The sequence below is a fragment of the Podarcis vaucheri genome (assembly GCF_965113315.1).
Source record: "Podarcis vaucheri genome assembly, chromosome: 7".
NCBI classification, from domain to species: domain Eukaryota; kingdom Metazoa; phylum Chordata; class Lepidosauria; order Squamata; family Lacertidae; genus Podarcis; species Podarcis vaucheri.
Genome location: NC_138765.1, coordinates 79,851,648 through 80,137,661, shown reverse-complemented (window position 1 = coordinate 80,137,661; position 286,014 = coordinate 79,851,648). Strand labels below are relative to the sequence as shown.

The window sequence follows — 286,014 nt, the reverse complement described above, 5'->3', positions numbered from 1 at the left end:
AGGCTTTCTATCACAGGACAAGAAATCAGCCCTCAACAACTTAACCAGCGGAAAAGACTTTTTTGAAAAAATCCCTAAGGCCCGGGGTCACAATTGCAGCAAAAATCTGACTTTTGGCAATTCACTCAAAAATGGTGTCAGAAGCTTGCAAATGATCCCCTGAGGCTTTCGCAATGGAAACAGAAGACCTTTTATCACAGGACAATGAATCAGGCCTCAACAACTTAACCGGCGGAAAATATTTTTTGAAAAAATCCCTAAACCCCGGGGTCACAATTACAACAAAAATCTGACTTTTGGCAATTCACTCAAAAATGGTGCCAACCGTTTGCAAATGCTCACCTCAAAGGTTTGGCAGTCGAAACAGAAGGCTTTTTATGACAGGACAAGAAATCAGCCCTGGACAACTTAAACGGCGGAAAATATATTTTTTGAAAGAATCCCTAAGTCCTGGGGTCACAATTACAGCAAAAATCTGACTTTTGGCAATTCACTCAAAAATGTTTCCGACCGGTTGCAAATGCTCCCCTGAAAACTTTGGCGATGGAAACAGAAGGCTTTTTATCACAGGACAAGAAATCAGCCCTCAAAAACTTAACCGTCGGAAAAGACTTTTTTGAAAAAATCCCTAAACCCTGGGGTCAAAATTTCAGCCAAAATCTGACTTTTGGCAATTCACTCAAAAATGGCGCCAAAAGATTGATAATGCGCTCCTGAAAGGTTTGGCAGTCGAAACAGAAGGCTTTTTATCACAGGAAAAAAAATGAGCCTTCAAAAACTTAACCGGCAGAATTTTTTTAAAAAAAAAATCCCACAGCCCCGGGGTCACAATTTCAGCAAAAATGTGACTTTTCGCAATTCACTCAAAAATGGTGCCAACCGTTTGCAAATGCTCACCTCAAAGGTTTGGCAGTCGAAACAGAAGGCTTTTTATTACACGACAAGAAATCAGCCCTCGACAACTTAACCGGCAGAAAATATATTTTTTGAAAAAATCCATAAGCCCTGGGGTCACAATTACAGCAAAATTCTGACTTTTGGCAATTCACTCAAAAATGGTGCCAACCAGTTGCAAATGCTCCCCTAAAACGCTTGGCGATGGAAACAGAAGGCTTTTTATCACAGGACATGAAATCAGCCCTCGACAACTTAAGCGGCGCCAAATATTTTTTTGAAAAAATCCCTCAGCCCGGGATCACAATTTCAGCAAAAATCTGACTTTTGACAATTCACTCAAAAATGGTGCCAACCGCTTGCAAGTGCTCCCCTGAAAGCTTTGGCGATGGAAACAGAAGCATTTTTATCACAGGAAAAGAAGTCAGCCCTCGACAACTTAACAGGTGGGAAAGACTTTTTTGAAAAAATCACTAAGGCCCGGTGTCACAATTTCAGCCAAAATCTGACTTTTGGCAATTCACTCAAAAATGGTGCCAGAAGCTTGCAAATGATCCCCTGAAAACTTTGGCGATGGAAACAGAAGGCCTTTTATCACAGGACAAGAAATCAGCCCTCAACAACTTAACCAGCGGAAAAGACTTTTTTGAAAAAATCCCTAAGCCCCGGGGTCACAATTTTAGCAAAAATCTGACTTTTGGCAATTCACTCAAAAATGGTGCCAACCTGTTGCAAATGCTCCCCTGAAACCTTTGGCAATGGAAAGAGAAGGCTTTTTATCACAGGACAAGAAATCAGCCCTCAAGAACTTAACCGGCAGAAAATATTTTTTTGAAAAAATCCCTAAGCCCCGGGGTCACAATTTCAGCAAAAATCTGACTTTTGGCAATTCGCTCAAAAATGGTGCCAAAAGCTTGAAAATGCTATCCTAAAAGGTTTGGCACTTGAAACAGAAGGCTTTTTATCACAGGACAAGAAATCAGCCCTCAAAAACTTTCCCGGCAGAAAATATTTTTTTGAAAAAATCCCTAAGCCCCGGGGTCACAATTTCAGCAAAAATCTGACTTTTGGCAATTCACTCAAAAATGGTGCCAAAAGCTTGGAAATGCTCCACTGAAAGCTTTGGCGATGGAAACAGAAGGCTTTTTATAACAGGACAAGAAATCAGCCCTCAAAAACTTTCCCGGCAGAAAATATTTTTTTGAAAAAATCCCTAAGCCCCGGGGTCACAATTTCAGGAAAAATCTGACTTTTGGCAATTCACTCAAAAATGGTGCCAACCGGTTGCACATGCTCCCCTGAAAGCTTTGGCGATGGAAACAGAAGGCTTTTTATCAGATGACAAGAAATCAGCCCTCAAAAACTTAACCGGCAGAAAATATTTTTTTGGAAAAATCCCTAAGCCCCGGGGTCACAATTTCAGCAAAAATCTGACTTTTGGCAATTCACTCAAAAATGGTGCCAAAAGCTTGGAAATGCTACCCTGAAAGGTTTGGCACTCGTAACAGAAGGCTTTCTATCACAGGACAAGAAATCAGCCCTCAAAAACTTAACCGGCAGAAAATATTTTTTTGAAAAAATCCCTAAGCCCCAGGGTCACAATTCCAGTAAAAATCTGACTTTTGGCAATTCACTCAAAAATGGAGCCAACCGTTTGCAAATGCTCACCTCAAAGCTTTGGCAATGGAAACAGAACTTTTTTTTATCACAGGACAAGAAATCAGCCCTCAACAACTTAAGCAGCGGAAAAGAATTTTGACAAAATTCCTAAGCCCCGGGATCACAATTTCAGCAAAAATCTGACTTTTGGCCATTCACTCAAACATGGTGCCAAAAGCTTGAAAATTCACTCCAGAAAGGTTTGGCAGTCGAAACAAAAGACTTTTTATCACACAACAAGAAATCAGCCCTCGACAATTTAACCGGCAGAAAATATTTTTTTGAAAAAAAATCTCTAAGTCCCGGGGTCACAATTTCAGCCAACATCTGACTTTTGGCAACTCACTCAAAAATAGTGCCAACCGTTTGCAAATGCTCAACTCAAAGGTTTGGCACTCGAAACAGATGGCTTTTTATTACAGGACAAGAAATCAGCCCTCGACAACTTAACCGGCGGAAAATATATTTTTTGAAAAAATCCCTAAGCTCTGGGGTCACAATTACAGCAAAAACGTGACTTTTGGCAATTCACTCAAAAATGGAGCCAACCGGTTGCAAATGCTCCCCTGAAAGCTTTGGCGATGGAAACAGAAGTCTGTTTATCACAGGACAAGAAATCAGCCCTCAAACACTTAACCGGAAGAAAATATTTTTTTGAAAAAATCCCTAAGCCCCGGGGTCACAATTCCACAAAAATCTGACTTTCGGCAATTCACTCAAAAATGGTGCCAAAAGCTTGGAAATGCTACCCTGAAAGGTTTGGCACTCGTAACAGAAGGCTTTCTATCACAGGACAAGAAATCAGCCCTCAAAAACTTAACCGGCAGAAAATATTTTTTTTGAAAAAATCCCTAAGCCCCGGGGTCACAATTCCACAAAAATCTGACTTTCGGCAATTCACTCAAAAATGGTGCCAAAAGCTTGGAAATGCTACCCTGAAAGGTTTGGCACTCGTAACAGAAGGCTTTCTATCACAGGACAAGAAATCAGCCCTCAAAAACTTAACCGGCAGAAAATATTTTTTTGAAAAAATCCCTAAGCCCCGGGGTCACAATTACAGCAAAAATCTGACATTTGGCAATTCACTCAAAAATGGTGCCAGAAGCTTGCAAACGATCCCCTGAAAGCTTTGGCGATGGAAACAGAAGGCTTTCTATCACAGGACAAGAAATCAGCCCTCAAAAACTTAACCGGCAGAAAATATTTTTTTGAAAAAATCCCTAAGCGCCGGGGTCACAATTCCACAAAAATCTGACTTTCGGCAATTCACTCAAAAATGGTGCCAAAAACTTGGAAATGCTACCCTGAAAGGTTTGGCACTCGTAACAGAAGGCTTTCTATCACAGGACAAGAAATCAGCCCTCAAAAACCTAACCGGCAGAAAATATTTTTTTGAAAAAATCCCTAAGCCCCGGGGTCACAATTTCAGCAAAAATCTGACTTTTCGCAATTCACTCAAAAATGGTACCAAAAGCTTGGAAATGCTCCCCTGAAAGCTTTGGCGATGGAAACAGAAGGCTTTTTATCACAGGACAAGAAATCAGCCCTCAAAAACTTAACCGGCAGAAAATACTTTTTTGAAAAAATCCCTAAGCTTCGGGGTCACAATTTCAGCAAAAATCTGACTTTTGGCAATTCACTCAAAAATGGTGCCAAAAGCTTGGAAATGCTCCACTGAAAGCTTTGGCGATGGAAACAGAAGGCTTTTTATCACAGGACAAGAAATCAGCCCTCAAAAACCTAACCGGAAGAAAATATTTTTTTGAAAAAATCCCTAAGCCCCGGGGTCACAATTTCAGCAAAAATCTGACTTTTGGCAATTCACTCAAAAATGGTGCCAACCGTTTGCAAATGCTCACCTCAAAGCTTTGGCAATGGAAACAGAACTTTTTTTTATCACAGTACAAGAAATCAGCCCTCAACAACTTAAGCAGCGGAAAAGAATTTTGACAAAATCCCTAAGCCCCGGGATCACAATTTCAGCAAAAATCTGACTTTTGGCCATTCACTCAAACATGGTGCCAAAAGCTTGAAAATTCACTCCAGAAAGGTTTGGCAGTCGAAACAAAAGACTTTTTATCACACAACAAGAAATCAGCCCTCGACAATTTAACCGGCAGAAAATATTTTTTTGAAAAAAATCTCTAAGTCCCGGGGTCACAATTTCAGCCAACATCTGACTTTTGGCAACTCACTCAAAAATAGTGCCAACCGTTTGCAAATGCTCACCTCAAAGATTTGGCACTCGAAACAGAAGGCTTTTTATCACAGGACAAGAAATCAGCCCTCGACAACTTAACCGGCGGAAAATATATTTTTTGAAAAAATCCCTAAGCTCTGGGGTCACAATTACAGCAAAAATCTGACATTTGGCAATTCACTCAAAAATGGTGCCAGAAGCTTGCAAACGATCCCCTGAAAGCTTTGGCGATGGAAACAGAAGGCTTTCTATCACAGGACAAGAAATCAGCCCTCAAAAACTTAACCGGCAGAAAATATTTTTTTGAAAAAATCCCTAAGCCCCGGGGTCACAATTCCACAAAAATCTGACTTTTGGCAATTCACTCAAAAATGGTGCCAAAAACTTGGAAATGCTACCCTGAAAGGTTTGGCACTCGTAACAGAAGGCTTTTTATCACAGGACAAGAAATCAGCCCTCAAAAACTTAACCGGCAGAAAATATTTTTTTGAAAAAATCCCTAAGCCCCGGGGTCACAATTTCAGCAAAAATCTGACTTTTGGCAATTCACTCAAAAATGGTGCCAACCTGTTGCAAATGCTCCCCTGAAAGCTTTGGCGATGGAAACAGAAGGCTTTCTATCACAGGACAAGAAATCAGCCCTCAAAAACCTAACCGGAAGAAAATATTTTTTTGACAAAATCCCTAAGCCCCGGGGTCACAATTTCAGCAAAAATCTGACTTTTGGCAAATCACTCAAAAATGGTACCAAAAGCTTGAAAATGCTCTCCTGAAAGGTTTGGCACTTGAAGCAGAAGGCTTTTTATCACAGGACAAGAAATCACCCCTCAAAAACTTAACTGGCAGAAAATATTTTTTTGAAAAAAAATCCCTAAGCCCTGGGGTCACAATTTCAGCAAAAACGTGACTTTTGGCAATTCACTCAAAAATGGAGCCAACCGGTTGCAAATGCTCCCCTGAAAACTTTGGCGATGGAAACAGAAGTCTGTTTATCACAGGACAAGAAATCAGCCCTCAAACACTTAACCGGAAGAAAATATTTTTTGGAAAAAATCCCTAAGCCCCGGGGTCACAATTTCAGCAAAAATCTGACTTTTCGCAATTCACTCAAAAATGGTACCAAAAGCTTGGAAATGCTCCCCTGAAAGCTTTGGCGATGGAAACAGAAGGCTTTTTAGCACAGGACAAGAAATCAGCCCTCAAAAACTTAACCGGCAGAAAATACTTTTTTGAAAAAATCCCTAAACCCTGGGGTCACAATTTCAGCAAAAATCTGACTTTTGGCAATTCACTCAAAAATGGTGCCAACCGGTTGCAAATGATCCCCTGAAAGCTTTGGCGATGGAAACAGAAGGCTTTTAATCACAGGACAAGAAATCAGCCCTCAAAAACTTAACCGGCAGAAAATACTTTTTTGAAAAAATCCCTAAACCCTGGGGTCACAATTTCAGCAAAAATCTGACTTTTGGCAATTCACTCAAAAATGGTGCCAAAAGCTTGGAAATTCTACCCTGAAAGCTTTGGCACATGAAACAGAAGGCTTTTTATCACAGGACAAGAAATCAGCCCTCAAAAACCTACCCGGCAGAAAATATTTTTTTGAAAAAATCCCTAAGGCCCGGGGTCACAATTTCAGCAAAAATCTCACTTTTGGCAATTCACTCCAAAATGGTGCCAACCGGTTGCAAATGCTCCTCTGAATGCTTTGACGATGGAAACAGAAGGCTTTTTATAACAGGACAAGAAATCAGCCCTCAAAAACTTAACCGGCAGAAAATATTTTTTTGAAAAAATCCCTAAGCCCCGGGGTCACAATTTCAGCAAAAATCTGACTTTTGGCAATTCACTCAAAAATGGTGCCAACCGGTTGCAAATGCTCCCCTGAAAGCTTTGGCTATGGAAACAGAAGGCTTTTTATCACAGGACAAGAAATCAGCCCTCAACAACTTAAGAAGCGGAAAAGAATTTTTTGAAAAAATCCCTAAGGCCCGGGCTCACAATTCCAGTAAAAATCTGAATTTTGGCAATTCACTCAAAAATGGTGCCAACTGGTTGAAAATGCTCACCTCAAAGCTTTGGCAATGGAAACAGAACTTTTTTTATCACACGACAAGAAATCAGCCCTCAACAACTTAAGCAGCGGAAAAGAATTTTGACAAAATCCCTAAGCCCCGGGATCACAATTTCAGCAAAAATCTGACTTTTGGCCATTCACTCAAACATGGTGCCAAAAGCTTGAAAATTCACTCCAGAAAGGTTTGGCAGTCGAAACAAAAGACTTTTTATTACAGGACAAGAAATCAGCCCTCGACAATTTAACCGGCAGAAAATATTTTTTTGTAAAAAATCTCTAAGTCCCGGGGTCACAATTTCAGCCAAAATCTGACTTTTGGCAACTCACTCAAAAATAGTGCCAACCGTTTGCAAATGCTCACCTCAAAGGTTTGGCACTCGAAACAGAAGGCTTTTTATTACAGGACAAGAAATCAGCCCTCGACAACTTAACCGGCAGAAAATATATTTTTTGAAAAAATCCCTAAGCTCTGGGGTCACAATTACAGCAAAAATCTGACATTTGGCAATTCACTCAAAAATGGTGCCAGAAGCTTGCAAACGATCCCCTGAAAGCTTTGGCGATGGAAACAGAAGGCCTTTTATAACAGGACAAGAAATCAGCCCTCAACAACTTAACCGGCGGAACATACTTTTTTGAAAAAATCCCTAAGCCCCGGGGTCACAATTTCAGCAAAAATCTGACTTTTGGCAATTCACTCAAAAATGGTGACAACCAGTTGCAAATGCTCCCCTGAAACCTTTGGCGATGGAAACAGAAGGCTTTTTATCACAGGACAAGAAATCAACCCTCGACAACTAAACCGGCGGAAAATATATTTTTTAAAAAAAATCCCTAAGCCCTGGGGTCTCAATTACAGCAAAAATCTGACTTTGGGCAATTCACTCAAAAATGGTGCCAACCAGTTGCAAATTCTCCCCTGAAACCTTTGGTGATGGAAACAGAAGGCTTTTTACCACAGGACAAGAAATCAGCCCTCAACAATTAAACCGGCAGAAAATATTTTTTTGAAAAAAATCTCCAAGTCCCGGGGTCACAATTTCAGCAAATATCTGACTTTTGGCAATTCACTCAAAAATGGTGCCAACTGGTTGAAAATGGTAACCTGAAAGCTATGGCGATGGAAACAGAACGTTTTTTATCACAGGACAAGAAATCAGCCCTCAACAACTTAAGAAGCGGAAAAGAATTTTGACAAAATCCCTAAGCCCCGGGATCACAATTTCAGCAAAAATCTGACTTTTGGCCATTCACTCAAACATGGTGCCAAAAGCTTGAAAATTCACTCCAGAAAGGTTTGGCAGTCGAAACAAAAGACTTTTTATTACAGGACAAGAAATCAGCCCTCGACAATTTAACCGGCAGAAAATATTTTTTTGTAAAAAATCTCTAAGTCCCGGGGTCACAATTTCAGCCAAAATCTGACTTTTGGCAACTCACTCAAAAATAGTGCCAACCGTTTGCAAATGCTCACCTCAAAGGTTTGGCACTCGAAACAGAAGGCTTTTTATTACAGGACAAGAAATCAGCCCTCGACAACTTAACCGGCAGAAAATATATTTTTTGAAAAAATCCCTAAGCTCTGGGGTCACAATTACAGCAAAAATCTGACATTTGGCAATTCACTCAAAAATGGTGCCAGAAGCTTGCAAACGATCCCCTGAAAGCTTTGGCGATGGAAACAGAAGGCCTTTTATAACAGGACAAGAAATCAGCCCACAACAACTTAACCAGCGGAACATACTTTTTTGAAAAAATCCCTAAGCCCCGGGGTCACAATTTCAGCAAAAATCTGACTTTTGGCAATTCACTCAAAAATGGTGCCAACCGGTTGCAAATGATCCCCTGAAAGCTTTGGCGATGGAAACAGAAGGCTTTTAATCACAGGACAAGAAATCAGCCCTCAAAAACTTAACCGGCAGAAAATACTTTTTTGAAAAAATCCCTAAACCCTGGGGTCACAATTTCAGCAAAAATCTGACTTTTGGCAATTCACTCAAAAATGGTGCCAAAAGCTTGGAAATTCTACCCTGAAAGCTTTGGCACATGAAACAGAAGGCTTTTTATCACAGGACAAGAAATCAGCCCTCAAAAACCTACCCGGCAGAAAATATTTTTTTGAAAAAATCCCTAAGCCCCGGGGTCACAATTTCAGCAAAAATCTGACTTTTGGCAATTCACTCAAAAATGGTGCCAACCGGTTGCAAATGCTCCCCTGAAAGCTTTGGCTATGGAAACAGAAGGCTTTTTATCACAGGACAAGAAATCAGCCCTCAACAACTTAAGAAGCGGAAAAGAATTTTTTGAAAAAATCCCTAAGCCCCGGGGTCACAATTCCAGTAAAAATCTGACTTTTGGCAATTCACTCAAAAATGGTGCCAACCGTTTGCAAATGCTCACCTCAAAGCTTTGGCAATGGAAACAGAACTTTTTTTTATCACACGACAAGAAATCAGCCCTCAACAACTTAAGCAGCGGAAAAGAATTTTGACAAAATCCCTAAGCCCCGGGATCACAATTTCAGCAAAAATCTGACTTTTGGCCATTCACTCAAACATGGTGCCAAAAGCTTGAAAATTCACTCCAGAAAGGTTTGGCAGTCGAAACAAAAGACTTTTTATTACAGGACAAGAAATCAGCCCTCGACAATTTAACCGGCAGAAAATATTTTTTTGTAAAAAATCTCTAAGTCCCGGGGTCACAATTTCAGCCAAAATCTGACTTTTGGCAACTCACTCAAAAATAGTGCCAACCGTTTGCAAATGCTCACCTCAAAGGTTTGGCACTCGAAACAGAAGGCTTTTTATTACAGGACAAGAAATCAGCCCTCGACAACTTAACCGGCAGAAAATATATTTTTTGAAAAAATCCCTAAGCTCTGGGGTCACAATTACAGCAAAAATCTGACATTTGGCAATTCACTCAAAAATGGTGCCAGAAGCTTGCAAACGATCCCCTGAAAGCTTTGGCGATGGAAACAGAAGGCCTTTTATAACAGGACAAGAAATCAGCCCTCAACAACTTAACCGGCGGAACATACTTTTTTGAAAAAATCCCTAAGCCCCGGGGTCACAATTTCAGCAAAAATCTGACTTTTGGCAATTCACTCAAAAATGGTGACAACCAGTTGCAAATGCTCCCCTGAAACCTTTGGCGATGGAAACAGAAGGCTTTTTATCACAGGACAAGAAATCAACCCTCGACAACTAAACCGGCGGAAAATATATTTTTTTAAAAAAATCCCTAAGCCCTGGGGTCTCAATTACAGCAAAAATCTGACTTTGGGCAATTCACTCAAAAATGGTGCCAACCAGTTGCAAATTCTCCCCTGAAACCTTTGGTGATGGAAACAGAAGGCTTTTTACCACAGGACAAGAAATCAGCCCTCAACAATTAAACCGGCAGAAAATATTTTTTTGAAAAAAATCTCCAAGTCCCGGGGTCACAATTTCAGCAAATATCTGACTTTTGGCAATTCACTCAAAAATGGTGCCAACTGGTTGAAAATGGTAACCTGAAAGCTATGGCGATGGAAACAGAACGTTTTTTATCACAGGACAAGAAATCAGCCCTCAACAACTTAAGAAGCGGAAAAGAATTTTGAAAGAATCCCTAAGCCCCGGGATCACAATTTCAGCAGAAATCTGACTTTTGGCAATTCACTCAATAATGGTGCCAACCGTTTGCAAATGCTCACCTGAAAACCTTGGCGATGGAAACATAAATCTTTTTATCACAGGAAAATAAATCAGCCTTCAAAAACTTAACCGGCAGAAAATACTTTTTTGAAAAAATCCCTAAGATCTGGGGTCACAATTACAGCAGAAATCTGACTTTTGGCAATTCACTCAAAAATGGTGCGAACCGTTTGCAAATGCTCACCTCAAAGGTTTGGCAGTCGAAACAGAAGGCTTTTTATAGCAGGACAAGAAATCAGCCCTCGACAACTTAACCGGCGGAAAATATATTTTTTGAAAAAATCCCTAAGATCTGGGGTCACAATTACAGCAGAAATCTGACTTTTGCAATTCACTCAAAAATGGTGCCAAAAGCTTGAAAATGCGCTCCTGAAAGGTTTGGCACTTGAAACAGAAGGCTTTTTATCACAGGACAAGAAATCAGCCCTCGACAATTTAACCGGAAGAAAATATTTTTTTAAAAAAATCTCTAAGTCCCCGGGGTCACAATTTCAGCAAAAATCTGACTTTTGGCAATTCACTCAAAAATGTTGCCAACCGGTTGCAAATGCTCCCCTGAAAGCTTTGGCGATGGAAACAGAACGTTTTTTATCACAGGAGAAGAAATCAGCCCTCAACAACTTAAGCAACGGAAAAGAATTTTGAAAAAATCCCTCAGCCCCGGGATCACAATTTCAGCAAAAATCTGACTTTTGGCAATTCACTCAAAAATGGTGCCAACCGTTTGCAAATGCTCACCTGAAAGCTTTGGCGATGGAAACATAAGTCTTATTATCACAGGAAAATAAATCAGCCTTCAAAAACTTAACCGGCAGAAAATATTTTTTTGAAAAGATCCCTAAGGTCACAATTTCAGCAAAAATCTGAAATTTGGCAATTCACTCAAAAAAGGTGCCAGAAGCTTGCAAATGATCCCCTGAAAGCTTTGGCGATGGAAACAGAAGGCCTTTTATCACAGGACAAGAAATCAGCCCTCAGCAACTCAACTAAAAGACTTTTTTGAAAAAATCCCTAAACCCTGCGGTCACAATTTCAGCCAACATCTGACTTTTGGCAATTCACTCAAAAATGGTGCCAAAAGCTTGAAAATGCTCTCCTGAAAGATTTGGCAGCCGAAACAGAAGGCTTTTTATCACAGAACAAGAAATCAGCCCTCGACAACTTAACCGGCGGAAAATATATTTTTTGAAAAAATCCCTAAGCCCTGGGGTCACAATTTCAGCAAAAATCTGACATTTGGCAATTCACTCAAAAATGGTGTCAGAAGCTTGCAAATGATCCCCTGAAGCTTTGGCGATGGAAACAGAAGGCCTTTTATCACAGGACAAGAAATCAGGCCTCAACAACTTAACCGGCGGAAAATATTTTTTGAAAAAATCCCTAAGCCCTGGGGTCACAATTGCAGCAAAAATCTGACTTTTGGCAATTCACTCAAAAATGGTGCCAGAAGCTTGCAAATGCTCCCCTGAAAGCTTTGGTGTTGGAAACAGAAGTCTTTTTATCACAGGACAAGAAATCAGCCCTCAACAACTTAACCAGCGGAGAAGACATTTTCGAAAAAATCCCTAAGGCTCGGGGTCACAATTTCAGCAAAAATCTGACTTTTGGCAATTCACTCAAAAATGGTGCCAAAAGTTGCAAATGCTCCCCTGAAAGCTTTGGCGATGGAAACAGAAGGCCTTTTTTCACAGGACAAGAAATCAGCCCTCAACAACTTAACCGGCGGAAAATATTTTTTGAAAAAATCCCTAAGCCCCGGGGTCACAATTACAACAAAAATCTGACTTTTGGCAATTCACTCAAAAATGGTGCCAACCGTTTGCAAATGCTCACCTCAAAGGTTTGGCAGTCGAAACAGAAGGCTTTTTATTACAGGACAAGAAATCAGCCCTCGACAACTTAACCGGCGGAAAATATATTTTTTGTAAAAATCCCTAAGCCCTGGGGTCACAATTGCAGCAAAAATCTGACTTTTGGCAATTCACTCAAAAATGGTGCCAAAAGCTTGCAAATGCTCCCCTGAAAGCTTTGGTGTTGGAAACAGAAGTCTTTTTATCACAGGACAAGAAATCAGCCCTCAACAACTTAACCAGCGGAAAAGACTTTTTTGAAAAAATCCCTAAGCCCCGGGGTCACAATTTCAGCAAAAATCTAACTTTTGGCAATTCACTCAAAAATGGTGCCAACCAGTTGCAAATGCTCCCCTGAAAGCTTTGGCGATGGAAACAGAAGGCTTTCTATCACAGGACAAGAAATCAGCCCTTAACAACTTAACCAGCGGAAAAGACTTTTTTGAAAAAATCCCTAAGGCCCGGGGTCACAATTTCAGCAAAAATCTGACTTTTGGCAATTCACTCAAAAATGGTGTCAGAAGCTTGCAAATGATCCCCTGAAGCTTTCGCGATGGAAACAGAAGACCTTTTATCACAGGACAATGAATCAGGCCTCAACAACTTAACCGGCGGAAAATATTTTTTGAAAAAATCCCTAAGCCCTGGGGTCACAATTACAACAAAAATCTGACTTTTGGCAATTCACTCAAAAATGGTGCCAACCGTTTGCAAATGCTCACCTCAAAGGTTTGGCAGTCGAAACAGAAGGCTTTTTATTACAGGACAAGAAATCAGCCCTGGACAACTTAAACGGCGGAAAATATATTTTTTGAAAGAATCCCTAAGTCCTGGGGTCACAATTACAGCAAAAATCTGACTTTTGGCAATTAACTCAAAAATGGTTCCAATCGGTTGCAAATGCTCCCCTGAAAACTTTGGCGATGGAAACAGAAGGCTTTTTATCACAGGACAAGAAATCAGCCCTCAAAAACTTAACCGTCGGAAAAGACTTTTTTGAAAAAATCCCTAAACCCTGGGGTCAAAATTTCAGTCAAAATCTGACTTTTGGCAATTCACTCAAAAATGGCGCCAAAAGCTTGAAAATGCTCTCCTGAAAGGTTTGGCAGTCAAAACAGAAGGCTTTTTATCACAGAACAAGAAATCAGCCCTCGACAATTTAACCGGCAGAAAATATTTTTTTGAAAAAATCCCTAAGCCCCGGGGTCACAATTTCAGCAAAAATCTGAAAATTGGCAATTCACTCAAAAAAGGTGCCAGAAGCTTGCAGATGCTCTCCTGAAAGGTTTGGCAGCCGAAACAGAAGGCTTTTTATCACAGAACAAGAAGTCAGCCCTCAACAACTTAACAGGTGGAAAAGACTTTTTTGAAAAAATCCCTAAAGCCCCGGAGTCACAATTTCAGCAAAAATCTGACATTTGACAATTCACCCAAAAATGGTGCCACCCGTTTGCAAATGCTCACCTCAAAGGTTTGGCAGTCGAAACAGAAGGCTTTTTATTACAGGACAAGAAATCAGCCCTCGACAACTTAACCGGCGGAACATACTTTTTTGAAAAAATCCCTAAGCCCCGGGGTCACAATTTCAGCCAAAATCTGACTTTTGGCAATTCACTCAAAAATGGTGCCAAAAGCTTGAAAATGCTCTCCTGAAAGGTTTGGCAGTCAAAACAGAAGGCTTTTTATCACAGAACAAGAAATCAGCCCTCGACAACTTAACCGGCGGAAAATATATTTTTTGAAAAAAATCCCTAAGCCCTGGGGTCACAATTTCAGCAAAAATCTGACATTTGGCAATTCACTCAAAAATGGTGTCAGAAGCTTGCAAATGATCCCCTGAAGCTTTGGCGATGGAAACAGAAGGCCTTTTATCACAGGACAAGAAATCAGCCCTCAACAATTAAACCGGCAGAAAATATTTTTTTGAAAAAAATCTCCAAGTCCCGGGGTCACAATTTCAGCAAATATCTGACTTTTGGCAATTCACTCAAAAATGGTGCCAACTGGTTGAAAATGGTAACCTGAAAGCTATGGCGATGGAAACAGAACGTTTTTTATCACAGGACAAGAAATCAGCCCTCAACAACTTAAGAAGCGGAAAAGAATTTTGAAAGAATCCCTAAGCCCCGGGATCACAATTTCAGCAGAAATCTGACTTTTGGCAATTCACTCAATAATGGTGCCAACCGTTTGCAAATGCTCACCTGAAAACCTTGGCGATGGAAACATAAATCTTTTTATCACAGGAAAATAAATCAGCCTTCAAAAACTTAACCGGCAGAAAATACTTTTTTGAAAAAATCCCTAAGATCTGGGGTCACAATTACAGCAGAAATCTGACTTTTGGCAATTCACTCAAAAATGGTGCGAACCGTTTGCAAATGCTCACCTCAAAGGTTTGGCAGTCGAAACAGAAGGCTTTTTATAGCAGGACAAGAAATCAGCCCTCGACAACTTAACCGGCGGAAAATATATTTTTTGAAAAAATCCCTAAGATCTGGGGTCACAATTACAGCAGAAATCTGACTTTTGGCAATTCACTCAAAAATGGTGCCAAAAGCTTGAAAATGCGCTCCTGAAAGGTTTGGCACTTGAAACAGAAGGCTTTTTATCACAGGACAAGAAATCAGCCCTCGACAATTTAACCGGAAGAAAATATTTTTTTAAAAAAAATCTGTAAGTCCCCGGGGTCACAATTTCAGCAAAAATCTGACTTTTGGCAATTCACTCAAAAATGTTGCCAACCGGTTGCAAATGCTCCCCTGAAAGCTTTGGCGATGGAAACAGAACGTTTTTTATCACAGGACAAGAAATCAGCCCTCAACAACTTAAGCAACGGAAAAGAATTTTGAAAAAATCCCTCAGCCCCGGGATCACAATTTCAGCAAAAATCTGACTTTTGGCAATTCACTCAAAAATGGTGCCAACCGTTTGCAAATGCTCACCTGAAAGCTTTGGCGATGGAAACATAAGTCTTATTATCACAGGAAAATAAATCAGCCTTCAAAAACTTAACCGGCAGAAAATATTTTTTTGAAAAGATCCCTAAGGTCACAATTTCAGCAAAAATCTGAAATTTGGCAATTCACTCAAAAAAGGTGCCAGAAGCTTGCAAATGATCCCCTGAAAGCTTTGGCGATGGAAACAGAAGGCCTTTTATCACAGGACAAGAAATCAGCCCTCAGCAACTCAACTAAAAGACTTTTTTGAAAAAATCCCTAAACCCTGCGGTCACAATTTCAGCCAACATCTGACTTTTGGCAATTCACTCAAAAATGGTGCCAAAAGCTTGAAAATGCTCTCCTGAAAGATTTGGCAGCCGAAACAGAAGGCTTTTTATCACAGAACAAGAAATCAGCCCTCGACAACTTAACCGGCGGAAAATATATTTTTTGAAAAAATCCCTAAGCCCTGGGGTCACAATTTCAGCAAAAATCTGACATTTGGCAATTCACTCAAAAATGGTGTCAGAAGCTTGCAAATGATCCCCTGAAGCTTTGGCGATGGAAACAGAAGGCCTTTTATCACAGGACAAGAAATCAGGCCTCAACAACTTAACCGGCGGAAAATATTTTTTGAAAAAATCCCTAAGCCCTGGGGTCACAATTGCAGCAAAAATCTGACTTTTGGCAATTCACTCAAAAATGGTGCCAGAAGCTTGCAAATGCTCCCCTGAAAGCTTTGGTGTTGGAAACAGAAGTCTTTTTATCACAGGACAAGAAATCAGCCCTCAACAACTTAACCAGCGGAGAAGACATTTTTGAAAAAATCCCTAAGGCTCGGGGTCACAATTTCAGCAAAAATCTGACTTTTGGCAATTCACTCAAAAATGGTGTCAGAAGCTTGCAAATGATCCCCTGAAGCTTTCGCGATGGAAACAGAAGACCTTTTATCACAGGACAATGAATCAGGCCTCAACAACTTAACCGGCGGAAAATATTTTTTGAAAAAATCCCTAAGCCCCGGGGTCACAATTACAACAAAAATCTGACTTTTGGCAATTCACTCAAAAATGGTGCCAACCGTTTGCAAATGCTCACCTCAAAGGTTTGGCAGTCGAAACAGAAGGCTTTTTATTACAGGACAAGAAATCAGCCCTGGACAACTTAAACGGCGGAAAATATATTTTTTGAAAGAATCCCTAAGTCCTGGGGTCACAATTACAGCAAAAATCTGACTTTTGGCAATTAACTCAAAAATGGTTCCAATCGGTTGCAAATGCTCCCCTGAAAACTTTGGCGATGGAAACAGAAGGCTTTTTATCACAGGACAAGAAATCAGCCCTCAACAACTTAACCGTCGGAAAAGACTTTTTTGAAAAAATCCCTAAACCCTGGGGTCAAAATTTCAGTCAAAATCTGACTTTTGGCAATTCACTCAAAAATGGCGCCAAAAGCTTGAAAATGCTCTCCTGAAAGGTTTGGCAGTCAAAACAGAAGGCTTTTTATCACAGAACAAGAAATCAGCCCTCGACAATTTAACCGGCAGAAAATATTTTTTTGAAAAAATCCCTAAGCCCCGGGGTCACAATTTCAGCAAAAATCTGAAAATTGGCAATTCACTCAAAAAAGGTGCCAGAAGCTTGCAGATGCTCTCCTGAAAGGTTTGGCAGCCGAAACAGAAGGCTTTTTATCACAGAACAAGAAGTCAGCCCTCAACAACTTAACAGGTGGAAAAGACTTTTTTGAAAAAATCCCTAAAGCCCCGGAGTCACAATTTCAGCAAAAATCTGACATTTGACAATTCACCCAAAAATGGTGCCACCCGTTTGCAAATGCTCACCTCAAAGGTTTGGCAGTCGAAACAGAAGGCTTTTTATTACAGGACAAGAAATCAGCCCTCGACAACTTAACCGGCGGAAAAGACTTTTTTGAAAAAATCCCTAAACCCTGGGGTCACAATTTCAGCCAAAATCTGATTTTTGGCAATTCACTCAAAAATGGTGCCAAAAGCTTGAAAATGCTCTCCTGAAAGGTTTGGCAGTCAAAACAGAAGGCTTTTTATCACAGAACAAGAAATCAGCCCTCGACAACTTAACCGGCGGAAAATATATTTTTTGAAAAAAATCCCTAAGCCCTGGGGTCACAATTTCAGCAAAAATCTGACATTTGGCAATTCACTCAAAAATGGTGTCAGAAGCTTGCAAATGATCCCCTGAAGCTTTGGCGATGGAAACAGAAGGCCTTTTATCACAGGACAAGAAATCAGGCCTCAACAACTTAACCGGCGGAAAATATTTTTTGAAAAAATCCCTAAGCCCTGGGGTCACAATTGCAGCAAAAATCTGACTTTTGGCAATTCACTCAAAAATGGTGCCAGAAGCTTGCAAATGCTCCCCTGAAAGCTTTGGTGTTGGAAACAGAAGTCTTTTTATCACAGGACAAGAAATCAGCCCTCAACAACTTAAGCAACGGAAAAGAATTTTGAAAAAATCCCTAAGCCCCGGGGGTCACAATTTCAGCAAAAATCTGACTTTTGGCAATTCACTCAAAAATGGTGCCAACCGTTTGCAAATGCTCACCTGAAAGCTTTGGCGATGGAAACATAAGTCTTATTATCACAGGAAAATAAATCAGCCTTCAAAAACTTAACCGGCAGAAAATATTTTTTTGAAAAGATCCCTAAGGTCACAATTTCAGCAAAAATCTGAAATTTGGCAATTCACTCAAAAAAGGTGCCAGAAGCTTGCAAATGATCCCCTGAAAGCTTTGGCGATGGAAACAGAAGGCCTTTTATCACAGGACAAGAAATCAGCCCTCAGCAACTCAACTAAAAGACTTTTTTGAAAAAATCCCTAAACCCTGCGGTCACAATTTCAGCCAACATCTGACTTTTGGCAATTCACTCAAAAATGGTGCCAAAAGCTTGAAAATGCTCTCCTGAAAGATTTGGCAGCCGAAACAGAAGGCTTTTTATCACAGAACAAGAAATCAGCCCTCGACAACTTAACCGGCGGAAAATATATTTTTTGAAAAAATCCCTAAGCCCTGGGGTCACAATTTCAGCAAAAATCTGACATTTGGCAATTCACTCAAAAATGGTGTCAGAAGCTTGCAAATGATCCCCTGAAGCTTTGGCGATGGAAACAGAAGGCCTTTTATCACAGGACAAGAAATCAGACCTCAACAACTTAACCGGCGGAAAATATTTTTTGAAAAAATCCCTAAGCCCTGGGGTCACAATTGCAGCAAAAATCTGACTTTTGGCAATTCACTCAAAAATGGTGCCAGAAGCTTGCAAATGCTCCCCTGAAAGCTTTGGTGTTGGAAACAGAAGTCTTTTTATCACAGGACAAGAAATCAGCCCTCAACAACTTAACCAGCGGAGAAGACATTTTTGAAAAAATCCCTAAGGCTCGGGGTCACAATTTCAGCAAAAATCTGACTTTTGGCAATTCACTCAAAAATGGTGCCAAAAGTTGCAAATGCTCCCCTGAAAGCTTTGGCGATGGAAACAGAAGGCCTTTTATCACAGGACAAGAAATCAGCCCTCAACAACTTAACCGGCGGAAAATATTTTTTGAAAAAATCCCTAAGCCCCAGGGTCACAATTACAACAAAAATCTGACTTTTGGCAATTCACTCAAAATTGGTGCCAACCGTTTGCAAATGCTCACCTCAAAGGTTTGGCAGTCGAAACAGAAGGCTTTTTATTACAGGACAAGAAATCAGCCCTCGACAACTTAACCGGCGGAAAATATATTTTTTGAAAAAATCCCTAAGCCCTGGGGTCACAATTGCAGCAAAAATCTGACTTTTGGCAATTCACTCAAAAATGGTGCCAAAAGCTTGCAAATGCTCCCCTGAAAGCTTTGGTGTTGGAAACAGAAGTCTTTTTATCACAGGACAAGAAATCAGCCCTCAACAACTTAACCAGCGGAAAAGACTTTTTTGAAAAAATCCCTAAGCCCCGGGGTCACAATTTCAGCAAAAATCTAACTTTTGGCAATTCACTCAAAAATGGTGCCAACCAGTTGCAAATGCTCCCCTGAAAGCTTTGGCGATGGAAACAGAAGGCTTTCTATCACAGGACAAGAAATCAGCCCTTAACAACTTAACCAGCGGAAAAGACTTTTTTGAAAAAATCCCTAAGGCCCGGGGTCACAATTTCAGCAAAAATCTGAAAATTGGCAATTCACTCAAAAAAGGTGCCAGAAGCTTGCAGATGCTCTCCTGAAAGGTTTGGCAGCCGAAACAGAAGGCTTTTTATCACAGAACAAGAAGTCAGCCCTCAACAACTTAACAGGTGGAAAAGACTTTTTTGAAAAAATCCCTAAGCCCCGGAGTCACAATTTCAGCAAAAATCTGACATTTGACAATTCACCCAAAAATGGTGCCACCCGTTTGCAAATGCTCACCTCAAAGGTTTGGCAGTCGAAACAGAAGGCTTTTTATTACAGGACAAGAAATCAGCCCTCGACAACTTAACCGGCGGAAAAGACTTTTTTGAAAAAATCCCTAAACCCTGGGGTCACAATTTCAGCCAAAATCTGACTTTTGGCAATTCACTCAAAAATGGTGCCAAAAGCTTGAAAATGCTCTCCTGAAAGGTTTGGCAGTCAAAACAGAAGGCTTTTTATCACAGAACAAGAAATCAGCCCTCGACAATTTAACCGGCAGAAAATATTTTTTTGAAAAAAAACTCTACGCCCTGGGGTCACAATTTCGGCACAAATCTGGCTTTTGGCAATTCACTCAAAAATGGTGCCAAAAGCTTGAAAATGCTCTCCTGAAAGGTTTGGCATTTGAAACAGAACGCTTTTTTATCACAGGACATGAAATCAGCCCTCGACAACTTAAGCGGCGCAAAATATTTTTTTGAAAAAATCCCTCAGCCCGGGATCACAATTTCAGCAAAAATCTGACTTTTGACAATTCACTCAAAAATGGTGCCAACCGCTTGCAAGTGCTCCCCTGAAAGCTTTGGCGATGGAAACAGAAGCATTTTTATCACAGGAAAAGAAGTCAGCCCTCGACAACTTAACAGGTGGGAAAGACTTTTTTGAAAAAATCACTAAGGCCCGGTGTCACAATTTCAGCCAAAATCTGACTTTTGGCAATTCACTCAAAAATGGTGCCAGAAGCTTGCAAATGATCCCCTGAAAACTTTGGCGATGGAAACAGAAGGCCTTTTATCACAGAACAAGAAGTCAGCCCTCAACAACTTAACCACCGGAAAAGACTTTTTTGAAAAAATCCCTAAGCCCCGGGGTCACAATTACAGCAAAAATCTGACTTTTGGCAATTCACTCAAAAATGGTGCCAACCGTTTGCAAATGCTCACCTCAAAGGTTTGGCAGTCGAAACAGAAGGCTTTTTATTACAGGACAAGAAGTCAGCCCTCGACAACTTAACCGGCGGAAAATATATTTTTTGAAAAAATCCCTAAGCCCCCGGGGTCACAATTACAGCAAAAATCTGACTTTTGACAATTCACTCAAAAATGGTGCCAAAAGCTTGAAAATGCTCTCCTGAAAGGTTTGGCAGTCAAAACAGAAGGCTTTTTATCACAGAACAAGAAATCAGCCCTCGACAACTTAACCGGCGGAAAATATATTTTTTGAAAAAATCCCTAAGCCCTGGGGTCACAATTTCAGCAAAAATCTGACATTTGGCAATTCACTCAAAAATGGTGTCAGAAGCTTGCAAATGATCCCCTGAAGCTTTGGCGATGGAAACAGAAGGCCTTTTATCACAGGACAAGAAATCAGGCCTCAACAACTTAACCGGCGGAAAATATTTTTTGAAAAAATCCCTAAGCCCTGGGGTCACAATTTCAGCAAAAATCTGACTTTTGGCAATTCACTCAAAAATGGTGCCAAAAGTTGCAAATGCTCCCCTGAAAGCTTTGGCGATGGAAACAGAAGGCCTTTTATCACAGGACAAGAAATCAGCCCTCAACAACTTAACCAGCGGAAAAGACTTTTTTGAAAAAATCCCTAAACCCTGCGGTCACAATTTCAGCCAACATCTGACTTTTGGCAATTCACTCAAAAATGGTGCCAAAAGCTTGAAAATGCTCTCCTGAAAGATTTGGCAGCCGAAACAGAAGGCTTTTTATCACAGAACAAGAAATCAGCCCTCGACAACTTAACCGGCGGAAAATATATTTTTTGAAAAAATCCCTAAGCCCTGGGGTCACAATTTCAGCAAAAATCTGACATTTGGCAATTCACTCAAAAATGGTGTCAGAAGCTTGCAAATGATCCCCTGAAGCTTTGGCGATGGAAACAGAAGGCCTTTTATCACAGGACAAGAAATCAGACCTCAACAACTTAACCGGCGGAAAATATTTTTTGAAAAAATCCCTAAGCCCTGGGGTCACAATTGCAGCAAAAATCTGACTTTTGGCAATTCACTCAAAAATGGTGCCAGAAGCTTGCAAATGCTCCCCTGAAAGCTTTGGTGTTGGAAACAGAAGTCTTTTTATCACAGGACAAGAAATCAGCCCTCAACAACTTAACCAGCGGAGAAGACATTTTTGAAAAAATCCCTAAGGCTCGGGGTCACAATTTCAGCAAAAATCTGACTTTTGGCAATTCACTCAAAAATGGTGCCAAAAGTTGCAAATGCTCCCCTGAAAGCTTTGGCGATGGAAACAGAAGGCCTTTTATCACAGGACAAGAAATCAGCCCTCAACAACTTAACCGGCGGAAAATATTTTTTGAAAAAATCCCTAAGCCCCAGGGTCACAATTACAACAAAAATCTGACTTTTGGCAATTCACTCAAAATTGGTGCCAACCGTTTGCAAATGCTCACCTCAAAGGTTTGGCAGTCGAAACAGAAGGCTTTTTATTACAGGACAAGAAATCAGCCCTCGACAACTTAACCGGCGGAAAATATATTTTTTGAAAAAATCCCTAAGCCCTGGGGTCACAATTGCAGCAAAAATCTGACTTTTGGCAATTCACTCAAAAATGGTGCCAAAAGCTTGCAAATGCTCCCCTGAAAGCTTTGGTGTTGGAAACAGAAGTCTTTTTATCACAGGACAAGAAATCAGCCCTCAACAACTTAACCAGCGGAAAAGACTTTTTTGAAAAAATCCCTAAGCCCCGGGGTCACAATTTCAGCAAAAATCTAACTTTTGGCAATTCACTCAAAAATGGTGCCAACCAGTTGCAAATGCTCCCCTGAAAGCTTTGGCGATGGAAACAGAAGGCTTTCTATCACAGGACAAGAAATCAGCCCTTAACAACTTAACCAGCGGAAAAGACTTTTTTGAAAAAATCCCTAAGGCCCGGGGTCACAATTTCAGCAAAAATCTGAAAATTGGCAATTCACTCAAAAAAGGTGCCAGAAGCTTGCAGATGCTCTCCTGAAAGGTTTGGCAGCCGAAACAGAAGGCTTTTTATCACAGAACAAGAAGTCAGCCCTCAACAACTTAACAGGTGGAAAAGACTTTTTTGAAAAAATCCCTAAGCCCCGGAGTCACAATTTCAGCAAAAATCTGACATTTGACAATTCACCCAAAAATGGTGCCACCCGTTTGCAAATGCTCACCTCAAAGGTTTGGCAGTCGAAACAGAAGGCTTTTTATTACAGGACAAGAAATCAGCCCTCGACAACTTAACCGGCGGAAAAGACTTTTTTGAAAAAATCCCTAAACCCTGGGGTCACAATTTCAGCCAAAATCTGACTTTTGGCAATTCACTCAAAAATGGTGCCAAAAGCTTGAAAATGCTCTCCTGAAAGGTTTGGCAGTCAAAACAGAAGGCTTTTTATCACAGAACAAGAAATCAGCCCTCGACAATTTAACCGGCAGAAAATATTTTTTTGAAAAAAAACTCTACGCCCTGGGGTCACAATTTCGGCACAAATCTGGCTTTTGGCAATTCACTCAAAAATGGTGCCAAAAGCTTGAAAATGCTCTCCTGAAAGGTTTGGCATTTGAAACAGAACGCTTTTTTATCACAGGACATGAAATCAGCCCTCGACAACTTAAGCGGCGCAAAATATTTTTTTGAAAAAATCCCTCAGCCCGGGATCACAATTTCAGCAAAAATCTGACTTTTGACAATTCACTCAAAAATGGTGCCAACCGCTTGCAAGTGCTCCCCTGAAAGCTTTGGCGATGGAAACAGAAGCATTTTTATCACAGGAAAAGAAGTCAGCCCTCGACAACTTAACAGGTGGGAAAGACTTTTTTGAAAAAATCACTAAGGCCCGGTGTCACAATTTCAGCCAAAATCTGACTTTTGGCAATTCACTCAAAAATGGTGCCAGAAGCTTGCAAATGATCCCCTGAAAACTTTGGCGATGGAAACAGAAGGCCTTTTATCACAGAACAAGAAGTCAGCCCTCAACAACTTAACCACCGGAAAAGACTTTTTTGAAAAAATCCCTAAGCCCCGGGGTCACAATTACAGCAAAAATCTGACTTTTGGCAATTCACTCAAAAATGGTGCCAACCGTTTGCAAATGCTCACCTCAAAGGTTTGGCAGTCGAAACAGAAGGCTTTTTATTACAGGACAAGAAGTCAGCCCTCGACAACTTAACCGGCGGAAAATATATTTTTTGAAAAAATCCCTAAGCCCCCGGGGTCACAATTACAGCAAAAATCTGACTTTTGACAATTCACTCAAAAATGGTGCCAAAAGCTTGAAAATGCTCTCCTGAAAGGTTTGGCAGTCAAAACAGAAGGCTTTTTATCACAGAACAAGAAATCAGCCCTCGACAACTTAACCGGCGGAAAATATATTTTTTGAAAAAATCCCTAAGCCCTGGGGTCACAATTTCAGCAAAAATCTGACATTTGGCAATTCACTCAAAAATGGTGTCAGAAGCTTGCAAATGATCCCCTGAAGCTTTGGCGATGGAAACAGAAGGCCTTTTATCACAGGACAAGAAATCAGGCCTCAACAACTTAACCGGCGGAAAATATTTTTTGAAAAAATCCCTAAGCCCTGGGGTCACAATTTCAGCAAAAATCTGACTTTTGGCAATTCACTCAAAAATGGTGCCAAAAGTTGCAAATGCTCCCCTGAAAGCTTTGGCGATGGAAACAGAAGGCCTTTTATCACAGGACAAGAAATCAGCCCTCAACAACTTAACCAGCGGAAAAGACTTTTTTGAAAAAATCCCTAAGGCCCGGGGTCACAATTTCAGCAAAAATCTGACATTTGGCAATTCACTCAAAAATGGTGTCAGAAGCTTGCAAATGATCCCCTGAAGCTTTGGCGATGGAAACTGAAGGCCTTTTATCACAGGACAAGAAATCAGGCCTCAACAACTTAATCGGCGGAAAATATTTTTTGAAAAAATCCCTAAGCCCTGGGGTCACAATTACAACAAAAATCTGACTTTTGGCAATTCACTCAAAAATGGTGCCAACCGTTTGCAAATGCTCACCTCAAAGGTTTGGCAGTCGAAACAGAAGGCTTTTTATTACAGGACAAGAAATCAGCCCTCGACAACTTAACCGGCGGAAAATATATTTTTTGAAAAAATCCCTAAGCCCTGGGGTCACAATTGCAGCAAAAATCTGACTTTTGGCAATTCACTCAAAAATGGTGCCAAAAGCTTGCAAATGCTCCCCTGAAAGCTTTGGTGTTGGAAACAGAAGTCTTTTTATCACAGGACAAGAAATCAGCCCTCAACAACTTAACCAGCGGAAAAGACTTTTTTGAAAAAATCCCTAAGCCCCGGGGTCACAATTTCAGCAAAAATCTAACTTTTGGCAATTCACTCAAAAATGGTGCCAACCAGTTGCAAATGCTCCCCTGAAAGCTTTGGCGATGGAAACAGAAGGCTTTCTATCACAGGGCAAGAAATCAGCCCTCAACAACTTAACCAGCGGAAAAGACTTTTTTGAAAAAATCCCTAAGGCCCGGGGTCACAATTTCAGCAAAAATCTGACTTTTGGCAATTCACTCAAAAATGGTGTCAGAAGCTTGCAAATGATCCCCTGAAGCTTTCGCGATGGAAACAGAAGACCTTTTATCACAGGACAATGAATCAGGCCTCAACAACTTAACCGGCGGAAAATATTTTTTGAAAAAAACCCTAAGCCCCGGGGTCACAATTACAACAAAAATCTGACTTTTGGCAATTCACTCAAAAATGGTGCCAACTGTTTGCAAATGCTCACCTCAAAGGTTTGGCAGTCGAAACAGAAGGCTTTTTATTACAGGACAAGAAATCAGCCCTGGACAACTTAAACGGCGGAAAATATATTTTTTGAAAGAATCCCTAAGTCCTGGGGTCACAATTACAGCAAAAATCTGACTTTTGGCAATTAACTCAAAAATGGTTCCAATCGGTTGCAAATGCTCCCCTGAAAACTTTGGCGATGGAAACAGAAGGCTTTTTATCACAGGACAAGAAATCAGCCCTCAAAAACATAACCGTCGGAAAAGACTTTTTTGAAAAAATCCCTAAACCCTGGGGTCAAAATTTCAGTCAAAATCTGACTTTTGGCAATTCACTCAAAAATGGCGCCAAAAGCTTGAAAATGCTCTCCTGAAAGGTTTGGCAGTCAAAACAGAAGGCTTTTTATCACAGAACAAGAAATCAGCCCTCGACAATTTAACCGGCAGAAAATATTTTTTTGAAAAAATCCCTAAGCCCCGGGGTCACAATTTCAGCAAAAATCTGAAAATTGGCAATTCACTCAAAAAAGGTGCCAGAAGCTTGCAGATGCTCTCCTGAAAGGTTTGGCAGCCGAAACAGAAGGCTTTTTATCACAGAACAAGAAGTCAGCCCTCAACAACTTAACAGGTGGAAAAGACTTTTTTGAAAAAATCCCTAAGCCCCGGAGTCACAATTTCAGCAAAAATCTGACATTTGGCAATTCACCCAAAAATGGTGCCACCCGTTTGCAAATGCTCACCTCAAAGGTTTGGCAGTCGAAACAGAAGGCTTTTTATTACAGGACAAGAAATCAGCCCTCGACAACTTAACCGGCGGAAAAGACTTTTTTGAAAAAATCCCTAAACCCTGGGGTCACAATTTCAGCCAAAATCTGACTTTTGGCAATTCACTCAAAAATGGTGCCAAAAGCTTGAAAATGCTCTCCTGAAAGGTTTGGCAGTCAAAACAGAAGGCTTTTTATCACAGACAAGAAATCAGCCCTCGACAATTTAACCGGCAGAAAATATTTTTTTGAAAAAATCCCTAAGCCCCGGGGTCACAATTTCAGCAAAAATCTGAAATTTGGCAATTCACTCAAAAAAGGTGCCAGAAGCTTGCAGATGCTCTCCTGAAAGGTTTGGCAGCCGAAACAGAAGGCTTTTTATCACAGAACAAGAAGTCAGCCCTCAACAACTTAACAGGTGGAAAAGACTTTTTTGAAAAAATCCCTAAGCCCCGGAGTCACAATTTCAGCAAAAATCTGACATTTGGCAATTCACCCAAAAATGGTGCCACCCGTTTGCAAATGCTCCCCTGAAAGCTTTGGTGTTGGAAACAGAAGTCTTTTTATCACAGGACAAGAAATCAGCTCTCAACAACTTAACCAGCGGAGAAGACTTTTTTGAAAAAATCCCTAAGGCCCGGGGTCACAATTTCAGCCAAAATCTGACTTTTGGCAATTCACTCAAAAATGGTGCCAAAAGCTTGAAAATGCTCTCCTGAAAGGTTTGGCATTTGAAACAGAGCGTTTTTTAATCACAGGACATGAAATCAGCCCTCGACAACTTAAGCGGCGCAAAATATTTTTTTGAAAAAATCCCTCAGCCCGGGATCACAATTTCAGCAAAAATCTGACTTTTGACAATTCACTCAAAAATGGTGCCAACCGCTTGCAAGTGCTCCCCTGAAAGCTTTGGCGATGGAAACAGAAGCATTTTTATCACAGGAAAAGAAGTCAGCCCTCGACAACTTAACAGGTGGGAAAGACTTTTTTGAAAAAATCACTAAGGCCCGGTGTCACAATTTCAGCCAAAATCTGACTTTTGGCAATTCACTCAAAAATGGTGCCAGAAGCTTGCAAATGATCCCCTGAAAACTTTGGCGATGGAAACAGAAGGCCTTTTATCACAGAACAAGAAGTCAGCCCTCAACAACTTAACCAGCGGAAAAGACTTTTTTGAAAAAATCCCTAAGCCCCCGGGGTCACAATTACAGCAAAAATCTGACTTTTGGCAATTCACTCAAAAATGGTGCCAACCGTTTGCAAATGCTCACCTCAAAGGTTTGGCAGTCGAAACAGAAGGCTTTTTATTACAGGACAAGAAGTCAGCCCTCGACAACTTAACCGGCGGAAAATATATTTTTTGAAAAAATCCCTAAGCCCCCGGGGTCACAATTACAGCAAAAATCTGACTTTTGGCAATTCACTCAAAAATGGTGCCAAAAGCTTGAAAATGCTCTCCTGAAAGGTTTGGCAGTCAAAACAGAAGGCTTTTTATCACAGAACAAGAAATCAGCCCTCGACAATTTAACCGGCAGAAAATATTTTTTTGAAAAAAAACTCTACGCCCCGGGGTCACAATTTCGGCACAAATTTGGCTTTTGACAATTCACTCAAAAATGGTGCCAAAAGCTTGAAAATGCTCTCCTGAAAGGTTTGGCATTTGAAACAGAACGTTTTTTTTATCACAGGACATGAAATCAGCCCTCGACAACTTAAGCGGCGCAAAATATTTTTTTGAAAAAATCCCTCAGCCCGGGATCACAATTTCAGCAAAAATCTGACTTTTGACAATTCACTCAAAAATGGTGCCAACCGCTTGCAAGTGCTCCCCTGAAAGCTTTGGCGATGGAAACAGAAGCATTTTTATCACAGGAAAAGAAGTCAGCCCTCGACAACTTAACAGGTGGGAAAGACTTTTTTGAAAAAATCACTAAGGCCCGGTGTCACAATTTCAGCCAAAATCTGACTTTTGGCAATTCACTCAAAAATGGTGCCAGAAGCTTGCAAATGATCCCCTGAAAACTTTGGCGATGGAAACAGAAGGCCTTTTATCACAGGACAAGAAATCAGCCCTCAACAACTTAACCAGCGGAAAAGACTTTTTTGAAAAAATCCCTAAGCCCCCGGGGTCACAATTACAGCAAAAATCTGACTTTTGGCAATTCACTCAAAAATGGTGCCAACCGTTTGCAAATGCTCACCGCAAAGGTTTGGCAGTCGAAACAGAAGGCTTTTTATTACAGGACAAGAAGTCAGCCCTCGACAACTTAACCGGCGGAAAATATATTTTTTGAAAAAATCCCTAAGCCCCCGGGGTCACAATTACAGCAAAAATCTGACTTTTGGCAATTCACTAAAAATGGCGCCAAAAGCTTGAAAATGCACTCCTGAAAGGTTTGGCAGTCGAAGCAGAAGGCTTTTTATCACAGAACAAGAAATCAGCCCTCGACAATTTAACCGGCAGAAAATATTTTTTTAAAAAAAAATCTCTAAGTCCCGGGGTCACAATTTCAGCAAAAATCTGACTTTTGGCAATTCACTCAAAAATTTTGCCAACCGTTTGCAAATGCTCCCCTGAAAGCTTTGGCAATGGAAACAGAACTCTTTTTTTATCACAGGACAAGAAATCAGCCCTAAACAACTTAAGCAGCGGAAAAGAATTTTGAAAAAATCCCTAAGCCCCGGGATCACAATTTCAGCAAAAATCTGACATTTGGCAATTCACTCAAAAATGGTGCCAGAAGCTTGCAAATGATCGTCTGAAAGCTTTGGCGATGGAAACAGAAGGCCTTTTATCACAGGACAAGAAATCAGCCCTCAAAAACTTAACCGGCGGAAAAGACTTTTTTGGAAAAATCCCTGAGGCCCGGGGTCATAATTTTAGCAAAAATCTGACTTTTGGCAATTCACTCAAAAATGGTGCCAAAAGCTTAAAAATGCTCTCCTATAAGGTTTGGCAGTCGAAACAGAAGGCTTTTTATCACAGGACATGAAATCAGCCCTCGACAACTTAAGCGGTGGAAAATATTTTTTTGAAAAAATCCCTCAGCCCGGGATCACAATTTCAGCAAAAATCTGACTTTTGGCAATTCACTCAAAAATAGTGCCAACCGTTTGCAAATTCTCACCTCAAAGGTTTGGCGATGGAAACAGAAGGCTTTTTATCACAGGACAAGAAATCAGCCCTCAAAAACTAAACCGTCGGAAAAGACTTTTTTGAAAAAATCCCTAAACCCTGGGGTCAAAATTTCAGTCAAAATCTGACTTTTGGCAATTCACTCAAAAATGGCGCCAAAAGCTTGAAAATGCTCTCCTGAAAGGTTTGGCAGTCAAAACAGAAGGCTTTTTATCACAGAACAAGAAATCAGCCCTCGACAATTTAACCGGCAGAAAATATTTTTTTGAAAAAATCCCTAAGCCCCGGGGTCACAATTTCAGCAAAAATCTGAAAATTGGCAATTCACTCAAAAAAGGTGCCAGAAGCTTGCAGATGCTCTCCTGAAAGGTTTGGCAGCCGAAACAGAAGGCTTTTTATCACAGAACAAGAAGTCAGCCCTCAACAACTTAACAGGTGGAAAAGACTTTTTTGAAAAAATCCCTAAGCCCCGGGGTCACAATTTCAGCCAAAATCTGACATTTGGCAATTCACCCAAAAATGGTGCCACCCGTTTGCAAATGCTCACCTCAAAGGTTTGGCAGTTGAAACAGAAGGCTTTTTATCACAGAACAAGAAGTCAGCCCTCAACAACTTAACAGGTGGAAAAGACTTTTTTGAAAAAATCCCTAAGCCCCGGAGTCACAATTTCAGCAAAAATCTGACATTTGGCAATTCACCCAAAAATGGTGCCACCCGTTTGCAAATGCTCACCTCAAAGGTTTGGCAGTCGAAACAGAAGGCTTTTTATTACAGGACAAGAAATCAGCCCTCGACAACTTAACCGGCGGAAAAGACTTTTTTGAAAAAATCCCTAAACCCTGGGGTCACAATTTCAGCCAAAATCTGACTTTTGGCAATTCACTCAAAAATGGTGCCAAAAGCTTGAAAATGCTCTCCTGAAAGGTTTGGCAGTCAAAACAGAAGGCTTTTTATCACAGACAAGAAATCAGCCCTCGACAATTTAACCGGCAGAAAATATTTTTTTGAAAAAATCCCTAAGCCCCGGGGTCACAATTTCAGCAAAAATCTGAAATTTGGCAATTCACTCAAAAAAGGTGCCAGAAGCTTGCAGATGCTCTCCTGAAAGGTTTGGCAGCCGAAACAGAAGGCTTTTTATCACAGAACAAGAAGTCAGCCCTCAACAACTTAACAGGTGGAAAAGACTTTTTTGAAAAAATCCCTAAGCCCCGGAGTCACAATTTCAGCAAAAATCTGACATTTGGCAATTCACCCAAAAATGGTGCCACCCGTTTGCAAATGCTCCCCTGAAAGCTTTGGTGTTGGAAACAGAAGTCTTTTTATCACAGGACAAGAAATCAGCTCTCAACAACTTAACCAGCGGAGAAGACTTTTTTGAAAAAATCCCTAAGGCCCGGGGTCACAATTTCAGCCAAAATCTGACTTTTGGCAATTCACTCAAAAATGGTGCCAAAAGCTTGAAAATGCTCTCCTGAAAGGTTTGGCATTTGAAACAGAACGTTTTTTTATCACAGGACATGAAATCAGCCCTCGACAACTTAAGCGGCGCAAAATATTTTTTTGAAAAAATCCCTCAGCCCGGGATCACAATTTCAGCAAAAATCTGACTTTTGACAATTCACTCAAAAATGGTGCCAACCGCTTGCAAGTGCTCCCCTGAAAGCTTTGGCGATGGAAACAGAAGCATTTTTATCACAGGAAAAGAAGTCAGCCCTCGACAACTTAACAGGTGGGAAAGACTTTTTTGAAAAAATCACTAAGGCCCGGTGTCACAATTTCAGCCAAAATCTGACTTTTGGCAATTCACTCAAAAATGGTGCCAGAAGCTTGCAAATGATCCCCTGAAAACTTTGGCGATGGAAACAGAAGGCCTTTTATCACAGAACAAGAAGTCAGCCCTCAACAACTTAACAGGTGGAAAAGACTTTTTTGAAAAAATCCCTAAGCCCCGGAGTCACAATTTCAGCAAAAATCTGACATTTGGCAATTCACCCAAAAATGGTGCCACCCGTTTGCAAATGCTCACCTCAAAGGTTTGGCAGTCGAAACAGAAGGCTTTTTATTACAGGACAAGAAATCAGCCCTCGACAACTTAACCGGCGGAAAAGACTTTTTTGAAAAAATCCCTAAACCCTGGGGTCACAATTTCAGCCAAAATCTGACTTTTGGCAATTCACTCAAAAATGGTGCCAAAAGCTTGAAAATGCTCTCCTGAAAGGTTTGGCAGTCAAAACAGAAGGCTTTTTATCACAGACAAGAAATCAGCCCTCGACAATTTAACCGGCAGAAAATATTTTTTTGAAAAAATCCCTAAGCCCCGGGGTCACAATTTCAGCAAAAATCTGAAATTTGGCAATTCACTCAAAAAAGGTGCCAGAAGCTTGCAGATGCTCTCCTGAAAGGTTTGGCAGCCGAAACAGAAGGCTTTTTATCACAGAACAAGAAGTCAGCCCTCAACAACTTAACAGGTGGAAAAGACTTTTTTGAAAAAATCACTAAGCCCCGGAGTCACAATTTCAGCAAAAATCTGACATTTGGCAATTCACCCAAAAATGGTGCCACCCGTTTGCAAATGCTCCCCTGAAAGCTTTGGTGTTGGAAACAGAAGTCTTTTTATCACAGGACAAGAAATCAGCTCTCAACAACTTAACCAGCGGAGAAGACTTTTTTGAAAAAATCCCTAAGGCCCGGGGTCACAATTTCAGCCAAAATCTGACTTTTGGCAATTCACTCAAAAATGGTGCCAAAAGCTTGAAAATGCTCTCCTGAAAGGTTTGGCATTTGAAACAGAACGTTTTTTTATCACAGGACATGAAATCAGCCCTCGACAACTTAAGCGGCGCAAAATATTTTTTTGAAAAAATCCCTCAGCCCGGGATCACAATTTCAGCAAAAATCTGACTTTTGACAATTCACTCAAAAATGGTGCCAACCGCTTGCAAGTGCTCCCCTGAAAGCTTTGGCGATGGAAACAGAAGCATTTTTATCACAGGAAAAGAAGTCAGCCCTCGACAACTTAACAGGTGGGAAAGACTTTTTTGAAAAAATCACTAAGGCCCGGTGTCACAATTTCAGCCAAAATCTGACTTTTGGCAATTCACTCAAAAATGGTGCCAGAAGCTTGCAAATGATCCCCTGAAAACTTTGGCGATGGAAACAGAAGGCCTTTTATCACAGAACAAGAAGTCAGCCCTCAACAACTTAACCAGCGGAAAAGACTTTTTTGAAAAAATCCCTAAGCCCCCGGGGTCACAATTACAGCAAAAATCTGACTTTTGGCAATTCACTCAAAAATGGTGCCAACCGTTTGCAAATGCTCACCTCAAAGGTTTGGCAGTCGAAACAGAAGGCTTTTTATTACAGGACAAGAAGTCAGCCCTCGACAACTTAACCGGCGGAAAATATATTTTTTGAAAAAATCCCTAAACCCTGGGGTCACAATTTCAGCCAAAATCTGACTTTTGGCAATTCACTCAAAAATGGTGCCAAAAGCTTGAAAATGCTCTCCTGAAAGGTTTGGCAGTCAAAACAGAAGGCTTTTTATCACAGACAAGAAATCAGCCCTCGACAATTTAACCGGCAGAAAATATTTTTTTGAAAAAATCCCTAAGCCCCGGGGTCACAATTTCAGCAAAAATCTGAAATTTGGCAATTCACTCAAAAAAGGTGCCAGAAGCTTGCAGATGCTCTCCTGAAAGGTTTGGCAGCCGAAACAGAAGGCTTTTTATCACAGAACAAGAAGTCAGCCCTCAACAACTTAACAGGTGGAAAAGACTTTTTTGAAAAAATCCCTAAGCCCCGGAGTCACAATTTCAGCAAAAATCTGACATTTGGCAATTCACCCAAAAATGGTGCCACCCGTTTGCAAATGCTCCCCTGAAAGCTTTGGTGTTGGAAACAGAAGTCTTTTTATCACAGGACAAGAAATCAGCTCTCAACAACTTAACCAGCGGAGAAGACTTTTTTGAAAAAATCCCTAAGGCCCGGGGTCACAATTTCAGCCAAAATCTGACTTTTGGCAATTCACTCAAAAATGGTGCCAAAAGCTTGAAAATGCTCTCCTGAAAGGTTTGGCATTTGAAACAGAACGTTTTTTTATCACAGGACATGAAATCAGCCCTCGACAACTTAAGCGGCGCAAAATATTTTTTTGAAAAAATCCCTCAGCCCGGGATCACAATTTCAGCAAAAATCTGACTTTTGACAATTCACTCAAAAATGGTGCCAACCGCTTGCAAGTGCTCCCCTGAAAGCTTTGGCGATGGAAACAGAAGCATTTTTATCACAGGAAAAGAAGTCAGCCCTCGACAACTTAACAGGTGGGAAAGACTTTTTTGAAAAAATCACTAAGGCCCGGTGTCACAATCTCAGCCAAAATCTGACTTTTGGCAATTCACTCAAAAATGGTGCCAGAAGCTTGCAAATGATCCCCTGAAAACTTTGGCGATGGAAACAGAAGGCCTTTTATCACAGAACAAGAAGTCAGCCCTCAACAACTTAACCAGCGGAAAAGACTTTTTTGAAAAAATCCCTAAGCCCCCGGGGTCACAATTACAGCAAAAATCTGACTTTTGGCAATTCACTCAAAAATGGTGCCAACCGTTTGCAAATGCTCACCTCAAAGGTTTGGCAGTCGAAACAGAAGGCTTTTTATTACAGGACAAGAAGTCAGCCCTCGACAACTTAACCGGCGGAAAATATATTTTTTGAAAAAATCCCTAAGCCCCCGGGGTCACAATTACAGCAAAAATCTGACTTTTGGCAATTTACTCAAAAATGGTGCCAAAAGCTTGAAAATGCTCTCCTGAAAGGTTTGGCAGTCAAAACAGAAGGCTTTTTATCACAGAACAAGAAATCAGCCCTCGACAATTTAACCGGCAGAAAATATTTTTTTGAAAAAAAACTCTACGCCCCGGGGTCACAATTTCAGCACAAATCTGGCTTTTGGCAATTCACTCAAAAATGGTGCCAAAAGCTTGAAAATGCTCTCCTGAAAGGTTTGGCATTTGAAACAGAACGTTTTTTTTATCACAGGACATGAAATCAGCCCTCGACAACTTAAGCGGCGCAAAATATTTTTTTGAAAAAATCCCTCAGCCCGGGATCACAATTTCAGCAAAAATCTGACTTTTGACAATTCACTCAAAAATGGTGCCAACCGCTTGCAAGTGCTCCCCTGAAAGCTTTGGCGATGGAAACAGAAGCATTTTTATCACAGGAAAAGAAGTCAGCCCTCGACAACTTAACAGGTGGGAAAGACTTTTTTGAAAAAATCACTAAGGCCCGGTGTCACAATTTCAGCCAAAATCTGACTTTTGGCAATTCACTCAAAAATGGTGCCAGAAGCTTGCAAATGATCCCCTGAAAACTTTGGCGATGGAAACAGAAGGCCTTTTATCACAGGACAAGAAATCAGCCCTCAACAACTTAACCAGCGGAAAAGACTTTTTTGAAAAAATCCCTAAGCCCCCGGGGTCACAATTACAGCAAAAATCTGACTTTTGGCAATTCACTCAAAAATGGTGCCAACCGTTTGCAAATGCTCACCGCAAAGGTTTGGCAGTCGAAACAGAAGGCTTTTTATTACAGGACAAGAAGTCAGCCCTCGACAACTTAACCGGCGGAAAATATATTTTTTGAAAAAATCCCTAAGCCCCCGGGGTCACAATTACAGCAAAAATCTGACTTTTGGCAATTCACTAAAAATGGCGCCAAAAGCTTGAAAATGCACTCCTGAAAGGTTTGGCAGTCGAAGCAGAAGGCTTTTTATCACAGAACAAGAAATCAGCCCTCGACAATTTAACCGGCAGAAAATATTTTTTTTAAAAAAAATCTCTAAGTCCCAGGGTCACAATTTCAGCAAAAATCTGACTTTTGGCAATTCACTCAAAAATTTTGCCAACCGTTTGCAAATGCTCCCCTGAAAGCTTTGGCAATGGAAACAGAACTCTTTTTTTATCACAGGACAAGAAATCAGCCCTAAACAACTTAAGCAGCGGAAAAGAATTTTGAAAAAATCCCTAAGCCCCGGGATCACAATTTCAGCAAAAATCTGACATTTGGCAATTCACTCAAAAATGGTGCCAGAAGCTTGCAAATGATCGTCTGAAAGCTTTGGCGATGGAAACAGAAGGCCTTTTATCACAGGACAAGAAATCAGCCCTCAAAAACTTAACCGGCGGAAAAGACTTTTTTGGAAAAATCCCTGAGGCCCGGGGTCATAATTTTAGCAAAAATCTGACTTTTGGCAATTCACTCAAAAATGGTGCCAAAAGCTTAAAAATGCTCTCCTATAAGGTTTGGCAGTCGAAACAGAAGGCTTTTTATCACAGGACATGAAATCAGCCCTCGACAACTTAAGCGGTGGAAAATATTTTTTTGAAAAAATCCCTCAGCCCGGGATCACAATTTCAGCAAAAATCTGACTTTTGGCAATTCACTCAAAAATAGTGCCAACCGTTTGCAAATTCTCACCTCAAAGGTTTGGCGATGGAAACAGAAGGCTTTTTATCACAGGACAAGAAATCAGCCCTCAAAAACTAAACCGTCGGAAAAGACTTTTTTGAAAAAATCCCTAAACCCTGGGGTCAAAATTTCAGTCAAAATCTGACTTTTGGCAATTCACTCAAAAATGGCGCCAAAAGCTTGAAAATGCTCTCCTGAAAGGTTTGGCAGTCAAAACAGAAGGCTTTTTATCACAGAACAAGAAATCAGCCCTCGACAATTTAACCGGCAGAAAATATTTTTTTGAAAAAATCCCTAAGCCCCGGGGTCACAATTTCAGCAAAAATCTGAAAATTGGCAATTCACTCAAAAAAGGTGCCAGAAGCTTGCAGATGCTCTCCTGAAAGGTTTGGCAGCCGAAACAGAAGGCTTTTTATCACAGAACAAGAAGTCAGCCCTCAACAACTTAACAGGTGGAAAAGACTTTTTTGAAAAAATCCCTAAGCCCCGGGGTCACAATTTCAGCCAAAATCTGACATTTGGCAATTCACCCAAAAATGGTGCCACCCGTTTGCAAATGCTCACCTCAAAGGTTTGGCAGTTGAAACAGAAGGCTTTTTATCACAGAACAAGAAATCAGCCCTCGACAATTTAACCGGCAGAAAATATTTTTTTGAAAAAAAACTCTACGCCCCGGGGTCACAATTTCGGCACAAATCTGGCTTTTGGCAATTCACTCAAAAATGGTGCCAAAAGCTTGAAAATGCTCTCCTGAAAGGTTTGGCATTTGAAACAGAACGTTTTTTTATCACAGGACATGAAATCAGCCCTCGACAACTTAAGCGGCGCAAAATATTTTTTTGAAAAAATCCCTCAGCCCGGGATCACAATTTCAGCAAAAATCTGACTTTTGACAATTCACTCAAAAATGGTGCCAACCGCTTGCAAGTGCTCCGCTGAAAGCTTTGGCGATGGAAACAGAAGCATTTTTATCACAGGGAAAGAAGTCAGCCCTCGACAACTTAACAGGTGGGAAAGACTTTTTTGAAAAAATCACTAAGGCCCGGGGTCACAATTTCAGCCAAAATCTGACTTTTGGCAATTCACTCAAAAATGGTGCCAGAAGCTTGCAAATGATCCCCTGAAAACTTTGGCGATGGAAACAGAAGGCCTTTTATCACAGGACAAGAAATCAGCCCTCAACAACTTAACCAGCGGAAAAGACTTTTTTGAAAAAATCCCTAAGCCCCCGGGGTCACAATTACAGCAAAAATCTGACTTTTGGCAATTCACTCAAAAATGGTGCCAACCGTTTGCAAATGCTCACCTCAAAGGTTTGGCAGTCGAAACAGAAGGCTTTTTATTACAGGACAAGAAGTCAGCCCTCGACAACTTAACCGGCAGAAAATATATTTTTTGAAAAAATCCCTAAGCCCCCGGGGTCACAATTACAGCAAAAATCTGACTTTTGGCAATTCACTAAAAATGGCGCCAAAAGCTTGAAAATGCACTCCTGAAAGGTTTGGCAGTCGAAGCAGAAGGCTTTTTATCACAGAACAAGAAATCACCCCTCGACAATTTAACCGGCAGAAAATATTTTTTTAAAAAAAAATCTCTAAGTCCCGGGGTCACAATTTCAGCAAAAATCTGACTTTTGGCAATTCACTCAAAAATTTTGCCAACCGTTTGCAAATGCTCCCCTGAAAGCTTTGGCAATGGAAACAGAACTCTTTTTTTATCACAGGACAAGAAATCAGCCCTCAACAACTTAAGCAGCGGAAAAGAATTTTGAAAAAATCCCTAAGCCCCGGGATCACAATTTCAGCAAAAATCTGACTTTTGGCAATTCACTCAAAAATGGTGCCAGAAGCTTGCAAATGATCGTCTGAAAGCTTTGGCGATGGAAACAGAAGGCCTTTTATCACAGGACAAGAAATCAGCCCTTAAAAACTTAACCGGCGGGAAAGACTTTTTTGAAAAAATCCCTGAGGCCCGGGGTCATAATTTTAGCAAAAATCTGACTTTTGGCAATTCACTCAAAAATGGTGCCAAAAGCTTAAAAATGCTCTCCTATAAGGTTTGGCAGTCGAAACAGAAGGCTTTTTATCACAGGACATGAAATCAGCCCTCGACAACTTAAGCGGTGGAAAATATTTTTTTGAAAAAATCCCTCAGCCCGGGATCACAATTTCAGCAAAAATCTGACTTTTGGCAATTCACTCAAAAATAGTGCCAACCGTTTGCAAATTCTCACCTCAAAGGTTTGGCAGTCGAAACAGAAGGCTTTTTATTACAGGACAAGAAATCAGCCCTCGACAACTTAACCGGCGGAAAATATATTTTTTGAAAAAATCCATAAGCCCTGTGGTCACAATTACAGCAGAAATCTGACTTTTGGCAATTCACTCAAAAATGGTGCCAACCAGTTGCAAATGCTCCCCTGAAACCTTTGGCGATGGAAATAGAAGGCTTTTTATCACAGGACAAGAAATCAGCCCTCAACAACTTAACCGGCGGAAAAGACTTTATTGAAAAAATCCCTAAGCCCGGGGTCACAATTACAGCAAAAATCTGACTTTTGGCAATTCACTCAAAAATGGTGCCAACTGGTTGAAAATGGTCACCTGAAAGCTTTGGCGTTGGAAACAGAAGACTTTTTATTACAGGACAAAAAATCAGCCCTCGACAACTTAACCGACGGAAAATATATTTTTGAAAAAATCCCTAAGCCCCGGGGTCACAATTTCAGCAAAAATCTGACTTTTGGCAATTCACTCAAAAATGGTGCCAACTGGTTGAAAATGCTCACCTGAAAGCTTTGGCGTTGGAAACAGAAGACTTTTTATCACAGGAAAATAAATCAGCCTTCAAAACCTTAACTGGCAGAAAATATTTTTTTGAAAAAATCCCTAAGCCCCGGAGTCACAATTTCAGCAAAAATCTGACTTTTGGCAATTCACTCAAAAATGGTGCCAACCAGTTGCAAATGCTCCCCTGAAAGGTTTGGCGGTCGAAAAAGAAGGCTTTTTATCACAGGACAATAAATCAGACCTCGCCAACTTAACCGGCAGAAGAAGAATTCTTTGTAAAAATCCCTAAGCCCCGGCGTCACACTTTCAAAAATATGTGACTTTCGGCAATTCACTCAAAAATGTTTCCCAGCGGTTGCAAATGCTCCCCTGCATTTGGTCGTCGAAACAGAAGGCTTTTTATCACAGGACAAGAAATCAGACCTCGACAACTTAACTGGTGGAAAAAGATTTTTTTGAAAAAATCCCTAAGCCCCGGCGTCACAATTTCAGAAAAAAGCTCACGTTCTCCAATTCACTCAAAAAATGTGCCAAAGAGTTGCAAATGCTCCGCTGAAAGGTTTAGCGGTCGAAACAGAAGGCTTTTTTTTTAAAAGTAATATTTATTGAAATTTTACAAACAATAAAAAGTTACAAAGTTTAAACATAAAAACTAAGAACAAAGAATAACCCTAATAAAAGAAAAAGAGATACAAAAATAGAAAAACAAAACACATGAAAAGTACAAAATAGTAAACAGTTAAGAAAGAAGAAAAAAAGAAAGAAATCAATATTTTCATGTCTTATACTTCATTTACTTGTTTCCTGACCTCCTCACACCTCCCTTTTTGTATTCCAGTTCACATATTTAATTCAGCAAGTCCTTACCCTCTATCATTTGTCCTTACTCAACATCTTAACCTATTATAAATATATATTTTCAACCATTATCAATCCATATTTACATATTCTTATTGATCTTTTTACCAATACCGATTGTTTTCAATCCAACATCCCTTTAACATTCATTAATTTTACAGTATTTCTGCAAGTAGTCTTTAAATTTTTTCCAATCTTCTTCCACCGCCTCTTCTCCCTGATCTCGGATTCTGCCAGTCATTTCTGCCAATTCCATGTAGTCCATCACCTTCATCTGCCATTCTTCCAGTGTGGGTAAATCTTGTGTCTTCCAATACTTTGCAATCAATATTCTTGCTGCTGTTGTTGCATACATAAAGAAAGTCCTATCCTTCTTTGGCACCAATTGGCCGACTATGCCCAAGAGAAAGGCCTCTGGTTTCTTCAGGAAGGTATATTTAAATACCTTTTTCATTTCATTATAGATCGTCTCCCAGAAAGCCTTAATCTTTGGGCACATCCACCAAAGGTGAAAGAATGTACCTTCAGTTTCTCTACATTTCCAGCATTAGTTATCGGGCAAATGATAGATTTTTGCTAGCTTGACTGGTGTCATGTACCACCTATATATCATTTTCATAATATTCTCTCTTAAGGCATTACATGCCATAAATTTTATACCTGTGGTCCACAACTGTTTCCAGTCAGCAAACATAATGTTATGCCCAACATCTTGTGCCCATTTAATCATAGCAGATTTAACCATTTCATCCTGAGTGTTCCATTTTAACAGCAAGTTATACATCTTTGACAAAATCTTAGTTTTGGGTTCTAACAGTTCTGTTTCCAACTTTGATTTTTCCACCTGGAAGCCATTTTTTTAATCCAAATTGTATGCCTCTCTTATTTGGTAATAATGAAGCCAATCTCGCACTCTGTCTTTTAGTTTCTCAAAGCTCTGCAATTTCAATTTGTCTCCTTCTTGCTCCAAAATCTCCCAATATTTTGGCCATTTGGCCTCCATATTGGGCCTTTTATGAGTCTTTGCCTCAATTGGTCACAACCACCTTGGGGTTTTATTTTCAAGTAAGTCCTTATACCTTATCCTGACAATATGGTTTTTAAATGCTTTATGCGCTTTAACCTTGCCGTACCACAAGTATGCATGCCACCCAAAAACATTATTAAAACCTTCTAGATCCAAAATGTCAGTGTTCTCAAGAAGCAGCCAATCTTTCAACCAGCAGAAAGCTGCTGATTCATAGTAGAGTTTAAGGTCTACTCTTTCTTTTGCATCAGTTAGTATTTTAAATTTTATTCTGGGCTTCTTGCCCTGCCAGACGAATCTAGAGATGTCTCTCTGCCACTTCTTGAAACAATCCATCTTGTCTAAAATTTGTAATGATTGGAACAAAAATAACATTCTTGGCAATACATTCATCTTTATAACAGCAATTCGACCCAACAAGGAAAGCTTCAGATTTGACCATATTTCTAAATCCTTTTTAACCTCCGTCCAGCATTTTTCATAATTGTCTTTAAATAAGTTCCCATTTTTAGCTGTCATATTAATCCCCAAATATTTCACCTTCTTAACCACTGTTAAACCTGTCTCATTCCGAAACCTCTCTTTCTCAATCATTGTTAAGTTTTTCTCAAGGACTTTAGTTTTTAACTTATTCAACTTAAATCCTGCCACATGACCAAATTCATGGATCAGTTCTAATACTCTTTTAGTACTAGATTCTGGCTCCTGTGATGTCAATACTAGGTCATCTGCAAAGGCAGATTGTTTAGCTCCAACCATTATGCCTTTAATCAAACGGTCCCTTCTAATCATATTTAACAGAACCTCCAGGACCGAAATAAAAAGTAATGGGGAAACTGGGCAGCCTTGTCGTGTCCCTTTCTCTATCTTAAATTCCTCTGTCACCACATTATTAACTATTAATTTAGCCTTTTGTTCTGAATAAATTGCACTTATACCATTTTCGAACTCTTGACCAACCTCCATCCCCTGAAGATTTTTCTTCATAAAACTCCAAGAAATATTGTCAAAGGCTTTCTTGGCGTCCACAAAGATTAAAACTGCTTTGGTGTTAATATCTTCTTGCAACTTCTCCAAAATGTTAATTATATTCCTCGTATTGTCAGACAAGTGTCTACCTGGGAGAAAACCGGCTTGGTCCTTGTGTATCTCTTCCCCTAGTACTTTTTTTAGCCTTTTAGCCAAAATGTCAGCAAATATTTTGTAATCCACATTTAACAGGGATATGGGTCGGTAGTTCTTAAGTTCTGTCTTTTCAGACTCAGTTTTCGGTATAAGTGTAATATATGCTTCTTTCCACGACTCTGGCGCTTTTTCCCCCTCCAAAATTTCATTACAAACCTCCTTTAGTGGTTGAATTATCCAGTCCTTCAAAGTTCTATAGTATTTTGAGGTTAAACCAGCCGGCCCTGGAGATTTTCCCAGCTGCATATTCTGAATGGCACCTTCTACGTTCTGTTCCATAATTTTGTAATTCAACATTATCTTATTTTCTTGAGAGATTTTTTGCAATCCGTTTGTTTTCAAGAACTGGTCTATATCAAACTCTTTCTGGGGCCCTTGTGTATATAATTGTTTAAAATACCTCTGGAAGCATTTTCTAATCTCCACTGGATTCTGGATATTTTTCCCTTCCACTTCCAAGTTGGTAATAGTGTTATGTTTTTGTCTTTTCTTCATCTGCCAAGCTAACAGTTTCCCACATTTATTTGCCGATTCAAAAGTCCTTTGTCTCATTTGTTTAATTTTCCATTCAATTTCCTGATTTAGCATCTTCATATATTGCACTTGATATAACTTTATTTCTCTCAAAATCTCTTGTGAGTTGGGTCTCACTCTCAATTTCTTCTCGCCCTCTTTTATTTTTTCCAGGATTTCTTAATTTTTCTCATTTTGAGCTCTCTTCTTTAGTGAATTCTGTTGAATCAGAAACCCCCTCATAACTGCTTTATTTGCATCCCAGATTACTCTTTTTTCCACATTAGTTTTCAAATTTATCTCAAAATAGTCTCTCAAAGTTTTTTGGGCCTTCTTTATCACCTCTTGATCTCTAAACAAGGTGTCATTCACCCTCCATCTGAAGGAACCAGTTGGTGTTAATTTCATCTCCATTTTCACAGCATTGTGGTCGGAGCACGTCTTAGGGCAGATCTCAACCTTCCTAATCTTTGGTGCCAATCCTCTAGTTATCCAGATTTGGTCAATTCTTGTCCATGTCTTTTGGGCTTCAGAAAAGAAGGTTCCCTCTCTAGCCAAGGGATTCCTAGTACTCCAAATGTCAGTCAAGTCCATATTGTCAGTCAATTCAAAAAAGGTTTTTGGTAGTCTACCATCTTTAGTAACTACCTGTCTGTGCGACTTGTCCATATTTGTGGATACCACTCCATTCATATCTCCCATCAAAATAATGTTATAGTCCATATAATCCAGCAAAGTCTCATGCAACTTTTTATAAAATTCAGATTTCTCCTCATTCGGTGCATATACTCCAATTATCAAAAAAAAATTCTCTTTGTGTTTGAATTTCAATTGCAATAAATCTTCCTTGATCATCTTTAAAAACAAATTTCGGTGATAGGCTCTCTTTTGCATAGATAACTACTCCTCGCTTTTTAACCTTGTCTGGTGAAATAAATTCTTGGCCCAGTCTCTTATTAATCAATACTTTCCTATGTAGCCTTATCACAGGTGTTTCCTGCAAGCAAAGCAAATTGTTCCTTTTTCAATAAATGAAAAACTTTCTTCCTTTTCTCCGGGGAATTAAATCCGTGAATATTCCAGCTTAATAGTTGCAGAGACATGATGTATTTAAATTATTTTCCTCCAACTGCTCCCAATAAGTCCTCTTGTTCTGACGGTGGTATCACTTTCTGTAGTTTGTCCAATCCCAAAGGTGGTAATGCTTTGTCTAGTATTCCTAGTCGTAAGGCTCCTGGCTCTCCTTCCACTCCTTTTTGCAGGTCTTCTTCGTGATCTCTCAGAAATTTTTCTTTCTCCTCCACTGATCTTATTTTAAACTTTTTACCTTTAAAGGTAAAAGATAGGCCTTGAGGGAATTCCCACCTAAAGATGGTTCTATTTCCTTTCAGCAAGGTCACCAGGTCTGTATAATTGGACCTGAGGTCCAAAAGTTGTTTTGGAATGTCCTTAAATATCTCCACTCTTGAGTCCTGAATTGTCAAGGTATTCTGGTAATGCAGGTTCAATATTTTGTCTCTCTCCTCTTTTGATTGAAGGGTGATCAAACAGTCTCTCACCCTGTTCTTTCTCCCTTCTCTTCCAAGTCTGAAAGCCTTTAGTATCTTAAAGTCTTGCTTATCATCCAGTTTCCAAAATCCTGCAAATTCCTGTGTCAAAAAGTCACTTAAATTATCTTTCTCAAGTTCAGGTACCGCCCTGACCCTCAAGTTGGTCTGCTTCTCCTTCAATTCAATCATAGACAAAAGTGCCTGGTGGGCCCCAAGCTGTGACTGATGGTCCCCAAGCTGTTTACTTATCGGAATTATGTTTTCTTCTATTGCCACTGCTTTTTCTTTTGCTTCCTGAGCTGTCTTTTGATTTGATGCTGATTCTTGCAGCAGTTTTTCAATTGATTCTGTATTCGAATTCACCTTCTGGCTCAAATTGTTAATACTTGTAGTATTTTGGTCAATTTTATTTGCTGCTTCTGTAACTTGTTTACTTAATTTATCCAAAGTCTCATAAATCTTACTTAGAACTGAAGTGAATCCCTCTTCTGATATCATCCCTTCCCCTTGTGGTGCAGGAGGACCAGATGCAGATGCTCTACTTTGCTGCGGTATTGCACTGGTCTGTTGGTGTCTAACCTTGCCAGATCTTCTTGTCTTTTCATCCATAACAGTTTATCTACAAGTCAAGGTCACTCCCACAGTCAGACTTGTTTTGCAGTGGAGCTTTCACAGGCTAGTTGTAAATGGAAAATTCCCCAACCAGCTGTAACAGTTTCAGTAAGCCTCTAGGGGGACAGAGTAACAGTCAATAATAATGCAACAAAATGTCTTGCCAAAAGCCCCCTTCAGCAGAATAGATAACAGCTTCAACAGTTTCACTTCCCAAATATCTCACTTGCTGAGTTAACTATCAGCAAGATACATTGTCCATAAAGAATGCGACTCACAATACAACAGTTCTATTTAATCTTGGCAGTCCGTTCTCAGGATTGGAGTGGTGGACTTATATCTCTTAACTCTTCTCTTCTTTCTCCTTTCAATTTTTAAATAAGCAGAAAATACTTTCCCTACTTCCCCCCCTCTCCTTCAGTTCAGGGAGGGAATTCCTTTAGCTTGACGTTTGGATTTTGAGTCTTTTAAACACACCTCACCCGGTCTTAGCTTAAACAGTCTTTGCTTTGATCTTTATACAGAATGGAAGGTGGACTTCCTGTTTACACCTTTCCGTTTCAGTGCCAAATTTAATCTTATTTTCTCTTTAGTTTCCAGTCTTTAATCTTGACCTACTCACGGATTGTTGTTTAGTAGCCGAATTATCACAGGAAAAAAGGTCAGCGCTCTCCGGCAACAGCTGTGCGGCTTCACTCCACGGAACTAGCGATCGACTCTCAGCACCGCGCCATCCCCCATTCCGCCCCGGAGCCCCTCGCGGGATTCCCTTGCTAGTCTGGGGGGCGCTTTAGGTGCCCGCCGAGTCCCACAGTCACAGGCTTCGTCCGCCTGTGGTTTTCGACAGGGTCCCCGCTTCGCCGTAGCGGTAAGACCCAATTTCCGCGGAGCTTCTTCCTCTAAGCTAGAGGGAATCCGCCATTGCCGATGGCGCCACCTCCGGAAGTCTCCGAAACAGAAGGCTTTTTATCACAGCACAAGAAATCAGACCTCCACAACTTAACCGGTGGAAAAAAGAGTTTTTGAAAAAAATCCCTCAGCCCCGGGGTCACAATTTCAGCAAAAATCTCACATCCTCCAATTCGCTCAAAAATGGTGCCAAACAGTTGCAAATGTTCCCCTGAAACGTTTAGCGGTCGAAACAGAAGTCTTTTTATCACAGGACAAGAAATCAGACCTCGACAACTTAACCGGCGGAAAAAGATTTTTTTGAAAAAATCCCTAAGCCCCGGGGTCACAATTTCAGCAAAAATCTCACATTCTCCAATTCACTCAAAAATGGTGGCATAAGATTGCAAATGCTCACCTGAAATGTTTGGCGGTCAAAATAGAAGGCTTTTTTAAATCTGAAATTCTCCAATTCTCTCAAAAATTGTGCCAAACTGTTGCAAATTCTTCCCTGAAAGATTTGGCATTTGAAAAAGAAGGCTTTTTAGCATAGGTCAAGAAATCAGCCCTCAGCGATGTAACCTGTGAAAAAATTTTCTAAGTCCCTGTGTCACAATTTCAGCAAAAATCTGAAATTCTCCAATTCACTCAAGAGTGGTGCCAAACTCTTGCAAATTCTCCCCCGAATGGTTTGGCGGTGGAAACAGAAGGCTTTTTATCCTAGGTCAAGAAATCAGACCTCTACGCTTTAAGCTGCGAAAAATCTTTTTTTGAAAAAATCCCTAACCCGCGAGGTCAGAATTTCACAAAAAATCTGACATTCTGCAATTCACTCAAAACTGGTGCCAAACTGTTGCAAATGCTCCCCTGAAAGGTTAGGCAGTGGAAACAGAAGGGTTTTTATCCTAGGTTAAGAAATCAGTTCTCGGCGCTTTAAGATGCGGAAAATCTTTTTTTGAAAAAATCCTTATCCAGCGGGGTCAGAATTTGACAATTCTCATTCTCCACCCCATCACTGAGGTCCACCTCCCAAGGTCTTCTGGCAGTTCCCTCCCTGCGAGAAGTGAGGTTGCAGGGAACCAGGCAGAGGGCCTTCTCGGTGGTGGCGCCCACCACCTGTGGAACACCCTCCCTTCAGATGTCAAGGAAATAAATAACTACCTGACTTTTAGAAGACATCTGAAGGCAGCCCTGTTTAGGGAAGTTTTTAATGCTTGATGTTTGATTGTGGTTCTAATATTCTGTTGGGAGCCGTCCAGAGTGGCTGGGGAAACCCCGCCAGATGGGTGGGGTATAATTATGATTATGATTATGATTATTACTATTACTATTATTATATCTGCTTCTCCTATCAGGCTTCTCCTCCCCCCCCCCCAAGGGAACAAAACCTTCTTCACAGTCTATTTAATCCCTCTGGATTTTTTAAACAGGGTGGGAAATAGTGCCAGTCTGGGGATTTTTCTCTTCTGAGGGGCGGAAGAATCTGATTCTTCTCCTGTCTATAAGCGAGGCTCAGGGCTCCCTCCGTTGTGGGCTTGTTGCCTGGAACTCAGCAGTGCGCGATAAGAGCTTGAGCGAGGTGTGGGGGAGGAGGGGGTGGAGAGGGGAGAAAAAAAGATTTAAAACTCTTGGAACAGTTATGGACCACAGGTATGAAGTTTACGGCATGTAATGCCTTAAGAGAGAATATTATGAAAATGATATACAGGTGGTACATGACCCCAGTCAAGCTTGCAAAAATCTATCATTTGTCCGATAATAAATGTTGGAAATGTAAGGAAACTGAAGGTACATTCTTTCACCTTTGGTGGACGTGCCCTAGGATTAAGGCTTTCTGGGAAATGATATATAATGAATTGAAAAAGGTATTTAAATATACCTTCCTGAAGAAACCAGAGGCCTTTCTCCTGGGCATTGTCGGCCAATTGGTGCAAAAGAAGGACAGAACTTTTTTTATGTATGCTACAACAGCAGCAAGAATACTAATCGCTAAGTATTGGAAGACACAAGATCTACCCACTCTGGAAGATGGCAGATGAAGGTGATTGACTACATGGAACTGGCTGAGATGACTGGCAGAATCCGAGACCAGGGAGAAGAGTCGGTGAAAGAAGACTGGAAGAAATTTAAGGACTATTTAAAGAAATATTGTAAAATGAATGAATGTTAGAAAGATGTTGGATAGAAACTAAGTGGTTTCCAGCTGTAATGCTTTAGGAGACATGAAAAAAGGATTATAAATGGGTAAAAGTTTAATGGTAAGGATTTGCTGAACTAACAAATTGAACTGGAATACAAAAAAGGGAAGTATGAGGAGGTCGGAGGAAATAAGGGTATGGAAGTTATGTCTTTGAAAATTAATGTGTGTTTTTAATTGTTTATTATTTTGTATGTTTATTTTTTATTTTTTTTCTTATATCCAATTTTTTAAAATAAATATCTTATAAAAAAAAAGATTTAAAACTCTTAAAGAATCAAATGATTAAAATCTTAAAGGGTTCACGTGCCTGGCACTCTTCAGTCGGCTCTGCCAGAATCCTCAGAGAGACACAACATGCATCTCTTCATTACCAGGGGTTGTGGGAAGTGGGGAAGAAGTATCTTTATTACAAAGGCTCAGTAATGGAATTGTGAGGCTGCAGGGGTAGGCAGACAGCTTTGGCAGATCTCTCCTTTTTTAAAACCCTCCATTTCACATTGTAACTGCCGATCCAGCACTGGTGAAATGCCAGGCATTCCACACCCTATCTGCCTGGGCACAATAGCACTGCCACCATGCTGTGGGCAGACTCGGTGCATTAAGGCAGCCTTGGGGAAGCTCAGGTTTATGGGCTGAATGAGGTCGTCTAGCCCTCAGGAAGCTCCCCAGGCCACATCGCCTCCTCCTATCCACCCCTTTCCCCCATGCCATGCCCCTTCGCCAGCTTTGCATCCTGAGAATGTGTAGAAACCAGCCGACCATCCAGAAAGACAAAGTTTGTCTCTTTGCTCTTTGCTCCACCGACTTTTGCCTCTGGCTTCCCCTCCCATCCACTTAGATTGCCTAGAAAGTGTTAGGAAAGTGTTCCCCCACCCACTTCAGGGCAGGTGTAAAGAGGAGGGAGTTTGTCACCTCTCGGCAGGAGTGCCTGCTCGCTTTTGCCACTTCCTATTCAGCCTTGGCAACTCTGCTCCCTCTCTCTACCTGCTTCTTCCTTCCTTCTCCCTTTTGTATCAGGCTGATTACCGTATTTTTCGCCCTATAGGATGCACTTTTTCCCCTCCAAAAATGAAGGGGAAATGTGTGTGCAAATGCAGGCTTTCACTGAAGCCTGGAGAGCGAGAGTGGTCAGTGCGCACTGACCCCTCTCGCTCTGCAGGCTTCAGGAAGCTATCCGCAAGCCGTGGGAGAGCTGCGCGACTTCACGCAGCTCTCCCACGGCTTGTGGAGAGCTGCCTGCACCCCAAAGCCTGGTGGCATGCTGAGCTCAGCGCCCCCCGGGCTTCGGGCTTCACACAGCTCTCCCACGGCTTGTGGAGAGCTGCCTGTTCTGGGGGCTGGGGTCGGGGGAAGCTTGGGCTGGGGAAAAAATAAATATTTTTTTCTTTATTTCCCCCCAAAAAAACTAGGTGCGCCCTATGGGCTGAAAAATATAGTACATTGTAAACCAGGCATGTCCATGATTTATGGTGCAACTTGTCTGGGAAAATTAATGAGCAGACGCTTAGATTTTATTTCCTTGGAACTGAGAAAGATGGCGCCTGCCGCCCGAGCAGGACTTTTGGATCAGCATGTCAAGATTTATTGCAAACAAAAGACTTACCAGCTTTTAAAAAGGGAGAGCATTACAAAGTTTACACAGAAACATAATAATGTTTACTTTTACTCACCTGTGGAAACAACTCAGAGGCCATTAAGAAGGAAAAAGATAACAACAAGAAGATCGAAAGATGGGATTGGTGAATACTAAAAGCAGCAGAAATATGAGATGACTGGACCCTTACTGAACTTGAAGCATTTGAACCCCCAACAAAAATTTATAATTTGGCAAAATATTTGGACTTTATGATATGTATTGGTACAATTTGGAATAATTAATGTGATATGATTGGATTGTTAAATGGAAAACTTAATAAAAATTATTTTTTTTAAAAAAAAAAAAAACCAGGCATGTCCAAAGTCCTTTTCAGGGGCCTAACCCGGCCCGCCAGTTGGTTTAATCTGAGCCTTGTGGCAGTTTATTTCCTAGGAGTAAAATCCTAAAAAACAACTCCAATCTTTAAAAAAGCTCAACTACTTCAATCCACTAAAAAGCTCGACAACTTTGGTCGGCCCTCATGCATGTACACTTCATCAAATCTAGCCCTCTTTGAAAAAAGTTTAGACACCCCTGTTGTAAACCTACAGGTAGGAACACCTGTTTTAAAAAAGAGAAAACTTCTCCCCTGTTTCCCAACCTTTAATTAAAGTCCCAAGGAAGATGATGTCATGGGTTAAGTCCTCCCATAGCACTGTTTACCCCCAGATCGGATGCTGGGAAGCTGCAGAGCCACAGGGCTGGAGCAGAGGTCACCTGTACGGACTTACAGTACAGACTTGTTTTATTCTTAACAGATGCTGTTCCAAAGCACCCAACTCGCATCTTTTGACGAAGGATTCATAGGACAGTTTGCTAGGTTTCCATAGGATTCCAGGGGTTCCAGGCACTTACCCAGGGTTCATGTTTCCTTTTAGAAATGAGACGCAGCAAAGACTTTGGTGCCTTTAGGAGATCTTCTTCTTTGGAGATCACTTGTTGCCAAGTAAGATTGTCTTCCATGAACACGGTTTTAACAGTGAGGCTGTAAGTGACCATGGAGGCCAATTCCGGATCCACACGTCCTTCCACAGTGGGGACATAGGTTTCCGGGCAGGAGTTGATCATGGTGAGGGTTTGCCAAGCGTGCCTTCCTCCTAGCACATTTCTCCCTTTCGTCCTGAGTTTGAGCGTCTTCAAAGTCCATGACGCCTTTGGTCAAGGCTGTTCTCCAACTGGAGCACTCGAAGGCCAGTGTTTCCCAGTTGTCGGTGTTTATACTACATTTTTAAAAAAGATTTGCCTGGAGATAGTCTTTAAACCTCTTTTGTTGACCACCAGCATTACGCTTTCCATTTTTAAGTTGGGAATAGAGTAGTTGCTTTGGAAGATGATAATCAGGCATCCACACAACATGACCAGTCCAAAGAATCATGGCTTCAACACTGGTGATCTTTGCTACTTAGGATATATGGTTTATTTGTACATATACGCAACCTGCACTGGAGGGATTCACAGCATTAACACCTCAAAAGGGTATTGCTTCTCCCATCGCCACAGCCTTGGATTCAAACAGAAATCAAACATTGCTCTCAAGCATTGCTCTGACTCTCTCCAGCTTACTGCTTTGCTTCTAGGACATATCACTCCCCTTTCAACTCTAAACTCAGTCTCTGCCCTCAACCCATTTGCTGTCCTGCATACACAGCCCTTTCCTTTGTTATTTTAATGAACTGTCACGCAGGTGATCATCTCAACACTGGAAGTTAGCCTGACTTATATCGGAACTCTTGCTGGATCCAGGGGTTAGGAATATCTCACATGCTGCCTACTTCCTCCCTGCTAAACTCATAACAATATCTATTTCTCTCAACTGTCAAAGATAATGCCGAAGTGTGTGTAATGGGAATTGGGGTTGCTTGTGCGTAAACTGCAAACTGCTCCAAGCTGGTTGTATAGCTAAACCTTTCCCTGGTTTGACAGCCCTTACAACGCGACTGTCTCAGTCACTGGCAGAATCCATCAGTGGGCGTTTCCTAAATTTCCTCCAACATAAAAATTCCTTGACTCCAAGTCTCCTCCTAGATTCTCTGCGTGGAAGCTTTCTGCACAGCGTGGGCATGCCAAGCGGAGGTCCTGTGCTCTCTCCGCTGATTTCACTGGAAGAGTCTCGGAGCCTCCCCTCCACCGTACTCTCAGCCTCCCCTGTCTCCCTGGTGTCCCCTGGATTTCCTTCCCCAGTGGAAGCTCTCTCTCTCTCCTTGCTAGTTCCCTCCCCTGCATCATTGGAGCGTCTTACCTCTCCTCTCGCCTCTGATGGCAGTTCCCTGACAGTTTGTATTCTTTGTTTTGCATCTTTCTCTGTTTCTCTCTCTGTCTGTGCTGATGCATTTGACACATCAGTGGTAGCTTTAATTTTCCATGGCTGATATGCAAACAGACCACAACAAGAGTGGGGAGAGCCATCTCAACCAAGAAAGCAGACGAGATGTTACTGCTAAGAAAGGCTGGACTCACAGGGTTCAGCAAACTTTTTCAGCAGGGGGCTGGTCCACTGTCCCTCAGACCTTGTGGGGTGCCGGACTATATTTTGGAGGGAAAAAATGAACAAATTCCATGGCCCACAAATAACCCAGAGATGCATTTTAAATAAAACCATACATTCTACTCATGCAAAAACACCAGGCAGGCTCCACAAGTAACCCAGAGATGCATTTTAAATAAAAGCACACATTCTACTCATGTAAAAACACACTGATTCCCGGACTGTCAGCAGGCTGGATTTAGAAGGCAATTGGGCTGGATCCGGTCCCCGGGCCTTAGTTTGCCTACCCATGGGCTGGAGAATGCTTATTGTTAGCATCTCAGGAATGGCAAAACAGTTCAGCAACTCATAGACCTCTTGTTAACTTTGTGGTGTCAATGAGCGAGGACAGTCCTCTCCTGTGCGTAGGGATGTCAGAGGATTCTGGCAGAAAAGGAAGTAGAAATTGCTGCAGTTCATTTGCCTTTGGTCAAGCGAGTATGGCCAGTATCCATTCACATCATCGTTGCTGGTTTCACAAAGTCCACAAATGATATGTAATTGATGGCTTTTCGAAAACATGCTTTTGGCATTTCCTTTACATTGAAATGAATGTAAGTGGTGTAATTTGTGTAAATACGGTAGTTATGTCAAGCTCCGTAACTTAAATAGTAGAGAGTGAGACAAATAATGTAGTGTTTGGTGCAAACCAAACTGCAGCGGAACAGAAATGGGAATTGTGATGAATATAGATCAGAATGGAAATCCCTGCCCTCCTGCATCCCTACATCCCTGAGAGCCAGTGTGGTGTAGTGGTTAAGAGCGATAGACTCGTAATCTGGTGAACCGGGTTCGCGTCTCCGCTCCTCCAAATGCAGCTGCTGGGTGACCTTGGGCTAGTAACACTTCTCTGAAGTCTCTCAGCCCCACTCACCTCACAGAGTGTTTGTTGTGGGGAAGGAAGGGAAAGGAGAATGATAGCTGCTTTGAGACTCCTTCAGGTAGTGATAAAGCGGGATATCAAATCCAAACTCCTCCTCCTCCTCCTCTTCCTCCTCCTCTTCTATGGTGGTAATCTTGCAGATCTCTCGATCTCTCTCCCCCGCTGCCCTGTTCTGGTTTTATTGGGAATGTCCCCATGCAATTTTCCGTGTCAGTCATTAACGTCATAGGGAAAGGTACAAAATGTGGGTTATTTTCCTTCCGTGGAGACTATGGAACATTTTGCCTCTCCACCTTGGCAGGCACAGTGACAGGGCAGGAGAGCGTGTGAGTTTGGAAATGAAACGATTTATTGCAGCCACGGCTCCTTGATTGCTGTAGAGGAGGTAAATGAAAGTACACTTTGGTTTATTAGGAACACACCATAGTAAATACTCAAATTGGTGCCAGCCTCTGGCTTGGCAGATGGTCAGGCAAAGCATCCGAGTGGAATTTTAATGGGTCTGTTTTGCTCAGAGTACATTATCCTGCCAGTGTCTGGATGGCGACCAGAAGCACGAGGACTGAGGACACCTGACTTTGAAACCCTTTGAAACCTCTTGCGGAAAAGCAGCAAAGGGTCTTGTGGCATTTCCAAGACAAGAGTCCTGCAGCACCTTGAGGATTGTGAGGTGTATTCAAATAAGTTATGCTCAAAGTAGACCCATTAAAAATGAACCTGTTAGTCAGGTTGTTAAGCATCAATGTGTCTGTTCTGAGCTTTGGATGCAATTCATAGGGACTGTGGACAGGACCTCCAGTAGGACATATTCAAGCAAAGGGCTGTCGAACCCGCATCCCTCCAGCTCCCATCAGCCCCAGTAAGCATGGCCAATGGTCAGGGATGATGACGGGAGTTGGGGGCTGTTATGTACTGAAGTTCTCACCCTGGGTCAGCAGGGGGATACTGTAGATAGTTCAGGTCCACATATGCAAATAAGGAATCGAAAGTGACGTTCAGTGATTGGATAGTTACAGAAAGTTGTTACAGTTACGTTGTTCTGGAGCTCTATATAAGCAGGCTGGCTGAAGAATCGCTGTGTCATCTGATATGTTCACCCACAACTTAACAAGGGCAAACAACATCTGGAGGGCCAAAGGCTCCAGGAAAGCTCAGAGGTTCACTATGTTCCTTTAGAATGAGCTTAGCCAGTGGCATAGCATGGGGTGTGTGGCCCCGGGCACAAATTTGTGAGGGGGCACAGCCAGGCACCCCCACGTCAGGCTCCCTTACTGAGGCCAGAGCTGCAGCGAGGCAAACTGTGCCCAAGCTGGGACTCTGGGGCTGAGGTGGTGACGACAGCGCCTCCTTCTCTTTGTGACTGGCAAAGGGATGCCCCATGATCCACACTCCTGGGCCAGCTGAGAGGCAGGGAGGGAGGGGGAGGGCTCTGCCACCACCCACCAAGGAGGGAGGGAGGGAGGAAGAGAGGTCTCAGTCACTTGCAAAATGAACCAGCAGAGAGAGAAAGAGAGGCCGAAAGAGGAACACATAAAAAGGGGAACTGCCACCACTCAGACTAGTGGGAAGCAGTTATTTGGTCTGACATCCTTAGGAACGTAGGAAATGTGTGGTATTATTAAATCAGACCACTGGCAACAGCTCTCCAGGGTTTCAGACAGGGAGTCTCTCTCAGCCCTACCTGGAGAGGTTGAACCTGGGACCTTCTGCATGCCAAGCAGGTGCTCCACCACTGAACAATCACCTTACCCTGAAGACAATGAGAAGACAGGAAGCTGCCTTCTGCTGAGCCAGGCCCATTGCTCCATCTAGCTCAGTGTGGTCCACACTGACTGGCAGCACAACTCCAGAGTTTCGGGCAGGGGGCATTCCCAGTCCTACCTGAAGATGCCAGAGATTCAGAGCTCTTCCTAGTCCAACATCCTATCCACTGCACCACTCCTGCTCATCATAGCTGTCAACTTACAGATTTGAAAATAAGGGACCAGCAGCCTTGAAAATAAGGGACCAGCAGCCAAAATAAGGGATTTTAGTCAACCAGTTAAAAGGGACCAGATAATTGGGAGAGCAGCGCCGGTTTTTAGCCCTTCGTTTCCAGAGGTTGCTGCTCAAGACACCAGGAGATGAAACACTGCAATTAAATAACTACAAGCAGCAACCACTTTTCGCGCAAAACAAAGTCAAAACTACAAAGATGCTGCTGCAGTTCTGTATCTTTTCTCTCGTGCTCCATCTGCAGCTCTCAATTCCATCAGGTGGGGCGGGAGGAGGGGGGGGAATAGTGCCCGAAGTAAACCTGCAGATCAGACCATCTATGCTAGTCTACCACTACAAATCTATGGGAGAAGCGCTTGCAGTCCTTCCCTTGTAGCCCTTGGACCACCTGCCCGTGCCTCCACCTCCACCTCCTCCTCTTCCTCATCTCTCTGAACTGCTTTCTCTATGGTTTCCCTCGCTCTCCTCTCAAGGCTCCTCAGCAATTCATAGGCCATGCCAGGCTGCCCATCTCATCCTGGTCCTTCAGTGGCACAGCCGCAGTGCAGCCTAGCGGGAGCGGGAGCGGCGGCAATGGGCAGAGCGGAGGCCCCAGGCAGAGACGCTCATTTTGGCAGTCGCAAGGAGGATAGCAACGGAAGGGCCCGAGTCTCCCGCCAGTCCTGGCGGGGAGGGGCTCCCAGGGGCTGAGGCTGGTGAGAGGAAGCCGGAGGGGGGAGGGCTGGGCAGCCAAGCAACACAGTTGGAGCCTCCATCCTCCCTGGCCGGCACGGAGGGAGGGAGAGGAGTTGCTTCCTTTGAAACCCGGGAAATTTAAGGGACATCCATCAATAAGGGACAGCAGAGGGACATGGCGCTGGAATAAGGGACTGTCCCTCAAAATAAGGGACGCTTGACAGCTATGGTTATTTGGTCTGACATCCTTAGAAACATAGGAAATGTGTGATATTATTAAATCAGACCACTGGCAACAGCTCTCCAGGGTTTCAGACAGGAAGTCTCTCTCAGCCCTACCTGGAGAGGTAGGCGCTCCACCACTGAACAACCACTCTACCCTGAAGACAATGAGAAGGCAGGAAGCTGCCTTCTGCTGAGCCAGGCCCATTTCTCCATCTAGCTCAGTGTGGTCCGCACTGACTGGCAGCACCACTCCAGAGTTTTGGGCAGGGAGCATTCCCAGTCCTACCTGAAGATGCCAGAGATCCAGAAGCCTCCCTAGTCCAACATCCTATCCACTGCACCACTCCTGCTCACGCTACTATGACGACATGTTCTCGCTTCAGGTTTACAGGGTTGGCTGGTGTCACCATGGCTGGCAAAACGTCCTCTCCTTTTGTGTGTGCACACACATGCGCACCTGCCTCTGGAACAGTCAGAACGCTGTAATTGCAGTGCCATGGTGCACCTGGAGACAATTTTATCACCCTCGGTAAAATGTGTAAATACCATTAAGTTAGACAGATTTTCTCATTAATTTTCTCTCCCACCGACAGGCCAGGAATTAACACCATTGATTTCCCAGGCCCTGCTCATTATCAATCATCCTGGAACTTAGTCACATTTCATCTGTTCCACCTGCTCCCTGGCATCCATTTGAAGCCCTCAACATATATTAAACTAATAAAGCACAATGGGTACCGCAACCCTCAGTGTTCGGAAAGCCGGGGAAAGAATAAATGAGTTAATTCTCAAGCCTCTGTGCTTCTAGGCTCCAGCGTACGTGGCCTTTACAAAGAGAAAATGGGCACCAGGGCTGGGAATTGCTACGCCAGGCCTGTTTTTTTCGCTGGTCTTTTCCCAGACATTGTCAGGTAAATAAGTCTCAGGGAATATACAGCATCTAGCTAGAACCAGAGAGTATGAAGGGACATTAAGCATCACCATGCAATGCAGGATTCACACACAAAGCATTCCTGATAGACAGGCTTAAAATGTACCATATTTTTCACTCTATAAGACGCACCAGACCATAAGATGCACCTAGTTTTTGGAGGAGGAAAACAAGAAAAAAAATATTCTGAATCTCAGAAGCCAGAACAACAAGAGGGATCGCTGCACAGCAATCCCTCTTGCTGTTCTGGCTTCTGGGATAGCTGTGCAGCCTGCATTCGCTCCATAAGACGCACACACATTTCCCTTTACTTTTTAGGAGGGAAAAAGTGAGTCTTATAGAGCAAAAAATACGGTAGTTATACAGAATGGGGAGAGGAGCCGTGTTGTTGTTGTTGTTTGGGGGCAGAGTGATGTGTAAGGGAGGTTAAAGAACTTAGAGCCAGACCCCTTTACTGATGCAAGTAAGGGTGATGATTTACTTCCTGCTGGGACTGAGGGTTACATCCATATAAGGATCCAGCAGAGAAATGAAGAAAAACCCTCACCACAGTCTAGGGCATTGCCAATGGTTATGATAAAAAGAAACTGGTAAAGGCCTTCAAGGAGAAATTTGCCTGCAATGGTGCTGTGATTGAACACCCAGAGTACGGAGAGGTGATTCAGTTTCAAGGGGGTCAGCAGAAGAACATAGGCCAGTTCCTGTTATGTACTGAGTTGAATAGGATCCAAAAGGCAGCAGTCTGATTGGTCCTAGAACAATAGGGTCCAGAATGCAGCAGTCTGATAGGTCCACAGGAGCCACCCAATCCAGCTCCAGGTGGAAGTGAATCCGCAACCTGATTGGCCTACAGGAGAAACCCGGAATTAACCAATCACGTGGGGCCCATTGTGTAAATACGTGGGGCCCATTCCTCATTGAGATTGGACTGGCTAAAGACGACCAGCTGAAAGCCCATGGGTTTTAAGTGCCCATGGCTTGCCAAAGTCTCAAGGGGGAAGACTTCCCTGAGATGGGAAATTCCTTGTGCCCCGCATCACTAGTTTAAAAACAAGCCAGCTTGCATAATGTTCCCCTTAGTCTAGACTAGTGTAACTCAGCAATGTAATAAACTGACAAGAGCCGACCCCTCCAAATGTAGTTACAGTGGTACCTCGGGTTACATACGCTTCAGGTTACATATGCTTCAGGTTACAGACTCCACTAACCCAGAAATAGTACGTCGGGTTAAGAACTTTACTTCAGGATGAGAACAGAAATTGCGCGGCAGCGGGAGGCCCCATTAGCTAAAGTGGTGCTTCAGGTTAAGAACAGTTTCAGGTTAAGAACGGAACTCAGGAACGAATTAAGTAAGTAACCAGAGGTACCACTGTATATGGTTTAGATTAGAAGTGGAGTCTGAGCTGCGACTCAGACTCAGCACATGTCCTACATCCCTAGTCACGGATGAAGCAGCAAAGGGAAGAGATCAGATAGCAGGGGGAAGAAAGATAACAGACTGGGGACCTGACCAGCTTATATAGGCTGAGCCCCTTTAACTGACTGGACACAGGGGGAGAAGCTCTCACAGAGAGGATTTCCTGCAGATCGCGTGAAATCCAACTTCCTCTGGGTGTGCCTTTCTGGCAATCATAAGTACAGTGGTACCTCGGGTTAAGTACAGTGGTACTTCAGGTTAAGTACTTAATTCGTTCCGGAGGTCTGTTCTTAACCTGAAGCACCACTTTAGCTAATGGGGCCTCCTGCTGCTGCCATGCCGCCGGAGCACAATTTCTGTTCTCATCTTGAAGCAAAGTTCTTAACCTGAGATACTATTTCTGGGTTAGCGGAGTCTGTAACCTGAAGCGTATGTAACCTGAGGTACCACTGTAGTTGGTTTTGACCATCTTGTTTTAGTTATCCCTTCACTTGCATGCCCCCAGTTTCTAGTACAGTGGTACCTCGGGTTACATATGCTTCAGGTTACATACGCTTAAGGTTGCAGACTCCACTAACCCAGAAATATTACCTCGAGTTAAGAACTTTGCTTCAGGATGAGAACAGAAATCATGCAGCGGCGGCGCGGCAGCAACAGGAGGCCCCATTAGCTAAAGTGGTGCTTCAGGTTAAGAACAGTTTCAGGTTAAGAACGGACCTCCAGAACGAATTAAGTTCTTAACCTGAGGTACCACTGTATTAAACAACCATCCCTCATTTGTCCCGCTGTATAATCTTATTGTGCCCCTTCTTCACAGCAACCCCCCCCCCCCAAAAAAAAACCCCTTAGAAGCCAAGGAGTCATAACTATATACACCCACACATGGGATTCGCTTCAGCTCCTTGATCGTTTCAGTCCCCCTTTCCTGCAACTTTTCTCCAGCTCGACAATCCTCCCTGCCTTTATTTTTCAAGGACAGGCGAGGAATGACAGCCGGCCTGACTTTCTGTCCCTGCACTTAAATCCAGAGCGCATCTGGGGGGCTTTGTTTACCAGAAGCTCCGTGAGGCTGAACAAAGCAGCACTTAGAATTTGCATGACAATTCGGAGCTGATGTATGCAAAGGCGCTGATAATCCCAAACTCTTCTTCTCCGAAGGGAGGTGGGGGCAGCAGACAATGATGGGGGGACCCTCACAGGTAATTTGGCCCACAAATGAGCCGAGGAGAAGGGAATTGGCGGGGGTCTCACCTGTCATACATTTCAATCCCCCCCTTTCCCTGAATCACCTGCTTTGCAATCCAGCCTCAATTGCATAAAACTCTACTAATTGGACGCCCTTCCTCATTCCCATCCCAGGAAAGCACGCTGCTGTCTCAACCCTACAGGGATTAGGTGTCCAATTAACAGGGAGAAGCAGCCACTAGATTGAAGATTTCTCCCTCCCTCACTCACTCACTCACGCACGCACACACACCCCTCCCTGCCCCTTAATATTCCTCGCCTGTCCCCATCGCCCAGCACTGAAAGTTTCAAAAGTCACCTCATAAAAACAGATTAGGCTCCCCTCTTAAATGGCTTCCATAAAGATTATCATTATGTAGTGATAATTCCGGTTTAGGCAGCCCGTCTGGAATATGGAGAAGGTACGAAGCTGTCTCATGCTGAGTCACAGCCACAGTCCACATCTAGTTCGATATTTCCTACACTGGCCGGCAGCAGCCATTCAGGGTTTCAGAGAAGGGGCATTTGCAGCCCTACCTCAAGATGGCATCGGGGATTGAACCTGGGACCTTCTGTCTGTGATGCACGTACTCTGCTAATGAGTTATAGGTAAAGGGACCCCTGACCATTAGGTCCAGTCGTGGCCGACTCTGGGGTTGCGGCGCTCATCTCGTTTATTGGCCAAGGGAGCTGGTGTACAGCTTCCAGGTCATGTGGCCAGCATGACTAAGCCACTTCTGGCGAACCAGAGCAGCACACGGAAACACCATTTACCTTCTCACTGGAGCAGTACCTATTTATCTACATGCACTTTGATGTGCTTTCGAACTGCTAGGTTGGCAGGAGCTGGGACCGAGAACGTTGCGGGGATTCGAACCACCGACCTTCTGATCAGCAAGTCCTAGGCTCTGTGGTTTAACCCACAGCGCCACCCGCGTCCCCCTAGCTCCATCAATCTGGCTTCAATGAATGTTTGGGCTCCCTGCCTTCCGCCCACTCATCCCATTGCTCACCTGTCACTGCTGGATAAAATGTGATCGAAGACAGGAAATATTATAATTTAACGACCCAATATTAACACCATTTAAAGTCATCTCTGACCACTGGCCATGCTTGATGGGGCTGACAAGAGTTGGAACATTTGAAGCCCACAGCCTAGCTGGCCATCCTAGTCTGCTAACTTAAGAACCTTTCCTCCAATGGCTGCAATTATTCAGTAGTGAGAGAAAGGCACTTTGCACATGCTCACAGATGCTCATTTTCCTCCCTACATGTTTACTGCCTGGACCCAATGAACAGTCTCCCTTTAAAAAAAAAAAAGACTCCTGGGCACTTCAATATTTCAACCCTCCATACCAGTCTCCTGCTACTCGTTCCCCCCACCTTAACACCATATTTCACCCTCTTCCCATGGAATATGACTATGCTCTTCCTCCGTGTTCAGGGGCAGTAATGCTTCTGAATTCTAGATGCTGGGGATTGCAGGAGGGGAGAGCAGCTCTGGCTGACGGCTGCGAGACGAGGGTGCCGGAATAGATGGGTCCCTGGCCTGATGCAGCTTCAGGGCTCCTTTTATGCTCTTGCCAGTGACATGTTTCCCTCGCCTTGGTGCGCTTGGATTGGCAGCTGTGATTATATCCACGAGGCTGGCACCGAGCCAAGGGGATCTCTCTTTGCTGTCACACATTTGGCAGAGAGTAGAGCAATTTATAGCAGATTGAAGTGGAGAGGCTGGACAAGCCATGGCAAAAAAGAGAGAGCGAAAACCTCATTCATTGCCATCCGTACTTCCACCTGCAAAACATGCTTTTGAGAGGGAAAGGGTACTGGAAATGAGCCTGAACGTACATTGAGATCTGGCAGATTTTATGTGTGTGTGTATATAAATATGCACACATGTCAGTGTGCGCACACACAGGACACAATGGAGTTTGCCTCCAAGGGTGAAGTCAAACCACGGGAGAATCACAGCTCCTGCTGTGGCTGCAGTAACTGGTAACTCACAACTGCTGCCTCCTACGTTGTTTTTGCTGCATTAGCAGCACCCAATTATCTTTCCCGGGTTGCAAGATTGGGCAGTGTGTATGGAGGTCCTGGACTGTCCAGATGCCCAGACCCCCCTCTAAGCCTCGCTGATGTGGTCCGATGGAAAGCAGAGCAATATGTTGATAAGACAGTGTGGCATAATGGTTAGAGTGTTGGGCTATGACCTGGGAGATCAGGGTTCGAATCCCCACTCAGCCATGAAGCTCACTGGGTGACCTTGGGCCAGTCACCATCTCTTAGCCTAACCTACCTCACAGGGTTGTTGTAAGGATGAAATGGGGGGGGCAATGTACACCACCTTGAGCTGCTTGGAAGATAAAGGGGGTATAAAGGTAAAGGGTAAAGGGACCCCTGACCATTAGGTCCAGTCATGACCGACTCTGGGGTTGCAGTGCTCATCTCGCTTTATTGGCCGAGGGAGCCGGAGTACAGCTTCCAGGTCATGTGGCCAGCATGACTAAGCTGCTTCTGGCGAACCAGAGCAGTGAACGGAAACACCGTTTACCTTCCTGCTGGAGCGGTACTTATTTATCTACTTGCACTTTGACTTGCTTTCGAATGGCTAGTGAAATATACTCAGAGTCGCAAAGTGATTTCATGCTCTTTATTCAGCTCATAGTGGTGAGGAGGAATGAATGAATGTCCCCTCACAGTATCTGCTTTATATACATTATTTACACAATGGGCTGCACATGATTGGCTAATTCCGGAATTCTACTGTAAGCCAATCAGGTTGTGGATTCACTTCTATCTGGAGCAGGATTGGGTGGTTCCTGCCAACCAATCATACTGCTGCATTGTTCTAGGACCAATCAGACTGCTGCATTCTGAATCCTATTGTTCTAGGACCAATCAGACTGCTGCAATTTGGATCCTATTGTTCTAGGACCAATCAGACTGCTGCAGTTTGGATCCTATTCAACTCAGTACATAACAGCTAGGTTGGCAGGAGCAGGGACCGAACAACGGGAGCTCACCCCATCACGGGGATTCGAACCACCAACCTTCTGATCGGCAAGTCCTAGGCTCTGTGGTTTAACCCACAGCGCCACCCACATCCCATAAAGGGGGTATATAAATGCAATAAATAAATAACTATTTGGCACCAGCTTAGCTGCAGGAGTGGCAGGAAGGAGGCGTACAAGGCACCATCCAAACATCTTAGGGACTTCACTCCAGATTTGTGTGGGGTTTACTTGGAAGTTTCACTGCATGACATAAAAACGTGCACACCATTCTCTTGGAAGCTTGCATTTTCAGTGCTCCTAAATGCTTAGCTTTGAAGGATACGGAACAGCTCGTTTCCTGCATGCCTTCTCCAGAGTGATTGGGTGAATTTAGGATGCAGCAGACAGGAACCCTGCTGCAGAAATAGCAGTGGGTCTTTTGCAAGGTACAAAGAGGCCTGCGCCTCTCGGAACTGGAGGAACTGTTCCTCCTTGCTGGTATTCCTTTTCAAGCCCATTTCTCTGCAAAACAAAAAAACAAAACCACCAACTCAATGATTTCCTCCACTGGTTCATTCATCTCTGCAAGTTATTGACAACACCGGCTGATTAACTACCAGGGAATCTCCCTCCGATAGATCTGTGGGCGGCAACCACCTCGCTGCACAAAGGATTGCAAAATTAGGGCTGGGTTGGAAGGCGGCTGCTTTTTGATTAATTATCTATTTTTTCATCAATTAATTAGCTCATTGATTGTGTCTAAATACGTTTCTGTATTACCCAAACTTTTAGCCTGCTTTTAGGATGAGGAAAGAGGAAACCGCAAAGAAGGGCAGGTAAAAGCTGAGTTCCAAGTGTTTTTTAAACACTCGGATAGCCAATTGTCGGGGATTCTCGGTTTCTGCATTGCACGAGGTTGGAGTAGATGACTCGTGGGGTCCCTTCCGACTCTACCATTCTATGATGGTGCAAAGCACCATTTTTCAGGACTCACCTTTACTCACGTGGAAGTGGATGGATCTGTTTTAGGAACACAAGAAGCTGCCTTGCGTGGCGAGTCCCCCTCCCCCCTTGTGAAATAAAGACAACGGACACATTATTTAAGGTTAATGGGCATAAAAGGCCACAACTTTATTGATTGCAGGAATTGAGTGGTACTGGCTTAGGAGGCATTGGTTCCTATCAACTAACCGGCTTCCGCCCGATTGCATGAAAATGGGTAAGGGTTAACCACCAATGGGGGGAGTTCTGCTGAAGTACGTCAACTAGGATCCCCCCCCGGGGTCACCGCTCGGGGGCGTGCCTTAGGCCCACACCTCCATAGGCTTCGGACAGGGCAACACCCCCCAGAATCCTTTACCGGACTACCCTTTTACCTTGGGGGAAGGTGATGGTGCTCCCCCCCCATCATCTACATAACAATACCCCTGCCAATGCCTAACTGCCAATACTGGGAAAGTTGTGACGTTTGCTACGAGGTAGGCGAAAAAACCAAATGGCTGGTGCCAATTTGCCAAGTGGAAAAATTCCTACCGGGCCCCTTGACGGCGACCAACCGTAGTCCATAGCAAGGTCAAAGGACTAATCCTAAGGGAGGGCGGGGTGGGAAACCGGAGCAGCTGGCACGGGAAACAGAGGAAAGTCCTCGGGCGTGCTAGCCTTAAATGGCCCAGGCCACGCCTCCCCGGCCAGCCGATTGGTGACGCGCCCGAGGATTCCCTTACTCTCCCGGGGGCTGTAAGCCAGCCCCTCCGTGCGCGGGGAGTGTGGGCCCGCAACCCCACCTCCTCTCCAGCTCGGAAGTGGCTTTATAAGAAATTGGAACCATTGGCCTATCAGGCTCAGTACTGACTGGCAGAAGCTGTCCGGGATTTCAGGCAGAAGTCTTTGACCCAGTCCTACTGAGAGATGCTCTGCCACAAAGTGCCTTATATGAAATCAGAGCATTGGTCCATCGAGCCTGTTAACATTGGAACTTATTGGCAGTGGTTCTCCAAGGATTCATGCAGGGGATATTCCCAGGCCTACCTGAAGATCCTGGAGAGTGAACCTGGACCCTTCTGCATGAAAAGCAAATGCTCCACTACTGAGCGATGGCCCTTCCCTGTCAGCTTTTCTCCTATTGCTACACACACACACACACACACACACACACACTTTAAAGGGAAAACTCATTGCTCAGCGGTGGAGCACAGGCATTGCAGGTTCAAATTCTGGCATCTCCGGGTGGGTCTGGGAAAGAATCATGTCTGAAATCCTTGGGGAATGCTCTCAGGCATCATAGACACTGCTGAGCTAGTTGGACCAAGCAGAAATTGGACGCGGTCATCTGTCATGGATGCTGGAGTTGCAAGGTTCCTGCACTGAGAAGGAAGGGGGCTGGGATGGAGGACCTCAAAGGACCCGCTGTACAAATAACGTTGGCATTTCAACCAGGCTGTTTCAGGCAAACCTTTGGTACTCCAGATATTTGCCGAACTACAGCTCCCATCAGCCGCAGCCAGTCTGGCCAATGGACAAGGATAATGGGAGTTCACCAAAATCTAGAGGGCCAATTGCCCTCCCATACCTGGGCTATTGGAAGAGGGAATGAATTCAACAGGTGCAGCAGTAGCTTCAGCCTGGATTTAAGCTTAGTTTAGGGTCCTGCCAGCTCCCAAGCTGGCTGGATCAGCACAGGGGTGTGGGTGGGTGGGTGTGAGTCCGACTTACCGTACTTTTCACTCTATAAGACGCACCTGACCACAAGACGCACCTAGTTTTTTTGGAGGAGGAAAACAAGAAAAAAAATATTCTGAATCTCAGAAGCCAGAACAGCAAGAGGGGTCTCTGCTTTCACTGCGCAGCAATCCCTCTTGCTGTTCTGGCTTCTGGGATAGCTTAGCAGCCTGCATTCGCTCCATAAGACGCACACACATTTCCCCTTACTCTTTAGGAGGGAAAAAGTGAGTCTTATAAAGCAAAAAATACGGTAATTCTTGCAGAAGCCTTGACTCTCCTTGTTTCCACCCACTTCCTTCCTACACACCCACATACACAGAAGGCCCTGGGTGCTTTGTTGTGTTTAGTTTAATCTTCTGCACCAAGGGTGACTGACTCTAGCGCAGAAACTGGGACAGGTGGCCACATGTGCGGCAGTTTCCAAGGCAACAGATGCAGCCAGCTTGTGGCGCTCATGATGCTTTGTGCTGTTCAACAAGGCCTCTGGGCGCCTGGCAGAGTCCTTCTCACAAGGAACTTCCTGCAGTCTCTGAAGCGGAGAAAGGGAAGAAAAGAGGGAGATGAAAGACCGCATCTCTGTTGGCAGAGCAACTGCTCTGCATGCAGAAGGCCCTGGGTTCCGTCTCCAAGAGCATCTTCCAGGTGGGGCTGTGAGTGACTCGTGCCTGCCAGTCAGTGTAGGCAGTATGGAGCTAGATGGACCCAATGGTCTGACTCCGTATAAGGCAGATCTCTACATTCCTATCGAAAACCTGGGCACTTCTATATGCAGGGCATATGTCCACATTTCCTGGCCCTGCTGAAAACATGGGTGGGCCACCTCACTCCAGCAATTGGATTTCTTCCTTGACTTGTCCTCCCCCTGTGGAAATGATAGCAAAATGTTTCCCTATGACTAGAATGCCCCAAGCACACAGAGTGCAATGAGATTGATGATGATGATGATGATGATTATTATTATTATTATTATTACCCTGCCCATCTGGCTGGGCTTCCCTAACCACTCTGGGCGGCTTCCAAAAAAAATTAAAATACTGTAATACTGAAGGGAGAGGGGAGGGTTGCTTTCTATATGCTTTCTATACCTTGTACCTTGTACCTAAGAAGGATCTTCATATGTACCTAAGAAGGATCTTCATATTTTCTGTCTAAGTCAATTTCTTAGCTAGAAATAACTTCACCTGCAAAAAGGGCCCCCCGAAGGAATGCAAGATAAGACAGAGACTGTAAGCTAGAAATAGCCTCGCTTTCTTTCCTTTAGGAATGCAAGACACAGACGGGAGGAGACGGGAGGAGACGGGGGATGCAGGACGCTTGTATAGGGAACAATAAGGAGAGCTGTTTTAGAAGGCTATAGACATGCTAAAAATAAGTTGAAAACTTTCCAGTTGATTGGGAAAGTTTCTGGAGGGCGTGGGGGAGGAGGGAGAAAGCCCACTCAAGGTATAAGAAAGTCTGCAGAGGTGTATTTTCGGGGCAGTCAGTTTTCCAGAATTTATTCTGCTGGCTGTCTCCTGTGCACAGAGAATAAAACTGCTTTCCTCCAAAGAAGGATCTTTCCTGGTGTTTTCTTTTACTCTCTCCCTGGATCTGAGGACGCGGGCCAACGATTCCCTGGCATGGACTAGGCTCAGCCTACAATACATTAAACATTAAAAGCTTCCCTAAACGGGGCTGCCTTCAGATGTCTTCTAAAAGTCTGGTAGTTATTGTTCTCTTTGACATCTGGTGGGAGGGCGTTCCACAGGGAGGGTGCCACTACCGAGAAGGCCCTCTGCATGGTTCCCTGTAACTTGGCTTCTCGCAGTGAGGGAACCACCAGAAGGCCCTCGGTGCTGGACCTCAGTGTCCGGGTAGAACGATGGGGGTGGAGACGCTCCTTCAGATATACTGGACCAAGGCCGTTTAGGGCTTTAAAGATCAGCACCAACACTTTGAATTGTGCTCGGAAACGTACTGGGAGCCAATGTAGGTCTTTCAAGACCGGTGTTATGTGGTCTCGGCTGCTCCCAGTCACCAGTCTAGCTGCCGCATTCTGGATTAGTTGTAGTTTCTGGGTCACCTTCAAAGGTAGCCCCACATACAGCACATTGCAGTAGTCCAAGCAGGAGATAACCAGAGCATGCACCACTCTGGTGAGACAGTCCGCGGGCAGGTAGGGTCTCAGCCTGCATACCAGATGGAGCTGGTAAACAGATTGAGTGTTTGGGGGGGGAGGGAAGGCTTGGTTAATTTCATTGTACACAGGTTGTACATTGACAATAAAGGTGTTATTATTACTGTTGTTGTTGTTGTTGTTGTTGTTGTTTTGAAGGTCTCAGTGCCAGAAACCCTGCAGAGGTCCTGCTAACCCGTGCTAGATGTGCCATAGCTATCCTTTGTTCCTACGATGGAATGGAAGTTTGATGGGCGTTGGAAGATTCAGGACAGATAAAAGAAAGTCCACATGGCACCTGCTGAACCTATGGAACTCCCTGCCACATGAGGCAGTGGTGGACACCAACTAAGAGGATTAGACGAATTCATGGAAGAGGATTAGACAAATCCATAGAAGAGAAGGTTGCTGATAGCTAAAAGCCATGATGGCCAACTACACTCTGCCTCCACTGTTGGGAAGCAGCAATGCTTCTGAATAACAATTGCCGCAAACCACACGAGGGGAGAGGGCTCTTGAGGTCGAATCCTGCTTGCTGGTTTCCCACAGGATGCCCAAGCAGAGAAGCCATTGGCCAGTTCCTGCCTGCTCTTCTTACCATCCTACGAGACAGAGGAAGAGATTTCTCCTCTTCCTCAAATTATAAGTTGGAGGCACCAAAATGTCCTCTTTTCAAAATGGTGGCGGGTTGCCCAAGACTTCAAGAAGAAGCTGGGCTGTTCCTGCTTCTCCATTCTCCACACACACTCCACCCCATCCCCAGCCCCTCTGCTGCAATAACACAAAGTTTTATTAAGCCTTATGAATTTTTTAGCAGTGCTGGGAGCTATAGATTTTTTAACTCAGGCAGATATTTCGCTCCACCTTAAAGTGAAAAACAGCCTCCTGAAAACTAGAGCAGCAATTCACCACTTAAGGAGGAAATCCCAACAGAGAGAGGGCAGAGGCAAAGAAAAAGACCTCTCCAGGCAAGGCCAGAGAAGGCCACTTACTGCCAAATGCTTTGGGGGAAGATTCAGTGAACAGGACAGTTTGGGTCCAAGTGGGAGCAATAGTTCTGTTTTGTTATCACCAAGGCCTACATGAGAAGGGTTTGTTGTCTGTGGATGGCCTGTCCCAAACCTATCTCCTCTGCCCAGCCACTGGCTGAGCTTCCGTGATGTCACGGAATGTTCAGAAACACACAGGAGCGGCCAGTCTCAAATATTAAAAAAAACCTAAAGTCAACAGGGCCTGTAACCATGCGAAAAACAATAGATGTTACCCAGTAGACATAACAATTCAATATATAGTGACAGTAATGTATTATAAAACAGATATGCACTAGACTAATATTAGAACACATTGTGGTACATAGAATCACATTTGAGACAGATGAATATGGTAGGCAACATAAAAATAAAGGCATTGAATGAGCTAAGAAAAATTCCATTGGGAAGGTCGATATCGGAAACGTATGTTGGGTTGTTGGTGACATCTCAGATTCTATCTCGTTTTTTTCCAAGCAAGCCAATTTAGAAGTAATGGAAGGTGCAGAATCCTGACAACTCTGGTTTGTTTTCTTCTTTTGCCTCTCTTCTTTTTCTTTCTAAAAAAAGAAGAAGCTACGAGTCCTCATTGAAATAAAATTGAAAATGTGGCAATGAGGTTGACAAAGGTTTTAGAGGATGAGGTCCCAGAGTCCTCATAGCCCATCTGCATGGAGGAAGTGTTGGAGAGAGAGGTTTGGAAAAGAGAGTCCTACTCTCCATAGCAGAGTTAAGTACAATGGTGATTGCTCCAAGCACATTAAAACTTGGTTAGATTTACATCAGCCCTCACCCACCCTTAAACAAATGTTCCCCACAAAAATACTTAGGCTAGAATAAATCACAGACACTTAGCTTTGCAAGTAAGAGAATATTTTACTCACAAAGTTTCCAGAAGATACAACAGACAAATCTCCATCTCCTGGCAGTGAAACGAAGAAGAAAGCTTCCAAACGACTTAAAAAGTACTTAGTTTCCTTACAAAAATGATAATGCAATATTTGGGATAGCAGGCTGTAAAATTTCCCTTTTTTTAATATTTTTATTGCATTTTTTCTTTCAGATAGAAACACAGAGTCAGATAAACAAATAAACCAGAACAAAAAGAAAAGAAAAAAGAAAAATTCATCATTTCATAGCTTCTTTCAGTCTTCTACCGGACTTCCCCACATCTCCCCCACCGTGCATTCTTGACAATAAAAATATCAGCAAATTGTAACCTTGTTTCATGCGTACTTTTGTACTCTTAAATAATTACGTTTTAAGTTTAAATTACTTATTGTCACTTTACTCTATAGACAAATATGATGTTATTTTAAACCTTGATATTTTCCTTAATATAACTTAATTTCATATACCATCTATTTTCATTGCTGAAGCAAACCTTTCCAAGTCATGCGAAATCTTATAATTCATATAACTTATAAAATTTTTGTAAATAGTCCTTGAATTTTTTCCAGTCCTCCTCCATTGCTTCTTCTCCCAAATCTCGGATTCTGGCAGTCATCTCGGCCAATTCCATATAGTCCATCAATTGCGTCTGCCACTCTTCCAGTGTGGGTAAATCTTGAGTCTTCCAGTGTTTTGCAATAAGAATTCTTGCTGCTGTAGTTGCATACATAAATAACGTTCTGTCCTTCTTTGACACCTTTTGGCCGACAATGCCCAAGAGAAAGGCCTCCGGTTTCTTGGGAAAGGTATACTTAAATACCTTTTTTAGCTCATTATAAATCATTTCCCAGAAGGCCTTCACTTTTGGACAAGTCCACCAAAGGTGAAAGAATGTCCCTTCAGCCTCCTTACATTTCCAACATTTATTATCAGACAAATGATATATCTTAGCCAGCTTGACTGGGGTCATGTACCACCTGTATATCATTTTCATGATATTTTCTTTCAGGGCATTACATGCCGTAAACTTCATACCGGTGGTCCATAACCTTTCCCAGTCTTCAAACATAATGTTGTGCCCAATGTCTTGAGCCCACTTTATCATGGCTGATTTAACTGTCTCGTCCTGAGTGTTCCATTTAAGCAGCAAGTTATATGTAAAATCTCCCTTTTGGAGAGATTCGGTTTCTTTGGTTTTTCTTGTAGCTGGGAGCCACTGGCCGCATGGCTCCTTTTTCCCTTCTTCCACCAAGCATAAAGAGAAAAAGATTGAGAAGTGGGGAAGCAGAGCCTGCCAAGAGCCTGCTAAGCCACACTCACTTGCAAAGTTAACCCTTTCATACACACAAGTGTGCGTCAGTAACTTTCTATTACAACAGTAAGGTGGTCTTCTCCTTGGGAATTCTGGGTTCTGATCCTGCTTGGGACCCAACAAAACAGACCAGTCCTTCCTCCAGATCCTCCTTCCCCCACTCGTCCCAACTTTGAAAGGTAAGGTGTGGGTGCCTAGTTTGTTTCCCTCAAGCCGTCTTCATTTATTTTATTTATTACATTTATCTCACTTTGCCCTCAAGGTGGTATACATGCTTCTCCTCATCCTGAACCCCATTTTACCCTCACAACACCCCTGATAAGTGGAGACACTGGCCCACGGTCATTATGGCTTTATGGCCGAGTCAGGATATGAACCCAGGTCTCCCTAGGTTTCTTCATCCCAACCACTACGCCAAACTGCCTTTCTGCATCTTTCTGTGCACTCCTAAACCTCCGTCCTCTCCCTTTCCCAAGGCGAGAAGGCCTGGAATGAGGGCAGCAAAGCAGCCAAGCCGGGGCTTTTTATCTTCTCGAGTCACCGGTCCTCCTCATTACACTAATGTCATTAAGGCTTTTCAATTACATGCAATTTCCCCAACCATTATTTCCGAGAGAAGAAGTCTCCCTGGTGCGGTGTACGGCTGAGATGTTCCACACATTTGCTCGCCCCGGATAAATTAGCTCTTTAAGGAAAGACTTGACAAGAGGGGGAGGGCAGCGGAGAGAGATAAGAGAGAACTCTGGCTCCAATACAAACCAGATGAATCATCCTCCATGACCTTGCTCAAAACACTGGCCTGAACCAGCAGACCCGTTTCAAATGGATTCATATTTTTGTTATGCTCACAATTTGGGGGGGGCACATAGAATAATAAAATCATAGAACTGTCAAGTTGAAAAAGACCCCAAGGGTCGTCTAGCTCAGGCACAGGCAAATTTGGCTCTCCAGATGTTTTGGGACTACAGTTCCCATCATCCCTGACCACTGGTCCTGCTAGCTAGGGATCATGGGAGTTGTAGGCCAAAAACATCTGGAGGGCCGAGTTTGCCTATGCCTAGTCTAGCTCTGTGGGTTAAACCACAGAGCCTAGGACTTGCTGATCAGAAGGTCGGCGGTTCGAATCCCCGCGACGGGGTGAGCTCCCGTTGCTCGGTCCCAGCTCCTGCCAACCTAGCAGTTCGAAAGCACGTCAAAGTGCTAGTAGATAAATAGGAACCGCTCCAGCGGGAAGGTAAACGGCGTTTCCGTGCGCTGCTCTGGTTCACCAGAAGCTGCTTAGTCATGCTGGCCACATTACCTGGAAGCTGTCTGTGGACAAACGCCGGCTCCCTTGGCCCATAGAGCGAGATGAGCGCCGCAACCCCAGAGTCGGTCACGACTGGACCTAATGGTCAGGGGTCCCCTTTACCTTTACCTTTTAGTCTAGCTCTAGAGATGCGGGTGGCACTGTGGGTTAAACCACAGAGCCTAGGACTTGCCGATCAGGTCAGCGGTTCGAATCCCTGCAATGGGGTGACCTCCCGTTGCTCAGTCCCTGCTCCTGCCAACCTAGCAGTTCGAAAGCACATCAAAGTGCAAGTAGATAAATAGGTACCGCTCCGGCGGGAAGGTAAACGGCATTTCCGTGTGCTGCTCTGGTTCACCAGAAGCGGCTTAGTCATGCTGGCCACATGACCTGGAAGCTGTACGCCGGCTCCCTCGGCCAATAAAGCGAGATGAGTAATGCAACCCCAGAATCGGCCACGACTGGACCTAATGGTCAGCGGTCCCTTTATCTTTAGTCTAGCTCAACCCCCTGAATTTCAGGTGTCACAAGCAAAGAATTCCTGACACATGGCCATCCAACTTCTGTTTAAAAAACCTCCAGTGAAGGAGCTGTTTGACAGCGGAACAGGATTCCTCAGATGGTGACCTCTCCTTCATTGGAGGTTTTGAAACAGACATTGGATGGCTATCTGTCCAGGTTCCTTTAGCTCTGATACTTGCATTGCAGCGGGCCAGGCCAGATGTCCCACTCAGAATTGTCTCCACTGACCAGCCGTAACTCTCAGTGGTTTCAAGCGAGGGTCTTGCCCAGCCTTAGCCAGAGATGCCACAGACTGAACCTGCTGCACAGAGCAGCAGTGGGTCTAGCCCAGGGGTCTGCAACCCGCGGCTCCGGAGCCGCATGTGGCTCTTTTACACTTTGCCGCGGCTCCGGGGTGGATACTAGCGAGGGGAGGAGGCGCATTGTGCGCCCCGACACTCCCCACTGTAGCGGGCACTGTACTGGCTGTGACGTCGCATGGGGGTGGTGTGTGCGTTAGTCACGCACCGTCCCGGCGTCACCTTCCCGCCCGCTACATTGTAAGGGGCATGTACGCTGGTCACTGCATTGAAAGGGGGCGTGTACGCTGGTCACTGTTTTGAAGGGGAGTGAAGAACACACACACACAAAAAGGTAACTTGTTAATTTAATGTTTATTTCTATGAGGAGGAGTAATTCTGAGCGGTCAAACAAAGAAATAATAAAAAAGTGACAAAAAAGTTATTTTTATAATGACGAGTTTTGTGGCTCCCAGTTTTTTTTTTCCTTCGGAAATGGGTCCAAGTGGCTCTTTTTGTCTTAAAGGTTGCAGACCCCCGGTCTAGCCTCTGAGATATTGAATTGTGATCTGAAAAAACCAACTAAGTCTCAGGTAGGTGGTGAAATGCTACCACCTGCAGGATACCCGGAGGCATAGCCGTGTGTCCCTGAAAATTTTTACACATCACCTGGAAAGACAGGCAAACTAATGCCCGTTTACTGGAAGAAGCAAAGATCTCCAGTGTCGAAGTGATGATTCTTCAACATCAACTTCATCGGACTGGTCATGTTGTGCAGATGCCTGGTTATCGTCTTCCAAAGCAACTACTCTATTCCCAACTTAAAAATGGAAAGCGTAATACTGGTGGTCAACAAGAGAGGTTTAAAGACTTTCTCCAGGCAACTCTAAAACAGTGTAGGATAAACGCTGACAACTGGGAAACACTGGCTTGCGCGCGCTCTAGTTGGAGAACAGCCTTTCCCAAAGGTGTCATGGGCTTTAAAGAAGCTCAAACTCAGGATGAAAGGCAGAAACGTGCTGAGAGGAAGGCACGCTTGGCAAACCCTCACCATGATCAACTCCCGCCCGGAAACCGATGTCCCCACTGTGGAAGGACATGTGGATCCAGAATTGGACTCCACGGTCACTTATGGACTCACTGTTAAAACCGTGTTTGTGGAAGACAATCTTACCTGGCTATGAGGGATCGCCAAAGAAGGTGAGTAGTCAGGCTTTGCTCATCACTTCTTCCTATAATGCAGTGTTTCTCAACCTGTGGGTCCCCAGATGGTGTTGGACTACAGCTCCCATCATTCCTAGCCAGCATGACCAGTGGTCAGGGATGATGGGAGTTGTAGTCCAACAACATCTGGGGACCCACAGGTTGAAAACTGCTGCTATAATGTGATCAAAAATTCACCACAGGCAGCAGAACATGGATAGTAGTATCCTAGAGTTGTAGAGTAGTAAGGGACCCCCAGGGTCATCTAGTCCAACCCCCAGCAACGCAGAAACCAAAGCTAAATAATTCCTGATAAATGGCCACCCAACCTCTGCTTGTAAAGGTAAAGGGACCCCTGACCATTAGGTCCAGTCGCGGCCGACTCTGGGGTTGCGGCGCTCATCTCGTTTTATTGGCCGAGGGAGCCGGCGTACAGCTTCCGGGTCATGTGGCCAGCATGACTAAGCCGCTTCTGGCAAACCAGAGCAGCGCACGGAAACGCTGTTTGCCTTCCCGCCGGAGCGGTACCTATTTATCTACTTGCACTTTGACGTGCTTTTGTACTGCTAGGTTGGCAGGAGCAGGGACCGAGCAATGGGAGCTCACTCCATCGCGGGGATTCGAACCACTGACCTTCTGATCGGCAAGCCCTAGGCTCAGTGGTTTAGACCACAGCGCCACCCGTGTCCCCAGCCTCTGCTTAGATACCTCCAATGAAGGCAAGTCCACCACTTTCCAAGTGAGTTTGTTCCTCTGTCACTTTCCAAGTGAGTTTGTTCCTCTGTCACTTTCCAAGTGAGTTTGTTCCTCTGTCAAACAGCTCTTATCACCAGAAGGTCCTTCCTGATGTTTGGTCGGAATCTTCTTTCTGGTCATTTGAACCCTGCATTGCATGGGGTTGGACTAGATGACCCTTGGAGTCCCTTCCAACTCTACAAGTCTATGACTTCATTAGTCCAAGCGCTATCTGAGTCGCCATCTTCTCTAGTTGACAGAAGGGGCCCGACATAACATCCTGAAGTTGCACACATGGCATCACAACGAGTCAGGGGGGAGGAAACCCACTCTCTTTGAACATTGAAGGGACCCGGGGGAGGGGGCTCAAAAAAATACATGGGGGGAGGGCAAAACTGCCCAAGCACAAGAGCGTTTTCCCCTCCCGCAGTTTCTTAAGCAACTGGTATTGAGAACCACTGATGCCTCCAAGTGCATTCTCTACTCCCTTCTTATAACCATCCGTTAGCGGCCATCGCCAAATCCTGTGGCAGTGAGTTCCATAGTTTAGCCATGCTCTTTGTGTAAAGAAGTCCTTCCTTTTGTGTATCCTGAATCCAGCCTCGCTGGATGCCTATGGGTTCTGATGTTACGAAAGAGTGAAAGGTACCTCTCTGGCTTTCTCACCCTGACGCCCCACATGCACAGATGCCTCACGCACCTGGTTCAGGCCAAGAGTCACCTTTAATAGTCCTCCTACTTGTGCTGTCAGAACAGCCTCTAAGCCTGCCTTAATCTGATTTAATAGCCGGCAACATTTATATAGCGAGGGCTTCCTAAAAGTTGTGCAAGTGGCGTTTTCTCTTTCACATAACATTAGCTGAACATTGGATGACTCAGGACAGATAAAAACGAACTACAGTATTTCTTCATGCAGTACATAGTGAAAGTTTGAAACTTGATTCCCCAGGAGGCAGGGATGGCCGCCAACCTAGATGGCTTTAAAAGGATCGGACAAATTCAGGGAGGAGAGGGCTGTTGATGGCAGCGATGCTTCTGAACACCATTTCCAGGAAACGGCAGGAGGGGTTTTGTGCTCAGTTCCTGTTTGTGTGTTTTCCACAGGCATCTGGCTGGCCACTGTGGAAGCAATGCTCTTCTTATGTTCTTACGAACTTGGGTCCATTAATTCCAATGGGTCAACACTCTTGATGATGCTACAGTGGTACCTCGGATTACATATGCTTCAGGTTACAGACTCCGCTAACCCAGAAATAGTACCTCGGGTTAAGAACTTTGCTTCAAGATGAGAACAGAAATCGTGCTCCGGCGGCGCGGCAGCAGCGGGAGGCCCCATTAGCTAAAGTGGTGCTTCAGGTTAAGAACAGTTTCAGGTTAAGAACAGGTTAAGAACCACTGTACTAGTACAGTGGTACCTCAGGTTACATACGCTTCAGGTTACATACGCGTCAGGTTACAGACTCCGCTAAACCAGAAATAGTGCTTCAAGTTAAGAACTTTGCTTCAGGATGAGAACAGAAATCGTGCTCTGGCGGCGCAGCAGCAGGAGGAGGCCCCATTAGCTAAAGTGGTGCTTCAGGTTAAGAACAGTTTCAGGTTAAGAACAGACCTCCAGAACGAATTAAGTTCTTAACCCAAGGTACCACTGTACTAGTATTCGACTTCCACTAGGAAGGCTAGCAAATCAAATCCCTCATCAAGAGGCAAGGCTTGGGTGCTTTGGAACGCCATCTCTTGGAAACTAAACACTACGCAGCTGGTGGTGTGGCCTTTGAGGGTGTGAGAAAACCAAGCAGGATTGAACGCCCAGAACCTAACAGGATTGAACTCACCCTGCACCAGCTGGTGGGAGGAGGGTATGATGGGTAGGGTTTGGGCTCATGCAAGAGTTCCACGCGCAGGAAACACTCGCACACCTGGGCCAGAGAGGATTGAACTCCCTGGGCATCAGCTCTTGGCATGTCTGCGTGCTCCTCAGAGGATGTTGCATATGGTAAGGTAAAGGGCCCCGTCATGGTGTCCTACTGTGCCAGAAGCAGTTTAGTCCTGCTGGCCACATGAGCCGGAAAGCTGTCTGTGGACAAACGCTGGCTGCCTCGGCCTGAAGAGTGCCGCAACCCCATAGTTGCCTCTGACTGAGCGTAACCATCCAGGGGGATGCAGGTGGCGCTGTGGGTTAAACCAGAGAGCCTAGGACTTGCCGATCAGAAGGTTGGCGGTTCGAATCCCTGCGGCGGGGTAAGCTCCCGTACCTCGGTCCCTGCTCCTGCCAACCTAGCAGTTCGAAAGCACATCAAAAGTGCAAGTAAATAAATAGGCACCGCTCCGGTGGGAAAGTAAACGGCATTTCCGTGAGCTGCTCTGGTTCGCCAGAAGCGGCTTAGTCATGCTGGCCACATGACCTGGAAGCTGTACGCCGGCTCCCTCGGCCAATAAAGCGAGATGAGCACCGCAACCCCAGAGTCGGTCAAGACTGGACCTAATGGTCAGGGGTCCCTTTACCTTTAACCATCCAGGGGTCCTTTCACTTTACATTATGGGTTGTTGCTGCAGTGGACGGCCTTATTCTCAGTGCTACTTAATATCTACACAAAGCAGCTGGGAGTGGCCATTGGCAGTTTCAGGGCAAGATGTCAACAGTATGCTGATGACACTCAGCTCTATTTCTCCATAGGATCTGAAATCAGGAGAGGCTTTGCAGTCTCCTTTTATTAATTAATTTTATAATGAATGATTTTAGAGTGTTGTTTGTGCTGTACTTTTGTACTGTTTTATTGTTGTTAGCCTGCCTGAGCGCACTGGTGAAATGGACGAGGGAAAACAAGCTGAACTTGAATCCTGGAGGCACTCATGTGTTGGAGAAATTGATCAGCTGCGTACCATGGATGGGGTTGCACTGCCCCTGAAGGAGGAGGTTTGCAGTCTGGGGGTGTTTCTCTGTCACCGAAGGCTCAATGGCTGGAAGTGCCTTTTAGCAACTGAGACGGGTTCTACTGCAAGCACTTAGCAATCATTTGCCATTATTTCTATGCAATTTCCCCCATGCTTTGTTTACCAAGCAAAACTAAATTCCACTGACTTAACCAAAATACCTTTTGAATTCCCAAGTCATGCTACGACATTTTAGCACAAATGTGGAATTCGAAAGCTGAAAAATTCAATGTGCCCCAATACGAGCTCGGCACCGGAAGAGCTGTAAAAGAGCCCAGGAAGAAAATATCCCGTGCAGTCGGCCCATAAAGCAGAGGCGTAAATAATTCCTCTGTTTCATACACGTAATTTGTGTTGACACAGGGAGTGTGGAAACCCCAGCCATTATGGCACTCATTACAGCGGGGTTAACTGAGCTGGTTTGCTGCAAAACCAGCAGGCCTGGTTAGAGCTCCCTTCTGGTTACGACAACTAAACCGCAGAGGCTTCCAGGCAGCTAACAGCTTCCCCACGTGGAGTCACCATCCCTCTTGCCAAGGGTGAGGCAGGCTCAATTTGTGACATACCTGCCCTCCTGCTCTGGAACAAGAGCGAGCCAGCAGGACCCAGTAGGAGGAAGACTTGACTCAGCTTGCCCAACCCTGAATCCGTGGGATGGGAACCCAAGGCTTGAGCTGAAAGTGTTCACTGATGAAATAGAGCAACGTAAGCAAGGAGCAGGGAAAGGAAAGGAGGGACAACCTTCAGCAGGAGGAGAGATGGAAGGAGAAAGCCCTCGACATATCGGGCCACAGCATGGTTCTGCAACAAACCACCCTAAAAAACCAGGACTTTTTTTCAGCTAGAACGAATATTCCAGCCCCTCTCAGGTGGGTGCCATTGCCAGTATAAGAGAATGAGGGAGGTGTTCATATCAAGTTCTGGCACCTCTTTTTCTAGAAAAACAGCATTGCAAAACACCGCCCACAATCTGCTTCTGGTAGCTGTTAAGTGAACACATCACCAGGGAAAAGCCGTCACTAGGCCGAGACACCAGTGGCTTTCCAAACATACATGGAAGATTCACCTACTAACCGCTCCCGAAATTTCCTAATAATGCAAATTTGTCATTTCGGGCTGCCAGCAGCCCCTCACCACCCCTTGTCAGCTGACATATTTTGGGTGTCTGCAGGCATGAACAATCCAAGTGCACCTTTTCCCTCTCAGCCACCTCTTTTCAGGCAGGGGATGGGAAATTTGCAGCTTTCCAGATTTGGTGGGACTACAAATCCCACTATCCGTGACTATTGCGGCTGATGGGAATTGGGAGTCCCAACAAGTCCGGCTGGACTACAGGTGAGCCATCCCTGCTTTAATCAGTCTTAATTAAAAAACAAACAAACGGAGCAGCCACTCATACAGAGGCACAACAGGGAGTTTTCTTTGATGTTCCCAGCTCCCAGGGGCCTTTAGTCCAGGGATGAGAAATGGGTGGTTCTCCAGATGTTGCTCCCATCATCCCTGATCTGGCTGGGGCTTATGGGAGATGTAGTCCAAAAACGTCTGGAAGGGGTTGCAGGGTTCCCTTTAGGGAGTGCTGTAAAAAGGAGGGGAGTGGAGAACTCAGCTGCTGTTCAACTAAAGCTCTAACAAGCACCATTAGGAAGCATAACACTCCAGAAATTTTTGCAGCCTGGTATTTAAGGGGCCGTTTCTCCACCAGAGAGCACAAAAGAAAAAGGGACCCTGGTTCTCTTTTTTTAGGACCGTTTGTGATCCACCCTCAATACAAAACCGGTTGCCGTTTCAAGCCTCATCACCTGCATACACGGCAAAACAGCCACATTTGCCCATTCTGCTCACCTTTCAAGCTCTCTGGCAAACAACATTTTTCTTAAGCCACAGGACGCCCAGTCTATGGCTTTAAAGTAAGATAAAAGTTTTGCTTTATTTTTCAAGAACAAACTCTTCCCAGGAAACATACAGGAAGGAGGGGAGGAAGATCTTTCGGGGGCCCTATCCCCAAGAGGCCCAACCTACTGACCACCCCCACCAACCTCAATAGGCTCAGCACATCACTAAAATTAGAAACATTGCAACCGTCAACACCTGGGCTTCCAAGTGCCGCTGTCGCCACCACTGGTCCCTTGAGCTTTTTGGCAGTGGTTAAAGTGGGGTACCTGTTAAATAAGGAGGATGCCTATTATAGAACCATACGGAGGATTTAATAATCATCATCAATATCCAAAGGATAGATCCGTCTTGGCACCCATTTCTCTGGAGAAGAGAGAAAATGAACCAAGGATTTCTGTGTCATGGCGTCTGGAAGTCCTTCCGATGAGAGGTCTGGTGGAGCTCCACCTACAGGGATGCTAAGAGGATGGGGAAGACACTTCTTTCTTGATTCAGGCTGTGCATTTAAACATTGGTTTTCTATGCCGTTATATGCTTAATTGGCCTTCCCCAAACAATTCTGAATCCAAACTGTTACTGAATTCCAACTAGGGCTGGGCGAGATATATCATCCAAAACCAGTTTGAAGTCCATATTGTGCGATCCGTTTCATAAATTTTGACCTGGCAATATATCGCGAATTATGATGCGTGTGTGCTATGTAAAAATCAGTGTGGGGAAAACTGTGAAGTCAGCCAATGCCTTTACATAGCTCCATCCTTATTTCAGACATTGTAATATATCAGTAATATCGCAATGTTTAGCTGGTGATATGACACTGAAAACCAGATATCGGCAAAAATAATTTGGAGTAAAAATGATATGCAGCTGAAAATAAAATTTAAGGAACCAGGGGTGGGGGGAGAGGGAAGCCACGGGATTTGGAGAATCCCATTTTATGAATTTGATATTGTTTTTGTGTATATTTTTCTTTGTATTTCTTATTGTATTTGTTATTGTGCGTGTTTTGTTTTTGTTATTTTTGTTGAAAATTATATATGTGTGTGTGTGTGTGTGAGAGAGAGAGAGAGAGAGAGAGAGAGAGAGAGAGAGAACCAGATACCGCCCAGCCCTAATTCCAACTTGCTGGGCTGATAAGAGTTGGGAGTCCAACAGTTTTTGGATGGTCACTTGCCCTTACTGCCCCCTAACTAACTCCTGACGTGTCTCTACCACGCCCAGATACCTCCGTCATAACTCAGTGTTCTTTTAATGCAGCAATGGGCAACCTGTTGATGACCTGATGCTGATGGACCACAACTCCCATCATCAATTGGACCACACTGGCTGGGGCTGATGGGAGTTGCAGTTCAGTGACATTTGGGCACCTGCTTGGCAAAGGCTGCCTATCCTTTAGTGTTCCTTGAATTCCTTGCTCAGCTTACTTTCAGTTTCCACTAGCTCTGCAAAGTACGGCACATCCTTCCCTAGAAAGCCGGACAGTTTCTTTAAACATTTATTTTCCAACTTTTCGGGAGTGGTGGGAGAACAAACAAAACATTGGGGGTTAAGCTTTAATATCTCTTTCCACAACCCCCCCCCCCCCACTTAAAAGAAAATACTTTTGCAGCATCTTTACAGAGGGATCCCATGAGCAGGACTGCTGCAACTCCAGGTCACGGCCTGGCCACCTAAACCATTAAGACAAAAAAAAAATAAAAAGCTCAATTGAGAGACCTCTTATTCTTGTTCTCTGAGAAAAATAACCCCACAAGCACTGCCCGGGCAGTGGAGGCTTGTGCCCACCGATACAGGTGTGGCAGAAGGCAGAGAGGCCCCTGAGAAGGTGGGGCCAGAGAGAACGACAGGTAGAACCAGCCAATCCCAGCTTTGCCCCCATCCTCCTCCTCTTCCTCCATACTGAGTTCTATAATGGCAATACTGAGACTAAGGAGGAGGAGGAAGCCGATAGCCAAGACCACCACCCTGGACTGGATGCAAGCCGGAGTTGGTGGGGCAGCGACCTCCACTGCACCCAGTTCTCAAGGGAAAACCCAGAGTTTCCATCCACAGTCACCTCTATAGAACTTGCCCCCCAACTAGAGCTTCGGAAGGGCCCCCGGGGGCGCTGAGAGGATGGCGAAGACGTAGAAGAGTCCCAGCAAGAGGTTGAGCTTGGCTGTCCTTTGGGGGAGCTTGATGAAGCTCTGGCTGCGGAACTGCCTCTCCAGGGAGAAGGCCATGGGGATTGTGAGGAGCGGGAGGGCCATCGTGATGGTGTAGCGGGTAGCCAGGACGCAGAAGACCAGGTAGGGCAGGAAGAGGAGGGCGTTGTACAGGAAGTAGGAGAACGTCGGCCCAATGAGGATGGCCAGGGTGACGATGCCGGCCTGCCGGTCCGACTCCATGTCCCGGGTGTTGTTGCTGTGCAGGATGGCCTCGGTGCTCAAGGCCAGCGGGACGGCGTAGAGCAAGGGCGAGACCGACAGGTAGCCCACCTGCACAGCGTAGGCGAACATCACGGCCAGCGGCCCAAAGGTGATGAGGATCACCACGTCGCCCAGTGCCACGTACTTGAAGCCGATGCCTGCAGTCACGACAGAACAGAATGACAGAGGAGGCAGCAAAGGTGTAGCGGTTAGAGCGGCAGGCCAGGACCAGGGTTCGAATCCCCTCCCTTCTCCCCTCCCCATGCCATTAAGCTCTTTGGGTGAGCACAGGCCAGGCACTGCCTCTCTCAACGTAGCCTAACTCACAGAGTGGTTGTGGGGATTAAATGAGAAGAACCACATGCACCACCTTGATCTCCTGGGGGGGGGGAGGGATATAAATGCAATAAATAATACTATCATAATGAGAGCCCGACAGGATCAGGGCGAAGGCAACCTGATCTCATGGTGGCCAATCAGGTGGTCCCATCATGGGAACGCCACAAGCCAGACCCATGTGCAACAGCGCTCTCCCTGCTACTGATTCCTAGAAACTGTTGCTCGCAGGCCTGTGGCCTTCAATAGTGGAAGCAGAGCATAGCCGTTGTGGCTAGTGAGCACTGACAGCTTTATCACCCCTGAACTGAAGACCAGGAGGGTGGAAGTCTTAAACTTACAAAAGACCTTCTGCGGCTCAGAGACCCCAGATATTAAAAGAGTCGATTAACTCTTATGTAACAAACATACAAACAAACAAAAACACCACCCCACAATTATCATATATAAATGTTCCTTAGCAGCAAACCAGTTGGATACGCAGTTATGAAAGGAGGAATGGAAAAAAGAACTGGGGATCTCAATCACAACCAAGCAATTGTGTTAAGTTCTATAACAAGGGTGTCTCTGGACCTCAAATTAAGACTCATAGAACAAAAAATAATTTTTAGAACTCCATTGCACTCATTTATGAAAGGATTATCTAAGACATCTAGCTGCTGGGGATGTAACAGGGATAATGCTTCTCTAAAACATATGTTTGCAAAATGCCCTATATTGATAATTTTTTGACAGAAGGCAACATAGATGATCAACGGCAAAAATCACAATGCAGGGAAAACTGCTTATTTCGGTCACAGTGATATATTGGTATCTCGCCATGTTCAGCTGGTGATATATCGCAATATTGAAAACGAGTTATCGCCCAGCCCTAAACCCAAAACACAGAATTCTGGCGCAGAACCCCTGTCGCCTCAGCTACTGAACCTGGCTAGGGCTGGACGATATACTGATATATTGTCCAAAACCAGTTTGAAGTCCATATTGTGAAATTGGTTTCATAACTTTTTACCTGGCAATATATCACAAATTGTGGGTGTGGGTGCTATGCAAAAATCACAATGTGGGGGAAACTGTGAAGGCAGCCAAAGCTTCTCTCGATTGCTGCAGCCACTGTTAACTCTGCCGGCTGAGCTCTCCCCTGCCTCATGCATGGGGCAGCGAATCAAAGAAGCAGATGCCAGCAAAAACCACGATGCAGGAAAAACCATGAAGCCAGTCAATGCTCCATCCTTATTTCAGACATTGTGAAACATGAAGATTCCACCTAAACATTAGGAAGAACTTCCTGACAGTAAGAGCTGTTCGACAGTGGAATTTGCTGCCAAGGAGTGTGGTGGAGTCTTCTTCTTTGGAGGTCTTTAAGCAGAGGCTTGACAACCATATGTCAGGAGTGCTCTGAGGGGGTTTCCTGCTTGGCAGGGGGTTGGACTCGATGGCCCTTGTGGTCTCTTCCAACTCTATGATTCTATGATACAGTGGTGCCTCGCAAGACGAAAAGAATCTGTTCAGTGATTCTCTTCGTCTAGCGGTTTCTTCGTCTTGCGAAGCAAGCCCATTGAAGGATTAGCGGATTAGTGCTATTAGCGGCTTTTAGCAGCTTATCTGCTGATCGGATCAGCTGATAAGCGGCTTAGCAGCTTAGAAAAAGGGGGGAAAGGAAAAAAAACCAGCAGGAACTCGCAAGACATTGTCGTCTTGCGAAGCAAGCCCATAGGAAATTCGTTTTGTGAAGCACCACCAAAACGGAAAACTCTTTCATCTAGCGAGTTTTCCGTCTTGCGAGGCATTCGTCTTGCGGGGCACCACTGTATATTGGTATATCACCATGTTTAGCTTGTGATCTATAACAATGTTGAAAACCAGATATTGCCCAGCTCTTCTTAAACAGCCTACACCTTACGTTTGGTGCCCTTCAAAAGCTTTGGACTCTCGCATCCCAGGGATTTGGGAGCCCCACACACCTGGAGGGCCCCACGTCGGGGATAGATGCTCTGCAACAAGAAAAGGTCTGCGGGTGTTGGTGAGGATTCCTTACCTCCAGTATAGAGAAAGGAGCTAGAGAGCCCTCCGAAGTAGATCAGGGCTAGATGCTCCAGCTTGAGGGTAGAGAGGCAATAGAGGCAGGCCGCAGATATGCAGCCGAGGGTGTACAAGAAGACCCCAAATCTGACCACGTCCTGGGGCTCCAATATCCGGTCCACCAGGGTCCGGTCGTCGCTCTTCTTGTGATCGATCCCCTTGGAGAAGTCGTAGTAGGTGTTCACGAGGTTCCCGGCCCCGTGGACAGCCAAGACGGTCACTGCGCTGCCGACCAGGAGCCCAGGGTCCAAAGTCCCCAGGGAGCGGTAGGCGAGAGCGCTGCCTAGGGCCACCGGGGTGAGGGAAGCGCTGAAGCTCCAGGGGCGGAGGGCCAGGACATAAGAGGCGCACTTGTGCTGCCAGGTGCTGGGCAGGCTCTTCGGACTGCCCAGCAGCGCCGCCCCCTGATCTTCCGGCTCACTCTCCTGGTTGTTTTCACTGACAATGTTGATCTTTTCCATCTCATCTTCCGCCTCCATTGTTCAAACAGGCTGATGCAACGCCAGGTGTCAGAAGTGAACCTGAAAAGGGGAAAGGAAGAAGAGAAATTTGTGTGGTGGTCCATAAAATCTGAGGAAAACCTGGACCTTACCCCTTTCACAATAGCCTTCACCTCCTCTTTAGGGGAGTTATTTCCTTGACAGAGAGAAGTGGGCACCTCTCTAGAACTGTGTAACACAGGGGTGGGGAGGCCTCAGGACCCAGGGAACTAATTTGTCCACTCCTCTCTGGCCCCTGGGACTCTCTACCCATCCCCAACATTTCCAGTTTTAAAAAATGTAGCTAAGTTGGGGACAGAGCTCCGGCTTGAGATTTTGCAGAATGATCCAGCAACAGGCTGACTCACAATGCTGAATCAGGTCTTTATAGTCCTTTTATGGGACTCCTATGACTTAGTTCAGCCATCTGATGCCCTTCGGATGCTTTTGGTTACTGGCTAGGATTATTATTTATTAAATCTGTATGCCACCCTTCATCCGAAGACCACAGAGCGGTTCACAACACAAAATGGGACTGGTGGGAGTTGTAGTCCAAAATATCTGGAGGGTTGCAGGTTTATCTAATAAAATTTCAACAGGTGCACCCCCCCATACCCTGTCAAGGACATTGAATTACAGAATCATAGGACTGTAAAGTTGGAAAGGCCCCAAAGGGGCATCGACTCCAATCCCCTGCAACTCAGGGGCCATCTAACCTCTGTTTAAAAACCTCCAACGAAGGAGAGCCTGACACTTTCAAAGGTTTCAGGTTTGATTTAGTTTACTGATTAAAAGATTTTCACAATAGCCATTGCTTAAACCACCTTCCAGCCATTTTTTTTATTTAAAAAATCCACATTTTCCACTGTGCTCCAAGCGATTCAGAGAAGGCAAACGTTCTGCAATAGCACAGGGCACACTGGTCCCTGACAAAACCACATAGGACACGCCATAACAGAACATAAATATCGTAAAAAAAAACCACCCAAATTGAAACCAAGGAACAAAGCCTCCCTTCCCTTCACCAGCGTGGTGTAGCCAAAAACATTTGGAGGTCATAAGGCTGATGAAACTTGCCTTTAAAATGAGCACTGAATTAAAGCACGGGGATTAATCAGGAGCAGACTGAAATAAAACAATGTGTGGTGGGCATTTGAAGCATTCCTTGCCCAACTTCCACCTGTCACCCTGATGTTTTCCTTGAAAGTCTGCCTTAAGCCTTTACAAGCCAAGGAAGTCCCTGTGATCTGTCGGAGAGTTTCTGAGGTCTCTAAAATGTCAGAAGCCCACAATAATTCATAGCAGGCATTTCAGCAATAGGTTTTAAAGCAACACTTTTTAATGACCTCTCTTTAGTGGTTTTTGTATTGTTTTTAAACTTATTTTAAGTTATTTTAAAATGCATGATTGTAGAACTTACTGAGATTAATTTATTTATCTAATATTTTTACATACCCCCTTAACAACAAGAAAGTCTCCAAGTGGTTTACAAAAATAACAAACAGAATATGTACTAGACAGATAAGTAATGAAAGCATCAACCAGCACTTCAGACAAGTTTGATCCGGAACTGGTTAAACATTCAAACCATAAATTTATTAAAGGTGACTAATAGAAAAGACATTTTACACCCTTATGGCAATATGGAAGCTAGAACAGTTTGCCTGTTCAACATTCAACATTCCTGTTTCATTAACCCCTGTAATAAATACAAAAGCAAACCAAAAACAAGCAAACCAAAAACTGGATAAACACAATGTACTATAATAGACTTCTTCTTCTTTTTTGCTATTCTAAAGCTGTTTTAAACAGCTTTCAATATTGAACTCCGATGTTAAATGCTGGGTGCTAATAATAGCAATAACAATAATTATGCCAGAGTGGTTGCAGATTCAGACTATGACTTGGGTTCGAATCCCTATGATGAAGCTCACAAATGTAGACCGTGGGCTCTTAGCCTAACCTACCTCACAGGGTTGTTGTGAGGATGAAATGGGAGAGGGGGAGTGGGGGGGGAGAAAGGTGGCATATAAATGTAATTGGTTTTGGCGTCTACCTGCCTCAAGAGACAATAGGGTCTGACCCTACAGTCGGTGGAGGGTGGGGAGTTAAGTCAAATCCCTGGGTGAAATGATCTCCCCGGCAGACCCATAGCTGTGTGTGTGTGTGTGTGTGTGTGTGAGCCAGGTTTTTTTCTCTCCCCCAAATGAAGCTTCCAGAGGGGCACCATTGAGGTGGGGGTACGCAATTGTGTGTGTGTGTGTGTGTGTGTGTGTGTGTGTGTGAGAAACTGGGTCTTTGAGTATGGTTCTGCCCCTGCTCTCCAGACAGAAAAATCTAAATATACAATCTGTTACTACATTGGGAAACAAAAGACGAGCTTCTCAAAGCCTCTATGACACACTGGGCAATAGATAAAGGACATAATATAGATTTAATCTCTGGGAAAAGCTTTGGAAGAGCGATCTGAAGTTTACAGTTTGTTATTCCTTGGAGGAGAACTACCTGAAAATGATTCACAGATGGTGTGTAACTCCGAGTGGGCTTGCTAAGATGTATAAGACTGAATCAGATAAGTGCTGGAGGTGCAATGAGACTGAGGGTATGTTCTGTCATATGTGGTGGATCGGTAAAAGGGTAAAAGAGTATTGGGAAATAATTAATAATGAATTGAAAAAAATGTTTAAAAGTTCCCAAAAACCCCAGAGTCCTTTCTGTTTGGGATAATTCTGACGGAAATTCCCAGGTGTCAAAAAAGGTTATTTATGTATGCCACTACGGCAGCCCGTGTTTTGTTAGCCCAAAAATGGAAAATGAGCAAAGTCCCAACTAAAAAAGAATAGCAACTTAAACTGATGGAATATGCACAGCTTGCGGACCTAACATATAGAATAAGAGAACAAGAACATGCGCTTTAAAAGACTGGAAAATGTTAATTGAATATATGGGGGGAAATGGTGTACACTGAAAATGTGGGCAGTATTAAGATAAATTCAACAGTGTAAATAAGTTTTGATGGATGTAATAATGGAATATTGAATGGTTTGGTTTATATGAAATATGCAGGGATTTATGTTATGCAAAATGTACCACGCAAAGAGAAGGGGGGAAGTCATTGACATTTTAAGGTTGTTTAAATGAATATTCTAAAATGCAAAACATAACATTTAATAGAAAAAATGTGGGGGGAAAACAAAATATAGGATATATAAAAGTAACATATATAGCCAAACTGGGTCATTGAGTCTGGTTCCGCTCCTGCTCTCTGGACAGAAAAATCAAAATACAGGATATATAAAAGTAACATATACAGTGGTACCTCAGGTTAAGTACTTAATTTGTTCCAGAGGTCCGTACTTAACCTGAAACTGTTCTTAACCTGAAGCACCACTTTAGCTAATGGGGCATCCTGCTGCTGCTGTGCCGCCGAAGCCCGATTTCTGTTCTCATCCTGAAGCAAAGTTCTTAACCTGAGGTACTATTTCTGGGTTAGCGGAGTCTGTAACCTGAAGCATCTGTAACCCAAGGTACCACTGTATAGCCAAATTGGGTCATTGAGCCCGGTTCTGCCCCTGCTCTCCAGAGAGAAAAATCAAAATACTGCACAGGATATATAAAAGTAACATATATAGCCAAACTGGGTCACTGAGTCTGGTTCTGCCCCTACTCTCCAAAGAGAAAAATCAAAATACTGCACAGGGTATATAAAAGTAACATATATAGCCAAACTGGTTTTTTTGAGCCCCTGCTCTCCAGATAGATAAGTCAAAATGTAGGATATATAAAAGTAAGATATACATTACAACCAAGAGAATGAATTCCATACCGGTCACGCAAGCCCTACCCCGCCTTGTCCCCTTCTGCCGTCCGAGGAGGTGGAGAGACGCCGAAGCCCCGCTTGCCCGCCGCCGCCTCCTCCCGCGAGCCTTGAGGAAGCCGGGCCACTTCGAGCCCAGAAGAAAGGCGAGGCCCTCGGCCCGGCCCCTCCCCAGTCTCCTGCCTCCGCGGGGCGGCAGCCTCCGCAGCAGCGTCCTACCCTGCAGGAGTGGCGGGGCGCAGGCGAAGCCCGGGCGGGAGGAAGCCGGAAGGGGGTAACCTCTCCCCGCTCAGGACTCACCCTGCGCCCAGAGAAGGCGGCTCCCGAGCAGCCCCAGCTCCCCCGACGCCTCCGCCGACTCCGGCTCGCCTCTGCCATCCGCCGGTCCACTCCCTTCTCCTCGCCCCCGCCAACGGGCGCCCGAAGCGCGTGCGCTTCCGAAAGCGGCCCGGCCGGAAACAGAACTCCCTCGGAGTCAAAGGTTCCGACCCGGGAAGGCCGGCGAGCTGAACGCCCGCGTGTCGGGTCTGCTTGCTTGCTTATTTGGTCTTCGGGGGGGGGGTGTTATTCACGCCAGATTCTTCCTGGAACCCGGCCTTTCATTCATATATATATATATATATATATATATATATATATGTGTGTGTGTGTGTGTGTGTGTGTGTGTGTACACACATATACATATACATACACACACATTCACTATATATACATTCACTATATTCACACACACATATATAGTATATACATACATATATACTATATATTTATATATATATATACACACACGTCCTATACACACACACACACAGTATATACATACACTACACACACAGACACACACAAACACACTATATATCATAGCTGTCAACTTTTTCCTTTTTTAAAGGGAAATTCCCTTATTCCGAATAGGATTCTTTGCAAGAAAAGGGGAAAGTTGACAGCTATGCTATATATACACAGTCATACCTCGGGTTACAGACGCTTAAGGTTGTGTTTTTTGAGGTTACAGACCCGCCGAAACCCGGAAATACCGGAACGGGTTACTTCTGGGTTTCGGCTGTCGCGCATGCGCAGAAGCACTAAATCGTGCTTTGCGCATGTGCAGAAGCACTGAATCGCAACCTGCGCATGCACAGACGCAGTGCTGCGGGTTGCGAACGTGCCTCCCGCACGGATCACGTTCGCAACCCGAAGTCTGACTACACCAAACTGGGTGTGTCATCCTGGCTTCAGATTGCGTTTTCATTGACGACTGTGTGGCATTTGTAGTGGGGAGACACTGCACACCCCTCGCTTGTTCATACATTGCAATGGCAAGGTGGTACAGCCCTGCCACAAGGGACTGTACCAGTTCAGTTGAAACTTAGGAGTCATTTAAAAAAATTATTAAAAATTTCTGAGTTTGCAAAAATACTTGCATCGTCTCTTTTTTAAAGATGTGTTTTCTACAGATCAGTTTCATTCATTGTGAGACATTGGCGTTGCATACAGTGTTAGGTTAGGAAGAAAAGAGGGGGAAAGAAGGGGAGGGGGGACTTAGGAGTCATTTATTGGAAAGCACACATTTATGGGCTATACCTCCCATACATGGAAAATCACACCCCCACACAAAAAAACCAACAGGCTGGAAAGAAGGCTTGGGATCATCCTTTTCACGGAGGGTGCAATTTGCCGACAATTCTCTTCCCACCCCCAAAAAGGAGGCAGTGTACTTTTATTCATTCATGTTATTTATTAGTTTACAGTGTTTATGGGCCAGACTGCATAGCAGAGAGATCTCCAGGACTGGGTCGCCTCACTTATGCTCTCTCTTCCACGAATATCTCTTGCAATAGTCAGGTGAAAAGTCTCTGCAAGGCAAGGATGCTGAACTTGCGGCACTGCAGAGATTGCTCCCATCTCATCCATGGACTTTGGCTGTGCTGGTTGGGACTGACGGGCGTTGTACATCAGCAGGATCTGGAGGGCGACAGATGTTCCTCTGACTCGAGAGATGTCAAAAAGAAAAGTCATATAGGGATCCTGGCGCTATCCTTGGCACATGTGACAATAAATGTCAACTGTGTAAAACAGGGGTCAGCAAACTTTTTCAGCAGGGGGCCGGTCCACTGTCCCTCAAACTTTGTGGGGGGGCAGACTATAATTTGGAAAGAAAAAAAAAGAATGAATTCCTATGCCCCACAAATAACCCAGAGATGCATTTTAAATAAAAGCACACATTCTACTCATGTAAAAACACGCTGATTCCCAGACCATCCATGGGCCGGATTTAGAAGGCAATCTGGCCCCCAGGCCTTAGTTTACCTACCCATGGTGTAAAACAATCCTTGATCATTGGTCACACTGGCGTCCAACAACAACTTTGTTGTTTAGTCGTTTAGTCGAGTCCTACTCTTCGTGACCCCATGGACCAGAACACGCCAGGCACTCCGGTCTTCCACTGCCTCCCACAGTTTGGTCAAACTCATGCTGGTAGCTTCGAGAACACTATCCAACCATCTCGTCCTCTGTCGTCCCCTTCTCCTTGTGCCCTCCATCTTTCCCAACATCAGGGTCTTTTCCAGGGAGTTTTCTCTTCTCGTGAGGTGGCCAAAGTATTGGAGTGAATCTCAGCTTCAGGATCTGTCCTTCCAGTGAGCACTCAGGGCTGATTTCCTTCCAACAACCACTAGAGGGGGGCAATTCCCCAATCCTGTTTTATCTGGGATGAGGCGCACAGGAATGCGGCAGTAGAGAGATGCTCGCTCTCTGCCTCCGGGGGTCGCTGTCCCCATTGGCCGCTTCCATGCATTTCCTTACTATTCAGAAATGTGGTTTTCCTCCTTCGTTTCATCGTGGAATTCAGCACACACACCCCTTAACGATGGCTGCCTGGGTGAATAAGAATAGAAAGCGATAGGCTGAGTAAACTGGCGTAGCCTCCACCTGCCTGCCACAATCCATCTTGTGCATTTGGGCTGTTCAAATGTTATAAGAATTTTAAGCTCTTTTATATTTAAAATAGGTAAAGGTAAAGGGACCCTTGACCATTAGGTCCAGTCGCGGACGACTCTGGGGTTGCAGTGCTCATCTCGCTTTATTGGCTGAGGGAGCCAGCGTACAGCTTCCGGGTCATGTGGCTAGCATGACTAAGCCACTTCTGGCAAACCAGAGCAGTGCACGGAAACACCATTTACCTTCCCGCCGGAGCGGAAACTATCTACTTGCACTTTGACGTATTTTCGAACTGCTAGGTTGGCAGGAGCAGGGACCGAGCAATGGCAGCTCACCCCGTTGCGGGGATGTGAATCGCCGACCTTCTGATCGGCAAGTCCTAGGCTTTGTAGTTTAACCCACACCCCACACCCCATATATAAAATAGATGTTCATAAATGTACCAAGGAAACACGTACAAATATGTAAACCACATGTCTGAAACCCATAGAAAAGTACTGAAACCATTTTCTCTCTCCCAAAATGACCTCAAATATTCCTCTGCAAGGTCGAAGGAAATAGGAAATCTTCCCATTGTCTCTTTCACAAATCCTGTCTTAAAGGCACATTTAAAGGGTGTGAGCCTGTGCCCTGGATTCAGGAACTGAGTACCAAAAGAGTGGCCAGGATTCCCAAGTAATCCAATCAAGCAACCTAGCAGACAAGAGTAAAAAACCAACGCACTCAGATTTCTGTTGTAGTCCGCCCCTTCTGTGATGTACGTATGATGTTTCTGGAAGTGGTCTTGAGCTCCAGGGTGGGCAATTTCAAAGTCTATATAAGGGCTTGCACATCTTTGTCCTGGGTCCTCCTCCTCTCTCCTGCGTGTGGGGGGAACACCCTGTTGCAACAGCTTTAATAAAGACCAGGCATATAGCCGCTTTGCTTTTGTATATCCTGGTCTGGTCTCTGTTCATTTCCCGACCGGTTTGAGCCTTAAAAGGTACGCTCTCTCCGAAGGTCCAGTCTTCCTTAAGAAGCTGAACCCCTTGAAGGGACCCCATTTTTATTCTTATTTCATCAAACATCCTTGGAGAGAGGAGGAAATGGAAGGCCAGCAGCACCGTTACTTGGAAGCAAGCCCCACTGACTTCCGTGAGACTTACTTGAGAGTAAACGGAAGGCGGCTCAGCGCAGGGAATCATTTGAAAGCTTGCAATGGAGAACTTTAAATCTGCACTGCTATGCAGCTGGTCCCATCACCTCCTGGCAAACAGAAGGGGAAGAAATGGAGGCAGTGAGAGATTTTACTTTCTTGGGCTCCATGATTACTGCAGATGGTGACAGCAGTCACAAAATTAAAAGACGCCTGCTTCTTGGGAGGAAAGCAATGATAAACCTAGATAGCATATTAAAAAGCAGAGACATCACCTTGCCAACAAAGGTCCGTATAGTTAAAGCTATGGTTTTCCCAGTAGTGATGTATGGAAGTGAGAGCTGGACCATAAAGAAGGCTGATCGCCAAAGAATTGATTCTTTTGAATTATGGTGCTGGAGGAGACTCTTGAGAGTCCCATGGACTGCAAAAAGATCAAACCTATCCATTCTTAAGGAAATCAGCCCTGAGTGCTCACTGGAAGGACAGATCCTGAAGCTGAGGCTCCAATACTTTGGCCACCTCATAAGAAGAGAAGACTCCCTGGAAAAGACCCTGATGTTGGGAAAGATGGAGGGCACAAGGAGAAGGGGACGATAGAGGACGAGATGGTTGGATAGTGTTCTTGAAGCTACCAGCATGAGTTTGACTAAACTGCAGGAAGCAGTGGGAGACAGGAGTGCCTGGCGTGCTCTGGTCCATGGGGTCACGAAAAGACGGACACAACTAAACGCCTAAACAAACATGCAGTTGTGCTGGACCCAACACAGTCCTTCTCAGAGTTGATCCACCGAAATTATTTAACCCAACTTACTCTTGTCCACGAATGTCAATGGGCCTACTCTGAGTAGGACTTGCACCGCAGACAGCCCACTGCCTACTACTCAGAAGTAAGCCCCGACGATTTCAGTCTGAGTTACTCTTGGGTAAGCAAACCCAGGATACCCCCCAGAAAATGATTAAGAGGATAAAGAGCAAAGCCACAGCAGCTGTGCGTAAGGCCCTCTAAATCGTATGCAAATGAGCCTTGCCCAGGATTTCTATAAAGGGAGGGGCTATGGGAGGAGGAGGGGGACACGCCCAACTTCCATCTTGCTCCTCCCCTTCCTGCTGGTTGCTCAGCGGGGCAGAGACTCGACTTCAATTTGGAGCCTACACGGTTTTGTTTCCTGCACCCTTCCCAAGTCAGTATTATTTATTTTGTTTTATTGCCTTTAAATCCCACCTTTTTCTCCAAGAAGCTCGAGGTGTTGTACATGGCTCTGACCCCTCCTCACTGAATCTCTACAACAGCCCTATGAGGTAGGTTTGGCTGAGAGGTAGTGAGTCACCCAGTGAGCTTCATGGCTAATTGGGATATTTGAACCCTGGTTTCTCAAGACCCTAGTCCGACACACTAACCATCGCACCACACTGCCCCTAGAAGTTTTTAGGCAAACGAGGAGCCTCTTAGCTTTGGGCTGTTAACAGAGAAATCTGTCCCTTGGACAAAAAACAAGGACACCAGCCAGGAATACCAGAGCAAAACAGCAGCCAGTAGGCTTGGTCTTTATTGAAGACTGTTGCGACCGGACTCCCACCTGCCACAAGGTGGAACAAGATGGAAGCCCCGAACAAAAAAGCCCCCAAACTTTTATTAGCTGCTTATCCCCATGTTACACCCCACCCAAAGTACATCACTAATACATCATGATTACATCATGAAAGGGGAGTTCTGGAGGCAGTAATCTGAGCATCCTAGACCCTGCCCCATGGTTCTCCTTGCCCTCCACCAAACACCCATCAAGTGTAACAAAATAGATATTTACATTTCCCTGTTTCCCAGCCAAGTTAATCACACCCTTTTGTCTTCATCTGGGTTTGTTATTTCTGGAATGGCTACCTGTCTGGCACTCTGGTATCAGGATGCCAGGAATCACTCGGGCAGAGAGGGCTGCTGAGTAGCTGAGCTCACATGTCTCTATGAATTTCTGAAGTTTTCCCAGTGAGCCAGTACATAGATACATTTATCAGTGAATTGTTACATTTGGCATCATGCAGCAAAGGCCCTTTGAATAGACAGGAAGAAACTGCGATGAAGTGTTTTGTGGGGATAAATCACAAAAGTCACAAAAGTGATTGTGCTGATTTTGGTAGTGGGCTCCATGTGCATATCTGCTGGAGGGGCAACCCCTCCCCCCCAACCTATACATAAATTCCTGCAACTGGGCAGGACCCAAAGAATGAGAGAATTGAGCAGTTAAGCATCTTTAAGTCTCTCTAGCTAGTTTCCAACTCAGAGTAGACCCAGTGGAGTTAATGGACATAACTAGCAGGTTCATTCATTGCTATGGGCCGGCTCCTGAGAATAATTTAGCTGGCTACAACCCTTGGAATGAGTGGTTTTGCAAACTCCTCTCCCTCTTGATGGTTCAGGGTGCCTTGGTGCATGTTAAGAGAGCTGGTGAAGTGGACTAGCCCCATCCCTGTTGCCAGTGTGCTCACACTCATCCCCAAAAAACTCCTGTGTAGTGTGTATAATGGGAGAAAGTTACTCTTTACCCCCACCCTGCCTCAATGAATTCAATATACCTCACAATCTATTTTAACCCCGATCGAAAAAATAAAAGGCATTTGGTTCCCCAGCCTTCTAAAAATGCAGCTGTAGAGTTCAGGAATTTTATACACAATGGACCAGGGATGGAATTTAGAGTTGTCTGGCCTGTCCACTTAATTTTAAAGGATGGGTCTAGCCTGCAAGGTGTGGCATCATGGTTAAGAGTGTCGGAGTAAGACTTGGGTTCAAATTTCACACTGGGCTTTGAAACTCACCGGGTGTGACTTTGGGCTAGTCACTGCCTCTCAGCAAAATGCACTTCCCAGGGTTGTTGTGGGGGGTTAAATAATGAGGGGGCAGAGCTGGGGTGCATCACCTTGAGCTTATGGAGAAAGGCGGGATATATCATCATCAACATTATCTGTTTATTTGTATGCCACTTTTCCACAAAATTGTACCCAAAGCAGCTCACAACATCTCATGTCATCAATTAAGTACAACAGTTTTTAAAAAATGCATGTTAGAAACAATTAGAAATAATAATATCGACCAAGTAATAGATTTAAATAATCATGCACATTTTATTTGAATGCATAATAATCGCAACGAAGGTCTATTGACTTCAGTGGATAGAATTCTCTGCCCCATGAACCTTAGCCAGCCCCTGCCTGCCTGCTTTTTTTTTTTTTACAACCAGCCCAGGGATTAGTACTGATTGATGGCACCTTCCTCCTTAAGACTGCAGAACTCAGCAGGGAAGAAACCAGACTTAGCTGGCTCTCTTTGTCATTGGCGCCACCTACTGCTGGTCTCCCTGCATTCCAGCCTATGGGCAGCCTCCGTCACTGGGTGGCCCTGACACAGCAACATTGTGTTGCAAGGACCTTCCATGGCGTTGTCTATTTCCATGCATGCAGGTGGTATCCCAGCTCAAGTCCCTGTCATCACTAGGTAAGGCTTGGGGGACAGCCTTGTCTGAAATCCTGCCAGTGGGTGCAGACAAGACTGAACTAGATAGATCACTGGTTTGACTTAGTGCAAGGCAGTTTCTGGTATCTCTGCTATTTATGAGAACATCAGAAGAGACCTTCTGCATCGGGCCAAACACCCATTTGTCCAGCTTGTGGGAATCCCACAAGCAGGACATGAGCACAAGTCTGACCCTCTTTTAAAGCCATCCATGCTTGTGCTTCAAATGGGAGAGAGTTCCACAGTTTAACTCTGCACTGCATGAAGAAGTATTTTCTGTTATATGTCCTGAATCTTCCTATAATAATAATAATAATTGTACTCCATCCATCTGACTGAGTCGCCCCTGCCTCTCCAACGTATAGAAAAACATATTATAACATGTTTAAAACTTCCCTTTACAGGGCTAGGGACGCGGGTGGCACTGTAGTCTAAACCACTGAGCCTCTTGGGCTTACCAGTTGGAAGGTTAGTGGTTCAAATCCCTGTGAAAGAATGAGCTCCTGTTGCTCTGTCGCAGCTCCTGCTAACCTAGCAGTTCGAAAGCAAGCCAGTACAAGTAGATAAATAGGTACTGCTGCGGAGGGAAGGTAAACAATGTTTCCATGCACTCTGGTTTCTGTCACAGTGTTTCTGTTGTGCCAGATGTGGTTTAGTCCTGCTGGCCACATGATCCAGAAAGCTGTCTGTGGACAAACACCATCTCCCTCGGCCTGAAAGCGAGATGAGCGCCGCAACCCCATAGTCACCTTTGACTGGACTTAGCCGTCCAGTGGTCCTTTACCTTTACATACAGGGCTGCTTTCAGATGTCTTCTAAAGGTTATAGAGTTACTCATCTCCTTGACATCTGATGGGAGAGCTTTCCACAGGGTGGGTGCCACTACCGAGAAGTCCCTCTGCCTGGTTTAGTTTCAGTGGATTTAGTTTCAATGGATGCCCACTTCACTGGATGTCCCCAAGTTCCAATGTTGGGAGAGAAGGAGAAAAACACTTCTTTATCCACTTTCTCAATGCCAAGCATAATTTTTATAAACTTTTATCATGTCGCCTCTTACTCAGCTTTCCTCTAACCTTATACAGTGGTACCTCAGGTTAATAATAATAATAATAATAATAATAATAATAATAATAATAATATTTTATTTATACCCCACCCTCCCCAGTCAAGACCGGGCTCAGGGCGGCTAACCACCAATAATAAAAACAAGTTGATTAAAATACAACTTAAAGAGCAAGATTAAAATACAACATTAAAGCATTAACAGGAGGAGAAAGGAAAAAAGAAAGAGGGGAAGGGAATCAAATTGATTCTAAGCCAAAGGCCAGGCAGAACAACTCTGTCTTACAGGCCCTGCGGAAAGAAATCAGATCGCACAGGGCCCTGGTCTCATGAGACAGAGCATTCCACCAGGCCGGAGCCAGTGTTGAAAAGGCCCTGGGTCTGGCTGAGGCTAATCTAACTAACAAAAGAGGGCCCAGGACCTCTAGGGTGTTGCTATTTATGGACCTTAAGTTCCTCCATGGGGCATACCAGGAGAGGCGGTCCCGTAGGTACGAGGGCTAAGTACAGTGGTACCTCAGGCTAAGTACTTAATTCGTTCCTGAGGTCCGTACTTAAACTGAAACTGTTCTTAACCTGAAGCACCACTTTAGCTAATGGGGCTTCCCGCTTCCGGAGCACGATTTCTGTTCTTATCCTGGAGCAAAGTTCTTAACATGAGGTACTATTTCTGGGTTAGCGGAGTCTGTAACCTGAAGCGTATGTAACCTGAAGTGTATGTAACCCGAGTTACCACTGTACAGTGGTACGTCGATTTTCCAACATAATCCATTCCGGAAGACCGTTCGAGTTCCGAAACGTTCGAAAACCGCAAAGGGCGGCCTGCAGAGGCATGTTCAAAAATGGAAGTGTTTACGTCCGGGTTTTCGGCGTTCGAAAACTGAAACGTTCATCAACGGAGACGTTTGAAAACCGAGGTACCACTGTACGTCCCAAACGTTTCAGTCTTTCTTCATAGGGAAATCGTTCCATCCCCTTGATCATTTGGGTTGCCCTTTCCTATCTAGAAGATTTAGTGTGATTACATCCTTCTTGTGTGCTTTTCTCCCTCCCTTTCCCAGTTCTCCTCTCCAGGTGGAGTGAACCTCTTTGAAGGGCGATGGCAAGCCTCTGCGTTTTGCCCGATCACCTCCTGTTGGATATCTTGTCTCTTGTCCCTATGGGTGACCTGATTCGAAACTGCCGTCCAGTCTGCTCCCGCTGGCGGGACCTGGTGGACTTGCCGGTTCTCTGGAAGCGGCTCTTCCGGCGGAAGGACAGCAACAAACGTGTGCCAGTTGTGCCACGTGATATAAAGGCCTACTACATTTTGGGCCGCCTGGAGAAGAATTTGATCAAGAACCCCTTTGGAGAAGGCAAGTCCCTGCTTATTCAGGAGAAATACGAACCAGCCTGCCTTGAGCAGAGAGGGAACTGATTTGCACAGTCCTTTCCAAAAGCCTCTGCTTATAGTCCTTAAAAAAACACTCAGTGTTGGGGCATCTGGTCTGCGTGCAGCAGGTCCCAGGTACTACTACAACTACTACTACTACTACTAATTATTATTTATACCCTGCCCATCCAGCAGGGTTTACCCAGCCACTCTGGGTGGCTCCCAACAGATTAAAAACAGAATACAACATCAAACATTAAAAACTTCCCTAAACAGGGCTGCCTTCAGATGTTTTCTAAAAGTCAGGTAGTTGTTTATTTTCTTGACATCTGATGGGAGGGCATTCCACAGGGCGGGTGCCACCACCGAGAAGGCTCTCTGCCTCGTTCCCTGTAACCTCACATCTCATAATGAGGGAATGCCAGAAGGCCCTCGGCGCTGGACCTCAGTGTCCGGGCTGAACAACAGGGATGGAGATACTGCTTCAGGCACAATTTCCAATGGCATCTCCAGGTAGACAATTCTGAGCTAGGCAGACCCATGATCTGATTCAGTATAATACAATTTCCTATGTTCCTGTGAACTGTCCCACATCTGAGTGCAGATGAGTAGGAAATTAGATGTGTGAATTCTTACACACACACACACACACACACACACACACATCTCTCTCCTTTCCTGAAGAAAGCAAGCATCTCAGGGATGCTAAACAACTACTCCCTGCCCCTTGACACACTCTTTTGTTATGTGGCCATGGCTAACTTAGGTCCGTAAATTTATTTATTTTACATCGGGAACCTTCCAAACACATCGCTTCTTCACCTGCATTCAGAAGTGGTATAGCTGAAGCAAAGCGAGGCTGTACCATATTTCTGCATGCAGAGTTTGACTCTCAGGTGTCAGGTAGGCCGTTGTGAATTACAGCGGAAGGAGAAAATGCTGTGTCACTGGGAATGGAAAGGAATTTCCTGAAGCGGGGTGCCGCTTAAACCTGCTGAAATGAAGAGCTACGTACAAAACTCTTCTTGGTTTTGTATCTCGAGAGACTGGTCCATGGCAGGGGGGCAGGAGGGGCTCTGTTCCCACCTGCCTGACTTTTTCCAACCATCTCAGGGTTTGGTACTGACAACTTCCTCCTCCTCCACAGTGATGCCTGTGTTGAACTCAACAGGAAAAGGAATGGAGACAAGCAAACTAGAATTGGTTGGTTCTCTTGTCATTGGCTCTGTGCTCTCTGCCTTCTGCCCTCCCAGTCCCAATGGACTCCAGCCCCCCCTCCCTGGAGTTGCAGATTTCTGGGGCAGCATCCCAGAGCCGCATTTACAGAACTCCAGTTTTCATGATTTCCCAGGAAAGTGGAACTGAGCATTAAAACTGGCAAAAAGCTGGTAGTACTAGCTATTGGAAAAAACAGGAGTATTTTAAAGTTCATTTCTGGATCCCGCTTTAAAATATTAGTCCTTGTGAACTTAAAAATGCAGTCCAAACCGTGTCTACTCAGAAGCAAGTCCTATTAAATTCAGTGGAGCTTACCCCCAGGTAAATGGGGTTAGGATTGTAGCCTACGATGTACACTGTTTTACTGACAACCTGAGATATCTACACCACTCAATGCCACAAGTATTTAAATTATGTTATTTAATATGCCCTTTCATAAATTTCCCAGTAATTTATAGGTTGTGTGAATAGCATGCTGGACTAGATGGACCTTGGGCCTGATCCATCAGGGCTCTTCTTATATTGTTAACCCTTCCCTATCACTTGTTTCCTTTTCCTACAGATGGCTTGGACTACTGGACAACCAAGACTGTTGGAGAGGCCCAATGGAAAATTCAGGAAGTGTCTGAAAAGGCCTCACTGCGACTTGGAATGAGGGACTTTCTTCTGCGGAACCGCCCTGTGGATGATGGGCCCTGTCTTCAGGTTAAAAAATGCTTTGCTGCTTGTGATGGGTAAGGATAATACCGTTTGATCTGGGATTCAGCTGGAGATGGGGAGAGCGATTCACTGTTTTCCTGCGGGGAATCTTGGGCAGGCATGGAAGCCTGCCTTTAGATACCCTCTCCTCAATCCTGGACCAGTTTCTTATAATATTAATAATAATCACAACTTACTTCAGCAACTTCAATCTAATGAGTTCTTTTTAATATCCAATAAATTGGTATAGGGTCAGACATACCTGCATGAAACTACAACCATTCCCCCCCACCAAAAGAAACCCCAGGGACAGTGGTACCTTGGTTTTCGAACTTAATCCATTCCCGGAATCCGCCCGACTCCTGAAACCATTCGGAAACCTATTGGTGTTTTGCAACGTTGACCTGTTGCAGGACCTTAGCCAGACCTTAGCAGAGCATATGCAGAGTTCTAGAAAGCAATCAGTTGCAGGCAGAATGGACGAAGCAGGAACAAAATGCTGCTAAAGGTAAAGTAAAGGGACCCCTGACCGTTAGGTCCAGTCGTGGCCGACTCTGGGGTTGCGGCGCTCATCTCGCTTTATTGGCCGAGGGAGCCGGCGTACAGCTTCCGGGTCATGTGGCCAGCATGATTAAGCCGCTTCTGGCGAACCAGAGCAGCGCACGGAAACGCCATTTACCTTCCCGCCGGAGCGGTACCTATTTGTCTACTTGCACTTTGACATGCTTTCGAACTGCTAGGTTGGCAGGAGCAGGGACCGAGGAATGGGAGCTCACCCCATAGCGGGGATTCGAACTGCCGACCTTCTGATCGGCAAGTCCTAGGCTCTGTGGTTCAACCCACAGCGCCACCCGTGGTACCTGGGTACACCTGCTACTAGTAACTTAATTACTTATAAGGTGTTTACAAGTTACTGTATACATGAACAGATACACGGATCTTAACTAGCTCTCTCTTAACAAACTCCAAATGACTCTCAGAACACTACACTGACCAACCAACACATTCCAGTCAGTAAGGTCATAAATCATCATGCCTGTGTGAGACTTCAACCAATGGTAGAGCTGTTTCCAAGTCTTCATATCTCTAGGCAGATAACTCCTCTGCTCAGTCTTCTTGGCCTTTGGCCAACTCCTAATTGACTCTGTGTGAAGCTGCACAGAATAGCACGTAGTCAAAAAACCCAACAGGCGCGGCTTCTGATCGGTTGCAAGGAGCTTCCCGCACTCAAGCGGAAGCTGCGTCAAACATTTGGCTTCTGAAAACTGCCTGCAGACCGGAACACTTACTTCCAGGTTTGCGGCGTTCAGGAGCCAATTTGTTCAAGTGCCAAGGCTTTTGAGAACCAAGGTACCACTGTATTAACTTCTCAGCACAGAATGTAGGAAGGGCCACAGCTCACCTGCTCTGAATGCAGAAAGTCCTGGGTCCAATCCCTAGGATCTCCAGGTAGGGTCAGGAGAGATTTCTGCGTGAAACCCTGGAGAGCCACTGCCAGTCAGTGTAGGTAATGCTGAGCTAGATGGAACAATGGTATAAGGCAGCTTTGTATGTTTTATATGCTGATCAGAACACCATGCTGCCTCTCAGGAGGCTAACAGACTCTGTAATAATAATAATAATAATAATAATAATAACAATAACAACAATAATAATAATTTTTATTTATACCCCGCCCTCCCCAGCCAAGGCCGGGCTCAGGGCGGCTAACAAGCAATAATAAAAACAAGTTGAATGATTACAACTTAAAAACAAAATTAAAATACAACATTAAAATATTGAAACATTAAAATATTAAAATGTAGCCTCATCGCAAGAGGAGAAAGGAAAAGAAAAAAGAAAGAGGGGGAGGGAATCAAATTGGCTCCAAGCCAAAGGCCAGGCGGAACAACTCTGTCTTACAGGCCCTGTGGAAAGAGATCAGATCCTGCAGGGCCCTGGTCTCATGAGACAGAGCGTTCCACCAGGCCGGAGCCAGAGTTGAAAAGGCCCTGGCTCTGGTTGAAGCTAATCTAACTTCCTTAGGGCCTGGGACCACTTAGCAGACCACTATGAAGAGCATTCCCACAACCTCTGTTTTCTGGCCTCCTTTCAGCTTTGTGGGTCGTGTGTTCCACAGGACTTTTTCAAAGCCCTACCACAGGGAGTGGATTTCAGGTTTGCAACTTTCTCCTTGCACACTAAACCAGGCAGGATCCAGTACCAACCAACCAACGTCCCCCAAACAGAGGCCAGGATTTCCCTAGAGCACCCTGTTAATAAGTGGCCAAGCCCAAGTGCCCTTCTGCAGTGAGGCTTGCTAGCCATCTCCACGGGTGGGTTGATGAGCCTCCTTCAATGGGCTGCATTTGGTTTGGCGCTTCTGGCGGCCGACTTCCCCCGTCCCCAAATGTTTGGAGCAAAAGGCAGGATAGTGATGGTGTTACTTTGTGGTTTTCACTTAGGCTCTGCGCCAAGTCTCAGTTCATCATCTTGAAGGACGAAGGCTACTGGGATGAGCTGATAGACAGGGTCAAACCCACCGTTGTGGTGACGGACTGGTGAGTGCAGTGTGTGCCATTGTGGCTGTTGGTGAGTTTGTGTGGCAAGAAGACATCTCAAAGGTTCCAGTAGATCGAAAGGATAGAAGTGGCCAATGGGTTGGCCATGTCATGGAAATTCTACTCCATATTGATCCAGAGTAGATTCCAATGTACAGTGGTACCTTGGGTTAAGTACTTAATTTGTTCCAGAGGCCCGTTCTTAACCTGAAACTGCTCTTAATCTGAAGTACCACTTTAGCTAATGGGGCCTCCCGCTGCCGCTGCGCCGCCGGAGCACGATTTCTGTTCTCATCCTGAAGCAAAGTTCTTAACCTGAAGCGCTATTTCTGGGTTAGCGGAGTCTGTAACCTGAAGCGTATGTAACCTGAAGCGTATGTAACCTGAAGCGTATGTAACCCGAGGTACCACAGTATAGTTAGTAGAGTAAAAACTCAAACATGTTGCAGGATTCCCAAAAATAGATCAGAGGCAATTATATTTCATCTAGCAGAGCTTTACTGCTACTGAAGGCAAATGAGCATAATGGTCACAAATCCAATACATTCAGGATTGGCACAGTCCATAAGAAATCCAGTTGCAGCAGAATTAACTTAAACTTATAATAAGTTTAAATCTTAACACTAAACATACTATGTACAGAACACCACACCCAAAGGAAGAGAGATAGAAAGTGAATGTGAAAGCCAGGCTCCTCCTGGCCCTACTTTTATAGTCAGAGTGACCTTGACTGAAAGAGATAACAGAACCAGTTTAAACCAGCTGTACTCATCTTCTCTGAAGTAATAACCCAAACATCACGAACCTTCTGCTTGTTTCTTTCACACAGAGAAGCTTCCAGAACCCTCTTGAATTAATTAGAATAGGAAAGATCTCTACACATCAAATCAATACTTTCTGGACTAAGAAATGCAGATGGACAGGACAATGGCACAGGTCTGATTGAACCTAGGGTTCAGGACCATGGGAAGTTCCAGAGTTGGCCAGCGAGTTAGATGGATTGGGACAAGTGTGTCTGATAGGACCTGGATTTCAGGACCACGGACAGTTCCAAAGTTGGCAATAGGCTGCAATAGTGGTCCAACTTTTTTGGACCTGTGCAGGCTTTCACCACCATGCCAAGCCCAGCTTTGGTGGCGTGACAGCTTCCTTAAAAGATACACATTGCTTTCCTAAGGTGGACAGTGACTGCCTGCCAGTTACCCTGGCCAACAAAACTCTGTCATCATGGCTTCTACCAACATGGGTGGGGTGGGCTCCAGCAGGGGTCTTTGGCTAGTAGCTGGAGTGACCAGCCACAGGGTCATCCGCCACTAACTGCCCAGCGGTAATTGGCAGGAGAGGGGCCAAGATGATATCTGTTACAACTTTGACAATTATTAGAGGAAGAGAAGAGAATTCTGGGCTAAGCTGGGCCATTGTCCTGATCCACCAGCCAGGCTCTTCTTAGATTTTAGCTCCTTGTGAGAGTGAGGATTTAGTACAATTTTTATGGTGTGCCATATTCTCTGTTTCTCTGTCTCTCAATATAGTTTTTACTGCACCAAAGGCACCCAATACCAGCTGCGGGTACAGCTGTTATCAGCAGACTTCAGGGTCCTAAGAGAGCGGTGTTCTGAAGACTTGTTCATGAATGGATCTAAACATGGAAGGTGGCGAGAGGTAAGAAGGAAGACGGTTCGGAAGCTTCAGCTGGTGCAGAATTTGGCGGCCAGGTTGCTCACCAAGGCAAGATGGTTTGAGCATATTACACCTGGCACCAACTGTACCAGCTTCCAATTAGTTTCTGGACCCAATTAATTAAAAAGTGCTGGTTTTGACCTATAAAGCCTTAAACGGCTCAGGACCGTAATACTTCAAGGACTGCCTCTCCCCATATAAACTGACCCGGACCCTGCAATCATCATCTGAGGCCCACCTTTGTGTGCCCCTTCCATCAGAAGTCCAGAAGGTGGCAACCCAAGAGCCAGGGCCTTTTCTGCAGTGGCTCCCCATTTGTGGAATGCTCTCCTCGGGGAGGTTCACCTGGTGCCCTCATTATATATATTAGGTGCCAGATGAAAACGTTTCTCTTCAACCAGGCCTTATGCTGATTAATATTCTACAGCCTTAATAATAATAATAATAATAATAATAATAATAATAATAATAATAATTTATTTGTACCCCGCCCATCTGGCTGGGTTTCCCCAGCCACTCTGGGCGGCTTCCAACAAAGATGAAAAATACACTAAAATGTCACATATTAAAAACTTCCCTAACAGGGCTGCCTTCAGATGTCTTCTGAATGTCAGGAAGTTGTTTATTGCTTCGACATCCTTCTGGACCGTCTTGAGGGGCTGGGAGCTGGGGGCACTGTCATACAGTGGTTCCGCTCCTTCCTCCTGGGCTGTGTTCAGAAAGTGGTGGTGGGGGATGAGTGTTCAGAACCCTGGGCTCTCGCTTGTGGGGTGCCTCAGGGTTCTGTCCTGGGAGTCATTTTGGACTCATAGCTGTCCATGGAGGCACAGGTCAAATCTGTATCTAGGGCAGCTGTTTACCAGCTTCATCTGGTATGTAGGCTGAGACCCTATCTGCCTGCAGACTGTCTCGCCAGAGTGGTGCATGCTCTGGTTATCTCCCGCTTGGACTACTGCAATGCGCTCTACGTGGGGCTACCTTTGAAGGTGACCTGGAAACTACAACTAATCCAGAATGCGGCAGCTAGACTGGTGACTGGGAGCGGCCGCCAAGACCATATAACACCGGTCTTGAAAGACCTACATTGGCTCCCAGTACGTTTCCGAGCACAATTCAAAGTTTTGGTGCTGACCTTTAAAGCCCTAAACGGCCTCGGTCCAGTATATCTGAAGGAGCGTCTCCACCCCCATTGTTCTGCCCGGACACTGAGGTCCAGCTCCGAGGGCCTTCTGGCGGTTCCCTCACTGCGAGAGGCCAAGTTACAGGGAACCAGGCAGAGGGCCTTCTCGGTAGTGGCGCCCGCCCTGTGGATTTTATGGTCGATGGTATCAAACGCCGCTGAGAGATCCAGCAGAACTAGGAAACAGCTGTCACCTTTTTCCCTAGCCCGCCGGAGATCATCAACCAGTGCGACCAAGGCAGTTTCAGTCCCATGATGAGGCCTGAATCCCGACTAGAAGGGATCCAAATGGTCCGCTTCTTCCAGGCGTGCCTGGAGTTGTTCAGCAACCACTCGCTCAATCACCTTGCCCAAGAATGGAAGATTTGAGACTGGGCAATAATTGGGCAATATGTTTGTGGGAGGGAGGTTACTGTTTTGTTGTTTTTGTTTTGACCATTTATTTGTGCTTTCACCTTGTATTTTCACCTTGTGAACTGCTCTGAGATCTTGAGATGAAGGGAAGTATATAAGTCGAATAAATAAATAAAACTTAACTGTAAGCCACCCAGAGTCGCTGGGAAAACCCAGCCAGATAGGCAGGGTATAAATAATAAAAATTTTTTACAGTGGTACCTTGATTCCTGAACGCCTTGGTACTCGTACGTTTTGGCTTCCGAACAATCGAAACCTGGAAGTGAGTCTTCCGGTTTTCTAATGCTTTCGGAAGCCAAACATCCACTGCGGCTTCCACTATTGTTTCTGCGCACCTGCACCTTGGTTTTGGAAAATGAATGGATTTCTGGAACACATTCTGTTCAGGAACCAAGATAACACTGTTTGGTTTTATTTATTTATTTATTAATAACCCAGATGGAAGTTTGGGGCCAAGGAGTCGCAGTCTGCAGCAAATGGGTCCTAAAAGAGATCTCTGCCTTGCCCCCTATCTTTGTGGGGTTCACCTCTGTTGCACAATTTCTACTGTGCTCTTCCATTTTGGAACAGTTGTGTGTATTCCATAACTGTCTCGATATATTCATTCCTTTTACAGCTTTTAAAAGATTACTGTTGCGTTTTTGTTCCTCTTGCATTTATGGCTGTTTTTATTATGTACTCTAAAGGTAAAGGTAAAGGACCCCTGACAGTTAAGGCCAGTCATGAACAACTCTGGGGTTGTGGCGCTCATCTCGCTTTACTAGTTGAGGGAGCCAACGTTTGTCCGCAGGCAGTTTTTCCGGGTCATGTGGCCAGCATGACTCTGGCGAAACCAGAGCAGTGCACGGAAGCACTGTTTACCTTCCCGCCAGAGTGGTACCTATTTATCTACTTGCACTTTGACGTGCTTTTGAACTGCTAGCTTGGCAGGAGCTGGGACCAAGCAACGGGAGCTCACCTTGTTGCGGGGGTTCGAACCACGACCTTCCGATCAGCAGGCCCTAGGCTCAGTGGTTTAGAGACCACAGTGCCACCCGCGTCCCTTATTATGTACTCTAGACAAATTTTATTTTTGGATTAGCAAATCTTACTTTATTTTGCATTTGCAAATCTTATTTTGAAAATTACAGTGGTACCTTGGTTTCTGAACGTCTCTGTTGACAAAGCTTTTCGGTTTTTGAACGCCATAAACCCTGAAAGTAAATGCTTCGGTTTTCGAACACACCTCGGAAGTCGAACATGCCGAGATACCACTGTATGTTATTTTTCTCAATTTTGTTTATTAAATTTGCAGACTTTCCTTTGCGCCTCTGTTTTCGAACGTTTCAGAACTCGAACAGTCTTCCGGAATGGATTATGTTTGGAAACTGAGGTACAACTGTACTTTGAAATAAATGCTGCAACAGCCTTCCCTATGGGACATTTTGGTGAAGGGACAGGCAAGGAATAATAATGCATAAATGAAACTTTACCCAAATCACCACCCATCTTTCTCTCTCCCCCCCCCCAATCCTGTAGGTTTGTTACTCCATCTTTGGCTGCCCTCCTGGTGTCCGCTACATCTACTTTGAACACCGAGGCCAAAATGTCAACGAACGTAACCATAAGGGTGTGCGCATAACTAACACCAGCATCACCCTTAAGTTTACTTACACTGTTGGTCAACGGAACTGATTTGCTGAATTCCCTTTGAAGCTGGAGAGAAAAGAAAGCACACCCCTTCTTTGGCTGGGCCAATTGTTTTTTTACTTGTTCTTGTGCGGGTGAGACTCTTACAAGGTATTTTTTGGTACCGCAGAATAAATGCATTTTAAATTATTTTTGTGATCTGTTGCTGTTGCCACATGTCTGTACGGCCTCCTGCTTTTTGAGGTAGGACACATATCAATATATATATTGAAATGTGGCAAAATGGTCAGAGTGTCAGACTAGGGCCTTGGGAGATGCCAGGTTCAAATCCTGCCCCCCCCCCACTTCGCCATGAGGCTCACTGGGTGATTTTGGGCCAGTCATGGCTTCCTGGCCTAACCTACCTTGCAGGGTTCTTAATGGGGGAATTAAATGAGGAGGGGAAGAACCATGTAAGGCACCTGGAACTCCTTGGAGAAAAAGGTGGGATATCAAATTCAATAAATAGACATTAAAATACAGGAAGGGAAGGCAACAGGGGAATGTTGTTGGCATCCGTCTGCCTCGGAAACGTCTGCGCTTTTGGGAGTGAAGTCAAACTGTTGGGAGGTTGCAGCGTATCCTGTGGCTGCAGAGACCAATGCCAAATGAGGGCAGGTGAAGGAATATTATTAATAATAAATAAATAAATAAATAAATAAATATTATTTATTTATTTATACATACATACATACATACATACATACCCCGCCCATCTGGCTGGATTTCTTCAGCCACTCTGGGTGGCTCCCAACAGAATATTAAACAGAACAAAACATAAAACATTAAAAACTTCCCTAAACAGGACCGCCTTCAGATGTCTTCTAAAAGTCAGATAGTTGTTTATTTCCTTGACATCTGGAGGGCGTTCCACAGGGCGGCGCCACCACCGAGAAGGCCCTCTGCCTGGTTCCCTGTAACCTCACTTCTCGCAGGGAGGGAACCGCCAGAAGGCCCTCGGTGCTGGACCTCAGTGTCCGTGCTGAACAATGGGGGTGGAGACACTCCTTCAGGTATACTGGGCCAAGGCTGTTTAGGGCTTTAAAGGTCGGCACCTGGTTGTGCTGCTGCAGATGCACCATGGCTGTTTCTCTTTTCTGCTTTCTGAACCAACGCCATCTTTCCGGACTTGATGAGGCCCTAAGCTACTGAAGGTAATGGGCCCCTTTATGCAGCTGCTGGGTGACCTTGGGCCAGTCACACTTCTTTGAAGTCTCTCAGCCCCACTCACCTCACAGAGTGTTTGTTGTGGGGGAGGAAGGGAAAGGAGAATGTTAGCCGCTTTGAGACTCCTGAAGGGGAGTGAAAGGCGGGATATCAAATCCAAACTCTTCTTCTTCTTCTTCTTCTTCTTCTTCTTCTTCTTCTTCTTTATATGTCCAGCTGTCCTTTGTCAACAACAAATGGTCGCTGGTTTTTTTGTGTTGAATACATGCTATATGGTAATTTATGGACCTAATAGGTATCTAAAGCCATTTTTTGTTTTTTATCTTATATTTTGGAAATGTACATCCAGTCCCGCCCCCCGCTTTAAATTCTTTGGGGCCCCCAAGAGAGTGGGGCCCTAAGGTATAGCTTGTTTAGCTTATACGTAAATCCGGCACTGGGTTGGCAGAAATGTCCAAATGTTTCTTTGAGTTGTCCTTGGATCTTCCCGCCCCACTTGCCATCCTCCTCCCCACGCCACATTCCTTGAGAAACTATGACCCCCCCTTTCGTAATTTAAAACATAAAAGCAAGAAGATGTCCACCTCTCTCCCCCTTTTCTTTCTAATGTCTCAACAAACAAAACTGATCTGTTAAAAATGTTACGGGGGGGGGAGGAGAGAGAGAGAGAGAGAGACATTGCACATACTTTTGTAAACCAAGAAAATCTGTAATAAAAATACATTAAAAAAGAGCAAGAAGATCAAGAAGCTGCGCTCTTCTGACACGAGGCTAAGACCCGAAGTCCGTCGTGGGATTTAACTTCCTAGTTAACGTCACACCTCGCGCGTTGGACTGCAGGAGGACCGTATCTGCAAGGAGCTGCGTGAGGACAGCAGACGCGCGTCATCGCCTTGCCCGGGATTCCCATCTCCGGACCGCCCACGGAGGGGGAGGCGCCGCCTGCGTAGTCCGCCCCGCCCCTCTCCGGAGGAGGCAAAGCAGCAGCGGGGTGAAGGGGGAACGGTTCCTGGTTCTCAGCTTCTTCCCACTTGTCCTGCCTGCCTGCCTTCTGAAGCCGAGCGGGGCAGAGACTGCTCATCTTTCCCAGCTGGATCCTGCTCGCTTCCTAGCCCAGGTAAACGCCCCCAAAGGCGTTTGAGAGTAAGGCGCGCCTGGCTGGGGTGGGGGGAGGTCTTAAGTCTTGGGTAAAGGTAAAAGGTAAAGGGACCCCTGACTATTGGGTCCAGTCGTGGCCGACTCTGGGGTTGTGGTGCTCATCTCACTTTATTGGCCGAGGGAGCCGGCGTACAGCTTCCAGGTCATGTGGCCAGCATGACTAAGCCGCTTCTGGTGAACCAGAGCAGCGCACAGAAATGCCGTTTACCTTCCCGTCGGAGTGGTACCTATTTATCTACTTGCATTTTGACGTGCTTTCGAACTGCTAGGTTGGCAGGAGCAGGGACTGAGCAACGGGAGCTCACCCCATCGCGGGGATTTGAACCGCCGACCTTCTGATTGGCAAGTCCTAGGCTCTGTGGTTTAATCCACCAAAGTCTTGGGTAGGATCAGCAAAAAGGGAGTTAGTTGGGCAGTGGTCCCAAGAAGGCTTGGGAGCCGTTCGGTAGCAGAGGGTGGTGAAAGAGGATGCCCCTGAACATGTGCAGAGTGCCACTCTTCCAACATGCTCATGGCCTCAGCTCAGTGCGAGAGAGCAGGAACTGAAACTGGAGAATTGTCTTGCTCATAAAATCTTAGGGTTCTGAAGACCCTCTCTAGTCCAACTTCTGCAATGCAGGAATAAAGCTGTCCCACATGGGGATTGTACCTGCGACCTTGGTGTTATCAGTGCCACACTTCTAACCAACTGAGCTACCCAGTAATGTATCATGCTTATTAGGGTTTGCACGGAATGTTCTTTTATGCCCCCGGTGACAACCCTGCGAGGCAGCCCAGTTCCTATATGCAACCTCTGGATTTCGGAATCTGAGAATACCACTCAGGGAGTGGAGTGGGGGCTGCTGGCATCATGCCCTGTTGTGGGCTTCCTGGTGGGACCTGGTTTGCCTGCCCCCCCCCCGAAGGGTCACAGGATGCTGCATAAGATGGCCCTTTGTGGTCTGATCCAGAAAGGCTCTTCTTGTCTCCCCTTAAACCTCCCCATCACAAAGGGCCGTAGCTCAGAGATCTGCCTTGCATACAAAAGTCCCCAGCATCTCCAGTTACAATTGGGAGACTTCTGCCCAAAATCTTGCCAGTCAGTGTAGACAATACTAAGCCAAGTGGGCCGCTGTTCTGACTCAGTATAATAAAGTTCCTATTTAATGCAGCCGTAATTTGGAACCATGAGGACTAGAATCTTACTTTGTTTTTAGGGAAAAGACCACAGTAGTAGAGTGTACAGAAAGTGCTAGGTTCAGTTCCCAGCATCTCCAGGTTGGGTTGGGACTATCCTCTGCCTGAAGCACTGGAGAGCCGCTGCCAGTCAGTGTAGACAATACTGAGCCAGATGGACCAGCTGGCCTGACTCTGTATAAGGCAGTTTCCTGTGTTCCTATAAGAAGCAGAGAGGGATAGGGATGGGGAACCCGCAGGCAAATCCTCTCTCCCCAGGCTTTGCCCATCACCAGCCTTATTTCATACCTTCCTTAAGAGTTTTTGCCTGGCCTGAATGTGTTCTTGAACTCTGGCTTGCCTGGATGGAGGACAAAGAAGTGTGTGAGCTCCTCTGCTGTACAAAAAGTTCCAAATTAATATTTGCTGCTCTGCCCTATTTTGCTTCTGGCCCCACCCACCATTGGCCCCCGGGAGACTCCCTAGAAAGGAATGTGGCCCTCATGCTGCAGAAGATTCACCACACAGATCTATGGCCCACCTATGCAGCAGAGGCAAAAAAGTCTGAACCGGGGACCACCTGCACCTGCTTTTCTCCTTTTGCTTCTGAAGGCCTCTGACGCTTGGAGACAGCTTCCACGTCAAGGATGCTCATGAGATTGGCATCTGCTTCCTGCAAATGGACTTCATGTGACCCTCTTCCCTTTTATGGTTCTGTTTTGTTTTTCTTCTTCGCAGGCCCTTGAAGGGAGATGACGAACATTGGCAACTTGCCAGACCACGTCATGCTGGACATCTTGTCGCTGATTCCTATGAACGAGCTGATTCTCAGCTGCCGGCTGGTCTGCTCCCGGTGGAGAGACCTGGTGGACTTGCCTATCCTCTGGAGGAGCAAATACCGCCATAAAAATGAGAACTTGAAGAAGACCAAAGAGTTCTATGTTTTTTCTCACCTGGAGAGGAACTTGATCAAGAATCCTTGTGGAGAAGGTGTGGGCCTTTTGGCCTTTTCTTTCTTTTTTTCTGAAATGTCTTTCTCAAAGAATCTGGTATTGGGAAAGCTTTGACCCTGCAGATGTTGCTGAACTACAACTCCCACCAGCCCCAACAAGCATGGCCAGTGGTTCTGCAATGTCTGGAAGGCCAAAGCTTGCCTATACCTGGCCTGCTGGTTGGTGGGAGACCACATGTTTGGATTCTCCCCTCCATCAGATAATCTCCTTGCCTGTGGAAAGGAGGCATCTAAGACCACTGGAGTCTGGTTCATTAGGGTAGACCCCCAGTCTCAGTCTGCCCTCAGGTAGCCCTTGCTTGTCCTGCCTTTTTACTTGCGCCCATTCCATGGGGTAGCACTACCTGTTAATTTCCTCCACCTTAATCCCTGTAGAATTCAGCAAGGTGGGGGATGGGGACAAAGCTGGAATCAGTTGGCTCTGCCTGCCATTGGGTCTAGCGCCACCTACTGTTGGGCTCCCTGCCTTCCACCCTATCAGTCCCAGTGGGCACCAGTCAGCAGTGGACTAGTATGCGGGTGGCGCTGTGGTCTAAACCACTGAGCCTCTTGGGCTTGCTGATCAGAAGGTCAGTGGTTTGAATCCCCGCGATGGGGTAAACTCCCATTGCTCTGTCCCAGCTCCTGCCAACCTAGCAGTTTGAAAGCATGCCAGTGCAAGTAGATAAGTAGATACTGCTGTGGGAAGATAAACTACTTACTGCGCTCTGGTTTCTGTCACAGTGTCCCGTTGCACCAGAAGCAGTTTAGTCAGGCTGGCCCCAAGATCTGGAAAGCTGTTTGTGGACAAACACCGGCTCCCTTGGCCTGAAGCGAGATGAGCATCACACCCCATAGTTGCCTTTGACTGGACTTACCTGTCCAGGGGTCTTTTATCTTTTACCTTTATGTCCACAGTTGCTATTATTACATAGTGGAATATTGAAATGTCTGTGTTCAAAAAAAGGTTAGCTGGACCGCATTATATTTCTGAATGAGAAATTTTGGGGTTTCTAGATAATGGCCACTGGGCCCATCACCTCCTGGCAAATAGAAGGGGAAGAAATTGAGGCAGTGAGAGATTTCACTTTCTTGGGCTCCATGATCACTGCAGATGGTGACAGCAGCCATGAAATTAAAAGATGCCTGCTTCTTGGGAGAAAAGCAATGACAAACCTAGACAGCATCTTAAAAAGTAGAGACATCACCTTGCCAACAAAGGCCCGTATAGTAAAAGCTATGGTTTTCCCAGTAGTGATGTATGGAAGTAAGAGCTGGACCATCAAGAAGGCTGATCGCCGAAGAATTGATGCTTTTGAATTATGGTGCTGGAGGTGACTCTTGAGAGTCCCATGGACTGCAAGAAGATCAAACCGATCCATTCTTAAGGAAATCAGCCCTGAGTGCTCACTGGAAGGACAAATCCTGAAGCTGAGACTCCAATACTTTGGCCACCTCATGAGAAGAGAAGATTCCCTGGAAAAGACCCTGATGTTGGGAAAGATGGAGGGCACAAGGAGAAGGGGACGACAGAGGACGAGATGGTTGGACAGTGTTCTTGAAGCTACCAGCATGAGTTTGACTAAACTGCGGGAGGCAGTGGAAGACAGAAGTGCCTGGCGTGCTCTGGTCCATGGGGTCACAAAGTGTCGGACACGACTAAACGACTAAACAACAACAACAACAAAGATATGGTTGGGGGGGGGAGTTTAGGCTGGTAGCAAGATTGGAGATTAGTAAAATCTTATGAACAGGCAGTAGAGAGAATGCAGCTATAAGTTCCCATTTCCCCCCAAATATTCAGATACGGACACATTTGAGTGGATTTGAATGGAGACAGAAAAAGGGCAATTTAAAAGGACACAAAGTTAGCAAATATACATAGCAGTGGGCAGAAACCCCAGACCTGGGGCAACTGTAGAGCTCCACATCTCTCTTAAAGGTAAAGGACCCCTGGATGGTTAAGTCCAGTCTAAGGAGACTATGGGATTGTGGTGAGAACAGGATATTGGACTAGATGGGCCATTGACCCATCTTATTGCTCTTACGTTCTCATTTTTTTCTCCCAGAGGGCTTGGACTTCTGGGAAACCCAAACATCTCCAAGGGGCCAGTGGAAAACTAAAGAAATGTCAGAAGCGGATTCCTCAAAACTCCAGAAGTGGGATTTCCTTCAGAGGCATTTCTATGTGAAAGATGATGCCATCCCTTATCAAGAGGTTAACAAATGCTTCGCTGCCTATGGTCGGTGAGGATTACAGCGGTGGCTGAGCCATAATTCATGCATGTAGATCATAGAATCATAAGAGCTGGAAGGCACCCTGAGGATCATCTAGTCCAACCCCCCTGCAATACAGGAATATGCAGCTGACCCACTGAAATGAATGCTCATTACTAACTTAGATTGGCTTCAACCTTTGTGTGACCACACTCTAACCAACTGGGCTATCCAGCAGGTAGTACCTCCTCTTCAAATGCAATACAGTGGTACCTTGGTTTTAGAACAGCTTAGTTTATGAACAACTTGGAAATAGAACGCTGCAAGCCGAGAAGTAGGTGTTCTGGTTTGTGAACGTTGCCTTGGAAGAGGAACATGTTCTGCTTCCTGTTGAGTGTGTTCCATTTGTAAATTGAGTCCCCCGCTGCTAATCAGAGGCTGCCTGTTGAGTCTGCTGGCTGTTGAGTTCCGAGCACCAATGCAACACAGAGGTGATATTCGGAGCTTTTGTTTTTGCTATTTTTTGCTCTTTTGTTTGTGTGGCTTTTTTGGTTTTTTTGACTGCGACTTGTTCTTCGTTTTATGGGACTGACTTGTGGCTGTGGCTTATGACTTCATTTTTGTGATTGTGTGGAACCCAGTTCAGCTACTGACTGATTGTGTGACTGCAGAAATGGATAAAAGCCCCCCATCCAAACAATGACTATCATCAGTGCACGTAAGGTGTTTTTTAAAGTTTTTTTATCTTCTACAATACTGTCTTATTTATTTTATAGTACAGTACATTGATACTTTCATTTTATGGATCAGTGGTCTTTTTGATAGTAAAATTCATGATAAATTGCTGTTTTAGGAGTTGTTTTTAAAAGTTTGGGACAGATTAATCCATTTTGCATTACTATCTATGGGAAAGCATGCCTTGGTTTTAGAACGCTTTGGATTTGGAACAGACTTCTGGAACAGATTATGTTTGGGAACCAAGGTACCACTGTAATCACAGAAGGGGATAACTCTACACCAGGGTTTTAATTTTTTTTGGGGGGGAACTCCTCAGATGTTGTTGGGCTCCATTTTTCCTCTGCCCCAGCCAGCATGCCCAGTGGTCAGGAATGTTGGGAGTTGGATGTGTGTGTCTCAAGCAATAACTAAAAGGCCAAAAGTTGTCCATCCCCTCTTTAAAGCTTACAACTGTAGGAACCTTGCAGGATTAGGGTAAAGCCCCATATAAGCCACATTCACACATTACACTCTGATGTCACTTCAGTAAGTCATGGCTTCCCCCAAAGAATTCTGGGAGCTGTAGTTTAAGGGAGCTGAGAGTTGTGAGGAGACCCCCTATTCCCCAAACAGAGCTACAATTCCCACAGTGGCTTAACCCTCAGCCCCTCTTTTCCCAGGGAGCTCTGGGCATGGTAGTTCTGTGAGGGGAACAGGGGTCCGGTAACAACCCTCAGCACCTTTAACAAACTACATCTCCCAGAATTCTTTGGGGGAAGAAGCCATGACTGGCTAAAGTGGCATCAGAGTGTTTATAATGGTGTGAATGTGGGTATCATCTGACATTCTGCTTCCTGCAACAGCCAACCCAATAGGTGTGCGAAGCATGTATTGAAAGCAGCATTGTCCAAACTCTCAGGGTGGTTTTTGATGGCTTTCCCATTTTGTGCCTCAGGCTCTGCGTCAAGTCTCAGCTCATCACTTTAAAGGACGAAGGCTACTGGGACGAGCTGATGGATGAGGGCAGGCCCACGATTGTGGTGAAGGATTGGTGAGTGACTGAGCAACTTGTCCTGGCTGGGGGTGGGATCAGACCAGATAGTACACAGTGAGACAAAGTTCTAAGGTATCTATGAGTGGACAAATCCAGAAGTGGCCAGTGGTTTGGACACAGAATAGTGAGTCTGGCTAGAGGTTGGTAGACCATGAGACTCATAATCTCAGGGTCATGCACTACGCTGGGCAAAAGGATTCCTACATAGACTACATGAGGAGGAGGAGTTAGGATTTGATATCCCGCTTTATCACTACCCTAAGGAGTCTCAAAGCAGCTCACAATCTCCTTTCCCTTCCTGCCCCACAACAAACACTCTGTGAGGTGAGTGAGGTTGAGAGACTTCAAGAAGTGTGACTAGCCCAAGGTCACCCAGCAGCTGCATGTGGAGGAGCGGGGAATCGAACCCAGTTCACCAGATTACGAGTCCACTGCTCTGAACTCACTGAACACCACACTGGCTCACAGTGACCCTCATGGTCCCTTCCAACTCTACAGTTCTGTGATTTTATGCCAAGGCATCCTAGCCACGGGTGGGTGGGGACATGCTGTCTTCTCTCACTCAGCATGGCATGGGGATTCAGTTGATTTTTTCACAATATGGGATATGTCGTTTTCTCTCACTTCTCAGAGCTAGGTAAGGTAAAGGTACCCCTGCCCGTACGGGCCAGTCTTGCCAGACTCTAGGGTTGTGCGCTCATCTCGCTTAAGAGGCCGGGGGCCAGCGCTGTCCGAAGACACTTCCGGGTCATGTGGCCAGCATGACAAGCTGCATCTGGCGAGCCAGCGCAGCACACGGAAACGCCGTTTACCTTCCCGCTAGTAAGCGGTCCCTATTTATCTACTTGCACCCGGGGGTGCTTTCGAACTGCTAGGTTGGCAGGCGCTGGGATCGAGCGACGGGAGCGCACTATGCCGCAGGGATTCAAACCACCGACCTGACGATCGGCAAGTCCTAGGCGCTGAGGTTTTACCCACAGCGCCACCCGCGTCCCTCAGAGCTAGCAGAAATGAAATGAAACACTACGGCTGGGACTGTTTGGGTGTGCTGACTTTACAAGGAAGCAGCCTGTGTTATCGGAAGCTGTATTTTGTGCACATCTGAAGGAGCAAAGGCTCGTTCCCAGGCCCCCTTTGCTGACTGTAAGGCAAAGGGATGGGGAACCTTTGGCCACCCTGATGTTGTTGAACTCCCAGCTCCCATCACAGCCAACTGCAAGGAGCGATGGGAGCTGGCATCTAGCAACACTTGGAGGGCCACAGATTCCCCGGACTAAAGGAGATGTCCAAGTAGTAGCCATTCAGAAAAAGCTGCACACATTGATTATACCCATGAACATCCAAATGTGTCAACTGATAAGGGAAAGGAAGGGCCTGGTGGCAGCCCAAAATGACATATTTGTGCTAGTGAACTTCAGTAGTGGTTATTAGGTCACACAAACACACCACTTCTCTGCTGTGTAGCGATATGCGTGAAGGCCACCATTGTGCCTTCATGAAGGAGGAGAAGGGGACATTGCTGCATCCCAGGTTCTCTGTGGAACGTAACTCACCTTGGCAATTTCGAGTGGTACCCAGTTCAAATTTGATAGCAGAAGTGCCCATTAGGGCTTCATTGATTTCTTCATTTTTAATACCTCGTGAGCCAGTTCTCTGCCAGAAGGCTCCTGACAGAACAAGGTCAGCAATGTGATGGTCATTGCTCTTCCTCTCTCCATCCTGGGGCCAGGGAGATGCTTACATAGGAAGCTGTCTTACACTGAGTCAGGAGATGCAGCGAATCTAACTCTTGGTGTTCTTTTTCCTTGGTCTGCTCTGCCCCTAAAATAAATAGGTTCTATGGTGTTCTTGGCTGCTGCTACCAGCTCTCTGTAAAGCTCTTATCTGCAGACTTCACTGTGATCAGAGAATATTGTTCCAAAGGCCAGTACACGTGCTATTCAGAAGATGAGGAATGGCGCGAGGTAAAGTCAGCTCGGTTCGAAGAGTGGGGTTGGCTGTGGCACTTGGGTGCATCCAGTGGTAAATGGTTCTTTGCGTATTGGGAGGGGGGGGTAAGTGCCTTCTTCCCCAGCCCAAGTGGCCAATCTGTCCTAAACCCAAGCAACTCTGCCATCACCCCCTCTCTCCCCCCAACTGCTCCTCACATTCAGGTTTCGCACACATTTCACAACTTCCCTCCTGGAGTCCGCCACATCTTCTTCCAACACCAAAGCCAAAATCTGAACTGGCAGGAATCCGGCCTTCTGATGAGAAGAGCCAAGCTCTTCAGAATAGCCAGATGCATGAAAACAGACCGAAGGATGAGGATCACCAAAAGCAGCGTCACCATTGGCCCGTTTTCCTTGGACAAAACCATGTACTATAAGGACGGCAGAGAGTTGAGCAGCTGTAGCTTTATTTATTACCGCGGCATCCAGTGTCCCTGCCGTGGCAACTATCTCCACTGGTAACAAGTACTTTTGTTCTCTCCCGTGAGTCCTGCGTGGAGTTCTTCCCCTTGTCCTCCTCTAAAATTTGCACCGGTCTCTATGCAGATTTCAGATGTTCTGAGCTTCTGTCATGTTGTATGCCTGCACCTGCTCACTCTCTCTATAATGGGCATTTCTGGAATTAAAGAACGCAGGCTCTTTCTCGGTGGGCTATGCAGGAGGAGGATGGAAGCTAGCTCTGAAACTGAGATGGTTTTCAGGCAGCAGAGGGTCTTCCGTTTTCACAGCACAAGGTGCAGGGACATGGAACAGGGAATTGACCCATTGAGTGGATAAAACAATCCGTCCGTGCTCTGTCTAGATAAAAGGGCATTAAAGGTAAAGGTAAAGGTAAAGGTACCCCTGCCCGAACGGGCCAGTCTTGACAAACTCTGGGGTTTGTGCGCCCATCTCACATCTATAGGCCGGGGGCCAGCGCTGTCCGGAGACACTTCCAGGTCACGTGGCCAGCGTGACAAAGCTGCATCTGGCGAGCCAGCGCAGCACACGGAACGCCGTTTACCTTCCCGCTGGTAAGCGGTACCTATTTATCTACTTGCTTTCGAACTGCTAGGTTGGCAGGCGCTGGGACCGAACGACGGGAGCGCACCCCGCCGTGGGGATTCGAACCGCCGACCTTTCGATCGGCAAGCCCTAGGCGCTGAGGCTTTTACCCACAGCGCCACCCGGGCATTGGCTATTGCCAATTATTTGACTTTGTGGCTCTTGCATTGTTTGACTTTGTGGCTATACTTTTTTTGGGGGAAGAACAGTCCTGTAATTCTCTGTGGACTTGGTGTGTTTTTCTATCTGACTACTTAGGTGACCATGCCATTCTTGTGACTTGTGTGTGGCCTATGCCTCAGGCAAGCTTCTGCAGAAGTAACTCTATTAATCTGTAAGGTTACTATCCGACTGCTGGTTAGGTTTGCTCACTTGAAATTCATGTCTTTTTTGCTGGCAGGCTCCATGTAGAATTGTTACAGAATGAATTTCTTTTTTTTTTTTAATTCTTTTTATTCATTTTCTAATATCGAACATTAACAACAAACATCAACAATAACAAACACAAACATATAACAAAAAAGACAAACTAAGCAAACATTACAATAATTATCAGTTGACTTCCCTCCATCTCAGTCTTGGGTTATGTTAATGCTAATTCCAATCTGCAGTTTTTTATTATACAGTGTCATCATGTCGCAAGAGTTATGTTACACCTACTGTGATTTTTATGTCTCTAGAATTTGTTTCTATGTATGTTATAAATTTGGACCATTCGTCAATAAACTTTCTACCTTTTTGCTGTCTGATATTCTGCGTCATTCTTGCTAAATCCATATATTCAAATAATTTAATTTGCCAGTCTTTGATAGTCGGAATGTTTGGGGTTTTCCAATTTTGTGCTAATAAAATCCTGGCAGCTACGGTCGCATACTGAAACATTACGTAATCTTCTTTCTTAATCTCATCTCCTATCATTCCCAGGAGGAAGGCTTCAGGCTTTTTAACAAAGGTATATTTAAGTATTTTCTTTAGCTCGTTGTAGATGGAATCCCAGAATTTTTTAATTTCTTCACATTTCCACCACATGTGGTAGAAGGTACCCTCTTTGGATTTACATTTCCAACACCTTCTGTCCCCAGTCTTATACATTTTTTGCAATTTCACGGGGGTGATGTACCAACGGTACATCATCTTTTCCATATTTTCTCTGAGGGCAGTACAGGCAGTAAATTTCATTCCTTTAGACCACAGCTTCGTCCATTTTTCAAAATCCAAATTATATCCAATATCTGTGGCCCATTTTAACATTACTTCTTTAACCTCTACGTCTTTGGTATCCCAATCTAACAATTGATTGTACATTTTAGATAACAATTTAGTTTTACCTTCTATTATCTCTACCTGAAATTTAGATTTTTTCTCGTTCATTCCGATTTTCCTATCCTCCTTCCATAGGGCATTAATCTGATGGTACTGCAGCCAATCTATCAATTTACTTTTCAACTCTTCATACGGTCTGATTTTCCATCTTTCTCCCTCTCTTTCAAGAAGATCTTCATATGTCAATCTTTCAGCTTCCATATTCATTTTTTTAATAGTTAATATATCAATAGGCGATAGCCACCAGGGGGTATTTTTTTCCAATAGTTTTTTGTTCTTTTCCCGCACTTCTAACACTGCCCCTCTGATAATATGATTTGAGAAGCCTTTGTGCACCTTCTCCTTATTCTGCCAAAGATAAGCGTGCCACCCAAATCTTAAATCAAAACCTTCCAAATCCAGCAGGTCTGTATTTTTTAGGGTGACCCATTCTCTAAGCCAACATAGGCACGCGGCTTCAAAGTACAGTCTTAGATTTGGGACCGAGAAACCTCCTCTGTCTTTTCTATCTGTTAGCAATTTAAATCTAATTCTCGGTCTTTTACCTTGCCATATGAATTTGGATAGAATCCTTTGCCAATTTTTAAATATTGCAGTTCCTCTAATCACTGGGACATTTTGGAATAGAAAAAGGAGTTTCGGTAGTATACACATCTTGATAGCAGCCATTCTGCCTGACCAGGAGAGTTTAATCCTATTCCAAATATCTAATTCCTTTTGGATTTCCTTCCAAGTATTAGTGTAGTTATCAGCCATTAGGTTTATATTTTTCATCGTCAACCACACTCCTAAGTATTTTATTTTTTTTACCTCTTTAATTCCTGATTGTCGTTCCAGCTGCCTCTTTTGGTCTTCTCCCATGTTCTTGACCATCATTTTAGTTTTGTTTTTGTTTAACTTGAAGCCCGCTACTTTTCCAAATTCCTCTAGGAGTACCAGAACTTTATCGATACTCTGTATGGGGTCCTCCACTGATATTACCAGGTCATCTGCGTAAGCTTTCAGTTTGAATTCTTTTACTCCAATTCTTATTCCTCTTATCTCCGATGTGTCCCTTATCTTATTTGCAATTACTTCTAGCACCATTATAAAGAGAAGCGGTGACAAGGGACAACCTTGTCTCGTGCCCTTTGCAATTTCAAATGCATCAGATAAGTTGTTATTGATGATCAACTTTGCTCTCTGGTTTGAGTAGATTGCCTTGATTCCTTCGATAAAAGCCCCTTCTATTCCTGCGGCCTCCATACACTTTAGAAGAAATTTCCAAGATACATTGTCGAATGCTTTCTCTGCGTCGATGAAAATTAATGCTGTAGGAATTTCGTTCTTTCTGTCCAAGTATTCGACAATGTTTATTATGTGCCTAACATTGTCTTTTAGATGCCTATTAGGAAGGAATCCAGCTTGGTCCGAATGTATTGCATTTACTAGATATCCGTTACAGAATGAATTTCATTGCCATTTGACCTTGCTGTTTACATTCTCCTATATACCTCTGTCATATGTGTGTGTTTATACAGAGGACAGCACTTTATGCATCTGATGAAGGCAACTCTAGCCCACAAAAGCATCTGCCATAAAAAATGATCCAGACTTTAAAGATACCACAAGGCTCTTGATTTTGTTGTTGTTGCAGCAGACATGCAAGGCTTTTTGAAGGATCTATAAGGGAATGACAAAGGTTCCCCCATCCCTGCTCTACTGAAAATATTAGGTGGATGGACTAAATGCGGTATCAATGTGTGAAACTCAATGTAAAGCTTTACTGGGAATGTTGATAGCAGACGGGCATTAATTATCGGGAGGGGGGGGAATTGAAGATTAAAATGGGACAGCTCTAAACAGACTTGAAGCAATCACCGTTCTGGTTTATCCCTGTGTGAACTTGTTACCTGAATTGTATAGATGGGTCAGAAAGTGACGTGAAATGGTAACAGTCCTATGTGCAGAGACTATGATGGTGTGAACTGCTGGGGGTGCTTTACATAATATAAGTGCTGAAATAAATAAATGAAAAGACCATGCCACTTCCTTTCTGCATGTGGGGGAACTACGTGAACATTGCACCCCAGGTGAAGGAGACAAGTTTGGATACCATCTAGGTTTCCCATCTGGTGGTGTAAGTTTCATCACTGGGGGCAATATGCCCGTGTGTTTTCAATGGACGGATCTGAAAGTGAAACCAAGATGATCCATTCCCCCTCTGCAAGGACTGCACTGTCCCTTTTCATTACAATATGTGAACTGGCATAGGAATGTTTCCCTGCTCATTTGCTCCCCACTGTCCCGAGTCATGCAGTCATGGATGAAAACATTCAGAATCCAGCTTCACACAGTTTGGTGTACTTTTTATTGGCACAAAAATTATCCAACTACAACATGGCATCTAAATATCAGTACACTTCTTTGTGCATTTTACTTTATATTTGTTTCATTAATGAAGTCATGACATTATGGGTTCACTCCAGGCTTTCCAAGCACCCATTTTTATACCCTTCCAGGCCCGTCATCACTGGCTTTATGCTCAACATTAATGCTCCCCCACCCCCATTTCTCTCTTTGCTCTGTGCGAGTATGGAAGACTTCCCAGAGGCACAAGCTTGTCTCTTGCAATCCCCAACCCAATTATGATGTTCAGCTCTTACAGAGTCTCTCGTGATTTCTTTGGGCTCTTCCATGCACATTTAGCCAGAAACATGCTTACAAATGCGTTTTCCAACACAAGTGTCAGTCACAATCTGCTTGGGGCAATGTCAAGCAACGAGCAACAGGCTGCAGTTCTAAAGAGGCCTCTGTGCCTTTCCAAAACCTGATCAAGGTCACTTGGGTCATGGAAGTGAATTCACTACTGCTTGGCCACGTTACTGACTTCCTGTATCTTGAAAATACAGTCTCGCTCCTAACTTTTTTCTTGCCAAGTCATCCCCCAGCGACCACATTAGTCAACGTCTGGTCAGTATCAGTTCCTTTTTAAAGCACTCTGGAAACTCTGTCGTGTTTCATTACTGCCCAGCGGGCATCAGCAGTTGCAAATCAGCTCAAAACAAACTTTTAATATACAGTTCTCATTTACAGTTCAAAGTATTTGATGAAAGGCAATTCTCACCCTGCCCACACAGTCCTTGTTCCCCTCTCAGCTTCTGAGAAGAAACATGCTGGGAGCGGAGAAGCCTTGAGAAGGAAAGGCTAAGGATGTTCCATCATGTGTCTTCTGTTACCAAAAAGGGCACCTAAGGGAAGAAAGGGACAAATGTGATAGACTGGCTCATGATTTGGCCAGGATGTCCCATACAACAGGGGTGGGGAACCTTGGCTCTGCGGGCCAAACTTGGCCCGCAGGTTTTGGGCTAGGCATGCCCACCCACTCCACCCCTGACATCAGGTTTGTGTGTCTGCTTGTTGCATTTACAGTGGTACCTCGGGTTCAGGTTACATACGCTTCAGGTTACAGACTCTGCTAACCCAGAAATATTACCTCAGGTTAAGAACTTTGCTTCAGGATGAGAACAGAAATTGTGCTCCGGCGGCCGCAGGAGGCCCCATTAGCTAAAGTGGTGCTTCAGGTTAAGAACAGTTTCAGCTTAAGAACGGACCTCCGGAACGAATTAAGTACTTAACCCGAGGTACCACTGTATATCCCACCTTTTCTCTAAGGAGTTCAAGGTGGCATATACTACTCTCTTCCTCTCCATTTTATCCTCACAACAACCCTGTAAGGTAAGGTTAGGCTAAAAGACTGACTGGCCCAAGTCCACTCAGTGAGTTTCACACTTGAGCAGGGATTTGAACCCTGGTCTGACTCTCCAACCACGACACCACTGGAGTTGCTTCATATTACAAAGAAACAAGCATGCAGAAGTAAGACATAAGAGTCCACATCCAGAACAGATTAATTTTATTATCTGAACCTCAGCACACCTAATACCCCATCCTATAGATGATTTGTCAGCTGCCAGCATTTTGGACTATAAGCTGATTGGGACAAGGACCTGGATTTTTCTGTTTATATCAGGTATGGAACAGATAAGGGCTTGAAAGGAGCGCCTGATTATTCTTTTGCTGATTACTTCTGTTGCTATTGAATGGAAATTGCCTCTCCTTCCCAACACTGCTCCTTGAGCCTCCTTGGCTAGTAAGGTGAACAAACCAGTCATTCTGTTTGCTTCCTACTTAGGGCATCTCATGAGGAAAGAGTGAAGTTTGTGAAGTTACAAAACTTACCATCCGATGTAGCACTGGCAAAGGTTCTCGTGGGAGGTAGCCTGCTTAATTAGAAGTTCTACTTGTGTGGGCACATCCAGTGTTTCGTCGTGAGAGAAGTCCCGTCCTTTGCAGCAAGAAAGAGAAAGAGAGAACAATTAGGAGTGTCGCAAGCTCACCTGCGCATTTCTGTTGCTCTGGAACAAAACCAAATACAAAAGAAACAGGTGGAATGGTGTATACCGTAGTTAGGACCAGGTGTGAGGAAAAACCTTTGGCCCTCCTGATCTCACTAAACTACAAGCTCCCAGGACCCCTGGCCCTGCTTGCTGGGGCCAATGGGTTGCAGTTCAGGGAAATCAGGAGAGGCAAAGGTTCCCCACACTCGATAAAGACAAAGGGTCATATCCAACTAAGTCCTCCTCACAGCAAACCCACTGAAATTAATGCTCATGACTAACTTAGATCCATTAGTTTCAAGGGTCTACTCTGAGTAGGACTAACCTTGGGAGCAACCCAAATAAAGTATATAAGCATCTACAGTGGATTCTCTATGAGTTTTTCCTCCTCCCAATAAGTGGCTTTTCTTTTTCTTCCGAGAGGAAAGGGACTCTGCTTCAGTTTAGTGGCCCTCCTCCATCCCATGATTCAGCATCTTGCCCCCCACTTCCCTCCTCTCCCCTACACAGTTGCACTGAATTTTAAGACTGTAAGCTACAGCACCATCCACACACAGTTATGATTCTATCTAAATAAATAGGTAAGTAATAAGCACCAACAAAGCACCTGGATTCAAATATAATATAAGTGTTTATATTCATCTTTTGTGTTTTGCAGAATATGGCATTACTTACCAGTGAGTTTATCACGGACCCTGTTGATAATCTGTATAGCCTTTTTATTTAGAGCCTCTGGTTTCACAAGACCGTCCCCTACTAAAAGGCAAAAACACAAAAGAGAAAGGGATAACCTTAAGACCTGAAACCTAAAATAAATGTGTAGCGGTGGCATAAAACCCTCGGCCCCTGACACTGGTTGGAAGGGAGAATCAAGCGAGTTACAGGTATTTTTTTGTACAGTTCTGGCCACCCCCTTCTTCAGAGAACTAAACTGATCAGAGGTTGGTGAACCTGCCCTGTAATAAAAAAGTTATAGCACTTGGGGCTTCTCAGTTTAATGGGGGAGGGAAATATGACTGAAAGGAGAATATGACGGGGTCTATAGTATTATTAGTGACAGGACTATTTGGCCTCTCTCCTGATACTGGGACTTTGGGTCACACATTGAAAACCAATGAGTGGCAGACACAGGATGTTTTTCACACAACACGGAATTAGGAACTGGCTACCCCAAGGTGTTGAGATGACCACTAGCTTAGATGGATCTGAAAAAAGAAGTGTAGAAAAATTCAGAGGACAGGCTATGCAACGGTTATTAAATAAGACATTGCTTTAATTTTTTTTAAAAAATGGAAATAAAATTTCAGAGGCAGGTTAGCTCTGAACAAACTTGGTGCTATGAATATCCAGTGGGGGAGAGCTGCAGCCTTCATGCCTTGCTTATAGGCTCCTTGGAAGGCGTCTGGTTGGGAGATGGGAAGCTGGACTAGACAGACCTTTAGGTCTTGATTCCACAGGGCTCTTTTTATGCCCACTCTACCCCATCAGAGGCAGTTTGGATTCCACATTTCGGGTCCTTAACACCAACAGCGGCGGAACAGAAGACCCAAGTGCTCCCTCAAGGGGTCCAAACTTACTGAAGGAATGGATGGATTCAGGCACCGTGGTCCCAGCTTTCTTGTGGGCCGTTTCACCCAGCTCCACACTGTCCAGCATTTCTAAGAGGGAAGGAGGGAGGGATGATCAGACCAAAAGACAAATATGCAATTCCTTCCATGACTTTGCTGCTTGGAGCTGCCTCACTTTAGGATGCTGGGTGTGTTGGGAAACTGTACGTGCAGCTACTCACACAGAGTCAATTAAGGTTTGGCAGACAGCCAGAAGGCAATCTGAATGAGTAAGTCTGCCTGGTGATAACAGAGGCATGGAGACAGCTTCCTGATTGGTCAAGCTCTCTCAAGGGAGTGATAATTAATGGCCTACTAACTGGAATGTGTTAGTTCGTGAGTTCAGAAGTTCAGTAGTTCAGTGTGGGAGTTGAGAGTTGTGTCAGAGAGAGCTAGCAAAAGATCCGTGTTCTATTCCTCTAAGTAGTCCACTGTATATAATAAACACCTAACTACAAGTTCCTGGTTCCTGCTTCGTCTATCCTGTCTGCAGCCAAGTCGCCGATTGCTTCCGTGGATTCTGCGTGTACTCTGCTAGGTCTGGCTAAGTTCCTGCAACTAGTCAGAAAGTTGTGAAACACCAAATAGGTTTTACCAAAGGCTGTTGGTAAGAGCTGGGCTTTGCTTACTGGCCACTGTGTTCCCATAGAGCAAGACAGGGAAATCTCTGACCTGGGGGCCAAATACAGCCCCTCCCAAGCTTCTCCGCCCCTCACTATCCCTGCTGGTACAAAAGTTAAGGGTCACTGACTGTTGTCCCATCCACTACCAAAAAATGGCTCCTGGAATGTTTCTACCTCAAGGAAACACTGCCTTTGGGTTAAAAAAGGTTCCCCACCTCTGCCACCCAGCAGCTTTATAGGGGCTAACTAGTTTGGATTGTGGGAACTGCATCAGCCTTAGCTGAAAAGCTGCTTCACTGCAGCACACTTAGGTGCAACAAAGCAGCCTCTGTTTTAGCACCTGCCTGGTGCTCTCATCTCCCCACCCCTGCCTGAGTTTAAGCATATTTCCCATGAGGAAGGGGGAAAGAGAAAACTGTTCAATGCCCCATTTCAGAAACCAGAAGGGCTTTGGCCATGGAATCCTGGGCCCACCAAGCTCCCTTCTTGTTGCAGTTTAATTAGGGAAAGGGAAACTATTCTGGCGCTACCTAAATGAAGGATATCCCACACAAAAGGACAACAACAAAAAGCACTGTTTGGGCCAATACTCACCTACTGACTGGCCAGCAGAGTAGGAGTCCGTCCGTGTCCGTGATCGCTTGTTGCCTTTTGTGTTTGCTGCAAAAGAGACAGAAAAAGAAAGGTTCAGTGCATTGCAGGTTTTCCTTATGGGCCTTAATTTGTTCAGCTGCTGTTCCAGACAACTAAGTCTGGGGACAGACTTCCTCCATAAGACCAACTTTGGTGGATCAGACTAGTAAGTTTGTCTAGTTCAACATTCTGCTTCTTACAGCAGCTAGCCAGTTGCCACTATTTATCCCAGGGCATGAAGGCCACCACTCTCCCTCCACAGTAGCTCCACAACCACGGGCAGTCAGCAGCAAGCCACACTGCTCAGAAGACAAGTTGGCCAGGGCAACTGGATGCCTAAACTGGTCTTCTTCTGCCTCACTTCTCTCTTATTCTCCAGGCAAACTTACTATCCATCAGCCTCCAGTTCAGCAAGGGGTCATAGACAAAGGCTTCCAGCACAGCCATGACGCTGTCTTTGTGTTCTCGCAAGACTTCCATGACAGTGTGGCAAGTGATTCTGTAGTTTCCATCTAAGCCAGTCACCTGCAGGGGGAGAGAGAAGAGAGGAATCATTTATTTATGATTTGCTTCCGAAAACATACACAACACTCTGCTGCAGCCTTACATTACAGGGAAAATCTATAGCAGGTAAGTAACAGCAAAGTTACTTACCCTTCTTGTTCAAGAAGACTGACCCTTCTTGTTCAAGAGCCCCCGATAAGCCTCTAAACCAAGGATGGGGAACCTGTGGCTCTCCATACGCTAGAACCCCTGAACTCCCATCAGCCTCAGTCAGCATGGCCAGTAGTCAGGGATGATGGGAATTGTAGTCCAGCATCATATGGAGGGTCACAGGTTCCCCATCCCAGCTCCAAATGAAAGCAAACGACTGAACTAATTGTCTGTTGAAGAAGAAGGGGGAAATGTCTATCGCCTTTTGATGGCATCCTTATGTTTCCCATATTATGGCTCCACAGTTAAGAGGCATTTCTCCTCCTGCTTACCTCCATGGCGTTTGTCAGCATCCTTGTCAGCCTGAAAGGAATCTTCTCAGGGAACTTTTCCCTGGTCATCGCCACCTAGAACCAGGATGGAAGAAAGGCAATTAAATTAAGACATATGTTGTAAGCCGCCCAGAGAGGCTGGGGAAACACAGCCAGATGGGTGGGGTATAAATAATAAAATTATTATTATTATTACACTGATGGGGCAGGATTCTTAAGGCCAAAAGAAATTAGTGCACGGGGCAGCGGCAACTGAATTCCCTGACAATTTAATTTTAACTTAAATTAACTGGGGCTTCCTCCATCCCACCTGAGTAGGGTCAGGGCAGCAATGCTAGGAAAAGAGGAGGGTGGGAGAGAGAAGTCCAATCTTTTTCCTCGTGCCATTTCATAGATCTTTATGATATTCCTGCAGCAGTTGCTATTAGCCCTGCCGCAAAACACACACAGATCTCTGCTTTCAAGGGCAAATTAAAACATCCATATTGTTTCAGTTTTGGCTCCCAATGCATTATGCAAGGCTTTCTTCAGGAACTGGGAACACAAAGGTTGTTAGACTCCAACTTCCAGCAGCCCAAACAGCCAGCATGCCTGGTGGTCAGGGATGATGGGAGCTGTAGTCCAGCAGCATCTGGAGGGATGTACATTTCTCAGCTTCCTTCCTTCCCACCCGCTGTGCCTTCACACTTCTAACTTCCATCCCGCTTTCTGAAAACAGAATCGTGTTACCTCAAAACAGTCTCCAAAATCAATGTGCAGAATCTTGCCACTCAGCCTGTCGAGCATAAGGTTGGAGGGATGCCTGTCGAAGCAACAGAACAATGAATAATTAGTGAACAATTCTCCACAAACTGCTTTGGTCCTCTATGTCCTGTCGGAACAGATCCTTGATTGTGGCCCAAGAACACTGTAAATGCACGTTCTTCCCATGTTTTATCACTATTTCATCTTCCTCTTGCAGGGCAAATTTTAGATAGTTCTTACTTATTTTGTTGGCACATGTTATTCCTTGAGATATTGTTTTAAACCAGGGGCGAATAATCTCTGCCCCCGTCTCCCAATGTTGTTAGATTTCAACTCCAGCCTGCAAAGGAAGATGATGGGAGTTGGGGAGCCCAACAACATGTGGAGGGCTGCAGGTCTGGTCCCCTGTTTTAAACAGTTGCAAGCCACCTTTTGTCAAAAGGGTAGAAATACTTTATACCAAGAAAAGCACTGGCAGCTGATCCAGGAGACAAAGGCATGGATATGAACTTAAGATGAGTCTGCTGGATCAAGCCAAAGGCCCATCTAGCCTGGTCTCACAGTGGCCAACCAGATGCCTCTGCTGGGAAGCCCACAAGCAGGGCCTGAGCACAACAGGACTCTGCCCACCTGCAGTTTCAAGCAACTGGCATTCATAGGCATAATGCCTTTGAAAGTAGAGGGAGAACACAGTCATCATGTCTAGTAGCCTGAGATTTCATTGCCTGCTTCTCCTGCTCCAGGTGCAATGATTGCTTTGATTACTGAATGCATTTTTTTTTTTTAAGGGAAAAAGAGTTCAGTTCTGCTTGCCTGTCACCAAGGCCCAAAATGTAACCAACCATCGACATCACTGCTAACGATCGAGTGTAATTTGTTCTTCTGTCGAACCACACCTAAAGAGGAACACGGATCATAGATGTGAGTGAAACGTATTTGCCAGAGAAATGGTTTGAGATGGGGCAGCATTAAGGAACAAATTCCGCAACTGTTAAATTTATGCAAGGGAATGCCAACCAGAGATTGGGCTGGATATTTTAAAATCCATGGACTAGGCCCAGGGTAGACTCAGATAAATTAATGGACATGACAAACTTGGGTCTACTCTGAGTAGGACTTAGTTGGATACAACCTAAAGTGAAATCCAGTCAGAGCTTTCCCTGCTCTCTTGCACAACTATTTGCACGCCCCATATATTCCTTCCAAACCCACACAGGTATGAATCTCAATTGTCCACCGTGATGATCCTTTCCTCTCGGAACCATCAACCATCTATAAAAGGCCCTTCCCTGCAATGAGGTTTGTGAACATTTCATGCACAGTCAGGTTAACAGGCACTGTTCAGCCTTTTCTATTCACAGAAACAAAAGTTGTGGCTGTTATGACTGTGGCTTTTGTTCTTCAAGTCGTAGGTAGGCGTTACTTTTTATTTTTTGCTAGCAGCAAGCTCAAAGTGATTTTGCCTGGCACATATTTTTAAATCTGAGGCATTTGTATTTTCTATCAGACTTGGACAGTTTAGAGGGCTGGAAACTAGTCTCATATTTGTCCTTCTTCTCATTACCCTTCCTGTGTTCTACCCCCCCTTCATTTCCTGGGTTGTGCAAACCCAAGTTTACCTAGTGCAAATGTCACAGTAAGCATTGGCTTGCTTAAACCAGGAAGCAAAGGGAGTAAAATTGGAGTGTGTGAGCCTGAGACTTGCTTCCAATTCTCCAAACCATGGTTTGAGATTGACCCAACCTACCACAGAACACGCAATATCTAGCGCTAGGGAATATAAAGTAGCAACTTTGATAACTAGAAGTTGTATTCTATCGTTCTTCATTCACTGATTGAAATATGCCTGATCTAAGTCTGCAAGTACTTCAGAAAGCATTCAGAGCCTGTTGTACCTCTGAGCTGGGACTCTTCAGCCAAAGAAGCTTGGCGAGATCATCCCCGGCTGTATTATTAACAGCATGTTCAAACACCTCCACCTTCTGCATCAGAGTGAGGTGATCGTAATCAGGAGCCATCTGAAAATAATTGGAGAAAGACAACATTTAACAGCTACCATGTTTCTCAAGGAGACACAAGAAGATACATTTTTACGAAGTACAGGAAGGGAACATAAGAAGCTGCCGTATACCAAGCTAGACCATTGGGTCCATCCAGCTCTGTAATGTCTACACTGACTGGCAGCAGTTCTCCATGGTTTCAGTCTGAAGTCTCTTATAGACCTAACATGGGTTGTCAAGGATTAAAACATGTGCTTTACCACTGAGCTATGGTTCTTTTCTACGTAAGAGCTCCAAAGGCAACCTTAACTCTTCCCCCCTGTGAAGAACTTAGAATCTTCTATTGCAGGCCCAGCCTTACCCTCAGCATGATGCGGTGTTCAATGTTGAGCAGAATCTTCTTCTTTTCTCGGTAGTCTCGGATGAGTGCGTGCAGAGTGTCACAGTGGGGCACCCAGCCAATAAGCCCCGAGTTTGTAGAAAGTGGAATAACTGCATATCTTTGGATGCTGGAAGGAGAGGGAGAAGGATATTCAACTTTTGAAAAAATTGCCTGCCCCAGCTTTATTGAAAATACACTCATTCCAACAACCGGGTTTCCTGCAACACACCTGAGATTTTTACGCAGGGATGTTGGGTCGTTGGCTAGCAGAGTGTTCACAAGGCCAAAAAGCTGCATAACTCTTTCATCCTGACGCAGATCTTCATGGCCCTTCAGAAGGAAGACAAATTCGTGCCCGTTGCTACCTGTGTGGGAAAAGGAGAAGGTTTCTTAAGTTGTGTAAACTCAGATGAAGGTTTGGAGGGAGCTGGGTATGAATATGCCCCCTAGTCAAATTGAGGGTTTCTCTCCCTCAACAATCAAATAGTATATACATTTTATGACATAAAATAAAGTTTTGTGCTCTCTTTCTCTTGTACCATGTCTTGCATGACATTGCTTTCCATTCCATTTCTTTCAGTATTCTTCTGGTCAAACAAAAACTGGAATCATTCTGCTCTTGTTAAGCTACTTCTGGTCAGTTCAAAAAGTGCTAGCAAGCTTGCCTCAAAGAATCACAGAGCTGGAAGGAACCCCAAGGGTCATCTTGTCCAACCCCCTGCAATGCAGGAATCTCAACTAAAGCATCCATAACAATTTGCCTGTCTTATCACTCATAAGCCAGCTGCACTTTTTTTTTAATACACGATAAAAAGTAAAGAGAGACTTAATGAACAATGATTAAGAACAAGTTGCCCACACATCAGAGAAAAACCAGGGCACTTTGGATAGATATGTGATCATCAGCAAGCCTAAGAGAGGAAAATCTTTAAAGGGTTTTGGGGACAAAGCCATCAATCACTTCTGCATACTGGGGGGAAACTGACAGAGGCCTCACACCCCCCCTTCTGGCCAACCCTCTGGAGGGGCCATATCCCAGTGGTAGGAGAGGCCAGAGGCAAAAGTGGGTGGAGCAATGAATGCATTTTTTTACCTTGAATAGTGTACAGTAGGCTGGTTTCTACACAAAATCACACAACCGTCTCTATCTACCCATGCAAGCAAAAGGCATTACTGGAGCTCAAGGGCACATTACAGTCAGCAAAAAAACTTGGAGAAAGTAGGCCGGTGAGGGACACCTGGGGAGAGTCCCAAGAGGCTGGAAGACTGCACTTGGTCCCAGGACCAGAAGTTCCTCACCCCTTCTTTAGCTACTTTGGCTACTGACAAACCTATGTATTGTACAGTTTATGAGTACATCTATTCCCCCTCCCTGGGACGTGGGTGGCACTGTGGGTTAAACCACAGAGCCTAGGACTTGCCAATCAGAAGGCTAGCAGTTCGAATCCCCATGATGGGGTGAGCTCCCGTTGCTCAGTCCCTGCTCCTGCCAACCTAGCAGTTCGAAAGCATGTCAAAGTGCAAGTAGATAAATAGGTACCGCTCCAGTGGGAAGGTAAATGGCATTTCCGTGTGCTGTTCTGGTTCGCCAGAAGCGGCTTAGTCATGCTACCCACATGACCCGGAAGCTGTACGCCGGCTCCCTTAGCCAGTAAAGTGAGATGAGCGCCACAACCCCAGAGTTGGCCACGACTGGACCTAATGGTCAGGGGTCCCTTTACCTTTTATTCCCCCTCCCATCCTCCCCCCTCTAAATCAGTGATCATCAGAACACCAGAGAGAAAGACAAACAGAGAGACTGAAAACTAAAGCTGGGAAGAAGGTATGTGTGCTTCTTCACCCATTGAAAAAAAAAGTCAATTTCTTACCCATTAAGGTTAACTTCCTAGGCCTCTGTTTGGACGTGATGACTTGCAATGATGGCGCAATAGACTGGATGCGGATGACTTGCTGGTTAGGGTCGTATGTCCCTGGGACTGCTAGCTCCAAATCTCGGCACATCAGGAGTTTGGGTGAGACGTACTGGAGCTCCAAGGAGGTCAGCTGCCAGCAAAAAGGCGAAGCGGGTAGACAAAAGTAGAGCATTTTAATACAGGCAGTTTGAAGTGCCTGTTGAATGGTTGCCAATGGTAGATCCCACCCCTACCCCCAAGGGGAAAAACCCTGTGCCTCTCAGTCTACCTGTGGCAGCTGCTTAGAGATGCGCCTGAACACGTGATAATAGAGATCCCAGGCTTGGGTGAGGTCCTTCACATTTCCTGATTTCATGTATTTCCTGCACCATTCCTGGGCCTCCATCAGATCTCTGCCGTAAGCCTGCCGAGCAAGGAGAAAAATTAGCCCATCACTCTATGGTTGCTGACTACTGCGGAGACTGCTGAGGGGTTGTACTGCCGCATAGTACTCAATTGTGCTAAATTTCTTCAGAAAAGGTGGGCAAATCTGCCTCAACATACAGGGTTCTTTGTTTTTCTTTCTTTCCCCTAAGCTTCAATCTTGGCCAAGTTCTTATAACTTGCTACTTCCAAAAGACCGACCCATGAAGCAAAGAGGCTGAAACACCTTGTGATTAGTTGTTTGTGTATTGCAGGTTTTGCTGGGACCAGCCAGCAGGGTCAATGGTCAGGGCTGATGGTGTTGTAGCATCCAAAACACCTGGAGTAGCCACGTATGTTATTATTCAATGAGGCTGCTCATTTCAGGATTAAAACATTCCTAATGTGAACCACTCACAATTCTTGCTTTGTGGACCTGGACTTGGAATTGCAGCAGATATTGGCAGTCCTCAACTCTCATTTTCATACCTGGTTGAAGGAAGTTTCCTTAAGAGTCTGAGGCCCACGCTCCATCATGGCATGAAGGGGCTCCAGCACTTCAAACATCCCTTTGACGTTCCTCTCTCCAAAATAGAGACGCGATGCCTCCTCCAGCCCCTCGTGCCACATCTCATGCCAGAGGATGGCCACACGGATCAGTTCTTCGCTCACCTGAATGGAACACATGATGGAAATCACTGCCTTGTATATATACAAGGGCCCACCTGAACCTTTGGCAGCAGCAGTTTTCAGGTTGGGGTGTCTTTGTGTGTGTTCCCCAGCCCTGTTATCTTGGGACAACCTGGGGTGGGGAACCTTATTTTAGCCAGAGGGACACACCCTTCAGAGCCACTTCCTGGGGTCTACATAATGCAGCGGGCAGGGCCAGTGGCACAACTGATGTGACTCCTACCTTTGCACACAAGGCAAACTTTCCAAACACACAAGTCAGGTTCTCTGTACCACACAGAGACAGACACAACTCTCTGTGTTCCATATCAAAACCTCCGGGTATAGAGAGGTATATAAATTCTATTAATAATAATAAGAAGAAGAAGAAGAAGAAGAAGAAGGCTAGCAAGAAGTATTATCTGTTGCAGGGGTTAATAGTACTTCTGACTGACCACAAGAGGGAGCTTAAGGAGCGTCTTAAAACACTGTGGTGCTACGTTGCACAATCCCAACATCAGCATGTGAGCATATGAGCCTACTGTACCAAATTACAGTTCTATTTATTTAACGCATTTTGCTCCCACTCTCCATCCAAGAAAGTCTCCCAGAGCAGAATTCAATGAAGAAACATTTCTCTCTCACTTTCTGCCTCCCCCTGATGTTCATGCACCTGTGAGCTCATGAGAGATTTAAACATGCCCCCCCCCGTGTTTTCGTTAACCATTTGACTTTGAAAGTGGGGTTCAGAGAAGGACAGGGGCTTTCAGTGGGGAGAGCTAAGAACAGGCTTCCTCAACCTCGGCCCTCCAGATGTTTTTGGACCAGTGCAGGACTAGCTAGCAGGACCAGTGGTCAGGGATGATGGAAATGGTAGTCTCAAAACATCTGGAGGGCCGAGGTTGAGGAAGCCTGGATAACAATGTAAAAAGAGCCTGGCTGCTGGATCAGGCCACAAGCCCATCAAGTCCAGCACTCCATTTCCCACCGTGACCAATCAGTTGACTCTTGCCATTGTGATCCAGGCACCAGCAATTCAGAGGCACTCTGCCACTGTTTCTGGAGGCAGCACATGACCACCACGACCGTAACCACTGGTTGCCTTACCCTTCACAAATGTGCCTTTTAAAGCCATCTAAGCTGGTGGCCGTTGCCACATTTTTATGGCAGCGAGTTCCACAAGTTCACTACTATGCGGGGGTGGGGTGGGGGACACACTGTGAGGCGGAAGGAAATGAAAGATGCCTGGTTTTCCGCAACTGTTGCTGGAATTGCATGGCATGGTTGTAGCTCGGGTCGGGTGGAAGGAGGGAGCAGCCTCCACTTTGAATCATAGGCCTGGAAGGTGCCCCAAGGGTCATCTAGTTCAACTTCCTGCAATCAGTGGCAGACTTTAGGCTCTCAAATTTCAGCGGTTCCCTGTGCAACGCTTAACTTCTGCACCCGCACTGCCTCTAATGCTCCATTCCACAGAACTGCACCAGTTGTGCTACTCTAAAACCGCCTTTGCTGAAATGCAGGAATCACAGCCCTGACAAATGGCCATCCAATCTCTGTTTAATAACTTGATGGAAGGGAGGGGGTGCTGGTGCATTCTAGAGATTGTTGCTTCCGCTGCAGAAGAGATAGCATCCTGTTCTCACAGTAGCTTCCCAGATCCTTTTGGGGAGCTTGCAACAGAGTTCTCCCCACCTGTGTCTCCCAGCAGCTGATATCCGCAGTGATATGGCCTCTGATCATGGAGGCAGAACATACAGTAGATAGCTATTGTAGCTAGTAGCAACTAGCCTCACCCACCATGATTTTACTTCTCTTTTAAAGGCATTCAGGCTGGTGGCAACCACTACATCCTATGCAATCGAATCCCAAAATTCAACTATAAGCAAATAAAGAAGTACCAGCCCACTGGTTCCGGCCCCCAATCACCCTCTTTGAAATTCTGAATGCTAGCATTAAAGAAAAAGATCACACACATTCTCAGACAGAAGAGTCAAGCGGATCAATCCTTGCTGAAACTGTAATTAGAATCGTTTCAGAATACAAAGGGAAGAGTGTTAAAATAAATAGCACACACAACTCCCTAAGAGTCAGGCAGATCAATCCTTGCAAAACCATAATTAGGAATGTTTTTGAGTACAAAGGGGAAGACAAAGAGAAGTTCATAATGGTTACTCTTGTCGACCAAATTGCAAAGCAGAGGGATATATTAATTAAAACAATACAACCCACCACTGAGGTTATAGACAAGGAGGGGTAAAAACCTAAATGAATGCCCCAACCTGGAATGTTGCGCAGGGTGGAAGGAGAAGCAAAATGTGTGCATGCATGCAACACTCACCATCATGGCCTGCTGGACTAGTGTGTTGCTGTGTTCGCACATATTCTTCAAGATTTTGTTGGCGGCATTGTGACGGGCCGTTGTAGTCGACTTTGAAGCGACAGTCAGTGGGTAGATCAAAGCCTAAAGTATCAGAAAGCAGCAATTTATAAAACCGGAGTTTGTTTACAGTCTGGAGCCTCAACGAGGGGTTTTTTTTGGGGGGGGGTGCTGGTGGGAAAAGAAAGCAGGAGTGCTTGCTTACCTGTGGGTGGTACCTGCCAATATCTGTGAGAAGCTGGTAAATAAGTCGGCCCACCAAAGGACGAGGGGTGTCGATTCTAGCAATGAGCTGAGGGATAACCTGATTTTAGAGGACAAGAGAGGTAAGGGGTGGGGGTGGGGAATGAACTCAGACATTTCTCAAAAGATGCTCTTATTTCATACAAAGCTAAGACAAGCAAAGGAAAAATGGCAGAATAACAAATTCAGGTTTTGAATGATGGGGCTTGGGAAATCCAGACATGACCATGGATTATTTTCTTTAGTTCGCTGTTGTACTTAGGTCTAAATAATACAAGGGATGCTCACAAGAAACCAGTCCCTTACCTGTAACCAGGTATCAATCTGGATGGCCTTCACCCCTTCTACCAATGCCTCATTGACTTCTGGCCAGTGGCCGTAGTCGAACCATAGAGTAAGGACTCTAAGGAAAGAAGATCAAAACACGTCAGGCTCATAAGAATGCAAGAAGAGTCCTGCAGCTGGATCAGGGCAGTGCCCCACTTAGTCCAGCATCCTGTTCTTACAGTGCCCAACCAGATGCCCTAGTGGGAAGCCAGCAAGCAGGACCTGAGTGCAAGAGAAGCTCTCTCCCCACGTGTGCTTTCTAGCAATTCAGAGGTGCACTGCCTCTGGTGGTGGAGAGTCCCCATCAAAATAAACAGGGCAAGGGCAGCATTGATTCACTGCCACTGCACAAGGGCCCATTTTTTTTGGGGGGGGGAATCCTCACCTGAGGGTATCCTGTAAATTGTTTCCTCGTGACAAAGAGATGGACCGGAAGAAACCCTGCACTGCTGGAACAGTGTACATCAGGAGTGTTTTGGACAAGTCCTGCCAGGGAACAAACGTTTTGCAGGTCACTCCGCATGAAAGCAAGTGACAGCCAAGCCAAGGATGGGGAACCTGTGTCCCCGCAGATGTTGCTGTGCTACAATGCCCACCATCCCCGACCCTGGGCTGGCGGGTGTTTTGCCAACATCTAGAGTGCCACAGCTTCCCCACTCTTGGTGCATATCAATTGGAAGGGTGAAAGGAAGGGGAACCAGCTGGACACATAGCCCACTGGGCCTGGAGAGCCAAAGGGGAGACAATTGGATTGTACCTCCATGACTTTCTTCTGCACGGGAGATGGGACGGGGCTGTTTTCGGTGCTCTCTGTCTCGCTCTCGCTGTTGCTGCCCTCCGTGTTGGCACTGGTGACACTGGCTCCGCTGGCATGGCGAAGTTTCTTCTTCTCGTCCCTGGCCTGGTTCTGATGCTTGTAGTGGAGGACAGCCTCAAAATTCATGACTGCCCATGCGTGCCAAGCCTGCCGGGTGTGGGTGCATGCACATTAGAATAGCCAATAAACAACGCCCCTGCTGATCCCCAAGCCAACACTCTGCTGCAAAAGGTGGCGGGCAGAGGTGCTTAAGTGTTTTGTATCCTGAACTGACAGGCGCCACCAGAAGCGCTGCTGCTACTCTGGGCGACATGGGAACCTTTTGCTTACCTTGTACCAATTGCGGTCATGCTCTGTGGAGGCACTGTAGTACTGCAGGACCTTGGGGATAGTGCTCTCATTGATACCTTGCAGGTTCAGCTGCCACTCGCCCAGTTTCAGGAAACACCTGAGAGCATATGCCAGGAGTAGTTTGGTCAGAATCGAGTATACACTTCCAGAGTTAACACGAAATACATTACTTCTGGTAAATGAGCCACCATAGCTGCTAGAGGACCATGACAATTTGGGTCCCAGGCTTTTCAGATCCGTCTACCCATGTGCTAACTGAACTGAACCCCTGTACTAACTAACTAACCTGAAACCAAAGGGACACATGGGTTGCTAGATGTGATGCGAAATATATTGGCATTCTTTTCATCTCTCCTACCCCACTAATTCTCTATTAAAGAATCCAGGTTGGTGGTCATCGCTGCTCATGGGAGCATTGTTCCACAGTTTAACTATGCGCTGTGTGAAGAAGTGCTTTCTTCTGCCTGCCCTGAATCTTCCAGCATTCAGCCTCACACTTGTTTACACTGCAATGCATTTGCTGTTTTACTGCTCATTCACTTGGTTTGTGGAAACCCTCTATGAATTCTTTTACCATCTCTTTTCATTTTAAGCACCCTGAAAATCATGCCTCATCTTATTAGCGGAGGCTTCAGGAGGTCGGTGCACATAACTCAGGTGAAGGCTGGTCATGCTGGTGGGATGGCTAGATGGGAGTCCGACAAAAGCTGAAGAACCACAGCTTCCCCATCCTTGCAGTAAGGAATCAACCCAGCTTACATAATGCGGAAAACACAGCAAAGTGGTCTCTGCTGTGCAGCTGGCACAATGATGTTATCAAACGAAAGCAGAATAAATGGTGCTAACAGTGCTGGAATGGTAGAACTCTGGGAATAGCAAGCTTCTTGTAGCTACTAGCACAGGTTACTGATGTCGAGAGAGCTGTTTCATCCAGAGTGTGCATGGTTTCAGCTGGTCAGGCCATCGGCCGACACTTGTGTTATCTGCAGCCTTCAGCATGTCACTGCTTCTGGCCTGGTTGCTGAGCCTCGGGGGAAGGAAGGTACTGACCGTGCCATGAGCTTGTGGAGCTCCTGCCTGTGCTGCTGATCCTCAGTTGCGATGGCATGCTGAGCCTGCTGCTGCATGGTCTGAACAAAGTGTTGCATGTGCTGGAACGCGTCGATCTGCAAAATGAATGCATGTGTGCTTTGAAGTGCATTGCTAGGCTGTTATCAAGCACTGACAAAGGGGGGACTCTGCAGCTAATACACATACCAGGAATCATTGTATTAGCTGTGGGCCCTACTCAGAGCAGACCCATATAAATAGGCATGGCTAACTTAGGTCCATTGATTTCAGTGGATTTCCTCTGAGTAGGTCATAGTTTGACACAACCCAAGGCGTTTTCTCTCTCTCCTCTTCCATCTCAAGCCTGATTTCCAGCCATTTGTCAGATGTCCTAGCCAGTAAATGATAAAGTGATTCAAGGTCTCACTTTCCTTCATACAAGCTGTCAGCTTGTTTCTTTAAAAAAAAAGTGGATTTTTTTTAAAGCCTTGGAAACAATAGGGGAAAACGAGCTAGCAATCACACACCAAGCTGGTAATTCATCTGTGCCATGCAGAGCAGCTTTTGCACTAAAGAGGAAGATGAACATCACCATTTTCTTCCCGTCTCTCCTCTCATGGGTGCACTTCTGTACCCAAGCCAGAAAGAGAAGGCAAAGATTCTTTGGACAATTCATTAAAGCTACATAACGAAAGTGGATTTCCTCCTGCACTTCTGTGGAAGTGTAAAGGAATCATTCTCAGCCTGAGAGCTGCCGTTTTCCCTCATGGGCAAACCCTCTGGGGGTGACATTCCATTGGTAAGTGTGGCCAGAGGCAAACATGGGCGGAGCAGCATTCGACTACATTCCAGTCATGTAAAAGACAGGAGTTTCTGTGTGTGTGTCTGTGTGTGTGTGTGTGTGCACGCACACGCACACACACACACACACACACACACACCCTCCATCCAGGCAAGCAAGCATTATCATCACAGTACAAGAATACATTCCAGGCCAGGCAAAGGCACTTGAGGAGGGCTCTGAGCAGGACTGGTAACAAGGGTGCCCTGGGAAGAATCTTAATGCCGGATATAGTGTGTTCTGGTTCTCAGCACCTATCCCTAGTGCAAAGGGCACGCACACACGCGCCCACCCACCCACACCTCCATAACTACACCATAGGTGAGGCACAAGACCCTTTCAGCAATGCCACCTACCACCTCTTCCCTCTCAATGAGCTTAGCTTCTACAAATTTACAACTTCTTCTGAAAATTCAAGGATTCCTAGATTATTATTATTTCCTAAGGTGTTACATTAATACTTGATGTGGTTTATACACACACACACACACACACACACACACACACATGCAAGGTTGCTTCAATTTCCCCCCACTGTGAGTTGAGCTGGCTACAAGAAAAGCACGGATGTAAACCTGTCCAATTCAAAAATAGTCAAAAGATTAGCCGCTGGTGGGGTGGCCCTTTCTGCATTTCAGAAGGTGTGCAGCTGAGCCACACAATTATAAGAGCTTTAGCCTCCACAGTCGGCAAAAACCAAGATGGGTTTGGGGTGGGGGCACTGAATAGAAGGAATGACGTGGCAGCACATTCAGGACTAAAAGAGAGACTTTACCATATATTAAACAGGAATAAGAAGGGATCCAGACTGAGGTTTATTGGATTTGATTATGTAAATTCCCCTCACATGGCTGTGCCAAAGAGACTCGGCCGTGCCCCTGCAAAGCCAAGTGATTTGGCCTTACATAGCCCTGTGCATTCTCCAGCTGTTTGTTGGCTGGGTATCTAAGTCTGCAGAGATGTTTTGTCTGCGCAAAAAAGCCCCACCCCTAAACCCTTTTCCGGTTTGCCTGGTGTGTTTGCTTGTTTCTTTACTGACCACTGACACAACACACACAAGGGTATAGAAAATGCTGGGACACGGTGGAGAGTCATCCACTTCGAAACCAGAAAAGGTGGCTGGGCAAGGAAGGGAGAAGAACCTTGTGCATTTTGCTCCTTGCACTGCAGCAGTCCTAGGAAGCAGGAGTTATCAGCAAGAGGGAGAAAAGCATTTTCGAAATTCTTTCCAACATTTTTACCTTGCGGGCACTTTTCCACATGTGCTTCATGTATGCGTAGGTCACCTGAGGATGAACAGTTGGCAACGGGTGATCCAACTGCCGGGACGGGTCAACCCCAAGAAGCAACACGAGGGTCTTATGAGCCAAAGCCTTGAATAAACAGAAAAGAGGAGGGGTGGGGGAAGGTTACTGTGGATTTTTGCGTCCAACTCTTTTTCCTGTTCTCATACCTGCTAGAGTTGCAAGACACACTCACCAGCCGCCCACTCTTGCCGCACAAACTGGCGTACTTGAGCCAAGTCCTCATGTCCTCGTGGGGGTTAACGACAAGGGACCGGACCATAAGTATCCTCTGCCAGTCCTCAACAATCCGCTGGCAGCCCTAGAAAAAGAGAAGCACAGACAGAGACCTCTTAAGTCCATGTATCTGTTGGTTTATTTCTTATTCCTGCTGACCATGGAAATTAAAATAGGCAGTAGGCTTACGGCAAACAAGAAGCAGCTGCACATGTTGCACCAGCAGCCTACGCAAGTCATTTCCACCTGGTTTGATGGTAGCTATCTACACAAAGGGTCGTTGCTCAGTGGTAGAGCATCTGCTTTGCATGCAAAAGGTCCTGGGTTCAATCCTCAATGGCATCTCCAGGTTAAGGCTGGGAAAGACTTCCTGCCTGATAGCCTGGAGAGGGTCTGCTAGTCAGAACAGGGAATACTGAACGAGATGAGCCAAAGGCCTGGCTCAGTACAAGGAAGCTTCCTCTGCTCCTAAACCTTTGCATAAGAGGATAAGTCAACTGGTAGCTACTAGCTGTAACAGGCAGTGAAGCCATGTCCATGAACAACATCATCTTATGAGATTTGCTGAACTCTCTAGGTCAGAGGACGTTTTGCCCTGTTTCTGCTAACATCAGGCATTGGCCCTGCTTCCCTTTCTAGGTCTTTAAAAAGGGCTCACTCTGTTGCTACTATCTAGCAGGGAATCTACAATCTTGCAGATGTAGCTGGACTACAAATTCTCATCACCCCGACCAGTGGCCATGCTGACTGGGGCTGATGGGAGTCTGAGTCCAACAACGTCCGGCCAAAGCTTCCCCAACCCTGCTGAAAGGATAGGAGGTTGCCTTATTCCAAGGCAGGCCACTGGTCCATCTAGCTCGGCCTTGTCAACACTGACTGGCTGCAGCTCTCCAGGGCTGTTGGGTGGGGGACACTCCCAGGCCAACATGGGGGTGCTGGGGATTGAACAGGGGGCCTTCTGTATCCAAAGCAGGGGCTCTGCCACTGAGCTATGGTCCTTGCCTTGTTAGGTGACAACAGAAGCAGACATACTTCATTCCCGCTTTGTTCTTGCTGTTCAGTGAGTTACTAATTTTCATAACTTGAAATGGAAATTATTTCATATTATGCATTTTTGTTATTATGTTGGACTGTTTTTATGTGGATAGTGGTATTGAGTGGTCTTTTGTAATGATTTTGGTTTTTTGTCATGCTTTGAGCATAACGTATAGAGGAAAGTGATAAAGAAAACCATAACCATGGCACGATGGAAGAAGAAAAATGGATCGGGAGGTGGAAATACACAAAGGCAGGTACAAATTCTTAGCTACCAGTTGTTCTAATGACCAGCTGGAAATGCAAAAGGGGACACAGAGGGAGAGACCAATGTGTTTTCCTTGAACCATTACTCTTGTGGCCCTCAACAGAAAAAAGGCTGTCTTAGGGGAGACAGAGAAGGAAGGAGAAGAAAATAAAGACTGCTGTATGTTGCAGTTAGTAGAGAATATCTAACCTATCGTTGGTCCAAACAAGCGGCTAGTGCTCCTGCTAATGCTGAACACAGACAACTTCTCCTAAAGAGAAAACGTCACTGCTTTATTACATCAAGCAATATGCATTTAATTTTCGCAGTTTGCACACCACTCCATCCTGCACACGCTGCTAAACTTCAGTCCTTGGGGACTGTAAACAGAAGTCAGCTCCAGGAGCCGGCCAGGTTCTCCAGTGTTAACTATGTTCGTTAATGGAAAAAAAGGGGGGGGGCAATTCGGAGAGGAGGAACCATCAACCCCCAGTAAAAGGAACAGACTTGAAAACATAAAGCAGTAACGTCTGTGTCCTCCTAAATCCCTTTCAAAACAACAAGACAGGGGTCTGACTCAATTTCCGAAAAAGAACATGTTATTTTGAGTTCCAACGACAATTTGTTCCTGCATCAAAAAGGAAGAAAAACAAGGAGAAAGAGAAGGGTTTTTGGGGGGCGGCGGCGGCGCTGAGCGAATACATTCCCCACACAGATATTTTTGCATTTCTGCTTTGGCTGTTGTTCTCCCTGCCTAGTGTTGGTGTTTTCCTGCTGCCTCGCTGACCTGGCCATCCCTTTGAATTAGGCTGCCTTGTAGGCAGGCAGGCTGAGCCAGGAGAGGCATCTCCCGTTCACCTACCTGTGCTGAGTGCCACAATAGCTCAATGCCCACTGCCATGGCGGAGACAGAAGGAAAGCCTGAGTCAAATTGGAGAAGGCCATGCCAGCTTTGAACAACAGTTGGAGGGGTGGGATGGGAAAAGACCCTTTAGTGGCACAGCATCAGCCTTGCATGTAGAAGCTCCCAGGTTCAATCCCCAGTACCTACAAGTTTAGGGCTAGGAATGTCTTCTGTCTGGAACGTTGGGGAGCCACTGCCAGTCAGTGTAGACAGCACTAAGGTACATGGACCAATGGTCTGGCTCAGTATAGGCAGCTTCCTATGGAACCAATGAGAAATTCAGAGAGACCCAGAGCCCACCTGGGCTTTTCCCATCTTCCACAAATGGTGGCAATTTGCACCAAATGAAAACAAGAGTTTACATCTCCAAGAGTTTACTTCTGCTGTAGACCTTGCATTCAAAACAGAATATTAAACATTGGTTAGAAAGACTGAAGAGGTTTTCCTGCTCTGGAGAAACAGAGAGAGTACGGTGCCTTTATTAGATAGCCAGGTATGCCATCCCACATCTAAATTAGGTAGGAAATCTAAAGCTCCCTGAGGTCCACATAAAGTGGGACTTTTGGTATTTGTTAGGAAGATGCTGTAAAAACACACAAGAACTCGGTGTCCTGTTTTTTCTTTCTCCCTTACTTTTCAAAGTCTATAAACAGTTGCAGTTGCAGACTTCACCCACCCCGTTGCTCCGGGCTATTCCTCCTGGGCGGAATGTTCTCTGAGACTTTCCAGACAGGAATGCAATCTTGGAGGCAAAGAGCTTTGTCACAGCTTCCCAAATGGCACAAGGAAAGAGAGAGGGGGGGGGCAAAAAGCAAGCCGTTGGCAGCAACAGGTAAACAGCTTCTTGTGCCGCACGGAAGCACACGCAGGAACAACAGGAAGGAGAGCGCCACGGTGGAAAAAATTCTTCCTCTGGGTGGGTGCTGGAGTTAATATGGGTCAGCAGCCACTGGCTATCAAGCTGCAAGCCCGCATCTGCTCCAAGGTAGGGAGGTAGAAAGGATGGATGGATGGAAGGAAACTAAGATTCGGGGGAGCTAGAGAGTTCGGTGTCTGCTGACATGGCTACTGCTCTAGGTACTCTACCTATCACCAACTTTCCTCCAAGAGACAAAGGGTGGTTTACACGATTCCACATTTTATTCTCACAACAACCCTGTGAAGTAGGTTAGGTAAGAGAGTGACTGGCTCAAGGTCAGTCAGTGAACTTCATGCCTGAGTGTGGATTTGAACCCTGGTCTCCTAGATCCAAGCCCAGCAATCAATTATCACTACACCATACTGGTGTTATAAACTTTCTGCAGTGTCTTTACCTGGAGTCTCTCCCACCAGATCTGGCGAATGATCTCACGTCGCTCCGGTACAAGTTTATACTGGATGACTTCTTCCAGCTCCGAAAGCATCTGGCAGGATACCATCGCCTAAAGGAAACAGCCAATCACATTCCATCCCAATCACCACTGCGCCGGAACAATTCCCAAACAGAGGGTCATCACCCGAGGCCAGGAGCAAAGTACTCACCCCGTAGGCACGGCTGTAACTCTCTCCTGCCATAGCTGTCAGCTCAGCATCTAACAGATCTCGGGCTTTGTCAATGCACTGATTGAGGAAAAGAAAGGAAGGGTCTACTAAGGCGATGGAGACATTGAAAACGTAGTACAATAAGCTTAAAGTAAAGACAAAAAAGGAAGTCAACAACGGAGAGGTGAAAAGAGGCTGTTGCACTTCAGCAAAAAATGACCATGTACATCTAGAACTTTGTTTCCTTCACTTGTTCGGGATAGTGGCACTTTTTCAAGATCTTGTGGACTGGCCAGGGTCTTTCTTGGGTTGTCCATTATTACTGGCTTCTTCCTGTTCCTGCCTGTTGCTCTAGAACAGATACCTTGCCCTGCTTTGTACACAGACCACTCTTGCATTTCCTTCAAAGTACTGACAGTGACTCCATATGCCCAGGAACATACAAGCTGAGTCAGGCTTGCAGAGGGGCTGTAGCTCAGTAGCAGAGCACCTGTCTTGCATGCAGAATCCTCAACATTTCCAATTCAACGTTCTCAGACCCTCTGCTTGAGACCCTGGAGACACACCAACTATCAAGAGGTGTACCAGCTGAAAAGCTTCCCAGAATGTCATCCAGGATCTGGCCAAGGTGCATCTACAAGGACCAATCCTCGACAGCAGTGGTGGAGAACCTGTGGTCCTCCAGATGCTGCTGGAATACACCTCCCATATTCCCTGATTATTGGCCCTGCCAGCTGAGGCTGATGGGAGCTGGAGTCCCAACAACAACAGCTGGATGGCCAGAGTCCCACCCTGCTTATGTAATTTATATATCGGTTTTTTTTTCATGTTGTAAGCTGCCTTGAGCCTGGCTTTAGCTATGAAAAGGCGGCATACGAATATTATGGTGCCTGTATAATGTATGCTTGAAAGCGCACTGCCTACTATGACCTAGGCACATCCCATAATTTTTCTCCAATAGGTTTTGAGGTTTTATGTGTGCCAGAGCTTCCTTTTCACATTTTACAGGCTCTGCACAAAGAGAAGTCCAAAACATTGGGTGTTGTGCCATATATTATATAATCTTTCCTCCAGAGTTTTCCCTCTTTCCCCACCCCCTTCCCAGAATGCAAAAAAGGTTAATTACAGAGGCCTTAGCTCTTTCAAATGCCTGGCTGAATTTTCTTGTGCACATCAATAGACACAGACAGATTTTGACAGGGCTTATTTGGATTTCTTTCTTTCTTTCTTTCTTAAAGAGGAATTCATTCTACAACTTCAGCTCTTAATACAGGGTGGGGCAGGATGGATGTAGCCCCCTCCACCACCACTCCAAAATAATACAAGATCCCGCCACTTAAAATTAACAATGTATTTCACATTCACAAAACATAAGTTGAATCCTCAACAGAAGCATAGGAATATCCATGCAGGATTAGACCAAAGACCAGCTTGCGAATTGCTGCTTGCCTGGATGGCGGGTAAGACTTGCCATATAGGGACACTTTACAAAAGTGCCTGATCAACAGCCATTTGAGTCTGTTACAGCATAGTCCTGTGGCACCATAAAGACTGAAGAAGATTTATTGTGTCCTAGAGCAGCCTCCCCCAACTTGGTGCCCTTCAGATGTTTTGAGCTACAACTCCCATCAACCCCAGCCAGCATAGCGTGAATTACCATGGTCAGATCCCAACATGGGTTGCCGAGGGAGGGCCCCCTTGTGTAGGAGGCCCACCAGAGGGCATTTTGCCAGGGGTCCCCTCAAGCAGGAGCCTTCCCTGCCATACGGGAAAGCAATACCCAGTTGCTGCTCTTTAAACCACAGCGGGTGATGGCAAAAAGGTTCACACTGTACCTGCTGAGCCAATGAAAAGAGGTCCTGATGCAAAGCCAGCACAGCCCGATAGAAGGCGCCATCATGGGTATCCCTTGGGATCATACAGGTGTACTCCTCCATGCTATCCCACTGACCTGCAGAGACAGACATGACCTGCATAAGCCAGAAGAGTTGGGAGGCATCCAGTGGGACATACTCATCTATCCCCTCTAATCTACCTGAAGAAAGGGATTAATCCCTGTACCGGAGGTAGCCAACGTGGCGCCCTTCAGATGTCCCTGGACCACAACTCCCATCATCCCTGACAAAAGTCTGTGGCTGTTGGGAGTTGTAGTTGAAAACGTTTGAAGGGCTACGTCTGTAGAGATATAGCTGCCCCATAGCGCCCCTGAAAGAAATGAGCTTAAACCTACTCAATGGAAGAAAATCCGATGACCTCCCTATATCTACTGCAGAACTGCTTCTCCTATGTGGCAAATGCACCCCCAGCGTTCAACAAATCATTTGCCGTCCCATGTCTACCTGTGCTATACATCCTTCTCTGTGAAACAGCATTTTAGAGGGACTGTCTGTTTCAGTGCTTAGATTAGGCACTTGGCAAAACTCCCCACCCCACCCCCAATATATATGTGTGTGTGTGTGCATGCAGGAGAGAGAAGGACAGTCCTAAGGCTGGGACTTACCTAAACCCCATGCAGCTGCTGCCGCCATTCTTGCCATTTTCGCCTGGGTTTCATCGTTCACCAAGGTCCACTTCTCACAACACTGCTGGTGAAGTTGTCCCCTAGGAAGAAGAAAAAAGCAAAGATGCAAAAGTTACAGTTTGATGAAAATCCTCTTCCCTGCTTTTATTTAAAATGTACATTTTATACAGCCTTTCCATTAAGGAAACAGTATTCAGTATTTGTGAAAAAATAAACCCAAAACTGCAGTTTGCTGATGATACTGGAATACTATTCATACTCACACAGAAGCCCCATTGAGATCAGTTGGATTTACTGGGTTGTAGCCAGCCAAATTTTACTCAGAAGACCCATTAAAATTAATTGACCACAGTTAGTCATGTTCATGAATTTGAAAGGGTCTATCCTGTATAGGACTAATGCTGGAGACAACTCACTCCAAGGGAATTGTAATTGTAACCTAAGGTTGTAACCTAAAATACAGTGTCATTAAACACACACACCCCTGAAACCAGTCTTTAAACACATACACACACACACACACACACACTCCAACAAGACAGTGTTAAAAGGCAAATAAAACCACATGCAGAAAAGCTGGCAGCTAATGAGCAACAACACTGATTGAAAGTGAAAACTGATCAAAACAGCAGCAACATGAAACAAAATATTTAAGGTTGTCAAAAGGGCTGGAAGGACACAAGAGACTTCACTGGGAGTCTTAAAAGACAATAAAGGCAAGGGTGGCAGGCAGGTGGTTCTCAGAAGGAAATGCCACAGGTGGGTGAAACTACACAAATTCTGCTGCAGTACTTTGCCACTGTTTGTTTTTTAAAAAGTTGGTATTTAAATTTCCATGGGTTTAACCTATGTATGACTTAGCTGGATACAGACTCCCTTCAGGTATTTGGGTCTTAAGCTGCTCTGTTTAGCATTAGCATTAAGTACTAATGCTATTTCCTCCTCTTTACTGGTTTCATTTGTCAGATTTGTACTCGTTTTAATTGAATCTGATGGTTCTTTTAATATGATGTTAGCTGACCTTTAGGCACCAAAGCTGCATTCCACAATGGCTGTGTTCTACCTACAATGTCAGTTGCTATGAACTGGAAGTGGGGAGACTGCTCTTGTGCTCGAATCCTGTTTCCAGGCTCTCCAGAGGCATCTGGTTTGCCCCCGTGAGAACCAAATGCTGGACTAGAATGTGTCAATGACCTGATTCAGCTGGCAGAGCTTCTTTTGTTCTTAAACGTTGCGGATTCATCTGAAGACTTGGTAAAGCCAATGCAGCCTATCTTCTCACTCCCCACAAAGTCACCTGCCCCCCCCCCCCGTTCTGCCACCCAGGATGCAAAAAGATGGGAACATCAGGTACAGGTTGTGGTGCTTCAGGTAATTCTGTGCAGCCCCCTTCGTCTGCGGAGTGACTTCAATCGACAGGCATCTTCCCCTCCCCTCTCCCACTCCCCTTGTGCCATCAACCTGGGTTCACGTCAGGACCCATCGAAACAGAGAGGCTCAATGACATGAGGCATGCAGCAAATTAGGCAGGACTGGCTTGGATTTGCTGAACCCTCCAGCTTGAACTGCACAGTACGTTATGCAGGTTCTGTCTTTTCCAATTAGGCTCCAAAAAAAGCACATTCCCTTTCTCTCTCATACACACATATGCACACTCAGTGTGCATGCTGCAGATCCCTGCTAGGGATAAAGACTCCTCACTTCACAAAGGGTCTTGATCCACACAAGCCTGCAAAAAGCAAACTACCCACATCTCCCACCCTCCTTCGGAAGGGAAGTCATTTTGCAAACTGTTATATGGGCTAATGGGCAGTTACCTTATTTTAATATACTCCCACTTTCCAGCAAATTTTTTTGAAGTAGTTTAAACAAGGAGAGGGGGAATCAAAATATATATTTCTAAGTCATTAATTAGAACCATGGAAAGGGTTGTAACTCAGTGGCAGAGCACATGTTTCATATACCAAATGTCTGTTTTTGTTTCCCATAGGAGTTTAGGAAGCTGGCTTATTCTGAGGCGGACAACTGGGTCCCTCTAGCTCAGAACTGCCTACTCTGACTGGCAGTAGCTCTCCAGGCCTTTAGACAGATGTCTCCTGCAGCTCTGCCTGGAGATACCTGAGGATTGAACATGGGACCTTCTGCATGCCAAGCAGATGTTCTACAACTCAGCATGGTTCTGAATAAAGTTACAGATTAATAGGAAGCTGCCTTGTACCAAATCAGATAATTGGTCCGCTTAGCTCAGCTTTGTCTATGCTGACCGGCAGCAGCTCTCCAGGCTTCTGACAGAGGACAAATACCACTCCTTCCTGGAGATGCCATGGATTGAACGTGTGGCCTTTAGCATGCTAATAAGATGCTCTTTATTTATGTATTATTGGATCTATAACTGACTTTCCCCTTACATTGCTCAAAGTGCCATACACAGGTTACCACTTCTTCATTTTATCCTCACAATAACCCTGTGAAGTAGGCTAGTTTGAGAGAGAGCCCCCCCCCCAATGGGCATCTGAAAGTAGGGATTTTAACACAGCTCCTTGTCTGACACTCTTAACCACACCACGCTGGCTCTTCTTACCATTCCCCCAGGGCTTCCAGGCAGCGCATGCGCCCCAGCATCAGTTCTGGGTCATCCTTGTTTGTATCCATCTTTTTGTCATAGGCCACCAGAGCATCTTCCCATTCATGCAGTTTCTCATACCAGGTTGCTTGAATTTCCTATAAAAGGGGGGAAGAGGCAGGAAGAGAGGGTTAACAAAATAGCAAATTTTAGTGTGGGAAAGTGGCAGGAGTAAAGAAGAAGACCCAAGAGAGGCAAGTCTCATATGCTTTCATGTCCCATCTCACACGAAGTCTATAGTTATGCCATTAGCATGATGGGAGGGAACGCTTTGTGTAAGCAGCACTGGGAAGATGTTTGCAGAAAGGAAGGGGGAAAATAAAAACCTATGAGTTGTATCCAATGCTAGTCTACCTCAAAGTAGGCCCACTGAAGTGAATGGACATGACTACCTTGGGTTCATTAATTTCAATAGGTCTACTCTTTTTAAAATGTTGTTATATGTTTATTTTTAATAAGACACGACATACAACAAGAGATGCCAAAAAGTAAAGGGGGTACCTAGAACTGAACATGGTAGAATAGATATCCATACCAAAATCAAGTACAGTGGTACCTCAGGTTAAGTGCTTAATTCGTTCCGGAGCTCCGTACTTAACCTGAAACTGTTCTTAACCTGAAGCACCACTTTAGCTAATGGGGCCTCCTGCTGCTGCTGTACCGAAGCGTATGTAACCTGAAGCGTATGTAACCTGAGGTACCACTGTATAACAGACCACTATTACAAGGTTCCAACTAACACAAATTAGTTTACATTACCCTGCACCAGTCAATCTACTCTGAGCAGGGCTCAGCTGGATTTAAAGGTAAAGGCAAAAGGTAAAGAACCCCTGGACGGTTAAGTCCAGTCAAAGGAGATTATAGGGTCGCGGCGCTCATCTCGTTTTCAGGCCAAGAGAGCCAAGCATTTGTCGACAGACAGCTTTCCAGGTCATGTGGCCAGCAGGACTAAACCACTACTGGCGCAATGGAACACTGTGATAGAAACCAGAGCGCATGGAAATGCCATTTACCTTCCCGCCGAAGCAGTACCTATTTATCTGCTTGCACCGGTGTGCTTTCGAACTGCTAGGTTGGCAGGAGCTGGGACAGAGTAAAGGGAGCTCACTCGTCACAAGGATTCAAACTGCCAACCTTCTGATCGGCAAGCCCAAGAGGCTCAGTTGTTTAGACCACAGCACCACCCATGCCCCTAATCAGTTGGATATAGCCCTAGGTAAATGGATGAAAAATAAAGGGATGGATAATAATCAGACCATTGGTCCATCTAGGCTAGTATGACTGGCTGGTTTGCCTGGGTCACGTGAAAAAGGGCAGCTGTGTGCCTGTGTGTGTGTTTCCACATGAGAGTCACTGCTGGCATGTGGCCCCCAGAAGGCTAGCGAAAGATGAATGTGGCTCTTGGCTCCCTCCCCTTAAAATCTATCCATCCCTTTTCAGCATCAGCAAACACCACTGGGAGACCCAAGGACAAAAGTAGAGCCTCCCTTGCAAACACTGATGGCTGGTGCCCACTGCGGGCAGTAGGGCAGAAGGCAGAGACACCAGCAGGTGGTGAAGCCAGAGCCAATGGCAGGCAGAGTCAACTCATTCTACTTTTGCCCACCCCCTTCTCCTGCCTGCTGAGTACTGCAAGGGCAACACAGAGACTAAGGAAGAGGAGGAAGCTGACAGGCAGGTCTGGATGTACGGTAAGTAAGAAGGCAGGCAGGTGGGGGCTGGCTGAGGTTGGTGTGGCAACATCCCCTTTGCCCTAACAGAGCCAGTCTCCACTGCCTGCTGTGCCATCAGCTCCAAGTCTAAGTAGCACCAACACATATAAACAAGAGCAGCAGGGGATGAAGTTTGGAACAGCCCAGCAGACAGACAGCCTACAAGCACGTGGGGCATTGTACAAGGGAAAGGATACTAAGGCCTTATTACTGGCCTTAGCAGTCCAGATTTTCTGAAGGTGAGCAGTAAAAAAGAACAGAAGTGCCAACCAATGACAGTTTTCAAATTCCCAACACTTTCACCAGCCTCTCATTTCTTTAAGGATTTTCATTTTCAAGGGATTAAAAGGGGGGGGGAGAGGGGGAGGGGACAAGCTACCACTTGGATTTCTTTGGGATTTTTTTTTTGCTTCCCGCAACCCCCTCCTGCCCGCCCGCCCCGACATGGGCCCTAGGCCAATGTTCTTTTCTGCTCAGCCCTTGGCAGTTCTTGCTGCGACGTTATGCCAAGCAGCGGATTCTTTGAGGGCCCTGCAGGCAGGATAAAGCTGCACACACACACACAACACATGCCACACTTCAGTGCCCCTCCACGTGAGACGTTGCAGGTCTGGCCTCTGGGGCTCCACAGGCAGATCATTTCAAAACAGGCGAGGATGCAGAGCTTGCTGATGTGATCAGGGGATTATGGGTTCCACTCATAGGCAGATAGAAAGCCGTCTCATACCAAAGTCAGACTATGAATCTGGCTGCACTGACTGGCAGTGGGTCTTCAGCATTTCAGGCAAAGGTCTCCCCCGCCCCCAGCCCTATCTGAAGATGCTAGGGGACCTTTTGCATGCAAAGAAGATGCTCTAGTCTGAACCCTCCTCTAAAACAGTGGTACTTAACCTTTTGTGGGTGATAGACCTTGTTGGAAATCTAATGGAAGCTCTCCCCAGAATTTTTTTTCACAAAGACAATTTTCAAAGAAACAGGAAGGAAATGGTGTGTGTGTGTGTGTGTGTGTGTGTGTGTGTGTGTGTGTGTGATATTTTTACACTCTCTAAAGTTCATGGACCCCCAAAGCCCGTGATCCTCGGAATCCAAGGATCACAGGTAAAGGACCTCTGCTCTAAAAGTAAAGTAAGATTCTGGTCCTCAAGGTTACGGATGAAGGGCTAGCATAGGAAGCTGCCTTATACTAAGCTGGAAAAAATGAGTCCCTGTCGCTCAGTATGGTCTACATGGACTGGTAGCCGCTCTTTCAAATTTCATGCAGGAATCCTTCTCAGTCCTGCCTGGGGATTGAACCTGGATCTTCTGCAAGCTGAACAGATCTTCTACCATGGAGCTGTGGCCCTCCTTCTCAAAATGAAAACAGGGAGATGGAGAATTAAGAGGCTACTCACCAGCTCCCCAAAGTGTTTCATGGCATATTCCAGAACCCCGGCTGCTGCCTCTGGTTGCTGCAGTTTATTGTTAATACTGGAAAGAGGTAAGTGGGAATAAGAAGTCATTTAGGGCAGATCCTAGTGTTTTATTTATTTATATTTCGCTTTTCCAGCTTCCACAAACAATATTTTTTTGGGAACAAGTTCAAACCAAACTAGCATAGATACATTTTTAAATAGCACCATAAATCATAAAATGGCAGTTTCCCCACTGCTACCAATCTTCCCCTGTTATATGTGCAATGACAGGAGAATATAGAGCAGCCTTAGTCAACCTGGTACCCTTCATATATGGCTGGACTCCATCTCCCACCAGCCCCAATCAGCATGGTCAATGGTCAGAGATGATGGGAGTTGTAGTCCAGCAACATCTGAAGGGCCACAGTCTCCCCATCCCTGCGTCAAAAGATGGCAGGTGTGTGATGGGATGTAGCATGCAGCAGTAAAGGCAAGTGACAGTCTAGTTCAGGGATGGGAGACCTGTGGCCCTCAGGATGTTGTGGGACTTGAGTTCCTATCAGCCCCAACCAGCATGGTCAACGATCAGGGTTGATGGGAGTTATAGACCCACAACACCTGGATGGCACAACTGTCATAGTGCAAGTCACATCAGTAATTTATGCGGACAACTGATGCAGTTGCTAATCTGGTACAAAGCGGATACTGAAAATGAGAAGCCATCTGTAAAAAAAGAAGAAGACCAGCACTGCCCATTTCATAGGCAGGATTCTTCCACACACCTTTGCTGTAGTTACTGTTCTCAGCCACCAAGCCTTCCATTCCCCCAAACAGCTGCTGCCGCGGCCGCCACATGATTTTAGGCTTTGAACAAGATTTAGCAGAGTTGGCAGCAGGGGACTTCAGCTGAGGCTCACATGTCTATTGCACGTCATTGTTTTAATTTCCTCTAGGCTGCGTTCCCTTAAGCTAGGACTTCCTACCCGCGGCCTATTCCTCCTCTTGAACATCCACATATTCAAGGGCTTTATGGGCATCCATAAATTTTTTTTTATAAAAAAAAAATTGGTGGAAGTCCCCCTTCCCGCTCCCTTTAGAAAGACTACTAATCCCTCAAAAGAATTAGAGGTTTTAAGCGCCCTTAAGAAAGATCTCCTAAGGACTGAAGAAGAAATAAACATTTTATATTAAACAGCTGCCTCTCCCACTTCAGCCCTGCAGTTTGCTACTCTCTTGAAGAAGCATCAACTGTCCCCTTTCTGCAAAAGGTGGGGCAGAAACGCCCAGCAAATTTAGGGGGCAGGATCAGGAAGCAAAGCGGCAGCAGTAAAAGTGAATATCCAATGAATTTTGGACCTCTCAGGTCCTTCATTGGGGAGTTTCAAATACAGAAGTTCAATCTATGTATTATACTGTTTTCTTCTACTGAGAGAGACCAAGAGACTGAACTTCTGTATATGAAAAGCCTTGATGAAGGGCCTGCACGCATTGGACATTCACTTTTTCTCTTGTCCTCTTGTTTCCAGTTCCCCCAACAGTTGGGAGGCAGCAGCAGTGCTTCTGAATACCAGCTGCTGGAAACCACAGGAGGGGAGAATGCTCTTGTGCTTGAATGCTGCTTGTTGGCTTCCCATTTGGGGCATATGGATGGTCACTGTGAGAATAGGATGTTGGACTAGAAGGGCCACTGGCCTGATCCAGCAGGTTCTTCTTAGGTTCTTAGTGGTGAATAAAGGTAAAGGGACCCCTGACCATTAGGTCCAGTCATGGCCGACTCTGGGGTTGCGGCGCTCATCTCACTTTATTGGCCGAGGGAGCCGACGTACAGCTTCTGGGTCATGTGGCCAGCATGGCGAACCAGAGCAGCGCACGGAAACACCGTTTACCTTCCTGCCGGAGCGGTACCTATTTATCTACTTGCACTCTGATGTGCTTTCAAACTGCTAGGTTGGCAGGAGCAGGGACCGAGCAACAGAAGCTCACCCTGTCGCAGGGATTCGAACCTTCTGATTCGCCAACCTTCTGATCGACAAGTCCTAGGCTCTTTAGTTTAACCCACAGCACCACCCGTGTCCCTTTAGTGGTGAATAGCTTCACTTTATTTCCCTGGCTGGTGCATTCTTCTCCTCACCCTGCTTTACCCACTCCCCTTCCCCTATCTGAGTTCACCAGTTTCTGGTACGGATGGCTGGATGCTCACATTCTTGCAGTTGATGCAGCAAACCAACAAAATAGCAAAGAGTTAACAACTACTGTCACTGAGGCTGATGGGAATTACAGTCTGTGGGGGACCAGGCTGGCAAAGAACCATATGCAAGGATGGAGTCATCCACAGTTCTTGCATTGGAGTCTGTCAAAAAAGAAAACCCACCCCAAAACAAACCAGCACAAGATGTGCCGATGAGCTTCTCTTTTGGCAATGCTTCGAGAACACTGCATTAACGTGGTAGAACAGCAACACCTCGTTGTCCTGTCTCCTGTCTGGAGAAAGCGTAGGCCAGGCCGGTACCCTCTGAGCCTAGCAGACCTACCCAGCTGAGTCCAGCACTGCAATCCCTATGAAAGGATTCAAATTCATGCCGGGTTTTATGGGCTTCTGGAGAAAACCTGGCCGACTTATAAAAGGGCAGGCAACGACACTCTGGCCACACACACTTGCTTTGCGTTGTGACTTTCTAGTTTTATAGGGTTGGCTGGGATTTCATGAAGCCCACTTGATGGCAACCTTTTGCCTATGCACTCCCCTTCATTGTAAGAGCAAATCGTAAGTGCTCAGAGTAAGTTTACCACTAGGATATTGCACAAGGAAGAGAGAGGACCTTTTTTTAGAGCCCTGCTAATACGTTCCCATTTAGACAAACTGCAGGCAATAGTCAGACAGAACTGCAAATGCTTATCACTCCTCTGGATAATAAGAATGTACAGAACTGTAGCACAGCTCTTAAGAGGAACAGCAAGGAAGTCCTGGCTCAATTTTTTTATCTTAGTCATGAACCTCTTTCTATAGCATCCTCTCTCAGGCTTCTCAGCACGTGCACACACACCTTTACAATATGGGAGATTTTTACATTTACATTGGAACACAGGAAGCATTACATGTCAGTATATTTGTCAATGAAGCACTGCTCTGGCTTCCCAGTGTCTCAGGCAGGGTTTTGTCTGTCACTTTGTACCTGATACTTCTAACAGGAGTTAGAAGACTGAAACTAGGACCTTCTCCATACAAGGTACGGGGGCACCTTCTCTGAGCTATATCCCTTCACTCAAGATATACGGTGCTGCCTTATACCAGTACAGGCCTCTGGCCCAGCTAGCTCAATCCTGTCAACTCTGACAGACAGCAGGGTCTCTTTCACTACTTGTTACACAATCCTATTTGTGACTGCGATCTTTTGTGAGAGCCACCACTGAACCACAACTCTTCTCCTAAGCCATTGCCTCACGTACAGTGCTTAAAAACAGACAAGTTCATAGTCTGTTGACAGAATCAAGCCAAGAATGCAGGCATACACCAATGGTCTAGGTGCCAAACAGGAATTCCTCATCCCTATACTCTGGGACCAACCCATAAGCAGGGATCAGAGCTACTGCAAAATAGCATCCTTTGGTTCTGTCCCTGGCAGGAAGTCCAGAAGCACACCATGCCTCCTGACAGTACTGAACGTCACCAAGAGACTCACAGAACCAACAAGGTTAGATCCTGGCGAAGGTCAAGCCCCAATTATGAGAAGCTATGTAGAGTTTTAAGCACTGGTGTAATAAAACCCTGGTTATCCATCCCCTGCAGCAGGCTGTAAGCTTCCAAATCGGCACCCAATTACTTGCTAGCACCAACATTATCCTTATCAACAAAACAGCAAGCCAGGACTCTTTCACCTCTGAGACAATAGATGGACATGGGAGATAAATCTCTGATGTTCTGGGGGGGGGGGATTAAGGACGCCCATGTCTTTCCTGCTCCTTGAGCAAGAGTGGTTCATTGTAGTACATTGTAAAAGTGATAAATGGCCGTTACAGTCCCATTGGCAGGCAGAAACATCACTCCCTGTATGTCAAGCAGTTAATTACTTCCAACTTTATCTCTCTTGTCAACACCTACTGACAAATTGGCCATTATCCTTTCCCACCCTCTATCATAATTATGGCTGCTCTGTTGCTGCCACTTTCTAGCACTAACTTCTCTCTCCTTTCCACAGCTTGTCAAAAGGGAGAACGAGACAAGATGTTTTATACTTCAAAACAAAAGGCTGAGCGGGACCACACATATTCTTAAATCTTGGAAGAAGCACAAACGTTTCTTTTTTGAAAAACACACACATCATTTTTAATTCCCTCTCCTCAAGAGAGCCGAATCTACTTGACAATAATGTTGATCCTTATAATTTATCAGCTTGCAGATGGAGACTCAGATATACAACCTGCTGGGATCTTCTGTTTGAAATACAAACAGGAGCTGCGTAAGAGCATTTTGAAAGCGTTTGTGCTTGTGTGTGCATCCCAGACTTTATACTGGGGAAAAATCAAGACTTTGGGGAAGATGCTGACCCCAAGATGAACAGTCCCTGCCCTCCTGGCCTGGACATTGTCACTTGCTCTGCTCCTGGATCTAATCTTGGGCAGGTGGAATGGGGGGAATAGTGCTTTCAGAGAAAGAAAGAAAGACAGAAGGAATCACCACTGACAAGGAGTTGCTGGTCTTCTGGATAGCCAGAATCTGCATAGCCAGAACTATCTAACTGTGTTACAACAACTGTGATTTTATACACATGAGCTTGTTTTTCCCTCCCTCCCTCCTGTCTCTTTTTCCTCATGTGCTGTGTCTTTGTACCGTGAACCTCAAGAGCAGAGATTATCTATTTAAATCAAACTGATGAAAAAATAATAAACAAATCAGTTTTGACCATTGGATAATATAACAGGGCTTGAAACTGGGTTGAAATAGAACATCAAGTTAGCCTTTGGGGCCCAGCCAACATCTGGGCAACTTGAGTTCTGCATAATAAAAAAAAGGTTATAAAACTACTTGCACGTTACATATACCAGGGCAGGCGTGGAAAACAATCTGGCTGGTGGGCAAGATTCTAATCTCCTCCCTGCCCTCATGGGGCCACTTACCTGTCAAATACCGGGGCTCATAATTACACCAGGTGACCCATTTTTTGCCTGTACAGATGTCATATATGATGTCTGGTTTAGAGCAGGTAGGTGTGACTTGGCTCAGATGGTCCCGCAGGCCAAACAGAGCTGTCTGGTAGGCCTAATTGGGCCTACAGGTCCAAGGTCCCCCACCAAAGACAACAATAAGTTATTCCAAGTATGAAAAATTTGTCACGTGTCTTTGAGAGAGTGTGTGTGTGTGCGTGCATGTGTGAAAGCAGCTGTTATTAGTGGCTTATTGACAGATTATGGAAGTTGTTTTATCATCAGTAACTGGAATGTGTGTTTTTGTAAGGAAGAGAGTCACTTAAAACAGATGTAAGTTCTCTTTTGAGGCTGGAAAAGAGCAGGGTCAGATGGGATGCGAAAGAATATAGACTTTCCTAGAAGCTTGTGACTAACTGTTTAGACAACCAGCTTCCAAGAAGAACTGTGACAGCACCTTTAAAAAAAACATACATTTTTTTAAAAGCTCAAGGGTAGCTTTTGCCACCTCCACAGGCAACTGGCAAAACACACTCTGGCCCCAAATCATCAAATTGGACACTCAGGCATCAACTTTTGAAATTCTTTAACATTCTTAAGGAATTACAAGACTGTTTTCCAGTTACTGTTCAACAAACGGGAAGCATCAGAGAAAGAGAAAAATATTTTTAAGCTCATGCATATCACCCCAAGGGGCTAATATTCCTCTCAGACAGAACTGCCACATGCTGTTGCTGCGATTCCCAACATTTGTTGGTAAGAAACAGGTGGATGTTTTTCCTCACTGACCGGCTGGCTCTGGAGAAATAATTCTCTCTGTTGATCATCTCAACAGAGCAATCCTAAGAGCGTTTACTCAAGAGGTAAATCCCACTGTGTTTAATATGGTTTATACTCTGCAATTATTTGGTTTAGGGTTGCAGCATAAGTCCTTGGGACTTTAAAATGGTTTTGGTAGATTGGCTACCAAAAGGTTGAAGTCCACAGAGATGTAGAGGAGGCATGGCTGCATTAACCTGCCATTTTCCCCAGACACCTGATGTCTAGAGCTAGGTTTCTCTCTTGCATAGGGCAGCAGGAGGCTGAATAATGCATGTGTCCATTTGGGGGCTGAATCTCCAAAGCCTCAGCTTTTGACATATCAATACCACCATGTGAAGTCTAAGAGTGTATACACCAACCCAGCATTCCCAGTCTCAGGGTTTGTGAATGTGAATTTTAGCTTTGTAGTATAGGCCAGTTTTTACACCCCTCCCTCTCTCTATTCTCCATCCAGGCAAGCAAGAGGGACACATTCTAGCCAGGCATAAACATCTGGGGATGGTGAGGGTGCAGCTGAGGAAGGGTTGTAACCTGGGGAAGAGTCCAGAGGGCCAAATAGGGAGGCCTGGAGAGTCATATTTGGCTCCTTCACACCCCTGCATAAGGGTTTCATAGCCAATTCAGTTTGCAAGCATGCCCTCCATGCACATTTAACCCAGCATCCCATCTGAAAAATAGGCCCTGCTTAAATGGTCTTCAGAGACAAGTCAGAAAACTGCTCAAAGGAGTCATACCAACGATAGCAACTGTCAGACTCCAGAACTTAGTAGGATACAGCCATGGTGAGGTTTTGGTGTTCCTGCATGGTTTAGAGCAGGCACAGATTCAGTTTCAGAAGTGGCATTGAAAAATCAGAAGATAAGAAGCAACTTAGACCAAAATGGGAAAGCCAAGGATGAGCTGGGGATGAGAGTGGGAGCCTCTGAGGTCTTCTATTGTGAGAAAAACATGTCAGACAGAGGAGAGGTGCCAGAGGCTGAAGCTTCATAGGGCAGAGATGTAGAATCTGTGGTCCTCCAGTTATTTTTGGACTGCAATTCCCATCATGCAACTCCCCTGATCACTGGCCATGCTGGCTAGAGCTGATGGCAGCTGGAGTCCAACAAAATCCGGAGGACTACAGGTTTGCCATGCCTGATCTTGTGCATAGGCACTGGTCTTTGGGGGTCAGCTACTTAGCCAGTGCTGTACTTAGCCACTTGCTGTACTGAGCTCAGTCTGCAATGCTAGTAGCTGGCATAGTGTGGGTGGAGCTTAAAACCAGTCTTGAGTTTTAAAACATTTGCCCAGTGGCCATGCAGAGGAATGAGAACAGCTGGCAGAGGAAGAACAGAGCAGAGGGTTTTATCTAATGCTAGTCCTACTCACTGTAGACCCACTGAAGTTAATGGACACAAGCAACTTAGATTCATTTCAATGGGTTCAAGCTGGGAGAGACTCCCTGCCTGAAACCCCAGACAGCTGCTGCCAGTCAGTGTTGATAACACTGAGCTAGATAGGCCAATGGTCTGACACAGCATAAGGCAGACTCCTATGTTTCTAGGGATGGAGCTTTTTGTCAGACTCTAGTAAAGCTAGCAAAATTTATTTCAGGCTTGTAATTTTTGTAGGTTTATTTAAAAGGCTGGTTAAGTTGGCTTGAGAAAGAGACACACACAACATGTGCTTTACAGCAACAGGATACCATTTGTTACTGGAGATTTCCCACCTTGGCCCTGGAATGTCACTCTGCCTGTCCAGCCAAGACCTGCAGAACTTTATGCAGCTAAGGCATTGTACAAAATAATCCAAGACAAGGGTTCTCAACCTTTTTGGGCACATTGGTATCAGGTGCAACCCCAAGAAACTGTCATAGTCACTACAGGCATGTCACAACTCTCTACTCCCTAGCTGTAAGCACCTCTACCCTGAAATGGCACCTGTGCTGCAATTTAAGCTAAAGCTATTGGCTAAAGAAGGCTTCCCGCTTAATTTCAATGAGAAGACAAGCAAACTAAGGACTGCAGGCCGGATCAGGTCCAATTGCCTTCTGGATCTGGCCCACAAACTGTTTGGGAATCGCCACGTGGATCGCCAGCGCACACATTCTTTCCCTCTCCCTCACAAGGTGTTGGCGGCGGCAGCACCTCCTCCCTCCCTCCTCCTGGCTTCTCCCTGCCCTGCCTAGAGGAGGAAGGGGGCTGGAATTTGTTGGTGCCAGCAGCAGCAGCAGCGCTCAAAGCAGCCGCCATTTTAAGCACGCCGCTCATTGTCCCTCTGCTGCCGCCAGCTCCTGCCGCTCGCAAGACACAGGTAAGCAGCCACCAGGGCTCATGGTGCTCTTGAATCATCCCCCCCCCCAATATAGTCCGACCCTCCACAAGGTCTGAGGGACAGTGGACCAGCCCCCTGCTGAAAAAGTTTGCTGACCCCTGATCTAAATGATAGTCCACCTGCATCATTAAATTGAGCACACACATTCTAAGAAACACTGGCATAGAAGCGACAAAACAAAACACCCTGCTGAAATCCTAGCAGAGGGATACCAGGGCACAAAGGAGACAAATGCAAAAGGAACAAGGACAACTAGGGGAGGCAACAACTGACACACAGAGCATCACGCTTGTCTCCTTGGCCTTCAGTTTGACAAATATGTTTCTCATCACAAGAGGCCCAAATAAGAATTTGCCCCTAGGAACAAGCGAAACCGTGGCTGGGAGGAGACTCAGATGGGATTAGAGAGAGAATGAAAAAGGTCAAGGGTCAGGACTGTGTGGAGAGGGGTCAACGCCCCATGTATTTCTTTAAAAGCAATTCCATTCAAGAAACTTTTGTAGAAAATAATCTGCGTCAACATGAGCAAAACGTGGATCTTTCATCCCCGTTGTTTCCGAGTGCAGAAATTTGGTGGCATCTCAGGTCACAGAAAGCATGGGAGCCAGGGACCATGGGTGCGTGCAAGTGAGCAGTGCTGCTTGGGACAGGAGGATGAAATTCCAGAAATTCTTCTCCCTCCTACAGGGAATATGTGAAGCTATTAGCATGTTGATATCCCGCCTTCCTTCCAACATGGAAGTCAAGGTGGCATGCATGGAGCACCCATAGGCATTCTACTACAGTGACAATGACCAAACTAAAGACCTTCTTAGTTACAGCAAAGTGGCTGGCTTGTGTGGCTTTGCAGCATTCCTGGGAAAAATCTGCTTTATTCTTCTTAGCTGGGGGTGCTACAAAATTTGTGGAATGGTTTTACTTTTTCAAAAATGGGCTTTTTTGTGTTTTTGACTGCAGAGGCAACTACTGATCTTGCTTAAGTTCCTTAATGAGAAGGATAGTAATAATCAACAAGATTCCATGAGAGGCAGCTGGCTCACTTCAACTGATCTTTCTCAGTAAAATGCAGACTTGGAAGAGCACTGATTGCAGCATGTAGGTTTCCCTGGACTAGCTGTGTGCTTTAGACACACCGTATTGGCCTGAATATAAGCTGCACCTGAATGTAAGACGCGCCTTAAAAATTGGAGGGGGGAAAAGAAAAGAAAATATCCAAATATAAGCCACACCCTTCCTCACTGCTCCTAGCTGCATAAAGGGGGGGGGGGAGAGCCAACCTGTACTGCTGGCGCCCTTTCCCCTTCCTCGCTTTCTCCCCCTTCCTGGCCTTGGGGGAGAGGACGGGGGACTACGCACGGGACGAGCACTGCTTCACCGTGCTCCTGGCACTGATTGTCCCACACTCCTAGCTGCATACTGTAAGGTCGTGAATATAAACCACACTTTAACTTTTCACGGTTGGAATTTGGGGAAAAAGTGAAGTTTATATTCAGGCCAATACGGTATAATTCACAGATGTTTGTGTGGCAGACATGAAGGAGCTCCTCAGTAGACTGGTCAATGTGGAAAGGGTGGTTCCTTAAAAGGTAGGACCATAGGAAGTTACTTTATATCATTAAACAAAGATTGTAATGAAATCAAGTCAAGCCAGATAATCCAGTTGAGGATTATCTACACTGACAGGCAGTGGCTCTCCAGAGCTTCAGACATTAAATCTAGGACTTTCTGCATGCAAAGAAGATGCTCTACTTGCTACAGCTCTACCCCACCCCTTTTAAGAGAACACCACCCACCAAAAAGGGGGGGGGAGCAAAGGAAATAAACTGATCCAGGAAGACCTAAAAAAAATAATCTACTGGAGGTTTCGTGTTTTATTTATATCAGGTTTCATCCATGCATGAGCCATTTCATGCAGAAATGCAATTGCAGAACAAGAATCTGGCTCCATGGCAGTAGTTGAGATGACAGCATAAGAACAAAAAGCAGACTTGCTGGATCAAACCAAAAGGCGTCCATCTAGTTCATCATCTTATTGTCACAGTGGTCAATCAGATGCCCCAATGGGAAGTCCGCAAGCAAGACCTAAATGCAATAGCAACTCTCTGTACTTGCGATTCCCAGCAAAGTATTCAAAGGTTTACTACTTTTGACAGTGGAGGGACAACCTCGGTTTATCCTTGACTGTTTCCAATTCTAAAGAGTTGTAAACACATTACCACAGCTAGTCTGTCTGTATTAGGTATCTGGGAGCTAAAAGAGATGCACTGAATCCCCTTTGGACATGCATCTGCCAGCAGAGTAGTTTCCACCCTGGGGTCCCCCTTCTCACTATGTCTATGACGTGAGTGACTGTACCTATCAGTGTTCAAATCTCCCATTGTTCTAATCTACGTGCATTTTGCAACAGGAAATTTCATTAGCGCGAGCAGTTTCTGCGCTCTGGGTGCACTGCTGCGCATAAGATTTCAGATTAAAGCTGCCCAGTGGAAAGAAATGACTTTTTCTGCCTCCCCAATTCCACCTACTCTCTGAAGACTGGAGAAGAGACCCTCTTAAGAATATTAGGGGGGTGGGCAGGAGAAGGACTAGACCATGTAAAAAATGAAGATAGTATTTTAGCTGCAGTTCATTCATTTTCAGCTTTGTTATTAAAAAAGCGTGCATAGACATTCTGTTGCTGCATCCATAACCTGGGTTTAAAGTAGGGTTACCAGATGTCCCCTGTTCCCGGGGACAGTCCCCGGATTTGCAAATCTGTCCGCGGACAAATTCCATCCCCAGAATGTCCCCAGGTTTGCAAATCTGTCCCCAGAAAATGTGGCAGTGGCAGCCTCAGCGGCCCGGAGCCAACCTGGTAGCACAGTTGGCTCTGGCTAGCTTCAGGAGCTGCTCGCTGCCGCCGCCACTGCCAAAGGGGAACCAGGGACATCCAGCGGTACAGATCTCCTGCCCCCTTCCTCCTTTGTTTTGACAGATCAGGGGAGGCTTGGGAGGCTTGGGTGGGTGTTGCCCAGTTTTTTAAAAAAACTCTGCGCATTTATGTTTCACGGGGTACGAAAGAAGGGCTTTGCACCTTTATACAATATGCATGTGTGCTTGGGCCCAGGGTCTTTTGCCTCACCATCCCCACTCCTGACTCACTGTTGCTACTCTGCTGCTTTAATATCTTAGTTTCTCACACTGTTACTTACTGTATTATAATGTGAGAACTGTACCTACTGAAATTTCCCCTAGGGATTGGGGTTTGCTCGTGTTCACTGCTTGATGGATCAGGACAGACTCTGGACCAGTTCAGATTTGCTACTTGTTATACCACCTGCACCTGGCAGTGCTGAGGTTGGGCTCGCTTGCTTGAGTCACAAGACTTTGCAGGCACTTTCTCCCTGCGTGCTGGGCATCTGATAGGTGGCATGACATAGCCCTTTCCCTCCCAGTTCCGAACCAGTTGACTTTTGGGTCCCTTCCTCTGAGGCAGTCAGAAAAACATACCAGAAATCCAAGTCACCCTTGCTCTCTTAATAAAGGGCTGCTAGAAGTGGGATCAGCCCTCCCAACCTCTTATATAATCTTTTGACCTGCAGAACCCCCTTCCATTTACCAAACTTGAACTCCTGCTTTGTCCCTTAACATGCTGCCAGAGGATTAGTCACCAGAAAGGCTAAAATCCAGTAGGAGGCATTTACTGGCAACTCCCATGCCTTCCCTGCACTCCCCCCACTCCCAAATCTGAGAGAATGACAAAGTTGAACAGAAAAAGCCTCCAAGCTGCCCACCCTTAAACCACCCCCCCCACATTCACGCAAACAAGCCCTAAAAAGTATTTGTTTCCACCTGATATGAGCAGATGAGTGGGGAGTGGCTTAGCAGGCTGTGCATGGGCTGCAAGGGGGGGGGGAGGTACCCAGAAGCAATAGATATTTAAGATGTGGTGTGCGAGGGAGAGGCACACACATTTCTCGAGAGCAGAGACTCCGACAGGAGCGATCCACCTTTGAGAGACTTGATTCATTGAGAAAGAGAAAGAGGGAAACAATAGCTTTGGCTTTACAGAAAACATCTGTAGAAATACAGTTCAACTACAAAAGCAACTCCTCCTCCTCCTGGGACGGGAGATAAAGAATTTCTGAAGCAACCCCTAGGACCAAGTGAGTGGGGGAGCAGAGAAGAAGAAAAATCCCTAGACACAGCATGCAGACCACATTCAGCACTCAGCTGGCTTGGTTATGTGCAGTAACCATCTCTTTGGCCGTGTACCCAGCCTGGCTACAGAAACCTCCAAAGAGGAAGGTGATCAATGGGAACCCCAAGAACCTAGGCTGCTGTGAGGAGCTGAAGGAGCTAAAGATGCATGTGGCCAACCTGTCCACTTTGATACAGGAGCTGAGCAAGAAGCAGGAGGATGAACTGGGAAACGCCATCATGCAGGTGATGGAGCTGGAAGGAAGCTTCAAGCAGATGGACCTGCGCCTCAATGATGTGGAAGGGAAGTACTCGGAGATGAACAACCAGCTGGGCATCGTGCAGCTTCAGGCAGCTCAGACTGTCACGCAAACATCCGCAGGTAAGGAGGACCAGCGGTATGGCAAATAAATGCATGGAAAAATAGAACCTCATGAGGCTGCTACCCTCAGTTAGGACCCCCAATACTGCAAGCAAACTCTGCTGGGCAAAATGTACCCCAGGAGAGGTGCTTTTAAACAGTTGAAAGGGACCACAATCTTGTGCATTTGCTTTTGAGTCGTTCAACTATTTCATTTACAAGAGAGCTTCAATGTTTTAAATAATAATAGACCTGCAGACACTCAAAACGCAATCGCTCTTTAGAATATCAGCAGAAAAGTGAGGAGAGAAAGTCCTACATTGAGATTATGGTCTCTCTGTCTTTGTGTGTGCTTAAAGATAGGAAAGTGCAGCCAGATCCCATTCATGCTTTTTTCCAGAAGCAGTCTGTGAGGAAAGAGGGAAGGTTGTAAGCACATGTGTGATTTCGCACAAAGAACTCTGTGTGAGAATATGAGCAGTCATATCCGGAGATGCACGAATGCTAGGATTGCCATCTTTAACAAACGCTGGTTGGATTAAATAGTTTTAAAACCTCAGTAAATCAATCTGAAAGGCATTTCAGCTCAATGACAAAACACTTAAAAAAGAAAAAAGCCTGCATGAAAACTGTGGATGGCATCTTCTTCCAAGAGGCACACCACCTTTATGCTCACTCAAGAGGGAATGTTGTGAGATATTTTACATATATTATCTGCACCATTCAAAATTAAAGAACCAAGTCACTATCTAGCTCGATACTGCCCACACTGACCAACAGCAGCTCTTCAAGATTTTAGGCAAGACTAATTTCCAGCCTTGCCTGGAGACCCCCAGAATTGAACCTGCTGCCCTCTGCAAGCAAAGCAGTTGTTCTGCTACTGATCCGCAGCCCTTCCCTAAAAGAAAATAAGAATTTTCCTTCAACACTATATGTATAGCTATATTTTTAAAAACTCCACCCCAATAATCAATTAAAACTCATCCGATTTAATTGAGTAACATGATCTTGGTTACCACCTAGTCACCTTTTCCCACAGGGGCCACCCTTGGCTATATAGCCATACACACTTTTAATAACACACCTTTTAACTAGCCGGTTCATCATTTGAGGTTTACAGTGAAATAAATAATCAACTCAACTTAGCTTCTAGGCATGGTCACCTGGAAGCAGCTCTTTCCCTCAACTGTGAGCAACCAAGCTACATACAAGTGTGACCTGGGGTGGGCAGGGAATCCTCACACTGAGGTTTTCGCAGTATTCACATAAATAGCCCGGAGTGTGCCTTCAAGGTAAAAAATTATTAAACCACATGTCTTATTACAGGCATGGTAAGGCCACACTGCATGTGGAAGACAGCCACGTAGGGACTTGAATTGCTGGCTGCAAGGAAGCCCCAGTTGGCACCTAATCTTTCCTAATAGGTGGAAATCATTCACCTTGCACTCTGTTACACCTGTCAGGATGGATAAAAGTTAACCTCGGGAAGGGCCTCTCCCTTCCCCTTGAAGCAGCTGGATGTTCAGTTCTTAACATGGAAAGGGAAGCAACCATTTCCAAAAAGGCTGATAAGCTCGCCGGAGCGGGAATGTACTTTCCAAGTGGGAGCAGGCCATGATGGAGAAAACAGACCGTGCACAGTCCAAACATGTCAGATGTGCTGATTTGGCTCATCTGCCTGAGAGCACAACTGCAAACTGGGGAAGCTGTCCCAGGCATGGCCATCCTATCAGATCAAGAGGCTGGGCTTTGCGGAATGGCAGCAAACTGTATTTGCCTAGCTATTCCCCATTGCTTCAGTCTGGGGGCTTTTGCAATAAGATAAGTTTTTGGAGGAGAAACTGGTTCTCTCTCACTCAGAAGTAGTAACACTACTGCTTCGCATCTGTGAAATGCTGTTTCTGAGTGTTCAGGTCACTTTACACAATCTTGCTATAGTAAATTATTGTGAGGCAGGCTGGCATGGGCGCGATATGCCCCTATTGCAGCAGAGAATGCCTGCCCTGAGGCTACCTAGAAAATTCAAAGTGAGATTCAAACATGAAGTTTCTAGATTTGCAGCCTAGTCTGTTGGTTACACCAGCTCTTGCACTTGCCATTTCTGAACAGACAAGTACTTCTGCTACACTGCTAAAACAATTTCTCTTTCACCTTTAAAAGACCATGGTGAGATATGTTGCTATTATGTCAACTTTACAGCTGCTAAAGGCTAAGGGTTTGTAAGCTGCCCAAACTCACCCAGCCGAGCTGGGATTAGAACCTTAAGTCCCCAAAGTTCAATACTATGGTTACTGGTTCTTTGTTCTTTACTAATCAGGATAATGTTTGATTAATTTTAGAATGTTTTTTTGTTAGGCGCACATGCCAAAGCCATCAAATCCCCCTTGTGCCACTGAGCCTCCCTTTCTGCTAGCCTGATCCTGCTCCAAGTCCTTGCTGCTCAATGGTTGTGTTTTTGAAGGGTTACAGAAGGAGCTGGAGAAGTTAGCGCCCAAAATCTGCACTTATATATGGACAAGAGAAAAATAACTTGAGCAGTCTCTCTGTAAGCAGGATCGCCCTCCTGATTCCATGTGTGCCAATCAATTGCTGAAACAGCCTACTAGGTTTGGGAAATGCTTCTAGACTGCAGCCACCATCATGCAGATCTGAAGGCAACCCTGTATCGTGAAATTTTAAATGTTTAAACTTTTACAGTTTTTTATGTGCTGTAAGCCACCCAGAGTGGCTGGGGAAACCCAGCCAGATGGGCAGGGTATAAATAAGAAAATTATTATTATTAGCTCTCCCAAACTGGGCAATGGCTTCATTCACCAGTAGAACACAGTTTGGCTCACTTGCTTGAGGAAAGCATCAGCTGCAAGCATCCTGAAGAGATACACAGCTGTCCTCTTATTTGTGGAGCACATGGCTGTCTCAGTCACATAGGTTAGTGTTGGAGGTGGTTGAGGCTTCATGGTCTCAGGGTTCCCCTTCTGGGTTTGAAATTCTAGGGAGGCTTCACTAAATATTGCAACGTAAGTTTAAAACTAACATGCTGTTTTTGGAGGAACTGTAACATAAGCAAGGTTACATTTAATAAAAATGTGTCAAAAGTACAGTGGTACCTCGGGTTAAGTACTTAATTCATTCCGGAGGTCTGTACTTAACCTGAAACTGTTCTTAACCTGAAGCACCACTTTAGCTAATGGTGCCTCCCACTGCTGCCGCGCCACAGGAGCATGATTTCTGTTCTCATCCTGAAGCAAAGTTCTTAACATGAAGCACTATTTCTAGGTTAGCCGAGTCTGTAACCTGAAGCGTATGTAACCTGAAGCATATGTAACCTGAGGTACCGCTGTACTTAAGAACTTATCACAATTTGTGGGTTGGGGGTGTTGAATACTCGTCAGTCATTGCTAAACATTTGTTGCTTCCCATTCCACCCCCTCCATTGACACAGATGCTGTGTACGACTGCTCATCGCTTTATCAGAGAAATTACAGAACTTCAGGGGTCTACAGACTTCTCCCTGATGAATTCCTGGGAACGCCAGAAATGCAAGTAAGACGTCTTAATACAAATGCTATGACTACTTATGCCCCAGTTATAGTCCAGATGGGCAGCTTTGGGCAGTTTTCAGGGCAGGTTCCTACGGAAGGAGCACACATTTGCTCTCTCTGAGCCTCCATGACCCACAGAAGGTGACCCTCTAGGGGTGTTGGTAAGAGCTTCTCTACAATGGTCCAATCTATGCGGCTGAATGGCAGCAGTAGGCAAAACTGCCCAGGATTCCAGGACTGATAGAATGACACTTAGGATTATTATTATTTTTAAAAAAACATTTTGATGTTCATGGATTTCCCTTTCTTGGTACTCAAAATGGCTTTCTGAGATAGTAGCTTCATTCCACCTGTAGCATCACAGAGAACATCTCTCCTAAACTAAAAAGCAGCTGACCTCATGGTAAATGCTGCTACCCAGTGCCTAGAATCCCTTATTCTGCCATTACTAATAATACATGTTTTCACTTATATTCATACTAATATGGTTTGTGGGGTGAGAGGAGGGGAAGAACAGATATTCAAATTAACTGAACTATTCAGTCCAATTTGGCAACAACAAATACATGCCCCCTCCCCAAAAGGAGCCTAGACAGTCCCTAGTCTCCATGAATGACTGGAATCAACACTCTTTCCCATCGCTCCAGGTATACTGTGACATGGAGACTGACGGAGGAGGCTGGACAGTCATCCAGAGGCGTAAAGTTGGCCTGACTTCCTTCAGCCGGGACTGGAAGCAGTACAAGCAAGGGTTTGGCAGCATCCAGGGAGACTTTTGGCTGGGAAATGAGCACATCCATAGGCTTTCCCGGCGCCCGACAGTGCTGCGTGTGGAGCTCGAGGTAAGGGAATGATTTCAAAAAACCAGGCTAACTTTGGGTAATTTATCTACATTGAACAGCTGAGGAATTTAGAAGGACGAGCTGTCTCCAGCAGCAATTTAAGATACAGTCAAACCTTGGAAGTCAAATGGAATCCGTTCCGGAAGTCCGTTCGACTTCCAAAACTTTCGAAAAACCAAATTGTGGCTTCTGATTGGCTGCCATGTTGGACGTTTGGGTTCTAAAAGAACGTTAGCAAACTGGAACACTCACTTCCGGTTTTGCGGCGTTTGGGAGCCAAAACGTTTGAGTTCCAGGGCATTCGGGATCCAAGGTACGACTGTATTGCAATTTCTAGGTACTGCTTTACACAGGCATCAGTATCTGGGGTTGGCAAGTAAGATATCTCCCCCACCCTCCATTATGCCCTCTTAACAGTGCCCTTAAACTCAAAAAGCAAGGGCACATACCCAGATGTCCTCAGCGGCTGCTCCACAACTACAGAGGTATTTTCCTTTGGAAGTCTTGCCAAACTGCAGGCAGAGCATGAGGTTTTGCTGAAGGGAGTCAGCTATGAGAAGTAGTTTCAGTGGAGCTAGCAGACAAGTTGCCCTGTGGTTGAACACATGAATGAAATGCAAAACGTTGAGGAAACGGCCGTATCGTTTCCTACGCAGGAATCCATCACATCCATTTGAAAGAGCAATGGATGCCTGAAGATATGGCACTCCTTGCAAGGAGGGATAGGTGCATACATTCCTGGAAATGGTTTTCCTAGATAAATTTGCTAACAGAAGATGTTTCCTCTTCACCTTCATCCACCTCCTGTTTACCCTTGCAGGACTGGAATGGCAACATCCGCCACGCTCTGTACAACCACTTCGCTCTGGGCAACGAGCTAAACAGCTACCGCCTCTTCTTGGCCAACTACAGTGGCAACATTCCACATGACTCCCTGAGGTACCACAACAACACAGCCTTCAGCACTAAGGACAAGGACAATGACAAGTGCGTGGATCACTGTGCACTGTTACGCAAAGGTAAGCATGTAGATGGGATCCTCCTCCTACCCTAAGTTTTAGCTGAATGCCATTTTGCAATTTAGAAACATTTCCAAAACCTGTATTTGCTTTGAAGTTGTAAGCATTGCAAGAACAATGACAACTACAAAATGTGATATGCAAAGCACTTTCTGGAGCAAACAGGAACACAGGAGGCTGCCTTATAAAAGGTTAGACTATTTGTCCAACAAATTCAGGGGAACCTTTGGGCCTCTAGATGTTGCCGAACTACAACTCCCAGTAGCCCCAGCAAGCATAGCCAATGGCTGGGGTGATTGGAGTGGCAGTTCAGCAATGTACTGGGTGGGGGGCAAGGTTCCCTATACCTAGTCTAGGCCAGCTGGCAATGGCTCTCCTAGATCGTGGGCAGAGAAAGCTATTTCCCATTGCCTGCTACCTGACCCTTTGGCTCAGGGGTAGGCCAATGCATTAATGAAACTGTGTGTGCCCCAGAATGCTTTGCAATTTGCTTGGTCCCATGATGGCAGATGTCAGTGCAAAAGGAGGTTCCCTGGAGGCGAAAAGTTTCAAAACCCACTGCTTTCGAAGACAGATCAAAAGATTTTCTCCGCTTTTGTTTCTCAACAGGCGGCTACTGGTACAACTGCTGTACAGACTCCAACCTGAACGGGGTTTACTACCGCAATGGAGAGCACAACAAGAGCACAGATGGGATTACTTGGTACGGATGGCATGGTAAAACCTATTCCCTGAAGAGGGTCGAGATGAAGATTCGGCCGGTAGACTTCAAAGCCCAGAGGGATACCAATAAAGTTGAGTAAGGCAGCAGAGACACAACTTCATGGGGGACAGGGAGAAAGATACACACAAATGCTATCAAAAAAATAAACCACAACCACTGGTCTGAAATACAAGGGCTGTACTTCTGCATCTTTCTCATCACAACGCTCTCTTCCAGTAGGATGTTCAAATGTCCCAGGACATGTAGCCCCTGGCAAGCAGCATCCTCATAAGAGAAGAATTTTGTTCCATTCACAAATATCACAGAGTTGCTATAGCATTTCCCCCCGGAGTACAGGGTTGCAAAGTGCGGTATTAACTTTCCCAGCTTTTTAAAAATGTCCACCTTGCAATCACTCCCTGTTTTAGGTTGACTCAAGTGCACAGATACAACAACGGCCAAAATGAGGTAAGGGAATGGGGGAGGGAGGGAAGTGCTGAGTTAGGAAGATGACTGCAAGCGAGGTGATCCTCTTTTCAAAAGCATAGGCCCACAATTTAAAAGAGAAAAAAGAATCAGATTGGGACGTTGGATGAATCGTAATTGGAGTTCCCCACAGATCTTCCTATTGATGAACGGAGAGGGGCATCAAAGACATTCCAGATTTAAAAGCCTACTATTTATGTCTTGAGCTTTTGTGTGTGTGTGTGTGGGGGGGGTTACTACAAAAGGAAGGTGCCAACAACAATAAAAGATATACATTAATATTCTGAGGTTTTATAAGCCAGGGATGAGGAATCTCTTGCAACCCAAGGGCTACATTCTATCACAGGCAACTCTAAAGGGGCCTCAAGACAGTGGTGGGTGTGGCCATAGGCAAAAGTGGATTGAGCAATGGATGCAACTTTTAATCTTTCTACAGCAGGGTCCATTCCAGTCACACTAAAATCAGAGGTTTCTGCACACCAACACACATCTCCCACCCACAGACACTACCACAGCTCAAAGGCACATACCACAGCCACCCAAAAGCACCCAATTAGGCTGCAGAGCAGGACCAAATAGAGATGCCACAAGGATCACATGCAACCACCAGGCCTGAGATTCCTCATTCCTGCTAATATACTGTGCAGTGTTCAATACAAATAAAGAGATGTGAGGAATAATATTATGCACACATTGCAATGCATCACAACTGGGGAAACGATTTGTTTTAAAAAAACACAAGTTACCAGGGACTCCTCTCACAGCTCAGTTCCCTGCTTAACTTCGTTGCCAGAGTGGGTTCATAGTTAATATATCTATTTTTTATTCACTTTTTATTATTTACAAGAGGAATCTAGCATAATTTAAAGTTGATATCTTGGCACCAGAAGACATTGGTTTCCTGGAAAGTGTCTTGTACATGTTAACTGGCCAAAACTTGGGACCATCCCTCCAGGAGCATATTGTTGTTAAAGATGGTTGCTGAGTGGGTGATGCTCCAGGTGGATCTGTGTGTGCTGTAAATTGAAAGAGCGCTCTGTACAAAATCTGCCATGCCTCCACAATGGATTTTTTTGTTTTGTTTTTTTCAGATTCTATAATAAACTCTCTTGTTTTTAAACTGGGTCTTGAGTCTTTTGTCAAAATACCTAACAAGCAGGCAGATTAAAATCAGAAGTCCTTGAAGAAAAGAACAAGCAAGGCTCCAGGAGAGGTGACAGTATGTGTTGTGTGGCAGACACAGCATCTGAAAATAGCTCAGCAGGCAAGAGAAAAGAGCAATGGATGGATATGATATGGAAAATGAGAGACATGCAGAAGATAACAGGAACATGGCAGAGATAAATTGGACAATGCACACAGGGACAGCCACACACAATTAATAAAAGGCTGAACTGCCAAGCAGGTTTACTAGAGAGTGAGCACCACTAGGGACTTGCAATTCTATGCACAGTGACCTAATGCTGCCCAGGATTGGTCCGTAGGCATGCTAAAGCTACATGTCCCATTTCCTTCAGAGACTCAAGCATGCTTGATTTTCCATAGATAGAGTGAAGGAAAGGGACAGGAGCTGCTTGGAACATTTCAGGAAGAGCTATTGGTGGGGCTTGGGATCCATGGGGGATGTAATAATGACTGCCAGTCACAGCAGACAAAACCCTGGGCAGCTCCCAGTGGGATCTGCTTGCCTTATTAGAAAAGGTGCTGCCTCACCCAGAGACTAGCCAGCCCTCCAGATGTTTTGGGTCTACAACTCCCATCATCCCTAGCTAACAGGACCAGTGGTCAGGGATGATGGGAATTGTAGTCTCAAAACATCTGGAGGGCCGAGTTTGCCTATGCCTGGACTAGTGTCACCTGGGGGCTTTTAAAGAAGCCTGGAAAGGCTTCCCCCTCCAGTGGCTCCACTCCCATGCCCCTCCTTGACAGCAACTGCCTGTCATTGTGGTCAATAATGAGCTAGAAGACTCAGAACTAGGCAATTTTGTATGTTTAAAGCATGGGCAGTAGCAGTTCAGAAGCATGTTATAAACATCATTAGGTTGTGCACCAGTCCAAAAAGCAGTTTAAGCATGACAATATAGAAGCTGCTATCCCTTCTCTCTCTCTCTCTCTCTCTCTCTCTCTCTCACACACACACACACACACACACACACACACACACGTGTACATTTTGTTTGCTTGGGAAGAGGAAGAAAGTAATTGCAGCCTGTGATTGATTAACAGATCTGTCAGAAGCAGGCAGGCGAAAGGCACATGGCTTAACCCAAGAGGAATTATGCATCTCCAGGGACAGAAAATTCTACAAGAAGTCCACAGTTTGAATTAAGCCAAGACTACTGGCTGGGAGCAGAACAGAGACTGATTAACAGCAACAAAATGCTTAGTTCCAGAAGTGAAGTAACATAATGAAGTCAATACACCAGACTGGAAAAAGCCCTAAATAAACAAGGAAGCAAACAGAAAAATAGGCTAATAAAAAATAAGACGTTCAGGCACAATTCCAGTTGCTTGCGACAACTGAGCTTGTAAAGACATTTCTATTTAAACTGAATCAATTTCAATTAAAGATGGACTGAAACTAGGGTACCAGAGAGCACACTTCAAGAACTAATTAACACCACAATAATTATTCTGCAGATATAAGTGGCCCTTCAGGAAAGGTCCTTGAGGAAGTCAAGCTTTGATTCCAGCCTCTACTGGCTAGGGCTGATGGGAGTTGTAGTTCAGCAACATCTGGGAGGGCCAAATCTTCCCCAACACATGCACTAATGAGAAAGCCCCCTCTGGATTTATTTATTTTTTAACAGTTGAAAGCGAGTCACATTTCAATCTCCTTTCTTGTTGCACAAATGGTTATTAAGTCATCCTAGCTTCATGAAGCTTCCATGTTCCAAGGCAGTATACCAACAAACAGCAGCTGTTCCTGTGCAGCAAGAGCAGGGGGAGGACTGTGGCTTTCAGAGTGGCATATAGTTTGCCACTCTAGGCTAGGCTAGGCGGGCTTTAATTTAAAACTGTTTTAGGGTTTATGCTATTTGTATAGCCTCCCAAGTAGAAAGAATGGGAACATAACTGAAAATAGTTAGCTCTGCCTGTAATTAATCCACCTACTTTCTACCTCACCAATCCAAAGGGACACCAGGCACCTCTGAGACAGACCATTGGTCCATCAGTCCCAGCACTGTCTGCTCTGCCCAGCAGTTTCTCTCAGGCAGTGGAACTGCAACCTCAAGGTCCTTTTAACTGAGGCTGCTCAGGGATTTCAACCTGAACACCTCTGCATGCAGAGCACATGCTCTGCAAGATTCCTTCTCCTCCTCCCTGTTGAATTCTACAAGGGCAACACTCAGTCGGAAGAGGAGGAATCTGACAGGCAGTGCCACCCCCTGGACTGGATGCAAGTAAGAAGGCAGGGCTGGCTGAGGGCAGAGTGAGGTTGATTGGGCACTGCTCCATTTGCCCTAATGGACTAGCTTCTGCTGGTCTGTCTCTTTGATAGGGCAGCTTCATATGCTCCCGTATTCATAGGCACATTGCAAGAAGAGGAAGCGCAGACATGGCCCTTTCAAAGAGCTATTCTTTCCCCCTGCCATTAAATCATCATCATTTAAAAGCAGCTGCTCTTGTTCTTTCATTAGATTCAAGCACACCTCTTGCCTGCTCTCCAAGCTGACAATCTGTCATCAGCTGGGAATGACTGCCATGCAACTCAGGAGCATTTCTGGAAACGGCAGCTGAGAAAAGTTGCCTCACTAATATCACACTGACCATGGTATGGGAATTTACAAAGAGATCACTTTGTGGCTGGCTGACAGCAATAATAAACCCCAAATCCAGAGACCCCAACCGGACAAAACTGTGTGGAAGTTATTGCTGGTTTGCTGGCTCAGAAACAAGGAAAGGGGGAACACACACACACACGCGTACACGTACACACACACACACACGGAGAGAGAGAGAAGCGTTTCTCAAAAACTGTATGTCCCACACAAGCCAATGGACAAGCCAAACACAAACAGACTGCCATTGCTTTAGCCAGGTATATCAGATTCTTGCCTCCACAGGCTCAGAGGCAGACACAGTAGCTGCAGAAAGGGTGCCCAAGGATGCCCGGAATATTTCTGTACCTTGCCCTCGCCACACCATTGAAATGGACATCAGAAGCAGGCAAAAATGTTGGCTTGTAATTTGTTTGGAGGTGAGAGGGAAGAGGACATTTGAGATGGGGAGAGGAGCCAGGAAGGGAGGAAAGACAGTGTGGTCTATAGGAAACTGCAAATGAGTATTGTACTAAGTGGATGGAAATAAATCTCTCTCTCTCTCTCAGAATGGATTAGCCCATGGAGTGCAAGATCCAAACAAATAGGACAGGGAGAAAAGGTCAGAGTTGCTCACAGAGGCACCCAGCTTAGGCCCAGGCAGGAGCAAAGAAAAGAGGAAAGTCTGCAGAATTTCTGGCAGTGAGTTGTACCATTTCTATTGTACTTGGCCCCAGGCATTTAAATACCAATGATGGTATTTTAAGAAACAGGGAGGGTCAATTCCCGGAGTTTTTATGAGCTTATATTGTGCTGAAGTGCTTCTGCTGCTGTTGCCAGGCCAATCGATACTGAAATCTCTACTGATCCCCCCAAGCCACTGTGATGTGGGAGTCCAAGCACTTTATAAACTGCACAGCTATTTAGGGTATTTCTGTGTGTTCTAAAAAGGCAACAGCCAAATGTCTTCAAAATGTCCTTTATATAAAGTCTCTTGAAAGTCACTTAAATTTTTTGGCCGGGGATGATACGCAGAGGGGGACCTTCCTAGTGCCAAGATTTGCCTTAAAATGCTTTTGTCTAAGTGGAAAAAGGAATAGTTTTAGAGATACATGCCCCATCCTCCTAATAAAGTTTATGAAGCAACCACATTTTATGCCCTGAACCAGCTTTCACCAATGTGGCACCCTCCAGTGTGCCAGTGTGGTGTAGTGGTTAAGAGCGGTAGATTTGTAATCTGGGGAACCGGGTTTGATTCCCCGCTCCTCCACATGCAGCTGCTGGGTGACCTTGGGCCAGTCACACTTCTTTGAAGTCTCTCAGCCCCACTCACCTCACAGAGTGTTTGTTGTGGAGGAGGAAGGGAAAGGAGACTGTTAGCCGCTTTGAGACTCCTTAAAGGGAGTGAAAGGCGGGATATCAAATCCAAACTCTTCTTCTTCTTCTTCTTCTCCTGTGGTATAGACTACAAATCCCATCAGCCCCATCCAGCACAGGCATTGGCTGTGGCTGATGGGAGCTGTAGTCCCAAACTTCTGGAAGGGTTGTATGCAAGTTCTGCACTAATGCAGCACAACATCTCATAATGCTAGCTTCATTCTCCATTTTTGTCATTGCACCCAAGCACCAATTTGAAAAAATAGCAAGGAAACATAGATACACACTTCAATACATAGACAAACACTTTGATAGTGTGCTACATAGGTAGAAGCTTACTATGTAGAGAAACACGTTTGTTGAATGCTTTTTTTTCAGCTGCCAGCAACAGCTTTTCTGACAAAGGAAGTTCAAAAGAAATGGCCCTACCTGATGAGAGACTCCAGGATTGCTGGGGTTGGACCCTTCTGGAACTCCAGCTCCTTGTAGTGCAGTGCCTTAGCATATGCCCGGCATTTGGCTGCCCGCTCCCCCAGCAAGACAATGCCATTATCATCCCCCAAAGGCAGCGGCCCCTGCAAATACAGAAAGGAAGGCCAAAGAAAGTTCAGGACTCTGGCCTATAGACAGGGGCAAGAACAAGGTTGCCCAGGGGCAAGAACAAGGTTGGAATATGGACCTTTGGGAGGTGGAGGGGCCATAGCTCAGTGGTAGAGCATCTGCTTTGCATGCAGAAGGTTCCAGGCTCAATCCCTGGCATCTCCAGATAGGGATCAGAATTTCCCCTGGAGAGCGGCTGCCAAACAGTGTAGAGTCGTAGACAGTTATGAGCTATATGGACCCAGTGGTCTGACTCAGTATATGGCAGCTTTCTGTGACTGGGTCCCATCAAGCACCAGAGGCAAGGCGAGGTGAGATATAAGCAGTCCACAGCAAAAGCAGCAAGAGGCAAACAAGGGAATGGAAGCAGGACTGAAGGACATAAAAGCCATCCTCCTCACTGGTTGGTTTTCAAGGCTGATGTAAGTAGATAATCTCTTCCCCCATCCCCTCTGCTTCCCCAAAGGGTTCCTTCAATGGCATCTTTACCTTGTCACTGTGCTCCATGAACTCTGCCAAGTTCAGAAGGGTCTGGGTGACCTCTGCTATATCTTGAGAAGTCAATGCCAACTCAATGCTGCGGATCAGCTCATCCTGCTGGTCTTCATTGAGTTCAGACCAGCATGAAACAAATGCGGCATTAAAAAGATCTCTGGGAAGGGAGAAGAAGGGGGAAAGAGTGATGTGGCATTAAGCAAGCAAGTCATTAGTCTCCTTATACTAAGTTAAGGAGTAAAGAACGGAGTAAGCCCCCCTATTCCACAGGCCTAGAGTTGCAAATGTCAACAAACCCCGTTCACTAGAAAGGCCACCCAAAACAATGGAATGTTACTCAGGGTTTTTTGTTTTTTAAAAAACATAAAGCAGGATATCTGAACTGAGTCACAGCACCTGCTGCTTCAGCAGTCTATCCGAAATTGATATTGGTCTCAGAGATCCAATGAAAGAGCCTATGTATTTCTTGGAGCAGGGTTAGCTTGAAAAGGCTAGAAAGGGATCTTGATGAATTACTAGAGAAATTAGGATCCAAACCCACAAGAGACAACAGGATTACAGCCTTAACAGATGCAGAATCAGCTGTGGATACAATTGTGGCATGGGTCTGAGGTTATCTGGGGACAAAATTAGGAGTATAATGAGACTTCTAAAGCAGAGATGGGGAATCTGTGGCTCTCTAGGATACAGCTGCACTCACATTCCCATAATCTCTAACCACCTGCAATGCTGACTCGGGCTGATGGACTCCAACTCCCCTTTGGAAAGGCTGCAGGGGTTCCACCCCTGGTCTAAAAATGCGGCCCCGAATTTGCTGTGAGGGAAGCCTCTTGCTGCTGAAGCGCATAGCTAACCTATGTAACTCACTCACACAGGAGGCAGTGATGGCCACCAACTAAGATGGGTTTAAAAGAGGATTAGACAAATTCATAGATGCCAAGGCTATTTGATGGCTACTAGCTACGATGGCTGTGCTCTGCCCCAACAACCGGTAGCAATAAGGCTTCTGAATACCAGTTTCTGGAAACCACGAGGGGAGCAAGTGGGTAGAGTGCTCTTGTTCTCATGTCCCACTTGTGCGTTTCCCACAGGCCTCTGGTTTGTCACAGTCAAAAAAAGATGATGGACTAGAAGGGCTTGATCTAGTATGCTCTTCCTATGTTCTTATATTCTACAGTTCCGGGTACATGCAGGATCAAATGATTGAATTTTACCATTTGCATACATAAGAAACAGGACATCTAAAACAGATATAAACAATTTTATGCTTTGCCTCTGGCCTGATCACCAGCAACTCCACCTTAAAGGTGATCAGGCTGAGAACGGGCTTTGCCCGAGACCTAAAGAGAATGACAATCCAAGTCAGTATAAGGCAGCTTCGTGTCTGTTCTGAGCTCTTATTTTTACCCACAGTGGCCGCCATAAAATATTTTTCACTGCACCTAACCTGTTTGCCATCTAAGTAGATGTTCTCCCACAACAGCATGGAGTTGAAACTAACAATTGCCAGTCGCAAGGGCTGCGTATACTACCTGCAGGATCAGAAGCAGCAGAATCTTTGAATACCAGCCACCCTCACTGTGGGCTGGCTTCCCATTAAGTGATCTGGTTGGCCACTGTGAAAAACAGGCTGTTGGACTAGATGAGCCTTTGGCCTGATCCAGCAGCTAGGTTCTTCTAATGTTCTTACAGTGAAGGGACTGTTTCTGGGGTGAAGAGCCAACAACCTCACAGCTATTCGTAAGGCAGTCTGCCCAGAAATATATGAAACTGGTCACCCAATGGGACCTTATGCCAAGAAACAGATGCTTGTGGCAAAGAAGGCTGGCAGGGAAGGAGGCCTCCGTTCTGAAGGTCAGAGGTGAGAGGCGCCAACATGACTAATTGTTTCCATTTCCCTTTTAGGTAACAGGCTGGCTCTGTGCTTATGGCTCTTGAGATTCCTGTTCCCAATGCGCAGCATCTCTGCTTGATCCCTCCTGCCTGTCCCCTCCACACCACTCTTTTTCAGCTTCTCTGGTTATCCAGAAACCACAAAGAAGTCAATTGTTTTCTGTGTTTGGAGACAGGACACCCTTGTATAGCAGATGCTGAGAACTAAAGCAAAAGAGGGCTATTGCCTTCACACCCTGCTTGGTCACAGTGAGAAACAGGCTGCTGAAGTAGATAGACCCTCGGCCCAAATCAGCAAGACTCTCCTTACTTTATTCTCGAACCCATCCCCTGAGAGGGAGTCCCATCCTGCTGCTACTTCTCATTCCCTGTCTCGGGATTGAACAACAGGACCAGACTAACTGGTGCCCTCCAGGGTGAAAGTGGGCCAACTTGTCTGCATTAGAACGCTGAATGGGACACACAGAGACTAGCTTCCTTCTCAAACATGGGCAAACTTCTTCATTTCTCTTAAGATGGCTAAAGGCGGCTTCATCTGGATTTGAACACTCAATCCAATAAATGTTGGAACTCCTTAATTCTGTGAACCACAAGGCAGCTTAGAGGTTAAAGTGAGACTTTGGGGGAGGTCTATCTCTTCCTCCTCTATCCAATCCTGCCTGCCACACACATGCAGTTACAGCATTGATTGTGGCAACAGTTCTCGAGTTCCTTCTGCTAGAAATATGTATAGAAACCTCCAACTCTCTCAAAGCAATTAAATTAGTGAGAGAAGTCCACCAGTTGTTACACACACACACACACACACACACACACACACACCAACAGTGTGATCCAGAGCATTGGGAAAGATTAGGGCAACTTTGATAGCAGAAGTCGCAGAAGCATGGAAGTGCCTTTATTGGAGACATCATGCCCTCAAACTAATTTCACTGCATTTTACAGCACCTTTTCCATTTACTATTATATGCTGGAAATAGCAGAAGAAAAAAGAAAGGAGCCGGTGGGGGGCAGGGTTTCCTGTCTGTGATCTCTTTAAAAAACCCAGAACACCTTAAGGAGCTGCCAGTCCAGGGGGACGGTGGGGAAGTTGGCTATGAAATCAGATTCCCAAATGGTTTAATTTGCCCCTGGACAGCAGTTAAAAGCTCTTTCCATGAATGCCTTTGCCCTTCTATTTCCACCTCTTTTATGGCACTTGGCTTCAGCGGACGCACAGTTAGGAGAGGCAGGAAATGCCAGTACCTGGCCATAGGGTTGTAGGCCTGGGCCAAGGCCCAGCATGAGCGCAGGGATGGCGATGAGGAATCCTTCAGCAGCTCCAAGCTCAATCGTCGCAGCCACTCCAGCCAGTCATCTTTGGAAACTCTCCGTGCTGCTCCCCAGGCCTGATGGAACGCACACAAAGGTCACTTTCATTGCACCGTGTTAAAAAACGAACACAAAAAGCCGCAGATCAAATCAGCTACGGAGTGGGCCACAACTCCATTGTTTTCTCCCCCTCCAGCTATTAAAATTCCAAAACAATTTAGCTAAGTGCAAAACGTAAACAGCTAAATGCATGTCTTGGCTCAGAAGTATAATGAACTTATCGTGTTTTTAAGTAAGGTTAAATAGACAGCTTAGACAGCACTTGCTTTCCATCCAACAGGCCTCAGGTTCAATGCATGGTCTACCTCCAGTCTGGGAAAGACCCTCCTCTGCCCGAGATCCTGGGAAGCCACTGTCCACCAGGACAGAAAGTACTAGGCTAGATGGCCAGATAGTCTGACCTAGCAGAAGGCAGCACCCAATACATTTCTCTTACATTAAGCAAGAAAAAAGGAGAGAGAAATATATCCCAAGCAACAGTTTTGGAAGCAATTTGATTTTTGGGGGGAATATACGAACATGTTATGCTTAATTGGCTATCATTGCTTTCTGAGAATTAAAAAGCAACCAAGTGACTAGGATGCCAACTACAGGTTTTTGTTCCATGTGATACTTTATACAGAACAAGCAGGTCATAGATCTTTTAAAGCCATCCTATTATTACACAGCGGGAGCCATTCCACCAGGCTGCAAAGCAGGTGAAGGACAGAAATGAAGCAGGCTATTCCATCAGCTCTGCCGAGGGAACAGCTGCCTTTGGCCCTCCCTTGACTGCCACTAGCAGACATTCCATCAGGCCACCACAAGTGTTGCCAACCCAGCTGGTCATTATAAGTATACTGGTATCTGAACTTGCTTGATTTCCTCCTCCCTCCCCATCCGTTTTTCCTTGTGTGTCGTGTCTTTTAGGCTGCAGGTCTACGGGTGGGAACTGTCATACTACTGATCTTTGTATGCCACACTGGGATCCTTAAGAGAGGCGTAAAAATGCTTCAAAAAATAAATAGTTCCCTTCTGCTTCCCCATTAAGCTGCCACCTAGAGTTCAGTTCTCTTCATGTACCCTTCACTCTTACACCCAAAAATGTTCTCTCCAAGTACTTAAGAACTAACATACATGTTTGTTTTTCTTTTTAGTGTTTATATTATTAACTTGTAAGATATGGATTTGGGTTTTTTTGTATGTTGGTTTTTGTGTTTTGTGTATTCTTATTTTTTGATATTTTTTGTGTTGTTGTGTGGAAAATACTAATAAAATTTAAATTAACTGGGGGGGAAAGACTTAAGAACTAGCCACCTAAAAAAGGAGGCCCATGCACAGTGTATCTGCATGAAGCACAGTTCTGGGCATGACTCCACATGAAAAGGCAAGCCCAGAACAGGGATTTGTGCAGAGATCAAACATGCAGCATCCTCTGAAAGCAGGTGATTTTGTGGCATCGCTACATCAGTAGTGAGTAGATAACCCAATCACATCCAATGCACATTTGGCAAAATTGCCTAATCTACCAGCAGAGATGTGGTGCCCACTTCCCCCAAATCATGCAGAGATACAGCAGGTGGCTTCTATGGCTGCCACTTTTGGCTCATAACTTGTTTTTCTTCTTGGTACAAACACATGCACACAAATATGGGCGATGGTAACATAATTTTAAAAGCTAATTATGTAAACAATGAATGAATGTACGCCTTGCATGCCACACATGGGAAAAAATCAGGGTTTATTTTGTAAGGTACAACAATCACAGGGTTGCCCTACTAATTTCATAAAAAGGCATCCATTCCACAGGTGATGTTTCTATACTTTTAATAGCTCGAGAGAGCACCGCAAACACAGGCACTTCCTTTTAGATCTGGCCAAGGGCTACACTTTGATCATACCCATTCAATGTAATTGCATTAATGCCCAACTGGGAACAGCTGGAGGGGGAAACGTTATGCATGAAATAAAACTCCTGCAAAGCTACTAATTTTCCTGGCAGGAGCCTGGGAGTGGGGTTGCACAGTGGTTTGCTGTAAAGGAAGGGGCCAAAGGACCTCTGGACTTAAACATGGTTCTCAGGGTCATGGGGCCACTTTCCACAAAGCAGGAGGCTCAGAGTTTGAAAAGCATTTTAAATACATATGGGTACATCACCCACCTTGTGCAACGATAACAGTGCAGGAAGAATTTTGACCAGTGAATACGTGAAAAGAATTCACAAGATAACATAACATAATGCAAGCTCTGACCCAGAGGCAATGCAAAAGCTTGACCCTTTCGTGTTTGCTCTGCAATGGTCCATTCACAAGTCGCCACTTCGTGCCACTGTAATTGATCAGGAAGTGTGTGTGTGTGTGTGTGTGTGTGTGTGTGTGAGAGAGAGAGAGAGAGAGAGAGAGAGAGAGAGAGAGAGAGAGAACCAGCTGCTAACTGTGTACTCTCCAGTGGAAGGTTGGCCTCTAAGAAAATGCTAGGTTTCCTTCTTGGTCCTTCTCAATATATGCACTTCATAAATTTCCCTAACACTCTGTTGTAGGAGGAATACTCGTACTTTGCTTACACACATCCCAAGCAACATGCTCTGACCTGGAAAAAGCGAAGGTTCTGAAATGGACCTCACCATGCCTAGGGAAGCCTCACTTAAAAAACAAAACAAACAAAAAAACACAACTTTTTTAATTTTGGAGATTCAATGTGGACAAATTTGAGGGTCACTGAAGCAATTCCTTTAAGCTTGATGGAAAATGGAAAACTGGCTCTGGAGGCATTTCTGAACCACCACCATCATCATCTTCTTCTTCTTTAATAATAAAAGCACCCATTAACCTCAACTAATGAATCTCTGCAGCATGCAGTGCCCCCCCCCATGTCTACCTTTTGCAAGTTGATGGTGCTGACGTGCAGCTTCTTCATAGGGCCTGTTTCCACAGGACCACTGGCTAAAGCCTCTCCTTGGTTGCTCCTTTGCATGCGGTGCTGGTAGATCAAGGGATCTTCTTCTTCATCAGCAAGGGTGTAGCCCTAATTTGAGAGCAGATCTGTCATTAAACCGTGGTGAGCCTGACATTGCTGATTTCAATTAGCTTTTTGCTCCACCAAGAGCCACCACTGAATGGCTTAACACTTTAACACGAATTCATCAGCCTCCCCTCAACCCTCCATGTGACTACTTTAAAGAAGTCTGACCTTCACAATCCTGCAGATGAGGACATCGTACCGCTGGTGGTTTATCCTGTGGCGCACCAACACCTTGTTGACCATCGGGATGAAAATTTGGTACTGCAAACGAAAGGAAATGGTCATCAAGAGACTGTGGGCTGGTCCACTCAGAATGCAAAACTGTGATTTAAGCACTACATGGGAGAGTTGAAATGAGTCGAAGCAAAGTGGCAGGCTCATGCACATCCCTTTGTCCACAGCCAGGAGTTGATGTTTTAAAGCAAGCTATTGGTTTGTTAAAACAAGTCAGCTTCATAATCCAGTTGCTGAAGCTGGCTTGGCTTGAAACTGACTAGTTTGCTATAAACCACTTATCCCTGGTTCATATGTGGTAACAAGCCAGGATTCTTTGAAACTGGAAAATAAATGCTAGCAAACTCCATCTCCTTTCTGCAATAAATTAATGCCCCATTTGAAGTATGTGGGTGTACACAGCTGTGTACACTAATAGGGACAACATTCCAGCCAAGCAAAGGACTATTTGAGAAGCCACACACCACTTTAGGGGGGAAGTATTTTTCCATCTATAAGACTCCCACATGTATAAGATGCCCCTATTTTTGGGGACTCCAATTTAAGAAAATGGGGGGGGGGAATCTATGAGTGTACAAGACACCCCCAAATTTTGGACATTTTTTAAAGGGGAAAAACTTAGTCTTATACACAGAAAAATATGGTAAATTAGAAGACAAAAGGTTTCAAGTCAAATACCACCCACTGCTCCAAAAAGCTCTGTCTCTTGAAAAATGACCTTTCTTACCTTCTTCCCTAGCTGGAAGACCAATGATGACAGTGTGTCCATGGCAGTCGTCCGAAGCTCTGGGCTCTGGTCTAGGGTCCGCACTATGGGGTGGATGATCCGTGAGGCATAATCAGTGAAATCTAGAGACTCTGTCAAGCGATCCACAGTTTCTAAGGCAGCTCTGAAGAGGGGTGGGGGGTTTTTTTGGGGGGGGAGGTAGCAACAGAAAAGAAGCATTGTGATTATTATCTAAAACGAACTGAACACTTGTGGTAAAGATACACATTGTAAATTCTTTGTATATGTGTGTAATTTAAATTAATAAAGATTATTTTTTTTAAAAAAAAAGATACACATGGTCTATGTAAAAAAACAACCTATAAACTCAAGTTGGTAAAGCTTTGGGGAAATATATGAGCAGTACCCAACTGCATCCTTTTTTTCCTCTGAGAAAGAGAGAGGGACTGTGGAATTGGCTTAATATTCACATCAGGTAAAGAGGTATTAAAAAGTGAGGAGGAAGATATGATCTTCTCTTTGAACAAAAGCATATTCCTCTGCCTTTCTTTGTCCAATAGTAATCATATCAGTGAGCAGAGAGAAAGGGTGGTGTTGACTTCTCAACCCCCCCCCTGACTATCAGCTTCTTTTTCCTTCGAGTGACAGCAACTTTGAGTCAAGGAGGTTACAGTTTTCCTGTTTCGTGAGAGAGAAGAGAAAATGGATAATGGGAAGACAAGGCAGAAATGAAAGTCACAAACTGATTTTATGCACGCGTTGTTGTTTCAAAGCTTTTTCAAATTCTTAAAGAAACAAAAAACATTATTGTATTGTTTATTGTATCGCCACAGAAGTGGAAGACAGAAGTGCCTGGCGTGCTCTGGTCCATGGGGTCACGAAGAGTCGGACACGACTAAACGACCAAACAACAATCGCCACAGTGGGCTCCCTAGAGGAAAGTGCAGGGTGAAAATCTAATGAATGAATAAAAAATATGTGCTATTGTTTACAACTGTGTTTATATACATAACTGTCTTATATAGGCTATTATATTACAAATTGCTTATGGATGCCTCACTGAAAGGGATTCATAAGTGAAACAACAACTGGCTGTAGCCAATGTTTGCCCCACTCAAAGTAGAGCCATTCAAGTTAATGAAGATGACTAACTTAGGTCCATTAATTTGAATGAGTCTACTCTAAGAATGTTTTATTTGGATAAAACCCAATAATAATAATAGTAATAATAAATGTGGCATCACCAAGGAACATGCTTAGGGACTACCCTGCGGAGAGAAGTATACAGGAGAGACCAGCACTTACTTGCGAGCTGACAGTGGGGCATCTGGGGCATCAAAAAGCTTTACAATGGGAGGTAGTAATAAATGCAGGTAATCGTCCAGATTGGCTCCAAATAGCTGGATGGCGTTCAACAGCTGGAAAGGAGAGAAAGCTCAATAGGAATGACATTCAAACAGTCACTGTAAGATTAACCACAAGGATGCTTTAAAGAGGAAAACTAGGGATGGGGAACCTGGGACCTTCCAGATGTTGTTGGACTACAACTTCCATTAGCTTTGACCAGCACATCCAATGGCTGAAGTGAATGTTAGAGAATGCTCAGTTCCCTGCTCAAGCCACACACCTTCCCGTGCTTTTCCCAGGGTACCTCCACTTGGTAGACTGGGATAATTTCACACCACTGAACAAAATACTTCCCTTGTAGAGAATGTATTGCAGCTGATCATGTTTGCCTGAATACTAAGGCAAGTCATGCCATTCATTTAAAGAACATGGCTTCCCCCAAAGAATCCTGGGTAGTTTACCCCTACAGAGCTACAATTCCCAGCAACCTTAACAAACTACAGTTCCCAGGATCCTTTGGGGGAAGCGAGAGAGAGAGAGAGAGAGAGAGAGAGAGAGAGAGTTTTAATTCTATTTATGTTTAATTGGTTTTTAATTCCCCCCAATGTTTTTATCTGTAAGCCATCAGGGGAAAAGGCAGAGAATGAATGAATGAATGAAGTGCTTTAAATATATGGTGTGTATGCACCTTATGGAGGGACGCGGGTGGCACTGTGGGTTAAACTACAGAGCCTAGGTCTTGCCGATCAGAAGGTCGGCGGTTCGAATCCCCGCAACGGGGTGAGCTCCCGTTGCTCAGTCCCCGCTCCTGCCAACCTAGCAGTTCGAAAGCATGTCAAAGTGCAAGTAGATAAATAGGTACCACTCTGGTGGGAAGGTAAACGGCGTTTCCATGTGCTGCTCTGGTTTGCCAGAAGTGGCTTAGTCATGCTGGCCACATGACCCGGAAGCTGTACGCCGGCTCCCTCGGCCAATAAAGCGAGAAGAGCGCCGCAACCCCAGAGTCGGTCACGGCTGGACCTAATGGTCAGGGGTCCCTTTACCTTTACCTATGCACTCTAATGGTATTACATATTCATCTGAATGCAAGAGCAAAGGGGCATTTTTAAATTAATGAGGTTTCCGGAAAAATGCTAAATGCCAGCTGAACCACCCATCAAGTTTACCACACTCAATCCACCACTTAAAAACTGTCCTGAAATATATTAGTGGTGACACCCAGGTGCCATCCAGAACGGCTGCCCCAATGCAGCATTGTGCTCACCTTGGTGGAGACGCTGCGGCTGCTGCTGCTGTCATGCATGAAGACTCGCAGCATGTGAGGGATGAGTTGGGGAAGGTAGAGCTTGAACTCCCCACCTAAGGCCACCACAATTTGCTCAATGAGGAGGATAATGGTGCTCTGTATTGAGTTGTTCACAACCCAGAAGTCCTGGAGGGAGAAAGGAGAGTTAGAGGTGGGGACACTTTGAAAAATACAAAGCTAAAGAACGCTTAGCGCGTAGGATGAATTAGGGAGGCTTCAGGTGACTCTCAAGTCCTCCAAAACTTAAGATCCCACACAAACTGCATCTATTGCCCAGTCCAGCAGGCTGTTCTCACCGTGGCGAACCAGATGCCTATGGGATGTGCATAAGCAGCACATGTGCGCAATAGTATTCTCACATGCATGATCCCCAGCAGCTAGTATGCAAAGGCAGAACATCATGGCTACTGGGTATTGATAGCCTTACCCTACATGAATTTGTCCAATCTCCTTTTGAAGTGGTTCAAGCTGGCAGCCATCACTATGCCTTGCAGTGGTGCATTTTAGTTTTAACTATGTGCTGTAGGCCTCTGCACCATGCTGAAATACAATCCTCCTGCCTCTCACCTGGCTTCATAAATGGGTCTGCCTGTTCTGCAGCCCACCAGGCAGGCTGCCAGAAGAACCTGAAAGCATTATTACCTCCAACCCAAAGAGAAGGAAATGATTTCTTGTAAGCAAAGCAAACTTAGCACACATGACCTGGAACAAAATAAACACCAGGGTATGGACCACCAACTCAATTTCCCTTTCCAGTGCAGAGCAAATAAAACCAAGCCAGGCTTGACTTCAATAAAGAGTTAAATCTTCACCACCTGATGCCTCTTAATAGGATCAAAGGGAATCTGGGCCCAGTAAAGCACAAAATTCTGCCTTAATACATCTGTGCCATATAAAATGCTTCTAATAAATTTTCAAGGTATATATCAGAACTCTTTAATGCCCAGCTGTACTTTTGGGAAGCCTCTTGCCAAAATTAAGGTGCCGAAGCTGGTGGCTCTCAAGCCTCCACAGTGCCTTAGCTGCAGGACTTTTCTGATGTTCTCAGCTGCTGCTGCCAGTCAAGGCAGATAACTAGATGGGCTGATAGCATGAAGTTGCTCCTTGTGCCCTTATAGAGTCCATGTTTTCTGCAAGGAGTCTTTTAGAAGAAGCACTGAGCTAAAAAGCAGCTATACTTACTCTCATAAGGGTGACAATTTCATCCATGTAAGGTCGGATGTGGCTTCTCACAAAGGACACCAACATCCCCAGCTGCTGGAACAGGAACTGAAAGGAGCAGGGAAAGGGGTTATAGAAACGTAGGTCAGGCTTGGGACAGAGCAGTTCTCAGGAACTCTTGCTCACAAGCTCTTTACAAGAACAGCCACCCACCACGCTGCTATGGCATGCTGCAAACACAGGGCTCAATTTTGCTTTGGGACCGTTTCTGTGAAGTTCACAGGCACTCCTGTGCACAATTCAAAACCTTGGGTGCGCACACACAAGAGGCATTCAGACAAGCCACAAAGCATCGAGACATGCAAGCGCTGACACCATGACTGGGGCGCCACAGAACTTCGCCAACTCATCCCGCCCCAACTTGTCCCACCAGCCAAACTCACCCAGGGTTTTCATGATATCCAAGCCATGCCCCCCTCTTGCACCCCACTTCCCTCTCTCTCAAACTCTTTTGCTCTCATGTGCCTAGATGCATTTGTAAGCACATGACACACAGCAAGAGAATCCACATCCTTTTCAGAAGAAAAGATGGCCGAGCTCTATGCTGAAAGTTCACCTTTTACTATCTAGTCAATATCTGTTTGGTGGTGCGGCCGAACAATGCAACAGAAAAGGTGGGGGGGGGGGACTAGCTCTGTAAATTTATTAGGAGGCTGTTACAGAAAAGCATGAGAAAATAGCTGTCTGTGTTGAAAACTATTTTGTGAAAAACAGGTTCATTCACTCTTTCTATGACCGTATTAAATATAGGTATATTCACAAAAAATAATGAGTAAAATGGCTACTATTGTGACAGGTTAGGTTACATTTTGAGCGGGGAGACTACAGTGGTACCTCGAGTTACATACGCTTCAGGTTACAGATTCCGCTAACCCAGAAATAGTGCCTCAAGTTAAGAACTTTGCTTCAGGATGAGAACAGAAATCATGCTCTGGTGGCACGGTGGCAGCGGGAGGTCCCATTAGCTAAAGTGGTGCTTCAGGTTAAGAACAGTTTCAGGTTAAGAATGGACCTCCAGAACGAATTAAGTACTTAACCCGAGGTACCCCTGTACTTGCATTTTGCAAGGACTTAACAGGAATGCGTTTCCTTTCCTGGGGCCCTTGTTAGCTTAGTTCTCGCCAGGGTAAATTGTCCCCAAATGAAGCCTGCTTCTTTTTGCTTAGTTCCCATGCTGGGTGTTGCTTCGTGACATAGTGCCTTTGGGGAGAGGAGAACCACGTGCTGAAATAGGCTTAAAGCCTGTTGCCTGGCTGGCATGCCATCAGCTGAACAGTTTTGATGCCATGGTATGTTCATAAACTTTCCAAATTTGGGGTTGGGGGAAAGGGGAACAAGCAACAGAATCTGAGCAGCAAAGCTTTCATGAGGGAAGGTAAAGGTAAGTTTGGATGGAGTTCTGTGGGTTTGTCAGAAAGGGGAGCAGCGACAAGGGGTGCAGAGTCAGGCGGGGTGGGGGATGAGGCCTGAAAAGGTACCGGCCAATAAGTCTATAGGGACTCCTAGGTAATGGAAAAACTGTGTGGTGTATACAGGAAGGGAGAAGTGAGCAGGCAAGGGAGCAGGGAGGACAAAGAGGTGAATTTCACATATTGCCTACAACTAAAACATCTATATTTGGGTCTGCAGGTTTCTTTTGTACAGTACTTCCATTTATTTTAATTTATTTTTATTAAAGATTTTCTCGGTTTACAAAAGTACATGCCTTGCCTCTTTTTTCAGGTTGTACAGTCTGTGTGACATTTCAGGTTGTACAGTCTGTGAGACATTAGTGTTGAGTACAGTATAGTGTATGTGTGAGGTTTTGTGTCAGCGTCAACTGGGTAGGTTCTTTTTCTATTCATTTATTGCATTATTACCTTTCCTTGGCATTGATAGGTATTGGGGGGCAGGGTGTGGTTGGTTGTGTGTGGTTGGTTGCAGTGGGGTTTGTTTGCATTTGTGACGGGAGAGGGGAGGGCTTGTTGGGTAAGCTAAGCTAGATAGATTCATATGCTGTCGGTAGATTCTTGTTGTCATCTTCAGTACTTCCATTTATCAAAGATGTGTAACACCGAGCTTGACATAAAGCTGCCTTTGCTTGGGAATACGAAGATGCTTTATACACAACACACGAAGTGCCCTGTTTAGGTGTTTAGATGCCGTATGTACCCACCTCAGCTCTTCTCCCCAGCACACTTTCACCATCTTCTTTTACCTGAAAATTTGTAAAAAGAGTAGGCAAAAGTATGTAGCTTTCAAGGAAGTCAGATCAAGTCTGGTCCAGGCACCCAGAGCACCAGAATTTGGCCTTGAAATCCACAAGTTGTTTTGTTCTGGGAGAGAATCAGCCGGTGGCGGCTGCAGTCCTACAAAGGTAACTTTAACAGCAGCGCATGCCGGGAAAGCTCATCCCACATACAACACACAGCTCTAACCAAACATATGTTCCCAGCTTGTCCACTCTACATACATGGAGCTCAATCCAGGGAACAACCTGAGCCCTGTTCTCTCTTCAATGTTTTGAATATGTGCTAATGTTTTAAAATATTTTGACAGGACTTGCACAGGCCCTAACTTCCTCCAAATTGCGCTCCATTTGGGAAGCAAAATCAAGCAAAAAGCAGTTGAGGCCTTTGTGGGTCCCAGTGCAATTTCAATAGTTGTTTTCAGTTTGGCAGACAAATTGAAAACTCATGTCTCCCAGCCCATTGGGTATGCCAATGACAAAGCAAACACCCCTTTCTTTGTTTCAGATCCTTACCATCCATTATTATAATTATTTTAAAATGAATGATAGAGCCTTGCAGTTTGCTTGAAGCAGAACATAAATTTAGGCGGCGGTTTAGTTCTTTGGTAGCAGGCGGAAGTGTATCCACAATCAACCACAAGAGTTTCTCAAATCTGATATAAACACTATAGGTTATATCCAATCTTAGTCCTCTTCAGAGCAAGTCCATTGAAATTAATAAGAGCATAAGAAGAGCTTGCTGGATCAAGCCAATGGCCTATGTAGTCCACAATGCCTGTGGGAAACCCTTAAGCAAGATCTGAGCACAAGAGCACAAGAGCAACTCTCCCCTCCTGTGGTTTCCAGCAACGGGTATCCGGAAGCATTACTGCAGAGCACAGCCATCATGGCTGGTAGCCATGGATAGCCTCCTCCTCTAGGAATTTATCCAATCCTCTTTTAAAGCCATCCATGTTGGTGGCCATTACTGCCTCCCTGTGGGAGTGAGTTCCACAGTTTAACTATGCACTGGATAAAGACTTTTTTATTTGTCCCGAATCTTCCAACATTTAGCTTCAGTGGATGACCTTGAGCTCTAGCGTTATGAGAGAGGGATAAAGACTTTTCTATACAGTGATGCCTCACAAGACGAAAATAATCCGTTCCGCGAGTCTCTTCGTCTAGCGGTTTTTTCGTCTTGCGAAGCAACCCTATTAGCGGCTTAGCGCTATTAGCGGTTTAGCGGCTATTAAAGGCTTAGCGGATTAGTGGCTAAAAGGCTATTAGCGGCTTAGCGGCTTAGAAAAAGGGGGGAAGCAAAAAAAATCGCAAGACTCGCAAGATGTTTTCGTCTTGCGAAGCAAGCCCATAGGGAATTTCGTCTTGCGAAGCGCATCGAAAAATGGAAAACCCTTTTGTCTAGCGGGTTTTTCATCTTGCGAGGCATTCGTCTTGCGGGGCACCACTGTATCTACTTTCTATGTGGGATGCATCAGTTTATAAACTTCTATCATGCCACCTCTTCCTCACCTTGTCTCTGAACTTTAAAAGTCTGAAACACTGCAACTTTTCTGCACAGAGGAGTTGCTCAACCCCCTTGATTATTTTGCTGGCTCTTTTCTGAACCTTTACAAACTCTACGACATCCTTTTAGAGGTGAGGCAACCAGAACTATACACCGTGTTCCAAATGGAGTAATGGGGATGACTAGCTTAGGTCCATTAATTCCAATGGATCTACCCTTATAAACTTAATTGGATACAACTCTATAGTTTTGGAATTAGAATTGAAACTTGCTCAGAGCAACCCAGCACCTGCCAGAACCGTGATGGGGACCAAGGTGGGGGAGTCTGGCCAGCTGCGGCATCACACATGTGCTTCCCCTGCTGACGGTAGTGAGGGCAGCAGCCACAACCACAACAAAAAGCAGCAGATGACTGGTATAGAGGTCTGAAGGTTACAACAGGCAGAAGGGCAAAGGAGACCAGCAAAAGCTAGCTCAGAGCAAAAGAGACTTCACAAAAGAGGAAGCCACTAAATAGCAGGTCTTCTAAGGCAGCAGCGAAGAATGGTTAGTAACAGACGATATTCCAAAAAAGATTGAAACAGAGACGGGAAGCGGTCACTCACTTTTGCAGCATGCCTGCAGACACGGACAACTCAGCAACACCCCATATTTCAGGAATCGGCCTTCTTGGTTTTGTTTTCTCAAAGCCGATTCTGGTTTCAGGGGAGGGTGGAGGAAGACAGACAAGGGGGCACTCACCTCGCGGATGGCACCATCACAAACCCGAATGACGTTGAGAAAGGTCGGCATGACCTGAGGCAGGAACTGCACACACTTGAGCCCGAGAGACTTGAAAATGAACGTGATGGCTTGGACCACCATTGTGTGGTGGTGGGACAAGGACTGGTCCCGGAAGATCCTCATGAGGGCCACCATGGAGACGGCAGGGTAGAACTCATCCAGGGGGAGGTTGCCCATGTTGACCAGCATCTCGCTGGTGCTATAATCAGCTGAAAAGGGAGGAAGGATTAACTGCAGATATGGGGGAGGGGGGCAATTATGTGATCACTATAGAATATTGAGTCACTAACCCTAGCCACTGTGAAGACTCTTTGGAGCTCCTAGGCTGGGGCCTTAAGACTCTGAGCTTTTATTTAAAGAAGAAAAAGAAGAAGGAAGAAGTGGCTAACCCTTTCAGAAAGAAAATTTTCTAAGTGATTTCTGTGAAATGTGCCAGCCAAGCTGCTCCTGCCTGTCAAGTGTTTTTGGCCAACAAGTGAAGTTAGAGCTGCGACTGATAAATGATAAATCAGAAATCCCTAGGGTCCTAAAATGCTACTGGTTCCACTTTAGTGCACTTTTCCTGCTTCTATCTTATCCTTGGAATCTCAATAATTTGCCCTTCCAGCTTCTTCCATGTGGTGGGTTCACCTGAGATCAGGTAGTCCCTGAAAGTTATTTTCTGCAGCTACTATTACACAGTAAGCATGGGTGGATGTTAAAGAATTCCCCCCTCCCCACAAAGGCAAATGTGAAAACTTTGCAAGGAGGCTTAAGAATGCCTCCTGTTGTGCAGGTGCTAAGGACCAGGTACTCCTTAAAAATGCACTGTATAGTTAATTTATAGTACAATTGTATATGTGTCTCCTCAGAAGTAAATCTCTGTGTTCAGCAGGGCTTACTCCCACAGACACAGGATGGCAGCCTAGGTTTTGGTTGAGCATTGGGAGGAAACCAGGTTCATGTACCTTTAACAGAAAATATTCAACAGATTAAGTATTCTTTAGTATGGAAATATACCGTATTTTTCGCCCTATAGGACGCACTCCAAAAATGAAGGGGAAATGTGTGTGCGTCCTATGGGGCAAATGCAGGCTTTCGCTAAAGCCTGGAGAGCGAGAGGGGTCGGTGCGCACCGACCCCTCTCGCTCTCCAGGCTTCAGGAAGCTATCCGCAAGCCTTGCAAGCCCGGCGGGAGTTTCCGTGGGCTCACAAGGCTTGCGGGCAGCAGCCTGCAGCCCGAAGCACGGGGCGCACTCCAGAGGGTGCCCCGTGCTTCGCGCAGGTGTCCACAAGCCTTGCGAGCCCGGCGGGAGTTCCCGCGGGCTCGCAAGGCTTGCGGATAGCAGCCTGTTCTGGGGGCTGGGGTGGGGAAATATTTTTTTTTTTCATTCCCCCCCCCAAAAGGCGGTGCGTCCTATGGGCCAGTGCGCCCTATAGGACGAAAAATGCAGTAATTATGGGAAAATCTATGCCATGACCACACTCTCTAATTTTGTGCTATGCCACTTCCTACACTTTGTGTCTGGTGCCCCCTGCACTCTCTCTCCGAATTTGAAATGTGCCCATTGCCCCCAAAAGGTTGGTGACTGTTGCTATAAATGACATATATCCAGCCTTAGTTTGCCTAATTTATTCTGCAGTTGTAAACCATTTTGTTGAATCTATACTTCTGCCACAGAGCATAGGGAGAGGCAAAGGGCTGAATGAAGCACAGTCGCCCCCTGGCCCAATGGAAGGCTTATTCAGCCGCTAATCTCTTGCTTCTGAGAACTGCCAGGCACTGCCCACACCCTTTCAAACCAATCATAATGTTTGTTTCTCAATCCTGGGCATTTCAGGAAGCTGAATTTGATGCCTTTCCTGCACTTGTAGATTTGCAGCCATAACCCACCAGGGCATCTAGCATGCAAACACTGTGTTTAAACTCAACTGACTGTGGATAGAGCTTGTTTCAGCTCTATCATTACAATGGAGCAAGTATTTGAGGTATTACATGGTGCAGGGGAGTTGAAGAGAACCTCCATGAAACACTAACTCCTCTTTGCCAGGAACTTTCCAGATCCCATCTCTGGCCAAACAAGCGTCTCCGTCAAACAATTTCCTTAATAAATGTTGATCATAAGTCACAGTATTAAGTGGCTTTTCAGTTCTCAGGAAAGCTTACAAGCTAATCAGTTATAGTCACAGCTGGAGAGAGGGAGATTTATAATATCCTCTACTTATTTTTGGCTTTCTTCTCTCCATTTGGCTCTTCATGCCAGAATCCTAGTTTTCCATCAAACCCTAAAAGAGCTCCAGCTCCAAATAGTGCAAAATTGGTGGGTGCTTCATTATAGCTGCTTGCAAGTTTAATTCTGTGGGTTCAGGACTTGGCCAACAGGCATATCATGCCCAATTTTGTAAATCCAGATTGCTACATTTGGGTGCAGGGAGGGGACTCTTTGAACCAAAGGAGAGCAGACTGAGGCAAACATCTGGCAGGCAGCTGCATGGTTCCACCCCATCAAGTAGTTTAGCACCTTTAAACTTTCTAATTCAGGAAACAGCTACACAAACAGGCAGAAAGAGGCAGGAAATGAGAAAAACTGAGCTGACGTGTGAGGTTTTCATGGGCAGCTTCTCCTCAAAAAGGGAGCCACAATTTTTGTGGATGTGGAGACAGTTTCACCATTTAAAACCAGGCTTCTATTGGGGGCTAAACTGCACATCAACTTCCTTTCTTTTAAGAAGGGTGGGTAGATCATTATGTCTAAATAAATAGAGTGGTTATTTGCAGGAAAGGTTTAAAACAGAAAAGTCTATGATTGCCGCTTCTAGGCCATAGCTTGACTGAAATCTAAAGGGAATGAAAGCAGCTTGGTGGGAGAGCACAGCTTTTTCATGTTCAATCCTCAGCATCTCCAGGGAGGGCTGGGAAATATGTCCCGTCTGAAACTCTGTGGAGCTACTGCTGGTCAGCATCAACAATACTGAGACTTAGATAAACCAGACTCTGTATAAGGCAGCTTCCTATGTTTCAGCTCCCACCAGCTTCAACCCAGCACGGCCAGGGGTTAGAGATGATGGGAGCAATAGTTCAACAACATCTGGAGGACTACAGGTTCCCCATCCCTGCCATTTAATATGCAGGCTAGGGGGGCTGTGGATTACATTTCCCAGAATGCTGCTATCACAGAGAAAGAAGGTGCATGTGCTCCATTGAGAAAGGCTGATCTACAAACAACAATGTACATTTCTTTCTTCACATGTAAATAGATTGAATCAACCTGATCAATCAATCACATTCCATATAACTAGTCTATTAAATTGCAGGTTTTTGTGTGTTGTTGGTTTTTTTAAAGAAGGTACCTAACATCCCTATATATCACCCATGTACCCATGTCTTCTGAGGAGAATCAAGGAAGATCACTGCTTATCAACACTGCTGAGCTATTAATGTAATGTTGGGGGGGGGGTTGGCAGAGGAGTGGTGGTAGAAACCATCCAGCCCATCCTCATGGCAGTCCTCTGAACAAGGTCTCCACCTATTTCCATTTTATCGATTCAAGCATGATGCAGAAGTATTCCAACTCATGTATACATTTGCGGGTGGAACTGCAGGTTTAAAAAATCCACGCACCCCACACCTCATCCACCAGCCAAAGGTCACCAATGGGATCCAGATGTTGCTTGAATTCCAACTCCCAGGAGCCAGAATGTACAACAGTTCAGGGGATGGTGCCAGGAGGTGGAGTCCATCAACATCTGGAGGGAAGCCACATTCTATATCTTGGTCATAAGAATTTTGGGGGACAGGAGACCCAGCCCCAAGGCTAAGAGCTCTTCCTTGAAGCAGACTGAACCCCTGGACCCTTTCTGAGTCTACTTACAAGAATCTTGGCTTGATTTAGACTCTGACAGGCTGACAGCAGAGGCATCCCGCGACTGGTCTATCATGCCAATGTTCACTTTGTGCTTGTATGGATCTAGAGCCCCCAGGAGGCCAAGGACACGGATAGCCTAACAGGAACAAAAGATTGGGGGGAGGGTAAGACTCATCACGCTTCAAAGGAAAGCATCATCAAAAGAAGCATCACCAACACAAAAGGCAGACAATAACTGTGAAAACAGGACTTCAAGCCAGCAATTCCAAGGACCAAATTGTGGCTTTTGGTGTACAGCCGGACAATCCTAAGAGTCTCAGATCTGGCTTAAATATAGATAGAGAGACAACAGTGACTGATTCAAAGCTGAGAATTTACCAGATGGGATGATTCTGCCAGCCAGCCATCAGCTAGAAGGCACTTTGTGTCACTGTGCAGCTCCCTGATTACTTCATCAAGCATTCTCCACCTATTTATTTAATTTGCATGTTATATAGCCTACAAATATGGTATAAAACCTCAAAGCAGTTTACAAAAAGCCCTATCATAAGCTTTGGGGATCTTTAAAAAATACATCACACATTTTTTAAGAAAAATTATTGATTTAAGTAATTCCCCCCACAACCTGTGGAGCACAATTTTTCACAGTAAGAAATCAAAACTTCTCATATCTCACCATGGACACCTGTAATCATTCAACACACGATTGTGTGTGTTGGTCAAATTGGTCAAAGCACAAGAGAACATACTTCCATTCATCCCCTTTAGCATGAATTCAAGAGAATTTTTACTAAGCCTGCCCTTGTTTCTCAGCCCATAGATGCCTACCTCTCTCCGGGTACCCTGGTTCTGCTCCGTCTTCAGGAAGTTCAGCAACACCTCCAAGAGAGTTGGATATTTCCTATAGGGTTCCACCACATAGCCAGTGCTGGCCACCAGCTGACCCAGGGTCCAGAGAGCCACCTGGAACAGATCCGCCGTAAAAAAGAATGCTTTTTGTTTTTGTTTATGAGACATAGTTAGAATTGTGGCTAATAACCATTGATATCATTCTACAGGTCACCAGATTGGAGAAGGTGGCCTTAGACATTAAAAAGAAAAAGACCGAGAGATATAGGGGCAAGGAATGGCAATTTGGCTTAAACGTCAAAGGTAGGCACTAAGTCCTTTGCTGATTTTTTAACATTGTGCCTCCCAGTCTTCCTGGCTTGGGGAATTACCAGTGTGGCAGTGAGCTCCTGTTTTGTGTAAGTTCGGTTCATTCAATTTATACATGGCTTCCTACTAAAAAATGTCCCAAATCAAAACTAAAGAAAATGCAATACTAAAATCAAAGAAATATTTTTACGAACAGTATAGTATTACATCATTGCTGCTGCCCCAAACACCTAGGAAAACTAATGTCAAAGTCTCCCTGAAGAGAGCATTCCATACATGTGTGGCTATCACTGAGAAGGTTGTGATTTATGAATAAATAAAGGGAGGAGGTGGCTTCCTGAATGAGCACTTTGCAGGATTTTTGGTCCTATTTTTGTTCTTCTAAATTTGGTATTAATGTCTGTTATGCTATTTGTATTTTAAGAATTGCAAGTCGCTTAGAGGCATCTTTTTGTGAAAAGGGATTCTTATTATGAAGTTTGCTTTGTGCAATATTCTAAGATTAGAGAGGAAAATAAAAAAGGCTTTCGTGAAAGCAGGCCATGCTGCTCACCTGTCTCTTAGCAAGTAGGGAGGAGTCCTGGAGCATGTCCATGATAATGATGAAAAGCTCATCCACCCATTTCCTCATCTCCAGCCCGCTAACCTGTTGAGGGAGGAAAAAGAGGATTTGGCGGGGGAGCAGAAGGAACAGAAAGTTTACAGGCATGAAGTGACCATGGCAGCGCTCAGACTGCCATGAAAAGTGTGGCTCTGTCAAGCAAAATAAAATTCCAAACTTCTAGAGGTTTACCTGTGCCAGTTCACCAATGGTAGCCAGGACATTATTGATTACTCCAGGGTTCGGATCAGGGTCAGGGTCTTTCAGTTTCACAATCAGTGCCTGTTGAATGACATGCAGAAGGAGGAATTTTGATCAGGGAGGAAAATAAGTCTGCATTTGTGGCCCATTTCAGCCAAGCATTCATGCCCCATTCAGAAAAGCACAGTGGGTGTAAATCATTAAATTAATGGCGTAATGTATAAATGAATTCAGAAAAAAACAAACCATCATCCTACGTGTGCTATGAAAGGCCTACCTTGAGAATGGGTTCCATATAGGGGCGGATAAGTCTCGGGGCATTGGATACCAGGTGCCCCAACATCCTTGCACTCTGCTCTTTGATCCTGCCAACGCCACTGTGCTCCAGCTCTGTCAGGATCTGAAGGGGGGGGGGGGGAGATGCCATGGAGGTGAGAGCTACTATTTCCCCAGTGAGAAGAAGATTAGGAAGTAAATAACAGGCCTACAACTCCCATTCTCAAGCAGCAAAATATTATCTTTCTCCATCTGGTCCTTATCTCTATGGAATGGAACAGTGGACTTTAGCCTCCAATGGAAGAAGCAAAGATAATGAAGAAAAGACCTGTTTGTAACATCAGGCCAGGTCAGGGGTGGTTTCAGTTTTGGTCAGGACATGAGGCTGCTGGTTGGCTAGGAAGCTTCATCCAAGAACACACAATGAAGTCTTGACTCTCCACACTAAAGTTCTTCAACTTGAGTCCCCAGATGTTGCTGGACTGCAACTCCAGTCATCTGCAGCCAGCTTAGCCAATTGCCAGGGATTATGGGAGCTGTATTCCAACATCATCCAGGGACTGAAGAATGAAGAAGGCAAACTCAAGCATTCATATTCTCTCCATCAATTGCACAAACCCACCTTTTCCTTCTTAGTTGGGGCCTATACAGGGGAACGTCCAAGAAGAAAACTAAGAATGCAAAGGGGGACCTTTTAGGTCCTCCTCATCTGCCCTCAGGAAGCCCCCCCCCCCCTTGTATGAGTGCGCAAACACATCCCCATCTCCAAGGGAAAGGTTTAGTTGCAGAGCACTTGCTTTGCATGCAGAAGGCCCCAGGTTCAAACCACAGCATCTCCAGGTAAGGCTAGGAATGCCCCCTGTCGGAAACCCTGGAAAGCTGCTGCTGATTATTGTGCTAGATGGGCCAATGATCTGTGTGAGAAGGCACCACAATGTTGTACCCTGGGTCCTATGCCATGTGGGGAAAGAGATCCAGCCAAGCAGAGTGTACACCTCTGCTTGTCCACACTTTCCTTTAGACAAGGGGTCAGCAAACTTTTTCAGACTATATTTTTGGGGAAAATGAACGAATTCCTATGCCCCACAAATAACCCAGAGATGCATTTTAAATAAAAGCATACATTCTACTCATGTAAAAACACGCTGATTCCCAGACCGTCCATGGGCTGGATTTAGAAGGGAATTGGGCCGGATCCGGCCCCCAGACCTTAGTTTGCCTACCCATGCTTTAGACCTTTTCACTGCTACCAGGTGAATGAGTGGTTTGACCCTGGCTGCCTTTCACAAAACAGCCCTTGTGTCTGCTCAAGGACAACTCAAGGTCAGCATGGAACTTGGCTCCAGATGTAGGGATGTATAAACCAAGATGACAAGTGTTAATGAAATCAAGTTAAATATTAACTAAAAAGGGAAGGAGGGAAGTTCTTACAAAAATTGGTTTACATAGAAAAACCTATAGAAAACAGCATATCTCACCAATGGAGCAAAAGAACTAAATAAATGGTTAGCCACAAAACCAGCTCTCCCCCGCAGTCATATTCCCTAAGACCACAGACTTACCGGGCAGTTCTTCACATAAGACTTTTCTATGATCCTTCTCACTGGTATATATCCTTTGTGAGAGACCCTCCTTGATCTGAATACTAAAGAACTGTGGGTATGGTCTGGGCCTAGGCGACTCACAAGCCTAGCAATCAACAAGGTTCAAGGAAGCTTATAGGTTTTAAATCTCAACCCAAGACAGGCTACGTGAGATCTGTCACATCTTCAATGGTTTTCCCACCTTCCAATCTGAGCGCCCAGGCGGGTCAGGCTTAACAAGTTAACTCCATATTCCCCAAGCAACGTTACTAGACATGACAGTTCAATTCATTTCCTTCCCCATGTGACACAGTACAAGGCAGATTCCTCTGTCGCTATGACAAGGTCCCTTAAACAAAACCTAGAGAAGTGCACCTGGAACGTGGCCAAAACAAGGGTGTAGCGAAAGAGTTGTATTCAACTCAGGCCACATTTACTCCATATGCTTAAACTTGCCATGACCTTCACCCAAAGAATTCTGGGAGCTGTAGTTGATTAAGGGTGCAGAGAGTTGTTAGACCTTCCTATTCCCCTCACAGAGCTACACTTCCCAGAGTGGTTTAACAGTCAATCCCTTTCCTCAGGGAACTCTGAGAATTGTAGGTCCGCAAGGGGAATAGATGTGTCTCCTAACAACTTTCAGCACCCTTAACAAACTACAGCTCCCAGAATTCTCTAGGGGAGGTCATGACTGGCTAGTGGTACCACAGTACTTTAAATGTATGGTGCAAATGTGGCCTCAGAGTAGACCCACTGAAATTAATAAACTTAAGTGAGTCATGTCCATTAACTTCAATGAGCCAACTCTAGCATTGGATAAAACCTGATCACCTCTGAACTGGAGCAGGGCTCCCTCTGCTTGCAGGGCCAGACAGTTTCACTTTCTTGGTGCCTCTCCGAAATCTTCCAACTCCCATTACCTGAATCAGCATCTTGCGTAGGAATGGCATGACGAAAGCCGGGTTCATGCTGCTCAGCCGGCCCACGGTGCAGATGCCGAGCTCGCGGATTTCAAACACCTGGTCATTCAGGGCTACAAAAAGAGCCTGCAAGTTCTCCGCTTGGGCCAGGTGTGCGTCAAATCGCTCATCCAGGGAGGCCAGCACGCAGTATCGGATGTCAGGGTCTGAAAGAGCACATTTGAGCAGCGGGTGCTTGAGTGCAGTCTGGTTTAACAGTGCTGAATGATATAGTCAATTCACAGGGAGGGCATTGCTTCTGTGCCTGTTCTCTTGCTAGAGGGAGACTTAGAAATGCCAGAAGCTGCCTCATACTGGGTCCGTCCAGTCCAGTAATGTCTGTTCTGATTGGCAGTGGCTCTCTAGGGGAAGGGTGCCTAATTTCCAAAGACCCCACTGATTTTGGCAGGAATAACACGGGAATACAAAGTAGACACCCCAGTGAGCCCAGCATCCCAATGACCCACTCTGATCCATCAACTGATGAGTGGGGAGAGGTCAAGAAACCCCTTCCACAGAAGGTGTGCCTGGGCATGTATATTTAAGATTATGAGAACATATGTGGTGACCACACCCACTTCTGACCACTAGCATGCATCCTCCAGCCCCTCAGAAAGTTGGCCAAAGGCGAATGTAGCCTTTCAGCCAAAAAAGGTTAGGCACCCCTGCTCTGTGGTCTCAGGGAAAGAGAAATATTGCCCATCATTTACTACTTATTTTCACCAGAGATGCCAGGAATTGGATCTGGGACCTTCCAAAGAAGGTGCTCTGTTACTAAAGTAGTGTTGTTCTCCAGGAGTTGGCATATCACAGCACCCTGAAAAACTGATTATTGGGAGTTAAACTGCTGGCCTTCCCAATGATCAGAACAGCAAGATTAAAGCAGAAGGGGGTGGGCACTTCATATCCTTTGCTGGTAACCTGATAAAAGCACCATAGAAGTGACAAGCCTATAATAATAATAATAATAATAATAATAATAATAATAATAATAATAATAATAATAATTTATTATTTATACCCCGCCCATCTGGCTGAGTTTCCCCAGCCACTCTGGGCGGCTCCCAATCAGTGTTAAAAACAGTACAGCGTTACATATTTAAAACTTCCCTGAACAGGGCTGCCTTAAGATGTCTTCTGAATGTCAGGTAATTATACCCCTGGCCTCTGCACTCACCTGGGTCTGTGATACCGACCACCAACAGTTTGCTGAGGACATCCGCCACCACCTGCACAGCAGTCTGGCTGACGACATGGGTGTGCCCACTAATCAAGTGAATGGATGGCGTGAGCAGGCGCGAACATGTGCGAGCCGCCTCCATCCGGACCTCCTTGTGCTCGCTGTTGAGGAAGTGGTCCGCACAGTGCCGGACAAACTGAGTCAGTGAATGCCCTAAAAGGGAAGCGGGGGGGAACAGATGGAGAAAATATTTTGCTGCCACTCTCATGCATGAGACGCACTTGCAGGGGTGCCCCTGCTGCCCCTCTCATTTAGGATTTCAGCTTGTTTCCTCCCGCTGCCGTCGCTCACCTTCAAACTCAAAGCTGCCCAGGGTGCGGAGCGCAAGTGTGGTACTGCCCACATCATTGGTCTCCGGGATATTGGTGAGGCTGGGAGAAGCCAGCTGGTGGGCCAAGCCTTTTGGCATGCCTGGGTGGCGCAGGGGCCTGTGCATCAGAACCATGGAGAGCATCTTCAGCAGCCCGTCCTGGATCTCCTTCTTCAACTGGGGGATCTGGCGACTCAAGTCGTACAGCACGGCTGTCAGGGCAGGGCTGAGGGCAAGACAGGGGTCCACACAGATCCTTTAGCTTGGCAAGCCATTAAGCATGGGTTCAAATCCTTTTGCAGTTCTCTCCACATCCTCTAGGCTGGGAATGGAGAACTTGTACCCCTCCAGATGTTACCAGGGTACAACTCCCATCAGCCACTGCCAGCACAGCCTATGGTTAGGAATGATTGGAGTTGTAGTCCAGCAACACCTGGAGTTACAGGCTCCCCACTTCTGCTCCAGTCCAATAGTCCAGTCTTATTGGGCAAACTCTTTTGCAGGCTTTGGTGATGTCAAAGCCCACAAAAGATTTTTTTAAAAAATCAAAGTCATTTGGGTCTATTAGGAAAAGTCTCTCTATCTTTCTGACACACAAATTAAAAAATCATCAGAAATGTCTTGGCAGAGTCCTTCCAGGCCTGAAAACAATTCCGGCCTCAGACTAGTTGCCTGGATATAATTCCCAAAAGTTGCCAGACTCCTACCAAGAGGGTTGTGGAAGGTCAAGAGACAAAAGAATTCAGCTCTCAAACTTGCCCCACCGGTAATAACGATTAATAAAAATTGCTTGCTTGTTTGCTTGGGCATTTGCCTCACAGGAGATATTTAAAATGACAGAAGTGGACATTGAGGCCTTCAGAGGAATTCATGTGGAATTCTGGAAATACTTTAAATACCAGCACACACTCCATTCTGGAGAGACACACGGAGAACTTGACATTTCACTGAAAAACATAAGCTTCCTCAGAGCTAACAACACATGCTGCACTCTGCATACCCCCTACACCTGACAGAGGTGCACAAGACAATTAACAGCACAATCCTAAACTTGCATGACGCTGGGATTGGAAATACCACCTCTGCTATGCCAGCAGAATGCTCACTGCATCCAATGCAAGGTCAGCTCAAGGGGGGGGGGGGACACAGGGGTTGAAAAGACAAAAACTTTGTCAGTGCCCACCAATTGGGAACTGTGCCAGCAGCAACACCCATGTACCAACAACACAGGAAGGTGAGCCAATGGATTCATGATGATGGGGAAACATGTGCTCCCAGCAAACACCCTTGCATCATTATTCGTTATTATTAAATTTCTTTCTGGTCCTTCCTCTCAAATGAGCCCAAGGTCCATGTCAGTAATACAACAATGCAATTAATACTTTGAAAAAGAGTCAGAACTTCTGGAATGCCTCAGCACAGATATGCACACATAGCCCAACGCTCTACTGGCAGGTTAGCTGAAATAGGGTGAAGGAATGGGTGGCATATTTAAACTGTATCTTATATCCCTTCAATTCCATTCTTCAGAGGTGCATTCCTGCATGGGCAATGCATGCCAATGTGGGATAGGGGCCAGAGGCAAAAGAACACAAATGGCTGGGGCAATGGATGCTGCTCACACCTTTGTATAGTAAGCTACCTTCCAAGTCAGGTGTTAAGACATCACAACACCCACATCCCTCCATCCCGGCAAGTGGGAGCAACTGTCACAGTTCAGGGACACATTCCAGCCAGGCAAAAGCACTCAAGGAGGAAAGTCATAGGGAGAGTCCAGAGGGCCAGATCAAGATGCCTCAAGAGCCCCATTGTTTCCCAGCCCTGTAGGGAACACTGCTGCACTTAAACATGAGGCATGTGTCTGCAACCATGAAGTGGGTATGCAACAAGGAGAAGCCACCAAGTGCAACAGCTCTGTGGCATAAGCCCACTTGATGTTTCAGATGTATGTGGGGTAGTACTAAGTTTTACCCAGGGGAGACCCACTGGGGCTAAGTTAATCATGGCCATTAATTTCAGTGCATCCGCTCTGAGTAGAACTAGAACTAGAGATAAACCCTGCCCCCTACAGGGTTGCTGTGGTGTTTGCAGCAGGACCCAAAGAGAACATGATGGAAATGTGGGTGGTGCTTAAAGCCTGAAGCGGAGCCCTAGCCAGTTGTATCTTTTGAAAAAAGGCTAGTGGTTAGCAGAGGGAAATGCAAACCCACAAGTGCCACATAGTGGCCGGCAGAGGTAACGGATAATCCCTACCTCAGTCCTACAGCCAGCATGGGTTCCAGAAGCTCCTTGATGTCTTGCTGGATGGAGGGCCCCATTGCACGTGCCAGCATACTGATACAGGTAAAGACGGTGGCATCCACCTGCACCGACTTCTGCCTCCTGCTGAAGTGCATCAGAATTACAGTTTCAAGAAGAAGGAAGTGTCATCCTGAATATCATCCCATTTCTCCTGCCCCCTGCTGCCCCCAAGACAAAGGTTAACAGGATGCAAACACCACCTAAGGACGAGCCAGAAGAAACCTCAGTGGGCGTGTTATTATTACTATTACCATTATCAATTTGTAAGATCCCAGGGCAGGTTACCACAATTAAAATATAGGTTTTGTGTTTGTGTGTGCACGCATGCATGTGTGCGTAACATGTGTGCGTTCTATTTGTGTGTGTACATGTCTCTATATATGTATGTGTATAAATTATATCAATGAATCATAGGTGGTTTGTGTGAATTTGTTAACACTTTGTGTGAATGCATTAATGGAATAATGTAATTACACTTAATATGTTCTGAGTAGCTTGGAAACCTTTAAATCATATTAATTATAATTTTGGCACAAGCCCAATTCTTGGCAGCTTCTGTATGTTTCAAAAGAAACACCAGGCAAAAAATCATTCCCTCCCACAGATCACAGTTTGGAGATTATCATTTAAAAGGGAAACCCGTGAACACTTTAAAAGACACCACAGCAGTCTCCTGCCCTTTGCATGCAGTACACTCACTTATGGGTAAGATCCTTTGGTGGGAGGGCAGCCTTGATAATTTCAAGGACTTTGGGAAGGTACACCTGGAATTCTGACCGCACAGCCACCGAGAGCAAGCCCAAGGCCTGGAAAGCGGCAGTTCGCTCCTTCTCTTTTTTGACGCAGCTCAGCACGTGATTCATGGTGTCTGGAAGGTAGTGGTCAGCTGGCCACACGTTCACATGAAAAGAGGAGAGAGGAAGCACAAGCAACATTATTTCAGGGCTGCATTTGTTCAGTGAGAAAGAGGTTACTGGCCAAATCTGCTCACAAACTTGTTTACCACAAGCCCGGCTTTCAAATGTAGGTGGGCAATTTTTGATTAAAAGTTGCTGGAAACAGCAAGAGGGGAGAGTGCTCTTGCACTTGAGTCCTGCTTGTGCGTTTCCCAAAGGCCTCTGGTTGGCCACTGTGAGAATGGGATGCTGGACTTGATGGGTCAGTGGCCTGATCCAGCAAGGCTTTTATTATGTTGGGTCCTGCTTGTTGGTCCTTACCTAGCGAGTAAGGAAGGAAAGGCAGTTTGCTTATGCTCAGAGGTCATTCACAGCCACCAGCCAGTATGCATAGAGAAATAACAGCTGTGGCTAAGGCATGGCTCTGGTTCCAGGTCACCAAGAAACACTCAGTTGAAAGTAAGCACAGAATCTGGAAGTTCTGTCCCAGCCTTTCCCAAGCTGGAGCACTTCAAATATTTTGGACTACCACTTCCATCAGCCTCAGCCAGCATAGTTGTAGCAGTAGGATATGTTCTACCCAGTCATCACCAGTCTGTAGTGGAATAAGTATATTCCATTCTGTACAGGAATAGCAAATGGTTTTGCTCCTGCAGTCCCATCTCCTCCACCTGTTGCCTCCTGCAAAATGAAATTTTAAAATCCCATCTCTAAAAAGCAGCATGCAAGAGTGCTTTTACCTGTGAAAGCAGAAGGACGAAAAGCTGCCAGGCGTGGCAGTAAGCTGAGGACAGTCATTTGGATCAGAGAGTTCTTGCTGCTTCGGCACTTCAGAACCCAGTAGCACACCTGAGAGACAGACAAAAGGTAAAAGGGTGTTATGGCAACAGAACAGAAAACGAGGCTTGAGGTGTATGGTTGGGCCATACCACTTCAGACTGCAGATGTGTGGCTTAAGAGATGTGAAGGGCTGAGACAGCAACCAGAGGGTCCTTTCCCTCCTGCAATTTTTCCAGTGGGGGAAAAAATGGAGATCTGGGGGTAAATGGGGGCAAAACCTCTCATGAACAATCTTCTTTTGTAGAATAATGAGAAAAATGCACTTTAAGGGATAGTTTTAAAACATTGTTTGAGATACACTTCAGTCCCCTCTAAAATGGTTTAAAATCTGCATTACACAGTAATTTCAATGGCTGTCTACTGTAGAAAGACTGATATTATTTATCAGTAATGATCTATATTATTGGTTGTTTTGTTGTTGTTGTTGTTGTTATTTTCAATTTATATATTGCCCTTTATCAAAAGATCATAGGACAGTGTACAACATTAAGAACACTTTATGGAGCATAGTTGTAAAAACATAATAAAAAGTATAGCATAATAAAGAAAATCACAGTAACTGTAACTTTAGTATTAGACACATACATTGGTTTGTATCCCACTCAAGTCTCACCGAAAGCAGACCCACTGAAATTGATAGACCCAAGTTAGCTATGTCCATTCATTTCAAGGGGATGTATAGCCTATACAGAGTAGGCCCACCAACATTAATGGACATGGCTAACTAAGGCCTGTTAATTTCAATAGGTACATTCTGAGCAAGACCAGTACAGTATTGGATATAACCCACCAGACCTACTCTGAATAAGACAAATTCTGGCTATCTGAATGGGAGCCGGAGTCAACTCATATAGAACCAGCAGAGAATCAGAACCAAATGGGAGGGATCTCATTACCTTTTTCTGGGAAGTTGGGACTGCTGCATTCAATGTAAGACTGTCTATGGGAGCTGGCAAAGAAGGGAAGAGGTCCCTGAACGTTGTGGCTAGTAGCTCTGAAATGAGCATGGTGAGGTTACTCCAGTCCTTCTCTGTTCCTTTCCAAGATGGAAAGGATAGAAGGTTTGTATGGAGAGGTTCTCCGTCCATCAAACCTCATCTAAACAAATGTCCTTTGCTCCTTGTATTTTTGTATTGATCAATGGTTTCTAACAAATAGCTCTGACTGTCATCTACCCACAAAACAATGTTTTATTTAAACACTACTGATTTTCACATTTGAACCCATGTCAGATCATAAGCTGGGATATGAAACTATCTATGGATGAAGTTAATTTACAAAACCATCTGCACTGACTTGAAGTTATGTCTGATTTCACAAACTACAGTCGTGCCCCGCAAGACGAATGCCTCGCAAGACGGAAAACTCGCTAGACGAAAGAGTTTTCCGTTTTGGAGGTGCTTCGCAAAACGAATCTCCTATGGGCTTGCTTCACAAGACGACAATGTCTTGCGAGTTCCTGCTGGTTCCCCCCCCCTTTTTCTAAGCTGCTAAGCCGCTTATCAGCTGATCTGATCAGCAGATAAGCCGCTAAAAGCCCCTAATAGCGCTAAGCCGCTTATCAGCTGATCCGATCAGCAGATAAGCCGCTAAAAGCAGCTAAAAGCCCCTAATAGCACTAAGCCGCTTATCAGCTGATCCGATCAGCAGATAAGCTGCTAAAAGCCTCTAAAAGCCGCTAATCCGCTAATCCTTCAATGGGCTTGCTTCGCAAGATGAAAAAAACCGCTAGACGAAGAGAATCACAGAACGGATTCTTTTTGTCTTGCGAGGCACCACTGTATACTATGGGTCTTTGCTCTGCCTTAAGAGGCTGGTGCACCGCAGAAAGAAGGACCTTACAAGCTGAGCAGACGAAAAAGCAGCGCGGTATCATGGTTGGTCTGTTGCATGCATGGAACAGATTGCCGCAATGGCTGAACTGAGCCACATTCACTGCTGCACTCATCAACAAATAAGTATAACCGCAGAGTTTGTTCAGAGGGAAAATTTGAACTGGGCGCATAAATGATCTCTCTTCAGCAACAGGTGAAAAGATGAACAGAGGGATTCCATAACTCCAAGGGATGCTGTTCAAGCTGTGCCTGTTTTGTTGCAGTTTGAAGGGTAAAATGGGGGGGGGGGGTTCCAAACTCACCTGGTCAAACTTCTCTTCCATGAGTTCTCTGCAGCACCGACTTTCTACCAAGGTTGACTTGGGTGGGACAGGTGATGCGCCAAAACCCATTATTGGGTGGGGGCTATAGCCCAGTAGCCCCACCAAGGCATTGGACTGTTGAGGCTGTATAGACTGGAAGCTGGAAAACGGGGTGATGTGGCGAGGTTTGGTCCCAAAGCCCAGCAGGTCTTTGCAGTATTTGTCGTGCACCATCTGCTGCTGTGTAATCTCCTCCATCTCTTCTCTAAGACGCTGTGGGGAAGGGAAGGAAGAGGATGTTTAACGCTGCTTGTCCTGGCTACCCACCCCAGCATGGAAGGCAACAGAACATCAGCCCACTTGGGCTTTTCTTACCAGATGCCCTCCAGATTTTTTGGGCTACAGTTACATGTCTATAGCTCCCATGCAGCCTCCTCCACTAAATACACACAGAACTATCATTCCCAAGAACCCCTAAGGCAGGCACGGCCCAACTTGGCCCTCCAGCTGTTTTGGGACTTCAATTCCCATCATCCCAGATCACTGGTCCTGTTAGCTAGGGATGATGGGAGGTGTAGTCCCAAAACAGCTAGAGGGCCAAGTTTGGCCATGCCTGCCCAAAGGAGATGGAATCAGAGATAAATCCAGTTCATCCGCTGTGCAGCTATGTCCTAAGAAAATGAGCAAAAAGAGTAAGGGGAGAAGGATATATTTTAAAAAATCAAAACAAGATCCTTTCTTTCAGGTTAGCATTGAAGATGGGGACTCAAGCCTGGGAACGTTGATGAACCCAACCCGAGAACATGCTCCTAAATTGTCTGGAACACTCAAGAGAGTCATTGGGTTCTATGCAAAATCTGGACACATAATTTCTTTGGCCTTTTACAGTCTTGGCATATTTTGGTTGCTTTTCTGCCATTTAATGGAGAGGAGGAGGAGGAGTTTCAAGAAGTTGTTGGCACCTGGGCACTGCAAGCAAGTAACAGCTCACAAATATTTGCAATGCAAGCTGACTCTAAAAGGTCACCATTGGCCCAACCAGTCCAACCTCAGTATACTTGTGGGCTCTGATTCAAATCAGCAACCTTAAACTAGCTGACAGAAGAACCCTGCTGGATCAGGCCAGCGGTGCATCTAAGTCCGGCATTGTGTTCTCACAGTGGCCAACCCGATCCCTATGTGACGCTCACAAGCAGAACCTGAAGACAATAGTACTTTCCCTTCCTGCCGTTTCCAGCAACTAATACTTTGAAGCATTGCTGACTCCAACTGTGGAGGTGAAGCATGGCTAGCAGTCACTTATAGCTAAATTGTCTCATGAATTTTGTCTAATCCTCCTTTAAAGTCGTACAAGTTGGTGACGATTGCTGCCTCCTATGGGAGCTAGTTTCATAGCTCAACATCCAGAGTGGTGCAGCCCAGCTGTGCCCCCCTCCTTATCAACTCACCTCTCCTTCCATGCTGCTGATCCTCACCAGCTCATTAAGGATGAGCAAGGCCCCATGGATGCGGTCATCGCGGTTCATACCCTTCTCCTTGGCCACAGTTTCATCAAAACCCTTCTCAGCTTCCTCGTATGTTTGCTAAAATGACATTATTATTATTACTTGGCATTTATATAGCTGTTTTTCTTACTGCTCAAACAGTTGTATCTTATTCCTTCACACTGTCAAGCAAGTCAATGTTTTATCTTCATTAACACAGAGTTGGGCAGCGAGGCTGAGAGACATGCTAGCAGATTTATGGCTGAACTGAGATTTCCACCAAGAATGCCAAGGCTTAAAATGCTGAGAGCCAGTGTGGCATTGGGTGGCATTGGATGATCTTAAGTCAGTCACCACTTCTCAGACTAACCTTACAGGGTTGTTGTGGGGATTAAATGAGGAGGGGGAGCACTATTTACAATAGTATGGCATAGATAGGAGCTTCTTCCACCCACATCAGCCCCAAAAGCTTTCTCCTTACTCGATACCACTGCGGCTTCTGCATCTCTTTTGACTCTCGCTGGGTAGTCAGGATGAGGCAGGCTCGTAAGGCAGAAACGGCTCCCTCACGGATGGCCTGCTTTGGGTCCCACACGGCCACAAAGATGTTGTCAAAAAACGGCTGCACTTGCTGGAAGAAGAAGGTGGGGACGCTGATTGCCAGCTCTCGCAGAACCAAGACCTGGAGGGGAGGTAAGAGTGAAACAATAGGTGTCAGGAGGCAGAAACAAGAAATCAGATGCTTACTAACAGTGCTGGCAGGCACACGCATGATGGTCATGTCTTCTGTATGAAGCTCATACAAAGAGCAAGGTGGAGATTTGTTCATACCCAACTTCTAACTCACGAGGCCAAACTAGATACAACAGTAAATGCGGCTCTGCATTTAACACACAGGTTTTTTGAGAAACACAAATAGCATCTGCTGGGGGAGGAAGTTTAATAATTATCAAGGTCACAACAGGAGTGGATGGAGAGTTTAATTGTTTCCTCCCCTGCTGCGGTCCTAAGGAGAAACATATCTGAATCTGGTGCTTGCTTGGGGGGTGGGAATCCCCCATTGAGCAGGGTTGAGCATCATCAACAGGTTACAATTCCAAAAGTTAATCTGGGGAAAGCAGAGAGTCTTAAGCTGGTATAAACCCAAACACATGTTTCATAGCACAATATGCCCTTAGAGCGGTTAACTTCCTGGACAACCCTGCCTTATGTTATGGTGCAAAGTTTGGTGTTTCAAAACAGCACTGGTTAAATGTATGGTGGGTAGGGAAGACACTGAGATGAGGAAGGAAAAACAGCGGAGGACATGGCTAAGGCTCAAGCATTTGCTCACAGCTCCGGATCTCCCCTTGAAGTACCACTCCTGAAATCCTCAAAAGCCCTGCATGCTGTTTGCATCCAATGAATGGACTCTTACCGCTGCGTGCCTCCGTCCTTCATTCCTGTCGGCTCCCAGCCACTCCAGAGCCCGCTTGACTTCAAACTCCACGTATTCCGCTGTGAAGGTGTCACCCGCCATGGCCAGGCGCCCAATGGCCTTGGAGGCCATCTCCATAACAACGGGGTCATTCGAGGGAAGGAGATTCCTTAGGTAATTGGCAAACCTGCCAATGCGGGTGACATTGCCTCCCTCAACGCCAATTAGGCTCGCTGGGGGAAAAAAAAGAAAAATGCCAGGGGGTGTTTCAAAGGTGCCATAGCTGGGTAAGACATTGGAAGAAAGCGAATATCCCCACAATTCACTAATTTAAACATATCCCTGCTACCTCTTCCTATACCGCAAACCACCCTAGAGAAAGACTGACTGAAATCAAACCTTTATTAGGCATTATGCAAATAAAAACCGTAAGAAGGAAAATAACATGTAAAAGCCTTGAAATATATATAAAAAGGCAGCAGTTGGCTACAATCATATATATATATATACATATAAAATCAGTGGTTTTCCTTGTTAACCTGCTCCTTGGAGGACTGCAGCCAAAAACTCGGCTACCCCCGCCGTTACCCTTTGGTCAACGTCGGATAGGCAGAATCCCGCACATTCACCTTGCTGGGGTTCCAGACCACCCAAAAGAGGGGACAGCATGCGTTGACGGAGCGTACTGTACAATGGGCAATGAAAGAGAATATGCTCTACAGTGTCCGGGACATTCATAGAGCATCTGCAGAATCTCTTGTTTCTAGGGATGTTTTGATATCTTCCCCAGACAAATGCTGAGGGAAAGACATTCAACCGGGCCAGCATAAAAGCCCTACGTTGGGCTGGGATTATTAATTTAGTGACGTAATTGACTCTGCTATCTAAGATATTTAAATCATAGAATATGGGGGAGCAAATTTTATTTACAGCTGCCATAATATTTTGTCTCTCCACATCCTTTAGTCTAGCTAGGATATTATGGAAAATGTATTGCTCATTAGAATTATACAGGGGCTCCAGCTCGATGCCTAAAGATTCAATCTTTTTTTCGAGGTACTGATACCATCTTGATTTATAGGAGTCTTTGAGCAGATCAGCGAGCAGGCTTGATGGAGAGCAGCGAAAATGGCAGCGTAACCAGTACTTTATTGAGGTGGACCAGGCCCAGTATTCCATTGTGTGTATGCCTATTTCTGCACACATTGTTTCATATTTGATCGCAGCTGGGAGTCCAAGAATACGTCTCAGAAAGCTGGAGTGAATCTTATTTAAATCACTGTTATATGCTTGAATCCATAGCGGGATTCCATAGAATATCTGGGCTTGCACTTTTGTTTGAAAAATCTGATTGGCCGCAGGAATAAATTGATTACCTTTCTGATAATAAAAACGGGCAACTGCTGATGAGGTGCACTTTGCCTGTTTTATGGCATTTGTGCGATGACTTGCCCACCCTAGATTGCTCTGGAATAAGATTCCCAGATACCTATAGATTTTTACTTGTTGGATTTCTTGCCCTCTTATTTTCCATTTCTCTAGTTTCCAACCATTTGAGAAGACCAAAATTTTTGTCTTCTCGTAATTTATAGAGAGTTTATTACATTCGCAGTAAAGGGTCAGAGAAGATATAAGACGTTTCAGACCCAAGCTCGTTAATGATAGTAGGACTGCATCGTCTGCGTATAATAAGAGAGGAACTGGTTTCTGATTAAGTTTAGGGGCATGTGATTCTATTTTTTGAAGGTGATCTGGCAAGTCTGATAAGAATAAGTTAAATAGAAAGGGGGCAAGAATACATCCTTGTTTTACCCCTTTCGAGATTGGGATGTCTGATGAAAGATGACCTATGGTGTTAAGTTTGATTTGACAGACATTGGAAGAGTATAGATTTTGTATTAGAATCAATAAGCGCTGATCAATTTTTAGTTCTGCGAGTTTCCTCCACAGCTTTGGGCGGTCAATTGAGTCGAGAGAAAGACAACCCACCAGTTTTGAAAATCGTAATTCAGAGGCAGGGGACCTTTATCAGCTCAAGGGCCACACTTCCACCTGGGCAGCCTTCTGAGGGGCCACATGCTGTGGCCGGATAGGCGAAAGGGGTCGAAGCAATTAATGTAAACATTAGCCTACTGTACTAAGGTGCCTTCTACACACACTCACATGTCACTCCTTATCCTTCTTCCAGACAAACAAGAGGCACTGTCAGAGTTCAAGGGCACATTCCAGCCAGGCAAAAACATTCCAGGGGGATATGAAGTAGGTCTGAGGAGGGACGCTCTGGCCAGGGGAGAGGCCAGAGCTCCAGATAGAGAGGCCCAGAGGGCTTCATTTGGCCCCAGCCCTGAGGTTCTCCATCCCTGGCTTAATTGGTAAGGTATATACAATTATCATCCTGCACAGTAAGAGTGAACTCCAAGAGCAGATTCTTACACAGCAAAACATAAGAGAGGTAACAACAGGCTTGAGGGAACCCCGGGGTTTGCAGAAGAAAAAAAAAATGAAACGAAAGAAAAAAATATTTAGATTTAAAAAACCCAAAGGATGGAGGTAACACACCCACACCAACAGTCTAATGATGGCTTAGCATGCTGAAGGCTGCTGAACTTCTATTAGGAAAGTGGAACAGAATGGAGTATCTTGGGAAAGGAAAGGCTGGCTAGAACCCAAACAGGAATATTTGACGCTGCCATATACTGAGTTGCAGGTCCCACTTGTCCAGCAGATTCTGCAGGCTTCTGCTGCTTACAGAACTCTGCTCTGCCGTTTCCATTCCCAATACGCAAATATCCATCTTTTTGACAAGCTTTTTCCTAAATAGGCCCAGCTAAGTGGAGATGAAAAATGGACAATGGGTTCACTCACTCACCCCCTCTCCAGCTAACTGGAGGTTTAGGCACCCTGGCAGGAGAGGAGACAGCATTTCAGTTATTTACAATATTATTTGAAGTTGTGTTTTTATGGACCGTAAGCCACTTTGAACATTGCAAAAAAGAAAAAGAGGCTAATAATAATAATAATAATAATAATAATAATAATAATAATACTGCATGGTATAAGGCAGGAGTGAGGAATATCAGGCCTGAGGGCCAAATGTGCCCCCTGTCAAGTCTCTCTATCTGGCCCTTGAGACTCCATACAGTTCCCCACCCCTAGAATAAAGGGAGGCTGTAAGGTAGAAGAACAAGCTGTTACACAGGCTTTTTTAAAATGTAGGGAATAAAATAAAAATATCCCTTTTTTAATTGTTCTTTTTGCATTTTGAATGGCTTTCTTGTCAAAACATTAAGTTACACTGGGTTATTTGTTAAACAAAAGAACTATTTATAAATTTTGTGTGTGTGTGTGTGTGTGTGTGTGAGAGAGAGAGAGAGAGAGAGAGAGAGAGAGAGAGAGAGAGAATATACTATAACCCAATGTGGCAAAAAATAAAGGAACTATCAGCATATCAAGATTTTTGTTAGACAAAATATGCAGGCACTTACCTATAGCCAAAATACCCCCTTTCCTCTCATTTGCATCTGAACTAGAGACAAGCTCAAAGATATGATGATTCAGCTGGTCGTAAAAACGGGTAGATTCCTCTTGGCTCATCTGTGCAGGAGAAAACAAACCAAAATGTTTGAAAAGCAGTTCTTGGCCATGAATAAGTAAAGGCTTTTCCAGGCTCTATAAATTGTATGGGGGAACAGGGGAGGAAGAATTGAATAAAAAGTGTTAAGAACATATGACTGATCCTAACTCAAAGAAATCTCTTAGGCTTTCTCGTTTGTGCCTTCGTTGGAAAGGTGTTGGATGTTGGAGAGGAACCAAAGTTGGGTATTGCAGCATGTGCTTTGCATGCAGGAGGTTCCACGTCCAATCCCAGGCTCTCCAATTAAAAGGGTTCAGGTATGGAAAGAATGGCCTGGTGGAGGACAGTTGCCTATGAAATTTGAAAATGTTTTTAAATAGCCTGTGGGTCAAATTATTATTTAAACAGCACCCATTTACATGATGTACATGTCAAACAAAATCCAAAGAAAGGTATCTGCCCCAGGAAGATTACAATCTAAGTCTGACAGCAAGGACATGCTTCCACTCCCAGGAAGAACATATATGGAGCTCTGCCCAGCCCCCCCCCCATCTCACTCACCTCACGGAGCTCCATGGTGACATAATGCTGCAAATCTTTGGCAGCTTTTGCCCTGGCCTCTTCGTTCCGGCTCTTGAGGCCACCAGCAAACTGCTGAAGGATAATGACCGTCCCCGACATGGTGGCAGCAAGTCAGAGTGAGGAGCATCAAGTCCTCTGGGCCCTTAAGGAGACAGAATGGCAGAAAGAGACCATTATGAACTGGTGAAAAAAGAGAAGGCTGCAGGTCACTTCATCCCAAGCCTCTATCATGGGGGTTATGTTTCCGGTTTACTTTGGAGATTCTGCAAAAATAGGACAGCTTCAAAAGAGAGGCATACATCATTCATCTCTATTGTCTTTTCAGCACGTATGGAAGTTTTTCCTTTTTCAACAAGCTGTTGCAATATTTATTTAATTTCTATATGACTTTATATTTTTTAAAAAAATCCCAAAGCGGATTACAGCATATTAAATCAACAAAGCATAAATAAAACAGTAGAATTCTTTATCCCACTGTTGGATAGTTCACAAGTAGTTCATGCACTGGTTGCTTCAAGACTGGATTACTGCAATGAGCGCTATGTGAGGCTTCTCCAATGCTTGATCTGGAAGCTGCAGTTAGTGCAGAATGCTGCAGGACGATTGCTGATGAGAGTGAGACTTTGTCAGCATATATCACCTGTACCCAGAGATCTGCACTGGTTACTGATCCGCTACCATTTCAAAAACCGAGGCGCAAAGGGCAGTCTGCAATTTCAATGGAGAAAATTGGGGGGAAACTCAGAGAAAACCGTTAGACTTCCGAGGCATGTCCGAAAACAGAAGCATTTACTTCTGGGTTTTCGGCATTCCAAAACCGAAATGTTCAGCTTCCGAGACACTTGAAAACCGAGGTACCACTGTGTGTGCACGCACACATACATATAGGTGTGTGTGTGTGTGTGTATTCTAATTAGAAAGGACTAAATAATAATGATAATACCAATGACAAGCAATAAAGCCAGTGCCATCCTTGACAGGAAGCCTAATCGAAGAGATGAAACCCTTGCAAGACCAAGTCCGTCATGTTACAGGTCTCTGATCTGATGCAACCCACTTGGATTAACGGGCACAACTAAGTTAGGCTCATTATTTGTTGTTGTTGTGTTGTTTATTTGAGCCCCGCCTTTTACCCTGACAGGGACTCCAGACTGTCTTATGGATAAAGAACAGCTGAAAACAAAGCTATGATGGGACTACTCTGAGTAGCACTAGCATTGAGTTGGATACCACCTAGAACAGGGGTCTGCAAGCCGCGGCTCCGGAGCCGCATGTGGCTCTTTTACACCTTTGCCGCGGCTCCGGGGCATTGTGCGCCCCGACACTCCCCACTGTGGCGGGTGCTGTACTGGCTGTGACGTCGCATGGGGGCGGTGCATGCGTTAGTCACGCACCGTCCCGACGTCACCTTCCCGCCCGCTGTCAGATCGCGGCTCCGGAGATATATTTGTTTTAAATGTCACAGTGGTTTTGCGTCTCCCAGTTTTTTCCCCCTTCGGAAACGGGTCCAAGTGGCTCTTTTTGTCTTAAAGGTTGCAGACCCCTGACCTAGAAGAATCTCTTTCTCTCTCTCTCTCTCTATATATATATGTACAGTGGTACCTCGGGTTACATACGCTTCAGGTTACAGACTCCGCTAATCCAGAAATTGTACCTCGGGTTAAGAACTTTGCTTCAGGATGAGAACAGAAATTGTGCTCCGGCGGCGGAAGGCCCCATTAGCTAAAGTGGTGCTTCAGTTTAAGAACAGTTTCAGGTTAAGAACAGACCTCCAGAACGAATTAAGTACTTAACCCGAGGTACCACTGTATGTGTGTGTACATATACATGCAAATGCATATATACATACATGTGTATACATACATACACACACACACACACACACACACGTGTGTATATACTGTGTGTGTATGTATATGTATATGTATATGTATATGTATGTATATGCCTACTACCTCTTAAGAACCTATACATATGTGTGTTTACACACACACACACAAAAGCTGTTACGTTAAAACGTATTATTAATAAGGAAAAAGGCAATAAACCGTAATTGGAACGTAACTGAGATGCGGACGGCCCTACCTGGGAGTAAGCTCCACTGGCGAAGTTTACGCACGAGTAGACACAAATCCTGAGGTAAAAATTAAAATGCAAACCCCGAGGTAATTCCTCCAACCCCTTTGCCTCCCTCATCCGCGAGTGTCACCTTTTCCTTTCCTTCCTCCTCTCCTCTCACCGCCTTCTCGGCCTCATTCTCTCCTTCGCGGCCCGGCAGAGCGCTCGCCTTCTTTCCCCGCTTCTGCGCCCGCCCTCAGTGTCAGCACCGCCCCCTAACCGGCTAAGCTAACCAACCAGAAGCCTCCTAGCTGTTGACGGATAGGGGCCCTGCTAGTAGAAATAGAGAAGAGGAGGGAGTGACAGGGTGTTGTCCCCGCCCTCTTTAAAAAAATAAATAAAAAGAAAGCCACCTTCCTCTTTTCCCCGCCCTCTCAGGGAGGTACGGAGAAACCGTCTAATCAGAAGAGAAAAATTGGGAGATTGACACTCGCAGGGACCAGTAGGACGCTAGTTAAGAGGGACGGTGGGGATGTCGCGCAGTCGCTTCCGCCCAGGACCGAGCAGTAGTCGCAAGTGCGCGTGCGCCAGGTTTATCATGAACCATAGAGTTCAAGGCTTCAGCCTTCTGAAGGTTCTATGGTTGGGGGTGGGGTGGGAAGCGGCTCTCTCTTTTGCCTTCACAGAGCCGAAGACTCTCTGACCTTTCCTACCATAATTACAAGGCTTAATTTGATGGACCCCACTGCTCAGGAATTTTTAAATTTCATAGCTAATATTGAAAAAATAAATTTTAATGGTTGAATTATTTTTGTCCTATGGTATGCTTCATTTATATATTGCTTCAACCAAAGGTTTCCAATGCAGTGACTATATAATCAAAGTGCAATGCAGTACATAAATCAGTCCAAATTCAGTCAGCAATACAAGATCGGACATTTTCCTGTCCCTCAATAATACAGAATAGGATTATTACTAGGTGCATTGCACCGGGGAGGGTTGCAAAAAGTTTCCATTCTACTTTGCAATATATGTGTATTTTCATCTATCTCGACACACATACACACACACACACACATACACACACACACACACACATATATATGTACACACACACACATATATACACACACATACAGTACACACACACACACACACATATATATATATATACACACGTATTTATATACATATACATATATACACAGACATATGTATACACACATATATGTATACAATCACATATATATACACAAATATACACACACACACATATATATATATACACACACACAATATATACATACATACATATTTGCTTCCAAAACCTGCATACATACATATATATATATACAGTACACATACACACACACACAGATATACATACACACACACACACATATATACATACACACACACACACACACACACACACACACACATATATATATATATACACGCGCGCGCGCAGATAGATGCACAAAAACGCGCACTCAAAAAACTCTCCCCAAGTGAACTCGGAAATTTAACCTCCGAAGATGCAGTCACCTCTATTTTCATTATGTCTGTGGTTCGTTTTTCTCGCGAGAGAAAAACGAGATTAGCTCTCTCCTGCGGGAAGTGTGATCCCAATATGGCGGCGGCCCACTGAGTGGCGAAGCGGCCGCAGCTGGGAACGGCAAAGGAAAATGGCGGCCAAGGAGCGCGGCGGTGGCTCAGACAACAACGCCGAGCCGCCGGGGGCAGAGAGCGACACGGCAGCGGACGCCGTGCTGCCTGGGTTCAAAGACGCCGATTCCTTCGTAAAGGTTGTTGTTTAGTCGTTTAGTCGTGTCCGACTCTTCGTGACCCCATGGACCAGAGCACGCCAGGCACTTCTGTCCTCCACTGCCTCCCGCAGTTTGGTCAAACTCATGCTAGTAGCTTCAAGAACACCATCCAACCATCTCATTCTCTGTCGTCCCCTTCTCCTTGTGCCCTCCATCTTTCCCAACATCAGGGTCTTTTCCAGGGAGTCTTGTCTTCTCATGAGGTGGCCAAAGTCTTGGAGCCTCAGCTTCACGATCTGTCCTTCCAGTGAGCGCTCAGGGCTGATTTCCTTCAGAATGGATCGGTTTGATCTTCTTGCAGTCCATGGGACTCTGAAGAGTCTCCTCCAGCACCATAATTCAAAAGCATCAATTCTTCGGCGATCAGCCTTCTTTATGGTCCAGCTCTCACTTCCATACATCACTACTGGGAAAACCATGGCTTTTACTATACGGACCTTTGTTGGTAAGGTGATGTCTCTGCTTTTTAAGATGTTGTCTAGGTTTGCCATCGCCTTTCTCCCAAGGAGCAGGCGTCTTTTAATTTCGTGACTGCTGTCACCATCTGCACTGATCATGGAGCCCAAGAAAGTAAAATCTCTAACTGCCTCCATTTCTTCCCCATCTATTTGCCAGGAGGTGATGGGCCCAGTGGCCATGATCTTCGTTTTTTTGATGTTGAGCTTCAGACCATATTTTGCGCTCTCCTCTTTCACCCTCATTAAAAGGTTCTTTAATTCCTCTTCACTTTCTGCCATCAAGGTTGTGTCATCTGCATATCTGAGGTTGTTGATATTTCTTCCGGCAATCTTAATTCCGGCTTGGGATTCATCCAGCCCAGCCTTTCGCATGATGAATTCTGCATATAAGTTAAATAAGCAGGGAGACAATATACAGCCTTGCCGTACTCCTTTCCCAATTTGGAACCAATCAGTTGTTCCATGTCCAGTTCTAACTGTAGCTTCTTGTCCCACATAGAGATTTCGCAGGAGACAGATGAGGTGATCAGGCACTCCCATTTCTTTAAGAACTTGCCATAGTTTGCTGTGGTCAACACAGTCAAAGGCTTTTGCATAGTCAATGAAGCAGAAGTAGATGTCTTTCTGGAACTCTCTGGCTTTCTCCATAATCCAGCGCATGTTTGCAATTTGGTCTCTGGTTCCTCTGCCTCTTCTAAATCCAGCTTGCACTTCTGGGAGTTCTCGGTCCACATACTGCTTGAGCCTTCCTTGTAGAATTTTAAGCATAACCTTGCTAGCATGTGAAATGAGTGAAATTGTGCGGTAGTTGGAGCATTCTTTGGCACTGCCTTTCATTGGGATTGGAATGTAGACTGATCTTCTCCAATCCTCTGGCCACTGCTGAGTTTTCCAAACTTGCTGGCATATTGAGTGTAGCACCTTAACAGCATCATCTTTTAAAATTTTAAACAGTTCAGCTGGAATACCATCACTTCCACTGGCCTTGTTATTTGCAGTGCTTTCTAAGGCCCATTTGACTTCACTCTCCAGGATGTCTGGCTCAAGGTCAGCAACCACACTACCTGGGGTGTACGAGACATCCATATCTTTCTGGTATAATTCCTCTGTGTATTCTTGCCACCTCTTCTTGATGTCTTCTGCTTCAGTTAGATCTTTACCACTTTTGTCCTTTATTATGGTAATCTTTGTACGAAATGTTCCTTTCATATTTCCGATTTTCTTGAACAGATCTCTGGTTCTTCCCATTCTGTTGCTTTCCTCTATTTCTTTGCATTGCTCGTTTAAGAAGGCCTTCTTGTCTCTCCTTGCTGTTCTTTGGAAATCTGCATTCAATTTCCTGTATCTTTCACTATCTCCCTCGCATTTTGCTTGCCTTCTCTCCTCCGCTATTTGTAAGGCCTCGTTGGACAGCCACTTTGCTTTCTTGCATTTCTTTTTCATTGGGGTGGTTTTAGTTGCTGCCTCCTGTATAATGTTGCGAGCCTCCATCCATAGTTCTTCAGGCACTCTGTCCAGCAAATCTAAATCCTTAAACCTGTTCCTCACTTCCACTGTGTATTCATAAGGGATTTGGTTTAGATTGTATCTTACCTGTCCAGTGGTTTTTCCTACTTTCTTCAGTTTAAGCTTGAATTTTGCTATAAGGAGCTGATGATCTGAGCCACAGTCAGCTCCAGGTCTTGTTTTTGCTGACTGTATAGAGCTTCTCCATCTTTGGCTGCAGAGAATATAATCAATCTGATTTCGATGTTGCCCATCTGGGGATGTCCATGTGTAGAGTCGTCTCTTGTGTTGTTGGAAAAGCGTGTTTGTGATGACCAGCTTGTTCTCTTGACAGAACTCTATTAGCCTTTGCCCTGCTTCGTTTAATCTCCAAGGCCAAACTTGCCAGTTGTTCCTTTTATCTCTTGATTCCCTACTTTAGCATTCCAATCCCCTATAATGAGCAGAACATCCTTCTTTGGTGTCACTTCGATAAGGTTTTGTAAGTCTTCATAGAACTGGTCAATTTCAGTTTCTTCAGCACCAGTAGTTGGTGCATAAACTTGGATTACTGTGATGTTAAAAGGTCTGCCTTGGATTCGTATCGAGATCATTCTATCATTTTTGAGACTGCATCCCAGTACAGCTTTCGCCACTCTTTTGTTGACTATGAGGGCCACTCCATTTCTCTTACGGGTTTCTTGCCCACAGTAGTAGATATGGTAGTCATCCGAACTGAATTCGCCCATTCCCGTCCATTTTAGCTCACTGATGCCCAGGATGTCAATATTTATTCTTGCCATCTCATTTTTGACCACATCCAACTTACCCAGGTTCATGGTTCTTACATTCCAGGTTCCTATGCAATATTTTTCTTTACAGCATTGGACTTTCCTTTCGCTTCCATGCATATCCACAACTGAGCGTCCTTTCGGCTTTGGCCCAGCCGCTTCATCAGCTCTGGATCTACTTGTACTTGTCCTCCGCTCTTCCCCAGTAGCATGTTGGACACCTTCCGACCTGAGGGGCTCATCTTCCAGTGTCATAACTTTTATATGCCTGTTGTCTTTGTCCATGGAGTTTTCTTGGCAGGGATACTGGAGTGGCTTGCCGATTCCTACTCCAGGTGGATCACGTTTGGTCAAAACTCTCCACTATGACCTGTTCATCTTGTGTGCCCTGCTCGGCGTAGTTCATAGCTTCTCTGAGTTCTTCAAGCCCCTTCGCCACGGCAAGGCAGTGATCCATGAAGGGGTTCGTAAAGGTATAGGAGTTGAAAACTCGGGAAAAGGCAAAGTCGCTACGGGTGCCGCTTGGCTTGCCTGGAAGAGCAAAGCATGGCGGGATTTGTAGTCTCTTGGGGGAACCCAGCAGCGTGGGGAAAGATATAGGAAAATGCATCTAATTTTGGGCTGCCGCTGTTTCTGCGAGTCATTGCAAAATATATAACAAGCCTTATTTATTTAGTCCTTCATTCGCCATATTCTGCCAAAGCAGCTTACAGGTTTTTTTTTTAGTTATTTATTTCATGAAAGTTATTCACCGCTTCACTGTAAAAAAGAAAAAGCAAAAACCCACCGTCAAAGCGGTTTACAAAAAAACACCGTCAAAGCGGTTTACAAAAGAAGTTTTTTCATAGTATTAATCCTCCAACATTCAGCTTTATTGGAAGACCATGAGTTCTACTGCTGAGAGGGAGAGAGAAACTATTCTATTTATCCCTGCCGTTCATAATTTTACATGCTCCTATCATGTTGCCTCTTAAATCTAAAGTAGAAAGGCACAAACGCTGTACCTTTCCTCGTAACAGGAGTCCCTCCATTCCCTTGATCGTTTTGGATGTCCTTTTCTCAACCTTTTCCAACAATATCCTTTTTTAGTTGAGGCAACCGGAACTGTACACGGTATTCCAATGTACCCACACAATGTCCCCCTCTCCCTTTGGAAATTAGGCTTGAAAAGAGTTTTTTATTGTAGCTGGTATTTGAGGGTCGTAGCTTAGTCGTCAAGCATCTGCCTTGCTTCAGTGGTGAAATAAATAGATAAAACTGTTCGGCAATGAACACTGCACTGTCCTTTTCCCCACTGTCCAGCATGCCCTTGGTACAGTGGTGTCAGCCACCAAGGCTTCTGGTGGCCTTCCTCAGCCCGGAGACGAATACGATTTCTACCGCAGTTTTCCTGGTTTCCAGACCTTCTGCGAAATGCAAGGGGATCGGTTGTTGCACTGGTGAGTCTTGCTGCTCTCTTGCAAGCTGGTTGTGATGCCAAAATTGACATTTTTTATTTTTTTTGGAAGCTGGGGCACTTTGCACATTGCTTTTGCCCCGTGTGCCCAAGATGTGAACCAACCACCCTGAGATCTATGGGCGCTATACAAATTCAATTAATAATAATAATGAACTCCCCATCAGTCTTGTTTTGTCAGGAACTGGTTGGGTCTGGAAAAGGAGATCCAGGAAAGCTCAGGGTTGGGACAACAGGAGGAAGATCCCAGGGGTTGCCACTGTGGGTGAAGACCCTGAGAAATGGTGACACAGGCAGTGGGGGAGGGAGCTGTTCCCTCGCTGATGCCCTCCCCCAAGTGAGTGCTGCTTGTCCCTACCAACAACCCCATCAGCTCCCCCCCCCGGGGGGGGGGAGGAGGAGGTTCCTGGGTTCCTGGGAATGAGTGGGTTCCCACACAGTTGGAGACAGAAGGTTGGTTAGGAGACCAGCCAAGGGAGAGACAGCTGCTGGAGACACCACCACTGTCTCTTAGGTCTAGCAGCAGCCAGAAAAGGCAGCAGCAGGGACAGAACTTGTGCCACAGCATTCTCAAACTGCCAGATGACGTAAGGTGGGAACCCCAGGTCACTTCAGCTTAGCATTTCGGAGGGCAAAGGAAATTGGCATCAAGTAAAGCTGGATACTGGGACGCGGGTGGCGCTGTGGTTTAAACCACAGAGCCTAGGACTTGCCGATCAGAAGGTTGGTGGTTCGAATCCCCGCGACAGGGTGAGCTCCCGTTGCTCGGTCCCTGCTCCTGCTAACCTAGCAGTTTGAAAGCACGTCAAAATGCAAGTAGATAAATAGGTACCGCTCCGGCGGGAAGGTAAACGGCGTTTCCGTGTGCTGTTCTGGTTCGCAAAAAGCGGCTTAGTCCTGCTGGCCACATGACCCGGAAGCTGTACACCGGCTCCCCTGGCCAATAAAGCGAGATGAGCGCCACAGCCCCAGAGTCTGCCATGACTGGACCTAATGGTCACGGGTTCCTTTACCTTTACCTAAAGCTGGATAGGCGATTAGTATGACCTGTGGAGCCATGAGGGGCTGATGTACCAAAGTCCTTGTATCAATAGAGATCGTAGGACTAAGATTGCAGGTTCCGGTCACCGCTTGATTTTGGGGAGCTGAGACGTGCTGCTAAGGATTGTGTGACACACTCCAACACCCTGTTTTTTTCTCTTCTAAGCATGAGCAGAGTGATGCAGTACCATGGCTGCCGCAGCCACCTCTGGGACCGGAACAAGGTCACGGAACTGGAAGACAAGTTTGACCTGCTGGTCGATGCCAATGATGCCATCCTAGAAAGAGTGGTGAGCATCATTGGGCCTTGTGCACTGCTTCTCACTCCCCACCCCTGAACACCTAGGTGTTGCTGCTCCATGAAGATCTCATGTTGGGTGTGCTGCTAATAATAATAATAATAATAGCAGTAGTAGTAGTAGTAGTACCCCGCCCATCTGACTGGGTTGCCCCAGTCACTCTGGGCAGCTTTCAGCAAATATAAAAGCATAATAAGATATCATACATTAAAAACTTCCCTAAACAGGGCTGTTTTCAGATGTCTTCTAAAAATCAGATAGTTGTTTATTTCCTTGACATCTGGTAGGAGGGTGTTCTACAGGGCAGGCACCACTACCGAGAAGGCCCTCTGCCTGGTTCCCTGTAACTTCACTACTTGGAGTGAGGGAACCACCAGAAGGCCTTCAGAGGAGGACCTCAGTGTCCGGACTGAATGATGGGGGTGGAGACACTCCTTCAGGTATCCAGGGCTGAGGCAGTTTAGGGCTTTAAAGATCAGCAACAACACTTTGAATTGTGCTCAGAAACGTGCTGGGAGCCAGTGTAGATACTTTAGGACCAGTGTTATATGGTCCTGGTGGCTGATCCCAGACACCAGTCTTGTTGCTGCATTCTGGATTAATTATAATTTCCGAGTCACCTTCATAGATAGCCCCAAGTCCTTCCCCCAAAATTGCATCCTCTGCCTGCCACCCCTGGTCTCACACTGTGACCTGCAATTTCAGGGCATGCTATTGGATGAAGCAGCAGGTGTCAACAAGAACCAGCAGCCTATCCTGCCCTCGGGCTTGCAGCCTCCTAAGACCATTGTCTCCAGCTGGAACCGCAAGGTGAGACGCTTCCATTCTTCCTTTGTCCTTTAAGGGGTTCTTTCTCTTTAAGCCAGGGGTGGGGAAACCTGTGGCCGTCCAGATGGTGTCAGACTACATTTCCCATCAGCCCCCACCCCAACGGTCAGGGCTGAAGGGGGTTGTCTGATTTTTCTCTTCCAGCAGACGGGGGAAGCCAACAAGCGAACGAAGTCAGAAACCTTCCGCCTGCTGCACGCCAAGAACATCGTCCGCCCTCAGCTCAAGTTCCGTGAGAAGGTGGACAACTCCAACACCCCCTTCGTCCCAAAGCTCTTTGTCAAGCCCAACGCTCTGAAGCCACTGCCAGAAGGTAAGGGCATGCCATCTCCAAGGCAAGGCTGGGAGAGACTCCCTGCCTGAAACCCTGAAGAGCTGCTGTCAGTCAGTGTAGACCAGTGCTTCCCAACCTTGGGTCTCTAGCTGTTTTCGGACTACAATTCCCATCATCCCTGACCACTGGTCTTTCCTAGCTAGGGATGATGGGAGTTGTAGTTGAGGCGTTCTCAAAGTCAAGGAAGGATTAATAAGAATACACACAGAGGCTTGAACCAGCAAGACTCTGGGAAGGGTGCGTATAATAATCTCTGCCTTTCTCTCCACCCCTCGGCCCAGGTCGTTTTATTCACAAAAGAACTTTTACAGAGTGTTCGTAAGAACCAATCAGATTTCTTCTGAGCATTTCAACAAACCCCATGTGGGGACAAAGTTAAACTACCAAAACTAATTAAGCACATACTTTTGGGGTAAACAAAACAGAAGGAGTGCATTTGGCAACCCCGAACAAGCAATATACATGATAAGAAGGATGGCCAGGAGGACAGCGATCATTATCACCTTTATGTGAGACCTGTTTCCTGGCCCTAAGATTAACATCCTAAGATTAACATATCAGAAAAGCTACATCAAAGAAACTGGCCCAGAAACTGGGCTGTGTACGTGAGTTGTCAAGCAAAAGAAATGTGCAGTAGAGGAAATGGCCAGAGATGCAGAGGGTTGTGGGATTTTGTCAGAAATTATTGTCAATGAATTGAACCCAGTCAACACAATGCATTCATCGTGAACACAATGGCTTGATGCATATTTTATAATTCCTCATAGTAATCCCACCTGACCCCACACTCTGGATATTTTGCACTCCTATAGTAGTCAAAAAAAAAAAAGCTGGATACCCGTGGTTGGGAAACACTGGTGTAGACAACACTGAGGAAGATGGATAAAAGGTCCCTAGCAGCTTGCTGTGTTCCTATGCTCAGAGTGCAAAGGTTATTATTGCAGAGGGAAAGCAGCAGACTGCCAATTAAAAAATAAATAAGTCCTAGAAAGTAGATCCATCACCTCTAACCCTTTTTTCCCTCTCCGGACATCCAGTGCTCTCAAAAAGCAGGCGGGAACGGAAGGAGCGCCCGGAGGATTTGGATGTGCCGGCTGCCTTGGCCGACTTCCTGTATCAGCAGAGGACCCAACAGACTGAGCAGGACATGTAAGAGAGCGATTGGTCAAGCAGGCCGGGGCCTTTCAGTTCCCCCGAGTTTGAGAGGTGGCCGGGGGCGGGGGCAGGCACCCACTTGTCAAAATGCCTGGCAGCACGACCAGCACAAAGCTTTGCAGGACCCAGGGATCAGCTTGATTGTGGAGGCTCGCACACCCTGTATTGGCCCAACCATGTCCTTCGTTGGCTACTAGCCAAGAAGATTACATTCTCCCGCCTCTGTCCAAAGCAGTATGCCTTTGAATGCCAGTTATTGGGAATCACAGATAAGGAGAGAACTGCTGTTGCGCTTAAGTCCTGCTCTTAAGCTTTGGGGCATCTGTCTGGCCACTGCTAGAACAGGAGGCTGGACTAGACAGGCCCCCTTTGGCCTGATCCAGTTTCGGGGCTCTTCCTGAGTTCTTATGTACCTGCCCCCACACCTGTGATGCCATGTTTGACGTCAGGTATACAGCAGGTGTGTGGGGTTTGTCCCTAAATGGCCTGGCAGGCCTAAATATCTCCCTAGGCAATTGATTCTGCATCTGGAGCTTGCTCAGAGTTCTCTAACTTTCCCTTCTCCTTCCTCTCATCCTAAAAGGTTTGCTCACCCTTACCAGTACGAACTGGCACATTTTTCACCACCAGCTGAACTTCTTGAAAAGCCACAAGTTCAGGTAAGCTTTCTTTCTTTCTTTCTTTCTTTCTTTCTTTCTTTCTTTCTTTCTTTCTTTCTCAAATAATGTTTCATTGAGTAGGTCACGCACAAAAGTTAAAGCCTTCTGGCTTCGTGCCTGCCGAGCCGTAATGCCTTGCTACACCTTGTGGTGTAGTGGTTAAGAGTGGTAGACTCATAATCTGGGGAACTGGGTCTCCGCTCCTCCACATGCAGCTGCTGGGTGACCTTGGGCTAGTCACACTTCTCTGAAGTCTCTCAGCCCCAATAATCTCACAGAGTATTTGTTGTGGGGGAGGAAGGGAAAGGAGAATGTTAGCCGCTTTGAGACTCCTTCGGGTAGTGATAAAGTGGGATATCAAATACAAACTCTTCTCCCCTCCCAGATGTTCAGGCCCCTGGAGGAGACACCCTGCCACTTCATCTCCACCTTGGACGAGCTGGTGGAGTTGAACGAGAAGCTGGTGGGCTGCAAAGAGTTCGCCCTGGACTTAGAGGTAAGAATTTGTCCTTGGGTTTTTGTTTTGTATCCTGCAGCAAAACTTTTGCAACCGGCTGACAAGATCCAGGTGTGAAGTGCTAATAGCTTGGGTGCGAAATCTAAAGGTTTAACATTCAGCTTGGATCTTCTGTTAATTCCACAATCTTTCAAATCGTTAATTTGATTCATGAGCCCAGGAAGCTGCTTTTTATACAAAACCAGACGATCGGGTCCATCTAGCTTGGTATTGTCTACACTGACTGGCAGCTGCCCATCTGGCTTTCAGACAAGGAGTCTCTCCCAGCCCTACCTGGAGATGCTGCCGGGTAATTTATTTATTTCATTAAAAAAAATTACACCGCTGGATTGTAAAAAAAACAAAAACAAGCAGTTTACAAAGGCAATGAAACAATGACACAATCAGTAAAAGCAGTAAAAATAACTATTAAACGTTCAAAAAATTAAAACCAACCGTAAACTAAAAAACTGATTAAAACATACATCAACATTCTGCATGCCTGGGTAAAGGTAAAGGGACCCCTGACCATTAGGTCCAGTCGTGACCGACTCTGGGATTGCGGCGCTCATCTTGCTTAATTGGCCGAGGGAGCCGGCGTACATGTGGCCACATGTGGGTCATGTGGCCAGCATGACTAAGCCGCTTCTGGCGAACCAGAGCAGCGCATGGAAACGCCGTTTACCTTCCCACCAGATTGGTACCTATTTATCTACTTGCACTTTGACGTGCTTTCGAACTGCTTTCGAGCAGGGACCGAGCAACGGGAGCTCAGCCCGTCACGGGGATTCGAGCCGCCGACCTTCTGATCAGCAAGTCCTAGGCTCTGTGGTTTAACCCACAGCGCCACCCGCGTCCCTGCATGCCTGGGTAGGCTTGTCTAAACAAAAAATGTTTTTAGCAGGCTCTGAAAACAGTGCTTCCAGTTACCCACCCAGGGAAGGCGAGCTGTTGCCTTTGCTGTGAATTGATGGACCCCTTTCCTTTATTTCTCTCCCTCTCTCATGCTGCCCTCCACAGCACCATTCCTACCGGAGTTTCCTGGGCTTGACATGCCTTATGCAGATTTCCACCCGGACAGAAGATTTCATCATCGACGCGTTGGAGCTGCGGAGTGACTTGTACATCTTGAATGAGACCTTCACAGACCCTGCAGTGGTCAAGGTGAAGTCCTTTTTTTTTTTACTATTTTTATTTTACAAACGGCAGAAGAGTCAGGTTTGGGTTTGCCCTTCACCCCGCTCTTCCAGTCAAGCTTAAAACAACAAGCCGATGCAAATAAAATCTAGCAGGGTTGTCCAGGTGTTTCTTCTAAGGACAGGTTCCTCAAGCTGAGGAACTGAGCCTGGAGGAGCAGCCGGGCTCCTCTTGGTTCCTCAAGTCACCTGGCCAGGCTGGGCCGATCAGCTGCAGTGCCCTTTTTGGCCATTTGCACTAACGGCTCTGTAGAGCAGCAGACACTAAGCCCGTAAGCCTAAGGATGGGCAGGCTGTGGCCCTCCAGATGTTCTGGGGCTCCCAGCTCCTATCTGGCATCTTCTCTTATGTCCAGGGACAACAGTAATTGTAGAAACACTAGGGGGAAAGGGGAGCCTTGCAAAAGGTTGTGAACTGCCCCAGGGGTGCAGGAATTCAAGTGCTTAGGGTGGAGTTTCCTAAACTTGGGTCTCCCTGTTTTTGGACTACAGTCCCCATCATCCCTGACCACTGGCCCTTCTAACTAGCGATGGTGGGAGTTGTTTTTAAGTTGTTATTTATACTTTTCAAGTTTATACATTTCATTAGTTGTACAATCAATTTAACATTTCAAAGTTTGACTTCCTTCCCCCCTTTCTGCTGTTCCTTAAATTTATTTTTTAATAACTTTTTCATATCCAAATTAACTTAATTTGCTCATTTATTCATTTTCTTTAAATATTTACTCTTATGAAATGCAGGTTATTACAGTAATCCTGCCAATGTTTTTATCTGTTTGCAATTTACAGTGGTGCCCCGCAAGACGAATTCCTCGCAAGACGGAAAACTCGCTAGACGAAAGAGTTTTCCGTTTTGGAGGTGCTTCGCAAAACGAATCTCCTATGGGCTTGCTTCGCAAGACGAAAATGTATTGCGAGTTCCTGTGGGGTTCCCCCCTTTTTTCTAATCCGCTAAGCCGCTTATCAGCTAAAAGCACTAATCCGCTAATCCGTCAATGGGCTTGCTTCGCAAGATGAAAAAACCGCTAGACGAAGAGAATCACAGAACGGATTCTTTTCGTCTTGCGAGGCACCACTGTATCTGTAAGTGTTCAATGAACCATTTCCATTCTTTTTATAAAAGGTTTGTTATATTGATTTCTTATTCTTCCGGTAAGTTTTGCCATTTCTGCATATTCCATAAGTTTTTGTATCCATTCTTCCTTTGCTGGGACTTCTGCTTCTTTCCACTTTTGAGCTAGTAGCATTCTTGCTGTTGTAAATAAATAAATTTCTATACAATTTAGTTAGTTCTGTCCCTATAATTCTCCTAAGAAAAGCTTCTGGGTTTGTTTGTTTTTGCAAAAGTTAATTATTATTATTGTTGTTGTTGTTGTTGTTGTTATTATTATTATTATTATTATTTATACCCCGCCCACTCTGGGCGGCTTCCAACAAAATATTAAAATACAGTTATTTTGAACATCCTTTTCAATTCATTATATATCATTTCCCAGTAAGCTTAAACCAGGCGTAGGCAAACTCGGGCCTCCAGATGTTTTGGGACTACAGCTCCCATCATTCCTAGCTAACAGGACCAGTGGTCAGGGATGATGGGAGTTGTAGTTCCAAAATGTCTGGAGGGCCGAGTTTGCCTATGCCTGCCTTAAACCTTACTACAAGACCATCAGGAATGATAAGAGTTGTAGTCCAAAAACAGCCGAAGACCCACGTTTTGGAAACCCTGGCCCAGGCAATGCCATCCTGAAATGACCAGAAGGATACATACACGGGTGGGTGGGAAGACAGGGAACCTTCTTGACATTTCCCCCGCTCTTTATGGCTCTGGTGCTTCACAGGTCCTGCACGGCGCCGACTCGGACGTGGAGTGGCTCCAGCGAGACTTTGGCCTCTATTTGGTGAACGTCTTCGACACCCACCAGGCGGCTCGGCTCCTCAATCTCGGCCGGCACTCCTTGGACCACTTGCTCAAGCTCTACTGCAAGGTGGATGCCAACAAACAGTACCAGCTGGCGGACTGGAGGATACGGTATGGAGGGGTAGGGGTAGATTTGGGATGTTCCAATCCCATCTTGAGGTTATAGCAATGTGAGTCTGTACAACAAGCTTCCACCTGCCCTGGTCTCCCAGAACCAGAAGAGGCATGAAGTGGGAGGGGCAACAATAGGCACGCAGGCGCAGTCTTTGATTGCTTGGGGGAAACCCTAGAGAGGAGAAGACATAGATGGCTGTAGGGTGGTGGGGACCTTTAGTCTTGGCAAGTGATCCATTAGGGAAGACCTGCTGGGGGTGAGCTGCTGTCCTCATTAGGCCCTATCCTCCACCAAGTTTGTGCAGATCCTGTTCTTTTATCATTATTTTATTTATACTTTTGAAATTCATACATTTCATTAGTTTTACAATCATTTAACATTTCAAAATTTGACTTCCTTCCCCCTCTTTCTGCGGTTCCTTAAATTTATTTTTAATGCCGTCTGCATATCCAAGTTCATTTAACTTGCTCATTTAATGATCTACTGTAAATATACACTCTTTTAAAACTCTAATCCTGCTAATGTTTTTATCTGTTTACAATCTATCTGTAAATATTCAATAAACCATTTCCATTCTTTTATAAAAAAAGTTTGTTATCTCAATTCCGTATTCTTCCGGTAAGTTTCACCTTTTCTGCATATTCCATAAGCTTTTGTATGTATTCTTCCTTTACTGGGACTTCTGCTTCTTTCCACTTTGGGACAAGTAGCATTCTTGCTTGCTGTAGTAGCATACATAAATAAATTTCTATACAATTTAGCTAGTTCTGTCCCTATAATTCCTAAAAGAAAAGCTTCTGGGTTTTTAAAAAAATAAAAGTTATTTTGAACATCCTTTTCAATTCATTATATATCATTTCCCGAGGAAATGAAATGTGCGAGTCCCGTTCTTGCTAATAAAGAGTTAACTCCGCTTCGTGTGATTTACTGGCCAGTGTGGTGTAGTGGATAAGAGCGGTAGTCTCGTAATCTGGTGAACCGGGTTTGCGTCTCCGCTCCTCCACATGCAGCTGCGGGGTGACCTTGGGCTAGTCACACTTCTTTGAAGTCTCTCAGCCCCATTCAACTCAGAGTGTTTGTTGTGGGGGAGGAAGGGAAAGGAGAATGTTAGCCGCTTTGAGACTCCTTCGGGTAGTGATAAAGCGGGATATCAAATCCAAACCCTTCTCTTCTTCTACTGCTGGCTCCCTCCTGACCACCACGCCTGAGATTCCCCCGCTCCTTGCGTAACCCATGTTTCTCTGTCTCTCCTCTAGACCCGTCCCAGAAGAGATGCTCAATTATGCCCGCGACGACACGCATTACTTGCTGTACATCTACGACCGGGTCAGGGAGGAGCTTTGGGAGAAGGCCAACGGGCAGTCTACTCAGCTCCAAGTGGTGTGGCAGCGGAGCAAGGACATCTGCTTGAAGGTGAGCTCCCTGTGTTGGGCAGAGGCATGCAAGGCAAGGAGGAGCGCGCACACCCACACACACCCACACACCCACACCCTCCACCCCCAGATAGGAAAATGCAGCACACTAAACAAGAGTTTCAAAAAGCATGGGGAAAATGCAGAGAATACTTCATTTAATAATACATTCCTGGACTTGTTTCAATTAATGTCTGCTGGAGACTTTGTGGATATTTAAGTTATAATTAGAAAAATCTTAATAATTATTCATAAAGGAATCAGTTTATAAGAAGTAAATAAGGAGGCCAGATACAGGATAAAGGAAGTCTTTCATTTGGTTGTTTGTATTGTTGTATGTTATGCTCATTGTATGTTATGTTCACGTTTAATGAGGGTGGATTTGTGTATTGGGGTGGGGGGGTTTCTGTTATGTTGTAAATAAAATTCCAAGAAAAAGAAAGAAAAAGAGAAAATGCAGCATGGAAGGCTTTGAGCGGGTGCTGGGAAACTAGAGTTTAGCACAGGGGCAGCCAACCTGTTGCCCTCCCAGCCGTTGCTGGACTCCCACCTGCGCCAGGAGCAGCGCACAAGTCCTTGCAGGTCGCTCATGCCGCTTCCACCTGCCTCTTCTCCCTTAGAAATACGTCAAGCCCATCTTCACCGAAGACTCGTACCTGGAGCTCTACCGGAAGCAGAAGAAGCACCTCAACAGCCAGCAGCTGGCGGCCTTCCGGCTCCTCTTTGCCTGGAGGGACAAGATGGGGCGGCAGGAAGATGAGAGCACGGGGTGAGTGCTTTTACAGGGGACTGCCGGAACAGGCTATAGGACCCAGTGTGGTCTAGTGGTTAGAGTGTCTGACTAGGACCTGGGAGAGACACAGGTTCTGGTCCCCACTTGGTCCTGGAGCTCTCACTGACCCAGTCACTTCCTTGCTCAATCCAGCCTATCTTGCAGAGCCATCGTTGATATTAAATGAGTGGCGAGCCGTCCACTTGGGCTCCTTGGGGGAGAAACGTGGGGTATAAATGCTACAAATAAAAGGGGAGCTGTTAGAATCGGGAAGGAAACAGAGCCTTTGCTCGGCAAAGGAATCCTTTCAAAGCTGCCTGGACCACTGAGCCTCTTGAGCTTGCCGATCATAAGGTCGGCAGTTCGAATCTGCGCAATGGTGGTGAGCTCCTGTTTCTTTGTCCCAGCTCCTGCCAACCTAACAGTTTGAAAGCATGCCAGTGCAAGTAGATAAATAGGGACCGCTGCGGGAGCAAGGTAAACGGCGTTTCCGTACGCTCTGGTTTCCATCACGGTGTCCCATTGCGCCAGAAGTGGTTTAGTCCTGCTGGCCACATGGCCCAGAAAGCTTCTTGTGGACAAACACTGGCTCCCACGGCCTGAAAGCTAGATGAACGCCACAACCTCATAGTTGCCTTTGACTACATTTAACCATCCAGGGGTCCTTTACCTTTACCTTTACCAGCAGTGGAAAACTGAATCTGGCCAGGGGGCCGATATTTCACCCACCCATCCACCTCTTCCTCCACAGGCCACACTTGAGAGGTGGGCAGAGTCATAGTAGGAATTGAGGTTTCTATCTGTCCCCTACAGGCTTGTTTCCCTTTCTCTTCCTCTCTAAAAAGGGAAGGAGAAAGAGAGCTAAAGCTAGTAATATATTTGGCAGGTCTCTTTACAAGACTGATCTCAGTGTACAGCGAAAGTAGTGGCATTTAACATTTAGTTAGTAATTGATTCACTGAAGGTTTTCCAACAGAGGTTGGATGGCCATCTGTCTGTGATCCTCTAGCTGTGATCCATTGTGGGGGGTTGGACTTGATCACATTTGGGGGACCCCTTCGAAATATACAATTCTACCATTCATTTCTCCCCTTGTCCCGCAGGTACGTGCTGCCGAACCATATGCTACTCAAGATAGCGGAGGAGCTGCCCAAGTAAGTGTGCCTTTTGCTTTGCAAAGGGAAGAACAGGTGTTTATTTGCAGCAGCAGCAACAAAAATACACGCATGTGCTGCCAACACTTGAGAAAAAATATACATCATGGCCACGAACAGAATAAACTCCCCAAAGCCAAATGACATCCCCATTAAACAAATGCACGGAACACATCACTAATCAGTTGATCCAATTAATAGTATTTGAAACATTAGCTGGGTCACCTCTTTGGGGAAAGCATGGGGTGAACAGGTAAATTTTGAAATCAGGTGCCCAAATAGTAATTTTCCTTTCCCGCAAACTGGTGGGTTTTCCATGAGAAAATTTGATCAGAAGCTAGGAAGGAAAAACGCTCCTCCTATCGGAATTTTTTCTGCTTTCCTTCTTCATCCTCTCCCAACCTTTACATCTCTGTTGGGGATAGGCATTGCAGACACCCCTGAGGCTTTTCTTCCTTCTTCTCCTGTGATTGATCTGTGGCTCCATCATTCTGCTGTGCCCCACCCACATTTCTTGAAGGACCAGCTCTGGGACAGGAAGCGGCTAAGATCATCCTAGTCCTATAGCATTTCAGGGTCAACACCCTGTCGTTGCTGCTGCTGCTGCTGTAGTTGTTACATTGCAGGGGGTTGGACCTGATAACCCTTTTTGTCCCTTCCAGATCCACAACGCTATGATTTTCATTGGCTAGCGTTTTTTATCTCTTTAAAAATGTCCTTCTCCTTTTGTTGATTTGCAGGGAGCCCCAGGGCATCATCGCCTGCTGCAACCCAGTTCCTCCCCTCGTTCGCCAGCAGATCAACGAGATGCACCTCTTCATCCAGCAGGCCAGAGAGATGCCTCTGTTGAAGGTATGGAGGGGACGACAGTTTTAAGTACAGGACAGCTGTGTTTCAAAGCAACTGAACAGGTTAATCCCAGGCATCTCTATGGTGTTGAAGAAGAAGAAGAAGAAGAAGAAGAAGAAGAAGAAGAAGAAGAATTCTATTATTTATACTCCACCCATCTGGCTAGGTTTCCCCAGCCATTCTGGGCGACTTACAGCACGTAAAACATTGGACATTAAAAATTTCCCAATACAGGGTTGCTTTCAGATGTATTCTAAAAGTGAGATAGCTGTTTATTTCCTTGACATCTGATGACAGGGCGGGTGCCACTACCGAGAAGGCCCTCTACCTGGTTCCCTGTGACCACTTCTCACAGTGAGGGAACTGCCAGAAGGCCCTCGGAGCTGGACCTCCGGGTCCGGGCTGAACGATGGGGGTGGAGATGCTCCTTCAGGAGAGACTCCTGTCTCTGAATTCTTGGAGAGCTGCTGCCAGTCAATATAGACAATACTGAGGTAGGTGGGCCAACAGTCTGACTTGATAGAAGGAAGCTTCCCATGTTCCTGGGTTCATACCAACTCTCTTCCCTAAAATCAGCCTGCTCTTATGCCAAGTTAGTACCAGTTACGCAATAAGAATAAAATTATGCACTAACTGGCAGCCTTCTAGCATATGTTTTCTTGAGCAGTTAGAATTTTTATGGGCATTCCTTGACTGCTGATATCACTGCTGTTCAGCCAGTGACTGGGAAGTAGACTTGGAGGTGTCAGGATGGAGTGTGTGTGTGTGTGTGTCTGTCTGTCTGTCTGTCTGCAAGAGATCTTTAATGTGATCTTAATTTTATCCTTATAATTATTTCTCCTTGCCCCCTCTTAGTCTGAAATTGCAGTTGGAGTGAAAAAGAGAGGACCACTTCGAAACACAGAGGTAAGCTTTTTTCTGATGCCAATCTTGCATTTGTCTTACTTTTTCATGTACCAAATTTACATACCACTTGACTGGAGTGAGACATCTGAGCGGCTTATAGGGAAATATTAATATTATCAATAGAAAAACAGCTTGAAATAATTTAACCTGAAGTGTAAGAGATTGAGACACATCGATGTGTGTGTATTTGGATAGGCTTGCCTAAACAAAAATGTTTTAAGCGGGGGACTAAAAAGAGTGCAGCGACAGCTCCTGCCTGGTGTCAATAGGGAGGGAGTTCCAAAGTTCAGATTCAGCCACACTAAAAGGTCAGTTTAATAATAATAATAATTAATAATAATAATTTATTATTTATACTTTGCCCATTTGGCCACTCTGGGCAGCTTCCAACAGAATATTAAAATACAATAACCTATTAAACATTAAAAGCTTCCCTAAACCGGGCTGCCTTCAGATGTCTTCTAAAAGTCTGGTATTTGTTTCTCTCTTTGACATCTGGTGGGAGGGCATTCCACAGGACGGGTGCCACTACCGAGAAGGCCCTCTCCTTGGTTCCCTGTACCTTGGCTTCTCACAGCGAGAGAACTGCCAGAAGGTCCTCGAACCAGGATCTCAGTGTCCGGCAGAACGATGGGGGTGGAGACACTCCTTCATGTATACTGGGCTGAGACCATTTAGGGCTTTAAAGGTCAGCACCAACACTTAGTTTCTTCCAACTAAGGAACAAGTATTATGTGGCATCGGCAGATCAATGCAGCTGGGTGGGCACAATAGTGGGTACAGCGATCCTGCAAGTACTGCTTGCAAGAGGTTAAAGGCTTTACCTGCCAACAGTAAGTAAGTAAATAAAAAGTTTAAGGGTTCTGGGTGTTGTAGCTTTGCATGCAGAAGGTCACAGGTTCAATCTCCAGCTAGGTCTGAAAGTTTCTGCCAGTCAGTGTAGGTAAACCTGAGGGAGAGGGGCCAATGGTTTGACCTGATATCAAGCAGTTCCCTATGTGACCAGCCCTACCTTCAGAATCACGAGGGCTAGGATATCTTTAATTTCCTTTGGCAGAAGCCGGAGAATCATTTGTTTGGACCTCACGACAGCTCGCACGTGCCACAGGACGAGAAGCCGAACTACGTGGATCCAGGTGGGTCGGGAAAGAGGGGTGAAGAAGAACCCCCACCCCTGGGTTCTAAGCGCACAAACCCCTGTAACTGGTTCACTTTTTTTGCAGGCTCCCATGATTCCGTGGGGGGAGCCCTGACAGTTTAAAGCGGTCTAGCACAGCCTTAAATGTATAGTGCTGATGGGCCCTATATAACTGTGTGGGTCTGTCAACTTAAGTTGCCTCAGGTGGAGTGTAAAAAATAAGGAAAGGAGAACCATGCGCCCATCACGAAGTTCATTTGAGGATTAAAATGTAATGAGTAAATGTTAATCTTTGTTTAGAAAAGGTTTATTTATACTTTTCAAGTTTATACATTTCATTAGTTTTACAATCAATTTAACATTTCAAAGTTTGACTTTCGTCCCCCTCTTTCCGCGGTTCCTTACATTAATTTTTTTAATATCCTCTGCATATCCAAATTAACTTAATTTACCCATTTATTCATCTTCTTTAAATATACATGTAACCCAAGGTACCACTGCATGCTTTTATAAAACTGCATGTTATTACAATAATCCTGCCAATGTTTTTATCTGTTTGCAATTTATCTGTAAGTATTCAATGAACAATTTCCATTCTTTTTATAAGAAGTTTGTTAACTTGATTTCTTACTCTCCCGGATAAGTTTCACCATTTCTGCACATTCCATAAGTTTTTCTATCCATTCTTCCTTTGCTGGGACTTCTGCTTCTTTCCACTTTGGGGCAAGTAGCACTCTTGCTGCTGCTGTAGTAGCATGCATAAATAAATTTCTATGCAATTTAAAGTAAATGGTAGTCTTAATTCCTTGTGCTTTTGTTTCCTTCCCCCTCCTCTTGTCATTCAGCACCTGGGCTGAGCTGGGAGCAGGTGCACCTCTTTTCAGACGCAGAGGAGGAGACGGAAAGGTCGGGCGAGTCACCAAGTCTGTCCTGCCTCCTGCTGAGAGCCAGCATTGACATATTTAATGTAGGTTAGGTTTCTGAGAACAGGGCAGGGGACCAAATGAGCTAGAACAGGGGTAAGGAACAGTATTCAGCTGTTGGCCCACAATCCTGGTCTTTCCCCCAGCCACTTGGGAGCGGGGGCACAATCCCTCTCTCTTCCCTCCCCTGCCCCACTGAATGGGGCATGATCCTTGTCTCTGCCCATGTTTGACACCTAGCTTGGGTTGCCCACCTATCAGTCGCCTGATCTCACAACAGATTAAAAAGCAAGTACAGTCGTACCTTGGCTGTCAAACGGAATCCGTTCTGGAAGTCCGTTCCACTTCCAAAACATTCGGAAACCAAGGCGCGGCAGGAGCTCCCTGCACGCAATCAGAAGCTGCGTCGGACGTTCGGCTTCCAAAGAACGTCCACAAACTGGAACACTCACTTCCAGGTGCGCGGCGTTTGGGAGTCAAAACGTTCGAGAGGCAAGGCATTCAGGATCCAAGGTACGACTGCACTAAAGTCTCTAGGTTACAGTGGAACCTTGGTTCTCAAACGGCTTAGTTGACAAATCGGCTCCCGAATGCCAAAAACCCGGAAGTAAGTGTTCCGTTATTCAGAAGCTGAACATCAGACTTGACTTTCACTTGAGTGCAGGAGGCTGCAGCCAATCGGAAGCTGCGCCTTGGTTTTTGAACGGTTTCAGGAGTCGAACAGACTTCCTGAATGGATTAAGTTTGAGAACCAAGGTTCCACTGTATTTATTAATAAAAGCAACAGTGGATCAAAATGCTATAAACAGCCAGCCAAAACAGAAGTACAAATCAGCAACTGTTTGCTTCTATGTACTGTTCTTTTAAAGCAAACGGGAGGGCGCCGCCGGGGCGGACCTCTTGATATTTAAAATGCAATCTTAACGCATTCAGGAGATTTCCAGGCAGGCCTCTCCAATTCTGTACTTAGTCCCACTAATCTATATTTCTGCCTTCCCAAAGGAGACGGAAGCAAGTGAGGAAGAGGACGAGAGTTTGACAGTCACCCAGCGGAAAGCCCGCCAGATCATGGAATCCTTCGAAAACCCATTCCGGATGGTAAAATGTCCTTGTTTTCCTACCCAGTGGTTTGGCTCGTATGTAACACAACCATGGTTTGCTTAACAACTGTGAGCTAACCACAGATGATCAAGCAAACCACAACTCATTTATTTCAAAGTCTGCTCTGTCTTCCAGCTTCTTGTTGCTCGTGCCTTTGTGTTTTGGGGTGTGGCGGCCAAACAAACCGTGGTTGATAAAGGGTACTGGGCTCACACATAATGCCAAGATATAATTAAGACAAGACAAGCTTGGTAAAGACAGCAACAAACCATGTCTTCAGATCATGGTTTACTAACATTCGAACAAGCCATTAGGCAGGGTTTGCACCACGCTAAACCCTGGGTTAGTAAACCATAGCTTAGCATTATGTGTGAACCTAGCCAGTGTTAATAAGCAAACGACAACTCCCATCATCTCTAACTTAGTGGCTGTGCATATTTTAATCATAACATTTTCCTGCCATCCTGTTGTAGGGAGAAGGAAAACATTTCCAAGTTGTAATTAAAAAAAAAAAGCAAACCCAGAGATTTTTCATGTTGCCCTTCTTTCTCTCTTTTTGTCTTGGCAACGTGTTTATATATGTAAATGGATATATTGCTTGTTAATGCATCATCTGAATTGCACAAACTCCACAGCTGGGAAGCTGTTGCTTCTAGGGGGCTTTGTGAGTCTCCCCACTCCTTGGGAGTTGCAGAATTCATACTGCAAGATAGATTCCTGCTGCACAAATCCTGTTGGGGGAGTGAAGTGGCCCCTTGGCATTCTGATTTTTTTTAACTAACATGCGGTGCACCCCACTTTTAATCCAGGATTGGTTCCTGCAAACAGCTTACAGTTGCAAGTGGGCCCTGGTTAGTCAAGCTCAGAAGTGGGAAATCTGGCCAGGGCAGCAGGCAGGTTGTGGCCCTCCAGACCTCTCTGTGCGGCCCTCTGGCCCCTCCCCAAGCCACACCTCTTCACTGTTCCTGCTTCAAACCCTCCTTGAACGCTTTTGCCTGGCTGGAATATGTCTTTGAACTCTGAGTATGTCTTTGAATTCTTGCTTGTCTGGGAAGAAGATAAAGAGAGCTGTATGTGTGAGAGAGGCAGGCAGATAGAGACAGAGAAGAAACTAGTTAGGCGAAGGCAAAATTAACATTAATTGCTCTGCTTGCTTTTGCCACGTGGCCCCTGGAAGGTTACTTGGAAGGGAAATGTGATCCTTGGGCTGAAGAGGGTTCCCCAGCCCTAATCTAGATATTAGGGGATATCTATATACCTACGGGACCACCTCTCCTGGTATGCCCCACGGAGGACCTTAAGGTCCATAAATAGCAACACCCTAGAGGTCCCGGGCCCTAAGAAAGTTAGATTAGCCTCAACCAGAGCCAGGGCCTTCTCAACACTGGCTCTGGCCTGGTGGAACGCTCTGTCTCATGAGACCAGGGCCCAGCGGGATCTGATTTCTTTCCACAGGGCCTGTAAGACAGAGTTGTTCCACCTGGCCTTTGGCTTAGAATCAGTTTGATTCCCTCCCCCTCTTTCTTTTTCCTTTCTCCTCCTGTGAAGAGGCTGCATCCTAATGTTTTAATGTATTTTAATCTTGTTTTTTAAATTGTATTTTAATCAGCTTGTTTTTATTATTGGTTGTTAGCTGCCCTGAGCTCGGTCTTGGCTGGGGAGGGCAGGGTATAAATAAATTTTATTGTTATTATTATTATTATTCCCATGGCTGTGTTTTTCCTTCCCTCCAGTATTTGCCAGCGGACCAGAACCCCGCTCATATCTCCCAGTTGGCAAAGTTTGACCCGTCATCGAAAATCTACGAGGTAAGAACAGTTATTTCACAAAACTGCCCCCTGCTCTGGTTATAAGCCGGAGTTGTCCACACTGGCTGCCATTGGCCTTTGGGCAGTGGTTCCCTCCAATTCTGCCGCCTAATCCTGTTAACTGGAGAACAACAGGAGCGTGGGTGGCAATCTGCCTCACACCATGTCTGACCATTGCTTCAGCTAGCTCACTGCTGTCAACACTGACAGGCAGCGGCTCCCCAGAGTTTCAGATGGGTCTCCCTGCCGTACCTGGATCTGCCAGGGATCGAACATGAGACCTTCTGCACACAATGCAGGTTCCTCAACCACTGTGCTACTGCCTACACCCTCCCTGGAGATTGGGCTGGCTTGGCCACATGCACCAGAATACGGTGTAACATTGGCAGAGTTGCAATTTGTGTGTGTTTCCTCCTCCCAGATCAGTAATCGGTGGAAGCTCCTAAGCCAGGCCCAGCTTCAAGCAGGGACAAAGAAAGAATCTGCTAAGAAGAAGATCCAGCAGACAGGTGTGAGGCCGGCCTGTTTGTTTTTGTTTTGTTTTTATTATATTTTTATTAAAGATTTCTTAGTTTACAAAAAAATACATGCATCATCTCTTTTTTTCCAAGTTGCGTTTTCTACAGATCAAAGGTTTTTTAAAATATCTTTAATTAAATTTGACATGGGCTGCCACACGTCCTGATTTTCTGGGACATTTCAGCTATTATGAGGACTGAATACCGGCTACATCCGGGAAATCCCGGACGTATGGCAACCCTAGGCTTGGGTGACCTGGATTCTCAAAGCTCTGGTTGACCACAATGCATTGCTAGTTGTGTGCCTGCATGGCAGTCCTTGTGCTAACTTTGCCCTTTCCATCCTTCCCCCACCAGCAGCTCATGAAGTCCCCAAGAAGGAAAGCAAAGGCAAAGCAGAAAACGCAGTCTCTGTCCGCCAGCTGGTTGCGGTAAGTGGGGTCCCTCAACCCAGCAAACGTTTGGAGATCTAGGGCCCATCTTTTAGCCCATGGGTAGGCAAACTAAGGCCCAGGGGCCAGATCTGGCCCAATCGCCTTCTAAATCCGACCCGTGGACTGTCCGGGAATCAGCGTGTTTTTACATGAGTAGGATGTGTCCTTTTATTTAAAATGCATCTCTGGGTTATTTGTGGGGCATAGGAATTTGTTCATATTTCCCCCAAAAAATATAGTCCGGCCCCCCACAAGGTCTAAGGGACAGTGGACTGGCCGCCTGCTGAAAAAGGTTGCTGACCTCTGTTTTAGCCCAAACATACATTTGGGGACCCACCCCCAGCCACACTCATTTGTAAAAATAATATCCCAATTTTGAATATTAAAATACAATAGTCTATTAAACATTAAAAGCTTCCCTAAACAGGGCTGCCTTCAGATGTCTTCTAGCACTGATAGCCCTAAATTAACCCAGGCCTTGAATACGTGAAAGGCCGTCTCCTTCCCTACAGACCCTCTCGGGTGCTGAGATCAAACGAGGGGGCTCCCTTGGTAGTTTCCCTGACCTCAGGGGTGCCAGGGGATAGCCTGGATGAGGGCATTCTCTGTGGGAGTACAGGCGCAGCCCCACCTGGAAAAAAATGTCAGGGTTTAACCTGGGGCCTTCTGCATGCAAAGCAGATGTTCCTCTGCTGAGCTGCAGCCCTTCCCTGCCCTCTTTTTCCAGGCTATGTTTTGAAACTCCTTCCTTCCTCCCTCCTTTGGTTTTACAGCAGGAACAAGCAGGCCACAAGCGGGAGAGAGTGGAAAGCGATCCGGGTACCGAGACTCCCCGGGCCGAGAAGAAGAAGCCCAAAGCTTCCCCGCAGCCGGAAGAGCCAGAGGCCGCTCCAAAGCCCTTCACCCCCTTTGATTACAGCAAATCCGACCTCCAAGTGTTTGCCGGTGAGGCTCCTGTCTGCCCCTGTGAGCTCAAGAGGCTGGACTCAGGCTCCACTAGGGCTCTCCTTAAGTAATAGTCATGTGTGGGGAAGGTGCCTAACTCAGTGGTCCCAGGTTAGATCCCCAATGGACTCTCCAGCTACGGCTGGGAGAGATGGAAATGCCAGAGGGCTGCTGCCAGTCAGTGTAGACAGTACTGAGCTGGGTGGACCAACGGTCTGTGTATAGCAGCTTCCTAACCTTTTTATCACCAACATTATTATTTATTTTATTGCTATTACTACTGCTGTTTAGTTTTGTTTCCGCCCTCTGCTTTGTTTCGACGCCAAGGCAAAATAAGACGCTGCCTAGTTCCCTTTTTTTTTTTAAGGGACGCAGGTGGCGCTGTGTGTTAAAACACAGAGCCTCGGACTTGCTGATCAGAAGGTCGGCGGTTCGAATCCCCGCGATGGGGTGAGCTCCCGTTGCTCGGTCCCTGCTCCTGCCAACCTAGCAGTTCAAAAGCACCCCCGGGTGCAAGTAGATAAATAGGAACCGCTCTGGCGGAAAGGTAAACGGCGTTTCCGTGCGCTGCTCTGGTTCGCCAGAAGCGGCTTAGTCATACCGGCCACATGACCCGGAAGCTCCCTTGGTCAATAAAGCGAGATGAGTGCCACAACCCCAGAGTCGGCCACGACGACCTAATGGTCAGGGGTCCCTTTACCTTTACCTAGTTCCTTTTTTAGAAGTCTTGGCTGTTTGAATTCTTCCACAACATGTCTGTTTCACAGCCAGCACTTTTTATTCGTGTCTAAACTTTGCTGGTCTTGACGGCTCTTGAAATGATCTATTCTCTGCAAGAGCAATCTCCCTCGCTAAGATTTGCCTTCTGTCCCCATCTTTCTCCCTCCCTCCCTCTCTCTTTCTTTCTCTCTCTCAGGAAGCAGCAGGCCTAAACCCTCAACACAGTTTGATCCCTCCAAGCAAGCTGGCAAGGTAAGGTTGTTTTCTGCACACAGGAATTTTGATAAATCTCTTGAGGCAGGGGAGCCCATGAAGGCTAGTAGCAGAGGATGGCTCAGTTCTGCCTCCATGGTCAATAACGCTTTTGAATATCAGCTGCTGGAAAACACAGGAGGGGAAGAGTGCTCAGGTCCTGGTTCTGGGCTTCCTTTGGGGGCATCGTGAGAATAGGATACTCGACCAGATGGGCCAGTGGGGTAGTGGTTAGAGGCTGGACTAGGATCTGGGAGACCAGCTTTGAAATCCCCACTTGGCCATAAAGCTCACTAGGTGATCTTGGGCCAAGAACTGCTGTTTTGACATGACTACCTTCTTTCCCCCTTTTTCTCTCTCAAAAATAAAAACCAAACATAGAAGTTTCCCGGAGCCGGCAAAGTCCAGCAACCAGCCGGAACGAAAAGCATGTCGTACATGGCTGGGAAATCCAACAGGTATGTCCGGACAGTTGTTTGCTAGAACATTCGAGCTGCCTTGCAAATATGACTTTAAAGCTTTCTAGTCCTCAACGTTGTTTGTTCGGGGGACGGGACGCTTTTTTCCAAGTACATTCTGCATCAAGAGAGCATTTGCCGTATTTTTCGCTCTATAGGACGCACCTTGTTTTAGAGGGGGAGAACAAGGGAAAAAAATTCTCCCCCTCTCTGCTCAGCACCCCTTCAGCGAAGTGGCAGGAGAAACGGAAACAGAGCCCCTTCCATTTCTCCTCCCGCTTGGCTGAAGGGGCGCTGCACAGCTCTCTCTCTCTGCTGAAGCCAGGAGAGTTTTGCTCTCCTGGCTTCAGCGAAAGGAACCTGAAGTCTGCGGAGTGCAGCGGGAACTCGCGCTATGCTCCGCAGGCTTCAGGTGGCTATCCCTGAAGCCTGGAGAGCAAGAGGGGTCGGTGCGCACCAACCCCTCTCGCTCTCCAGGCTTCAGCGAAAGCAACGCGAAGCCAAGGAGCGCGGAGGGAGCGCTCCCTCTGCGCTTTGGAGGCTTCTCGTTGCTATCGCTGAAGCCAAGGAGCCTGCATTCGCTCCATAGGATGCACACACATTTCCCCTTAATTTTTGGAGGGGAAAAAGTGTGTCCTATAGAGCGAAAAATACGGTAAGCTTCAGCTGATGGTTGGAACGTGCCCTGCTAAACTTTATTCTGAAATAAGAATTTATAATGCAATTCTCTTTGCAGAGGCTTCAGGCATAACTGGCCGAAAAGATAGTACGAATCCTGGAAGCTTTTGGAAGGAGCCGTGGAATGCAGAGTTGGAATGGCTTTTAAACAAAAGGGGATGCTGTTTGCCACTGCCGTTTTTTGTACGGATACCTGCTGTTGCTCTTTTTTAAAAAATAAAAAAGATATATATTAATCTGCTTTTCTTTCCCCCACAAATGATGGAGGAAAGGGAGCATCTTAATAGATTCGAGCGGCTGTTTGTTTGTTTCTTCTCCCCCTTTCCTTCATTCGTTCAGAAAAGCCACATCCCGCTTCATGCAGCCCCGAGAGGCTCTCAAAGCATCTTTATATAAGATCCTCACGATTTAAAATTGCACATTTGAGTCTGGTAGTGTAGCCTTATTAGACTTTACCGACTGATGGGGTCTGTGTTGCTCCTGGGATGGAGAAAGGAAGTCAAATGACACTGAGGTTGATTAAGAGAAAGAGTTTATTCTGCTCTCCGGATAGCAGAAGGTATTTGCGTGGTCAGCTCACAGCAAGTCCAAAGAAATGAGAAATTTCATGCAGTATATATATCCTCCAGGCACCCTCTCCCCCCTTCCCCAGGAATTCAAGCATGTCAGCTTATACACATAAGTTGACATCCATGATCATAAACAGTTATTCCTGTTCCGGCACTCTTGACCATAAAAGGTTGTTCCTGTTCCTATACTCTTATCTTGGGGCAGGAGGTCACCAACTCCTGGCGTCGTTCCCGGGTCTCTTGTCAGACTTGACAAGGTCTGTGCGTCTTTGTGGTCAGGATGTAAGATAAGACCCAGACGCGTCATCCCTGCTCTACTGGAACTGGCAAGGCCACTCATTGCCGTCACAGACTGATAAGGGAGAAAGCTTTGCGCACTTGCTTATACAGCTGGGTTTTGGCTCAAGAGCTCAAGTTAGAGCATTTTAGAAATGCTCCCTTGGAGGAGGAAAAATGGGGATTTTGGGTTAGTTTCAAACATACTGCACAGAAACCCATTCCTTCAGTAGAGCGAGAATTCACAGCTCACCTGATCGTCGTCCTGCCGCTCCCTGCCACTAAAGGAGAAATGATCCTTGTTCCATTGAGCTCAGTACTGTCTGCACTGACAGGCAGCGGCTCTGCAGGATACCAGTGTGGATCTCAGCTGCCTTAACTTGAGCTGACCACTGGTCCATCTAGTGCAGTATTGCCTATCATCATCATCATCATCATCTCACCTTTTCCCTAGTCCCAGACTCAAGGCAGTTTACACAGATAAAACAGAGCTAGCTAAAAAACATAGAAAAGACCATTGTCAAAATGTAATTAAGCACTAATAGAATTAAAATTATATAAAGGAGGATCCTTTCAAAACACAGACAATAACAAGAAAAGCGCCACAGCACCAGCCCTTTCCTCTGAAACAGTCAGTTCCCAAAGGCCTGTTGGAAGGAAAAGTCTTCACCTGCGGGCAGAAGAAGGCCAGCAAAGGAGGAGTCTGGCTTCTCCAGGGAGGGAGTTCCAAAGACGGGGGGCAGTCACTGTAAAGGCCCTGTTCCCATCTGGACAAATTTGCATGGGAGAATATGGCCTTTCAAATAGCCCAGGCCTAAGCCATACAGGTCTTTATAGGTGATAATCAACATTTTGAATTATGCCTGGAAACAAGAATAGTAGCCAGTGGAGCTGTTGTAACAGGAAGAGTTGTCTGCTTCCTATTATCGGCCATGGTCCACATTAAGATAAATTTAACAGTGTAAATAAGTTTTGATGGAAGTAATAATGGAATACTGAATGGTTTGGTTTATATAAAATATACAGAGATTGATGCTATGCAAAGTGAACCATGGAAAGAGAAGAAGGGAAAATTGATATTTTAAGGTTTAAATTAATACTCTAAATTGTAAAACAGAATTTAAATTTTATTTATTTATTTACAACATAAATCCACCACAACTCAAATAAACAAATCCACCACCATTAGACATAGACATAACATAGCATAAACATAACATAAAATATAGCAAACAATAAAATAAAAGACTTCCTTTATCCTGTACATGGCCTCCTTGTTTACTTCTTATGACTTAAAAAAACCCCAACACCCCCCCCCCCCCAAGTCTCCTGCAGACATTAATCGAAACAAGTCCAGGTATGTATTTTAGGGCACTGTTTTGTAAAGTATTCTTTACATTTTCCCCATTCTTTTTGAAATTCTTGTCTGGGGAGTCCCCTAATTGCTTCTGTTAATCTAGCCAATTCAATATAGTTTAATAATTTCTCCTGCCGTTCTGCTTTTGTTGGCACAAATTCTTTTTCCAATTTCTGGCAATTAAGGTCCTTGCCGCACCTGTGGCATAAAGGAATATTTTCTGATCCTCTCTTATACCTGTGTCCGTTATCCCTAATAGGAAATCTTCTGTATTTTTCATAAAGTTATACTTTAACATTTTTTTAAGTTCATCACACACTATGTCCCAGAAGCTTTTGGTTTTTTCACAGGTCCACCAGACATGTATGAATGTCCCCTCTGCTTTACCGCACCTCCATCACAGATTTGTTTTTGTTTTATACATTCTAGCTATTTTGGCAGGTGTTAAATACCATCTATAAACCATCGATTAAATTTTCCTTCAACGCTTCACAGGCTGTACATTTCCAGTTCTTTTTCCATAGTTCTTCCCATGCTGTTGATAGTTTCCCCTATATCTAAAGCCCACTTGATAGTTACCTCCTTGACCTGTTCATCTTTGACCTCCCACTCCAATAATGTATCCTACATTTTAGATATTACTTGTAAAACAGAAAATTTACCGGTAATAAAAATGATAAAAAAGGTAAACCCTACACAAATCCAGAGTGGGGTCCCTAAGAGGTTGACTCGATCTTACAAATAATAATTTTTTATTGTTATTCTCTTCTGGCAGCCCTTGCACTCCAGCAGTCACTTTGGTGCTGTCTATCACAGAGGTTTTAACCCCTGAAAGGCACACTCCGTTGTTTGAGACAGATGCCAACAAAATAGGCAATGTGCTTCCCCGACCCCAACTTTAAGCTTTTATGTTGTTTAGTTGTGTCCAACTCTTCGTGACCCCATGGACCAGAGCACGCCAGGCACTTCTGTCTTCCACTGCCTCCTGCAGTTTGGTCAAACTCATGCTGGTAGCTTCAAGAACACTGTCCAACCATCTCATCCTCTACCGTCCCCTTCTCCTTGTGCCCTCCATCTTTCCCAATATCAGGGTCTTTTCCAGGGAGTCTTCTCATGAGGTGGCCAAAGTATTGGAGCCTCAGCTTCAGGATCTGTCCTTCCAGTGAGCACTCAGGGCTGAATTCCTCAAGAATGGAGAGGTTTGATCTTCTTGCAGTCCATGGGACTCTCAAGGGTGTCCTCCAGACCATAATTCAAAGCATAAATTCAGCCTCCTTTATGGTCCAGCTCTCACTTCCATACATGACTACTGGGAAAACTACAGCTTTAACTATATGGACCTTTGTTGGCAAGGTGATGTCTCTGCTTTTTAAGATGCTGTCTAGGTTTGTCATTGCTTTTCTTTTAAGTTTTTAATACTCGACTGAGAATATCAGGCTATGCATGGCACTTAAAGAACCTTTGAAGAAGCCCCGCCGAGTTTAATGGACTTGCTCCATTGGCAAAAAAAAACAAAACCACCCCGTGCACATGGGTTGAAGATGCAACGTGGCCTCACTTGCCCTTGCTGAAGAGCCACGTGGAGAGAGGCTTCAGCCTTCCCCTCCTTCCAGCCAATCAGGAGCGCGCATCGCCCTCCCTACCGCAGCTGCTCCGCGACGTCTCTATCTCGCTCTCACGCGCAAGGAACGCCCAGCGCCCCACGTGGCCCGCCCGCCCCGCGAGCGCACCGTACCCTGCTCGCTCGCCTCGCCTCCATGTCGAACCCTCTCCGCCTGCAGCCAACCAGAGGCCGGCGCTGCCTCCGCCGGCCCCGCGGCCGCGGCTCCTCATTGGTTGGCGCCGCGCTGGGGCGCGCCTCCCTTGAAGCCGCCGCTGCGCCGGTTTGGCTGAGGCGTGCACAGGTGGCCTGCGCTTGCGGAGGCGAGGCGGAGCGGAGGGGCAGCCGCTTCGCCTTGCCCAGTTCGGCCGGCCATGGAGCTTGGCCTGGGAGGAAGAGAAGGAGGAGGAAGGAGGGCAGCAGCAGCAGCGGGAGGGGAGGCGGAGGAGGAGGCGGCAGCCCCAGCAGCCGTCATCCAAGAGGGCTGGTTCCGCGAGACGTGCAGCCTCTGGCCCGGGCAGGCCCTCTCTCTGCAAGTCCAGGAGGTCCTGCATCACCAGCGGTCGCCCTTCCAGGAGATCCTGGTCTTCAGGAGGTAAGGGTGCGGGAGAAAGGCCAGGATGCGGGGATTGAGCACGTGAGGATGGCGTGCACGGGTGCGCTGTCCGGATCCTGTCAAAAGCACAGGGCGGGGCTGCCCTTTGGTGGCGTTCATACGGCCCACCTTTTTGTCTAAGGAGTCTTCCCACCCATCCAAGCACCCCCAGAAAAAGATCTCATTGTTTGACTCCCTGTAACAACCCCACGAGCTCACCCCATTGAGCTTTTGTGGCCAGGTGGGGCATTTGAAACTGGGTCTCAGTGGGACACCCTCCACCTGTGTTTCTCAAACTCTGGTCTGCAGCTGTTGTTGGACTGCAACTGCCATCATCCCTCATCACTGGTCCTGCCACAGTAAGGATGACGGGAGTTGTAGATGGAGACCCAGGTTTGAGAAACGCTGCCCTAAGCGCTGCCTCTCTCTCAAGGTGACTCCGTCCTGGCTGGTGGCAGTAGCTGCTGCCTTGGAATTTGACAACTGGTCCATCTAGGTCAGTGTTACCTGCACTGACTGGCAGCGGCACTGTTGGGATTCAGAGGCAGGAGTCTTGCCCAGCCCTACTTGGAGATGCAGGGGGTTGAACTTTGGGCCCTTTGTATGCAAGGAAGGTTCTATTGGGCTCTAGCCAGCTGTTAAGGATGATGGGATCTGTAGTTCAACATCTGGAGGGCTGTATCTTCATCTGCCTCTGATTTTTTTTTAAAAAAGGCAGAGTTATTTTGGGGGTAGCTAGGGGCAGTGACCTGGAAGTGTCTGCGGACAGCGCTGGCTCCCGGCCTCTAGAGTGAGATGAGCGCACAACCCTAGAGTCTGGCAAGACTGGCCCGTACGGGCAGGGGTTACCTTTACCTTTACCTTTAGGGGCAGTGAAGGCGAGTGGCAATCTGGTTCAGGAACAGGGACCCTTTGCATCCCTATACGTTGTTCAAGTTCTCAGAAGCCCCAGACAGCAGCCCCTGTCCTTGCCTTAAAGGTAGCTTAGGGGCAGTGAAGGCAAGTGATGGTCAGATTTATGATGGAGGTAACTTGGGACAGGAAAGGCAAGTGATGGCCTAGTTCAGGAACAGGGACCCTTTGCTCCTCTATAGGTTGTTAGATTCCCAGTTCTCACCAGCCTCAGCCAGCAAGGCCAGAGGTCCCTGTCCTTGCATTAAAGGCAGCTTAGGGACAGTGAAGGCAACTGATGGCCTACTTCAGGGATGCAGAAATTGTGGCAATCCAGGTATTGTCCCTGGAGCTCTGCAACGTTGGTGTTCAGGGACTTAAAGGGGCATATTTTGGAGACCGTATACCTTTGCCCTGCTATTCACACCCATCATTTCCCCTGCTCTCTTCTTCCTCTAGCAAAGCATACGGGAACGTCTTGGTCCTTGATGGCGTTATCCAGTGCACAGAGAGGGATGAGTTTTCGTACCAGGAAATGATCGCTAACCTTCCCTTGTGCAGTCACCCAAACCCACAGAAGGTAAGCCTCGTCCTGTCGTCCTCCTGGGGGATCCATCTCTGGACATGATCCTATGAAGAACTTTAATGGATTAGGTCCTCTAGGCCAGCACCCCCCCTTTTTTTTGTTACCTGCATATTTTGCCACATTTGATTCTTTGGGCTGTCTCCAACTAAGTCCTACTGGAGAGCAGACCTGCTGAAATTAATGGGCCCAATTTAGTCACGTCCATTGACTTCAATGAGTCTGCTGTGTATAGGGCTAGCACTGGATCCAACCCTTTGTTAATTTTTGTTGGCCGGCCATTAGCTTTTAGGGTTACATGTAAATGTAAAAGGTAAAGGACCCCTGGATGGTTAAGCCCAGTCAAAGGCGACTATGGGGTTGCGGTGCTCATCTCGCTTTCAGGCTAAGGGAGCCGGCGTTTGTCTACAGACAGCTTTCCCAGTCATGTGGCCAGCAGGACTAAACCGCTTTTGGTGCAACGGAACACTGTGACGGAAACCAGAGCGCACAGAAACGCCATTTACCTTCCCGCCAGACTGGTACCTATTTACCTACTTGCACTGGCGTGCTTTCGAACTGCTAGGTTGGCAGGAGCTGGGACAGAGCAACAGGAGCTCACCCCATTACGGGGATTTGAACCGCCGACCTCCTGATCGGCAAGCCCAAGAGGCTCAGTGGTTTAGACCACAGTGCCTCCCGTGTCCTATGGTTACATATATTCATAGTTCAACTGTAAGTTGCTTTGGGTCATTCTTTGAGAGTGGGTGGGAGGTAATCTAACTTAAGAAGTAAAGAAGTAGAATATTGTAAAGTACAGAAAGAGGTGAGGGCAGGTTTCATTGCTTAGACTAATGACCATATAACTTGACAGAAGGGAAGGTTGCACTTGGTCAGGGGTGGGGATCCTAGATTCATAGAATTGTAGAGCTGGAAGGGACCCTGAAGATCATCTGCTCCAACCCCCTGCAATGCAGGAATCTCAACTAAAGAATCTCTGACCACACACCCTCTCTGCTTTGCACCCTCCTTCCATGTTTTTGCCTAGCTGGAATATGTCCTTGGACCGTGACTATGCTTGCTTGTTTGAATGGAGGGCAGAGAGGGGTGTGTGAGTGGAGTGGGGAAACTAGCCTACTGTCCAAAGGTAAAATTCGCATTCGTTGCTCCACCCACTTTTGCTTCTGGCCCCGCCCACCACTGGCACGTGGCCCCTGAAAGGGAACACGGCCCTCGTCTAGGGGGGTGAATAGGTGGCCGTTCTCAGAGCAAAGTAACAGTGCCGTCTCCACTACACAGGTGCTCATCATCGGGGGCGGCGATGGAGGAGTCTTGCGGGAAGTGGTCAAGCACCCCTCCGTGGAGTCCGTAATACAGTGCGAAATTGACGAGGTAACAAAGTTAGTTCTGCTTATCGATCGTTGCCTGTCAAATGGGATTCCCTCAAACTGTGATCCTCAGCTGCAGTCCACGACATGAAATTTAAAATTGCACGGCATCTCCCACAACACATTTATGATTGCTACAACAAGGGGGTCTGTTTGGTTGACCAGTAAATTGGTGGCCAGTGGTCCGCCAAGACCCCAGGCGGTTTCCAAGAGGTCCTCCGGCAGCGGGGTGGGGTGATGGGAAACCAGTAAGAGAAAATTTAGAAGGATTTGACCTCAAGAGCTCACAATGGGTGAGAGCCAAGGTTAGGCTTGATAGAGTTGTAGGTTGGAAGGGACCCTGGCGGTCATCTAGTCCAACCCCCTGCAAATGTAGGAATCTGCGCAAGAGCATCCATGTCAGATGGCCACCCAACCTCTGCTTAAAACCTCCAAGGAAGGAGGAGAGTCCACCACCTTCCCATGGAGCCAGTAGACCCGTTGAAATAAGTAAATGAAGATGACTAACTTTGGTTCATAAATTTCAATTGGCCTAGGGCTTCGCTGGCTGCAAGCCAAAGTTTCTGTGTTAGTATCCTAATTTCTTTCCTCTTGCCCAAGCTCTGAGGGCGTTGGCTGTCTTGTTGCCTGGTACATTTCGGAGAGCTTTGACAGGATAAAAGCAATTATCAACCTATCCTTTCCCCGGGGCTATGATTTCTTAACCGCCTTCCTTATTAAAGACCTACTTCCTTGTCCTCTAGTTGTGAAGAATTATAGGACTGAAGGAAACTATGCGGCTTATCTTGTCAAATCACCTGCAGGGCAGGAATCATTTTGCCCAGCGTGGGGCTCAAGCCCTCAACCCTGAGATTTAAGAGTCTCATTCATGCTCTACCGACTGAACTCAAGGGGGGGCGGGTACCACCTCCTCCTCCACCCAACCTTGGAAGGTTTTTTGGGTTTTTTTGTAAGGTGAGGCAGAGAGAAAAAAAATGCATTTTGCATCATGCTAATGAAATCTTGCCAGGGCAAAGTCGGCAGGAATCCAAATTGGGGTGGGGGGGTGGGGGGTGGCAGGTTTGCACAGGTAGCAGCTGCAACAAAATACTGCAGTACAAATCAGAAATTAAGGTCACAATGGATATGGTTTGAAGAATATATGAGCAAACACTTCTCCGAAGATAGCATGCTGATATGTTTAGACTGAGTTGTAAAGTTGACCTAGAAAAAAATAACAGTTTAACAAGAGAAGTAAGGTAGAGATACATGAATTGCAATGCAAACAAGAACTTTAAAGTAATAAAGATGACGAGCGCTGGTGGGGGGAAGTCACATGGGTGTTTACCTATTTTATGTATTTTTCTTTTTCCTTTACCTTTTCTTTTTTTGTCTGTAAGTGTATGTACATTATTGTTTATGTATGTATGTATGTATGTACGTACGTACAGTGGTACCTCGGGTTACAGACACTTCAGGTTACAGACTCTGCTAACCCAGAAATAGTACCTCTGGTTAAGAACTTTGCTTCAGAATGAGAACAGAAATCGTGCTGCGTCGGCAGCAAGAGGCCCCATTAGCTAAAGTGGTGCTTCAGGTTAAGAACAGTTTCAGGTTAAGAACAGACCTCCAGAACGAATTAAATTCTTAACCCGAGGTACCACTGTATGTATGTCTAAATAATAATAATAATAATGCTGCAGTGCCGCCTTTCAGTCCCTAACAGGAGCGTTTGTGTTCAGAGTTCCTCCAAAAATGCAAAGCAGGCCAGCTGAGCCTTTTCTCCCCATCCCAGGTCTGGTTACTTCTACAGCCGACATTCCTTGGAGATGCAAGGCACATTGCCTCAATGGGAGGAGATAAGCTGAACCACTTTCATTTGGGATTTCTTTAAATCCCCAAACTTCTCTACGTGCTTCTGGATTCTCCCCAGCAGCCTCAAAACCTTCCTCTCTGTTCCCCATGGTCCTGATTTGGCTCTCCGATTCGAATAGGGGTCTCCTAACAACTCTCTGCACCTTTCACAAACTACAGTTCCCAGGATGCTTTGGGAGAAGCCATGACTATTTAAAGTGGTATGATGCGGCCTAGGATGTATCGTGCAGACAGGACCCAAGTGTGGTTTCCAGTGATTGATTTATTCCAGTGGTTTTAGTGATTTATTACTGTTATTTATTTAAAGCAATTTCCCTGCCTAAAATCCTGTTCTTCATCCAACCCAAGCTCATGGAATCTTAGCTTGGAGTCTTAGCACAAAAGGAAAAGGGGATAGGGAAGGGGGAGGAAGAAAGCAAACTCGGGCGCGTTTATTAATTTATGATACTTGCTTTTGTTCATTTTTCTTACTGTACACCTATGACTTGATGGGAGGTTTGCCATCTACTGTATTTTTCGCTCTATAAGACGCACTTTGCCCCTCCTAAAAAGTAAGGGGAAATGTGTGTGAGTCTTACGGAGCGAATGCAGGCTGCACAGCTTTCGCTAAAGCCAGGAGAGCAAGAGGGATTGCTGTGCAGCGATCCCTCTTGTTGTTCTGGCTTCAGGGATAGCTGCCCGAAGCTTCCTAAGCGCAGCAGAGTGCTCTTCCCGCTGAAGAGGCACAGTGCAGAGAGGGAAAGCTGCGCAGCGCCCCTTCAGCGAAGCGGGAGGAAAATTTTTGCTGCGGAGAGGCGCTGAGCAGAGAGGGAGAGACCATTTTTTGTCTTGTTCTCCTTTAAAACTAGGTGCGTCTTATGGTCGGGTGGGTCTTATAGATCAAAAAATACGGTAAATGTGTGGTTTATCATTTGGGCGAGTAAATAGAAAATACTTTTTCTTTCTCTTTTTCTTTTTTTTGGGGGGGGGCAGGATGTGATCCAAGCATCTAAGAAGTACCTCCCAGGGATGGCCGTGGGATATTCCAGCCCGAAACTCACCTTGCATGTTGGGGACGGCTTTGAATTCATGAAGCAGAACCAGGAGGCTTTTGATGTGATAATCACAGACTCTTCCGACCCCATGGGTGAGTGCAGATTGGTGGAGGGGACCTTGACCAGCGACTGTGATTGGATCGTGAATCTTGTGTACCTGCTGGGGCTCTTGGGGTTGACCTGGAGGCTGCAGCTTGTACAGATCACACACCTAGGTGGCTTGTGGGGACAAACGACTTATGGGATTAGCACCATCAGCCAGTCCACTTCCAGGTCAGTTTCAAGGTGTTGGAAGTCCTTATACAGCTCAGGAGCAGGTGACATGAGAGACCGCCTTATGCACCCAGCAAATCACTGCGGTCTGCGGGAAAGCTTTCTCTGCCAGTTCCAAAAATCCCTGAATCCTTCGTGGGAACTCCTAGTCAACACGATGACCATATACATACGTAATAGACAATCTTTATAGAATTTCTACAAACCATAACAAGTTCAAAATGAAATATTTAGTTTCAAAGTCTCTGAAAGATTGTCTATTACGTATGTATATATGGTCATCGTGTTGCCTAGACATTGTTGACGTTCTCTTTGCAACACGGGTTTGTTTGGATACTTGTGGGAACTGCCCCTGTCACTGCCGCTGTTATCTTTCAGGTGGTTTTTGGTTTTTTGGCAATATTAAGCAGTACAGTGGTACCTCAGGTTACATAAACTTCAGGTTACATACGTGTCAGGGGTTCAGGAGCAGAGACGCAGAGAAGGGAGGAGACAGAGAGCGAGGGGGAGGAATACGAAGGAGGATGAGTGGGGATGACGACCCGAGATCACCGAGCCTGTCCAGTGAGTCCGAGGATTCCCAGAAGGGAGCGCCAGCGGTCAGAGCAAGGGGGGAAAGCAGGGGGACACCCCAGGAAGAAGGGTCCAGAGAGGGATCAGAGAGCAGCAGTTGGAGATCGGGACCCACGTGCCCAGCCGGGAGCAGCGGGGAGAAAGGGGACCAGACATCGGGTTCCGGAGGCTTTCAGCAGGAGGGAGGGCATGAGTCAGGAGTAGTCACGCCCACCTCGGGGAGCGACGAAACGATCAAGAGGAAGGTAGAGAGTTGGGCGCGCGCGCCAAGTTCAAATGCAGCGGAAGCTGGCGCAGTAAGCAGCCCGGAGAGTGAGCCAGGTCCCAAAGCCCGCCGCAAGGAGGCGGAAGGGTCAGGGGGGTCCGCGTCAGAAGAGAGTAGGAGAGAAGAGACCACGGGGGGCAGAAGGACCCAGAGACGGAAGGAAAGGCGCAGGAGGTGGAGCAAGGCTAGGGTATTAAGCTGGTGTGCTAGAGGCGGAGACTCAGACGGGTCTTCGCCGGTCTGACATAGAAGACGTGGGGCTGCACATTGCAGTTTGGAAATGGAACCTGTAACCCAATAAAGACTCTTTTAACGTGAACGCTGGCTAACGTGGTCCTATGTGAGCTGGGACTGGGTAGCAGCCCTGACAATACGCTTCAGGTTACAGACTCCTCTAACCCAGAAATAATACCTCGGGTTAAGAACTTTGCTTCAGGATGAGAACAGAAATTGTGCTCCGGCGGCGTGGCAGCAGCAGGAGGCCCCCATTAGTTAAAGTGCTGCTTCAGGTTAAGAACAGTTTCAGGTTAAGAACGGACCTCAAGAACGAATTAAGTACGTAACCAGAGGTACCACTGTGTGTAAATGCTTTTGGCTCAAAAGAAAAAGAGAAGAGGAGAAGCAAATTCAGACACTCTGATTAAAGGTAGAGGCAAAGGGACCCCTGACCGTTAGGTCCAGTCGCGGACGACTCTGGGGTCGCGGTGCTCATCTCGCTTTACTGGCCGAGGGAGCCGAAGTTTGTCTGCAGACAGTTTTTCCGGGTCATGTGGCCAGCATGACTAAGCCACTTCTGGTGAACCAGAGCAGCGCACAGAAATGCTGTTTACATTCCCGCCGGAGCGGTACCTATTGATCTACCTGCACTTTGACATGCTTTCGAACTGCTAGGTGGGATTAGCGTCGGATAAATGCTCTTTTTCTTTGTTAGGTGGGAGGTTTGCCCTGAAAGGTGTGGCTTGCAGACTGGGTGAATAAATGGATGAATGCAGTTTTGCAGGGTGTGATCCAGGCAATTCCAGAAATACCTCCCAGGTATTTTCATACTTAACCCTCCCTAGTGCTGTTCCTTCCCCTCCAGGTCCTGCAGAAAGCCTCTTCAAAGAATCCTACTACCAGCTGATGAAGACAGCTCTGCGGGAAGACGGCATTCTCTGCTGCCAAGGTGAGGGACAGCTGAAATAGCCTGTGTGCTGATGACCAGTTGGAGTCACTGAGCACATTTCTGAAGTGTTGGGTTTCCCCCCACGCCTCCTTTTTTTCTTTAAAAAAATGCAGGGATGGAAAGCCTGGTGCCCCCTAGATCAGGGGTCCCCCTACTCAGTTCCATGAGCTTCATTCAGGTGGTCTGCATCACGCCCACAGTAAATACTCATATTGGGTTTTAATTGTGTTTGTATTTCTTCCTGTATTATTTTTCATTCTATTGCAGTTCAAACTAACGCAGCCATTTTAATAAGTAGTGGGGAAAATTTATAATTTATCTTAAAAACCATTGTATACAGTTAAAATCATTAGTAGGGTTGGAATAACATTTGTAGTTTAATGGTGAATTTTGGACACAACGGAGAGGTAAAAGATTTGGATTTATGTAAAGGATGCAGGAGGAAATGATTAACAACAGGACCCACAAAGGGGAGATTCTTTGGAATCTTGTTTCTATGTTGTATGTTGTATATGGGACTGTAAATCTGAAAACCAACCAAATACATGCATACATGCATACATACATACATACATACATACATACGGAACAAAAATGCAATATGTAAGAAATGAAGCAAGGTTTAAAAGTACAAATTGAAATACCTTGCTGCATTTAACACAGCATATCAGGGTTGCTGCAACAGCCCAAAAAATAATGTAGGGCCTTCTCAGTGGTGGCACACGTGCAGTGGAACGCCCTTTCAGATTTCTGGGTGGTCCAGCTCAGATCTAGTTCTTTGGAAGCCTGCCCCCTAGTGCCTGGGAGGTGGAAGGGCCACAGATTCTTGGCTAACCAAATACCAGCTCTTCTTTCCCCCAGCTACCCAGGAAGGCTTTGATAACGCCCCTCTCCACATTTGTCTCTCTGCCAGGCGAATGCCAGTGGCTGCACCTGGACCTCATTAAGGAGATGCGCCAGTTCTGCAAGTCGCTGTTCCCCGTGGTCGAGTACGCCTACTGCACCATCCCGACCTACCCCAGCGGACAGATCGGCTTCATGCTCTGCAGCAAGAATTCAGTAAGGGATATTGTCTGCCGCCTCTTTCCGTCGATCGGGGCTTGGGGAGCAGAGGCTTGCATGCCGAAGCAAGCCCTATGCAGAGCATTGAAACTTAAGGGCGTGAATCAGCCCGGTCCATTAACATCACTGGGCCCGCTCTAAGTACAGTGGTACCTTGGTTCTCAAACTTAATCCGTTCCGGAAGTCCGTTCCAAAACCAAAGCATTCCAAAACCAAGGTGTGCTTTCCCATAGAAAGTAATGCAAAACAGATTACCGTATTTTTCACCCTATAGGATGCACTTTCCCCCCTCCAAAAATGAAGGGGAAATGTGTGTGCGTCCTATGGGGTGAATGTAGGCTTTCGCTGAAGCCTGGAGAGCGAGAGGGGTTGGTGTGCACCAACCCCTCTCGCTCTCCAGGCTTCCGGAAGCTATCCGCAAGCCTGGAGAGCCCGGCGGAAGTTCAGGAAGATATCCGCAAGCCTGGAGAGCCCAGCGGGAGTTCCCCCCAGGCTTGCGGATAGCAGCCTGTGCTGGGGTTGGGGGAAGCTCGGGCTTCCCCTGCCCCAGCCCCGCGCCTGGGGGGGAAATAAATTTGTTTTTCTTTATTCCCCCCCCAAAAAAAACCCCTAGGTGTGCCCTATTACCCTATAGGGCAAAAAATACAGTAATCCGTTCCAGACTTTTAAAAGCAGCCCTTAAAACAGCAATTTAACATGACTTTTACTATCAGACGAGACCATCTATCCATAAAATGAAAGCAATAAACAATGTACTGCAGACACAATCAATTAATAGCTGAACTGGGTTCCACACAGTCACAAAAACGAAACAAAAAGAGCCGCAAAAACAAAAACACAAAATGAATAGCAAAAACAGGCAGACCACAGCATAACACTCAAAACAGAAGTGTGGCACTTAAATTGGAAGGGTAACACTCAAAACGGAGCACGTTCAGCTTCCGAAAAATGTTCACAAACTGGAACACTTACTTCTGGGTTTGCAGCTATTGGTTCCAAGTTGTTTGAGTTCCAAGACTTTTGAGAACCAAGGTACCACTGTAAATTTGGGTTGTGTGCAGCCCCCAAGGGACTTCTGTCTGGCTGTTGTGACTCTCTCCATTCCACACCTCTTTCTTTTGCCACCGCCTCTCGGCCTCTCCCACCTCACAGGGTTGTTGTGAAGGGGGCGGAGGAGATGCATGTACGCTGCCTTGAGCGCCTTGGGCTATATAAATGCAATAAATAAAACGGGGAGATGGAGAACCTTGAGCTCCTTTGGCAAGAAAGAGTAGGGTGGGTGCAATACAGGCAACACGCCATTGATGCGGAGATTACGATACTTATTCATCAGTAAGGCCCCCCCCCCATTTCTGCCCCCTTGTGGACGCAGACAGGGATGTTCCTGCAAATAAATCCAATTTTTATTCTTCCTGCAGAACACTAATTTCAGGGACCCTGTCCAACAGTTGTCCCAGAAGGAAGTGGAAGCAATGAATCTTAAGTATTACAACTCGGATGTCCACAGGGCAGCCTTTGTCCTGCCTGAATTTGCACGAAAGGTAAACCACCGGGGCTGAAATGCTGTCCTTGCAGAGTGAAGCTTTCTTTTCCTAAGCTGGGATGGGAGGAAAGCAACAGGTATTCAGAAGGATTGCTGTCTCCATTTCTTCAAGAAAAGCCACAATCATACCATACATTTAAATACGTTGTTGTTTAGTCGTTTAATCGTGTCCGACTCTTCGTGACCCCATGGACCAGAGCACACCAGGCACTCCTGTCTTCCACTGCCTCCCGCAGTTCGGTCAAACTCATGTTCGTAGCTTCGAGAACACTGTCCAACCACCTCGTCTTCTGTCGTCCCCTTCTCCTTCTGACATTTAAATTATTACCGTTAATAATGATACTAATTGTCATTCACCCAAGGTCTCAGGGCGGATTCCAACATTAAAACACAATATTAGAAACAGTTTTAAGACTACTTGCCATCACAGAAAGAAGGCAAGACCTAAAAATTACTGCACTGTGATACCACTTTTAAGTAGTCACATTTTCCCACCCCCCACCCCAAAGCATTCTGGGATCTGTAGTTCGTTAAGGATGCTGAGAGTTGTTAGGAGACCGCTATTCCCCTCCCAGGAACACAGGTGGCGCTGTGGGTTAAACCACAGAGCCTAGGACTTGCCGATCAGAAGGTCGGCGGTTCGAATCCCCGTGACAGGGTGAGTTCCCGTTGCTCAGTCCCTGCTCCTGCCAATCTAGTAGTTCGAATGCACAAAAGTGTAAGTAGATACATAGGTACCACTCTGGTGGGAAGGTAAGTGGCATTTCCGTGCGCTGCTCTGGTTCTCCAGAAGTGGCTTAGTCATGCTGGCCACATGACCCGGAAGCTGTATGCCAGCTCCCTCAGCCAATAAAGCGACATGAGCGCCGCGACCCCAGAGTCGGCCACAACTGGACCTAATGGTCAGTTGTCCCTTTACCTTTACCTTTACTCCCCTCTCAGAGCTACAATTCCCAGAGTTTCCTTTGAAGAAGGATTGGTTGTGAAACTCTGGGAACCGTAATTCCTGGAGGGGAACAGGGGGTCTCCTAACAACTCCCAGGGCCCTTAACAAACTGCAGTTCCAGGAATTATTTGGGGGGAGCCATGGCTGCTTAAAGTGGCATCACAGTGTTGTGGATGCGGCCATGGAAAGCCCCGAATGAGGGTCGCCCCATCCTGTTGATTATCCTCATTTTCCTTTTCCTCCCCACCAGGCTCTGAGCACCGTGTGAGAACCCCGATGCAGACCCACTTCTGGCCTCGGATACCCCGGCGGGACGGAAAACCCCGGAAGCCTCATCCACCTAGCGGATCGTCTCGGGCGGGCGGCCTGACGTGGTCCTCGCTTGCCTTGCGGCCTCCAGCCTGCCAACTAAACATTCCTTCCAATTATGTATTTAAAAAAATGAAAGGACTCTGGGTTTGCACCCAACCGCAGGACCCCACTTCCAAACAACCCCCGCCCCCATCCACCTAGTTCAGGCTTCGCTGTTGGCCCATTGCTTGAACTCGTCTCTCCAACATGTGGAGCATTAATGTAGAGCCTTCAGGCACCTGCCTGCTTCCTTTTCAACACCCCCACCCTGAAAATGCTGTATTTATAACTGACAATGTATCTCCCTTTAAAGTGGTTGCCATCTAGTTTGGAAGCACCAGGCACAATGGTTTGACGCTCTGCCTTTCAAGGGGGCATGGGGATTGGCATTGGGTGGGGTGGGAGCTGGCATAGTTGGGTATGTTTTCCCTGCTCCCCCCCTTTTCCCTTGCCTCGCTCCCCCTTGCCCCCCACCTCCACGGAATGCCCACACCTCTTTCCTCCTTGCCTGGTCAGGTGGTTTTGGTCACCTGCCCCGACTCCTGAGCCCATCAATGGGGTCTCTTCGCGGCGTTTTAATTGGCTGAGCGCAGAAAGACCAAAGTTGTCTGTAGAGAACCGTTAACCTCTTTGTATAGTAAACGGACTCAAATAAAATTTAAGTATCGTTTTCTTAAGGGTTGGGTGGGTGGGTGAGCTTTTGAGATAAGCCCCCCTCTCTGTACGATCAGGGTGCCTTGCTCATTACGATCTTGCCGGGCCCTAACATCAGTCGGCGCCTCGAGCGAAACATTTCCAACAGCTCGTCATTACCTCGGCGCCCAAATTGCAGCTCTAAATCATGTTTATTTTTGGGGGGTGGACCTAGAAATTAATTGGGCCTCTTCTCCTCTCCCCAGTTACTAAAAGACCTATTCCCATCAGCATTTAAGGCCTCAGCAGTAGCACCTGCTTTTGTGGGAAGAGTTAATGGAATTTCTTAAGAGTCACAGAATTGTTGGTCCTTGAGATCTTTCGGTACGACAACTTCCATCATCACTGGCAGTGCCTGCTGAGGCTGATGGGAGTTCAGCTGCAGCTGGGGTGGGGGGCATTCAGCTTACCCACACGTGTCTTAAGAACTGCTGGGTTGGGATCCGAGGATCTTTTTATCTTTAGTCTTGTTTTAGAGCAGGTTTTCCCAAACTTGGGTCTCCAGCTGTTTGGGGACCTCAGTTCCCATCATCCCTGACCACTGGTCCTGCTAGGTAGGGATGGTGGGCATTGCAGTCCCAAAACAGCTGGAGGAAGTTTGGGTAAGCCTGTTTTAGAGCTCTGCTCATGCATCTGGTTCCCTCCCTCTTAGCAATATGTATTATTGTCAGGTATCTGTGGCCTTCCAGCTGTTGTGAGGTGCTCAGCAGCGAACATGACTGTCACCTCTCCAAGAACTCTAGACCATCTTGGACCATTTATATGTGATTGCAAAATGTCTGTTTCCAAAGGTGATCTTGGGTTGGGAGGGGGGGGATCCGTTAATATCAGCCTGTGCTTGAAAATCACCTGAACTTTGCTCTGTGGTACAAGAAAGGTTTGCCCAAAGTGTTGAGTTGGCTTTGTTCTCTCCCTTTTTAAAAAATGTCATGAAGGTGGAACAGTGCATGTACAGTGGTACCTCGGGTTACATAGCTTCAGGTTACATACGCTTCAGGTTACAGACTCCGTTAACCCAGAAATATTGCTTCAGGTTAAGAACTTTGCTTCAGGATGAGAACAGAAATTGTGCTCCGGCTGCGCGGCAGCAGCAGGAGGCCCCATTAGCTAAAGTGGTGCTTCGGGTTAAGAACAGTTTCAGGTTAAGAACGGACCTCCGGAACGAATTAAGTACTTAACCTGAGGTACCACTGTATAGAACGAGGCACAGAGAGACATTTATTTCCCCTTTAGGGCATTTGCTCTGCCTAAAGCAGAGGAGAGGGAGGCTATGGCCTTCCACATGCTGTTGAACTCCCATCCCTGTCATTCACAGCCAGCGAGGGCCAACAATCAGTTGGGTGATGGCATTTGTAGTCCAGCAACATCTCGAGGGCCGCAAGTTACTCCTCCCTGCCTTGTATACCTGAAGGAGCGTCTCCACTGCCATCGTTCAGCCCGGACACTGAGGTCCCGTGCCGAGGGCCTTCTGGTGGTTCCCTCCCTGTGAGAAGTGAGGTTACAGGGAATCAGGCATAGGGCCTTCTCAGTAGTGGCGCCTGCCCTGTAGAATGCCCTCCCACCAGATGTCAAGGCAATAAGCAACTATCTCACTTTTAAAAGACATCCGAAGGCAGCCCTCTTTCGGGAAGTTTTTAATGTGTAATGCTGTGTTGTGTTTTAATATTCTGTTGGGAGCTGCCCAGAGTCGCTGGGGAAACCCAGCCAGATGGGTGGGGTATAAATAATAAATTATTACTATTATTATTGCAAGTTGCCTTGAATGGAGGACTTGTGGCCTTCCTGTTATTCCTGGACTCTAGCTCCCATCATTCCCAGCAACCTGGGCCCAGTGGTCATGGATGATGCGAGTTGTAGTCCAGCAACATCTGAGAGGCTCACAGGGCCAGCAGCAGGAGAAGCTTCCCCTCCTCCCAAAAAAACCAGCCTTCTTTCTATTCTGTTTACACGAGAACTTGATAGTACATGTAGAGCTTAACTTTATAAGAATCTCATTACTTGCATGGCTCTCATTTTGTTTTTAAATCTAGGAATTTAGGCAGCCTCTAAATAACCCAGTCAAACTATTGGACCACCTAAGCCAGTATTGTCCACACTGACCTGCAGTGGCTCTCCAAGGGTTCAGAGAGAGAGGGCAGTTTTCCAAACCTACCTGGGGATTGAACTTGGGACCTTCTGCATGCAAAACTGGTTCTTTTCCAGTGAGCTACTGCCCCCTTGGAGACATAAGAGATGCTTCTCCTAAGGTTTTAGCTGCATCTTCAGTTTTATTATGTTCACTGGTTAGAGAGCTCTAACCTGCTTCCACTGTCTGGCAGCAGTCCAAGCAGGGAGTCTCTCTCCCAGCCCTTCCTGGACTTGAACCTGGGACCTTCTGCTTGCAAGGCAGGTGCTCTGTTACTGAGCCACAGCCCTTCTCTAGTTTCTGCCTGGCAGTTCTTGCCAGGAGAGAGAGGCAGGTGGGATGATACGCCATGAAATCTCAGTGTCAGCTCAGCATGTTTCCGGTGGCGTGGGAGAGCTTGGGTACATGGGCACTAGTAGGGCAGTGGCAAATTCAGGGGAGCAGGCTTCCTTTATGACAGCCACACCCACTTCTAAGATTATACAACTAAGATTATACAACCATCTTATACAATAATAAGAATTCAGGATGCATTGCAACTATTGATGCACATCTCCCATGTGTTGCCTTTCAGCTAGATCTGCCGTTTTCTGGAAATGTAGATGGGCAAGTGATTTGGAGGGCTCCAATATCTGCTTTCGGAGCGGCTTAAGCTGTGTTTTCCTATTGTATGCAGCAGAACGTGCTACTGAAGCACCTTGAGTTTTCAAAGTTACTAAAGGCTTAGCTTTAGAGCAGTGTTCCCCAAACGTAGGTCTCCAGCTGCTTTTGGACTGCAATACCATCACCCCTGACCACTGATCTTGCTAGCTAGGGATGATGGGAGTTGTAGTCCAAAAGCAGCTGGAGACTCAAGTTTGGGAAACACTGCTTTAGAGCAGTACACAAACAGCTCCATGTTCTTCCCACGCACCTTCTCCAAAGTGACCCTAGGAGCCGATCACCAGTGACCGACTCGCCTCCTTTCACTCAGATTGGCTCCAATCAGCACAAAGGGCGAGAGGACTTAATCAGCTGCTAAATAGTTCCCATTTTGTGCTGACTGGGCAGCCCTAAGACCCTAGAGACAGGGATCCTGTTACAAAATTAAAAATGGGTCTTTGGCCCCCTGCAACCCCAGATTTCCCCCCTCAACACTGGTGGGTACTACTCTGTTTTAGGGACACAGGTGGCGCTGTGGTCTAAACCACCGAGCCTTGGGCTTGCTGATCAGAAGGTTGGCGGTTCAAATCCCCATGACGGGGTGAGCTCCTGTTGCTCTGTCCCAGCTCCTGCCAACCTAGCAGTTTGAAAGCACACCAGTGCAAGTAGATAAATAGGTACTGCTGTGGCGGGAAGGTAAACGGTGTTTCCATGCACTCTGGCTTCCGTCACAGTGTCCTGTTGCGCCAGAAGCAGTTTAATCATGCTGGCCACATGACCCAGAAAGCTAACGCCGCAACTCCCTCGGCCTGAAAGCTGCAACTCCATGGTCGCCTTTGACTGGACAACTGTCCAGGGGCCTTTTACCTTTACCTTTTAATCTGTACATGCTGTGAGCCTCTGGAACAGAAGCTGCAGAGGCTGTTCTCAGGGCTGTACGAAGCTGCAGTCTTCTGTGCCAAACCATTGCCCCACCAGGTTCAATATTGTCTACATAGATGAGCCGTGATTCTGCATGGTTTCAGACAGGAGACATCGCCAGCCCCTACCCGGAGATGCCAGGAATCGAACGTGGGACCTTCTACATGCAAAGCAATTGCTTGGCCACTGAGCTACAGGCATAGAGGTGTTTTAAGCAGGTGCTGAAAAGAACACAGCAAAGGTACCTCCCTGCTATCAACACGCTTTGTAAAACGGTATCTTGCAAGTGTGGAATAAGTAAGATGTGGCGCCTGTAAGAGTGCCAGTTTTGATGATTGAAGCAGTCAAAGTGGGTGCTTATGGGGGAAGGTGATTCCACAAGTAAACTAGTCCCAAGCAGTTTAGGGCCTTATAGTAACACGCTGGTCTGGTAGCAAATTGGCTGACAGTGCAGAGCTTCTGAGCAGAGGTGCCAACAGAATCTCACTCCTACCAGAAATTGTGCATTCTGAACACAAGCTGCAGTTTTTGGATAAAGTGCAGGGGAAGCTCCACATATTGCACATTCTCCCAATTTTTTAGGGTTTCTGTTCCTAAAAAGAGACCATGTATGACATGCTCCAGGCCCGAGTCACTGACGAAGGCCTTGCTAAAGTGCATCAAGGAACAAGTCATGCCACGGTCGAAGGAGGCTTTGCAAGTGAGGAGGTGTGTGGCTCGAATTGCGTGGGGAAGAGCTAACGGATGCAAAACAACAGGCTCCAAATCCCTCTCCGCTGGCTGATGGCAGAATTGTTTTGCATTTATGCTGCTTTTCTAATTAGAAAAAGGACATTACGACCCATAAAGTTAGGCTTAGCACAGAACCACTGCTGTCCTGTCCCTATTAAGAGGAGGAAATGTAAAAAGAGGCTATTAAAAAGATGGAGGCTCCCAATAATCATATTTTCAAAAAGGAGTGTAGGAATCTGCCTTGCCCTGAGTCAGAGAATTGAATGTTGGGCCCATCTAGCTCTGTACTATCAACACGTGACTGGCAGCGATTCTCCAGGGTTATGCAGAGCAGATAATCCTGGTCTCTTGAGGGCCCTGGGACCCATGCAACTTTTTCTGAGAGCCAGTATGGTGTAGTGGTTAAGAGTGGTGGACTCGTAATCTGGTGAACCAGGTTCGCTTCTCCACTCCTCCACATGCAGCTGCTGGGTGACCTTGGGCCAGTCACACTTCTCTGAAGTCTCTCAGCCCCACTTACCTCACAGAGTGTTTGTTGTGGGGGAGGAAGGGGAAGGAGAATGTTAGCCGCTTTGAGACTCCTTAAGGGGAGTGAAAGGCGGGATATCAAATCCAAACTCCTCCTCCTCCTCCTCCTCCTCCTCCTCTTCTTCTTCTTTGGTGATCACTCGTAGTCGAGTAAGATTGTCTTCCATAAACTAAGGTTACCATATGTCCCCTTTTCCCGGGGACAGTCCCCGGATTTACAAATCAGTCCCCTGACAAAATCCATCTATTTATTAGGAAATTGAAAAGTGTCCCCGGCTTCATTGAAAAAAATCTGGTAACCTTACCATAAACACGGTCTTAATAGTGAGCCCGTAAGTTACAGTGGAGGCCCATTCTGGATCCACACGTCCTTCCACGGTGGGGACATAGGTTTCTGGGTGGAAGTTGATCATGGTGAGGGTTTGCCAAGCGTGCCTTCCTCTTAGCAGGTTTCTTCCTTTCGTCCTGACTTCAAACGTCTTCAAAGTCCATGACACCTTTGGTAAAAGCTGTTCTCCAATTGAAGCTCTGGCAGGTCAGTGTTTCCCAATTGTCTGTGTTTATACTACATTTTTTAGATTGAGAGAGTCTTTGAACCTCTTTTGTTGTCCACCAGCGTTACGCTTTCCATTTTTAAGTTTGGAATAGAGCAGTTGCTTTGGAAGACGATAACCAGGCATCTGCACAACATGACCAGTCCAACAAAGTGGATGTTGAAGAATCATCGCTTCGACACTGGTGATCTTTGCTTCTTTCCAGTACGCTGGCATTAGTTCACCGGTCTTCCCAAGTGATATGTAAACTTTTTGGGAGACACTGTTGATGGACTCTTTCGAGGAGTTGGAGATGGTGTTTATGAGTGGTCCATGTTTCACAAGCATACTGTGAGGCCTGTAAGCACCTTTGCAAACTGGAGGGACTGCTCAAGTCATGCATGTGGACTGTGGACACACACAGAGAGAGGCATGCATGCAGCTGCACACAGTGACAGACCTTGGTGCTTGAAATTTCAGTGGCGCCCCGTGCCATGCCAAAATCTGGCGCCCCTGCCCCTTGCCTTCCATTGAATTTCATAGCTGCAGCACCCCAGAAACTCCCCCTCTCATTACACTACAATTCATGTACTTCCAAAGAGGACGAACATTGGAAGCGTCAAGGCAAAAGCTGCAATCTTTCCTTGTAGGGAAGTTTCCCAACTCCCCCAAACCAACTCAAAGGTTCTCCTGCACTTTCCTGTTGTGCAGATCCAGAATTGAACCCAGTATCAGTTGTGCATGTGTTCATCAGACAGAGATTGCTTCAAGCTCCATAAAGACCAGTGCTATACACTGAAATTCAGTTGTATCCAATATTACTTCTGTTCAAAGGAGACCTGTTGAAATTAACAGATATGCGTGCTTCATGACTTGCTTGGCTTCTAAATCAGTGGTGAGGAGGTGCTGTTGCAAAGTCAATGAACACAACCTGAAAAATGGACTAGAACCATTTTTCCTCTTTACATTTATGGATTATTGATCACAAGTGCCACGGGCAAGTAAGAGCACCATCATGAAAAGTTAGAGGCATCCAGTAGTCGTAACCTGCTGGGAACAAAACAAATCCTGAAATACTCAGCAAAGCCTCCTCTTGTCGCACACACCCCTCTCATAGATCACTTGGCATAAATGGTTTGAGAAAAGGACCCCCCTATACCATGCTTAGGACTGTGCAGTAGGTAGATAAAACTGGGCTGTCTTTTCAATAGAAAATCAAGGTTTATCTCAGAGCTTGAAGGCAAGCTTGTGGCCTTGTTCATGATTGTTTGAAGTGGGTCTGAGACAGTGCCGGATTTACAAGTTATAGCTTAGGGCCCCACTCTCTTGGGGGCCTTCAAAAAATTTAAAGGAAAAAAACCCCTGGATGTCCATTTCCAAAATCTAAGATAAAAAACAAAATAAAACCTACATACAGCAACAGTGTTTTGTGTTGTGTAGGCTCCTATTTGTTATGTGCAAATGGCTTTAGATACCTATTAGGATCCTTAAATTACCATATAGCATATATTCAACAACAAAAACAGTGACAATTTGTTGTTGACAAAGGTCAGCTGGACATATAAAGTGCCCCATTACCTTCAGTAGCTTAGGGCCTCATCAAACCTAAATCTGGCCCTGGTCTGAGACCCTCAAAATAAAATCTGAACAAAATTGCTGAAGCAGCAAAGAGATTAATGATTACAAAACGTTATTGCAAGAGCGGGTGTCCAAAGTAGGCTCACCCAAAATTGACAAAGCATAAACATATATTCCCTATTACTCGAAGTGCAGGTTCCCTCCCTTCTCTCCCCATCGGCTGGGGTACCACAAGGTTTACAGCCCATCATGACTGCCTAATTACCCTGCCTTTATTTGGTCTATAGGTAAAGGTAAAGGGACAACTGACCATTAGGTCCAGTCGTGGCCGACTCTGGGGTTGTGGTGCTCATCTCGCTTTTATTGGCTGAGGGAGCTGGCGTACAGCTTCCGGGTCATGTGGCCAGAATGACAAAGCTGCTTCTGGTGAACCAGAGCAGTGCACGGAAACGCCTCTTACCTTCCCGCCAGAGCGGTACCAATTTATCTACTTGCAGTTTGATGTGCTTTCGAACTGCTAGGTTGGCAGGAGCTGGGACCGAGCAACGGGAGCTCACCCCATCAAGGGGATTCGAACCACGACCTTCTGATCGTCAAGTCCTAGGCTCTGTGGTTTAATCCACAGTGCCACCTGTGTCCCTTTATTTGGTCTATAAAAAGGTAAAGGGACCCCTGGCCATTAGGTCCAGTCGTGTCCGACTCTGGGGTTGCCGTGCTCATCTCGCTTTACTGGCCGAGGGAGCGGGCATACAGCTTCCGGGTCATGTGACCAGCAGGACTAAGCTGGTTCTGGCGAACCAGAGCAGTGCAGAAACGCCGTTTACCTTCCCGCCAGAGCGGTACCTATTTATCTACTTGTATTTTGACGTGCTTTCGAACTGCTAGGTTGGCAGGAGCAGGGACCGAGCAACTGGAGCTCACCCCGTAGCGGGGATTCGAACCGCTGACCTTCTGATCAGCAAGTCCTAGGCTCTGTGGTTTAACCCACAGCGCCACCCACGTATCCCTATGCAATTCTTTGCTAAGCCAAGCAAAAATACCTGGAGACAAGTGTGAATTGAACTCCCTGCTTTGCTGTTGCTTATCTACTTATCACACCCACATTCTGACCACCAGCAGGTGTCAGAAAGTTCTATATTTGCTGACCCCTGTTAATCTACTGTCTAAAGTTATCTAGAGCTATGACCTTGTAGCCCATGTGAAGAAAAGTAATGTTCTATCTGAGGTTGTTTTTAGCAGCTGCAGCCTTGAATGAAAAAGCAAAATGTTTCATCATTTCTCACACTGATGAAACAAACCAGCTGAATGGCTGGGCACAAACCCAGATTCTTCCTTTCTCGGGGAGGAAAGGCTATATAAAGAGAGCTAATGACATCTCCCAAGACAGAACAGACCGAAGGAGAAGCCCTTCCTCTCCATTGACCAACGTGGAGCCATTGCGATAGGAATTTTGAGGTCTTAGATCTATGGAAATGTTCATAAATGTACTAACCAAGCACGTACATAGATCAGCACAGGAAGACCAACCTGGAACCATTTTGATTCCTAAACTGACCAAATGTTTTCTCTGCAAGGTCAAAGTGGGAAACCTCCCCATTGTCTCTTTCCTCACAAATCCTGTCTTAAGGACACATTTAAGATATTAATAGGGTGTGAGCCTGTGACCTGGCCCAGGAACTAGGTATTTATCATTACAAAAGACTGGCCAGGCTACCCAGGCAATCCAATAAAATAACCTGCCAGACAGGAGATAAACAAGACAGGAGAAAAACAACATTCAAATTTCTGTTTACACCACCTTTTCTGTGATATAGGTAAAACAAAAAAATTCCTTCCAGTAGCACCTTAAAGACCAACTAAGTTAGTTCTTGGTATGAGCTTTCGTGTGCAAGCACACTTCTTCAGATACACTGTGATATAGGTGTGATGTATCTGAGGGGTGATCTTAGGTTACACCCCTTCTGTGATGAATGTATGATGTTTCTGGGGGTGGTCTTGATCTACAGGGTAGCAATTTCAGAAGTCTTTATAAGGCCTTGTGCGCCATTTTTCTGGGTTCCTCCTCTCTCCTGCGGGTGAGGGGAGCACCCTGTTGCAACAGATCAATAAAGATCAAGCTTACTAGCTGCTTTGCTTCTCAATATTCTCTGGTTGGCCTCTGTTATTCTCTCCTACCAATAGGGAACCTATGTAAGGACTCTATATGGGCTCTTGGATACCGCAAAGGGGAAAAGAGCAATTTTTGTTTAGAACACCATCATGAAGTTCTTGGCTGGCCTCTTCGCTGTGGTGCTGCTGATCTGGTCCGTGATGGCTGAATTTTTGAATGCTTTTTGGATGCTTTTGGACCATAGGGATGTATTGGATTTAGAAGGTTTTGATAACAGATTCGGCTGGCACGCTTATTTGTGGTATGACAAGGTACATAGAGGTTTCTTAAACCACATTATAAGAAAATTAATTTATGAGGTCTGGAACAGATATAAAACATTACAGTGGTGCCCCGCAAGACGAATGCCTCGCAAGACGGAAAACTCGCTAGACGAAAGAGTTTTCCGTTTTGGAGGTGCTTCGCAAAACGAATTTCCTATGGGCTTGCTTCGCAAGACGACAATGTCTTGCAAGTTCCTGCTGGTTTTTTTCCCTTTTCCTCCCCTTTTCCTAAGCTGCTAAGCCGCTAATCCTTCAATGGGCTTGCTTCGCAAGACGAAAAAACCGCTAGACGAAGAGAATCACAGAACGGATTCTTTTCGTCTTGCGAGGCACCACTCTATTAGAATGGAAAACCCAATGGTGGCTTTCACCACTGGAAGCCTTCGCAGTAAAAAATATAAATATGCATGGAGCCCGGACAGCCCCGTGGTTTTCCACGGATCTGAGGGCAATGAAACAATCGTTGAGACGGCTAGAGCGCCGGTGGCGGATAACTCATTCAGAATCTGACCCTTTTCCTCCCCTTTTCCTAAGCTGCTAAGCCGCTTATCAGCTGATCCGATCAGCAGATAAGCCGCTAAAAGCCGCTAATAGCGCTAATCCGCTAATCCTTCAATGGGCTTGCTTCGCAAGACGAAAAAACCGCTAGACGAAGAGAATCACAGAACGGATTCTTTTCGTCTTGCGACGCATGTTCCCTCGGCCCTAAAGGTGTTCAAGGCAAAAGTGGTACCCGTGCTTGCTTATGCTGCCCCGCTCTGGGCCGTGATGACAGACCTTGCTCCTCTTGAGACTCTGCAAAACCAATTCCTACGTCGGCTCCTAATGCTCCCCCTGTGCGTAAGCAACGCAGCCATGCGACTAGAATTGAAGATCGCATCCTTAGAAACTTGCCTGTGGAAGCAAGTCTTCAATTATTGGTTATCATTGTGGCATAGATTACCAGACCATTACCTTGTCCAATGCTTATGGCGAGATGAATTCTCCAGCCTTTGGACTAGTAGAATTCATGCCAAACTCCTGAGCTATGGAATTTCTCCCTTAGATTCCCTAAAACTAGATCAAATCACTGCTCAAAGACTGATCCGCCAAAGACTGGATGACATCGATTTACAGCGAAATTATATGCTGGGGGGAGGTGTTTGTTCGCCCCAGAACATTGGTATCACTTTAATTTACCGCGTTCCATCATACCTCTCCTCCCTTTCGACTGTTGCCCATAGGCTGGCCTTCACCAAAGCGAGGTTTAACGTTTTCCCCTCCAATGTCCTGAGACATAGATTCTCAAAGGGCCAAGCCTCCGCCATGTGCGAATGTGATAAGGAGACGCCAGAGTCGCTTCAGCACCTTATGTTCACTTGCCCCTTATTCAAGGTGCCACGGGCAAATTTGTTGGGATCAATCTTTCAGAAACTAGAGGGTACCCCACCAAAATTCCACCTTGCCCAAATCTTGCAGGATAAGGATACCCATACGACCCTGAAAGTGGCTAGGTTCCTGGTCGCTGTCCTTACCCAAAAGCGTTGCCAAGGAGCACCACAAGCTAATTAAGGCGTAGTATGCCATTCCATCTTATAGTATTTTATTGTTATAGTAGTGTTTTAGCGGCTGTTTTTTCCCACGTGCACAAGCTGTTATTTATGTCTTGTTTTTATCTGTATGGGCCTATGGCCGTAATAAATTATTATTATTATTATTATTATTATTATTATTATTAGAATGGAAAACCCAATGGTGGCTTTCACCACTGGAAGCCTTCGCAGTAAAAAATATAAATATGCATGGAGCCCGGACAGCCCCGTGGTTTTCCACGGATCTGAGGGCAATGAAACAATTGTTGAGACGGCTAGAGCGCCGGTGGCGGATAACTCATTCAGAATCTGACCGGACACAGGTTAGAGCTCAACGTCGAGCCTACCAAGTGGCGATAGCGACGGCGAAGAAGAATTTCTTCACCGCCTCTATTGCATCTGCAGAAAACAGCAGCAGGAGACTTTTTCAGGTGGTTCACAATTTAGCGGAACTGCCTGCAACATCGGGGCCCAGTACGGGCCACATGTTCTCCTGCAATGATTTTGCAAAGTTTTTTGCAGATAAAATCGCTCAGATTCGGGAAGAAGTAGACTCCACCGTGGGAGCAGGACCGGGGCGGGAGAGTGCTAGAGTTCTGTCTAGTCAAGTTGAGTGGGAGCAATTCCAATCTGTTACCTCCGAGGATGTGGACAGGCTGCTTGGACGAGTGAAACCAACCACCTGTCTCCTGGATCCTTGCCCATCCTGGCTTATAAAAGCTAGCCGGGAAGGGCTGGGCGATGGGCTTCGTGGGTTGGTGAATGCTTCCCTCCGTGAGGGTGCCTTCCCAGACCCGCTGAAAGAGGCGGTTATTAAACCGCTTCTTAAAAAAACATCTTTATTTTTTTTTTATAATCATATTTATTAAAATTTAACAGAATAGAAAAGATAAAAAAGATAAAGAAAAGAAAGAAAAAGAGAGACTAGCTTAGACCCTTCTTTTCATAACCTTCTTTCTGGGACTTCCTCCTTCCCCTCCCGACTGTATTCCCCTTTCCCTAAGTTGGTTCCACAAGTTCTCATCCCCAAATTTAAGCCTAATATATATTACTCATAAACCAATTTAAATTTACACAATCTTAACATCACTCCTCGTCTTATAATAAAACAAAATTTTCCCCCAAGATCAGCTCTCATTCCTTCCACGAGTTCCCCCTTTCTAAAAAAGGAAAAAACGAAAACATATAAGATCAAAGTTATAAAGAATATAAGATAGAATATATAGAAAAGTTCAAAAAATTGGTTACAAAGCCTTTGGATTCTAGGGTTCCCCCTCCCTTCCCCGGTTTTGATTCCCCATGTCCATTTGTCTGTATGTTGTCGGCCTGGAGATCTTAAGTCCACAGCCAAATTTTTCTCAGTCCATCTTGCCGGTTTCTTCAGATTTGGTTGTTTTAATAATATTTAACTTCATAAATCCAGTCTAATAGAGGCCTTTAATTTTCCTTAATCTTTTGTTGCTCCTCCCGTTGTTCTTTCCGTGTCGTATTTAGTCATTTACTCTTTTGCTTCTTGTTTTCTCCGGTTTCTGTCTTGTTCAGCTGTCAAAACATTCTTGTTTCAAAACTTAGTGTCTCTACAGAGGTTTGTTATTCAGGGACAAGGACTTACGTCCAGTTCCTTTCTTGCTTCAATAGAAGATTCTATTGTATTATGGTCACCTCTGTAGACAAAATAATATTTCAGTTCTGCAGCTTTCCCAAGAGATAAGACCTATGCACATCCCAGAGTAGTTTTCCACATACGACACTTGTAATGTCCCAAAACCCCTCTAGGGGGATTGCAATAACTTTGTATCCTCTAATCCAAAAGTCAATTTGTTGTTTCTTTTTCCCCGACAGTTTATATCCATATTTATATCAAATTGTAGCAAAATTAACCAGCAAAGAAAAACTTGTAGCAAAGTCCTCTTTATATTTTCCAGCTTTGACAGCTCCTTTGGCAGCTGTCAAATTCTCCATCTCTCTTCGCCAGGCTCTCCGAATCGCCCCGGTTCCCAGGGGGGGGGGTTGTCTTTTTCCTCTCACCCTCAACTCTTCTCCTCCAGCACAGTTCTTATAGTTCACATCGTGGAGTTAATAATTTTTGTCATCAATAAACTTCTGAATCGATCTTGGTTTCTCAGTCCTTGTTTTAGCATGTTTACAATCAGGGAGGGGACTGACTTCCTTTTTGGATCCCCTCCCGCTCGTGCCAAATCCGGAAAAAATTTTCTTTTTTCCTCCTTTTATGCCCGGTTACCCAATTACTCACGGGTTGTTGTTAATTGTCCGAATTTTCTTTGGAAGAAGCCAGCGCTCTCCGCCGGATGGCATGCGGCTGCGCCCGGCAGGGGAAGCGGAGGACTCAAAGCACCACGCCACTCCCCGGCGCCCGATCCGTAGCCTTTAAAAAGGCTCCTTCACAAGCCGGGAGGGCGATAACGGTGCCAGCCGAGTCACCATGTCCACGGGATCCGTTCCCGTGGTTTTTGAGGGTCCCCGCGTCGCCGGCGCGGTAGGACCCAACCCCTGCCGAGCCGACTCCCTCCGGAGCTCGGAGGGAGTCCGCCATTCGGCGATGGCGCTAACCCGGAAGTCTCTTAAAAAAACATCTTTAGATGCGGCCACGATGGCCAACTATCGTCCAGTCTCAAATCTTCCATTCCTGGGCAAGGTGATTGAGCGAGCGGTTGCCGAACAACTCCAGGCACGCCTGGAAGAAGCGGACCATTTGGATTCCTTCCAGTCGGGATTCAGGCCTCATCATGGGACTGAAACTGCCTTGGTCGCACTGGTTGATGATCTCCGGCGGGCTAGGGACAAAGGTGAGAGCTGTTTCCTAGTTCTGCTGGATCTCTCAGCGGCCTTTGACACCATTGACCATAACATCCTTCTGGACCGTCTAGAGGGGCTGGGAGCTGGGGGCACTGTCATACACTGGTTCCGCTCCTTCCTCCTGGGCCGTGTCCAGAAAGTGGTGGGGGGGGATGAGTGTTCAGACCCCTGGGCTCTCACTTGTGGGGTGCCTCAGGGTTCTGTCCTCTCCCCCATGCTTTTCAACATTTACATGCAGCCGCTGGGAGAGATCATCAGGAGGTTTGGGCTGGGTGTTCATCAGTATGCGGATGATACCCAGCTCTACCTCTCTTTTAAATCAGAACCAGTGAAGGCGGTGAAGGTCCTGCGTGAGTGTCTGGAGGCGGTTGGAAGATGGATGGCGGCTAACAGATTGAGGTTGAATCCTGACAAGACAGAGGTACTATTTTGGGGGGACAGGAGGCGGGCAGGTGTGGAGGATTCCCTGGTCCTGAATGGGGTAACTGTGCCCCTGAAGGACCAGGTGCGCAGCCTGGGAGTCATTTTGGACTCACAGCTGTCCATGGAGGCACAGGTCAAATCTGTGCCCAGGGCAGCTGTTTACCAGCTCCATCTGGTACGTAGGCTGAGACCCTATCTGCCTGCGGACTGTCTCGCCAGAGTGGTGCATGCTCTGGTTATCTCCCGCTTGGACTACTGCAATGCGCTCTACGTGGGGCTACCTTTGAAGGTGACTCGGAAACTACAACTAATCCAGAATGCGGCAGCTAGACTGGTGACTGGGGGCGGCCGCCGGGTCCATATAACACCGGTCTTGAAAGACCTACATTGGCTCCCAGTACGTTTCCGAGCACAATTCAAAGTGTTGGTGCTGACCTTTAAAGCCCTAAACGGCCTCGGTCCAGTATACCTGAAGGAGCGTCTCCACCCCCATCATTCTGCCCGGACTGGGAATAGGACTGGGAAAGTAAGACAGGGACTCTCCTGCTGGACGGAAAGAGACTGAAAGAGACTTTCAATATAATTGGAACCACTAATTAGGACAACTATCTCAAACTGCAGACCAGAATTGTTCTTCCCACTTGGAAATGCTCTGAAACTTCACCCCTACTCCGACCTCCCCTCAGCGCTACCTAATTTAAGGTTAATTGTAATCTAACTGTAAAGGGTGATACCCACAACACCCTGGGCAGAAAGGACGGGAAGTGGACCGTCACAGAGTGGTCGCCTCGGACTACACATTTGGTATAACTAGTTAGACTACTCGGAAAGGACCCACAGAGCGGGAATAAGGAGATTGTGAGCCCTTAAGGGGAGAGAATTAGCTCCAAAAAAACATAACGGGCAACCAGGAGCAAAATGCAGGGGAAGAATGGGAAAAGGGGAGGGGGGACCCCAGGTGAAAGGAAAGTATCTAGACAGGAAGAAATTAAAGATTTAGATTTTTTGTGGCTAAAAATCAAGGAGGAACTTAAACAGAATGAAAATCACATAGAAAACAAATTAGAGGAAATGCAGGAGAGGATAGATAGGAGAATAGAGGGAGCAATAGGGGAGCTCTCGAATAAAGTTCAAGAGTTAGCGGTCAAAGCAAAGACATTCGAGGAATCCAACAAAAGAATTCAAAAAGACATGAGAGAACAGAAAAGGGAGACAGAAAAAGTGAAGGAGGAGATACGAGAGCTAAATAAGACACAGGAGCAGATCTGGGATAATATTGCGATGACGGAAATGCGACAAAGGCAAATGCACCTAAAATTCAGAGGTATAGAAGAAGAAATGAAAGAGAATATTAAGGAGAAAATAATTAAGGAATTAGCAAATTGGTTAGAGGTGAAAGAGGAGGAGGTCGCATACACGATAGAAAACGCCTTTAGAATTAAAATGAGAACATACCAGAACAAGACTAAGAAGCCCCTCGGAGACTGCTTAGTAGTGTTTAATTCAATAGGAATGAGGAATCTGATACTTAAAACGAGCTATCATAAAAAATTAATAATAGGCGGTAGACCAATAATCGTCCTTAAAGAGATTCCGGTCAGACTGCTACGTAAGAGGGAGGGATATAGACAACACTGTTAAATCAAGAAATAGAATGGGGAATAAAAACGATGAAACAAAAGTATTTTGAGTCGGCAAATAAAACGGGTAAGTTGCTAGCGTGGCAACTGAGAAAAAGGAAAAAACAAAGTGTGATCAATAAAATTAAATGGGAAGACCAAATAATAGAAGATCCCAGTGAGATAAAGGGAAAGTTCCTCCAGTACTATGAAACCTTGTACAAAAAGAAGGAGGACGAAGATATAAATGAGATAGGAAGGTATCTGGAAAGGAATGGAGGGGAACAGCTGTCAGAGGAAGAAAAGGCACTCGTAAATGAACCAATAACGGTGGAAGAGGTCAGGGACGTAATCAAGAAAATGAAACCTGGGAAGGCCCCAGGCCCAGACGGCCTCTCTCAAAAATACTATAAAACTTTAGAGGAATACTTGGCCCCGGTACTTAGTAACGTAATTAACAATATTTTGCAAGGAGGGGAAATACCTGATTCGTGGAGAGAGGCGTATATTACAGTAATACCTAAAGCAGACTCAGATACACTCGACATAAAAAACTATAGACCAATTTCATTGCTCAATAACGACTATAAGATCTTTGCAGGAATAATGGCGAATAGATTAAAGAAATATCTGAATAGAGCGATTCATAAAGATCAAGCCGGATTCCTGCCCGGCAGGCAGATAAAGGACAACGTAAGACATGTAGTTAATATAATTGAATACTTGGATCTCAGGATTGATATCCCTGCTGCCTTAATTTTTATAGACGCCGAAAAGGCTTTTGATAATGTATCTTGGCACTTCCTTATAAAATGCATGGAGAAGGTAGGAATAAGAGGGCCATTCCTAGAAGGCATAAGGGCGATTTACTCAGACCAAAGAGTGAAACTAATCATTAATAGTAACCTGACAAACTCATTTATGATCACAAAAGGTACAAGGCAGGGGTGTCCTTTATCACCCCTATTATTTATTATGGTCCTGGAAGTTATACTGAACAAAATAAGAGAAACATCGGAAATAAGAGGGATCAAAATTGGTACAAAGGAATACAAAGTAAAGGCTTATGCCGATGACCTAGTAATCTCAATAGAAGACCCCACAAAAGGGATAAATACAGTCATTGAGTTAATGGAGGAATTTGGAAGGTTATCTGGGTTCAAATTAAACAAAGTTAAAACAAAGATGTTGATAAAAAACGTAGATGAACAATCAAAAAACAAAATCGAGCTGGAATCCGGGATAAAGACATCGAAAAAGGTTAAATATTTGGGTATTTGGGTCTCCCCAAAAAACATAAATCTGGTGGAAGACAATTATAATAGAACTTGGAGAGAGTGCAAAAAAGACCTAGACAGCTGGAGTAGACTACAGCTCTCTTGGGAGGGGAGAATGGCTGCCATTAAAATGAGTATCCTCCCAAAAATGATATTCTTATTCTAAAACATCCCAGTAGTCAGGGGCACAACAATGTTCAAGGACTGGCAGAGGACCCTGTCTAGGTTCATCTGGCAGGGTAAAAGGGCCAGAATTAAATATAAGCTGCTCACCGACAGAAGAGATAGAGGAGGGTTTGCGGTCCCGAATTTGCAACTGTACTACGAGGCCTCGTGCCTCTGCTGGATTAAAGAATGGATAGTTTTAGATAACACCGACCTATTGGACTTGGAGGGCTTTGATGCCAGGTTTGGGTGGCATGCATACTTATGGCACAATAAGGGGAGAGTGCATAAAGGATTCTCCAACCATATTATAAGAGGGGCGTTGCTGGAAGTATGGAATAGATGCAAGAGACTGGTAGAAAAGGACACCCCATGGTGGCTGTCACCCATCGATATCCTAGCAATTAAGAAATTAAACATGGAAGGTAAAAGGTGGACATATGCTGATCTTCTGAGAAGATCTGATAAAGGATGGGAAATTAGGCCCTACGAAGAGATAAAAGATAAATTAACGGGGTGGTTTCAATTCCATCAAATCAATGCCTTATGGAATGAACATAAAAAAGCCGGAATGAGTAAGAACAAGTCTAAGTTCCAGCTAGAAATAATAGAAGGGAAGTCTAAACTCTTAACCAAAATGTACAACCAACTACTAGACTGGGACACTATGGACGAGGAGGTCAAAGAGGTTATGATTAAGTGGGCCATAGACTTAGGATACCTCCTAGACTATGAAAGATGGACAAAACTATGGAACAAGGATATGAAATTCTCAGCTTGTGTCGGACTCCGAGAAAACATGGAAAAGATGATGTACCGTTGGTACATCACGCCAACAAAATTAGCTAAAATGTATAAAACCGGGGACAAGACCTGTTGGAAGTGCAAGAAGAAAGAGGGAGATTTTCTCCATATGTGGTGGACCTGCGAGGAAGTAAAGAGGTTCTGGGGCTCTGTTTATGATGAATTAAAAAAGATTCTAAAGTACACCTTCCCTAAAAAGCCTGAGGCATTCCTTCTAGGAATGGTGGGGGATGAAATCAAGAAAGACGACCAAACCCTATTTCAGTACGCAACAGTAGCCGCCAGGATACTGTTAGCACAGAATTGGAAAACACCTAACGTCCCAACAATCAGAGACTGGCAAACCAAGTTAATTGAGTATATTGACTTAGCAATGATGACACAGAAGATCAGGCAACAGAAAAACACCAAATTTATTAACGATTGGAATAAATTTCTCTCATACATGGAGACGATTTTAGGAAACATCAAAATCACAGTAGGTATAATATAAAAACTGCGAGGTAGAAATAACGGTTAGCAAAAGACACTGCTGAATATATTACTGAGTTACAGCTCACGCCGTGGTGGTGGGAAGTCAAACAATGTAACAGATTTGTATAATGATCTAGTATCTAAACAGTATGGAATTTGATTTCGGTTTTGTTTATTTTTCTCTTTTTTTCTGGTTTTGTTTTTATGGATGATGTACATGTGTTTTAAGTTGTTGGAATAAAAATAAAGGTTTTAAAATTTTTTTTAAAAAAGCCCTAAACGGCCTCGGTCCAGTATACCTGAAGGAGCGTCTCCACCCCCATCATTCTGCCCGGACGCTGAGGTCCAGCGCCGAGGGCCTTCTGGCGGTTCCCTCATTGCGAGAAGCAAAGCTACAGGGAACTAGGCAGAGGGCCTTCTCGGTAGTGGCGCCCGCCCTGTGGAACGCCCTTCCAGCAGATGTCAAAGCGATAAACAACTACCTGACATTCAGAAGACATCTTAAGGCAGCCCTGTTCAGGGAAGTTTTTAACATGTGATATTTTACTGTATTTTTGGTTTTTATGGAAGCCGCCCAGAGTGGCTGGGGAGGCCCAGCCAGATGGGCGGGGTATAAATAATAAATTATTATTATTATTATTATAAGTGATTGGGCTACATACAAAGACTTGGTAATGGAAGTTGATAAATTGAAGCTAAAGTCATTTGAAGAGATAAGAGGTAAGCTATCAGATTGGTTGCAGTACCATCAATTTCAAGATGTATTTAAGGAAGATAGTATGAAAAATGGTTTTGGTAACACTAAATCAAAACTAGAGACAAAGTTGCTAAACAGCAAAAAGAAAAACACTGTCAAAAATGTACAGTGGTACCTCTGGTTAAGTACTTAATTCGTTCTGGAGGTCCTTACTTAACCTGAAACTGTTCTCAACCTGAAGCAGCACTTTAGCTAATGGGGCTTCCTGCTGCTGCTGTGCCGCTGGAGCACGATTTCTGTTCTCATCCTGAAGCAAAGTTCTTAACCTGAAGCACTATTTCTGGGTTAGCGGAGTCTGTAACCTGAAGCGTATGTAACCTGAAGCGTATGTAACCTGAGGTTATTATTAGAATGGCATACAAAGGATGAAGAAGTTAAGTCGGTTATGATTAAATGGGCTCAAGATTTGGATCATAATATTGAATTAGATAAGTGGGAAAGATTATGGACAAAAACAATTAAATTTACTGCATATATGGCACTTAAGGAAGATGATGTATAGATGATAATTGATGCCAACTAAACTTGCTAAAATGTATAGAGCTCAAAATAAGGCATGTTGGAAATGCAAGGAGAAGGAAGGGAACTTCTTCCATATGTGGTGGGCGTGCAGTAAAGTTAAATCCTACTGGGACATGAATTGAAAAAGATCTTTAAATATACTTTTATTTTAAAAAGGAGGCTTTTCTATT

At 45.5% G+C, this 286,014-nt stretch overlaps 7 protein-coding genes across 16 annotated transcripts; 5 read left to right on the top strand and 2 right to left on the bottom strand.

Moving 5' to 3' along the window:
• Nucleotides 1-78,920: 78,920 nt before the first annotated feature.
• On the bottom strand, nucleotides 78,921-88,479 carry UBIAD1 (UbiA prenyltransferase domain containing 1). 4 transcript variants are annotated; one of them, XM_082230447.1, is made up of 3 exons: nucleotides 88,335-88,479; nucleotides 83,695-84,259; nucleotides 78,921-81,478 (listed from the first exon to the last, which is right to left on the bottom strand). In XM_082230447.1, the coding sequence occupies exons 2-3, from the start codon at nucleotides 84,215-84,217 to the stop codon at nucleotides 80,991-80,993; spliced, it is 1,011 nt and encodes a 336-aa protein (XP_082086573.1). In that variant the 5' UTR covers nucleotides 84,218-84,259; nucleotides 88,335-88,479; the 3' UTR covers nucleotides 78,921-80,990. The 4 variants fall into 4 exon arrangements, with proteins under 4 accessions (XP_082086573.1, XP_082086575.1, XP_082086574.1 ...); XM_082230449.1 differs by having other exon boundaries at nucleotides 88,254-88,464; XM_082230448.1 differs by lacking the exon at nucleotides 88,335-88,479 and adding an exon at nucleotides 88,044-88,246.
• An 11,405-nt stretch (nucleotides 88,480-99,884) lies between these two features.
• On the top strand, nucleotides 99,885-107,627 carry LOC309536445 (F-box only protein 6-like). Of its 2 annotated transcripts, none has more exons than XM_082230690.1 (4): nucleotides 99,885-99,997; nucleotides 102,407-102,502; nucleotides 104,035-104,164; nucleotides 107,295-107,627. In XM_082230690.1, the coding sequence occupies exons 1-4, from the start codon at nucleotides 99,915-99,917 to the stop codon at nucleotides 107,448-107,450; spliced, it is 465 nt and encodes a 154-aa protein (XP_082086816.1). In that variant the 5' UTR covers nucleotides 99,885-99,914; the 3' UTR covers nucleotides 107,451-107,627. The 2 variants fall into 2 exon arrangements, 1 of the variants encoding a protein (XP_082086816.1); XR_014221514.1 differs by lacking the exon at nucleotides 99,885-99,997 and adding an exon at nucleotides 101,236-101,312.
• A 1,929-nt stretch (nucleotides 107,628-109,556) lies between these two features.
• On the top strand, nucleotides 109,557-118,356 carry LOC309536335 (F-box only protein 44-like; the record flags this gene model as incomplete). Its single annotated transcript, XM_082230474.1, has 6 exons — nucleotides 109,557-109,728; nucleotides 111,663-111,914; nucleotides 113,985-114,162; nucleotides 115,805-115,900; nucleotides 117,738-117,867; nucleotides 118,057-118,356. The coding sequence occupies exons 2-6, from the start codon at nucleotides 111,677-111,679 to the stop codon at nucleotides 118,354-118,356; spliced, it is 942 nt and encodes a 313-aa protein (XP_082086600.1). The 5' UTR covers nucleotides 109,557-109,728; nucleotides 111,663-111,676.
• A 4,232-nt stretch (nucleotides 118,357-122,588) lies between these two features.
• MTOR (mechanistic target of rapamycin kinase) lies at nucleotides 122,589-221,085 on the bottom strand. Of its 4 annotated transcripts, none has more exons than XM_082229642.1 (59): nucleotides 220,951-221,085; nucleotides 218,721-218,883; nucleotides 218,071-218,179; nucleotides 214,586-214,818; nucleotides 213,650-213,850; nucleotides 213,133-213,267; nucleotides 211,685-211,957; nucleotides 209,448-209,556; nucleotides 208,511-208,697; nucleotides 207,764-207,895; nucleotides 205,492-205,736; nucleotides 205,138-205,353; nucleotides 203,922-204,127; nucleotides 201,420-201,542; nucleotides 201,134-201,223; nucleotides 200,894-200,986; nucleotides 200,011-200,145; nucleotides 199,189-199,318; nucleotides 195,296-195,546; nucleotides 192,976-193,017; nucleotides 190,782-190,868; nucleotides 189,558-189,725; nucleotides 188,252-188,364; nucleotides 186,947-187,109; nucleotides 186,154-186,246; nucleotides 185,842-185,988; nucleotides 182,860-183,002; nucleotides 179,716-179,878; nucleotides 179,056-179,201; nucleotides 154,080-154,155; nucleotides 150,935-151,074; nucleotides 148,333-148,433; nucleotides 147,668-147,783; nucleotides 145,833-145,910; nucleotides 145,625-145,732; nucleotides 142,085-142,210; nucleotides 141,847-141,978; nucleotides 139,765-139,880; nucleotides 138,694-138,811; nucleotides 138,304-138,510; nucleotides 137,932-138,032; nucleotides 137,526-137,622; nucleotides 137,182-137,280; nucleotides 136,938-137,060; nucleotides 134,420-134,602; nucleotides 133,797-133,931; nucleotides 133,484-133,658; nucleotides 131,845-131,980; nucleotides 131,595-131,742; nucleotides 131,129-131,251; nucleotides 130,047-130,129; nucleotides 129,219-129,291; nucleotides 128,490-128,564; nucleotides 127,893-128,028; nucleotides 127,465-127,530; nucleotides 126,218-126,298; nucleotides 125,316-125,396; nucleotides 124,483-124,588; nucleotides 122,589-123,491 (listed from the first exon to the last, which is right to left on the bottom strand). In XM_082229642.1, exons 2-59 carry the CDS (start codon nucleotides 218,838-218,840, stop codon nucleotides 123,476-123,478), a joined length of 7,608 nt encoding a protein of 2,535 aa, XP_082085768.1. In that variant the 5' UTR covers nucleotides 218,841-218,883; nucleotides 220,951-221,085; the 3' UTR covers nucleotides 122,589-123,475. The 4 variants fall into 4 exon arrangements, with proteins under 4 accessions (XP_082085768.1, XP_082085769.1, XP_082085770.1 ...); XM_082229643.1 differs by having other exon boundaries at nucleotides 207,764-207,892; XM_082229644.1 differs by lacking the exon at nucleotides 192,976-193,017.
• ANGPTL7 (angiopoietin like 7) lies at nucleotides 166,249-174,608 on the top strand. The gene is made up of 5 exons (XM_082233348.1): nucleotides 166,249-166,917; nucleotides 170,339-170,439; nucleotides 171,086-171,280; nucleotides 172,101-172,299; nucleotides 172,909-174,608. Exons 1-5 carry the CDS (start codon nucleotides 166,545-166,547, stop codon nucleotides 173,100-173,102), a joined length of 1,062 nt encoding a protein of 353 aa, XP_082089474.1. The 5' UTR covers nucleotides 166,249-166,544; the 3' UTR covers nucleotides 173,103-174,608.
• A 1,322-nt stretch (nucleotides 221,086-222,407) lies between the features above and the next one.
• Nucleotides 222,408-249,219, top strand: EXOSC10 (exosome component 10). Of its 3 annotated transcripts, none has more exons than XM_082229959.1 (25): nucleotides 222,408-222,607; nucleotides 226,665-226,801; nucleotides 228,026-228,149; nucleotides 228,864-228,968; nucleotides 229,134-229,299; nucleotides 230,358-230,469; nucleotides 231,059-231,134; nucleotides 231,520-231,630; nucleotides 232,651-232,794; nucleotides 234,664-234,854; nucleotides 236,115-236,271; nucleotides 236,891-237,039; nucleotides 238,146-238,196; nucleotides 238,937-239,048; nucleotides 239,901-239,951; nucleotides 241,009-241,087; nucleotides 241,935-242,056; nucleotides 243,015-243,110; nucleotides 244,847-244,921; nucleotides 245,343-245,430; nucleotides 245,797-245,870; nucleotides 246,647-246,818; nucleotides 247,735-247,790; nucleotides 248,172-248,248; nucleotides 248,985-249,219. In XM_082229959.1, exons 1-25 carry the CDS (start codon nucleotides 222,488-222,490, stop codon nucleotides 249,013-249,015), a joined length of 2,676 nt encoding a protein of 891 aa, XP_082086085.1. In that variant the 5' UTR covers nucleotides 222,408-222,487; the 3' UTR covers nucleotides 249,016-249,219. The 3 variants fall into 3 exon arrangements, with proteins under 3 accessions (XP_082086085.1, XP_082086086.1, XP_082086084.1); XM_082229960.1 differs by having other exon boundaries at nucleotides 229,131-229,299; nucleotides 245,800-245,870; XM_082229958.1 differs by having other exon boundaries at nucleotides 229,131-229,299.
• A 3,797-nt stretch (nucleotides 249,220-253,016) lies between these two features.
• Nucleotides 253,017-265,887, top strand: SRM (spermidine synthase). The gene is made up of 8 exons (XM_082230471.1): nucleotides 253,017-253,323; nucleotides 254,674-254,794; nucleotides 256,076-256,168; nucleotides 258,991-259,144; nucleotides 261,245-261,328; nucleotides 262,242-262,387; nucleotides 263,809-263,931; nucleotides 265,130-265,887. The coding sequence occupies exons 1-8, from the start codon at nucleotides 253,103-253,105 to the stop codon at nucleotides 265,145-265,147; spliced, it is 960 nt and encodes a 319-aa protein (XP_082086597.1). The 5' UTR covers nucleotides 253,017-253,102; the 3' UTR covers nucleotides 265,148-265,887.
• The last annotated feature ends 20,127 nt before the right edge of the window (nucleotides 265,888-286,014 follow it).

Excerpts from the sequence above, each read along its gene's own strand:
- MTOR (XM_082229642.1), bottom strand. The coding sequence starts at position 218,840 with ATGTCGGGGACGGTCATTATCCTTCAGCAGTTTGCTGGTGGCCTCAAG. Across the intron at positions 211,958-213,132 it reads TCAGCAGCATGGAAGGAGAG|CGTCTTAGAGAAGAGATGGA; the intron begins GTGAGTTGATAA and ends CCTTCCCCACAG. Across the intron at positions 204,128-205,137 it reads GGTCGGTATCACAGACCCAG|ACCCTGACATCCGATACTGC; the intron begins GTGAGTGCAGAG and ends GTGCTCTTTCAG.
- EXOSC10 (XM_082229958.1), top strand. The coding sequence starts at position 222,488 with ATGGCGGCCAAGGAGCGCGGCGGTGGCTCAGACAACAACGCCGAGCCG. Across the intron at positions 241,088-241,934 it reads GCCGAACTACGTGGATCCAG|CACCTGGGCTGAGCTGGGAG; the intron begins GTGGGTCGGGAA and ends CTTGTCATTCAG. Across the intron at positions 245,871-246,646 it reads CTGTCCGCCAGCTGGTTGCG|CAGGAACAAGCAGGCCACAA; the intron begins GTAAGTGGGGTC and ends TTGGTTTTACAG.
- ANGPTL7 (XM_082233348.1), top strand. The coding sequence starts at position 166,545 with ATGCAGACCACATTCAGCACTCAGCTGGCTTGGTTATGTGCAGTAACC. Across the intron at positions 166,918-170,338 it reads TGTCACGCAAACATCCGCAG|ATGCTGTGTACGACTGCTCA; the intron begins GTAAGGAGGACC and ends CCATTGACACAG. Across the intron at positions 172,300-172,908 it reads CTGTGCACTGTTACGCAAAG|GCGGCTACTGGTACAACTGC; the intron begins GTAAGCATGTAG and ends GTTTCTCAACAG.
- UBIAD1 (XM_082230447.1), bottom strand. The coding sequence starts at position 84,217 with ATGGAGGCGGAAGATGAGATGGAAAAGATCAACATTGTCAGTGAAAAC. Across the intron at positions 81,479-83,694 it reads CTCCTTTCTCTATACTGGAG|GCATCGGCTTCAAGTACGTG; the intron begins GTAAGGAATCCT and ends TCGTGACTGCAG.
- LOC309536445 (XM_082230690.1), top strand. The coding sequence starts at position 99,915 with ATGAGGGACTTTCTTCTGCGGAACCGCCCTGTGGATGATGGGCCCTGT. Across the intron at positions 99,998-102,406 it reads TGCTTTGCTGCTTGTGATGG|GCTCTGCGCCAAGTCTCAGT; the intron begins GTAAGGATAATA and ends GTTTTCACTTAG. Across the intron at positions 104,165-107,294 it reads AACATGGAAGGTGGCGAGAG|GTTTGTTACTCCATCTTTGG; the intron begins GTAAGAAGGAAG and ends CCAATCCTGTAG.
- SRM (XM_082230471.1), top strand. The coding sequence starts at position 253,103 with ATGGAGCTTGGCCTGGGAGGAAGAGAAGGAGGAGGAAGGAGGGCAGCA. Across the intron at positions 254,795-256,075 it reads GTCACCCAAACCCACAGAAG|GTGCTCATCATCGGGGGCGG; the intron begins GTAAGCCTCGTC and ends TCCACTACACAG. Across the intron at positions 259,145-261,244 it reads AGACTCTTCCGACCCCATGG|GTCCTGCAGAAAGCCTCTTC; the intron begins GTGAGTGCAGAT and ends CTTCCCCTCCAG.